We start from the raw sequence: 288,358 nt of genomic DNA, 5'->3' as shown, positions 1-288,358 counted from the left end.
TAAAGGTATCTTTCCACATGTTGTAAATAGTGGAGAATACTCAACTTTTTGGTCCCATTTCACCATCGTAATCCTTTACAAGCAAGGTCCCTTGAACGATTTGTCATCATATAGACCAATCAGTCTCACTGATAAAGACTGTAAAATGTCTACTCCCACACAATCCTCCAAGAGCTGAATAGGTGAAAATGAAAAAATACATTGGGCACAATGGGGTTTCATATCAGGGTTCTCCACGGTAGACTAGGGGGGTCATACTGAGTTGGGCTGTAAGGGGTTAACGGCACAGGTAAAGGTGTCGGCGCCATTAACCCCTTACCGCCCTATTACGTATCTGCTCGCAGGACCCGCAAAGGGCGCCTGGTAAAACCAGGCGCCCTTAGCAGGTCCCGCTAGCAGACCAGGGAGCTAACAACGGGCCCGTTATTAACGTGCCTGTTGTTAGCTCCCTCCCCATTCACATTGAGCCCTATGGGGACTCGAATGGGAATGGGGATGGGGTCATTGAATGAGGAATTACCAGGTCCTCCAAGGTTGGAATGGCCAGGTAATTCCGCATTTAAGGAACCCGGACCCGAGTTTGGAGGCAGCCATGCCCTTATTAAGGGCATGGCTCCCTTCAAACTCGTAATGACCCCCCAGGTCGTTGTTCTATGGCATTTGCCAAGGACATGTCCCTATATGCAGCTTTCAGAGATTTTCCCTCAGCCGCTGACCTTGTAGTAAGGGAGAGGATCTGGATGAAGCTGGCATGTATGGGAATAGATAACCGTCTGCTCGACATCATTAGGGGTCAATATACAGTATCTGGTTAGGACCTCAGTACAGCTCAGTTTTTGCTCTTAAGGTTAACTCACTTGGAAAATTCAGACAGGGAAAGTGGTCAAGCAGGGCTGCCTGCTTGCCACGGTTCTCTTCTGCCTGTACATTAATGACATGCCCAAGTTTGTTGAAGATGCTGCAAAAGATATTCCTAGCATTAAAGGGTAGGCTGTGTCAATGTTGCTTTATGCAGATGACTTGGTAAACTTTTGACAGGTCACCAAACCTCTGAGAGTCAAGCTACAGGCAGTATCAGCTTATTGTAACCTGCACCATCTACCACTGAATAAACCCAGGTACAAAATTATGGTTCTCAATACCCCTACATTTCCCCTGAAAAGCCCAGGCAGAGTCAGCAACCAGGAAAGCATCAATAGCAGGCAGAGCCATCATTAACGTTGTGCTCAAACACCGGGAAAACTTTGCCGCACAAATAGAGATGGTCTATCGAGGCCAGGTGAAAGGTATTGTAGCTTATGGTGCAGAATTATGGAGCTAAGATAAGTCAGTCACCCAGGTTGGTATATGTGAATGTTACTCTAGAAACAACTTTAATATTTGCCAAAAAGTTTTCCATGTGCTGTTGTCCATGGAGACGTTGGTTTCTATAAGCAACAGAGATGGGGGGGCAATTCCTGTGCAGATATGCAGTCAAAAGGACGTTGTGTTACTCCTGGAAACAACTTTAATATTTGCCAAAAAGCTTTCCATGTGCTGTTGTCCATGCAGATTTTGGTTTCCAGAAACAACAGAGAAGGGTGGTGGATTCCCAGTCAGATATGCAGTCAAAAGGACACTGTCACAGTCAAGGTAGCTGGTAGATCTGGCAAGGCAAGAACATTGTCCCAATCTTTTAAATCTTTTATCCCCCCCCCCACCCTCCTATAGAAAACAGCTGACAGAGGAGCTTAAATAAATTGGCCTAGGCTTTATCTTGGACCCTCTGCATCAACCTTCAGATTCTTATAGGCCCATGCTGTCTAAACTCATATCAGCCAAAAATGCAAAACCAAGGAGGGCTAGTGAGCTGGAGCTGGCTTGTTTGGCCCATTTAGATTTGGCAGATATATTTGTGGCGGGGGAAGTCCGCAAACCATATCTGTTAAGTCACACAAACTTGATGATTAGACGTTCCACCTTTTGCTCTTACTGTCAAATAATAGACTGGCATATCGAGCCCAAAATGTGTGAGGCAGAGGAAGAAGACATGCCACACTTAATCCTAATATGACCAGCCTATGAACCTCTAAGGCCGCATTACATCACCCCTCTGTTAAGGGGAAAATGTCTGATGGAAAACCCAAATGCTGCTCTGTCATTTCTCCTGGGGGTCTTTGATCAAGACATGACAAAATCAACTGCCGGTTTTATGTATGGCGCCTGGCGACAGAGAACAAACAGGATCAGTAGCCTGTGAGTGTAGCTAGAGCGCCTGGGTTTTCTGGCCTCTGAGGCTGCAAGCAAGGGGGTACATTATTGATGTCCCTTTTTTCTCGCTCCTCTCTGCGATCATCAATCAGTCACTTTTACAGAGGGATAGGTCTGCAACCATTTTCTATAGTTTTAAGAGTTTTGACATTCTCTGATGTATTATGTATTTTTTTCATTGTCTATTTTGGCTGTGGTTTCAAAATTACGTACGTTTTTATCTTGAATATTCTGCTGTCACGGCAGGCCTAAAAAGCCGACAGTGTAAATAAAATAAAAACATGAAAATCATACTTGCATGGTGGGGGGCAGGGAATGCCCCCTGATTTTTAAGAAGGGTGACCAAAGGCAGCCGTCAAGTTACAGCCAGATCTCTCTCATTGACAGCCTTCAGAAAGCATTCAGCAAAATATCTCTACATCGTTTGGACTCATGATTAACCAAAAGCAAAACAATGCGACATCCCATTTTGAGACTCGATTCCAGAAGGGAACAAGCAGCGTAGATCAGTTTTTTTTTGTCTGCACCATCTAGTGGTTGAAAAAGATCTGTTAAAGAAGGTGGCACCATACATACTCATTTGCGTGCAAAGAGTTAGTCAATGGAGGGCACTGGTATGCATGCAAGTCCCATCTCCACCACTAGATGTCACTGAGGAGAATTATGCTGGAGAAATCGTATTGCCCCATTGCTGCCTTTTTTTTAATTAAAGGATTTAGCCACAGAAATGGCTTCAAGTGTTGACGACTCAAGTCTTAAAGGGGAACCCACAAGTGTTTTACTATTTGCTCATGATGAAGCTCTTGTATCTTAGACCCCAGTGGTCCTAAAAAAACAGCAACACAAATCTGCTCTAAAAAGGGCTAATGATTATTGTAAAAGAACGACAATATGTGGCTTGCCACTGGTTTAAATCTCTGAGGATAAGCTGAGGGGAAAGCATTAACAATAGCATTTATTTTGCTTATCTTGATATGCACCTTTAAATAGTGGTTGGAAAACAAAGATTTAAAAACACGGAATGTATTTCTAAACAGGAGAGGTGGCATCACCATAAGCTTTTCATAGAAATTCAGTGGTTGAGCTCTGCGATCGACCATGGAGGGTCTCAAGGCACGAGCTCAATCACCCTCCTTATATAGTGTAGAACTCAAGAAGATTTGCAACATGGACCATTTAGCGAAAATACCTTCCACAAGAATGTGTTGGTCCTCCCCCTTTCTAGTCCACCTCGTGTATGAAGTTTGGGGCCCTAGGCATCAGCAACGAGGCTTCGATTATTCCGATCCTCTAATGGGTAGGGATCTGGTGTTCCTCCTTTCTCACTAAATATTGAGATGCACTGGGGCGCTGTTGAGCAGGCTGGAAGATGGCTGCTTAGCTGATTAACTCTGTGCACTGCCAACGTAAAATCAGACTACAGTGGTGGATCCTCCACACGGTTGTACCTATAATTGTTACTGGCTGTTGGTGAGAGTGGAGAGCACATTTCCCCCGAAAACTGTGCTGATCCGACGGGCGGACGCCAAGATCTGGCCCTATGATTCCCTGCTCAGAGCGGGCCTACGCTGACGTATGGGATGCACAGTTGCGATGGGGAGCACTGGTGAAGCCGCACTGGTGTTGGCGGCCGTGCTGACAGAGTGTTTTGGCCAGATTGCTGGCCCCTGAGGTGCCAGAGATCGCCCCTCGCACTGGGGACTGGATTCTGCCCTGTGGGCTGCTCATCATTGACGGCTGCAGAGCTGTGGCCAAGGCGACCGCCCCTCAGCCCCGCACCACTGACCTGGACTGCTGGCAGAATACTCGGTGAGTGGGGCCCGGGGGCTGGCGCAGCATTAGGGACGCCTGCTGTGGCGCCCGGGAGCATCACCTGGTCATCGGTGCTGCTCCGGCCGGGGTGCCCTTCGCCCCTACAGTTCCAGCCTGAGTCACGGGCTGCGCCAGCCCTGCTTCACTGCGGCTGCGGGCTGTTAGACCCAGGCAGACGTGTTGGCGGGTGAATCAACCTGAGGGGGTGTTGGCCCATTGCTGCCTGCCGGTCCTGCCGCATTCCGCGGCCCTGCTCCCGGCTGTGACACTCTCCACCTGGCCGCTGGGCTGTGATGCTCCGTCTGTCTCCTGCTTTCCCCCCACCTTCTTTGCTAACATTGCTACTCCCGCTGTGCTGATCAATGATGGGCAGGAGCCCATTACGGACCCCCTAATAGTCCACCAGGGCTCCTTGCATATCACCCTGCATATCACTGCTCCATTTCCCATCACCGCTCCAAGCCTCCAATTTACTACCCCTTACCTTGCCCCCCCCACACTGGACTGCCGAACTGCTGCTGGATGTGGGTGGGCTGCACCGCCCCGGAGTCCCTTGTCTTTGCTGGTATACAATCTGGACCAGATCCTCATGTGAGGTGCCTCCTACGGCAGGAAACTTGACCATGTAACACATTCTGCATTGTGGGGGATACTCCGTGATAGATACCCGGCCGCACTCAACGTTTGGGACCTCCCTGCTCAGCGGTGACGTCCCTGAGTGGCCTGTGGAGCGCAGTGCTGAGCACGCTGTGGGGCGCTGAAGGTACTCACGTCTCCTGAATATCCTTGAGGTGGGGCTCCCCCGTAGACCTAATTCTGCTGGTACCAGCCTCACTGACCGCATTGCTCAAACCCTACTACGCCGTGGTCTGACGGCTGAGTTCATCTGTTTTCCTGTTCCTCTCCTGTTGCTGGACAGACGGTGCTGGCTTGGGGGGGAGACCATTGTTTGCTGCAGTACTGGCCCGGCCTCAGCAGTGCTGAATGGGATCCTTGCCACCATGGGGTTACACCAGTGGCAGTGAATGTAGACACCCCAACCGGCGGTGGCCCGGAGGAACAACTCCCTATCGTTGTCTATGACTGAGAGACCCCTGTTAACCTGTGGGTTGGTGTGAGAGAACTGGCCTGGTGGCTGCGTCTGATCCTGCTTATTGCTGGACCCACTTGGCTACTCATCACCTTGGCTGCAGAATCTGCTGCTCCTGGACACGGCACACCTGATCCTGAGAAAACTACCACATGCACAGGCCATGTTGAACAGATCCCAGGTTGCTAACAAGGTCGGTGCCATAGACAAATTCGCCAAGGTGGCACCTAGGACAGAGCTGGGCCAATCTTCGAGCAGCCATGATGGTGCAACCACACCAATGGATGTGCCCGTCCCTGACCTCACTACCATGGTGGAATCTATGGCCAAAGATGTTGCATCCTTCCACGAAGAGCTAGACGACATTAATGCGAATGTGGCATCACTCAAATCGCAACTGGAGCATGCCGGTGCTAGGACCACCGAAGCTGAATCCAGGATTGGGACGAATGAAAACGGCATACATTCCCTTCAGGATATGGTGGCCTCCCTGTCTCGCGACATGAAGATCGTGAAAGCAAAGTGCGACGACTTGGAATCCAGGTCCCGCAGAAATAACATTTGAATCATAGGGGTTCCTGAGAATGCTCTCAAGGGGTGAATGGAGCTAGCAGTTTAACATCTGCTCAAGTTATTGTTGGAAAATCCTGACCTATCTCCTTTCTTCACCATCGAGAGAGCACACTATGCCTTGGCTCCATGTCCCAGACCTGGGTGGGGACTTCCCAAGGCCAATCATTGCTAAAATCTTAAGCTACAGGGATCAGGTTCTCTGTCTCGCGAGGAGAAGGGAGAACTTTGACTCAGCTCACAAATCGTCAGAATCTTCCCAGACTTCTCCGTAGGCGTCCAGCAGGAAAGACGGCAATTCACTGGAGTAAAGAAAATGCTAAGGGAACAAAACACCTCATATGCAATACTGTTTCCTGCACGGCTCAAGTTCACCTTCCAGGAAAAGCTCTACTTCTTCATGGTCCCGGATGAGGCGGTAAAATTCATCGATGGCCAAATTCCGCAGAACAACCCTGCAGAGGACCTCATGGAAAACGATTGACAGAAAAGCGGGCGCCACCTGTGCTCTCCATCTCCTGGGCAGTATCATCCTGTGGCTCATTTGTAGATAGTGGTACAAAGACTCTCCACCTTCTCATTGACTGAGACAGCAGAGGTGTGAATCGGAATTTATGATCCTGCTGCATTGCCAGGTTCAGTGGTTCCTCAGTCCACCGAGGCAGGTAAACAGAGACACATGTTTCAAACTGGCTTTCTAATATGTAACACATATTTTTGAGTTAACTGGTATATGATCATATGCTATTGAGTGACCCTGCCATTGTTCATTGGTGTCCTTACTATTGCACACTGATCGTATAATGAGGTAAACCATGCTGACTGAAAAGAGCATGGCTGATTGAGTGATGCCATGTATTTTGCATAGTTGGTTGCACGGCAGCAGCACACCCCACTGCAGTGGCAACGGTTGTTTTAGTGATTTGGCTATTCACGTGCCCCTGTTGGCCCAGCATTACAGGGGGCCAAGTTCGAGGCGGCCCTCCGGTGATTGGATTACCAGGGAGGGATGCTGCACTGCCGGTTTGGGGAGGGCAGTGAGGGAGGGGAGGGGCAACGTTGGGGAATTTATATTAAAAACTACAGAGGTGGTTGGGCATTGCACGCATTGGATGAGCGTCAGTGGTACAGCAGGGACATGGGTGTACTCGCACAGAGTTGCAATTGTTGGGATGTCCCTTGAAGCCAAGAGATGGCTATACGTCTAATGACATGGAATGTCCGTGGGTTGGGGAATTACACAAAGGCTCGCAGAATCATGGCCTACGCCCACAGGCATGCAGCCAAAATACTCATGCTACAAGAAACACAAAATTGTGGCCGCAGGGGCCTGCTTCTATCCTGGGGCCTGAACAGATTTTATACATCATATTCCACACAAGCCAGGGGTGTTCTGATTTTGACCCATTAGTCCACAAAATGTGTACTAAAAAAAGGGACATTGACCCAGAGGGCAGATATATTATTTTGTATTGTACAATGCAAATGTTGAATGTCTCATGGTAAATACATATGGACCCAATGTTGACACCCCAGGCTTCTTTGACACAGTTGCGTCTATTATCATGGGCTATATAGGGGTACGTATCATCTGGGGGGGGAAATATGAATTTAATACTAGACAACGATCTGGACAGGACCGGAATCACTCCTAGGGCCCTATCCGGAGCTCCGGAGCAGCTCGCAAGCTGAACATGCACATTGCTTCACTTGGAATCCGGGACGTCTGGAGGGCCCTTTACCCCCAGAAGCGAGAATACACATATTACTCATTGGTTCACGACAGTTCTTGCAATATTGACCGCTTCCTGGTGTCTGGCGAACTGATAGGCAGGGTTGAAGATGCCCAGATACTTACCTGTACATTGTCTGACCACGCCCCTGCAACTTTGTCCATTGAATTGGGACTGTTCCCCCCCCCGCTCGTAATACCTAACGTTTTAAGCCTGTTGCCCTACTAGATATAGGGCCTCATCACGAGCTTGGCTGTAACCCTTAAATCCGGCAGTAGCGCTGTTACCGCCGGATTTAAGGGTCTGCCAAATCAGGGCTTCGGCGGATTTCTCCCCAGCTCTGAGCTGGGGGGAAATCCGCCGGAAATTCACGCTCATACCGCCGGCGGGAACTCTGCCGGCGGTATGAGCGTGAAATTTCCCCATTGAGCCCAATGGGGAATGTGGCATTCCCGAATGGGCTCAATGGGGAATGGGGAATTCCAAATCTGCCAAACCCGTGATCCGGCGTTAATAGCGCCGGTGGGTTTGGCGGTAGGGCAGATAGCAACAGCGCTATTAGCGCCGGCGTTACCGCCCAACTCGCGATGAGGCCCATAGCCTTCAAAGCTGAAATCCTCTATGATATTGAGACTTTCTTCGAGTGTAACACATGGCCCGCCACAACAGCTGGGGTACGCTGGGAGGCGTTTAAGCTATACATAAGGGGCATGGCTATCTCGAGGGCGGCAGGTGTGTTGAAGACAATAAGAAATTACCTGCGCTGCTCTGAGGCCCGGCTCCACGCCCTGGAACGAGAATGCACAACAGCGTCCACCCCTGCCAAACTCGCGCAAATAAGGGAGGAACTTGAGGTTTTCGAATCACATGCATTGCGTGAGGTATGCTACTTTACTCGCCCAAAGGCAGCTAGGAAATATGGGGAGGGAGAGAGACCAGGGAGGACACTAGCCAGGCTGGTTAGGGGGGAATGGAGACAGACTCAGATTGAGTGTGTCAAGGACACGCAAGGTGTACAGCAATGGACGGATCAGCAGATACTGGGTGTCTTCTCCCAGTTCTACACTGACCTCTACACTTCACCTCGAGAACATGACCAGATCTCTATGACATACATTTCTCAAACTACCAAAGATCAACTTGACTCCCCGATCATATTGGACGAGATGGTCAAGGCCATCACTGATCTCCCAAAAGGCAAGGGCCCTGGGCCGGACGGACTCACGTCAGAATTCTATCAAGCACATACAGCGATCCTTGCCCCTAAATTGCTGGAAGTATAGGACAAATCACTTCAAAAATCCATCCTCCCCCCATCTATGCGGGAGGCAATCATAACTGTCTTGCTTAAGCCCGGTAAGGCTAGCGATAAATGCAGCTCATACAGGCATCTTTCTCTCATGAACATTGATACCAAGATTTTTGCTAAAATTATAGCAAATAGGTTCCTTCCGATTATGACACATTTGGTACATGAAGACCAGGGAGGCTTTGTCCCTGGGAGATCGACTTCTCTCAATATTAGATGGCATGTCAGTGTCATGTCGAGGATTGACCAGGACTCGGATGCTGTGGCTGTCACATATGGTGTTGTGGCAGTATATGTGGGCAGTCCAAGAAACGATGGGGTGAGCCCTAAAATGATAGACTATATTAAATTACTATATACAGACCCCATGGCTAGAGTTCGGGTTAACTCCCTAACATCCACTGCATATGCACTGCTCAGGGGCACACGTCAGGGATGCTCGTTCTCCCCTATTCTCTTTGCGCTGGGTATTGCACCTTTGGCGGATTTTAGCAGATTGAGGCACGTGCACAGAGGGATACGCCTAAAGGACACTCCTGAGATAATATCTTTATATGCTGATGATGTGCTACTGTATGTTAGAAACCCTGCTACCAATCTTGACCCCATTCTACGAGATGTGACACGTATAGGCACCCTTTCTGGCTTTATGATTAACTATTCCAAGTCGGAGATATTCCCCCTCACAAATGCAACCCCCGAACCGTTGTGCGAATTGTCATGATGCCCGCTCCCGGGGAGCCGGTTCAAGCCCGGCGTCCCCGAAAGCGGACATCCAGTCCCCAAGGAAGGACCCAGCAACCCCATATAGGGGCCCTTTGGACAGTGTCCTGGCGCCTATGGCGCCAGGCTCATAAAAGACATCAGTCCTGGTGCCATAGGCGCCAGGCTCATTATGGGAATGCTTGGGTGCACTTACCTGATGCAGACCATGCTGCAGGATCCCGGCCTCCTTGAGGCCTGAAAGGAACTACTTTACCTGTGGGACTAATTTACCATCTGGGCGTGGTCGGGGAAGGATACATACCTGATTGGAGGAAGGATACATACCTGGAACTTCTTCCAAGGCTATTTAAACCCCACCCGAACAGCCACACGTGCTTCGCGTTGTTCTGCATCTAGCAGCTGGACGCTCACCGTGTCTGCTCCTGCATCCTGACTTCTGCCATGCCTGCCAGCATCCTGGATCACCTGCAAAGGAAGAGAAGAAGAGAACAGAAGAAGGAAAAGTCCTTACCTGGTAAAATCCGCATCCCGGAGACATCTCGCCGACAATCCTGAAAAGGTAGACTTTAATTTAAAAGCTCATCGCGTCGATCGCTGCAGCGCCGCATTCCACTCACCTTTACAGGGCGCCTCCATGTTCAGCAGCGATCATCCGGATTCGCAGTCACGCCCCAGCGCCTAGGGAGAAAAAGACCAGAACAAAAGGTGAGAGAGAGAAGGGAATAAGGAAAGCTAAATCTCCATGTTAAGACTTACCTGTTGATTCATTCCCTCTTCATTTCGGGTCCGCGCCGCATCCTGGCATTTCCGGACCCCGGCCCCTAAGGGGAAAAAGAGACATCAGCGTTGATGAGCGAATTAAAAGACATTACCAAAAAATGCTCATTAAAGACTTACCTGATTTCTACAAGGATTTCACCTCTCATCTCGGGTCGGTGCCTGTTCCCCGGCATTCCGTACCCCGGCCCCTATGGGGAAAAAGACACTAGCATTAGTACATTAATGCATGGACACAAGGGGAACCTCTTATCAAAAAACTTACCTGGAAGCCAAGCAAGTTTGGTTCTCACCAATCCGAAAATCCAGTGAAGTAACTGGATACCAACGCGCCCCTGCATCAGAAGCAGGATGGAGAGCTCGTCCTTCCAGACCCTAAGGTGAGACGCTACGAGAAATCACAGAAGGGTTTCAAGGAGGGTGAGAGGGGAAAGTGGGAGGCCGATTGCATTACCCCGGAGACAGTTAATCCCCTATTTTCGCCTACAGAAGGATACTTCTGCGAGCCAGACAAGCCAGATTTGGGGGCCCGGTCCAGTCCGTCTTCCGAACCCTGCGCATCACCTTAGAAGAGGTCACAGCAGCGCGAACCAGGCCAGCGCCTCCGTGGGAGTCAGGTGAGCGTAACAGAACGCGAAGCCTTCCTACAAATTCCCACCCAGGCGCTATGGAAAGTTCTGAGACTGATCAGTTGGCCCAATTACTGGGGGAATTACGGGCCGAAGTACATGCCGCTCGTCAAGAGACTAATGCCCTCAGGAGGGAATTAATAATATCAAAGGAAAGAACTGATGGCCTGGCCAGACAGCTTTTGCAAGGTCAAGCTGGGCAAACTCCTCTACCCGGTTCCGGAGGGAACCCCGCTCCTGTGGTTTCCAGTAACCCTGTGCAGATTAATCTACCTGGAAACATGCCGCTGGCCCCACCCGAACGCTTTGCTGGGGACCCCAAACGATTCGCCGTATTCATGAATCAGTGTCGTTTGCACTTCCTATGCAGACCTGGGGCCTTCCCTAATGATCAGACCAAGGTAGCCTTTGTATTGTCATATCTCAGCGGCTGCGCTGCTGATTGGTCAGTTCCACTGGTTACTCAAGATGACCCGATTCTCCGTGATTTTCAAAGGTTTCAAGCAAGCATGGAAAGGTTATTTGCTCGACACTCTCAGGGGCAGGCTCTGGATGACGAACTTCTATCCCTGCGACAGGGCAATCAGGACCTCCTATCCTATATTGCAACCTTTAATAGACTAATTGTGGAAACAGGATGGCCAGAGGATAAAAGAGTCACGTTGTTTTATCGAGGCCTTCGCAGAGAACTTAAAGATGTCTTGGCCCAAGTTGTAAATCCGCCCCAAGAATGCACAGAGTATATAGACTTAGTGGTCCAATTGGATCACAGACTTCAAAACAGAAAAGCAGATTGGTCCAGGTTTGAGACCCGGGTGTTGGTCAAGACCCATGCTAATCCCAAGGGAGTTGATGTCTCTGAGACTATGCAAATTGGAGGGGTTAAAGGACCCTTAACTCAAAAGGAACGTGAAAGGAGGCGGCAGTTAAAATTATGTCTTTATTGTGGGAATTCTGGACACTTTCTACGAGATTGCCCGGCAAAACCGCCCGAAAGGCGGTAGGAGCCGCTGATAAAAACCATGAAGGCTCTGTTTCGGGAAAACACTCTGCCCGACAAGTGTAGGGGTCCGCTTGGCGAGCTTGAAAACTAACTCTCAGACCTCGCATTTCATTGTGCCAATGGTTCTCGTAGATCCAGAACAGCCTAAGCGGTTGCATGCAATAAAGGCATACATCGATAGTGGGGCTATTGGAAACTATGTGGATCGTGAATTGGTCTCTAGGATTAACCTCCCTCTCCGTCCTAAAACCAGCAAAGATGTCATCACCACAGTCGATGGAACTGAAATTGCCTCTGGACCGGTAACACATTCCACTACTGAGGTGACTCTTATTGGTCCCGACGGCCATCGGGAGGGTGTTGTGTTTGATGTAATCAAGGCTCCACAGTTTCAGGTTATTCTTGGAATCCCTTGGTTAGAGACACATAATCCTCGAATTGATTGGCGAGCTAAGAGAATAACCTTCCCGGATTGTACACAAACCTACTACCCAGAAAACCTAAAGATTAATCTAGCATCTGTAACCTCTGCCTCCATGCAACTACCTCCGGAATACCAAGACTTTCAGGACGTCTTCCAAAAGGAACAGGCCAACACGTTACCTCCTCACAGATCGTACGATTGCCAAATCGATCTGGTGCCCGGTACACAACCCCCTTGTAGCAGGATTTATGCCCTTACCGAACCTGAGAATCTGCATTTGAGACAATATTTGGATCAATACCTAGCTAATGGTTTTATTCGCCCGTCAAAGTCCCCGGCATCCTCGGCTTTGTTCTTCGTGCCCAAAAAAGAAGGCGACCTCAGAACTTGTATCGATTACCGCGCATTGAACCAGATAACGGTTAAAAACCGTTATCCTCTGCCTCTGATCCCTGAACTCCTTGACCAGGTGAAGGACGCTTGCATATACACCAAGTTAGATCTCCGGGGGGCTTATCATCTGGTACGAGTTAAAGAAGGCGACGAATGGAAAACTGCCTTCCGTACTAAATACGGATTATTCGAGTACCAGGTGATGCCTTTTGGATTATGTAACGTGCCGGCTGCCTTCCAATACTTCATGAATGATGTCCTTCGGGAACTCATCAATGTTTGTGTTGTCGTATATATCGATGACATTCTGGTGTACTCCTCTTCGGAATCTGATCACAGAAAACACGTCAGGGCAGTACTTGAAAAACTGCGCCAACACAAACTATTTGCTAAATTGGAGAAATGTGTTTTCCATACCACAGAAGTCGAGTTTCTAGGTTTCATCCTGACACCCAAAGGAGTCTGAATGGACTCAAGAAAAGTGGATGCCATCCTCAAATGGCCATCACCTAGCTCTGTAAAAGGGGTTCAAAGCATGCTCGGCTTTGCCAATTTCTATCGCAGGTTTATCCCGGAATTTTCACGCGTGGTATAACCCATTACTTCACTCTTGAGGAAAAATAATCGTTTTGAATGGTCTGAAGAAGCCGAGCAGGCCTTTCAGGATTTAAAAGCTAAGTTTACCTCCGCACCTATATTGAAACACCCGCGTCCAGATCTCCCTTATGTTGTCGAGACTGACGCATCCAGCCTAGCCATGGGAGCTGTCCTGTCCCAAAGAGATCCCGAAACCAACCAACTGCATCCCGTAGCTATTTGGTCCAGAAAATTCTCGGCACCCGAGGTTAATTATGCAATCACGGACAAAGAACTGTTAGCCATTAAGTCCGCTTTTAAAGCCTGGCGGCATTATCTGCTTGGCGCTCGACATACCATCACAGTGATCACTGATCACCGGAATTTACAGTATTTGAAAACCGCCAAGGCTCAGTCATCACGGCAGCTCAGATCGGCTTTGTTTTTCGCTGAATTTGATTTCGTGATTACCTATCGACCTGGCTGCAAGAATGGCAAAGCAGACGCCTTATCCCGAATTGGAATGGGAGAATCTGATACAAACTCAGAACCAGTACTAATAATTCCCGAACAGAGGATTCTAGGCATGACTTCGTTACAGACGCTTGAAGACATTCAAGCCAGAGTGAAACAACTCCTGGACCCTACAACCTTACAGGAATGGATACAAAAGGAATCAGACTTTACCATAGATAATGGTTTACCTTATTTCCAAGGACGCTTATTCCTACCACATAAGGAATTACACGAACTAGTTATTTCCGGTTATCATGATACATTAATAGAGGGACACCCCGGTATTGCCAAGACAGAGGAAAAGGTGAAACGACAATTTTGGTGGCCCTCTTGGCGAAAAGATGTTAAATCTTTTGTGATGTCCTGTGGTGTTTGCGCCCAAAATAAAAGTCAAAAGAAAAGACCAGCCGGTCTCCTTCAACCTCTAGACATACCACCAGCACCCTGGCACACCCTATCAATGGATTTTATTACGGACCTGCCTCCTTGTTCGGGGTATAATACTATTCTGGTAATTGTGGATTTGTTTTCCAAAATGGCCCACTTTATTCCTTTGAAAGGTTTACCTTCAGCTTCTGTCCTAGCCAAAGAATTCCTCGAAAATATTGTTCGGCTACATGGATTCCCATCTATACTAATCTCTGAACGGGGAAGCCAATTCATTTCCCATATCTGGCGCAAATGTTGTCAAATGGCGCAGATCGACGTAAGATTATCGACCAGTCACCACCCTCAGACCGATGGTCAGACCGAGAGGACAAATCAGACCCTTGAACAGTACTTACGGTGTATGTTACAGCAATCTGAAAGCAACTGGAAAGACATTCTTTGTTTAGCCGAATAGGCATATAATAATTCGGTACACTCTGGAACTGGCCACAGTCCTTTTTATACTTTGTTTGGGCATCACCCTCGAACCTCAAACCTTGACTCACCTCAGAACCTCGGAATGCCTGCAGTAGAACATCTGCATTCTACAATTACCCAAGCCTTTAAAGAGGCAACTACGCATTTACAACAAGCCAAGAGAAAATACAAGGAGAATGCTGATCTACATCGGAGTGAAGCACCTCCGTATCAGATTGGGGATCAAGTGTGGTTAGCTACCAGACATTTACCACTCAAAGGGCCTCGAACTTTTAACCCAAAATATCTGGGACCTTATTCTATTACAGCAATAATTAACCCAGTGGCTGTTAAACTTGATTTACCAGCTAGTATGCAAATTCACCCTGTTTTTTATGTGTCACTTCTGAAACCAGTGGTACCCGGAACCCGACTACTCAAACCTCCAGAATCTATTCTAATAGATGGGGAGCCCGAATTCGAAGTGAAGAACATTTTAGACTCAAAAATGTTTAGGTCAAAACTGTTCTACTTAATTGATTGGAAGGGGTACGGACCTCAGGAGAGGTCGTGGGAACCCAGCGACCATGTGCATGCACCTCGATTAGTCAGGAAATTCCACCGACTCTTCCCAGACAAACCAAAACCCCCGGAGGGAACAACCTTGGGAGGGGCCTTGGGGGGGAGTGCTGTCATGATGCCCGCTCCCGGGGAGCCGGTTCAAGCCCGGCGTCCCCGAAAGCGGACATCCAGTCCCCAAGGAAGGACCCAGCAACCCCATATAGGGGCCCTTTGGACAGTGTCCTGGCGCCTATGGCGCCAGGCTCATAAAAGACATCAGTCCTGGCGCCATAGGCCCCAGGCTCATTATGGGAATGCTTGGGTGCACTTACCTGATGCAGACCATGCTGCAGGATCCCGGCCTCCTTGAGGCCTGAAAGGAACTACTTTACCTGTGGGACTAATTTACCATCCGGGCGTGGTCGGGGAAGGATACATGCCTGATTGGAGGAAGGATACATACCTGGAACTTCTTCCAAGGCTATTTAAACCCCACCCGAACAGCCACACGTGCTTCGCGTTGTTCTGCATCTAGCAGCTGGACGCTCACCGTGTCTGCTCCTGCATCCTGACTTCTGCCATGCCTGCCAGCATCCTGGATCACCTGCAAAGGAAGAGAAGAAGAGAACAGAAGTAGGAAAAGTCCTTACCTGCTAAAACCCTCATCCCGGAGACATCTCGCCGACAATCCTGAAAAGGAAGACTTTAATTTAAAAGCTCATCGCGTCGATCGCTGCAGCGCCGCATTCCACTCACCTTTACAGGGCGCCTCCATGTTCAGCAGCGATAATCCGGATTCGCAGTCACGCCCCAGCGCCTAGGGAGAAAAAGACCAGAACAAAAGGTGAGAGAGAGAAGGGAATAAGGAAAGCTAAATCTCCATGTTAAGACTTACCTGTTGATTCATTCCCTCTTCATTTCGGGTCCGCGCCGCATCCTGGCATTTCCGGACCCCGGCCCCTAAGGGGAAAAAGAGACATCAGCGTTGATGAGCGAATGAAAAGATATTACCAAAAAACGCTCATTAAAGACTTACCTGATTTCTGCAAGGATTTCACCTCTCATCTCGGGTCGGTGCCTGTTCCCCGGCATTCCGTACCCCGGCCCCTATGGGGAAAAAGACACTAGCATTAGTACATTAATGCATGGACACAAGGGGAACCTCTTATCAAAAAACTTACCTGGAAGCCAAGCAAGTTTGGTTCTCACCAATCCGAAAATCCAGTGAAGTAACTGGATACCAACGCGCCCCTGCATCAGAAGCAGGATGGAGAGCTCGTCCTTCCAGACCCTAAGGTGAGACGCTACGAGAAATCACAAAAGGGTTTCAAGGAGAGTGAGAGGGGAAAGTGGGAGGCCGATTGCATTACCCCGGAGACAGTTAATCCCCTATTTTCGCCTACAGAAGGATACTTCTGCGAGCCAGACAAGCCAGATTTGGGGGCCCGGTCCAGTCCGTCTTCCGAACCCTGCGCATCACCTTAGAAGAGGTCACAGCAGCGCGAACCAGGCCAGCGCCTCCGTGGGAGTCAGGTGAGCGTAACACGAATACCCTTTCCGGTGGTCTCCAGGGGGAATTCCGTATTTTGGGCGTCTAGATATCCTTAACCAAACTGACCTTGCCAGCCGAAAACTATACTGCCGTGGCACAACAGGCCGAATCAAAAATGGCGAGATGACGCTCCCTCCCACTCTCACTTGCTGGGAAACTCTCACTAATTAAAATGATTCTGGTTACCAAGTTCCTTTATATCTTTGGGAACGTTCCGATATGGCATGGGAAACAATACTTTCATAATTTGCATAAATTGTGTGCGCAATTCCGATGGCATGCGGTACGTAAAAAATGGTCACATGTGACTCTGCCTTATGAGAGAGGGGCATTCACTGGCCCTAACTTGTTACAGAATTGGACGGCTGCACAGGCCCAGTATGCCACACACTGGTACCCGACTCAGACGGCACCGCCGCATGTTAAACTATAAAAGCTGGCAACTGCAGAGTTAAAAATTATGGCCCTAATTGTAACGCTCACCTGATTCCCGTAGAGGCGCCGGTCTTGACTGGGCGTATACCGTATTTTCAAAGGTGATGTGTAACACACGGCTGGCTCTTTGGGCTGGACCTCTGTGCACTGTATGTCTGACTTGAAGGGTAAGATGTCTGCAGATAGAAAATATGGGATTAATGAACTGGGTTATTGAATGTCTCTCTCTTCTTCCCTTTCTCTTCTCCTGTAGGTTAACGCTCTCACCTTAGGTAAGTGAACGCCGTGCTCTCCATCTGCCTCGGGGCAGGGTGCTGTAACCAGTTTCTTCACTGGGTCAGGGGAGCAGGCCTCTTGACTTGAGAGGACTGCTGTCCGTCGTTTACTGCACGAACGGTAAGTTTCGAGTAATTCTAATGTCTTTAAAAGTCTTTAGTAATGATGTCTCTTGTTTTGCAGGGTTCCGGCGATGGCGGATGACGGGCTGAAGTGAGTTGAAGATGGAGCCCGTGTGATGAATAGAAGCGCCTGGAAGCACGTAAGTAAGTGCTTGTTGCCTGCTTCACGATGCGCTCTAACTGTCTTTTTATTTTGCAGGTACAAGTTCGGAGCGGCTGCAGGGTGCCGGAATACCCACTGGGTTAGATGTGGAAAGGAGTAATAGCACGTGAGTATTAAAGTTCCCCAATGTCTTTAAACGCACCTTGTTTTGTCTTTCAGATGCGGGATGCAGCGCCGAAGGCCTCCGGAGCGTGCGAAGAGTTGGTAAGCTTTTGTCTTTCAGATGCCGGAATGCAGTGCGAAGACCTCCGGAGCGCACGAAGAGTAGGTAAGCCTTTGTCTTTTCAGATGCCGGAATGCAGTGCGAAGCGTTGGTGACAGCCGATGGACCAGGTAAGTGAAGCGCTGTCACTGAAGACCGTAATGCTAACCTGTTCTTTCTTGTCTTTATAGGTGCTGCTGAAGACTGGATTCAGGATGGTAAGCCTTTTTCCTTAGGCCCAGGATCAGATGCAGAAGACACGATGAGCGTTCTGCTGCAGAGGATGCAGAATAACGCAAAGCAAGATTCATCCATCGGGTGTGGTTTAAATAGCCTCCTGTAGTGCTTATGTGTCTCCTTCCACAGCCACGCCTAGGTAAGAAAAGAGTTCCTGCTTTCCAGAAGAGTTCCAGTGTTCTGAACCTAGGGAGTGGCTCCTGCCCCACCCAACAGGAAAAGTAGTTCCAAACAGAAGAGGATCAGAGGCTCAACTGGCAGGCAAGTAAGCAGCATGGTCTGCTGCAGGTAAGTCCACCCAAGCATTATGAGCTTCCAGCGCTGGGACTGGGCATATTTATGAACCTGGTGCCACTGGCGCCAGGACTGGGTCCAAAAGGTCCCAATTGGGACTGGTTGGCACTCGGAACCTGGGTTATGGATCTGCTTCCAAGGGGGTTGGGAAAACCCTGACCTTTTGGAAGCAGAGATCATGACAGCACCCCCCCTCAAGGCCCCTCCCAAACCGGGCTTCTCCGGGGGTTTTGGCTTGTCAGGAAATGTTCGGTGAAATCTTTTGATTAGGCGAGGAGCGTGGACATATTCAGCAGGTTCCCAGGATCTCTCTTGGGGGCCGTAGCCTTTCCAGTCAATTAGGTAAAATAGTTTAGATTTGGAGATCTTGGAGTCCAGAATGCTTTCGACTTCAAACTCGAGTTCTCCATCAACTAGGATGGGTTTTGGAGATTTAGTTAGTCGGGTTTGAGGTTGCACGGGTTTTAATAGAGAGACGTGGAAGACCGGATGTATCTTCATGTGCGGGGGCAAGTCCAACTTGACCGCTACTGGGTTTACTATGGTAGTGATGGAATAGGGAACAAGGTATCTTGGGTTGAATGTGGGTGGCCCTTTTAGAGGTAGATATTTGGTGGATAACCAGACTTGATCCCCTACTTGATATTGAGGGGCTTCCTTCCGATGTTGATCTGCTCCTTTCTTGTATTGTTCTTTAGCCCTTTGAAGGTGAGAAACAGCTTCCTTAAAGGCTTGGGTGATTGTAGAATGCAGGTAGTCTACTGCTGGTGTTTCAAGATCTTGGAGGGGATCCAACTCCGAGGTTCGAGGGTGACTGCCGTATAAAAGAAAAAACGGGGTTTTCCCAGTTCCCGAATGGACAGAGTTATTGTAGGCATATTCGGCTATCCAAAGGATGTCTTTCCAAGTTTTTTCAGTTTGTTGCAACATGCAGCGTAAATACTGTTCCAGAGTTTGATTGGTCCTCTCGGTTTGTCCGTCGGTCTGAGGGTGGTGACTGGTCGATAGTCTCACATCAATTTGAGCCGACCGACAGCAACTTCGCCAAAAATGAGAAATAAATTGACTACCTCGATCCGAAATTAGAACCGAAGGAAAACCGTGCAGTCGGACGATGTTTTCGAGAAATTCTCGGGCCAGAGTTGCTGCTGTTGGCAAGCCTTTGAGCGGAATGAAATGCGCCATCTTGGAGAATAAGTCCACGATTACTAGAATCGTATTGTATCCGGAGCATGGAGGTAGATCGGTGAGGAAGTCCATAGAAAGCGTATGCCAAGGGCGAGGTGGGATGTCAATAGGGCGTAAGAGGCCTGCTGGTCTTTCCTTTTGACTCTTGTTTTGGGCGCATACTCCACAGGACATTATAAAGTCTCTGATATCTTTTTTCCAAGACGGCCACCAGAAGTAGCGCTTGATCTTTTCTGAGGTCTTGGCCATACCGGGATGTCCTTCCATTAAAGAATCGTGATAACAAGAGATTACTTTTTTCTGTAAATCTGTGCTGGGCAGGTATAATCGTTCTTGGAAATACAATAAGTTGTCCTTTACTGCAAAGTCCTTTCCCTGCAGATGCCAATTCTGTATGTCTGCTGGAGTTACAAGTTGCCTGGCTTTATCCTTAACTTCCTCTATGGATTGTGTGGCGATTACACCCAGAATTCTTTGTTCGGGAATGATTGGTACAGGTTTAGGGTTGATCAAGTGTTCTTCCACTCCCATCCGAGAAAGGGCATCAGCTTTACCGTTTTTTGTACCAGGTCGATACGTAATTATGGAGTCAAAATCGGCAAAGAATAATGCCCAACGGAGTTGTCTAGAGGATTGGGCTTTTGCGGTTTTCAAATATTGCAGGTTTCGGTGATCCGTAATCACAGTAACGGTGTGTCGGGCCCCCAGCAGATAATGCCGCCAAGCCTTAAAGGCAGACTTGATAGCCAGAAGTTCCTTGTCAGTAATCGTGTAATTGATTTCAGGAGGCGAGAATTTGCGGGACCAAAATGCCACGGGATGCAACTGATTGGTTACCGGGTCCTTTTGTGATAGAACTGCCCCCATGGCAAGGCTTGAAGCATCAGTTTCCACGATGTAGGGGAGTTCGGGGCGAGGGTGTTTTAAGATTGGTGCAGAGATAAATTTAGTCTTCAAATCCTGGAAAGCTTGTTCCGCCTCGGTAGACCATTCAAAACGTTTGTTTTTCTTTAACAAGGCAGTGATGGGCTGGACTATTCGAGAAAATTCGGGGATAAACCTGCGGTAAAAGTTAGCGAAGCCTAACATGCTTTGCACACCTTTTACGGAGGATGGTGATGGCCATTTGAGAACTGCATCGACCTTCTTTGAATCCATACGCACTCCGCTAGGTGATAATATGAATCCGAAGAATTCAACTTCAGTCATGTTGAAAACACATTTTTCCAACTTAGTGAAAAGTTTGTGTTGACGCAATCTTTCGAGGACCATTTTCACGTGTTTCCGATGTTCAGATTCCGATGAAGAATAAACGAGGATGTCGTCAATGTAAACAACAACACACACATCTATGAGCTCTCTGAGGACATGGTTCATAAAATATTGAAAGGCGGCCGGAGCATTGCAAAGTCCGAAGGGCATGACCTGATATTCAAATAGCCCATATTTTGTGCGGAAGGCCGTCTTCCATTCATCGCCCTCTTTTACTCGTACCAAGTGGTAGGCTCCTCTAAGATCCAGCTTTGTATATATGCATGCTTTTCTGACTTGGTCCAGGAGTTCAGGGATCAAAGGTAACAGATATCTATTCTTGACGGTGATCTGGTTCAGGGAGCGATAATCTATACAAGTTCTAAGGTCTCCTTCCTTTTTTGGAACGAAGAACAAAGCTGAAGAAGCAGGGGACTTGGAAGGACGAATAAACCCATTTGCCAGGTATTGATCCAGGTATTGTCGAAGGTGAAGGTTCTCAGGCTCGGTGAGGGCATAAATTCTACTACAAGGAGGAGTAGATCCAGGTATCAGGTCTATCTGGCAGTCATAAGACCTATGAGGAGGTAGAGAGTTAGCCTGATCCTTCCGGAAAACATCTTGGTATTCTAGGTATTTGGGAGGTAACTGGGGAGTCTCTGAAGAAATTGCTGCCAGTGCAACACCAGGTGGAGGGTGACAAGTAGAGACACATTCTGGAAACTGGACCGTTCTTGCTCGCCAATCGATCAGAGGATTGTGTTTCTCTAACCAAGGTATTCCTAGAATAATCTGAAACTGAGGAGCCTTGATCACATCGAACACGATCTTCTCATGGTGTCCATCTTGACTTACTAGCGTCACTTCTTGAGTGGTATGCGTTACTGGTCCGGAGGCTATCTCCGTTCCATCCACCGTAGTAATGACGTCCTTTACAGCCTTGGGACAAAGAGTTAGATTCATCCTCAAAACCATTTCATGATCCACATAATTGCAGATGGCACCGCTGTCGACGTAAGCTTCAATTGCATGTAATCGATCCGGATTATCAGGGCTAATGAGGACCATAGGTATCACGAAATGCGAGGTCACGGAACCGGTTTTCACGCTCGGCAAGAGGACCTCTATTCTTGTCGGGCGAGGTCGTTTCCCTGCTCAGAGTTTGTAACTTTGGTAACTGCAGCTCCTACTGCCTTCTTGGCAGGTTTCAATGGACAGTCTCGAAGAAAGTGCCCTGAGTTTCCGCAATAGAGGCATAATTGCAACTGTTTTCTCCTTTCCCGCTCCTTTTGTGTTAGAGGACCTTTCAGGCCCCCTATTTGCATGGGTTCCCCGGAGTCTACTCCTTTGGAAGGAGTTGGCGGTTTGGAAAATACTCGAGCATCAAACTTGGAACGATCGGCCTTCCTGTTCTGCAGTCTGTGATCTATTTGAACGACTAAGTCTATATAGTCCGAACAATCTTGTGGGGGATTCACTACTTGGGCTAACACGTCTTTGAGCTCTCCACGTAGACCTCTATAAAACAGCGTAATCATTTTGTCCTCAGGCCATTGAGTTTCCACTATCAGTCTGTTGAAAGACGCAATATAAGCCAAAAGGTCTTGATTACCTTGTCGCAACGAAAGAAGCTCATTGTCCAAGGCCTGCCCCTGTGAATGTCTTGCGAACAGTTTTTCCATACTGAGCTGAAAAGCTTGAAAATCATGGAGGACCGGATCATCTTGATTTACTAGAGGGATCGACCAGTCTGCCGCATTGCCACTAAGGTACGAAAGCACGAAAGCTACTTTAGCTTGATCAGTTGGAAAGGCTGCTGGCCGGCATAAGAAATGCAACCGGCACTGATTGATAAATACTGCAAACCTCTTTGGGTCACCAGAAAATCATTCGGGCGGAGCCAGAGGTACATTCCCTGGTAGGTTGATCTGAACTGGATTCATAGAGGATGTAGAAGGAAGATTTCCCCCAGATGCGGGTAACGGGGTCTGTCCGGCTTGTGACTGTAGCAATTGTCTAGCGAGATCATCTGTTCGCTCCTTGGAAATAATCAGTTCCCTTCTTAGAGCGTTCGTTTCCTGACGGGCTGCATGCACTTCTGCCCTTAGTTCCCCAAGTAACTGGGCTAGCTGGTCGGTATCCGAGGTTTCCATAGCGCCTGGACGGGAGTTTTGCGGTAGGCTTTGCGTTCTGTAACGCTCACCTGATTCCCGTAGAGGCGCCGGTCTTGACTGGGCGTATACCGTATCTTCAAAGGTGATGTGTAACACACGGCTGGCTCTTTGGGCTGGACCTCTGTGCACTGTATGTCTGACTCGAAGGGTAAGATGTCTGCAGATAGAAAATATGGGATTAATGAACTGGGTTATTGAATGTCTCTCTCTTCTTCCCTTTCTCTTCTCCTGTAGAACCCCAAGGGTTAACGCTCTCACCTTAGGTAAGTGAACGCTGTGCTCTCCATCTGCCTCGGGGCAGGGTGCTGTAACCAGTTTCTTCACTGGATAAGGGGAGCAGGCCTCTTGACTTCAGAGGACTGCTGTCCGTCGTTTACTGCACGAACGGTAAGTTTCGAGTAATTCTAATGTCTTTAAAAGTCTTTAGTAATGATGTCTCTTGTTTTGCAGGGTTCCGGCGATGGCGGATGACGGGCTGAAGTGAGTTGAAGATGGAGCCCGTGTGATGAATAGAAGCGCCTGGAAGCACGTAAGTAAGCGCTTGTTGCCTGCTTCACGATGCGCTCTAACTGTCTTTTTATTTTGCAGGTACAAGTTCGGAGCGGCTGCAGGGTGCCGGAATACCCACTGGGTTAGATGTGGAAAGGAGTAATAGCACGTGAGTATTAAAGTTCCCCAATGTCTTTAAACGCACCTTGTTTTGTCTTTCAGATGCCGGAATGCAGTGCGAAGACCTCCGGAGCGCACGAAGAGTAGGTAAGCCTTTGTCTTTCAGATGCCGGAATGCAGTGCGAAGCGTTGGTGACAGCCGATGGACCAGGTAAGTGAAGCGCTGTCACTGAAGACCGTAATGCTAACCTGTTCTTTCTTGTCTTTATAGGTGTTGCTGAAGACTGGATTCAGGATGGTAAGCCTTTTTCCTTAGGCCCAGGATCAGATGCAGAAGACACGATGAGCGTTCTGCTGCAGAGGATGCAGAATAACGCAAAGCAAGATTCATCCATCGGGTGTGGTTTAAATAGCCTCCTGTAGTGCTTAGGTGTCTCCTTCCACAGCCACGCCTAGGTAAGAAAAGAGTTCCTGCTTTCCAGAAGAGTTCCAGTGTTCTGAACCTAGGGAGTGGCTCCTGCCCCACCCAACAGGAAAAGTAGTTCCAAACAGAAGAGGATCAGAGGCTCAACTGGCAGGCAAGTAAGCAGCATGGTCTGCTGCAGGTAAATCCACCCAAGCATTATGAGCCCGGCGCTTCCAGCGCTGGGACTGGGCATATTTATGAGCCTGGTGCCACTGGCGCCAGGACTGGGTCCAAAAGGTCCCAATTGGGACTGGTTGGCACTCGGAACCTGGGTTATGGATCTGCTTCCAAGGGAGTTGGGAAAACCCTGACCTTTTGGAAGCAGAGATCATGACACTAATACTTTGCTGTGACTATATGGCTGATTCTCTGGTCGACCCCATTGCGACCACGCTGCTGGCATGGAATCGACTACTACGCCCGACATTACAACGCCGGCCCTACTTTAAATGGCTCGTGATATGGGGATTCCCCGGGCTCGAACCTACACATGACAAACTGCTAGCCCTGCACTGGTCGGCAATAGGGTACCAGGCATTGACCGACTTATTCCCAGAAGGGAAGTTCATCACCCCCAAACGTGGCACCCTGGCCACACCGGGTCAGCACTCGAGATGCTGCAATATTACAGGCTCTGTGTGGCTTTCCGTGCCATGTGGCCCTCCTGCCCGGATGAACGCCCCAATACTCTGGAAGTCGCCCATATTGCTATTTCGAGCAATGCCCGTGGAGTAGTCTCCTCATTGTATAAAATACATTGACAAGTCGGTATGATAACACAGATTGGCAAAGCCTCACCTCATGCTATGGAGGGCTACATCTGACTGCATATGGGACAAATAGGTATGTTAACACAGATTGGCAAAACCATCACCTCATGCTACGGGGGCTACATCAGGTTGCATATGGGACAAATAGGTATGATAACACAGATTGGCAAAGCCTCACCTCATGCTGCGGGGTCTACATCAGGCTGCATATGGGACAAATAGGTGATAACACAGATTGTCAAAGCCTCACCTCATGCTACGGGGGCTAGCTACATCAGGCTGCATATGTGACAAATAGATATGATAACACAGATTGGCAAAGCCTCACCTCATGTACGGGGGGGCTACATCAGGCTGCATATGAGACAAATAGGTATGATAACACAGATTGGCAAAGCCTCACCTCATTCTATGGGGCTACATCAGGCTGCTTATGGGGCAAATAGGTATGATAACACAGATTGGCAAAGCCTCACCTCATGCTACGGGGGGCTAAATCAGGCTGCATATTGGACAAATAGGTATGATGATACAGATTGGCAAAGCCTCACCTCATGGAGTGAGGGGCAACTTCAATCAAGCTGCCCCACAGTAAGGACTAGGCAGGTGAGGGAATAATAAACAGTGAACAAAGAGGGAAGTTCTCGCCCACAAGAAGGGGCATACGGCATGACAGTTAGGGGAGCATACTAGACAGCTACAAGACCTGGTATAGATTTGAGAGCAATGTGGTAGGCAGTCGAGGGTGGGAAGAAATATCGAGAATAATATCAAGGCATATGCTGTGCCCATCCGCGACATAATATCTGGCGAACCGAACTGCGCTTTAGCAGTGAGCATAACTGGCATGAGGAGCAGACAAAGGGTGGAAAACTTTCACCAAATAGATTAAGTATATTAAACTGAATGTGAGGAGAATGATTTTGGAGCACATTTGGGAGAACCTCATGCAGATTGATAAACACTCATCCATTGAAGTGAAAAAAGCTTCATAGTTTGGACTGAGGATAGGATGGATGGAAAAACGCTGGGAAATACATTTAATACAGGATATGTAAATGTCAAATCATCTATGGCAGTAGCAAGATTCTTAGAGGGAATCAAGTCACTGATTTCAAGACGTTATATATTAAATATTATACATATTATGTGATGCCCAGGAATTTTTGCAGCTAGCAGCATTTACTGAAAATGAAAAGAAAGCTCAGAAAGATGTGTTTTCTGGCCCTTGAAGAACAATGACCAAATACATTCCCTTTCCTTCTGTCCCTTATACACTGATATTATGCAAATATAGCTCATGCCTTGTCTGAGGAACATTGGCATTATTATTACTATTATTATCATAATGATTATTATTATTGTTATTATGACAAATTGTAGGGCGCACAAACACCCAAAGGCCACGCAGCACTAGTTGACAGGAGCATCCGAGGGAAAAGGGACAAGTGGGTCTTGGAGCGCACGTCTGAAGTGGAGAGAGCTATCCATGGCACGAAGGAAAAAGGGAAGAGAGTTCCAAAGTTGGCTTGCTACCATGGAGAAGCATCACCCACCTCTACGTGTATATCTATATTGTGGTACTAACACAAGCCTGGATTCAGCCGAATGAAGGAGGTTGAGAGGGAACGCACCAGTTACATTTATTTTGCAGGTATTTAGTAGCTGTACGATGAAGAGCATGGTGGACAAGGCATAAGGCCTTAAAGTGGGCACATTTAGCAACCAGAAGCCAATGCAGCTGGCACAGAACCAGGGAAATCTGTGTCATTCTGGGGGTGGCAGTAGAGTCTGGCCACAGCATTCTGATGGACCTGCACAATGGATCTGAAAGAGGGGCTGACCACGGTACAGAGAATTACAATAGTCAAGGGAAGAAAGTGCGAGGGAGGCGACCACAGGGCATGAAATTGAGAAGACACGAAGGGTAGAACTTTACAAAGGATGTTCAGCTGGAGATGACCTTTCTGACAAATAGCTTTGATTTGGGGCTGCATGAAAGAGAAGATGAGATCTTCACTCCCAGATCTCAAACCATAAGGAGTGCATGGGGGAAAAGGGCCAAGGGGCAGGGGCCAAAATAAGGAAGCCCAAAGGGAGGCCTCCCCAGAGGAACCAGTGACGAGAACCTACATTTTGTTGCCATTGAGTCTCAGCCAGTTAAGGCTCATCCATTCCCCCACCGCTCGAAGACAAAATCTAAGCCTAGGTGCGGTCTCAGAAGAAGAAATGTTGAGACAAAATAGAATTTGGGTATCGTCTGCATTGGAATAGGAATAGCAGACAAACCAAAAAGAAGACATAAGTTTAGTGAGGGATTGATTGTATACATTGAAAAGCACTGGAAAAATGGCAGAACCCTGAGGGACGCCACAGGAGGGGATGTCAGGGAGAGAGCAGAAAGGAGGAAGAGGCAAAGATTGAGAATGGTCTGAGAGAAAGGACTGCGACCAAGACAGAACGACTCCCGAGATACCAGCCATGTTGAGATGGTCAAAGAGAATCCTGTTATCCTCTGTGTCCCAGGGCGGCAGAGAGGTCCAACAAAATTAGATCTACCACATCGCCAAGATCAGATATAGACATATGGTCATGGAGCACGGAGACCAACATGCTCCCGGTGCCTCGCCCCTAGCAGAAGCTGGACTGGGAGGGGTCAAGCAATGAGGATTGATCAAGAAAAGAGGTGAGAAGGGGACCCACAAGGTATTCTAAGAGTTTAATCAGCAAAGGCAAGGAAATAGGCAAGAATATAGGCCAGAAATTAGCTGGTACAGCGGGGTCCAACGAAGACTTTTTCAAAAGGGGCACCACAAGTGCATCTTTCAAGGAGAACGGGATAGAACCAGTAGTGTAAGAAATATTGACTGCCTGAGTGAGCACAGACAGGATGGATGGAGACATTTCTTGGATCAGAGTAAGAGGAAGTGGGTCAGAAGGAGAAGCATATTTGAATATTGCAGAGGTGACTTCATCCTGGGGCACAGGGGAGAAAGAGGACCACATGGGAGGAGGCCATAGGCTCCTTTTTCACTATAGCAATGTGATCATGGATCTTATGGATTTTCTCAAAAAAGAATGTAGAGAAAGAATCACACAAGGACTAAGAAGGAGTGACAGATTTGGTCAAAATGGAGTACAGGGAATCAACAACTCCAAAAAGTTCCCTGGGTTTATTCAGTGATACTTCCAACAAGTTAGAAAAGTAGGCGCATGGACTATCCCCAAATGGTAAATTAGGGACGCATGCTGAATATCGATTTTGGCCTCAGGTTAGTAGTGCAGGTGCCACTTGTGCACTGCTTGGTTGCCCAACAACAAAAGAGGCCGAAGAGAGTCATTGAACTGGTGTGAGCCCTAGTTGTACGAACTTTGAGAGGAGCCAACAGGTCAGCCAGAGTGACAACAACTTGAGAAACAGTCTCAAGGTCTACTGAGAAGGTAAAAGGACAGAGGTCGGGAAACTGAGATGAGATTTCAGCGAGCAGGACAGACTGCGACTGCATAATGGGGGGTGGCTTATCCCTCCTCGGGGAGACTGTGTGTTCCCATGTGAAGGGCACAATAAAGTTGTCGGACCAAGTGATGGGCAGGGCTGGGTAAACTAGGGTACCACTGGGGGCAACGGTGTTGCCACAACGGTGGGTAGGGCCAGTAACCAACTGAGATAAGGAGAGATTGTCCATTGCAGATTTGGATTTCCAGGCTTGGGGATCAATAGGATGACTAAGCCTGAGATTAAAATCACCAATGTTGTAAAGGTTAGGTAGATGGAGCTGCAGATCAGCAGCAAGCTCACAAAAAAATGGAAGAAACTGGAGTCTGATCCAGGGGGCTGGTGGATAATTTGGTAAGATGAAGGGTCAGAGAACCAGAGAGAGAGAAGAGCACACGCATTGCTTCCATTGTCAGACTATGAATCAATGGTAGCACCTTGTCTGGATAGATGGATTTATGAATAATGGCAACGCCACCCCCAGGGTGCTCAGCCATCCAGTCACAATTAAGGATTTTGTAGCCGGGTGGGAGGATCTGCACCATTGAGGGGCCCGTGGACTCACTGAACCAAGATTCAGTGATAGAAGGGAGATCGAGCTCATGATCAGAAAAAAGGCAGTCTAGGGCATGTGCCGGAATTGGACATGCATTAATCTGGAGGCATTTCAAGGAGTACATGGGTGGCGGACTAAATTCTGGGGGGCATAGAATGGTAGAAAGTGGGGGGGAAATAGTGGAGACAAGGGCACAGCTAGCAAGCATATCACGCAAAGGAGGAAAGCACGTGTGACTTGTCACATGATACTAAAAATAATACCCGGCGGGCCCATCTGTGGCCGTGATAGGCAGAGACCGGCTTGCCTTTTGAGTGCCTTCAGCATGCATAGGCGTGCCCATCAATTGTGCGAACATGTCTCCCGGGACATAAATGCTGCGGGAGAACGTCCCGTGACACGGAAGCAAGCTGTGCTAAAAAGAGAAGAGATACTAGGGATAAAATAGGAGCCAGATATCAAATACACTTTCAGCACCAATTATACAAAGGGTTATGTGCCTGGAGAGAGTCCTACTTGCTTACAAATTATCATGGACTGTTTATGTTGTTTTCATTGAGGTACATTTCTTAAGGAGAGCCTGGGTTTGAATGTGTTGTTTTCTAAAACATAGGCAGTATTTATATCTGTGAGATATATTTAAAAAATGTCATCTTTTTTACTGATTGAAATGTTTCTATCTTTTGCGTAATGCCATGTTGCTGTTGCAGTTTCCATTGGATCATAAAAGTGTTATTTAATATTGCTAATATATATTTTTCTATTGTTCTGAAATTCTGTATCCGGCTGGAATTTCCACCACTGCTAATGCACTTTTTCGAAATTGCTGGAAAATGTATTATGTAATTAATGTGATTTAAATTGATTGTTGAATGAATTGTAATGTCTTTTTTTAGATTTGTTTTTCATTTGTTTTTTCATGCAAAATGTTCAGAAAAATCAAACAATAGGAGTATTTCATCCTTATCATCATCAAATAAAAATTACTAAGCAAACTATTTCTCTCATAGATTGAACATACCCACTCTGCACCCCATTGTATCCTGAGCTTACTCTGTGCCTTCATGTCATTTTCCGATAATGTTTCAGAGGATAATTTGTTCCTGGGGTCTTTTACGTTTTATACATTCAGATCCTAAACACACCCCTGTTCATAGGTTTCCAATGGTTGTACAACTGGACAAATCACTTATCCTACATCCCGCCACTACAGATGGTGATACCCCCACCTCCCATGATGTACTTAGTTGAAAATGGGAACCATTCCTTCTCTGGGCCTCCCACATCCAATCCCAAGATGGAAAGTGTTAGTTCACAATGGGATTTCAGCTCTGGTAAGAAACCAACCAAGCGTGACCTAGTATGGCAATGACAGACCTCACAGGCTTCTGAATATAAGGTACCATGGTCAGATATCAACATTTTATGGTACAAAAGTAACATCTGCCATTGAACACGAGCCTTGAGCGAAAAAAGTCCTAGTTCGAATTGTAGAGGAACAGCTGAATGCCTCTACAGGAAGTACCGCCCCCATTTTGCCGATATGATGGAAACCGGAAATTGCGACATGCGCAACGCCACTGATGGTGCCTATTCCACGAAGAACCTTTGACACAAGGTATCCATTGAGAAGGCCCTATATGTTGTATCCCTGTAGAGATGACAGTCTCTTGGAGGAAATCCCCAAAGGAATATGAAGGTAAGAGAAGGAGAGGCTGGTGACGTCACAGGAAATGAGCGTGACACACTAAGAAGAGTGGCCGAATAAGAGAATGCATAGACCGTATAGAAACTGATGGTGAAGTAGGGAATCGAGAAGACTTTCATATGCGGAATGAAGATTGCACGTGTGAAGAAGCCCTGCCGAAAATGCAAGCCGTTTTATAATTGTACAGATGCAGCAACACAAGTAGACTAAGTAATCATAAGGCTGGCTATACGTAGTGAATAGACTGCAGGCAGTGCTTCCATAATATAGAATTCTGGACATCGGTGTCACATATTTAGTAAGCTCAGACCCACAGAGAAAGAAGGATTGGGAAGGCTTGTGTCGCAGAAAGAAAACCAGCTGAAGATCAAAGATGGCTTGATACCAAGGATGGAGCAGCCAAGAACTGGTTATCTATCCTTGAAGAACACTGGACATGCGAAGCTGAGGCCGCCCTTCTTAAGGTGTGAGGAAAGAACACCATGAGTGCCAAGTTATTACTTCAAGACAATTAATTGCTCCAAAAGAGGCCAACATTACGGTCTCCTGTCATGTGAGCTGAGGATGAAAATAGGAGTGGATGTGCAGACCTGCGCCACGATAGGATGTCCCTATACTCCCTTTTATTCTCAGGAGCAATGACACATTGCAAAGCCAAGTTCAAAGACAATCTGAATGGCAGACGGCATGAGTGATGAGAGATGGTGGGCTAATTGAGTGGGGAGACACAGTCATGTCCAACCACCAGCACCTGTGGTACCAGCTTACATGCTGCTAGCGAGCCAAATGTTCCAGAAGGGCATAAGCATGCCAATCAATTGCAGAAGGCCATACAACAAAAGGTCTTATAGGTTGAGAGCCAATGATGTACTGTGTACTTTATAAATGATGAAGATGACTTGCACTAGGGGTGGGCATAAGTTGTGCACCTGACTGTAGAGGCCCAATCACAGTCCAATCCCTTATAGACAGTATACCTGGATGTTGCCCTTGAGCCAATCACAATCCCACGTAGGTTTTCATAGTTTGCCACGTAGTATGACATCAGATATGATGAGTATTTGTTATAAAAGAAGTGCTTATTATGAAGTGCGTTAAAACTATGCTGTGCAACATCTGTTGATGTCCGTTGTAACTCCCGGTTTTAGACAATTGAAATTAAATAGTCGAGAGAGACATTTTGTCAACTTCCTGAGTCGGTCATATTATTTAGTGTCAGAGTAATTCTGCATCCCCATCCTTGTATGTCATGTTACTGATTTAAAAGGGTCACTCATGGGTTCAGAATCTTATGGGCACTACCAGGACCCAAATGTGAACTCACAGAACCTGTCTCCACATTTTCCTTTCTATGGTGGTTCTAACTAGGCTTGAGATTTATTAGGCCATAGCTCCAGCCCATAAAAAGTCAGCTTTGGAATTATCATCCCCTTGTGGAATTATAAGGTTGCTTTGATAGAATACGTTCCATATTTTCTATTGATTCGATTTTTCACCTTCAAAATTACTGAGGCCGTGTGCTGAGGCTTGTGCAGTCTGCGGCAGTCTTTCTACGCTGTTGTTTTGTGGGAGGACCCACTTATACCTGTATTCACCGCGGAGCGGTGAGCGGAGCCGTGTGCTGAGGCTTGTGCAGTCTGCGGCAGTCTTTCTACGCTGTTGTTTTGTGGGAGGACCCACTTATACCTGTATTCACCGCGGAGCGGTGAGCGGAGCCGTGTGCTGAGGCTTGTGCAGTCTGCGGCAGTCTTTCTACGCTGTTGTTTTGTGGGAGGACCCACTTATACCTGTATTCACCGCGGAGCGGTGAGCGGAGCCGTGTGCTGAGGCTTGTGCAGTCTGCGGCAGTCTTTCTACGCTGTTGTTTTGTGGGAGGACCCACTTATACCTGTATTCACCGCGGAGTGGTGAGCGGAGCCGTGTGCTGAGGCTTGTGCAGTCTGCGGCAGTCTTTCTACGCTGTTGTTTTGTGGGAGGACCCACTTATACCTGTATTCACCGCAGAGCGGTAAGCGGAGCCGTGTGCTGAGGCTTGTGCAGTCTGCGGCAGTCCGCGGCTGACTCTCGGCTGCCTGCATGCCCGTCCTTATGGAGCCCACTGAAACTATAAACCTAATCCCCGAACTCTCCTATCTGACGACTCCTGCTGAGTCAGCTTTGGAAGTGCGAAGACTCAGGAGCAGCCGTAAAGGCCCGGAATCCCATGCACTCCCTGCACAGAAGCCCTTAGCCAGAAAGGTGAAGGAGCGCTCCCCGTTTCTGTCTCCCACTAATCCCTCTATCGCTAATCCATCGGAGACCACGGAGACTGTGGAGATTATGACTCATACAAGCCACTTTAACTTCCCTGTCGCCGTTGCTAACAAAACGGCATTAATACCTTGCAACACCTCATCTGCTGTTTCACCTCAAGCAGAAGATCCACCAACGCCCCCAATTTTTCCCATTTCACCTGTGCTGCGGGCCGCGGCGTTGGAGGCGCGCCCCTCCCCTGAGGGAACACGCGAGCGGCGCTCACCGCGACTCAATCCCGCGGCGACGATCTTTTCTTCCTCCCCCTGTGCGACTTCTCCCGCCCAGCCTTACCGCCAGCCCTCTAGGGTGGCGAGTGGAGCGGAGGCCGTGACTGTCGGAGGACGGCCGGCCGCCGCCCCTGAGCTGGTTGCCCCGCCGGGGGAGCGACGCGGTATTGCGTCTACAGAAGTCGACCTGCCTGCTGGAGGACAAATTCCGGGCTGGGAACCAACGAAGGCCAGCGTTTGGAGGGCTCCACCAAGGGAAGTGGATTTTTCCTCCCTCGTAGCAACTAAGCCCAACCGCCTCCACCAGCTACAAACCGTGGAGGACTTGACTGAAGGTTTGCAGGGCCATCGCCAAAATGTCTCTCCTATTAGCAGTACCAACGTGGGACTAGTAAGCACGACGGTACTAGCACAAATCCACGTACCAAGGAGTACCAGCATGGACTGGCAGAAGCAGAACAACGAAGGCCTGCAGATCGAAATCGCAAACATGGGTAACAATACATCACCGGGGAAGGCTTTGATTTCACCCTCGGAACCACATAGAAACAAAGAAATAAACGTTCAAAACGTGCCAATACTCAAAGAGGCTCCTACTGTCACCTTAAAAAAACCTTCTGCCCGACAACTATCGACAGAAAAGGACCTAAGCGATAATATAGAAGTAGATTGCTCTGTGATACAAAACATCAAAACTCCGAAAAAACAAAAGTCAAAGAAACAACTTCCTCTTGACAAAGCTGACAAAGCAGTAAAAACATCGCGTCAAAAATCGTCAAAAGAACCCAGTTTGTGTTCACAGAATATTCAAACCTCAAAACTCAAAAAAAAATCATTAACAAAAAAAACCCTTCCACACCCGCTTCTATCAGTTGCACTCAAAGATTTTTTTAAAAAGCAATGTAAAAGAAAACTGGACCAAGCACATGAACTCTCGGACGCCGAGATCCTCGAAGCCATACAAGATTTTCCCCCAGTGTCCAAAGTAAGGAAAGTGATAGAAACAATAAAAGAAAAGTCATTTGGTTCACTCATAAACGACAAACCTACATTGGAAAAAAAGCTGGATACCAAAGGAGTTTCAAGACCCATGGACGCCCAAAATTCGTCCATAGTGAACCTTTCTGGAGAGATGATGGAAATTGGCACACCAACAAAAACGACTCCAGGAGGATTGCTCAAAACAAACCTAATACAACCAGAATCGCAAATACAAACACTCAGTAGTACTAAAGCCACGACAGACCAAGTTCTGAACGATCCTATACAACCCCGAGTCGTGGAGAGCTCATCTAAAGAAACATCCCCAAGAGTAATTTCGGTACTGTCGCCACCCGCTATTCACCATCGACCTCCTGGTAGTCTATTAGCCGACCATTTGGAACCTGGCAAACTCCTGCCACAACCATCACACTTGAAAAAAGCAGTTCAGACAGATGATTGTTTTGCACTATTCACGCCATCATCACCGCTTAGACCAAGAGATCGGTCACCACCTAAAAACCGGAGGCTTAGCGAAATAACTACGCCTTGTACTAAGGAAGCAACTCCGAAAAAACCCGACCTTACAACCATCATGTCTGCTATAACAATAGCATTAGCACCTTTCGGGAAACTGTACGAGAACATCAGTGATTCCCTAAAAGATCATATTACAGTTACAGCAATGATGCACACTAAATTGAGCTTTGTCGAAGGTTTCATAACTGCCCTGGACCAAAGGAACAAGATACATAGCGACACCTGGGACTTAAAACTGGCCTCGCTAGACGAACAGATCAATTTTTTAAAATCTACTACCAGAGCTAAAAAAAGCTCGATCAACAAAGAAACCCAGACAACGCCGCTCCCTACACCCATAGAACTCGCACCAGTGTTTGCAAAACAAATTGACAAGCTCCCCCGCATACCAAATAAAGCACCTAAACTTACTCCTCCCAGTGAAGGGCCCCAAAAAGTGACATCTGTAGGGGCAAATTATCCTGTGCTGAAACTGGGTGTCCAACAAGATTATTCTCATTTGAAAACAGTGTCTGCTCTCGACTTAGTGTTAGCACCAAAAAAACCGCCAAAGAACAAACAAAAAACGCCTGATAGAAACCTGGCAACACTACATCGGTATGAAAATAACGTTAGTACAGAGCTAGATCCACTCCCGTCCCCTAGGACCTGTGAGGAATTTGAGTCTCGAAGTTCCCTGATCGACCTCACGCAACACTGGGATACAATAGAAAATATAGAATTACAAGCAGAAAGCGTACCAAATTCCAAGAACGAAACTTCAAACGTACTCCCTGGCTCCAAGAATGACAAACTTACGATGACATCAACCAACCTTAATCCGGAGAGTAGGGCTAAAATTACACCAACATTGCCTTTACTTTCTCCGAATGTACACCAAAAGGAGACTTCAAAATACGTGGCAACTTTCTCTGAGCAAAGACATGCTAAAAAACGAAAACTGTCTTCTACAAGACCTGAGATGCCCCAAAGTTCTCAGGCTTCCATAACAAGAGGCACCCGCTTATTCAAAATCGAACAAAAAACCTCGGACGATCGCTATATGATTTTGAATCGAAGAACAGTACTTAAGATCCTAAAACAAGTTGCTACTCTTCGGTCCTTAAAATCAGACGACTTCACCTTAATCGAGCCGTATCACAGGTCCAAACAAGCAAAAGCATACCTTCACATTAAGCCATGGGCAATTTGTGAAATTTCAGATGGTGTTTATACAGAGCTAGAACAGTCGGGCTTTATACTTACCGAGATCCTGGCCCAGAATATAAGTAATAAGAGTGAAGAAAACTCCAAGATTTCACCCAGCAAAAAAATCAGATTCAAATCTCGTACAGAGGACTTATACGGCTCAGCGGGACGGAGAAAAACCTCACCCCATCGGAGAGAATCCAACTATAACCCTACTAGACCAAACAGGGACCGCCCTAGTACTTGGGACAAGCCTCGATACGACCAATCGGAAAACGAAAGAATACAAACAAGAAGAGAGTCTAGAAACCATAATGATTACGGGAGATCCCACACTCGTCGATACTCCCCTAGAGTACGACACCAAGATCATCGACTTTCCCCACTCCAAGAAAACGAAAGCAGGAAAAACCTATCGCACTCTTTGACAACCGACCTGGACAGTGTGCCAAAAAAGGGTCGCTGGTCTTGGATACGAGATGTCTTAACACCAGGACTCAAAAAATAGCAGCGAATAGGGGGCCCAACTTCATCTCTCCAGCCCCCCCATCCGAGCCAAAACGACCTTCAAAACTCACTCCTGTCCATAGCATCATGGAACACCAGAGGCCACATGCACTTAACTGAACATGACAGCTACAACTTGGGAAGCCACGATATCGTTTGTCTTCAGGAAACGTGGCTACTGGACAAACCGGTCCTGGATGGTTACAATATAGAGATTTCTCCGGCCCATAAAGGCCCGCTTGGACGTCCATCATCCGGCCTACTCATAGCCGTCCGTTCAGGCTCAGGGATACACATCTCTAAGAAAATAGAAGCATCTTACGGACTGCTGGCAATTTTGGCTACATGGCCGGAGAAATCCTCGTCAAGAGGCAAAATCTCCTTTGAACCGTTTGCCATCATCAACACATATTGGAACCCCCAAAAAACATCACCAGAAATCTTTTGCGACGCCGCCTCTAACATCATCGATGAAATCAGAATTAAGCATCGCATCTCGAATATTGTTATCTGTGGGGACCTAAACGCAAACTGCGTGGCTTCAAATGCGTCAAAAACAAACGCACTATCCAGCACTCTGGCAGAGAAAAGAGGTAAAATATGGCTAACACTAATGAGCTCTAGAAACTTCTATAACGCCGCCAATGCAATAAAGAGCCAAAAATTGATCCCTACATGGGAACGTGACAACTCATCGGCTACACTTGATTATATTTTTGTTTCTGAACTAATTTATCACCGCATAACCACCTTTGAAATAATTAGAACCAAGGCGAGTGACCATAACCTTTTGAACCTTATCTGCAAAACCGCCGCTCATGATCAGCAATTCTACAAACAATCGATTGAGATAAACTCCCAGGCAACCCGCCTTTGTATGTCTACTAACGATATCAAATCATTGACTGCTAACTACAAAATGTTAACCTCCGTCATGGATACTGAAGATGCAACCTTCAGAGACAGCTATATACCACTACTCCTTCCGTTCAAAAAACCACGGAAATTTCCTAACTATTCTGCATCACAATACAATCACGTTTACAACACCAATTTGGTAACTAAACGTAGGACGCTGAGGAAAGCAAAGAAAAAAGCTGCTGCTTTAAACACAACCACCTCATGGGAAATTTACTTCACAGAAAAGAGGAATTACAAACAATGGCTGAGACATGTACGGAGTACCCTCTACCAGTCCGACGCAGAAAACATGCTCAAGGTGTTAGCCTCGAAAAAATCGCGGGATTTTTGGACTTTGATAAATCAAACAAACCATCATCCAAAAGCTGCTATGACCAACTCTGTCGCTGAAAAAAATTGGGTCAAACATTTCACCGATCTTTTTGAGGCACCCTCAACAACCACCACCCCCATAAAGCAACTGCCAGTGAGAAACTGGGTGGATCTTTCTGACGAAGACGCGATAAAAAAAAACATCACAAGACTAAAATCATCCCGAGCCCCAGGTCCGGACGGGCTAGCAAACTCGGACCTTAAGCAAAACCTTGACGACTGGGCCGCAGTAATGAGCCTAATCTTCAAAGATTGCAGAGATCAAAAGATAATACCAGACTCCTGGACCCAGGCGATCATTGTTCCGATTTTCAAAAAGGGTGTTAGGGAGGACCCTACGAATTATCGTCCTATAGCCTTGTTGGACGTTATAGGCAAGGTCTTCGTCACTATGCTTTTGAATCACTTCCAGAACTGGGCAAGGCTATCCCCCTCGGCAGACCCACTGCAAACTGGTTTTCAAAAAAACGCAAGCACGGCAGCTAACATAATGATCTTGAGCATCATCAAAGATAAAGTATTGTCGGGAGCACCTAGAGTTTTTCTAGCATTCGTTGACCTTTCCCAGGCGTTCGACCGAGTGGACAGGTCGAAATTGTGGAAGAAATTGAAAGCGTGGAGGTGTCCTGAAGACATCCTGGACCCTATAATCGCCCTTCATTCAAACACTAGGGTGGCCGTTCGCCTGAACAATCAAGGACTCCTATCAGATCAAATTCCCTCTCATCGTGGAGTGAAGCAGGGTTGTCCGTTGGCCCCCGCACTCTTTATATCCTTCTTAGGCGACTTTAAAGATTCCCAGGATTCGATCAGGTCATTTCCACCCAAAGTGGGCAACGTAGGGGTCAGCCGACTTCTATATGCCGACGACCTGATAATTTTGGACCATACGCAGGTTGGACTTCAGCGACAACTTGACAATCTTGCCCAATACACTAAGGATAACAACTTGGAGATAAACAAAGAAAAAACCAAAGTCCTGATCTTCCAAAAACAGGGGAATAAAAAGAAAGAAAATCTACAGTGGTTCCTTCATCAAGCAAAAATTGAAGTCGTTACAACATTCAAATATTTGGGAGTGGAAATTGACAGTTCTAAGAACGCCAACACGATGCAACAAACTCTATGGACAAAGGCGAAAACATCTAGCATCCCAGCTTCGAGCAGTCCATAGAAAATACGGTAAATTCAGTCTCCTACCCGCAATCCATTTCTATAAAGCTAAAGTAATCCCATCTCTAACGTACGGCATGGATGCAACACCAACAATTCCATCGACGCTCTGGACCAAACTAGAAGGCCATATTTGGCGAACAGTTCTTGGACTTCCTAAATCTACATCCTCTGCAGCAATAAGACGCGAACTAGGTCTGCTCTCTATAGCTGCAGTGGTGGCACAAAGTGGGATTCAGCTATTTAGAAAAATAAGAGATCCAGAGAGTCTTCAAATATACCGTATGATTAATGAAGAAATCAGCAAGGGAAACAATAAGCTACTCAAAAACTGGGTTGATACCCAGCTACAATTCCTACAGGCGATAGCCTGTTCAGAAGACGAACTAATCAAGAACCCGTTAAGAATAAAATCTAAAATGGAGTGGTTAGACTGGATAAACACGAATGAAAAAGCAACATCAAATAAGCTGTTAACCCATCTACCACCCGTCTTTAACAAACTTAAAGAGCCTATGGAATACTGTAAAAAATACCCCAGCAAGTTGTCTATGATAACTCTATTGAAAGCCCGTCTTAATCTGCTTCCGACAAAAGAAATTCTAGCCATCCGAGCTAATACCAAGGAGAAATCATGTCGTCTCTGTAAAAATTCTGAAAATACAGAATCCATAAGACATCTCCTGATGACTTGCCCAGCGCTCGCACAGGAAAGAGACGCCTTTTTTGGTCCCTTGTTCACAAACTCCTTCACTAATGACGAAGACATGTGGTGGAATCGCCTAATTACAGGAGCCCAAACTAGATGGCTAACCCCGACGGCAAAACTACTAAACATCACCATGGAAAAGTTTACCCATCTCTCTGATATCTCTGACATCTAACGAGTAAAGCCACCGAACTCTCACACATTTTGGATGGTGTAAACACTAACAATATTGTTCTAAACACTTATCGGTGTGCAACTTTCAACATTTCAATATTTCTTCTTCTTCGGTCAGGTACACGAAACCATGAGAACTCCTTTTGTAAAAATCTAATATAGATTATATACAAAAATAAAAAAAAAAGAAAAAAAAAAAAAAAAAAAATTACTGAGGCCTCTATAGCTTCAAAGCTAGGTCTTGAGGAGGAGAAATGGAAGCCCAAATATAACAGACTTGAAAAAACTTCTAATTCTTTTGACTGAAGCAGCCATTTACCAGGATTGGATTTTCTAGCGCTGGAGAGGATCGTCATCTTTGTTTTTTGTGGCTTAATCACTAGAGCGTTCTCCTTTGCCTAGTTGGTAAATGCTAACAGTAGTCTACACTTCCCGATCTTTGCTTGAACGAATAGCAAAAATATCATCTGCATAGGCCATCCATGAAGTTTTAGGAGGGATTAGGGCATCTTGATTAAGGGTCTCGCCAATGTCAGAAACATACAGATTAAACAGACAGGCAGCTAACACACAAACTTGTCTTAAACCTTGGTAAATTGTCATTCTACGTGAGAGATTACCATCTTGATTTAATCGAATACAAATAAGCAAATAATTAAACGCAGGCAGCCTTCGGGAACCCCCCCACCCCATTTAGATAATTTGTACCACAACCTTGTGGGATCTACCTTATCAAAGGCTGCAGACAAATCTATTGTCTTGATGGCAATACTTTTATTCTGAGAGCTCCAGGCTGATTCTTGTAATTCGGGCAGAACAACTCCACTTATGTCTTATGTTAGTGGAGTGACTGCTCCGAAAACCAGTTTGGAAGCGGTCTAATCTACACGTCTTCTTTGCTGATGTTTCCAGGTGACATAATAGAACACTTGCAAAGATCTTGCTTTCTACATCTAGAAGAGAAATCGGTCTGTAGTACAACAGGTCTGACCTCTCACCTCTCTTGTTTATGGGAACAATATGCGACAAACTTCAAGAATGGGGAACCACTGGCATGTCAATAATGCTTGCAAAAAGGATGGATGAAATGATTTACCAAACAAGAGGGTCATTTTTCAAAATATTTATAGAGAGGCTGTTTGGGCTGGAGGCCCCTCAGGATTTGGCTTTCTTAATTAATGTCAACATCTCCTCCGAATCTGGTTTTCTGATAGACAGACCGGGTACTAGAGCGCCTTGTAACCCATAAAAGTCTGTCATTGCAAATTTGTACTAGAATACAACGTCTTGAAATGAGAAACCTAAGAAGATTCAGATACAGCATTAGCCTGGTATGGAGATTGAGTGTTGGAAGTGTTTGAGCACTTCAGCGGCCTGCTCAAAGAAGAAATTGTTCAAATAAAAGGCACTTTTAAAAAGCGATGGCTTCACTGTTTTCCCTTAGCATTGCTTGCGTTCTGCAATCATCCCGGGTCCGACCACCACTTAACGCCCCATGAGGCAGTAACGGGACGGCGTATGTGACTTCCCTTGGCTCCGCCCACATTGACAGATGCAAATCCAACCTCTGATGTATTGGAAATTAAATGTACGAATATGTGGCTTCTTTGATGGGTAGTGTGTCTTTTATTTCTTGTCAACTGCAGCGCAGGGTAAGAGGTAGAAGAACAGTGAGGAAGATATTATCCCAGCTGCAAGTGAAACAACCACTACTTTATCTGGGGGATACAGTCCTACTCTGAAATTTTGTACGCCCATGGATTAAACCGAGGTTCGAGGGCCCCTATACAGTAGAGCAAGCCACAGACCATGGCAAGAAAGCAGGAAATACATTGGGAGATGTGAAGCCCTGCTGGGGTAAAATCTCTTCCCGTCCAGAAGAAGATGATTTGATGCAAGAAGAAGACAAGTGGGGTCATTCCGAGGTTGGAGGTAAGGGAAAAACGATGCCGGTAAAGGAATACCGGGCATCGCTTACCGCTATGGGCTATTCTGACCAGCCAGACCGCTATTTACAGTACCGTAAAGTACAATGCAGTAAATAGCGGTCTTGGGTCGCACACGCGACACACCATGCCGATATTAGCGGCATGCCGTAAACCGGAGCTGATCACAAGTAGCGCACACACAAATAACGGCCTCCTTAAGGCCGTAAAGTTCCTTACCAGCATGGAGTACATACAGGCATCTCAGAGAAGGTGTAAATAACCCTGAGCAGTGGTTCCCAGAGCCACAGGTGCACACAATCAGCACAGGTGTAGGCAATGGAGTCTGCCACAGCAGAAAAGTATTACACCCACACACCACACCCCCTCCCACACCAAGATGATACCAATAGTGGTAGCAGTACATGAAGCAGGAGGCCCTGCTTGCAAGACCACAACTACAATAACAACACCAACAACACCAGGCCCCACCACAGAGGAGACACAGGAGGACAAGGAGGGTGAGACAGGCCCAGCATGCAGCACCAGTGCAGCCACAGTCACCACCCCGGCAGCCCCCAATCCCACGCATCAGGTCCGGTCCCTCAAGCTAACCCCTGAGCAGATCCACACCCTGTACCAGCTTGACTGTGACACCATCACCACCATGGTTGACCTGAGAAATGACGAGATAGTGAGCATCATAGAAATATGCACCGCTATCCCCCCTCAACTGAAGGTGGTGTCTGTGCCCCACTTCCATGCCACAGGCACCTACCAGCAGACAGTGGGGCCCATGCATGGCATATCACAACCGTACATTTCACTGACACAGAACCAAGTGATGGATCACCTCCTCAAGCACAAAAGGGACTACAAATCCCTACCATGAACTACCCATGAGATATACGACACAAAAGTTGCCTCCCATGCATTGGCAGGCATGCCAAATTGCATAGGTGCCCTTGACTGCACCCACGTGGCATGGAGGTGGCGTATCAAAACCGCAAACAATACCACTCCACCAACGTGCAGACGGTATGGAACGCAAGCAAGATCATCACACATGGGTGGGTCCGACATCTAGGATCAACTCATGACCCAATGGCCCAGCTGAACTCCACGCTACCCCGCCACATGGGGCGACATGCAGGACGACGTGCCTGGCTGCTTGGTGAGTTGTCTGACTGTGCCATGCCAGTGCATCGGTGTCATGAGGTGGGTGTCTGCATACTCAAACTGGGTTGAAATTTTGACGCCAGTGCACGATGTGCGCCCCACCAAACACTGTGCCACAGACCCAGTGTAACGGCACATGAGTACAGAATCCCACATTGATGAAGTAAGGCACACACCTAACACTACATGACCAACATGTGACAAGGCCACATCCCACAACACATGCACCGCTCATCGGCAGCCCTCACACACCGTAAGGGCAAATAGGAAGACACACTGCATATGCACTATGTGGCTGCCTCCAGCATATCACCACACCAGAGAGTCATCCCTGGGAGCGGATCGAACTGAGGCCAGCAGGGATACCACACCGCATCACCGGCTCGGCACACCCATAGGAGTGCTGGAAGTCACCATAGTACGGATCTGTGTAGTATGATGAATATGCCACTGACTACAGCCAACACACCCAACTACGGATTCTCACAGTACACAGCACTTCATGGATCTAACCCGAAAACTGCTGCATGCATAAACGATGCCTGTACTACAAGTTGTGCGTGCCATAGTTCATAGACCATCTCGAAGACACTACCCCCTACATCATTCCATTGCACAGGACACATAGCGGGGCCAGGAATGGGGTACATGCATTCATGGACATGTGCGTATGGGTATAAATGACCTGCTGCCATGTAAGACTAGTTCAGTTCTCCACCATGACAGTCCAAACACGTACCTTCATTGCCTACACATGCAGGTGACGGTGGCTGTCCCTTGACACCGTGGCTCAGGACCCCAGTCAGAAACCCACAGAACAGGCCTGAGGAGGCATACAATACTGCCCATACCCGTGCACGTGTGGTTATGAAGCAGGCACTTGGCTTGTAGAAGGCACAAATGAGTTGCGTAAACTGGTCGGGTGGGGCACCCATATACTGCAATGTGAAGGTGTCCAAGGCCCCAATGTCATGTGTAATGCTGCACAAAATGTGCATCCCTTGGAACGTGGCCCTGTCCCCTGACATGGGACTGCTAACACCAGATAATGATGAAGTGTAGGAGGAGGAGGAAGGGGCAGGATAGCATCATGGTGCCGGTGCACAGGAGGGACATGTTGTGTGGCAAACAATGATTGGACATTAAACCGAAACTCAAGTCAGCAGAGGGTGGCATGACATGGGGACATAGGGCACTGTGTGTGGGGATACTTGTACACCATGCACTGTCAGATATCATAATACACATGCTCAATGATGAATGTCCACACAGGTTTAACTTTGCAACACAAACAGTGTATTGAAATTTAAAGTGCATAAGTGTAAAACTTACCCTCCAACACCCTACCCCCCCAAAACACCCTCACCCCCACCCACCTCCCCCCCAACTCCCCAACACACCCTCACCTCCCTCACTCTCACCCCCAACTCCCCAACACACCCTCCACCATCCCACCCCCCTCCAACTCCCCAACAGTAGTCCCACGGTGTCCATCAAGGCCACATGTGGCAGCTATGCTAACTACTGTGTGCTCCCGGGGCCCGAAGCCCAGGGGTGGCATGTCCCGGCGGCGCTGTGAACGTAGTGAATGTCGAAGTGGGCTTGCCGGGGTTGAGCGACTGGTTGAGGGGGTGTCCTCTTGCTGAGCCGGCTGAGTAGGGCACGCAGCCTCAAGGGCATCAGCAATATGTCCGAGGACTTCGCAAAGGTGGTTTGTACTGTCCATAACCACCTGATGTATTGCCCTTAGTTCCTCAAGCCACTCCACCCTGCCCTGGCGATTGCCTTGCATCACCTCAGTGATGAGGGCAGTGAGCTGTGCTGCACGCTGTGCATCAGTTGGCGGGGTGTCATCCCTGCAGGGGATTGGGCTTACATGCCCTGACAGGGCTTCGACTGGGGGACTGGGCACGGGATTGGCGTCTTCCTGTGCTTCGCCACGTGCACATCGGCCAGGTGTGTCAGGCTCCCCTGAGTCGCTGCACGACACCTGTGGGTAATTGCTGGGCTCTGGGGTGTGGACGGTGGGGTAGGAGTCCTCCTCTGATGCTCCACAGATGGACAAGGGGCTGTCCACGTTTTCCAGGGGGGCCGTGGCTGCCACCTCCCCAGCGATGCTGGACTCCTCGGACTTTGGGGTGGACAATGTACCTGGCGCCGATGCGTGGAGGGGTGAGGGTGATGCACCCTCCATGGGCCTTGAAGGAGCCGGTGTGGGTGTGTCCTTCCTGGCTGGTATGAGGCGGACCCTGCCTTTGCCCCTGGAGGTGGTGGGACAGCTGGTCTCGGGCTCCTCGCTGTCATGCTCAGTGCCTGTGGGGGTAGACGAGAGGGACGGCATGAGTGATTATTTGAGACACAAATTCCAATAATAGCTACATTCACATATTCAGTCATTTGGGGTTTATGGCCTTTTGGGAATGCAACAGCACTACTTTCTATTCATGTGTGTGATATGTACGCAGGTGTCGAAGTCACTCATCCTGGCCTGGTACTGTGCAGTCTGACTCGCATACTGGCCACCCAGCTGCACAGTGTGTATCATGGTATGTGCCAGTTTGTGCACTATATGTGTTGTGCGTTATGACCTTGCATTTGGGCCTTGCTTGGGTGGCAGTTGGTTCGGCATCATTTGGATGAGGGGGGAGGGCACCGTGACAAGGTGCATTGGCCGGCCCTTGGAAGTGTATATCATATAAATGGCATTGGCAGTGTTGACTTTGGACACTCACCTCCATCAGCAGACGACGGTGCCCCACACTCCATGTTGCCGACACCCTCTATGGATTCCGTTCCGATCAGTCCAGCACATGTCTCCTCCCATGGCATCAGTTTCATTGGGGAACTTGGGCCCCCTCCTGTCTGCTGTGCCTGACTGCGGTTGGCAGAGAGGATGCTCCGCACCCTCACCGCAGGTTATCCCACTGCTTGCAGCAGTCCCTGGGGGTGCGGGGGGTGGTGCCGACTGCGCTCACCCTCTGGGCCACTAGTGCCCAGATGTTCTTTTTCCGGAGCACCGGCTCTCTACGCATGTCCCAGCTGAACACGATGTCAGCGTGCTCTTCAAGGGTGTCTACCAAGGCCTGCAATTCATCCAGGCTGAATCGCTGCTTGCGGAGCCGGTCTGCTGTCTTCTTTGGGGCTTTTGGCATTCCAGCAGGGTGTGATGGCCTTTTCCAGGGTTCAAAATGCTCCCAAGGGTGCTGCCTGATCAGGATGGCAATGGATTGTCATTTAAAGATGGCCGGCGCGCTCCTTCCCGTTCCTGTGCGATGACGATATTTCCGGTTCCATTATTTAACGGTGGCCGTAATTTACAGCAGCCGTAATTTATGGCCACCGTTATTTGCGGACACCGCTGTTGCCACTTTGTTCTATAGCGGTATTGTTAGGTATGGCGCGCATCATGCCGGTAAGGGGTTTTTCTGGCCCTTTTTGCGGCATGCCGCTACGTGCTATACCGGCATGACGCAAAGCTTGTGCCCGCGACGTCGTAATGGGCCGCAATTAGCGGTCAGTGGCCAGATCGGACACGTTCTTTGCTCCATGCCGGTAAAGCCCAGTACTTACCTCCAATCTCGGAATGACCCCCAAAGACAAGGAAGAAGAACACCACTTGTGGAAAACACGGTCTACAGCAAGAAAGTTAGTGAAGGACAATACGCAGACCTAGACTAGTCACACTACCTTTTCCATACAATAGGTATTCATCGAGAAAGTAAGAGCTGTCCAAACCATATGGTCTTCAATAGACGTAACTAATTTCAGGAAGGCTTCATCCGCATTGTAATATGGACAGAAACTGAACAAATGCTTCCTCCACTACTGTTTTTCTATGCCTTTTTTGCTTCATGTAGCCCAAACATACCCACAATAGACCCTTGGAAATCTATCTACAATTACTCTGCTTGGTGATTCGAGAATCCGTATAGTGTGGGACTGATTGTTGTTCGTAGCACTTGCCCAATACCATAGGCGTAGAGCTTAACCTAACACACACTAACACGATAACAACTCATTTCACAGACTTTTCAGATGAGTTGCACAAACTCTTTGATCAATACAAAGAAGCACTCAAGAAAAACAACATGGCCAATGTAATTCATACTATCGCGATCATGTTTTGTGCCTTCTGCTGTCCCTACCTCTTTACACTCCTTGTCCTACGAAGGTTGATGTTAACCCAAGCACACGCTCTGACCCTTTCGTACGTAACCCTTATCCATGCTGTTAAAGAATCCATACCTGGACAGGCAATAAGCACTGCTAAAGAAGTAAAAAGAGCTAAGTGTGAAACAAACGACAAAAGAGAGCTGTTGTGCCTTCTCTCTCATCCCCTATGTCATGAGTGCATCCAGAATGTTTTTTTAAAAAATAATTGTATTAGTTTCTTCAAACAAACAATACAAACCAAACAAGCAGTGCATATATCAACAGTTCAGTTGTACATTACTTAATTCTGATCACTGCTTCCCTTATCCCACCCCCCATTCCGAGCCTATTTCTTTCCACATTCCATTCCTGCATCTTGTGGTAGGGTCTCCCTTTCCATGGGTTCTGTCGGGTCTTGTATTGACCCAAACAACTCTGCTACTAATAATTTCCAGGCCATCAGGGTCTCTGTCTCCTCCTCTCCCCCTGCACTGCTCGCTTCTTGCCATACTATGGTTTCTGCATCCGCCCATTTCTGCAAATCTTTCCACCACACCTCTACTCGCGGTCTGTGGCATGTCTTCCACCCCATAGCAATTCTCCTCTTTGCAAGCACGTATGCCAGATCTTTCAATTTACTCACATGCTTGAATTTCTGTGATCTAGGGAACCCTCCCCCCAACAAACAGACCCACACTGTATTCACCACAATCTTGACCCCCTTCTCTGCTAGGTTTTGTGCCACTTCATTCCAGAAGCGCTCAATAACCGGGCATGACCAAAACATAGGGACCATGCCTGCCTTCTCTTCATCACATTTAGGGCATACTTGCCGTCCTGCATTTTCAACCTAGATATCCTCTGGGGTGTCATATACGCCCTATGTGTAATATACAGTTGTATCTGCTTTAATCTCGCATTCCTCGACACCTTCTTATGGTACCCCTGGGCTCGTTCCCACATCCCGTCCTCCATCGGGGCTCCTACTTCCGCTTCCCAGTCTTGTCTCAATTGTGCTACCTCCTTCCCAACTTTAGACATCATCATCTCCTATATTCTAGAGATCTCATGTCCCCCCTCCGTTACATCGCATATTATATCTATGGTAGCATCTGGTTCTTCCTCCAGTACCACTTCGGGCCATGTTCTCTTAATTCTCTGCATCATTCTCTGATATGCAATATACTGGCCCGTGTGTAACCCAGTTTCCTCACCCAGCACCTCAAAATCTATGATAGTCCCCTCTCGCCAGATATCACCCACTGTTGCTAACCCAGCCGGTTCCCAGTGGTTTCTGATTATCATCCTTAGCTGCTTTTCTCCCCCTGCCAGTGCAACTAGTGGTACCTGCGGGAAACATGGGGATGGGTTCTCCATCATCTGGCATGCTCTGCGCCACATCTTCCACCCAAGTAGCATCATCTTGGGACGCCCTTCCATTTCCGTCTTGGGCAACCACATCATTTCTTTCAAGTAAAATGGGGCACAATCTTGTCCAAACAACCTGGATTCGGAGAGCCATTTGGCAACATACTGCAGTTGGCTCGCTACATAATAGACCTCATAATTAGGCAGTTTTATCCCCCCTTTCCCATAAAAGTTCTGCAGCTTCCCTAGTGCCACTCTGTTTCGCGTGCCATGCCACAAGAAATCCCTGCACATACTGTTCAGTTTAATGAAGAACTTCTTGGGTATCAGGTGTGGTATATTCCCAAAATAGTGCAGGAGCCTAGGTAGGACAACCATCTTTAGCATTGCCCCACGTCCCACCATTGCTAACGGCAGCTTCACCCAAAATCTCATGCAATTTTCTATTTTCTTAATGGCTACCTCCGTGTTGTGCCTATGTTCCTCTTCCACTGTGTGGTATACATTTATCCCTATATAACGAAAAGTCTAACCGCCGATGGTATATGTAACACTGGTAACTGTTCCACTAGAATCCCCTTATATCGACTTAATGGGAAAATGCTAGATTTCTGAGGGTTCACCGCTATACCAGACAACCCTGCATATCTCTCCATTACTTCTAAAATGTATTGGAGATTTTCTTCCGGGTGTCGCAAGTACAGCAGCATGTCATCCGCATATAGGGAGATCAGATGTCGTTCCCCTCCCACAGCAATGCCTATGATGTCATATTTTTGTCTCAAGTATATTGCTAGGGGTTCCAGGGCCAATATATAGAGCATTGGAGACCACGGACATCCTTGTCTGGTACCTCTGCGAAGTTGCCATCTTTCCGATATCACTGATCCTGTTTTAACTCTGGCCAGCGGTTCACTATATAGCATTTTCACCCACTGTATATATCCAGGCCCCATTCAATAGCCTGCCAGGGCAGCCAGCAGCCATGGCCACTTGACCGAGTCAAAGGCCTTTATTGCGTCCAAAGACACAATTGCCATTTCACCCTCGTTCTCGCTCCCAAACTTAATAACTCCTTGGAGTCGTCTATGATTATTAGATATATTCCTATTCGGGACATAGCCCGTCTGATCAGGGTGTATTAGTTTACCGATAACCCTCCTCAGTCTGTTTGCCAAAACAGCCGTCAGTATCTTGCTGTCTTGATTCAACATCGACAAAGGTCTGTAGGAACCGCAGCTATGCCCAGGCTTGTTAGGTTTGGGAGCAGTATTATAATCGCTTCTCTAAGTGACTCTGGCAATCTTCCAAACTCAAACGCTTCATTCAACATTTCTAACAGTGGGGTGAGCACCTCTTCTTTATATACTTTATAAAATTCACTTGGGAGTCCATCAGCCCCCGGAGTCTTACTAGAGGGCAACTGTCTCACCACCTCTTCTAGCTCCTCCAAAGTAATCGGTGCTTCCAGCTCCTCTCTTTCCTCAGCACTTATCTTTGGCAGTCATATTTCCTCAGTGTTTCTGTTATCGTCGCTAGACTACTCTCCCCATCATCTCCATATAGTAGCCTATAATAGTCTGCAAACTCCTGATTAACTCCCTCTTGGGTGTCGGCTACACTACCATCTTCCCTCGTTATTGTTCTAATCGTGGGTCTGGGGGTTTTATATAACCATGCCAAGAGCCTTCCTGCTTTATCCCCTCCCGCATGCTGTCTCTCTATATATTTTTTATAGTTGAGGATACACAGTCTTTCCCAGTGACCCGCGCATTTCTGCTGCAGCCTGAGTATCAGTTCCATGTCTTCCTTAGTATTACTTCCTCCCCTCAATGCTTTTTCCAGTTCCCCTTCTGTTTCCCATAGGTCAGCCAGGATCCCACCTTGCAGACCTTTAGATTTTGCTATGGCTACCCCTCTCATCACAACCTTAAAGGCTTCCCACAATATGCCCGCCGAGTCCACACTGCCAGTATTCATCTCAAAATAATTTATAATCTCCTCCCTCATATCGTCCCTAAAAGAGGGGTCTCTTAGTGCCTTCGCTCGGAGGCGCCATGCCGGAATCCCTGCTCTCGGGGGGTGGTATTGCCATCCGAGGATCAGGGGCGAGTGGTCCGAAAGGACCCTTGCTTTATATTCTGCTTGTGTAATCTCTGTTATTATCTCTGATTTGGCAAAGACATAGTCCAGCCTCGTATGTAACCTCTGCGGGGCGGAATAATGCGAGTATTGCCTTTCTTGGGGGTGTCTCATCCTCCACACATCTCCTAGACCAAAGTCATCCACTAGCGTCTGCAACGCTTTAGCAGCTGGGGCGGGTCTATACATCTTCCCATCTGATCTATCAACCCTAGGGTTTAATACACAGTTAAAGTCCCCTCCCCAGATCACCGCGCTCACCATACACATGCTAAGGTTAGTACACAGTGTTCTGAAGTATGCCGCTGTATTTTGATTCAGGGCGTACATATTTACGATGCTTATCTCCCTATTTTCCACCAATCCCCTCATTATAACCATCCTCCCATCCATCTCAGCTATCTCCTGCAACAGCTGAAATAGGACATGCGGAACCATCCAGATAAGCACTCCCCTAGCATAAGCAGAATATGATGAGCCTGCCACAACTCCCTTCCATTTCTTAGTAATCATCTTCATCTTCTCCCGTGTCAGGTGAGTCTCCTGCAGCAGTGCGATGTCTATCTTTTGCCTGCACGGATACAACATGACCTTGTTCCTCTTTAAATAGTTATTAAGCCCCCTAACATTCCAAGTAATTATTTTAAGGTCCTCCATGGCCTATTAGCGTTCCACCCCGCCCCCCACCAGTGCAGTCCAGATCTAAATTCCATCTCAGTCTATATAGGCTTGTTTCCCAATTTGAACTCCCCTTAACTACAAACACCAAACACCCCAATCAAAACCTTCCGCCCACCTCCCTTCCCATCCCCAACATTACCCCCCCCCCAACTGTTGCCCAGCTCCATCCTTGGATCTCAGGTACCCCCGCATCTAGCGCTTTCTGGCAATAGCCTGTACTTGCAGCTCAGCAGGGTGAGGTCGCCCTAATGGCTATCCTGCTACTACTACTACTACTCGGGGGGCAGGGTGCCTTTGTCCTGCCGCTCCTGTCCGCTTATATTCAACCACGCATTGCTATTCAATTTACTTATGTACTCAAAACTCTATATTCAAGTCCATCAAGTTCAACAAAATCAAGGATATCATAGCATGGTTTCAGCATTACCCATCCGTACCCCTCTATCAGTAGCTCTATCATAGTTTCTACTGGGATATCCCGCTATGTGTCATCTCAGTATGCATGAAATATCCCAATCACTTATCGTGCTCCTCATGGGCCAGCTCCGCATCTCGTTCCGGGCAGCCCTGTAGGTCCAGCCATGTCGCTGCCTCCTCTGGGGTGTCAAAAAAGAACATTCTACTTTTGTGCAATGCTTTCAATTTTGCCGGGTACAGAAGCATATATTTGATTCTGGCCGTACGTAGCCTCCTCTTGACTGCCACATAGTTGTACCGCTGCCTCTGGACTAACATTGTGTAGTCAGGATAGGCTGTGATGGTGGTTGAAGCTCTTTCGATCATTCCCCCTTTACGAAAATACTCCAAAATCTTCTTGCGATCTTTATAGTTCAGTATCTTTGCAATTATTGCGCGGGGAGGGGCCCCAGGCTTCGGTTTCCTCATGAGGGCTCTATGTGCTCGCTCCACTGTAAATCCTTGCGAGAGTTTGTCGGCCCCTATTTCTTGCAGGATCATGTTCTCCACATAATCCGTAGGGTCCTGGCCTTCTTCCCCCTCCGGCAGGCAGACCACGCGTATGTTATTCCGTCTCGCCCTTCCTTCAGCTTCCTCCGCACGGTTCTCCACGTTAGCCACCTGCTGCTTTAGTATGTGAACCTCTTTTGCGTTATTAGTGCTGGTATCTGTGTTGGTTTTCACCGCACTCTCCAGACTGCTCGTTCTGTCTGCCAGCACCCTGACATCTTGTCGTAGCAGGGTGACCTCTATTCCCACTGCGTCTATTTTAGCCTCCAAGGAAGTTTGCAGTTCTGCCATTGCTATCCCCCATGAGACTCTTAACTCCGTTATAGCCATTAGTATTAGGTGGTTTTCAGTCGCCAGGGTACTCTCCGTGGGTGCAGTTGCGCCACTGTGCGTCGATGCCGCAGGAGACTGCTGTGTCCTGACAAATGCTTCCATCGTGGGTTGCTTGCTTTTGCTCTTGGCTCCTCTCCCCGCCATCTTGCGATCTTAGTTATGTATCTGAGGTTACTTTGTCTGTGGTGTGGCAATTCTGCTTCTCTGTCTTGCTGTGACACCAGTGAGCCACTCCAGGCCTGGGCCGTTATCCTTGAAGAGCCCCTGTATATATTTGCATGCGTTAAGCTATGTCTTCGGGTGGGTTATGTCCTCCCACGTTTCCAATTGTCCTTACTGCTTCTTGTAGATTGCTTCTGATTTCCCACAGGACCATCTGTCTCTTGGGCTCATTATGCTCTGCGCACTACTGTTTGTATTCGCTGAGTTCGCTCCCATGACATCAGTAACTAGGCTCAGCCCTGTATACTGTGCTCTATAGTAGTAACACTCAATGTCCAGCTAATTCACTCTTCGGGGCCATTTGCTCATTCCTAGCACCTCAGAGTGCATGTGGCAGAGCAGCCACTTAGGCATATGTCTCCAGCAGAGCGGGAGGGCCCTTTCCTCTTCCCTGGCATCTAGCACCTTTATTCTTTAGGCACAATGGTAGGGTTCAGTTTGTGCAGGGCACTTATTTGACAAACCCAGTGGCTGGAAGCCGCCCCATTCAGTGTCTCGCCACAGGTTCCATGCGTAATTATGGGCGAAAATGTATCCAGTGAGCCGCGCTGCTGTTTGTGTGCAATATCACTGTATTCCTCTCGTCCGCTCTGCAACCGTTTTGGGCATGCCACCCGTGTCTGCGGGCTTTCTATTTAATGTGGCTACAATTTCACTTGGCACAACCTCTGTGTCCGTGCACGGGTCAATCCGCGGGTTGCTTTCATGCACACTGGCCGGGAGCAGTTTCCTTCCGTATCTTGCCTCCGACTCTGTGCGTGTTTGCAGGCAAGCTTGTGTGCAGCAAGTCACGCTGGCTTCACACACAGCGCGGCTTCTCCATTGCCGTTTGAATGAATCGGCACTGTGTCTTTTTATTCGGTTATGCAGCCGCCCCGTGCTTCCCGTGTCTGGAGGCTCACCTTCTGCTGTGACACAAAGTTCCCAAACGCGGCTACTGTGTCCGCTGAGTTCGGTCCGCCGCACCAGGTCTTGTATTTTTCAACAATGTAACTTGGCGGTGGGTTCCTCGAGCACATGTTGCTCAAGATAATGAAACTGATCAGGCACCAAGGAGCGGCACCGCGTGAGTATCAGAGACAGTCTCCCTCTCAATCTCCACAGTGCGGCTCGGTCGCTTCTACTGTCTCGGCTTCGGTCCTTTGTTGTCTGCCATTTTGCGTACCTTTGCTCCCGCGGTGCCAAAGCCCTGAAAGTTGTAATTCTCTGGTCTGCCTGAATCCATTACCATGCCTTCTTCAGCTATTATAGAGCACCTCTTCCGACGTCTGTACAATCATTTACAGAGTATGTGGGTCACTTTTTGGCGTGCATCTACGGATCAACGGCGGATCATCAGGAGCAGCTTCTTTAAGGCACGTCCTACACCATGGCTAGTTAGCCACGCCCCCCACATCCAGAATGTTTGTTGCAACTGAAATTCCAGCGGCAAGAGCACAATACCTTATGCATTCATCGCTATGCACCACAAGAGGACGATTTCAAGGAAAGCGTACCACACTAAGGTGGATGTCCAACAAGACCTTCCTGTACGAAGATAACTGCATGAAGACTCAGAAAATGTTGGACGATTATTGGAATACAGATACAAGTATAGAATATATCACAGAGGATCTGCATAGGGGGAAAGTACAGACAGTGTCTCAGAAGGAGTTACAGTGTCCCAAGACAGGATCCAGGGAAATAGGAGGAATGCCAGGATGCTGGGAAAGACCGCAGATGCTGGTGTATGGACAAGTACACACAACAGACAGATGGAAATGAGTGGTTGGGAGCAAAGCACATGCTCTCCTAACAGTTGCATTGGAAGTAGTACAGCAAGAAACTGACAAGTGCCTCAAGGAATGGGAAGTGAGTGCCAAACTACTCATATCAGTAGAAAACAAAGCAAGTCCTATGCCCATCATACCACTCATGGAAGCAGCTTTATGTTTTCAGAACAATGGCGAGGTAGAGGTTGGGGAAAATTAAGGATGCAAACAGATTTCGAAGATACCAGTCATGAAGCTCGGAACAGCAGCGCTCCTAGACCACTATTGGGCCTGTGGGTCGAAGCAATACTTGCCGATGCCAACCAACTGGGGAGGAATATGTTTACTTCTACATCTGAACACTCCAGCATTAGTAGTGCCTCACAAGGACATACAAGTAGAAGGCTTCGCTAAAATGAATGCCAGCAAAAGAAAGAGGAGATCTGTAGGGTTGACCAGAGTGAAAAGAGGGAACTATGCATCATCAGATAGCTTGTTTTTCTTGTGTGATCCCTGTCATTTTGTTTGCTAATAAAAGACAGTGGCCCTCATTACGACCCTGGCGGAAATCGAAAAACGATGGCGGAAATGGAATACCGCCATCGAATAGCGCTCGGTGCGATTATGACACGCCACCGCAAAGTACGAAGCCATTAGCGACACCGTAGTGAACGCCAACGCTAACTGCACCAAGGACGCGCGCGCGCGCCATGCCAAACCGTAAATACCACCATGGCGCAAGGGTACGCCAATTCCGACCCCAGCGGACATGTACCTAACGCCATCAAGCATGGCGGAAAGCACCATTCCGCCATGGTGAGAAGTACGGCATCGCGAATCAACCGTAAACGGCCCCACTGAGTGCCTGTACACCGCTCCCTGCCCACAAAGTACAACTCCTCGTAGGTTCAATGAAGTCACCAGTGAAATGTACAAGTCACCCATGCATGCCAACGAACAAAAGATCCACAAGAGGGGCCAATGGGAGCTGCTGGGCACAGATGGCACGAATACAGAAGCCATTCCAATGGACATGACCACATACCCCCCCCCCCCGAAACGCACGCAAACCCAGCCACCTGTGACCAGCAATACTCCGAAATGCACAACATTCCACCAGTCCACCTGGCTGACCGGCGTCTGTTACACAAAACCCAATCCCCCGCCCCTGAGCATGACAACATTCAAACAGTCATATTGCCAGCCCCCATCCCTGACCTCACTGGGCCCCGTTGGCAAACGCGTCCAGCACAGTACCACGCGACTATACACCGAAACCGGAACCCAATGCAGATCTCCTCACAACACATGGCTCCCCAAATAGGAATATGCCACATCACTCGCAAAGAAGAACGCTACACGTCCCATCTCAGAATAGAAATTTAATGCACAACCAAATCACCAAGCTCATACAGCCATTAGTCCATGAACTACAATACACATATCACCATCGTGGGCTGCATCCGCAAGGAATGACCAGCTACTACTCGTGTGACGCCCTCTCCCATCATGGTACACAGAGCCACATTCACGTACGAAAATGCAACATGGAAGCGCACAGAACCGCAGGCCCGTCCCAATGGGGAGGCACTAGTCCAACTGAAAGGCCGAAATGTTGCTCCGAGCCACTAGTACTGCGTAAGGGCATGTGGGCCATTGGCGATCGTCCCATAAGATCGTAATGCTGCTCCACTGATTAACACGAAGCAGCAGGTGTCGGGAGTACACGCCATCTGCAGGAGTGGCATACAGATGGCAGTTGCAAAAGGGCAGGAGATACCTGTCAACCAACAGAAAAGACAAAGAACAGATTGCCCATCAGAACTACATTCGAACAACTCACTCCAATGACCACACTCAATCCACAGCCATATGCATGCTAGCCCACTCCAAAGGATCACCACCACCCCAATACCACTTGCGACTCTCAACTATCGACACCGAGGTGTAAACACCATCCCAAACGAGTGCACCTGTGCATGCGTCTGTCAAAACAGATTCAATCAGATGGGAATGTTAACGTGCATGGACACTAGTGTCTGAAGGCGCGTCGAGACAGGGAGGGCTCAACAAGGGCAGATAGACGATGGACCCACTATGGCAGCCCTGCATCACATAGCGCAGTGGAGGCGGATAGATCCCAAGAAGCCCTGTACATGGCAAACCCTGTATCAAATCACCTGCCCATGCATCCATTCATCATTCCCGCATCCTGTCATGAAAACGCCTGAATATTTACTCACAAAACATTCGGAATTTCCATTGAGTCTGTGCGTCATGCAGCCTGCAAAATCCACAGTGTCCCAGCCCGTGATTTCAGTGATGTGAAGTTACATGAATTTGGGAACGTCCGGCCTCATCGCCCACGTCACAAATGCGCATCCCAAACTATTCATATCAATCATTGCTTCCTCGCCATGGCCTCTGTCTCAAGGACATCGAACAATAGAACGTTACATTTGCAGTCAGACCTGTGGGCATCTCCCCGGCGCTAGCTGAAAACCGAAAGCGCCGGCCTTCGAATTCCTCATTTGCAACATCACGTCGAGAAGCCATCTGTGGCCGTTTGAAAGCACAAATTAATCCATCTAGTGCAGCTGTGTGTGTAAAAGTCAACTGCCATCACCCACTAATGGGATGGTCCGGCCGTCGTTGCAACCCTGTACAGTGATGCATGAGGGCCCACCGTCACTCGAGTACTACGTTCCACGGACCCATCACAAGTCTGTACGCGACTGCAAAGATTGTATGTGAAACAATGGGACCCTAGCCGATTGTACATATCAACAAATATCACACGGTCATCGTGTACAAATACATGATTGCAATAGCAAGGTGCCGTTCCTCGATTAGCAGCGTTGTGTGCGGGACGTGCTCGCCCAAAGTGGAGAGCAGCTCGCACAGGTGGAATGACTCACCACAGGTGGAGGCCATACGGCCTGAAAACACATAAAATGCACACCCAGTCTCCTCCCACAACCACACCCACTCCGAAATGCTACCGGCAGGACTCGCGATGTTGGCCCTGGGGGACCTAATCGCACTGCAAGTAATGCAACTCCAAGAAGACGACGAACACCAACTACAAGCGGCCGCACGGAGGAGACGCAGGGGGAGGAGGAGGCCAAGGCAGGGCCCGCAAGGGCCGCCAGCACAGCCACTACCACCACGCAGGCAGCCCGCAATCCCACGCCTCCGAGCACGACCGTTCAACCTCACTGATGAGCAGATCCACACCCTCTACCGTTTGGACCGGGACACCATAGCCGCAATAGTGGACATGACACAGGCTGACCTTGTCAGCATGATAGACAGCCCAACCGCCATTCCACCCCTACTGAAGGTGGTGTCTGTACTACACTTCCTGGCCACAGGCACCTACCAGCACACAGTCGGACAGTTGCATGGCATTTCTCAGCCACTGTTCTCACGGACACTGTTGCAAGTGCTCGATGCCCTCCTGAAGCACGCTGACGACTACATCTCTCTACCACGCTCGGAGCAGGACATTACCAACACCAAAGTGGGATTCCATGCACTTGCGGGCATACCGGGTTGCATTGGTGCCATCGACTGCACCCATGTGGAATTGGTCGTCCCACATGCCATGGAGGCCCAGTACCGCAACCGAAAACAATATCATTCCCTGAATGTACAGATGGTGTGTGACTCCAACAGGATCATTACACATTGTTGTGCCAGATTCCCTGGATCCACCCATGATTCTATGGTCTTGAGGAACTCTACCATACCACGCTACATGGAGCGACACGCAGGGAACAGATCCTGGCTACTCGGTGAGTCTCTTTTCATGCATGATGATGCGGGGCATGTGCTGTGGCAATGACCTGGCAGGGAGGGGGTGGGGGTGTGCGTACGTAGCTATGGCATTCCACATCATACATTTATCGTCCACATACAGGTGATGCTGGGTATCCACTGAAGAGATGGCTCCTCACACCAGTTCGGAACCCACGGAACCAGCAAGAGCAGGACTACAACCATGCCCACTCACGTACCCGTGTAGTCATCGAACAGGCATTCGGCCTACTGAAGACTCGTTTCCGCTGCCTCAGCAGGTCTGGCGGGGCACTCCTGTACCGCCATGAGAAGGTTGCAAAGATGGTGATGGCATGTGTCATGCTCCACAACATGTGCGTACGTAGAAATGTGCCCATGCCCCCTGACGCTGAACTGCAAGCACCTGATGATGGTCATGATGAGGGTGGGGATGTGGCAGCACCTCAAGGAGTCTGCGAGGCACCGGAGGGCCGTGACATTCGTCAGCATCTCATTGATGCATGCTTCTAGCACTCACGCCTGTTGGCTGATACATGGACACGGGACTCGTGGCACTGCGTGTGTCTGGTACATGCACAAAATGGACAGTACGCCTAGGATGGCCTAGTACACAAAGATCATTGTCCACACATCTCATTGGTAGATCGTGCACTTGTTTATGGCATATGTGATATCATGTTGAACACCCTATCGACCCGCCACCCAAGTGAGCCCAACACACCCCCTCCACCCTCCTACCTCCCCCCCGAACACCAGTGTCCAAAGATGCTCATTGTCAGTGGGCTGTCGCTATTGCAAGCCCCCTCTGCGGGTGTCAGGGGCACCCCTGCCTGTGGAGTGCAGGTTCCTCCCTGATCTACGTTGGGGGCTGCCCTGGACGGAACTAGCAACGGAAGATGTCTCTGCCTGCTCACGTCCTTGCATGTCCCTAAGGGTTTGTGAGAGCTCCGTGAGCACACGGCGCACTGCAGCAAGTTCGGCACATACGTCTTTGGACGTCGCATGCAGTTCCCCCCTCAGGCTCTCGGTGCTTCTCTCCATTTGGTCTCTCAGGCTCTCGGTGCTTTTCTCCATTTGGACTCTCAGGGTCTCGGTGCTTTTCTCCAATTGGACTCTCAGGCTCTCGTTGCTACTCTCCATTTGTGCCCTTAGTGTCTCTGTACCTCTCTCCATTTCTGCCCTGAGTGTCTCAGTTGATGTTTCTATGTCTGCCTTAGTGCGCCCACATTCATCGGCATGGTCCTTGAGGAGCGTGGCCAGTTGCTGCTGTTGGCCCATTAACTGGTCGAGGGACTGTTGCCTCTGCTGGGCCATGCCCATTTGCGGGGGTGTCACAGAGGGGCTGTTGACCTCATGTTGCCTTGCCACAGGGCTTGGGGGGGATGGCCAGTCCTCGTCTTGTGGGTTCCCCTGCGTGGTATCCTCATGTTGTACGGGATGGGACAGACAGGGGGATTGTGACAGGTCATGGATGGATCTGACTTCCACATCCCCGTCTTCTGTGTCGGAGCATGCTGCCATCAATGGGGTGTCAGCTATGGTGCTGCTGGCACCAGAGGCAGTGCCTTCTGTGGCATCCGTTGGGGGGACCTGTGGTGGTGGTGTTGTGGGCATGCTGGCTGCTGGGGTGCCTGTTGATGTTCCCTCCTCTGTGCTGCCACCTGATTTGTGCTGCTGCCGTGTCTTGATGCGTGCAGCTGAGGTGGAGGGTCTTTGGCCGTTGGTCTTGGCCCTCTTTGCAGGTGTGCTGGTAGGGGTGTCCTGATGCTCGTCGTTTGGATCGGACCCTGTGGTGGAGTAAAGGAGGGCGAGGGTTAATAATGGGTCTGTGGGTATTGGAATGGCATTGTATCACATGCATTGGGGTGGTACATGAGGGTGATTTGGGTCGTGGCCTTGGAGGTGCTTTCATTTGTGTGTGGGGTGAGGGTGCAGTTGTTTGGCAGCCTGCAGTTAGGGTGTGCCTGCTGGACGTGTGGTGGGTGTTTTAGGGGTTTTTAATTATTTATGTATTTATTGTGGTTTTAAAGTGCGCTATAAGGGCGATGTGTGTGTTCGTTCTCCTGGACATGTGCTTCTGTTGCACTATGTGGACACATGGTTATTCACATGATGGAACATAGTGGATTTGGCATTGTTTTATCTGGGCCACCTACCTGATTCTTCTGATGTCTGCACTCCTTTCTCCATCCCTCCGACTCCCTCTATACTCTCCATTCCAATGGTGGAGGCACAGATTTCTTCCCAGGGAGTCAACTTGATGGGTGACTCTGCACCTCCCCCGGTGGCTGTGGCAATGTTGCGGTTGGCAGAGAGTATGCTGCGGACGCGTATCCGCAGGTCGTCCCACCGCTTTCTGCATTGCTGTGGGGTGCGGGGTGCGGTCCCCACCGCGCTTACCCGCTGTGCTACCAGAGCCCATATGGCCTTCTTGTTCGCAAGTGCCGTCCTGGTCATTTGCGTGGAGAAGACGACGGCAGCATTGTCCTGGAGGGTCTCTGTTAGCACGGTGAGTTCCTCACGGGAGAAGTGGACCTGCCGCTTGCGGTCGCACGCTTTCTTCGCTACTTTTCCCATTATTCTTGCTTTCGCTAGGGTGGATGACGGGTTGGGGTGTGTCTCAGGGTAGTGGTTTTGGTGGTTGTGTGGTTTTAGTGGTTTTATAGGTGTACGGCGGGATGTTTCCCGTTCCGGGGCCATGTATTTGCTTCCGTTTCCGTATTTTTCCGGTCACCGTACTTTCCGGTAGGCGCACTCTGCGGTTTCCGCTGTGATGGGTGGCGGTATTGCACCTAGGGCGCCGTACGGCGGCGGTGTGGGCCGTTTTGGGGTCATTTCCGCCTTCGCGGACTTTGCACTTCCGCCATGGCGTGGTGCTCGTGCCCGATGGGTCGGAATGGACCGCTCTTTGCTCCTTCGTGCAATGGCGGAAACGCTATTTGCGCTGTTGCGGTCCGGTCAGTCAATTTCCGCCAGGGTCGTAATTAGGGCCAGTAACTTTTCCACATGGCTGAGTCGTCCATTCTTGTGGCACTGAGTCTTTGATGGGCCCAACTGTTCTCTGCTGATAATTAGGGTGACTACTAGATAACACCTATACAGGCCCAAAGGGAGCCCAATATTCCTTGGACAAGGTGTGAAAACCATTTTGAGCACTATGTTCTGGTGATGCATTGTCTGAATGTTGCCAGTGAAAGAAAATAAGTCCTGCTCTTGCATTGTTTAGGCCATTATGTGCAGGAACAGTTTGAGAATTTGCCATCCATGTCTGAGGATGAGTCCAATGGGTTGTCTGAGAGTGGCAGGAGAGGTGGGAAAGTGGGGTGAAGGGCAGGTGGATGTTTGGTGTTCGTGAGAAAGTGTCTGTGAAGGTGGATGCAGGGAAACTGGAATGGAGGAGGAGGAAGGAGGTGATGCTGAACCGGTTGAGGATAGGGCATGTGGGGCTGCATGACAATCTGTTTCGAGTGGAGAAGCGTGAGTCGAGGGACTGTGCGGTGTGTGGGGTGCCTGAGACTGTGGGACATTTTTTGCTTGCGTGTGAGAGGCATGCTGAGGAGAGAGAGTTGATGAGGGTTCGGTTGTCTGCGCTGGGAGTGGCTGAACTGAGTGGGAAGGCTTTGCTGGTAGGAGTCGGGTGAGAGGCAGGGAGAGGAGCAGTGTGATGCTAGATTTTGTGGAGCAGACGGGGCGGTGGGAGGAGTTATGAGAAGGTGAGGGCTGTGTGTAAGATTGGTGGGGTAAGTGCACATCATCCTTTTGGATGGGGAAGCGCCTGCGTGGTCCGCCCACGCATTTGATAATTGGAAAGAAAGTATGTTAAGTGCATGAAGATGCTGGACAAACATTACGAGAAATCGCTCACTATAGTGATAGAGAGGTATCACGTTGGGAAGAGAAAGCAGCAACAGAATGAATCTGTGGAGCAAAACATCACAGCATTAAGGGGTTTGGCAGCCACATGTGAGTTTGGGATGACACTTAATGAGAGGCGTTGTGACCAATTTATGTGAGAGTGTACTGATGGTATAATCCGAGAGGCCTTGTGGTCAAAAAGTAACCCTTCCCTTGAGGAAGTGCTCAGAGTTGCAAAAAAAGTTGGAAACACCCATAAGTGTGTTAAAGAATAGGAAAGAAGGACAGACTTTGACACAAAAAAAGGGGAAGACGTACAAGTGTTGGACGTGTTGGCAGTAGAAGGTAAAAGGTTGGATGAAAATAAACCAATCATTAAAAATAAATGTGCCAGATTTAAGCAAAAGAAGGATGAGGAGGTGAAGAAACAATGTTTTCGATGTGAAGGCGTAAATCATTTTGCAATAAGTGTTCTGGAGTCAATGCTCTATGTAAAAAATGCAATAATTATTAGGTGTGTTGATGCGTTATGTGCTGATCTAGAGGAATGTACTTATGTCATAGATGAAGATGTGATATACAGTATTGAAATTAATGGAGATGAAGATGCAGATGTTGAGAAACCAATGGTTACTATTAAGATAGAAGGCTAGGACTCAGAGATGGGCATATACTCAGGGGCCAAGTACACCTTAGTGCAGAGGAATGTTTTTAGACCAATTGACATGAGTATGTAAACTGACTCAGGTAGATATCAGACCAGTGCCATATGGTGGAAGGCACATTGATTTACTCAGCTGGTTCTGGACCGTAATGCTTTTTAAGGATAGATTGGCCAAAGGAAAATTGTATGTTTCCAATAGAGACAGTTTTCCTCAGAAGAGATTGAATATAAAACTGGACCCCAGTGCTGATGACACAGTGTATGCTGTTTATGGTTCAAATGGTGGTGTTTTGAGTAATGTTCGAAGTCATGAAACTTTTAGAGAAGATTTGGGGTGTTTTAAAGGTTACATGCACAAATAGGGATGAGGTCTGATTCAGTCACAGTGGTGCAAAAGGCAAGATCTGTTCCCATAAATCTAGAATTGTTGTAAAAAAAGAACTTGAGGGACAGTAAGGAACACATTGAATGTGGGTTGAAGAGATACCAAATCAAGAAAGGCTCTATTCCTGATGCAGTGAGGTTTGTGTTTGATTAATTACATTGTATGGGCTGCATGCTGATGAGGGGGAACGAGTTGCTCCCTCATTAAGGTTTAAGAGGAAAGAATTTGGCTAGGGCTCATGAGGGTCATTAGGGCGTGTAAAAACTAAGCAATTGTTAGGGCAAGATTTCTGGTGGCCAGGAATGGACATACACATGGAGAGATTGGTCAGAGATTGCCATATATGTGGGGAATCTGACAAGGGCTATGTTGCTAGGGTGGGACCAATGACTCTCATATCTATCCCTGCGATTTTGTTGGAACGTGTAGGGTTGGACATTGTAGGGTAGGTACAGAGTCAAGAATGTTTTAAATACTGCATTGTTCTAGTTGACATGCTGTCCCATTATGTTGAAAGTGGTTGGTTACAAAATATTTGTACAAGAGACATAATAACATTCTTGGATGATATATTCAAGAGGGAAGGATATCCGTCAATCATTAATACAGATAACGGAATACAACTGCTTCCAGAGGAGATGGAAAGGTTGTTAAAATGATATGGCATAGAACATAGAACCAGTTTGGTTTATCGTCCAGAGACTAATGGAATAGTAGAGTGACTCAACAGGGTTATCAAGGACAGTATCACTGAAGGCAAGGATTCTAGGAAGGCTGCTGACAATGTTGTGGTAGTATATAGATTTATCTCTCATTCTACATCTGGGGTTTCTCCATTTGAGATGCCTAGGGGAAAGAAGCTTAATACCAGAGAGTATCTTCCATGGTTTGGTAGGTCGGGTATGAGCAAAATGTATTTTCAAATGGTTAGAGATAACATCAGTGAGAAACAAATAATTAAAAAGTATGTTTTGATGATAGGAAAGCCACAAAAGGAAGGATGCTTCAGGAGTGACATATGGTCCATATTGAACCTCACCAAGGTAGGAAGGAGAGAGCATTGAATTGGCTCAAACTGGTTAAAGTGGTGAGAAGATTACATGGGGCTCTTAAATCCTCGGATGGTAGGCTTTGGAACAGTAATATGGTTTGTCAGAATACGACCAAGCATTCTGCTGATGAGAAGTCTGTTGATGAGAAGTCTAGACCAAGCAGTATTTGGCCTCAAATAGTTTGCCACAAGCACATGCGAACTGGGTGTGATCGTACAAGAAGGGGGTGTTGCAGGCCTTTCTACCTTAGGGAGTATGTCGGCAAATGCGTTGGCCATATCAGTTGGCCATATTTCATTGAGATGTTCACAATTATTCATATGTTCTGGTGTGTAATGTGATATGTGTAAGAGATGTTGCACATGTTGATATGTTCTGATGTGTAATATAATACATTAAATGTGCATCTTTGAAAGGTGAGCAAACAGAAGGAAGGCTGTGAAGGAGCCCGTGGGGCATACGTCTTCTCCCAATAAAACAAGAAGACACTTGCCTACTTTATTGCTGCAGCTTTTCAGGTTGATTGTATCCAAGGGCTACTTTGTGATGAAGGCAATAGAAACTCTGTCAATGAAAGATTCCACTATCTACTGGTGAATTTTGACCCTTAACAGAAAACTGTGTACTGCCAGTGGTATTTTTTCCACTGATGGTATTTATCACCAGCAGTGTTTACCATTGACAGTAGTTATGTACCTATATACACTAAATGCATGATGTCTAACCAGCATCAGAGTGTTAATGGATGCAGGAGTTATTTGTTATCATTGCTGCAACATTTGCGGAATGAGGCCCAATCGAGCCTCATCTGAAGGGTAAGATTAACAAACAATAATTTATGAAAGTGCTCATTAGAGGCTTTTCAGGCTTCCATGTGATTTTTTTTGCTACATTTCAAGATAGTCGTGTCTATGTTTCAAAGTAGCAAAGTTATTTTCTTGGATCTGTAGGCTTAGCTCAAGTTATTTTTCGTGTATTATCTTTGAAATGTGTGCTTTTCACCATTTGAATGAGGTTCTTACGAAACAGGGGGGCTGCATTCCAGAAATTGTGGTAATGTTGCTACCACAGTTAAGTGCTAAATACCATTGGTGGAAACATACAGCCATTCCAGAAACAGGAAATCCCAACAGATCATGTAAGAAAATAAGATGGTAGTAATACAACTCTACTGCATTAACACCAAAACAAAACAGCAGTAATGAAATAGCACTGGCAGTGAAATTACGGATGGTGGTAGAATTAACACCAGTGCTAAAATACTGCCAGGCTAAAATAAGACTATTCTTGCCCACTATGTAAATTTGGCAGAAGGTAAGACAAAATAGAGCCCACCTCAGATTTGATCTTAAAAATGGTTGCAAATGAATTCACAAGGCTTCCTTAGGAGGTTAACGTGTCACTACAATCTCTCAGGACACTGATTATGATGACGCACATCAGCCAGAATTGATAATGCAGCAATGTGATCATCCACTGCAAAATCTCATCCAGACATAGGGTGGACTGATCACAGGATTCTTCACCTGCATTCCACATGGTCTCAACAGCGTCGGCCTGTCTGCCTTTCATACATATTTGCAACTGGCTGTGAATATGACTAAACTCTCCCAAACCCAAGTTAATTTGATTACATTTTTTATAACACGCTTAAAACCGGAGACCAATTTCTGAACGGGGAACCAGGATTCAAACCTGTGTTGCTCTGCTGCTTCCAAGACAAACGTGTTTGCCCTGAATGATCCTCCCGGCCTTGAAAAGGAAGATGGCGTCCCCCAGATGATATAGTTACAACTGTGGGTGAGGCATGATGACAACAGTTTCCAGTAACTTCTACATGGCACTATGGTGACCTGCTGGTATGCCCTCCTGTGTACAGAGAGGGTGCTAGCAGTGCTTTCTAATTGTCATTGTCATCTTCCGTGATACAGCTGTAATCTCCGGGATTGCAAACAGTTGTGACACCATGAGAAAGATACTTTGTGTCTCACTCTCTGCCGCCTGTTTTCTCCTGGTCTGGCACAGGCACACTTAGACAAGATGTTGCCGAGCACAAGTTATGTGTCTGTTGGTATTATCATCGGAGGCAGAGACTGTGTTGGATGGCAACCTGCGTAAAACTCAAAGTTGTCTCTTTCATCCATCTACCATGACAGTGTCAATGCTCTCATCCCTGTGACACCAAGTAAAGCATCTACACGGGGCAGGTGAGGTTGAGGACTTTGTTCTACTACCGTGGCTGAGCCATGGGTACACTGCCTGGTTGCTTTGGTCGCACTGGACTGGCTTGGAGCAGTAGTGCTTGCAGAAGGAGTGGTGTCAGCCAAAGGAGTCATGGTGCTCGAAGAGTCCCTATCTTAATCTAGAAGCAGAAAGAAAGGGATTTAAGAGGCGACGTATAGATTTCCACTGTTGGTGCCCAAGTGCCAAGAGGCCTTGCACATAGTAAAAGCCTTGCTATAACAAGATCCAGTAACATCAGGAGATCAATCAGGAGAGGCCTTCAAATAGCAAAGGTCTTGCTATACCAAAAACCATTAAGATAGCATTGCATTTGATTCAGGAGTGACCCTGCATTAGCAAATGTCTTGCTACAAGACCTGGTAACATAACATTATATTTCAATCAGCAATACTTGCCACAGTACCAGATATGTTGCCTTTATCTTTGTATCTGCCATGTCTGTCACACTCATCTAAGTCCCGGTGAAGGGGTAAGAGGTGTGTCTCTATTGCTTACCTGCACACAGGCTGATCACAGCCCTTCCACTGAAAGATAAACATTTGGCGCGGACACTGGATGTCATCTAAGGTCCTGCTTTCATGCAAATACATGGCAGATGACTGGGCATATGGCACACTAGTTAAGTTGTTTCCCACAATCCTGCCCCAAACAGGTATTCAACAAGAACCAATATATCATATGCTGATCGATTCCTTGTGACAAATAAACCCCACACACAGTGATTTGGAACAAACAAACAGTGCTTTGATCTGGCATCCAGGTATGTGGATGAACGTGTAATGTTATCAATGGTGCAGGCGTCACTTCTCTTTGGTAGATCATGGGCCTCATTACAAGTTTGGAGGTAGCCATGCCGTTTTTACCGGCATGGCTACCCACAAACTCGGGTCCCGCAAAATGAGAATAACCGGGCCATTCCCACCTTTGCGGGCCCGGTAATTCCCATTCGCTAGACCCGGACCCAGTACATCCCCATTCCCATTTCAGCCCCCGTTGCTACCATCCTGTTCTGCTAGCAGGTGCCGCTCTGCACGTCTGGTCTGACCAGGTGTGAAGAGCGGCCCCGTGAGCAGATCTCGTAATGTGGCAGTAGAGTGATAAGGGCACCGGCAGCACTACCGGTGCCATTATCACTCTACTGCCAGGGTCGTAATGAGGCCCTTTGTGTGTCAATTGGTAGAATGGTATTTATGCAAGTATCAACAAGGCAGGCCCCTCTGAAGTAGCACATCCAGACTTGTGTGCTATTTTGATGCCTAGAAGTGGCTAATTTTGTATGTTGTTCATGTATGAATCTAATGCCCCTATCTGTGAATCCATTTTCACGTGTTTCCGGTCCAACTGTCTACTCCACTGTTAGCAAAAGTGTAGCTAGGGTTTCTGAACAGGGCGGACATGCATCATATACTCTGTTGAGTTAAAGGCACTCACAATCCTTTTATATGAGGGGGCAATCAACAGAGACCTCGGATGGTCTTGCTGCAACCCGATGAGCCTCGCAGAGGGTGAATGAAGCTGCGGGCTTATCACCACCTGCGAGTCGCAGTATCCATACTTCCTCCTAGAAGGCCCATAACACACAACCATTGTAAAGAAACTCCAAGTCCCTCGGCTTAATGGAAAATAGAACAAAAACTGGAGTGTGACTCAGAGGGCATATATATATTTTACCAAAATGTGATGGCATTTTATTGCATTTATTGCAAAAATGTAGTGGCATTTTTGTTTCCAGCAGTAGTATAGAATTTTTTTTATATATAGCGTTTTACCAAATGTGATGGCATTTTGTATTGCAAAATGTAGTGGCATTTTGTTGCCAGTAGTAGTATAGAATTATTTCTTAGCGAGTAATATATAGCCTTATTGGTAGTATGCAAAGTACAGAATCTACAAAACAGCCAAGCCCAACTGGAAACTGCAGAGAATAAAGTGCACCATTTTTTTTAATGCCTCATGCATGCAAACTACATTAGAATAACCTTATTTAATATTACTAAAATACTAATTCTAACTTTTCTAACACTAAAATGCAGTATTCCATATGTTTTAGTGCCACTGCTATAATTCAGTTTTAAATGCACGCTGGCATTTTTTTCAATTTGTGGAGAGCAGAAAGTATACTGTAGAAGGAAACCAAAAAGGAAACAGTTATTCTGTTCTGAAGCTCTCATTGTTCTGGACATGAGGCTTGTTACAGAATACACTCTTGTAAACTTGATTGGGGGAGAAATATAGGCAAATATGCCACATCAAAGTGGGAAGGATCCGAGCTTTGCTAATGGCAAAAATTGCGGAGAGGAGTTAGTTCAGACTGAGCGGTGAAGACAGACAGAGTTCAAAAAGGGTCAGAGTGCTGGCTGGGAGAATTATCTCGCTGTGCTCCCCACACAAGATTTACCACCAAATTACCGCCAACATTTTTACGGTAAGAAAATACCACAAAATCCCAAATTTACCCCAATAAGACTAAATATCTTACAGCGTACAGAGAAACAAAACATTTGTTGCAAACAGTGAATGTTCAGTAGAACAAATATTCTTTACAAACATTTAAGGTTCAGCAGAATTAATATATTTTCTGTACGATGAACATTCAGTGGAACAAGCATATATTTCAGACTGTGAACATTCGGGGAAATCAACAAATCTCCTGAACGACGAGTGGCCAGTAAAACAAGCATGTTCCCTGAACTGTGACTGCTCGCTGAATCAAGAGTAGCAGTGAGATCCGAGTGAGATGAATGCGCTCTCCACTTTTCACAATCTGATCGGAGCCCTACACCAGCTCTCCCTGTAGAAGCTGACTACAGCAGAATGCAGAGCAAAATCAGTAAGACTTCCAAGATTGTATTGAGCTCCAGGCAACTGTTTAAAGCATAGGACCTGTGATGGTGCAGATAAAACCAGTAACGCATAAGGTCACACCCCTGCCTGTTCCCAAGTAACACCAAACATACAGAATAAGGAAACTGGAATAAAAGTGTTATTTTGTGTATGCCTTCATGTAGAATGTAACACAAGTAGGATAGAGTTAGTTAGTTACACTGTATTCCAGTGGCTTATTTACTTATTCACTACATACAAGGTCAACAAACGTGTCTCTTCTCCACTCGCAAATCTGGTATGACTAGCCTGGGGAAAATCCTTTTGTCAAACTCACATGTGTGTCCTTAGCACTCATTCTGCACATAGGTACATTCTAGCACCCCCATCACTGGGTTCTGCTTTTCCCCATCCCCTCTGGCTATCAGCAGGAGGGAATTCAATATAATTATCTGGTTAGCAGCTCCCAAAACCATTAGGAATGCTTGAGTACACCTCAAGGCAATCACACATCTACAACATGACTTTACATAATACCACCACCACACTGGTAATTGTTTCTGTTTCTGTGCAAGTTCTGCCAGCCAATAAGGACATCTCTCTCTTCCCTTCATTTCACTACATGTTCTGCTCGTTAAAACAATGAAATCAATAAAATGCATCCCTACAATCATTAAGTTAAGCTCATTTGTGGAGTCTCTTGCGCGTGGTAAATCCATCAGAGAATGGTTAATTGAATAAGCACTTTTTTATAGTGCTTAGAAGAAAGAAGCCCCTAGTAAGAAGCCCCCCACCACCCAATAAAACATGGTTTTATTGCATCATTTTGCATACGTCATAGTATATGCACATTGGGCCATTGCCAGTTATCTTCACTTTGAATGTCAAATAGATTTGGCCATTCTCAAATACGGTCCGACAATTGGACATGCATTGAATGTATCTTTGACACATATAAGAAATGTGTATGTAAACTGTTTGTGATTTCATGTTATTCATTGTGAATTTGTTCAGCATGTAAAGTATAGAAGAATTCTTAACTGTGGATAGTTGCCCGTGTGGATGGTTGCCCTTGAGGTTGATAAACTAATTAATCCTAGCCTCCCATCCACCTTTGTCACAGCTCCCATTAGAATACAGGTGCCTCCAATAAATAGTTGGACCCAGCTGTCAAATAGTCAATGACAGAGCAATCCATGCTGCGCCTGATCACACTTTATACTACGGCTATAAGAATCTCACTGCCTTAGTCATTTCTTCTAATATATGAAAAGCCGCTTGAAATTATAAACACTATTTATTTCCTGTCTGTTCAGACTACGGTCTGCCAAAGAACTATTCATTCCAGAGCACTGTACCAATGGCAGAAAGGCACAATACAAATATAAAGTAACATACATAAGATTTAAATGCTGAATTTCCATTTGAGATGTTATGTTATGTCATGTAATCTAGAGCTTTCGTACAGTGTCAGTCACTTTCGTATTGCTCTTGTGCAGGTACCTTGCCCGAGAGATTGGCGTATTGAGCCCCTGCACAGGTAAAAACAGGCCATGGTCTGCGGGTGCGAAAGAGGACAAGACAGGACAAGAGGGCATGGAGGAAGATAATGGATTATGGTGAAATAGGTACAGTAGAAAGACACGCAAGGTTAATGTAGATGGGACAAAAAAATTCGTTGGAGGAAAGTATGGGATTGTACACGTTTAGATGCCTGTGTACTAATATGGTGAATAAGACCTTTTGTTCTAACAAGAATATCCCAGTGATATGGTTTCTAATCTCTTGCCAAGCATCTGCTAGATCTAGCGATGACGTGATTATGTGATGGCCACAATAAATGCTGGGCAACACTTGTATTTCAAGCATATGTATTGTGCCTATTGTTTATGCATTCGAAAGGACGATTGACCAATTGCAAATTTCCATGTGCATTTACCGCCTGCGGGGAAAGAAATATGTCAATACAAATGGCCACCTCCATAAAAATACAAAAGGGACTAGCCCCCCTTTTTGGATAACGGCGGCCATTTTGGAACCTGTTTTCCATGGCCGCTGTCATCTGAAAAGTGATCTAGTCACTTTTCTATTTTAATGGCAGCAGCCAATTTTTAAAAGGTTTTTTTCCATTCTGATGGGAGATGTGCTGACGCTGAATGAGAAAAAATGAAAACTATCCGCACCCTGGGAAATCCTGGGATGCGAATAGCGTTCATGCCAATGCTGGGTGATGGACATGGCGTTTAACAATCGGCAGCCCAACCCCAGTCTGGTGGCACGTTAACCGCCATTTCCACCCCCCAATCGGGGTGTGAAAGCTACATTCCTTGTTGCTCGAGGGAATTAATGTGGGGAAGCCAGGCCAGCTGTCCATAGGTACACAGTTGAGGGTTAGTGCAGGTGAAGGTGGGGAGTTACAAAGGGTGAGCAGGGAAAGGGAATAAAGGTGTTGGAATCCATTCTTAGAAAGCCATACGTTGATAGGGTAATGCGTCCTTTCATCACCCAGAGTTTTTCTGAGTAATTTTTCCTGAAAAAATGACTTTGTAAAAACTCTTTTAGAAATGTATAGGGGCAGGGGTTAAGTGGTTGAAAGGGGTGGGAGTGGCTTGGGGTAGAGGTATTAATATAGGGAAGGTGGACAAATAGAAAAAAAAAACTATTCAATGTGTTTTTTTCAAAGTAATTCCTTCCAAATAATTACTTTGAAAAACTTCTGTCGCTGAAACGACATAGAACGCTTTGATAACTTATTTAAAAGGATCAATTGGATGTTGTGAGCTATGTGGGCGTTGCATAGTCCGTAATATGTGTTCATGTGAAATGTCTGTGCCTCCTGGGCCTGGATTGTCATTTCTGTGTTTATACCTGCTTGTGAGCTCGGGAGTGTTAGGGAAAATAAGCCCGCTCTACAGGCATCAAGACTTATAGTTTCTGTTTTGCTTCTCGTGTCTTCTGTGGTGTGGTCAACTTGCATTCCTTTAGTAATGCAAGTCCTTGTTGCAGATGCACACTCGGTGCTCCGGCTGAGGTGCCGGAAGGTGTGCTGTCAATCACTCCGGTAACAACAACTACAGGGTTCTGAGCACTCCCGCTCTTTGCTTACTGCTAAATGATGTACGGTTTTGTACAAATCCCTCCTCCCTTCTCTCCTTCTACGCTCCCTCCCATTCCCTTCGGTCCGCTGACCATTTCCTTCTCACTGTACCTCCCTCCCCTTGTGCCTCCTCCCGTTTCCGCTCCTTCTAACTCCTAACACCTCTACACTGGAACTCCCTTCCTCTTGCTATCTGCTCTACCCCCACCTTCACCTCATTCCGCACTTCCCTTAAATCTCTCCTCCTCCATTCTCCTCTCTGAAACACCTACCCCCTCCTGCTTCCCCCTCCTTATTCTTTCCCCTAACTACCTCCCCTCCTCTCCTGCCTCCCCCCTCTCACCCTCCCCCTTCCCTCCTCCTACCATTCTTCACCATTCCCCTCCTATCCACTCCCTCTACCCTTCCCTACCTATCCCCTTCAGTTAATTGCTCTTTTCACTGTTTTGTTGATTGATTCATAATGTATTTGGTTCAACTGTTATATTGTTTGTTTATGTATTATGTTGTTCAATTGTACAGCGCTTTGACGTAAGGCGCTTAATAAATCAATAAATACAAATACAAATACAAATGAGAAGAGCAGCCTAAAACTCCAAAGCAAAACGAATCAGATCCCAAGGAAACAGCACATCAAGATACAGAGAAATGGGTCGGCTGGAATGAGAAAATAGCATTTAGGTATTATTTTACGTGATATAATGCATGATGCTAACATAAAACAGCAACCCGATTTGGAAGCAAAATGTCTTACACAGTTCTGTGATAGAAAGGGGTTGATTGTGAGACCTATGATGGTAGACACTGCACCGCCCGAGATATGGATGACAGGAGTGTACCAGAACTTGGCTCCCTATAACGTATAGCACACAATTCAGTTGGGCAGTGAATATGCTGTGATTATAAGCACATGTGTAATGAGGTTGGATGTTATAACCCCTAAGGCAGTATGGAAAGGGCCATGTTTTAATTGCTGCATTAAAACCTTTGTATTCCAGTATGGTGCGAGGTTTGCTCAGAGGGTGTTCCAGAGCTGAGGGGCAAGGCAAAAGAAGCAAGACCCCCCCTTTGTTTCATTAGTTAGGGCTAGTAGGTGGCACAAAAAGCGTTACTTTTAAGCTGAAACTACTGTAAATAAAATAAGAGCTTTAACATAAGAGCTTCAAATATGGGCTGTGAATGAGGGTCTGTAAGGCTTTTCCAATGTTGTTAGGTTATTGAATCCCTCCCACTCCCTACCCTAGCTATGCTAATACCTATGGCTAATCCCACCCATTCTTGCCCATCTCAGAATTCTTTGAGCTCTTCCATGGAGGCAGCCATCTTGACTATCTTTGAATTGGAAAGATACCATGCATCTTCCAAATAAAATCATACATTGAATCTTGTGAGAACAATCTTTTTTAAAATAGCTGAAGTAATTTGCAATACTTTCGACAGCCGCAAATATTTCTGTCATTTCTGCATTTCGTTTCCTTGTTTTTTTAATAGGGCTGCTGCCCATCCTTTTAAAATCAGTTTCAATGTCAATGTCTTATAACAAAAATCAGCAATGTTGTTATACATGTCGTATGTATGGGTGCATGTTTGAGTGTGTGTGCTGAGTGGGGGGTGGTGGGTCCGGGTCTGTATGGGTCTGTATGGGTGCATGTTTGAGAGTGTGCTGATTTGGGGGGTGGGGGGTTCGGGTCTGTATGGGTGCATGCTTGAGAGTGTGTTCTGAGTTGGGGGGTGGGGGGTTTGGGTCTGTATGGGTGCATGCTTGAGAGTTTGTGTGCTGAGTTGGGGGTGGGGTATTCGTGTCTGTATGGGTGCACGCTTGATAGTTTGTGTGGTGAGTTGGGGGGTGGGGAGTTTGGGTCTGTATGGGTGCATGCTTGAGAGATTGTGTGCTGAGTTGGGGGTGGGGGGTTCGGGTCTGTATGGGTGCATGTTTGAGTGTGTGTGCTGAGTTGGGGGGTGAGGGGTTCTGAGTTGGGGTTGGGGGGTTTGGGTCTGTATGGGTGCATGCTTGAGAGTTTGTGTGCTGAGTTGGTGGTTGGGGGGTTCGGGTCTGTATGGGTGCATGTTTGAGTGTGTGTGCTGAGTTGGGGGGTGGGGGTTCGGGTCTGTATGGGTGTATGTTTGAGTGTGTTTGCTGAGTTGGGGGTGGGGGTTGGGGTCTGTATGTTTGAGAGTGTGCTGATTTGGGGGGTGGGGGGTTCGGGTCTGTATGGGTGCATGCTTGAGAGGTTGTGTGTTGAGTTGGGGGTGAGGGGTTCAGGTCTGTTTGGATGCATGCTTGAGAGTTTGTGTGCTGAGTTGGGGGTTGGGGGGTTCGGGTCTGTATGGGTGCATGTTTGAGTGTGTGTGCTGAGTTGGGGGTGGGGGGTTCGGAGTTGGGGGTGGGGGGTTCGGGTCTGTATGGGTGCATGTTTGAGTGTGTGTGCTGATTTGGGGGGTGGGGGGTTTGGGTCTGTATGGGTGCATGTTTGAGAGTGTGCTGATTTGGGGGTGGGGGTTTGGGGCTGTATGGGTGCATGTTTGAGAGTGTGCTGATTTGCGGGGTGAGGGTTCGGGTCTGTATGGGTGCATGTTTGAGTGTGTGTGCTGAGTTGGGGGTGGGGGGTCCGGGTCTGTATGGGCGCATGTTTGAGAGTTTGTGTGCTGAGTTGGGGGGCGGGGGTTCGGGTCTGTATGGGGCATGTTTGAGAGTGTGCTGATTTGGAGGGGTGGGGGGTTTGGGTCTGTATGGGTGCTTGTTTGAGAGTGTGCTGATTTGGGGGCATAGTGTCTGGTTGGGGTGGGAGCCATGGGGCATAGTGTTTGGTTGGGGGTGAGGGGGCCATGGGGCATGGTGTTTGGTTGGGGGTTGAGGGAGCCATGGGGCATAGTGTTTGGTTGGGGGTGAGGGGACTATGGGGCCTAGTGTTTGGTTGGGGGTGGGAGCCATGGGGCATAGTGTTTGTTTGGGGTGAGGGACATGGGGCATAGTGTTTGATTGAGGGGTAGGGGCCATGGGGCATAGTGTTTGGTTGGGGGTTGAGGGAATCATGGGGCATAGTGTTTGGTTGGGGGTGGGAGCCATGGGGCATAGTGTTTGGTTGGGGGTGAGGGGACCATGGTGCATAGTGTTTGGTTGGGGGTGAGGCGGCTATGGGGCATAGTGTTTGCTTGAGGGGTGGGGGCCATGGGGCATAGTGTTTGGTTGGGTGAGGAGGCCATGGGGCATAGTGTTTGTTTAGGGGTTGAGGGAGCCATGGGGCATAGTGCTTGGTTGGGGGTTGAGGGAGCCAAGGGGCATAGTGTTTGGTTGAGGGTCAGGGGGCCATGAGGCATAGTGTTTGGTTGGGGGTTGAGGGAGCCATTGGGCATAGTGTTTGGTTGGGGGTGAGGGGGCCATGGGGCATAGTGTTTGGTTGGGGGTTGAGGGAGCCATGGGTCATAGTGTTTGGTTGGAGTGAGGGGGCCATGGGGCATAGTGTTTGGTTGGGGGTGGGAGCCATGGGGCATAGTGTTTGGTTGGGGTGAGGGCCATGGGGCATAGTGTTTGCTTGAGGGGTAGGGGCCATGGGGCATAGTGTTTGGTTGGGGTGAGGGGGCCATGACGCATAGTGTTTGGTTGGGGTTTGAGGGAGCCATGGGGCATAGTGTTTGGTTGGGGGTGATGGGCCATGGGACTTAGTGGTTGGTTGGGGGTGGGAGTCATGGGGCATAGTGTTTGGTTGGGGGTGATGGGACCATGGGGCATAGTGTTTGGTTGGGGGTTGAGGGAGCCATGGGGCATAGTGTTTGGTTGGGGGTGGGAGCCATGGGGCATAGTGTTGCACTCCAAGAGTGAACCCAATAATAAAGCTAAAACAGGCACAGTTAGGAGATGTACATCCTTTGATTTTTGAGGAAACCTGACTGAATGAAGGCCATACTTCTCTTGGGAAACCCAAACAGCAAACTATAGCAGTCCAAAATAACGGAATATCCAATCAAAGGTCAATAAAATATATATAATTTAATTAAACAGACGATATACAATAACTAAATAGAAATAAATTACAACAATGGAAAATGTGCAGTACAAAATGTAAGTTTGAAATGCAAATAAAAATCGTTACCCCTCAAAAACATTCTTTTTCCAACTGTTTAATACAAATTGGAGGTTGAAAATGCCTCCTGCCATGCCCCACCTACCGCCCCGCCCACATTTACTTTTCGGCCCACTATAGCCCTCATGTAAGGTACTTTCGGCCCTCTGTCAAAATCAGTTGTGCACCCCTGGCCTAAATAAATCTTCTATGTTTTATGCAGTTTTTCAATCACGTCATAAAGACACACAAACAAATCTGTGTGGTGATGCTATCTGATAGTAAACATTACGGCCCTGATTTGAAAAATAGTTTTTCAATAGGAAATCAATGTCAATACTTCCAGAATACATTAACTATTTGTGAAGTGCCTTCTTACCACTTGGGACCTGTCATTTAAATGTTCCACAAGCTTGAGAAATGGTAAGCAAGCATTTCTTTTGGTTTAGGTCCATTTTGACCTTGCTGGGTGGCTTCCCTTTTCTCATTAAACGAATCTGTCGGCTAGTGTGGCGTTTCACCTGTTCTGAAGTGCAAAGACCACATAACAGAAATGCAAGGTGTGGCTGTTGCGTATTGCAGGTATATCAGGTCAGCCCCCGGTACATGTTTGCAAGTTGTGCTTGATTTTGTGTACCAATGATTGCCACCTCCTTGATTGAAACATAACAGAGCTTAAATGTTCATCTTCTCCTCGTCACCTGGTAAGCAAGGCATGTCCCCCACGCTCCTAGGTGACTCCGAGAACCTGATGGAGACATGAGAGTGAACACTTGTTTTGTCTTCACCTGAAGACTCAGGAAACTTGAACTCTCCTCCCATACCCTCCTCCGGTCAGTAGAACAAACTGCCAGTAATTGTGCGGGCTCAGCTCCGGGAAAGTATTTCCAGGTCAACCAAAGGCGGTTACTTGGCCGTTCTGTGCTAAAGGTAGGCTTTATGCCAGTTACATGCACCAGCAAACTGTGGTGAGACTTGCAGGTCTCCCAATGACCACCCCCCCCAATTGTATTGCCTTGCTTGTGCAGCAGTGGTCCCTGGTGTAGAGCTTACCTGGAAGCGACACTCTTAAAGCAGGTGCAAGCATGCATCTTGTTTTCTCCTTGGCAGGAGAACACTCAGGAGCTCTGGGTTACTTTCGTTCCAGTCAGCAGGCATTGATAGCCAATCATGAGGCTTGCCAGCGTTTTAGGCTCATGTCCAACCCACTTAACATCAGGACAGGAATGCCCCACTATATCTCTGCACCTTCGCTGCTGCTCCAAGGCTGCACCCCGATAAGTGGACATACATCGATTAAGAACAACTAAAATTGGACATTTTTAAGTGGAGGTAGGCAGTACGGCCAGTTGTGCTTACGATGTGACCATGATGGGTGAAGTGCTAGAGTTAGGTCAGAGAAAGTGAGGGACAGAGGCAGGTTAGAGCTAAAAGCTATGTTTTTCTTGCAGTCACAGCGGCAAACGCTCTTTTGGTTGCTAGCTTACCTTGCAGCCAAGCAGAGCCCGGAACTGATTACTTGAGGTTGCGGCCCGTTACGTTTTGGTGCATTTTGTTGCATCTCTTCGGATTGTCTGAGTACCGTATGTTGGAGACGACACAAACCTTGCAGGGGTTTGGTTATTTGCCCACCCATCGATTGACCAGGTGTATAAAGTATTAGGTATTTCTCAGGCACTGCTATGAGATGCCCACACCAGCCCAAAATGTTGGCATTGTCAATGCTTGTTTGGAATAGGTATGGACAATGAGAAAGGTTGTCAAGCAATCTTAAGTTAAGAGAAGGTGTACACGTCATAATTTTTGTCTTGTATGAAAACAGGGTCTTTGATTTGGACAGCTTTATAAATGATAGCTTGGGAGTTGAAGGCATTTCTGCCACCTGAAATAGTGAGGTAAAGTCTGGGGAGATATGGTCCCTTCAACCAGTTTTGAGCAAAATGTGGAGTCTATGGAGTCTATATATAGGGTATGCTGGCGTACAAAGGTATAAGCTATAGGCATAATTCAGTGTTTGCATGACAATAGCGATGGTGGCGCTGTATTTCTTGGGAAAAGCGATCAAATTTGATATTTTCCCAGATATTTTACTGTGTTTGAGTTGTTTATGGAGAGTGTGGGGTTATTGGTGCCTGCCAATAGAGATTGGCTGAGCGCTTTATTACCAGTCATCAGAACTTCTGTCTTTTTCAGGTTTAATAAGCGGTGGTTCTGTGCCATCCATCCATACATTTTGTAATACAATTGCCTAAAGTGAACAAGGGGGTTGCGGAATTTTAGATTTTATAAATTAGCAGTACGTCATCCATATAGTTATGACAGGTAACATCCAGAGGTCTGAAAGAGGCTGTTATCAGAGAAAGGTATGGATTAAAAAGGAGGGGTGAGAGGGAATGCATTCAGAGTGATGCATTGTGTGCTGTCTCCTAGGAAGGATAAACTCCAGGGCCCAATCCATAATGCCTAGTTTGAAAAGTTGTGTATTTTTTAACCGTATTGCCAGAAATCTGAAGTTGGAAATGGCAAGGATATTATTTAGATTTGACTTATCAAAGCCTAGCTTCTTAAGGAGTGGTTTGCAAAAAGCTGCATTTAAATCTGAGATTATAATTGCTGCATAGAACAATGTGTTAGGGCCCGATTCATGGAATCATATGTGTGGAAAGTATGGACTTTGCGCACAAAACCACGCGCAAAATCCCGTTTGTCGATTCATGGAATCGACTGCGCAGTACTTTTTTGTTCTTTACAGGGACTTTGCACAGGCTTGGCACGACTCTGCAAGTGCCCGAGTGCCCTATGAGAGACACCGCGCCAAGCATGGACGTGGCTTGGCGGAGGGCAGAGTAGGGGGTGGAACTTAGAAAATGAAGAAGAACAAGGGAAAATGTGGCATTACGAGGGGCAGTCCATCGCATTCCCACAAATGCGCAGAACGAGACGTATCAATGGTTCCGACCGTGCAACCTCTCGTCAGGGCAATGGGCACGCAAAGCCCTTATTCTATCCACCGTCCAAAGGCAGGCGTACAGAAACTTGCGCATAGGATTCAACATGCAAAGGTCAGTTTGCATGTTGGATTTAGGGGTGCGTGTACGCAGCCAGGGTTCCAATCTAACTGTGGGGTGTGTGTATGCATTGTAGTGGGGTGCAGCAAGAGTTTATGGGGGTTCTCATGCAGATTTTTCTGAGTTTTACATGAGTTATTGAAATTTGAATGCATGTTATCAGGTTGCTGGTAACAATTACGGGGGACCCCACGCAGTGTCCCCGAGTTCCGGGGACTCCACTCACTGTTTCAAGAGTGCATGTGTTCCCACACAATATGCACGCAAAGGTAGCTGTTATTGCTATGGTGGGGGCATGTCGGGGGCATTGCGGCTGCAACTTGTGTACCTGGTTACTTTGTGCAAACAATCCATGAATACGCGGAGTGCGCAGAAAAACCTCGGCGCACAGGCTGGCGCACTGTCGTTATGGATGCGCAGCCTTTGCAGGATCTCTGTCCACTTTTCCATGAATCGGTCCCTTAATGATTAATTTAGCATCTTCTGTTATAGGAGTGGCCTCCAGTAGAGTTTTAAAACGTCCGCCTGCTTGAGAGTTGCTGGCGAGAAGAGAAAAACATTCCTCAGAGGAAAGTGGAGAGAAGGCCTGAAAAACATTATACGGTATGGTGAAGGAAACGGCCTCTATACTCGAAGGCCTTTCTAGGTGGGTATTAATGGCAGTTTTGCATTTGTGCGTGAGTCCAAAGAAATTTGCTTCAGGTAAAAATGGGATGCAAAAGACGTGCCGGGGTCTTGTGAGGGAATTATAAAGTCCGAGAGCGAAGTGCGATTCCTGATTTTGAAAGTTTCCCTTTGTGAGATGGAAATGCTGAGGAGTCTATGTGAATAGAAACTTGTTTTTACTTGTCTGTTTTCAGTGTGGTATTGCCTGTCTGTGTCGCGGGGAAGCACATTTGTCCTGGTGTCTCTGGTTCCTTCACCATTTGTGGACCAGGTTTTTAGTGATGGCATGAAGGTTCTTACGTCTGTCCAAGAATCAGCGTGGTTTATGGCCGTGTTTTGCAGCTTGTTGGGTTGGTTTTAGTCAGGAGATTGTGTTGAGGGCCCTGGTGATCTAATGTTTGTAATCCCATGGAAGGGTCTGATAGTGAGCTGGCTTTAGGGTATGAGTTGCGCAGAAGAGGAGTTTAAGTCACTGTCAATGCCGATGGATTGCCAGTTCCTATTTTGGGACTTGTTCCTAACAGTAAGTAGGTCGATATGAGAATTCAGGGAGAAGACTAACAGGACACGGAGTCGGTCCATATGCGTTGCCTCCTTTTGGAGTCGTTGTAGGTCTAGGTTTTCTAGGCTACGTTTTAGTATTTTTGTGAGTTCGTTTTAAGGGAGTTCCAGACCGATATTCAAATGAGAGATTGGGTTGTCCTGACAGCAAGTTTGCTGTGAAGTCAGTTTACTCGTCCCTGTATTTAGCTCAGTACCCTGGGGTACCTATAGATAAGGAGTAAAAAAATAGCATAAGAGGTCGAGGTATTCGCACTTCCAAGCATAGATTCACACAATGATGCAGAAAGGGCGGGGAAAGAGAAACTAGAGGCTTCTTTGAAAATGATGGTAATTCCCCCACTATTTCTGAACTGTTTCCAGGAATATTTTTTTGCCTGAGGGATTAACCTCATGGACGATGGGCAGATTGTCATGTTTAAGCCAGGCCTCTGTAAGAAATAGAACACCGGACTGGTGCACAGAGAATAAAATCAAGAATCTCATAAATGAGTTGTGCCATAGAAAGTACATTATGCAAAATAACTATGCAACTGCGCCGAGAGCTGTATGGAAAGGGGTCGATGAGCTGAAAAACTGAGAGTCTGAGAGGTACTAGCTTCTAGCGAAGGGGTGGCACACACATAGATGTTCCAGGAATTACCTGTTCTGGAGGTGATGTGCTGGTGTGTGTGTGTGTGTGTGTGTGTGTGTGTGTCGGTAGGTGCGCGCGCGCACGCGCATGGGTGTACGCGAGCACCCTAAGTGTGGAGTCGTAGCTGGTGCGGGATTGTCTGGTTGCTGTGGCTACTGGATCCAGTTGGACTCACAGTAGTTGAAGTAAAAGCTGCTGGAGACAGCATGGCCTGCAAAGAGAAGATAGGGGAGATGCTAGACCCAGGGTGATGGACAGGTGTGGATCTGCAATTCCGTGTGGTGTCCTAGGCATGGCGGAGAATGCCTGGTTGTTGGGGCTATTGGGTCCTAAGACTTTCTGAAACCCCTGTCCTCTTTTGTTGCTGTGCCTTCTGGGCTGCCGGTTTGAAACTCCTGCAGCTGTATGGTGCCCTGAGAGAAGTGATGAAACCGCCGAGTCGGGTACGTTCCATTGGTTGCAATGATAGTCACACCGTGTTTATAATGTATATGTATGCACCATGGGTTTATCACCCGCATAGCGCGACGATATCATATCTGCAAGAAGAGGATTTAGAAATAGACAAAGGATTGAAACGAGATGGGGTAGAAACTCCCAAGAACATTGGAGCATAGGAAATGTTGAGGTTAATGGTCTATGTGTGCAGCACACATATATGTTGAGATAGAGAAATGTACAGTAGAAGGGCAATAAGTGTTAGAATGGACTGAAAGGAGCACAGTAACGTTGTATTGCTTTTATATGAAAACATGAGTATGTTGCTTAGAATAACTGCATGGGGAAGTGGAACGCCAAAAGTGGTTTGTTTACCGGACAATATTGGCCGATTTTTCCCCCGACATAACAGCACCATAACACAGCAGTAGTCCTTTTGCGCGGACTTTTTGACGTTATACACATTTCTCAGGGGTGGATCAGAATGGTGTGGGTACACTTGATTACGTGAAAGTAGAACAGTAGGGTACAGTGGGGTAAGTTTGCGTCTTCTGAGACCTTAAATGTCCAGTTCAATGATATGTCAACAAAGTGACCTCGCAAGCCACACGCTGTGGCAGCTTGCCCCATTGCTATGCTCGCAGTCACTTGCTAAAACCCACGAGCCTGTTACTCTGTGCACACCATTCTCCTTTCTACAAAACAGGCCGAATGAAAACTAGTCATGGGGAATGATTCCACGTTTCTTCACTCGAATTCATCACACGGTTAATCTGAAAACCGCGTACCTGCTTAAATTCAGTCATGCTAAATAAATGATAGTCGCGTGAACATTTGCAAAATGTTCCTTCTTTGAAATTGGAGGGGACTGCATCGTGAGGTTTAATTGCTTGCGTTGCTTGCGCCGTGTGCAGCGATTTGATGAATGCTAAAACGGGTTATAGAATCGGGTGATAAATATGCATGACGAAGGGAGAGTTATAAATGGGAAGTTATCAGTCATTCACTGCGTGCCCGCAGCACTATGCAAAACCACGACAGGAGCCGGTACTCTCCAGGCGGGAGGTTTGCGCTCTAGTAAGTAACCTCCAGCCTGTGCTCCCCCACCAAGGGAAGCGCTCATCAGACCCGGCGCCATTTTAGCAATTTTCGCAATATGTAACTTTGGTAAACAGCACCGGTTGATTGCTGCGTGGGACTGATTCATTTGTGATATGCAAATGCCCAAAGGCCTCGAGGGCCGACAATCGTTTTGATGTAGGAATGAGGTGATGACGATTGAACCGACCCGCCCTCGGCATTATCAGGTTTGCTTGATACGCACTGAGGACTTCTTAATGGCATTGCGCGTTTGCATATTCATTTATTGACGAAAGGAGGCGCATGATTTCAATTAGAAACACCTTACAGTCGGTTACAGTGGAATTCTGAGCAGCTTCATGATAAGGTGCTTTTAATAGTGAATTATGTTTCAGCCAGCGATGCGGTCAGAGTGGGTCATGAAATTGGGCCAAACCAGACAAATAAAAGATTATCTCTATCATATTATTGTCATTATATAGTTATAATTGGTTATTTATAATACGCTTAACATTGAAAGTTGGAACAGCAATTCGAACCTGCGTTGTTTTGCGTCACCCTCTTTCCCCCCCCCTTCTTTTTCTGCACTTATCAGACTTACCCAGTCTGCGCTGCCATAAACATAGAACTTGCCACTTGCTGGCTGCACAACCACTGTTTATTGCCTCCATTTTCTATTTATTTTGATTTATTATTTATTTATCTGCTCTTCTCTGCTCCGCACTTTCCACTTTCCCCTTTCTATGCACTTTTTCCCTTGCACTTGCGCGTTATCAATGTCACTGGTCCTAGTAAGATCGTTGTTGTTTTGTGTTTCTCCCCTGTTCCCCTCCCTTTGCCTAGTCGAGCTCTGAAACACTTGTGTACGAGCGCGATACAAATAAAATATCATATCATATCATGTTCGTTGCCAAGGAGCTATACTCCCTGCCACTAGCAAAAAAGAAATCCACTTTTTGGATTGTTTTTGGATTACTTTTGTCGGGTTTTCAAGTTTGGGAATTTTTTTGGCTTTATTTAGGATTTTTTACAAGCAAGGATTGTTTTGACTTGAGTTGGAAGATTTATTGTGGATTGTTCTTGGCTTGTTTGCCTGGTAAAAAATAATCCGGCAACACCAATTACCAGCCATTTATTTGGGATTTTTTACAAGCAAGGATTGGTTTGTAAATCGGAAGTTTTTTGTGTATTACTAACAGCTTGTTTCCAGCTAAAATCAATCCAGTAACACCAATTACCTGCCATGCATTCTTAGTGGATTTATTTTGGCTTTTTTACACGCAAGGATGGTTTGTCTTAGTTGGAAAATTTATTGTGAATTTTTAACAGATTGTTTGTTGGTAAAAACCCTTCCGTAATGCTAAGTGCCAGCATTGTAATTTTCCCTTCCACCAATTGCTTGGTACGTAACTGACCCTGTAGCAACAGGAAACCATGGTTAATCCCAGGGACGTAATTTCACCAAAATGCCAGGGGTAGCGGAAGTGACATCTCACGACCTTGACCTCTGATGACATCACAGGAAGTGATGTCATTTGTCCCCACCCCGAAGTGACATCACAGGAATCAATGAAACACAACCTTTTACTTCTTGACAAAACAGGAAGTGGCAACACATAGCATTGTTCCTAAGTACATGCAGAAAAGTATGAGTACGATATCACTAATGTGATATACATTTCATACAAGAATGGACCACCATATATATCGTTAATATCAGTGTGTATAGCCCAAAATAACAAATTACTGTGAATGCAAGCAGACATTTAAGGCCAAATGATAATGATGTGTTATTATATAGTGTGATGCTGGAAATGCATCTGAGGGACAGGGCCTCTGAATCCTTGTCCTTTTTCTGTTTTTACCGTGTGTTCTGTCATGTTTTCTGCCCAGGAGTCCATGAGGGACTCCTGGCAGTGCAGCTCTCTTTTGGTTTGGTGAACAGACCCATGGGATACCCTTATGGCACCCATGGGTAGGGGTACAACCCTCTGCCCCTAGTGTATGTTTTTGGGCACCTGTGGGTGGCCCACAGAGCAGGGTATGGGCTGGTGGCAGCTCCATGCTGAACTTGACAGGTGCTCTGAGTGTCCTCCATTTTGGGATACCCAGGCCCTGCCATTGGGATCAGTTGATTCCTGATAGAAACAAGATGGCCCCTGTGGCCTCTTGCTTTCTATTGCCTGTTGTCTTGTTTTTCCCAAAGTCCTGGGAAGCCCTGACTCTGTCCCTTCCCCCTGACTGGCTGTTGGGTGGAAGTTCCATGTATGGTATTGTGGTGAAGGCCCAGCTAGACTGACTGGAGCCTTCCCAGTGACTGTATGTTGTGGGTACCTCCTGTGGGTGGGACCTGGGTGAATGGAGTGTGTGACCAATATACACTCCTTGTTGTGGTTGTCTGGTTTCTGGCATGAGAGACAAAGACTGAGACAGCCCTGCCCGAAACTGGCCTGAATGCAGTGTGTAGTGTTGAATGGCTGGGTACTTGTCCCAATCCACATTCCTTGTTGTGAGTGTCTGAAAGGGAGGAGTGTGGCCTGAATGCACTGTGTGCCTAATTGGCTGACTGACTGCATGAATGCCCTTCTGTGTGATTGGCTGCTGTGTGTGTGCCAGCAGTGTGGATGAGAGACAGAATAGTATATCTGGGGACCTCTCACCACTGGAAATTGTTCAGAAGCGTTCAGAAGCTGAGTCTCCACTCAAGAGTAACTGGAACTGCTGATCCTCGACGTCCAGCTGGAAGAAGAAGACTTGCTGCTGCATTTGCTTCGACAGATCTGAAGGTTGCCGAATTCGTCGAGGACTGACCCGAGAGAGGACCTGGCTAGGCGCCCTCTTCCCGTGCTCCGAGGGACCATCGAGCACCGCTGAATCTTCGCTGAAGCGCCCTGGAAGTCAGACCCTCGAAAGGCTGCCGACCCGAGACGGGACCGCCGAGGAGATCGAAGTGAAGCACCCGGACCTCGACGCTGTCGAAGTCCATTGCCGTCGACCAGGGTTCGCAGGTCTGTGTAACCGCTGGAGGCCCGTCGAAGTTGTGTTGCCCAGCCGTGGGAACCACTTGACGCCGTGCCGCCGACGACCGGAGCCGTCTGCTCCTTTGCCTAAGAACATTCAATCGAAGGACTCTCTCGACCGCTTCGTCGACCGCTTATCCTGCCGGAGAAAGTCGAGGACGACCAACGCGCCGAGGAGAATCCGCCGGTGGGTTTCCCGCCACCTCACGACCCCAAAGACTCGAGCGACTCGACGCCCTTGTTGGGCTACCGTCATACACAATCTTTGCGGTCCAGAACTAGTGTCGCCGAGGTGCCCCGCACGCCTCTTCCTCGCAGGACGCCGACGTCTCGACGCCGACCAGCACCGCTCGGATCGAAGCCTGCCGCCTCATCGACGCCGTTCTACCCTGTTTGTTGTCGGACGTTCGACGCCCCATGTCTCCCGCTTGAAAGGGAAGGCATTCAAGAAGGGCCGTCGATTCCCCGACACCGAACACCGAGTTCCTCGACGCTTCTCGACGCCTCTCGACGATCCGTGACTCCTGCTTTAAAGGGGGTCATTCAAGAAGGATCTGTCGACGCCTCTTCGAAGAATTCGACTCCACCAGGTACATTGGGGGGGTAAAAACATTGTAGGAGAGAATAAGACTATTGAACAATATATGGACTGGGCCTGTGTTATATCTCTTTATTTTACAGGTTGCCCAGGTGGGGGGATCTCCACACAGAACTGTGTCCAGTGGTAGGGGCCAGTATTCTGCCTATTGTTTCAACCCTCTGTTATCTCTCCTCTCTCTATTGCTGGTTTCCTTCCTATTGACCTGTGTGGCATTTTGACAGTATTGTGAATGCACTTTAATGAGGTCTAATATTAGTGGTACCACTTTAGAATTGTAGATATTTACCATTATTGATTTTCCTGAGCACAAAGTGCGTTATTGTGATAAGTGTACATAACCTTTGAATATTAATTATATAAAGACTGTGTTTTCAGTAATACAGTGTGTGGACATTCCTTTGTGGGGGGCTTGGGGGATACACTGTACTTAAGAACCAGCCTGCATCACCTCCTGAGAAGCTAGGCCTTGATTGCTCGTCCATTGCTACCGTAATAGAGAATCTTGGCTGGGGTCTTCTGTGCCTCTCTTCTACCATATAGGGAGCAGAGGTACAGACCCCCCTACCGGTCTTGACAAGCTGGTGGCAGCAGTGGGATGCTTATGGTTTTAAGACTCAGTGTATAACCGTGCCACTTACAAAATATCCGCACTTTATTAGATTAAGGTTTGGGTGTGTACCAAATAACTGCATTACAGGCAATGGAGCCCATTGCAAATGGTAAATTGACTCGGATGAGCTTAGAGGCTCTCCAGAGTGCTTCTGAAGCCAGGGAGTTAGACTTTGTGGATAAGTCTAGGGCTGAGCTGATAGCTGCCCTGGTGGACTACCAGACTGATGGTGAAACCCTTGATGAAGGGGGGGATGCAACCAGTGAGGACTCTGCCCCTGGGGTTGTCGCTGAATCTGTTTCTGGGAATGCCACCATTCCTACTGCCTCTGTTCCAAACCCCAGCAATTCCATGGAACTTGAGTTATTAAGGATGAAATTGGCCTTTGAATATCGCAAGTTGGAAATAGAAGCTGAGCTTAAGAAAGAGGAGCTGGCACAGCAAGTGGAACTCAAGAATAGGGATCTTGCGCTCAAAGACAAGGACACTGAATGTCAGAGAATCCAGCTAGAGAGAGCTAGAGTGGAGACTTCAGCTAGACCAATTGAGAGTGGCAGGTCCCCAGCCACCAAGTTTATGAAAGATTTGGTTGGTGTGTTTGTGGAGGGTTCAGATATCCTCCAATGGATTGAAGCGTTTGAAATGGCTTGTGCAATTCATGATGTAGATAAAAGAGATTGGGCTAAGTGTTTGTTAAGCAGAGTGCCTCAAACTGGATATGACTGTATTCTGAAGCTGAGTGTGGAAGAAAGGGGTCGGTATGAGTGTATGAAGTCTGCTTTGATTGCCAAGTTTGGCAAGACACCTACCCAATACCTTAAAAGGTTCAGGGATTTTAAGAAAAGAGGGAATGTGTCTTGGGTTGACTGGGTGAGTACTGCGCACATGAACATGATGGGGTGGATTGATGGTTACAAGGTGAAAACTTTTGTTGAGTTGTCCCACCTCTTGTTTTTTGAGCATTTTTCTGAAGCCTGTTCACCAGAGCTGCGTCAGTATGTGGCTGACCAGAACATTTTGGACCCCTTTAAGCTGGCTAGGTTGGCTGACAAGTGGGTCTCCCACCGGGTGTCCCCTAAGGACTCCAGTGGGAAGGACAAGGACAAAGAAAAGGGGACCTCTCAGAAAGCTGAGGAGTCCCAAAAGCAATCACAGTCGGGTAAACCAAAACCTTCCTCTCCTAAGACCCAAAAATCTAGTGGGGATAAGTCCTCTGTGGGTGGGAATAAGAGTAGAGGTCCACCTGCTGCAAAGCAGGTTCCCAGTGGTTCCAGTACCGTACCCCGCACTCCTGGCACTTGTTGGGATTGTGGGGCTCTGGATCACAAAAGGGGTGACCCCAAGTGTAAAGGTAAGGCACTTGGAGTACAGGCTGTCAGCCTGACCTACCCTTACCCCGTGTCTGAGGTGGAGGCCACTGTCCTCCCCTCCTCTACAGGAATCACATTTGGTGCTCCGGTAGAGATTTCCTTAGTGTCCCTTGGGGCCTGGGACCAGTACGCAGAAGTACTGGCAACTATCCCGCAGAACACCCGTAGGTTTTTGAGAAGTGTCCTCTTGAATGGCCAGCCTTCTACTGGTTTGAGAGACACTGGGGCAAGCATGACAGTGGTGGACAGGACCCTGCTCAAGCCAGAGGACTATGTAGGTGCTCCTCTGAGAACCACCAGGTTAGCTGGTGGGCCTCCCAAATTATCGCCTGTAGCCCTAGTCACACTCATGATTGGAGACAAGACAGCAAAGCTTCCTGTCCTGGTTCAGGACAATGTCCCTGCTAACATTCTGTTAGGAAATGATCTAGTAGAGTTGGGGTTGATCTCGGATGGTCTTCCCATGACTGCTGCTGCAGTCACTAGGTCACAGGTGACACCGGGTCTGGCTGTGAGTCCGGTATCCGAGCCAAAGGCGAGGCCTAAGGCAAGAAGAAGGAAGACCAAGAAGGCCACCTCTGTGGAGGGAACACCTTCTCTTCCTGCTGTTCCGACAGCACCCATTGGGATCCATGCTCCGGACGGGCTGGGTCCAGTGGAAAACCCAAACTCAACTCCTGTGGGAGAAGAGACAGAAGACTCTCCTGTGGGAGAGGTTCTCAACCCGGAGGATCATCCCGACCTTCAATGCTTGTTAGCTGAAGGGGGACCCTCCCGGGCAGACTTCTGTAAGGGACAGAGAGAGTGCCACTCTCTCGAGGGACTGAGGAAACAGGCCCTGTCCCAGGCACAAGGAGAAGTGCCTAAGACATTCCGGATTTATTGGGAGGGTGAGCTCCTTGTTAGTGAGCCCACTAAGCCTGAACCTGGTGCCCGCAAGAGGTTGGTGGTACCCCAGGTTTACAGGCCCTTCCTACTGCAGTTGGCGCATGAGGTGCCCTTGGCTGGTCATCTTGGGACTAAGAAGACTAAGCAGAGGCTCTCTGCCCATTTCTACTGGCCACGGATGGGAGTAGAGGTGGAGTCCCACTGCAAGACCTGCCCCACTTGTCAGTTGTCTGGCAAGACTGGAGGCAGGGTCATTGCCCCACTGCAGCCATTACCAGTGGTTGGCACACCATTTGAGAGGGTGGGCATCGACATCGTCGGTCCCCTTGACCCTCCCACTTCAGGTGGACATCGGTTCATCCTGGTCTTGGTAGATCATGCCACCAGGTACCCTGAGGCAATACCCCTTCGGACTGTTACTGCCAAGGTGGTTGTCAGGGCTCTCCTGGGCATTTTCACCCGTGTTGGATTCCCCAAAGAGGTTGTCTCTGACCGAGGATCCAACTTCATGTCTAGTTACATGAAAACCATGTGGAAAGAGTGCGGGGTAACCTACAAGTTCTCCACCTCTTACCACCCCCAGACCAATGGTCTGGTTGAGAGATTTAACAAAACTCTCAAGGGCATGCTAGGTGCTTTGGAAGAGCCCCTAAGGAGGAAATGGGATCTCCTCCTGCCATGCCTGCTGTTTGCTTACAGAGAGGTACCTCAAAAGGGTGTTGGTTTCAGCCCCTTTGAGTTACTCTTTGGACATCCCGTGAGGGGGCCCCTCGCCTTGATCCGAGAAGGCTTGGAAGCCACCCCTCCAGGTCCCGCCAAGCAAGTGGGGGACTATGTGTTAGGCCTCAGGCGGAGGATGACACAAATGATGGGTTAGGCAACAGCAAATCTCAAGGCCAGCCAGGAATTGAATAAGTACTGGCATGACCTGAAAGCTTCGCAAGTGGATTGGACTCCGGGACAGGAAATCCTTGTGATGGAGCCTACCAAGCCTAGAGCTTTGGCAGACAAGTGGACTGGACCCTTCAGGATCATCTCCAAGATGGGCGAAGTCAATTATCTGGTTGACATGGGAGCCTCTGGGGTAGCCCCCCAGGTATTCCATGTCAACAGGCTCAAGCCTTTCCACAGGCGAGCAGAGGTCTCATGTCTCTTGCTAGCTTCAGGGCAAGAGGAGGATGAGAGTGAGCCCCTTCCTGATTTGCTGCATAGCAACCCTCAGGATGGCTCAGTGGAGGGAGTACAACTCTCTCCAGATTTGACAACAGAGCAGCAGAGGGCCTGCGGGGCTTTGCTCCAGCAGTATGCCTCTCTGTTTTCACTGACACCGGGCCTTACACCGTGGTGTAAGCACGAAATTGACACTGGTGACAGTGTGCCTGTCAAAAGCAGGAGCTATCGTATGTCAGATACCGTCAAAAACCACATCCAGGCTGAGGTCGCCAAGATGTTGGATCTGGGTGTTCTTGAAACCTCAACCAGTCCCTGGTCCAGTCCAGTGGTCCTTGTCCCCAAGGCAAGTTCCCAGGCGGGTACCAAGGATTGGAGGTTCTGTGTGGACTACCGAGGAGTCAATGCCGTCACCAAAACTGACGCGCACCCATTGCCCAGGGCTGATGAGCTCGTGGACACTATAGGTGCTGCCAAATTTGTGAGCACCTTTGACCTTACCTCAGGCTATTGGCAAATAGCTCTGACGGACCATGCCAAGGAAAAGACGGCATTCTCCACACCTGAGGGACTCTACCAGTTTAGGGTCATGCCCTTTGGGTTGAAGAATGCCCCTGCCACCTTCCAGAGATTGGTCAACCATGCGCTCAGTGGGCTGGAAGCCTTTTGTGTGGCTTACTTAGACGACATTGCCGTCTACAGTTCCACCTGGGAAGAGCATTTGACACATCTGGATAAGGTGTTGCAGGCCTTGAAAAGGGCTAACCTCACTATCAAGGCCACCAAGTGCCAGATAGCTCAGGGGAAAGTTACCTATCTTAGTCATGAGGTAGGAGGGGGTCAAATCCAACCTCTCTCCAGTAAAGTACAGGACGTACAGAACTGGGAGACTCCCACTACTCAAACCCAGGTGAGAGCCTTTTTGGGCCTCACTGGGTACTATCGCAATTTCATGGCAGACTATGGAACCATAGCTGCACCCCTGACAGCTCTAACTTCACCCAAACAGCCTAGGAAGGTTAATTGGACTGAAGACTGTCAGAGGGCCTTTGATGGCTTGAAAGAAAGTCTGTGTAGGGCACCTGTGTTGAGTGCGCCTGACTACAGCCGACCCTTTATCGTCCAGACGGATGCCTGCGACACCGGAATTGGAGCTGTCTTGTCCCAGTTAGATGACAAAGGGAGAGAACATCCTATCATATTCATCAGTAGACAACTCAAGGGTAGAGAACTTAGGTGGGCTACTGTTGAAAAGGAATGTTTTAGTATAGTTTGGAGCCTTAGGCGTTTTAGGCCCTACCTTACGGTGTCCACCTTCAAGGTCCAAACAGATCATAAGCCCCTGAAGTGGCTTATGCAGATGAAGGGTGAGAATCCGAAATTGCTCAGGTGGTCGATTAGCCTACAAGGGCTAGACTTCACCATAGAGCACAGACCAGGGAAGAGTCACGATAATGCAGATGGCCTTTCCAGAAGGTATGTTGACCGTCTGGATGAGGGTGTCTATCCCGTGGGAGATTAGGCACCCTCCACCTCAGTCTGGGGGGGGCGACTGTGATGCGATGCTGGAAATGCATCTGAGGGACAGGGCCTCTGAATCCTTGTCCTTTTTCTGTTTTTACCGTGTGTTCTGTCATGTTTTCTGCCCAGGAGTCCATGAGGGACTCCTGGCAGTGCAGCTCTCTTTTGGTTTGGTGAACAGACCCATGGGATACCCTTATGGCACCCATGGGTAGGGGTACAACCCTGTGCCCCTAGTGTATGTTTTTGGGCACCTGTGGGTGGCCCACAGAGCAGGGTATGGGCTGGTGGCAGCTGCATGCTGAACTTGACAGGTGCTCTGAGTGTCCTCCATTTTGGGATACCCAGGCCCTGCCATTGGGATCAGTTGATTCCTGATAGAAACAAGATGGCCCCTATGGCCTCTTGCTTTCTATTGCCTGTTGTCTTGCTTTTCCCAAAGTCCTGGGAAGCCCTGACTCTGTCCCTTCCCCCTGACTGGCTGTTGGGTGGAAGTTCCATGTATGGTATTGTGGTGAAGGCCCAGCTAGACTGACTGGAGCCTTCCCAGTGACTGTATGTTGTGGGTACCTCCTGTGGGTGGGACCTGGGTGAATGGAGTGTGTGACCAATATACACTCCTTGTTGTGGTTGTCTGGTTTCTGGCATGAGAGACAAAGACTGAGACAGCCCTGCCCGAAAACTGGCCTGAATGCAGTGTGTAGTGTTGAATGGCTGGGTACTTGTCCCAATCCACATTCCTTGTTGTGAGTGTCTGAAAGGGAGGAGTGTGGCCTGAATGCACTGTGTGCCTGATTGGCTGACTGACTGCATGAATGCCCTTCTGTGTGATTGGCTGCTGTGTGTGTGCCAGCAGTGTGGATGAGAGACAGAATAGTATATCTGGGGACCTCTCACCACTGGAAATTGTTCAGAAGCGTTCAGAAGCTGAGTCTCCACTCAAGAGTAACTGGAACTGCTGATCCTCGACGTCCAGCTGGAAGAAGAAGACTTGCTGCTGCATTTGCTTCGACAGATCTGAAGGTTGCCGAATTCGTCGAGGACTGACCCGAGAGAGGACCTGGCTAGGCGCCCTCTTCCCATGCTCCGAGGGACCATCGAGCACCGCTGAATCTTCGCTGAAGCGCCCTGGAAGTCAGACCCTCGAAAGGCTGCCGACCCGAGACGGGACCGCCGAGGAGATCGAAGTGAAGCACCCGGACCTCGACGCTGTCGAAGTCCATTGCCGTCGACCAGGGTTCGCAGGTCTGTGTAACCGCTGGAGGCCCGTCGAAGTTGTGTTGCCCAGCCGTGGGAACCACTTGACGCCGTGCCGCCGACGACCGGAGCCGTCTGCTCCTTTGCCTAAGAACATTCAATCGAAGGACTCTCTCGACCGCTTCGTCGACCGCTTATCCTGCCGGAGAAAGTCGAGGACGACCAACGCGCCGAGGAGAATCCGCCACCTCACGACCCCAAAGACTCGAGCGACTCGACGCCCTTGTTGGGCTACCGTCATTCACAATCTTTGCGGTCCAGAACTAGTGTCGCCGAGGTGCCCCGCACGCCTCTTCCTCGCAGGACGCCGACGTCTCGACGCCGACGAGCACCGCTCGGATCGAAGCCTGCCGCCTCATTGACGCCGTTCTACCCTGTTTGTTGTCGGACGTTCGACGCCCCGTGTCTCCTGCTTGAAAGGGAAGGCATTCAAGAAGGGCCGTCGATTCCCCGACACCGAACACCGAGTTCCTCGACGCTTCTCGACGCCTCTCGACGATCCGTGACTCCTGCTTTAAAGGGGGTCATTCAAGAAGGATCTGTCGACGCCTCTTCGAAGAACTCGACTCCACCAGGTACATTGGGGGGGTAAAAACATTGTAGGAGAGAATAAGACTATTGAACAATATATGGACTGGGCCTGTGTTATATCTCTTTATTTTACAGGTTGCCCAGGTGGGGGGATCTCCACACAGAACTGTGTCCAGTGGTAGGGGCCAGTATTCTGCCTATTGTTTCAACCCTCTGTTATCTCTCCTCTCTCTATTGCTGGTTTCCTTCCTATTGACCTGTGTGGCATTTTGACAGTATTGTGAATGCACTTTAATGAGGTCTAATATTAGTGGTACCACTTTAGAATTGTAGATATTTACCATTATTGATTTTCCTGAGCACAAAGTGCGTTATTGTGATAAGTGTACATAACCTTTGAATATTAATTATATAAAGACTGTGTTTTCAGTAATACAGTGTGTGGACATTCCTTTGTGGGGGGCTTGGGGGATACACTGTACTTAAGAACCAGCCTGCATCACCTCCTGAGAAGCTAGGCCTTGATTGCTCGTCCATTGCTACCGTAATAGAGAATCTTGGCTGGGGTCTTCTGTGCCTCTCTTCTACCATATAGGGAGCAGAGGTACAGACCCCCCTACCGGTCTTGACATATAGCACTTAAGCGCTTCATATAGAACAGATATACATACAATATCACCCAGCCTGCATTGATACTCATGTATCACCTCAGATGGATGAAAGGCTGATTTGGCCTTGCCAGGATTCAAACCTGCAACCTGCAGCTCACACACACACATTGCAGCAGCAAGTGCTCAAGCCACTGAGCTATCTTATCGACTATAGTAAAATGAGCAATTACATGTCTCAATGTTCTCAAAGTCAGAAGCAAATTACACTCTGTAGTGGGTAACATTAAACTGGTAACTGAGATTTAACAGCAGACCAGTTCATCTGCAGGTCTGGTGCAAAGTTGGCCACATGTCAAGCCTGCGTGGATCTACTTTTCAGGCTTCAGTGGTTGGCAAAATAGGGAAAACAGCACACTTACATGACATCCCATACTCTGGGCACTCATTACCTCATACATGCAAACAAACTTTCTGAACAGCATTTCAACATGATGGTTGGAGGACTCCTCGCTTAGAATGGGAAACTGTTTGAGGCACCTGTTTGGAGAGCATACATTATAATGGAGACAAAGAAATAGAGTTGGGTTAATAGCCACCGATTATCACGAGATGGCCAGGTAGAGGGAGATGAAACACCAAATGCCCACTGAAAAGCTATATGTCCTTTTTTGTCAGCAAGTGGCTGAAGTGGAGGAATCTGGGAAATGAGGTAATAAGAACATTTCTGTATACCCCTAAGGAAGTGTCAGCCAGAAGGGCTTCAGCAAACACAGCTTGTAAGGCAAGCCCTCAAAAGCACTCATTTAAAGCTTAAGAATGGAAGGAATATAGAAAGGAATATGTTTCCGTCTGATAAGACTGATGATTAGCAACATGAGTGTAGTTGCTGTACCCCTGACCACCGTCAGAGCATACAGACGAATAAAAAAAAAGACCAATTGGATGAAGGAACAGAATGGACCAAAACCCAATGATGTACTTTTATAAGTTACTCACATACAAGAAATGAAAAATAAAATGCTTTTTTAGTGAAGGCTTTTTGTTCTAAAATATTATGTCTGGGTTATATGTATGTTTGTGTTATTGTGTTTTTTGGGGGGAGTCAGCTTGTTTTGGGTTTGTTTTGAAGGGGGATTCAGCTTGTTTTTTCCTCCTGACCTGGCAACACACCAACAGCAATGGCGGATCGAGCGCACGTGGGCACCGGAATTGCATAAAAAAAACAAGACAATGCAAGCAGTGTTCCCAACTTGGCGACTTTCTCACTATATTTAGCGAGAAAGTACGCTCCCCTAGCGACTTTCTAATAAAAAGGCAGGTAGCAAGAAATCTAGCTACTTTTTTCTATTGATTTGGAGACTTGCATCATTTATGCAAGTTTCCAAATCAATAGTAAAAAGTGTGGGCATTCGCCAGTTTTCTAATGCAAAAACACACTGTGTACCTAAAAGGAAGGTGTTAACTGTTAATTGTAACAATTTTATTTTTCTTAACCTAGTTGGTGCACCCCAGAAACACTCCAGGGGAACAGTAAGTCAAGGGGATGGACCGAAACGAAATGGTTAAAAGGGGAGGGGCCACAGTAAAAGCGATACATTGTAGGAGGCAAGAGTAGGTAATTATGCAAATTAGGCAATTATGTCATTTAGCTACTTCTTATGACGTTTAGGGGAGCCAATAGCTATCTTTACTGAGGAGTTGGCAACACTGAATGCAAGGTAAGAAGGCGTTGCACACTGTAAGGGTTATTTTTTTTTTTGAGTGAGGCTTTCGCTGTGCCAGAGATTTATTTCATTTACGAGGTACGAGCCTCCCTCCCTGGATGCCTCTATCGGATCATGAGAATTCAGTATTTAAACTCCATTCGTATTGTAAACTTTGGTTATTTCCTCTCTTTGTCAGTTTGTTTTTATCGGGTCAGGCTAGTCATTTGTCAAACAGTTGGGTTTTCAGGAGGTAAGCACATTTTGCGATATGTGAACCTCACCAATTGCCATGCATATAAATGGCTCAGAGGCATGTATTTCGGACACTGTAGAAACCTCCCCGGTCCTCCTGTGTGTCCGCGAGCCCCTCTCACGTTTCTGCAACATAAAATAGATGTATTTCTTTTTGAGGCACCTTCTGCTCTGCTTTCACCCAGCAGTCACGGGGGACAGGAAGACTAACAAAGCAGCAAAGACGCGCCAGGCATGCTACGGCAATCCATTTTAATCCCGCACGCAATGTCATATTGCACCTCTTGCAGTTTTGCGAGGCTATGCTTCACTAGAAAATCCGCAACCCCATATGGGGATTAATTAAGCCTTTGTGGAATCTAACTATCTGCAAATAAGCCAAGGGTTGATTTAATTTTTTGCTGTTAGCTTTATACAAAATCGTTTTCAGCCTACTAGCACAGGTAATGTGCCCAAATCAGCCCTTTCCCAATTAACGCTGAGCACGGAGAGCAATTTCTTTCATGTCCATTTGCTTAGATGAGGGATTCGCTTTAGCTCATCAGAAATGTTCCTATCAGCATGGTTTTACCTGAAAGGTCTGCGCCTGACATTTGAATAAATTGCATCATGGTCGGTGCTTGGAGGGAAGTGAATATTTTACTTGTTAACTCTGTGGCTGGCATATTCATTTATTACTGTTTCTGCCATCACCTGGCTACATGTTACTGCTGATAAAGTTATGCCATAAAGGGGCTAGGAGGTGGTAGAGGTAGGAGGCATGCTGCAGAGCACGTAACAAGATCGGCCGCTGGGGGGTGCGCGCTTGTGATCGCCTCTTACCAAGGCATTACTTTTAACGATGGGAACTCCGTGGGACACAAGTGGCTGCCTGGAAGGCTTGACCAGAGTGCCAGCATAATGATAAGAGCTAGGAACACATTTAGGCGCCAAACAATTTCAGTACATTTCTGTGTGATTTTGGAGTTGTTTTCCAAATTCTCCAGTTTGGGGTAACCTTTGTGTGGGCAGGTTTTAATAAACAGCCGAATATATTTGCAATTCCCCCTTCATCCACCAAGACCACAACTACCCTCCCGACCATATCAGGCCACACCAAATGCGTTCAAAAATTGGCCTTAAATCTTAAACAGCACAGCCTGATGCACAGAGTGTTTTACAATGGGTATACACCCATTGAAAACACGTGTTGTGACTCAAGCCCACAGAGTCAATAAAAGATTCCCATTCTTGCTGCATCCTGGGGTCACAGCTGAGAGATATCCCCACCGCAGTCTTGTTTAAGAAAAACACACATTCGGGGGAAATGTCCCTCAACCACTGCTCTCGCTCTCCCTACGTCCCTAAAAGGGACTGGGCCCTCCATTCACACCCAGGGGCCAACCAGCCCTTCTGCGCTGGGGCCACTCTGACGCCTGGAACCAAAATTCCATTACCTGCCTAGGGACTGTTCAGACCCGGTGGGACACCCTGCGCCACCTACTGGCTGCAAACCGCTTTACAACGCATGTAAAGGCGTGCATAAAATGGCTCCGTACACAAGTGCAGGAAACCCTAGATGACTTCTTCAAGCGGCATCACGTTCCTGTGTTCTGTTATTTCTGTATTTGTAAAGTGCCTCCTCCACAGCCATGCAGCTCTGCTCAAGCCGGCTTTCTATTAGCCCATAGCGTGTTTGGCCTCTTTTTAATGCCACACGCTAAGATATAAAATCCAGGGTAGAGGGGAATGAGGATAGTGAGGGAATGGGGCGATCCTAGGTGAGGAGACAAGAAAGGTCAGGCAGGGATTCAGAACGCGCACACAGTAAGATAAGGTAGAGGGGAAGGGGGTAGTGAGTGAATGGGGTGAGCGTAGGTGAGGAGACAAAAAACAAAGGCCAGGCGGTGAAACAGAACAAGCACATGCTATGGGCATATGGCTTGAGGGCCTAAATGTAGAATTCTCTGTCAACAATTTCTCTGGAACAAGTAAACATATCTTTTAATGTGCATGAATGACTAGGTGCAAAGAAATTAATATTACAAAAACATTTCAGTTTTCAAATTGAAATTTCTTTTTTTTTCTCGCTAATGAAATACTCTTTTTGGGAATTGAACTTAAAATACTCCCACTTCCAAATCTTATCTGGAGCACTGCACACTCCATCATAATGTCCAGAGTATGCTGGGCAGTGGGGGGTTAATTTAATGTGCACCTTTCCAAATGCACAGTGCCACTTTGATCCTCTATACACATACTCTCATACACGTATCACAACCCTGATTTCCCTCATAGCGCCACTAGCTGATTCACAGCCTCCTCACATGTAATGTCATATAATTCAGGAATCTGCATGTGGGCTAACCACCATTGCTGGAAGAAATGGGGCTTAAACGCAGATGCTACTGGTTTGTGAAAGTAAAGTCAGAACAGGTTAACTTGTGAATACACGCCTTGGGCTCATCTGAGTCCCAGAAACTGGGGAAGTAGAGGTTGGCCCTATGTCAGAGGTAAATACTAGCTTTTTGTAAATAGTGTTTAATATTTTGATTATCCAGATAAAATGAAACCATTTGTGTCAAACTAGAAGCCATCATAGGTATGAGCTGGCTTTAAAGTTAAGTTTTATTTTTTTGCTGACTTTCATTGTCCAGTAAATTGCCATTTGTTTTTACCCCTTAAGTGCCAGGCTATTATGCAAGTCTATGCAAAAAGGCCAAGCATATTCATCCTTGTCACTTAAGCGGTTAATGTTTGTGCTACTATTTCAGTGTACTGGGATAGAACGGATTTGCATCAGAAGGTGGCCATGGAACACTGCCTTGAACTGGCTCTTAAGTGGAAATAGAGGAGGGGCCAGAACCATCTGATCCCGGTCCTGGTCTGACGACAACATCAGAAGTAAGCACCACCTGAGTTAAAAAGAAAGTTGGTTGATGCCCCTATTAAAATAAATGCTTCATTTTCTCTGTCAATATGCAAGTGAAAACAGTCTTCCTCTTGCCTCATCTCTCCCCTCTTCCCCCGGCATTCCTGTGAAGACATTTTGGGGTTGATACCCTTGTAAAATGTTCAATAGGCTATATGTCACCAAACAATCGAACCAACTCAGGAAGATGGCAAAAATTTCTGTTTTAATATCAATTGTCTAAAACAGAGAGTTACAACGGACATCACATCTTTATACTAAAGCTTTGAAGTAGCAAGTTTTGAACGGCTTGCATTTTCTGCAGTGCATCACACACGTACAATCTTTTCTTCACATATGAACGTTTACTTGATTCTTAAATATGTCATCAGTTTCTATAAGGTCCATATATTTTCTTCACCCAGTATTATCAGGACGTTACACTTCGTCTTTCATGACGTCATCAGCTTCTCTTTCACTCTTTTTCCTTTTCCTTTGGGGAGTTCCTCCATCAGTGTTGTCTTTTCGGGAATACCGTTGGTAGGGCTTTCTTGGAGGGTACCTTTGTTTGAATATTCTCCGGGATATAGTCACAACTGCTGGTGTCAAGCATGGCACAATCTCGGGCTTCCAACATACAAGAGGCAGGGGGCGGGGCTTCTCGTTTCAAGTTTTACCTGTTGGTTAGATGTTGTGCTAGCTCTTTTAAAACTATTTATACTGAATTCTTCCTTTTTGCATTTCAGAATGTATATGTCAAAGCAACAGAAATGGACTTTGCAGAACTCTTTGCAGAAATTGGTATCTATCGACTGAAGTGGAAGGCACCCTACTAGTATTTCTACGCAAGTCTACTTGCAACTTAAGGAATTCAAAATGTACCTTATTTTTCAAAACATGTAGTTATTGTATAATAAACTGCTATCCGGGCTGGTTCAGGGAAAATCCCTTGCAGTCTGGCCCATCCTCCTGAACCCCCTCTACCCCTGTGGGCCGTCTTGCTCCCTTGCTCCCTGCATTGGGGCTGGGTACCCTCTTCCCCCTTACTCTCATGCATGATTGTGTGTTCTCTCCTCTCTGTCTCTCTTGCTCCATGGGCCAGTATTCCTCCCCTTTGCTCCCTGTACTGGGTATGTGTCTTCCCTCTCCTCCCTGGGCTAATCCCGGGTCACTCCCTCACTCTCTTGCTCCCTGGGATGGGCCTGCGCCCCCCCCCTTGCTCCATGGGCTAGTTATGCACCTCACTCCCCTGATCCCTGGGCTGGGTCTGGGTACCCATCTGGCTACCTGGCTGGTTCCGGGTCCATCCTTCACCATTGCTCCCTGGGCTGGGTCCCCACCTGACTCCCTTGCTCTCTGGGCTTGCCCTGGGTCTCCATTTGTCTTATTGGCTGGTTCTGGGTCCCCACTGGACTTCCTTGCTAGCTGGGCTGTGTCTGGGTACCTCCTTCACAATTGCTCACTGAGTTGGGTCCCCAGCCTCCTCCCTTGCTCAGTGGGCTGGGTCCCCACCTGACTCCCTTGCTCCCTGGGTTTAGCCTGGGTCCACATTCGACCCCCTGGCTGGTATTAATCCATGCATGTCCACTAATTATAAAGCACCCAGTTCTGGGATTGCTACAGTCATGCTTGTGTGCTTGTACACATTCAGGATTAACTCATTGTGCCTCTTTTAATAAATACAATTGAACAATTGAATAAAAAACAGGTCTTTTAATTATTTTTTTTTCTTGATTTTGTAATGCATAATCCCATTAGCCTTGCTCGACTTTCCTGTCATTGTACCCAAATTACTACTAAGACTGAATGAGTGTAATCACTTTTGGAGGTTTTCTTTTTGGGGTTCTAGTTAACATTGTTTTGGGATTTGTATAGGATTGTTTTCCGATTGCATTGCTTCTATCAGGGAGGATTTCTAATTAACGTATTTCGGGTGCATTAAACCAAAAGGAAGCCAAATGCAATCCATTGCTTTTGGGATTGGATTGCTTTTGGATTTTTAGTGGATTGTTTGGGGATTTGATGACTTTGGGTTTTTTCCTAGATTGTTTGGGGATTGGATTGCTTGGATTGTTTAGGGATTGCATTCCAGTGAGGATATCAAATTAACATATGTTGGGTGCATCAAGCCAAAAGGAAGCCAAATGCAATCCATTGCTTTTGGGATTGGATTGCTTTTGGATTTTTAGTGGATTGTTTGGGGATTTGATGACTTTGGGTTTTTTCCTAGATTGTTTGGGGATTGGATTGCTTGGATTGTTTAGGGATTGCATTCCAGTGAGGATATCAAATTAACATATGTTGGGTGCATCAAGCCAAAAGGAAGCCAAATGCAATTCACTGAATACAATTGGATTGTATGCATTTAAAGAAGATTTAAAGAAGATTTCAATGTTTGGGAAAATCCAGTAGCAATGCACTTTCAATCCAGATTTTTTTGGTAGGGACGCTAAAAGACCCGGACAATATGAGCGTGGAATGACATCAGCAAGTATTTATTTATTCGTATTTTTAAAGCGTGCAGCAGCCCAAGGGCATTGTGGCGCTGTTACATGTATACATCACTGGTTACAAAGGAAGGCATAGTAGTTACATTGATAATTGCATTACGGTTCAACTTGTAGTTACATTGTACATAGCAGTTAGTATAAATTTGCATTACGGTTCATCTTGTGATTACAGATACATGTAGGATAGCATGTTTAATGCAGCTTGTAGGTTCGCTGAGTGAGGGGGGATTGAGTGTGGGGGGGGTAGTTATCTTTATGTACATGTTGCTGATGCCAAAGGCAATCATTACCGACAATTCCAGATCTCCACCTCCGAGAAGGGTGTTATCGCTGATATTCAGGAAACATATGCAGATTTTCTGAAATGCTGCCAGCTATTTTTCAGAAAATGTGCATGTGATGTTTTAGTAATTACAAAAAAAGCATTATACCATCCCGCCTTTGGAGGATGGCTACGGATTTGGCATGTTAGTGGAGCCTACCACTACTGTATCATGACCAAAAATGTGAATGGAGAATAGTACAGAGGCAACGCACATGCATAACAACAGAGGTTCGAATTCCGAATATAAAAAAAAAAAATAATAATAATTAAATCAATGCGCAGGAGGGTCAGCAATGAGCATGATATGGCAAAGGCAGGTGAACATGCAGACATCAAAGATCCTTATCTTTTCACCGCATTTGAGGGTCTCAGCAAAGAAATCTGTCAATTATGTTATCCTTCATAACAGCATCCCCGTGAAGTGGGCATCAAATATACTGTTGATGTTTTGGGGTCAAAAAGATACTGGGTCTGATTTACAAAAGCATTTGTCAGTTGAAAAACGCTTTGTAATTCAGTCCCAATGTCTTAAAAAAAAGAGCCTCAAATGTGAATGTGAACTTGATGGTAAATCACAGCTCAAGTACTTTGTGCCTGTGTAATCCAAGTTGATGTCCAAAATAATCAGATGCACTTACTGCACAGGACCAAAAGAGCAGTGGTACACGTGTATTTTCTGAAATGTATGCTCCTTCTATATGTAAAAAGCATATTGGGAGTTAAGTGACCTTAAATATATTGATGCACACACACAAAAAATCAATTGTAGTTTGCAGAAACAAATGAAGTACAGAACATTCACTAATTTCAATTTCTGTGTTCAATAAAACGTTTACACCAACTATAGGGAGAGGACTCTGTCCACCATCTGAAGGTCATGGCTTCCAAATGAAGCTCCCTTGGGGTTTCAATAACCAGGACTCTGATTGCAAGCGTAGAAGACATCTGGAATACTAAGATTGGCTCCCAGAGGGACATGGACTGGAAGTTTGTTTTATTTTTTTTGTTTACTTTCTTGGCCACATCCTTCTTTGACAGAGGACCATGGGCACCATCTAAGGGTCCTGCCAGAAGACCAAAGCTCCCTGGGCCTGCAACACCCAGATCACTGCCTGCAAGTGTGGACGTCATCTGGAGTGCTGTGATTGGCTGACATAGGAACATGTGACACACTGCCCTCGTTATTCAGTCTCCCTTGAGTGTCCAACATGGGCATCTGCAGCCAAAGGCCAAAACAGCAAAAGGCAGCCCCCTGTTTGGTTATGGAAAGGGCTTTGGGACAGAACCCCTGCCCGAGCTAATACTTTGCCGAGCTCACCGTTTACATGACTTCTGTTCCACACATAGGGATACCTCTACCCATTGACAATCCATTCACCATGGCACTTGTGTTACCTCACAGGACCATGCAAGATTGGTGTTTGTCCTTTTAACAGTCATTTGTTTACCAATAGCCTCATTCTAGCACAACTCAGAATGTGCACCTGTTTTCTCACAATCAAACACACACCCCTTCCTTTTTTGATCACCCATATTCCAACTCTCTCTCTTGGAGTACACCCTTTGTTCATTGTCTGGACATGCCTATTTCTTCTACCCATCATCACGCATCTTGACCTCACTCCATTCCTCCTTATACTCACTCCTCTCCTTACTTTCTCTCATAGCTTTCAGCCTCAACTCGGTGTAATGTGTGCATTCCTATCTGGTCCCCCCTCTTCCTCCTTCATCCCTAAAAGAAGCTCCCATTCTCCACCAATCTCCAATCTCATGTATCCCCATTGCCCAGCTGACAGCACCTGCTTCTCCCCCACAGCTCCTGTCACTTGTTCACTTGGCCTCTGAAATGCACTATACCTCTGCAACAAGTCTTCTTACATCACTGACCTCTTCAACTCCAATCACCCTCAACTTTCACTTCTTGCTATCACAAAAAGCTGGATCTTCCCTTATGATTCTGTTACAGTAGTAGCTCTCCACACTGACTCTGCGACCTTCTTCCACTCTCACAGACACATTAGGAATGCTGGATTAGTGGTGTTCCTTATCAATAAGCCCATCAAGACAGCCCCTCTACATCCATCGGACATCAACTCTTCCTCATTTGAATATGTCACTACTCAAATCCTCCCTCCTACTACTCTCTTCAGATTCTCTGTCGCCCCCCTGGTCCTCTCAACTCCTCCTTCTCTGATCTCACCCGTCTCTTTGAGTCACTTCCTACTGACATCTAAATTGTCATGGTGGGGGATTTTAACCTCCCCAAGCCTTAGACAGCTACTTACCTTGAACGTAACTCCCTCCTATCTCACAACTGTTTTTACTTGCTTCACAACCAGCGCACCCACTCTTGCGGGAACTCTCTTGACGTCTTTCTCTCTAATTCACTCTCCTCCTCTGACCTTTTCATTGACTCCTCTCCCACTGATCACTCCATTGTTCACTTTAACATTTCGGTCTCTCCACCTTCTCCTCTTCATCTCCCCTCTTCAATTAATAAGAGGAAATTCAAATCTACAGACGGCGGGTATGCCCCATAACTCATTGACACCAGGGGAAAATGACAAATGGAAAAACTAAGGACAAATGGTGTCACAGGAGATACATTCAAGATAATTATTACTCAAGAATAAACATGTTGCATGGTTCACTTGATTAGCCTAATCACACAGCAAGTTAGAAAAATATATGTAGTTTATTTTGTAATGCAAAATACCTAGCCCATAGCTATATAAGCAAGAAACAATACATAGAAAACAATAATGGAAATATCACATCACAATCCATTAGCAGCATGGTCAATGAACAATGAGAGACTCGAATATATAAATATATAACATTCATGGCATAGTTCATCATGTATACTGAGACATTGGTTATATCATAAATAAACATTATCAAATTGATTTAAACATGTTACATTCAGGGGCATTAGTCTTTTTGTAAACCGAAGCATAGGTTACACACAAACAAGATAACAATGTTGAACTAGCTGAGGTAAAATATAAGGGGGACGGACCATCATTAACAGTCGTCAATACCTTCAGTGTCGTTAGTTTCAACTAGATGGAAATGCATCCCCTAATTCCTAAGTCTTCTTCAGGACCGAAACAACATTTGAACTGTAATAAAAAACTTCCATAAGAAATCGAACTCAGCAAATTGTGCAAATGGCTAATCATAGTTGAAGAGGAAATACAGCCAGGACTCTCTTGCCCCTTACCTTGTTTATGTAAAGGACCTCTCTCCTGTCTCCTTCCCCATTCATGCCTCTTCCATTGATCATGCTTTCTCCGGCTTTCACTCTGCCCTTATAGGTCCATTTTACCAACATTGTCCTGCTCGCACATTCACACCTTCCCGTCCCCCTCCTCAGCCTCGGTTAACCTATGAAACTCGGACCCAAATAAATGACAAAAAGGGAGAGTAACCCCGCCCTGTTAATACCTCAAAAAGGACACCCTAGGTTAGTATGATGACCCAAAATCAGAACTCAATACTCTAAGCGTGCATGAATTACACATTACTTTTTATGAGGTGAGTTCCACAAAATCTCTCAATCACTACATGTAGAGCACATCATAATGTATTCAAAACATTTTATTTTCATAAATAGCAATTTAAGACATTTAAAAATATATACATACACAGATACTACAAAATATGAATCATTGCAGTGCAAAAATTCAGGTAAAATATATTTCTTAGTGCAAAAATGCAAGAAAAGTGCTGCAAAATACCATAAAGTGCACAATGGATGAAAGTGCAAGAAGATATAGAGTGCAACAATATTCAAATACACTGTAGGGAATAATGTATCTGTGTCTCTTTTTCTAGCTGTACATTCCACACAACTTATTCTCACAGTCACTCAATGATTGCATGAAAGATGAACATGTTTTTGTCACACCTGGACACTCAGATCTAACATATGCAAATAGTACATGATAGAACACTATATGACCCAATGGGGGAGAAAATCCCCTATGGGATAGATAACGTCACACTGTTGATGCCGAGTTCAAGGTGTCGACACAATGGGCCTCATTACAAGTTTGGAGGTAGCCATGCCTGTAATACAGGCAGGTTACCTCCGAACTTGCGAGAAAAATCGAGGCACCCGCGAATGGGCAATTACCGGGTCATGCTGAGTTTGGCGGACCCGGCAATTGGCCATTCGCGATTGCCGGTAATAAGGGACTCCCCATCCTGATTCGGCCCCATAGGGCTGAATAGGAATGGGGAGGGTGGTAGCACCTGTACCGTTAATAATGGTACGGGTGCTACCATCATGTTCTGCTCGTGGGTGCCGGTATGGCCACCAGGTCAGACCTGGGGCTGCAAGGGCACCCGCAAGCAGAACTCGTAGTATGGCAGTAAAGTAGCAACGGTGCCGGTAGCGATACCGGCGCCGTTGTTGCCTTACCGCCATACTTGTAATGAGACCCTATGTGTTTCAACCTATTGTGGTCAGAATACATTCACCCATAAAGTTTGTTCAAAGAATATAGAGAGTCTTCATCAGGACGTAACATTATTCAAAACTGAAGCCAATTTATGCACATCTTGGAAGTGCCACTTGTTATTCCCAAACGATCCCATGTTCTTCATCAGGACGTAACATTATTCAAAACTGATGCCAATTCATGCACATCTTGGAAGTGCCACTTGTTATTCCTAAAAGATCCCATGTTAATAAAAAACATACAGAGAGACTTGTGAAACCCATCTTAAAACCAATAGGTGCTATGTTAAAAAGTCACCACACCGCAATACACAAACTGGCCTCAATGGTGTTGCATATAGAGTACAGGACTTTAGATGTGTTCTGGCTTTATTGCCAGGTTCAATCACTCCCAAACACTAGTGCTATGTCAACTGGGATTTATACTCCTCAACAGTTCTGTGTGAAGATAAAAACGCACAAAATGCTACTTAATAACGTGGAGCTGCAAATTATAGGTCAAATATCAAGTAAATATCCCCAAAGGGCATTTATTCAACCACATAATCCCCAACAAAATATGTGCCTACCGAGTTGCTAACCCGACACATTGGAAAAGAACGGGTTCTCCAAAATGGCTGCAAGCATCTCATCACCAACAGGGCAGCGGACTTGCCTGTATTCTATGGCATCCAAATAATGAGAAACCCAAAGCAAAGATAGAAAAACTAGGGAAACTACATTTGTGACCAAGTCTCTGCACACCATTACAAACATAACACGCTGAGCTCATAGTTCACAACAACACTGTCAACTCCTGATAACACGAACACTTTAAATTTTACACTTTTTGAGGATGCCAAGTACCCTCGCGCTTACCAAAAACACGCGTGTGGGCAGGCAGGGAATTACTGTATACCTGCTGCAGGATCAGCTCCTCTCATTTGGATAACTCTGCGTTCCCAAATCGTAGCGCATCTATGAATCGCAAGCCTATGTTCTCCTAGCATTGCTGGTTTCCATGGCCGTAATTGTAGGGGGGGGCAAGGGTGTTTATCTCCCCCCCCAACTTTCGTGGCACACCCGTTGTCCCCACTCATTTGGCAGGGGCACCTTTCCTTTAGATGTCATGTCCCCCCAACATTTTTAGCACATTTACTCCACTGCTGGTTTCTCGTGATGACTATATTGGGAAAGCATGCACTCTGCTCCAAATGCCCACCAGAATGCCGACAAAGACCCTATTTTTCAATGAGCTTGGCAACATTGTTCACAGCGTAACTATGATTACTCACGGCACTAAGTCCCATATCTCAATGTAATTACAATCAGGTGCCTAACTCAAAATATTGCACCAGGCCAATGCTCATGTATGCAGTTCAGCGACCTGAGTCTGGAGTAGAAAGGAGGTTGGAACTCCAACTCTGTGGACGTATTCTCCAAATATTGCCTGTATGCCTCAAACAACTATCCTTCTGTTATACTCGGACCACAGTATATATCACGAAGTGCCCAGAATTAGAAACTGAAGTTTTTTTAATTTGTGCTGCATATTACATTACAAAGAAATATCGATGTTAACCATGCACACATCAATTTTTTTATTATACAATTTACTTTATACGGTATCATGAAGGCTGCTGCCACACATTGGCAAACCACATCAATCATATAGAAACAACCAGCCCATATCACCACTGACACTGCCCCTAGTATGAATAAGTTACTGATGTAGATACTCTTTTATTGACCTATAGGTGATTGATGCAGACATGCAGTAACAGTCATCACTTTTAGCCATTTCAATTGCAACTGAGTATTGTGAAAGATAAGGAGTGTGATGCTAATCCAAAATATTTGGATTTGACTAAACTAGTATATTACTAAGGAGGTATTATCAAGGAATATATCATCAAGGAGGTTATTTTCCTTGCAGACATTTATCCTAGTGACAGTAGTCAATATCAAGAGCGAGATTAAGCAACAACTGGAGTTGCATTGTTGTCTGATGATACAACGACGCAGACTTGTTCAGGTATTCTATAAACAGCATACTTAATTATCCTTGTGGTGTGAAGTATTGAGGCTAGAACGATTAAGCCCATAGATTTACATATTTTCTTAATTGTGTAACCATCTATACAGGGATTCTGTGGAATAACACAAGGAGTAAACCAGAAGGAATTTTCCTTTGCCACCTACAAGTAACACATTTTCTACACATTTTGCCCCTGAGGAATGTCCGGCTAATAGCAGCCATTTATGACAGGAACTTATATAGGTCGGGCTAATATGGACACAGTGGAAAAATAGGTTTAGTTAACCATCACTGTGTTAGGTCCAATCATTTGTACTTGATTTTGTATTTGGACTGTTTATGTAGATTGATGTATCGAATTATAATGATTTGAGTATATACTTGCGCTCTGATATACTAATAAAAAGGACAGGTGTTTATATAAGAAAGAATTCTGTTGATCCAGTGTTATCACCTTGTATTTGTTTAGGGGTTGATATCAAGACATCCTGTCTGTGAGTAGGGGTACAACAATCTTGGGGCCCTTTTTGATAGTGACATCTGGCTCAACAATTGATCCATAATAATCCTTCTACTGCTTGTAATAACCTTCTCAACATTTGAAAAATGTGTCAATTTCCTACACACGACTCTACCAAAATGCTAATCTCCACTCTTGTGTGCAGAAAGCGCAACTACTGCTCATACCTACTCCTTGGCGTTTCTAATCCTTTCTAACCCAAGACAAAATCCTCAACTTTGCTACCTACCCTCTCAGTAACCTGCCCAGATCTTCTCCCTCTTCATCCTACTAACACAATGCTGGTTGGTTCTCTGCGCACAACAGCTCCCTTTTGAAGTACCTTCTACTAGACCACAAAGCTATCAATGGTCTTGCTCCTCAGTACCTTGTTGACTGTACCTCTATCTTCTCACCATCTCATTCCCCCTGCTCCTCCTCTGCACTTAACCTCATTGTTCTATGCCACCCTCTGTGCATCCTCTCGCTTTTGGGTCTTTCTTGCCACTCACCCCGCTCCATTGCAAAATGCTGCCCATTGCAATCATAGCTAGGCTTGACTTAAACTTCACCTGCTGGCCAAAGAGGGGGTGCCCTCCACCCCCCCATCCTCCCTATCTCTCTCCACAATTTGCTCCAGTGTTGCATAATAATTTAATGTTGTATGTATGTACACAAAACACCTGTTTAGTTTGCAGCACATGCCCACCTAAGGCAGATTTTGTTCTTTAAATGACTATTAGAATTTGAATAAATGTTGTTTCTCATCATGTATCATGTTTTGTTCTCTCAATGATCAATCAATTTAGAAAGTGGTATCCCAATGATTGTTCGACTTTAAATGCAATCTGTTCTTCAGCAGACATTCAACTTCAATTATTCAATGATTCTTTGGGCCTCATTGCAAGCATTGCGGTCCATGAACTACGGTACTGGTAAGCATGCCAGTACCATAGTTCCCAGGCCACCGTGCTGCGGGCTGTGCTCGTGGGTTCCTGACAGCCCGCCAGGTTTTCCCTGGTGGGCTGACCGGCACCCGCGAGCACAGCATGTCGGATGCACCGGCACAATTCTGCATGTGGAGGCCCTTGATTCCGGCACCCGAAAATGGGAATGTACCGGGTCCGCCTAACTCTGCATGACCCGGGTCTTGCCCATTCACGGGTGCCGGAAATAATGCAACCCCGGCGGCAGCCATGCCATTTTTAACGGCACGGCTACTACCAGACTTATAATGAGGCCCTTTGACTTTACACAATATGTGCCTAACTCATTCTGAGACTTTAAATAATCGGCTTCATTTGCTAACATTACTTACATTTCACTTTTTCAATGATTCTTAGACTTTGGATAAAATGCCACACATTGATTTTTAGGCGTTGAATGAAGAGTTTATCAATGATTCTTAGACTGTGAAAAAACATATTGGGACTCTTTACCAGCATGCACTGACCTCCACTGTTTTATGATTCTCTGATGTTAAATCGGGTGTCGCTCAAAGAGCTTTAGACTTTGGGCCTCATCGCGAGTTGGGTGCTAACCCTGGCAGTATTACCAGTGGGGCTATTAGCCCTACTGTCAAACCCCCGGTGCTATTAGCACCGGATCACAGGTTTGGTGGAACGTTAAGTCCCCATTGGGCCCATTCAGGAATTTCCCATTCCCCATTGGGCCCAATGGGACTGTTATCACCAAACACGTGATGAGGCAGACTGAATAGAGTGTCCCAATGATTCCTAAACTTTCGGTACATTTCCTAACATACATTAAATGTTCAAGTCTCTTCTTTGTAATCTCTGTTAGCTTCATATTCGGAATTGAACTGAATATCTCTGCATGCAACAAATCTCACTCTTGAAAGCCCTGCAGAATTGCTCTGGGTAATTAGACTTGGCTTTTCAAAATGGCTCATTTGCTCAAGCCTCCAATATATCTTCATGCTGCAAGGCATACATTAGTTTTCAAAAATTGATTAGCAGAGTTTGCTAATTAAAATGTTCTTGATAAAATGAGTATCAACACAGCCTTTTTTGTACCACTGAGGTAAGACGTTAGTGTGACCGGTCAGCCCTTGCAAATTCGTTACATTCCAATATACCTGCCAGTAGAGTAACTTAGTTTACTCGACCATAGAGAAATGCACTCACCCCTTTGCAACGGATGTCAAAAAATGTAAATGTGCCTTCTGTAAAATGGTGCATGCCACCACAAACCCACTTTTTTGGCACTCTGCTGCCACCCAGAGGTCAGCCATGCACAGTGACATTTTTATTTGACATTTACTGCAAACAAAGCAAATGCTAAATAAAAGTTTCAACCATCCCCTACAAATGGTGCTCGCACTTCATAAAATCTATTCGACTAAGCCAGCAGGCAATAGACTTCAAAAGCCCCGGATGAGTGGCTGCAGAATGTAAATGGTTAGGTGCATGAATGGACACATACATAGATATGATAAAAGGCTTGGAAAGCTCTCTCCCGCAGGTGCTAATGTATAATGCAATCATAATCATAGAGCAAAGCGAGCTCTGGAGGCTAAGAACATGTATGGTAGCTAAAAAAGATTTAGCAATACTCCATGCTCTCCTTGACTCCTAACATTTCTATGTTGTGCTGGTCTACAAACCCAGTTGGGCTTTAATTGCCCTAGGACCAGCATCATCTCAATAATTCACTGTCCATTTCTGGGAACGGATGCTGCGTTATAGAAAGGAAAGCAGCATGATTGAGAACAGTGAAACGAATGGGAATACGAACAAGGAGAGATTCTTTTGTGGATATAGAACAGTGGTGAGAGAGCATGCATAACAATCTGATGTTGGAATATATTAAGATGGACTCACTGCAAGATGATCTTTAACTATGAATTATGGGTCAAGACTTTTTTGGAATGGAATATCCGAGAAATATAATCTTGTAATATACTAAAGGGGTGATTAATGCAGACTTTATACAATACCAAGCACGAGGCTACATTTCATTTACTTTAAGCTCTGAAGAAGACATTTCAAAAGGTCAAAACACATGTCGACTATGTGTATAGAACTTATATTAAATTTGCAAACTATGGAATGATGATCTGTGATGGATGGACAGTGGTTTTAGATGTTGCTAGTCCTAGGTCAATATAAGCCCAACTCGGAGTTAAGGAGTGCATGGAATATTGCTAAACCTTTTTTAGTTTCTTTTTTTTTGGATTTGGGCTTAGGCCACTTGTATAGAACCATGCATGCACCCACCATATAGGAGATTATTAATCATCTACCGAGATCAAACAGCATAAAAACAGCACCTTCTACTGACATGTATGCTAGTGCAGTAGATGTGCCGATTGGAAGGAACTATTGATCACTACTTTGCGTAAACATCTAGTTAGCTTTGTGTATTCATTATTTTAGAGGAAAGAAAGTAAGACTAATCAAAATGGATAAAATAGCAGGCAGAGATCTTGCAAACTGGGTAGAATATTGTAGTTTGCGGCTATCTCACTTCCAGGGTAGCTGGCAGAAAGCAACATGGTGATATGATAGAATATCAAGGGGTTTCGGATTAGTTTGTCGGTTGATCACCAGTTGCACAGATGCATGCAACCAGTAGTTTACAGAACTAGAACTAAGTTTTCCATCAAAAGCATTTGGCCGTGTGATCATGAACATTTTCAAAAGTGTTCACTCGTCAATATGACACATCTTCCCCACCAAAATGAAATCTAGCTGACACAGAGATTTAGATACACTAACCTAAACTTTACTGTAAAGCAGGGAGATGATGCAGTGTTTTACAGTAGTTTTACAGTAGAAATACTGTAATTATGCATTATTTAACAACTTCAATTTTAAGGAATGGAATTACAGGGCTGTTTCAAAAATAAAGTTAGCACAGTCGGGTCTTCGCCATACATGATATAATTGGCTTGATAATAGTATCATCTGGTGACTTCTGGTTTTCAATTAGTTGAAAAAGAGAAAGAAATGGGTGCCTAGCACGCCTACACATGCCTTTAGAGTGGTGGCGATGATTAATGCTGCACTCTCTCTCCATTAGCCCCTCTGAACTGGAGTGAAAAGTGTCAATTTTTTAATTAGCAAATGTATGCAATTGCATAGCAAATTGCTATGCAACACTGCTTATTTTATGCCTTGATGCTGGGCATTGGACTGGGGTACTCAGAATGCATCTGCACTCTCTCCCCCTCTCAATGCTCATCAGACTTGGTCTGGGTCATAGGAATTTATTTCCCAGCATCCATTAAATGTTTAAGTCTCTTAATGCAGTATACTGGACCGTGGGTGGCTACATGTAGACTCTCCATCTGGCATTCCAGTCCATTTTTTCTCTTTTCCTTGTACCTCCTCTCCTGCCTTTCTTGTCTTAGTTTTTGCTTAATAATTTCAGCATTCTATGGTGCATCCACCTTACTCCTTACTCAGTTCTTTGCATTTCTCTTTTCTATATTAGACAGATGGTCAATGTCCAACTTGCTTCTGGGACCAAGGCTTGAATGCTGCTTTTCAACACTTCTCCACCTCTTAGTTAGCGTGTCACTCTTGTCTTTGCTGGCTTCACATAGTTATATATTTTTTATTTTATTGTTCATTTATAACATGCCTAATACCAGCGAGTGGCTTCTAAGCGTGGGATCGGGATTCAAACCTTTGTTGCACTGTGTAATCTTGCTTCCAAGACAAACGTGTTGCCCCTGAGCTATCCTTCCTGAACAAACCCAGTTGGCACCACGCTCAGCATGTTGCTTTTTTCTAAAGAGTAGCATTCCATTTGAATGTACCCTTATTCAGCTTTGCCTAGCAATAATGTAGGTTTTGTAGACTCAGAGCTGATGGAACTCTAGTTTATGCCCCCGATTCCCCCATAGTCAGTGTGCTTTCTTCGCCTGGATATCATGACTATGCCATCACCTGCAAACTCTCTCCTTCTCTCCACTTGTATTTTTTTGCAGTTCTGCAGGCTTGGTCTGATTGTGACAAACATAGACCAGCAGTGCAGCATTACTCCTGCATGGATTCCCTGCAAGGGTCAACTTACCATGGCTATTATGAATTAACCCCTCTGAGACCTGGAACAAAAAGTAGTATGCAGCAGTTGATAGCACCCCGAAACACATCACAGGGGCATAGCCTTGATGGGAGTTCAACATACTTCGTTCATCAAAACATTTCAGAACGTTTGGTGTTCCTAGAAGCACTCTATATTTCGAATGAATTGTGTTCTCCAACGTATCCCTCATATTTGACATGTAATGACCAGCTTCGGCTGCTTCGGCAATATTTTCGGCAAAGGGCAACATGCGTCAATGACTTTGATTGGATGTCCATGAAAGTCCTTCGTCGAGGGTGACGTCCTCCGATGTTATATGTAGCACGCACAGCGCCCGTTGACCTCAGTTCAGTTTTTCCGCAAACATGTTTGCTTTGTAAAACTCGGCACGCCTCGTACTTCTGAAGTACTACTGTTATATCTATTCGACAATGTCTTAGTCTTCTGCCCCGAAAACCCCTCATTCTGGGTTTAAGAAATGTAAAGAGTGCAGCTCCAAGATGTCGATTACGGATCTGCATCGGGCCTGTCTGTGGTGCCTGTGCGAAGGCCACGAGACGGATACCTACTCAAAATGTCAGTCCATGACAGGGAAGGCCTTGCAGGAACGACAGGGGAAGTCAAAGGTAGGCAAGGTGTTGAAGCCCGCAAATCCAAACCGGTTGGGCTTTTGACCGACGAGTCCAGGGGTGACTCTCCTAGTTGGAAGAAAGCCAAGTGCTTACATTCCCATAGTGGTTCCCGCCACTCTTCCTCCTCATCGAAGCATTCGGTGCCGCTGGTCACCTTCCTCCTCGTCTCTGTCAGGAAGTACCCCAGAGAGGGTGACATGCCCATCGAAAAAGTCTACACCGGCAGAGTGGGAAACTTTCTGGTTGGGGATGTTTAAGATTTTTGAGAAACAGGGCAAGGCTCCATCCGCGCCTTCTGTGGAGGCCGGCAAGGAGTGGTCTTGGCCTCATACTCGCATGCCCTCAAGCCCGGGTTCATGCAGTGATCCACATCGAGAGCCCTCAAGGCCTTGAGACAAGGTGCCGAAGGATCACTCGAGATGAGAGACAGATCAAGGTCTCTGTCGTTGAGATCTTCAAATCCCTCGAAGCCCTGAAGCCATCGATGCCATCAACGCTGACATTGGTGCCCATTGGGTCGTCAACGCCAGTCAAGCCTTCTGTACCTTCTGTGCCATTGCCAAATTCAACGCCGAACAGATATGATTTGGACCTTCTCACAGCAAAGGAAGGAGGAATTTGTGCCAAAATCAGGAGTTCCTGTTGCACGTTCGTGCCCTCAAATGACTGAGAAAATGGCACAATGACAGAAGCGGTAACAAGATTGTCGAAGATGCAAAAATGGAGTAGGACGCCAAGGAAACAGGAAAAGATCAGAGCTGGCTGTCATGTATATGGTCATGGGTGCCAAAATGGATGGCAGACTGACTAAAAGTATTACTAGCAGCACTAATATTACTACTAGTAAAACTTTGTGTGATAAAGATCTGCATTACACAATGTCACAAAAAGACTGAGAAAACGATAGGGATGAATGTGTTAGTGGATATACACATTGAAGAAGAAAAGGACAAGATAGTGAAAGAAAGAAATAACCAGAGGGCAAGGATAAAGGAGTGCCCACTGTTCCCAACGGAGATGATACCATTCGACTATCCCTTTGACAAGTAGTACTGGGCAGAATGGGTATGGTGCAACCCGGAAGAAGACTGCAGTTACATGACGTGGAGTTTCAAAGACCATGAAAATTACTGCAGACATCTTGGAGGTGTAACAAAGATATGGTTGCCAAAAGCAACGCTGACTAAGTATGGTGGGTTGGTCGACAAGTTGACATGGGGGGGGCGGGCTGAAGTGAAGGTCCCTGGAATGCCCTGCCTCACCCCCATGAACATGACAGCCCGAAGAGTGAAGAACGCACAAAGCAACTCACTGTTTGCACAGCTACTAGAAGGGCCAGTGACATCCACATATGCGAACAGATATTCTCTTAGACATCCATTCAAACTTTATCCAGTGAACGTCTTTATGGATACAGGTGCCACTACCCTGATCATGGATCCAAATGCCTTTATGGATCCAATTGACTAACAACGGCATAGCAATGTTAGTCATGAAGCAAACTCTTAGCCATGCACAAAGTTAATCGGACACACACGTGTGCACACAAAGAGCATGCTTACTAAGTTCTGTAGATAGAGGACAGATAGATCTACATACTGTCGAAAGCTTTTATTATGTTTCTCATTAGCCAAGTTTAGAAATGCTGAACACAAGGCAAAAGAAGAGATACAGAGCGAGCTTGCAGACGCTTATTGCAACTAACCCCATGGAACCACAGGATCGTATAAGAAGCCTGGAAGAACCGAATACTGCTAACCTATAAGAAACATAGCATGGCATAGATGTATAGAAATCATAGTATAATTATAATGAGGTTACATGAGGCCACAAGCCCCCGGACAAGAGGCAAAGAAAAGCAGAACTAGGCTGCACAGAACAGCAGGCCAGGGCTCACAGCCAAGGTCTAAGACAAGCAGCACATTCCGTAGCTAAGAGACAAGGAGCCATCTGCAGAAAAGCAGAATACATTCTCATAAATTTCTGACAAGAGAGCTCAATTTCGCCATCCTCAATCACGTGCTATAGCCAAGCCAGACATTGGTCATTCACCCGTGGTGGGAAGAAGAACGGTTCTCAGCAACACAGACATATAGTGAAACATGGATTATTCAACAACGTTGCAACAGTGAGGGCACTCTCATAGGCAAAAGTGGCAGCACTGAGGGTTACATTGGGAACACATTGGCCCTCATTAGGACCCTGGCGGATTTTTACCGCCATCCACGGACTTTCCGGCCATGGCGCAAAGTCCCTTTACGCCATGGCCGATGGCGGACTTACCGCCCCATTCCGAGGTCGGCGGGGCGGTAAGTCCCCATTGTCCCATTTACCCTTCCCCATTCCCATTTCGGCCCCATAGGGCTCAATGGGAGTGGGGAAGGAGTTAATTACGCCACCGTAAAATACGGTGGCGTAATTAACACCAAGGTCCCAGAGCGCCATGGTTTTTTTCGCCCGCAAAAAGCGGGCGGAAAAGTGTCCATGGCGCTCTGAAATCTCGTAGTTGGCGGTAAGGGGTCGGCGCAGCTAACGCTGGCGCAAACCCCTTACCGCCAGGGTCCTAATGAGGCCCATAGTCTTTTTCATCACCCTGAGAAGGTGCACTTCTCGGGCCTGGGAAGATCAGCACCAGCCAACCAGGGAACAGAAATACAGGTGTGGATGGCAGTGGGCAAGGGACAATGGTAATCCTGCAACCCTGCAACAATGTAATCGTTTCTGGGGAAGGGGCAGGCAAGCCACCTGACATGTGAGGACCAACAGAGTAACATCTATAGGGGCCATGCATAGGCACTACCAACCCAACTACCCAATCATGTCTACTTGTAGGTTTTTGGGAAGAGCCCCATGTTGTGATGGAGAAATCGAACAAAATGGCCTGACATAGGCTTAGGAGCTGTGAGTCTGGGAGATGTTCAATGTCCTGTATGGTCCCTGTCTGTTTGTTTAATAAACAAGAGTTCTAACTTGCCTTTGGCTGAGTGCTCTGTCTGTGCACTGGGGAAGGTTTGTTGGGCCCTGGGAGCTGGAGTAGTGCGCTCGTAGTGTGACCCCCAGGCCCTCTGGTATACCTAAGCCAACATGATTATGTTATGTATTTTGCATAGCATCTTTTGTCATTGTTATGATTCCCAAGTGCTGTGGTTGAATGACCTTCGGGACCGCAGGTCAGTGGAGAGGGTAGTGCAGGGTAGTGAAGTACAGCATGCATGGCTGAACTCAGTATGTGTGTAGCCTGTGTGCAATAGGTGATGTGTAGCTGCACACTGGTGCTAGCAGTGGTGTGGTGACTTTGTAAGGGCAGTCAAATGTGTGAAGTAAGACCAATGAACTATAGAATCTGCATTCTGGCGGCGCTGGTGCTTGAGGGTAACTTTATGTGTGCAGCTATGCTGACATTCGAGGGGTATAACAGCATTCTAAAGACTGTTGAGGTGGAGGTGTGTACGTATGTGTGCAGCTAGGCTGTATTGTTTGAAGGGTGTAACTGCGTTCTAATTGTTTGTTGGTGCAGAGGCAAGAGTTAGCATAATGGTGTGTTTGAGTGTCTGTGTGTTTTCCAGGGGGGCCTTGTTTCTGTTCAGCTTCTGGTGCCTGTCAAGGGTGTGGAATCTTCCTGGATCTGGATGGGTCACATTTTTTGTTGAAGACTGATGAGTGGTGACTGGGAGATCAGTCCTAAAACTCATGTTATAACTGCACAGCTGCAAGTGCTATCCTCGGTCGACAGTTTGTTAACTCAGATCCCTGATAGGTATTTCTACTTGCACATACACAGATATTCAGGATTAGAAAAATATAACTGCCAGAACGTTGCTGCTGTAGTTCTTCATAGGGATTTCCAGATGGGTAGGATAAGCAAGTGCCGATAGACCCTGGTTTGATAGCATAGTGCATATTTTCAGATACGTGATCAAGTTCATAAGTGCTGAATTGTGTGTGAGCATCTGGTTCTGCTAGATGGTTCTGTTATATACATTCAATGGTAGGAGTGGTTGGCCCTCCGATGTCTAGTTCTGAACTGGGATTCCCGTTAGCAGGGAGGTGCCTTCTAGGGTTGATTGCGTGATGCACAATTAAGTGGCCTTGATCAAGCTCAAGAGTGTTGGTGCTTGGGTTACGAGTCTAGCACACTCGCCCCTGGTTAATGGAAATAGCTAGCATCAGGCCTTAGCGCATGCCGAGTTCCTGCAGATGAGGTGCAGATGAGGTGAATACATTCTGTAGGTGCAGACTTCTGTCAGGGTTCCACTCTGATTTGGGATTCACGTCTGTGCAGGGGCCCTAAGTAGTGGAGTTGGAGATCGTCAGGCCTGATGGTGTATGATAGGGTTCCTTAGAGTCAGTGGGGTGCCATGTCAGGTGTCAGTCTAGGTGGTAGGGTGGTTAGACGAAGAGCTGGGATTTGAGTGCCTTCCGGAACGCCAGGTAGTCTTTGCTGTTCCTAATGCAGGGAGGCATTGAATTCCACAAAGGTGGCACCAGGTTTGAGAAGGCTGACCCTGGTTGAATTGAAAGTGGGGACCACTAGGAGGAGAGCAGTGCTTTATCTAAGGGTGCATGTCGGGATGTAGGGTGTGATCTTGTCTTGTAGGAATTTGGGGCCTGCTTTGGGCACCAGTTGTGGGGTGTGATACAAAGGAATTCGAAGGTGGCTTTGCGTCCAATTGGTGTGGGTGTAGAGATGATTATAGGATTTTTAGGTGACTGGGTGAGGGAAGAAAGAGGGGTGAGGGGAATGTATGCATAAGAGATAATATGTATAGATAAAAGGTATAGCAAAAGATAGATGTTGGAGGGAGCAATAGGACATAAAAGTGACCATGGTGAAGAAAAGGATATCGGGCAGATCGAGAAAGGGGAGGAGAGCGTAGTAGAGGGATAAGGTAAGGACGAAAGGGCACGCAAGTTGTCATATAAATGAGTGGCAACAGAGGGCGGAAATATAGGATAGAGGAATGAAGTAGGTAGATATTAGGTGAATAGTATAACAGTAAGGTAGCAGATCTATAGTGGTATTTTCAAAAAGGTGGTACAAGATGGGGTGTGAGGTGAAAGGAGAAGGAAGGTGAATGCAATAGGGTCAGCGACATAAGCAAGGCTGGAAAATCAGGCTAACGGGCAGTAAAGAAATGGCTAGAAAGAGCCCCACTACATTTAGACAAGACTCCCAGGAGTGAGTAGACCTGGAAACATAGATGTGTTTTTTGCCGTAGTACAAGTCATTCCACTCCCCTAAAGAGAACATTTGAATAACAAGTACAGCACAGAACACCCAGAGAGTTTTTAGGTTTCAATAAAAGCGGCATACAGGCAATCGTATATGCAAATCCTAAATATCCAATTTGAGCTACAGGAGTTGTACAGAGTGCCTGGGCACCACTTTAGGTATAAGCGAAATGCGCGAATGCTACCGTTTATGCAAGATCTAAAGACCACCTCTTTATAGCATGATTTCCATACCTGCACTTGTGAGTGTCTAGAAGCCCTTATAACCATAGAAAGTCAATTATTCACTGCTGTAAGAAGGGCAGGAATTGTACCAATGCCTGCACAGATGTAGAAAGAAAAGGGGGTGGCCATGGAGCCCCATTGTTTCACTGCAGGCAGGTACAGAACTTGCACTTGGAACAGCAGGGACTGTATAAGGCAGCTGCACACATTCACAGTTTAAGAATAATGGTTAAAAGCAGATTACATAAGGAATGGATAAGATACAGATATGTATTGGATTTATAATTGTATAAGGGGGACAGGCCTATTTTTCAGAGGACTTTTAGAAGGTCCGCTAAGAAATATATTCATGCCCTCAGCTCAGGACATAATAAGTCAAAATCATCTGAGCAAACCACCCAGTTCGAGATTAAAACCTAAGTCCATGATTGCTCTGGGGAATTTTTCATTACGTAGCTTATTAGATAAAAAACATACCCCTCCATAGCGCAACACATTACAATCACTGTATGCTGCAATAGGTAATATCCACTTTTTTAAACAAGCATGGTGCAACTTGCTTTAATGTTTTAAAAACATGCTGGAAACATAGCTGATTGCCCGGATTGGAAATCATGAACAAGTGATTAACCGGTAAATCAATAGTTAAATAAGATTAAAGTAATGTTTATAAAAGATCTGAGGCTTTTATAGACTCCACATTTATTGTATTTATTTATTTTATTTGTACTTGCAACGAAATTGTATTTCAAAGCGCCCATAGGGCAACATGGAGGAGACTTGGGAATGAAACAAATATAACAATAAAAGATAGAGGCAAACCTACTAGCCATTGTAAACATTCAGAACATGCAAGTGCAGAGAGAAGGGGGAAGAGGGAGTGGGGGGGGGCGTAAGTGCTAGGTGTATCAAGAGGAAAGTGCTAGGGAGTGAGCATCCTTTAGTGCATAGGTAGAGTGGTAAGCCATTAATAAATAAGTGCAGACCTGTGGTGACATAGGCCAGTGTTTGTTTGTTTGTTTAATTTGTTAGGCTCACCAGACTTGTGAGTAAAAGGGCGCAACAATATGGAAATGCAAAGCTTACAAGGGTTACGAATATACGCAGAATACAGTATTTACATGGTAGCGAGAAATACAATATTTACATGATTACAGGATACAATGTACAGAATAGAGGCGAAGACAGGGAATAGCCAATGTAGTTACAGAAATAAACAATAGACACTGTACAAAAGATATCTATGCCAAAAATGGGGCCCTTCGTGTAACACTTAGGCTCCCGGGTAGATTACATTACACAAGGTCTTCAGAGTTAATGCAGTAGTACACTATTAATGCAGGATGAACAGGTCTCTTTGGATGTGGGCAGGTCCCCAGTGGGTAATGGGAGACTAGGGGTCAGTAGTGATGATGTGTTTTATTACATTTTTCCTGAAATGTAGGTAAGGTTGGTCTGCTCTAAGATCCTGAGGCAGTGAATTCCAGAGTTTAGCTGCCTTTACAGTAAAGCTATTACCCCCAATAGTGGTGAGCTTATATTTAGGTATGGTCAGACAGTTAACCATTTATGTTGGCGTCTCAAGGAGGAGATGTGAGTTTTCTTATTTATGCCTAGGGCCGCTCTTAGGGCATTATTCTGAAGTGTTTGGAGCTTTTGGATGGTAGATTTATTGGCACCGCTGTATAGGGCATTACAGTAGTCAATTCTGGAGAGTATTAGAGCTCTAGCCAGGATCAGGCAACTATTGTCAGAGAGGAACAGCTTACCAGCTCTGAGTAGCTTACAGGTGTAAGCCGTGGCAGTGGTGAGGGATTTGACCTGTTTATCAAAGGACAGTGTAGAGTCCAAGTAGAATCCAAGGGTTTTTACTTCCTTGGAAACTTTGATGGTCTTCCTGTCAATATTAAATTAGGAGAATTCTTGGCCTAGTTTTTTAATATTAGCCTGTGAGCCCAGAATTATCAGTTCAGTCTTATCATCGTTCAAGCACAGGCCATGAGTGGCCATCCTTGCTTGGATGATAAGGTAAACTTTGTTCACTAAACCCTTGTCCGTGCTGTAATCCCCAGAAAGTGGGAGGAGAATCTGGGTATCATCTGCATAATTAGTGTAGGTGATACCCAGCTGGTCCAGATCGTCGAACAGTGGCTTAGTGAAGATATTGTAGAGGGTAGGCGTGCCAAGACAAAGTGCTTGGAGGGGTGGAAGCTGTGGGTGATTGGGTGTGGGAGGCCAGGACCCAGGAGGACACACAAGGGTCCTGGTCACCAATCTCAGCAACTGTGGGATTTAGCAGGAAGAGGGAGGAAGGGAAGGAGGAGGTAAAAAGTAGAGTCTTGAGGAGCTTTCAGAATTTGAGGAGATACGGCTCAAGACGAAGATGAAGAGGGAGGCTGTGCCATAGGAGGGAGCCTGCAGAGTAAAGACATCGACCACCAGCTTGCTGTTTAGCAAAGCGCGTAACGCACAAAGAGTTGGTGCCGGAGGAACGTAAAGATCTAGATGGAGAGTATTTAGTGAGAGCAAGTTGTAGATAGCGTGGTCTCCGGCCCCAGACAGCCTTGTGGATGATGCAGATTGATGATTTGAATTTGATCCTTGCAGCAACCGGGAGCCAGTGGAGAGTTTTTAGGGCTGGAGAGATGCGGTCCCTGGGCTTGAGGGTAAGAATAAGTCTTGCAGCCCTATTCTGGATTAGCTGGAAGGGTCACAGCGAAGAAGAGGGTAGATTAGGGAAGAGGCTATTGCAGTAGTCTAGCGTAGAGAGAACCAGAGCTCTAGAGACATTGATCTTCTGCGGGAAAGTGAGGAAAGGGATAATTCCTTTGAGGAGGTGGAGTTGAAAGTGGGACTTCTTGGTAAGGTCCTGAATGTGAGGGTTGACGGAAAGAGAGGAGTCAAAGATGACTCCAAGGTTTCTGGCTTCAGATGAAGTAGAAGGGGAAGAGCGCATAGAAGGTGGCCAGAGTGAGGAACAGAAAGAGGGAGCAGGAATACCAATTGGAAGGATCTCAGTTTTCTTGGCATTTGGGCAGAGATCGTTGGAAATACACCAGGACTGGATGGCAGATAGGCAGTCAGGAATGAAGGAGGCAGTAAGAATAGAATCAGAGGGAAGTTTGAGGAAGAGTTGTGTGTCATCTGCATAACACTGGAAGTTTAGGGAAAAGGTGGAAATGAGGTGTGCAAGTGGATCAAGGTAGTTGTTAAAGAGCCAGGGAGAAAGGTTGGAGCCCTAAGGGATACCGCAGGTGGAGATAGAGGTATGGGACGAAATAGAGCCCAGAGTAACCTGGGACAGACAGTCACTGAGGAAAGATGTCAGCCAGTCCAGTGCCCGCTCTGTGATACCGAGGGTATCGTGGAGTAATTTTATGAGGATGGAATGCATTGACCGTATCAAATGCAGAGGAGAGGGTGTAGAATGGGAACAGCTGGAGAGGTGGAGTCAAGAGATGTAATCAATTCCTCATGCATGGGTGTTCAGAAGAGCAGTTTCCATGCCTCTAGATCCTCGGAATCCAGACTGAAGGTCATGGAGGAAACCAGCAAGTTGAATGTGCTGGGACAGTTGGGGGAAGACCAGCTTCTCCAAGAGTTTCCCAAGGAAGGGGGTGATAGATATGGGTCACTAGTTGGCTGGACAAGGCGGATCTGCAGAAGAGTTTTTCAGGAGGGAGCACACAAAGGAGTGCTTGAGGGAGGAGGGGAAGGATCCAGTAGCAAAGAGTGGTTGCAGAAATCAGCAAATGCAGGGGCAATGGAGTCGATGGTGTCCTTGATGGTTCTGGAGGAGCAGGGAGAAACCTGTTTGGAGGATATCTTCATGGAGCAGGCGACTCTGGTGACCTCATCAGGTGTGATAGGAGAGAAGGAGGCATATAATAATAGTACCTCTGATTTAGATTTGTTGTACTGGTTTAGGAATTAATAAAAGATTGAACCCTAAAATATGGGTATCTGATACTGTCTTGATCACTTCATAAAAAAACCCGAACGGGAGTGCAGAAGTTTGGGGATTCATGTGAAACATATGTCCACATTAGTCTGTTTTTTTCTTAAACAGCGAAGACTGTAAAATAGAGGGAATGAAAATGATGAAATATGAGAGGGAGACCAGAAGAGAAAATGTACAGTATAGGAGTAGGTAGGGCTCTATTTGTGTATTTTAGTAATGCATTTTTATAGCGCCAGAAACCGCAGGCATCAGGGCGAAGTCAAGAAAGCGGCCAAAGAAGCCAGAAAAGAGCAAGATGGGCATCCTATTCAAACAGGGCAGTTTTTTGTTGCTTTCCTAAAAATCTATGGGGTTTACATGGATAGACAAGGTACCCTGCTTAATTACAGATACTGGCAGTGTGTCGGTTTCAGGACAGCTCCAACATGGCGGTCTTATTAGAGGAGGATCCCAAGAGACCCCTGCACTGTGGCTTGTTTGCCTATCAGGGTTTGTCACAAAGCAACTAGCCCTCTAATAATTCTCCCATGTCATTGTCATATGACCCTGTCCATCCAGGAGTCCACAAAGGTCCCCTTAATTTCACAGAGAAGGAACACAGAGACAAATAGCCACCCAACACAACCTTACATGGCTCCTAAGGTCTTATCACCTCCTATGGATATTGCAACCCTTCGGGTACATCCTCAAATGCTTCATTGAAGATATTTAGGAGGATGAGATGCTGTGAGTTCTGGAAACACAATGCAGGTTCATATATCACAGAACTCCCAACCCTGCGGCCAAACCTAACCAAGGCCTACCCTAGCTTCACAATGCCCTGGGAAGAAGTCTGAAAATCCCCAAACAATTTGTACAAACACCTACTCACTGAAATCTCTCAGTGACAGGAACTACAACATACATGATACCGGAAGATGTCCGGTCTCCTGAGGCTAGCTAATCATGACTCTGTCCTTACTTTAGCACATTTGAATCATGTGTTCACCATATGCCAACAGGACTTTTATTTAATTTGTGCTTTACTGAATAATTCAAATAGGAAATGTTAATCACCATAGTGATGGTTGTACTCCTAGTCCACATTCCCCTTTCCCCCATACATATTGGACATTTGAACCTTAATTTTGCATGGACTATGGTACATGCACAGCAAAAAGCGCCACTTCTGCAAGCCCCATCTCTGGGCCTCACCCCTCAGTCCTTTGCTTTCAATAAAGTTGAGATTTGCTGTTCAGAGATAATGGTTAGGATCATCTGTCCCCGGATTACCACCGCTCTGGTGTTGTCGGGTGAATTTACTAATGTTTTCCTCTCTAACACATGCACAACCCTTCCTTACTGCCAAACTAGGCTAGCACTATACAAAACACAAATACAAATATAGTGAGCAGACAGCTATTCTTTCCTCATATGAAACCTGTCTATGAAATTCAAAGGTTCCAAAAACATTTAAAAGGTGGACACACAATATGACTTCTAAATGTACCTTAGCTCAATAACAGATTTGCCATAAATTGTGTGAACAGAGGACAGTGTAAGCATGACATCATTCAAATCACGAAAACCACCAGAGCCCATGATATTTTGGTCATGGGAATCAAATATATCCTGCTACCCTGGCATGTCACAGCATATGCTGAAAGCAATTTTGTTGATGACTGAGGTATGTTTAACTTAGATTTCGAACACATTGTAGAAGTTATCACCACTGGTGGTAGGGTAAATAATTGTCAGCGGTGATGAGGGAATAGCTAAACTCTCCAACCTTTAAATGCTTTGCCTCACAGTGCCATTCCTTTGTGCTTGCCATTAGTACAATTTGGGCTTAATGAAGTGGTATAAAATTTTCTGTATTTGTATGGGTAGTTCCTCAGAGTGAACCAACAAAGAGACGTTATGACATTTTGATGGTGAAGAGACAACCCAGCATCTCAAGCCTGGATAGATATGAGAATTGTGCATCTTTCAGTATGAAGATTATTTGATATGTTACACACTGAAGGATAAATATATACATATGCTGATAAGAATCCCATCTGGCTATATGAGAACCACAAAATATTTTTATTTTCCTGTACCAATTTAAACCATCTCTTTGCGGTCTGGCTAGTTTTTTTTGTCATAACCCTAAATGTGTCTATGTAAAATGAAAGCTCAGTCTACCCGTCTACCCCTTGTGCAACTGCCCTGGTAAAAGAAAAGGTGCACTCACCATAGCCCTGGATGTCGGCAGGATACATAGATATTATTTTTAATCAAAGTGCACTGAGGGAAATCCTAACCCCTTCACAACTATTTTTGAAACAATTGTGGCAGGTCTGTATCAGGAGACGGACAAGATGGCACTCATTTCAAAATGTGTAGTTGCTCTTTGGATTCAAAAGACCTATTATTTTCCTAACTCTGTGATACTAAGCCCTATTCTATACAAATTAAGGTAACAAAGGGTGATTGTCAGTCTGTCAAGATGAAATCCTCTGTCCAGCTATCATAACGTACTTTCTCTCCCTACTGCTCAAAGCACAATTAACAACTAAGACATATTTTTCGGTCTTGCCCAAGGAAAAGAAATGGCTGCTGGCTTCTTACCCCCACCCTTGTGTCTCTTTACCATAGGCCCTTGCCTATGTTCACAGCCCAAAACATATAGTTTGTGTATGGCTGGAGTGCCATCCTGGGCTTCCGGATGGGTCTCTCCTGTACTCCTTGAACTTTTGTGTTTCACAGTCTTTCTCCCTTCTGGAAGACGCCTGAATCCCCCCTTTCCTGCAGCCATTGCTCAAACAAATCAATATGCAATCTTATAGAAAGCATCAATAATCAGACATACAACAATGACCAATGCATTTAAGACCGTGCAGAACCCTTCATCCGGGTGATGTTCATAGGAAATGAAAGAGAGACAAAAGTGACTCTTCACAGTGAAACAAGCAAGAAAAAGTTAAAAGAGTTAAAAAAAAAAAGAAAAAGAAAAATGTGGCCATACCTGGACTGTAATGAGAGTGTGAAAACCACCCTTACAATCATGTACATCGTTACTTCTGAAAACAAATTGCATCGCAATAGCAAAAATTAAATAAAAGTGGGCAATACAAACATTTGTATAAAGAGTGTGGAGTATATGTCTGGGGACTCAAAAACAAAATCAGCACATACCTTGAAAATCTTTGTAAAGACGATGAGAAAAATGGCCATTCAAGAAACTTGGCTGCAGTAATCACCATGATTTATAAAGAGCCCACTCTACAAAATATAGAATGATGGGTTAATTTAAAATCAAATACTTCCATCTACAAAAAACATTTCCAAAACCCCAACACATAGAGGCATAAGCCATACCAAAGCTCTCCTTCACCTCATAAACAAAACAACTGCTGCAGAGGGTGGTGTTCTCATACCCTTGTCAGAGACAACACGACAGTATAAAAAAAGTAATAGCATGCACAACAACAAGGCATGCAATGGCATCAACAAGTCAAAGCGTATGATGGCTACGTGATTACATCAGGTCATTACTTTGAATGCGTGACAGTGCTGAGCCCCTGGGAGAGTGTTTGTGTGTACCATTGCGGTGCCAATCAAGGCAAATAGTAAGACAAGGTGATGGGACAAAATGAGCAAATATATAAAAAACATATACAAAGAAAAAAAGGAAAACATAGCAATTATAGAAAGATAGAAAACAAGTAAAAATAAAGAAATATGAAAAAATAAAAGCAGAAGGAGATTACCAAATATTAAAAATGAATCAAGAAAACTGAAAATATAAACTAAAAAATAAAACATGTTCAAAACAAAAGAAGTCAATAAAATGTAAATTAAAAATGAAAAACAAAATATAAAATGAAGGTTAAACATAATAGATGACAAGGAGAAATGAAAAGTAGTGTGAAACAGCAACTTGAAAAGAAACAGGATCTCACAGAAAGAGAGCTCACAGAACATGACACTGCACAAAGTTAAAGTATGTACAAAATGGTAAACACTTATGATTGTTTGAAATGAGAAACATCATTATACAATCATATACAATGATATATACATGGAAAGAGTGTTAACTGATCGTGAAGAAAGAACAGATAGCATCACAGAAAAATGTGCAAGCTCAAATCCTCATCCATGCCACCTAGGATGAGTGCATCCAATTTATGTATACAAAATGCTTTCCTCTGTTCAAGTTTTCTGTGAGTGTCGCCAGAGAACAGCTTCTGTCTATCACTTCCAGGATCGGGAATCGAATTTGTGCACTAGAGTGACCATGTTCTACCAAATGATGTGCCATTGAAGAAATGGCGTTATGTTTTCTGACACATGACATATGCTCCTTCCGACCGTTTCTGGCTTTCCTAGATGTCTGTCCAACATAACAGAAACCACATGAACAACAAATGCTGTAAATAACATTCCCAGAAACAAGTGTTTAAACCTGCCTCACAGTTATCCTCTCACCTGTTCTGAGATGAAATATAATAGTTCTATTAATCACATTACTGCAATTGCTGCAGTGCGAACATGGATACGTTCCAGAACACACAGAGGTAGTTTTGCTGTGTAATGGTATATTATGCAGCACCATTACGTCAGGGGCCTCTTCCCTTTCAAATGAAGGTGGCGCACAATAAAACCCTTTTTATTATTACACAGAATTCTTTTCGAGGAGGCCTCCAACTCATCTCGCACCCAACCTCCACCAGCACACCTTTTCCCAATAGACCAGGAACCAGGCCGGTGTGTTGTAAATGAATAATTTATTAATGTATTATTTTAATATCCAATTAGAACGAAGAGATGACAGCAGCCACTGATATTGTGGCAACACAAACGCACAGACTTCTAGAAAGTAACCAAATTAAGAGATACTGTAATGCCACACCGAGTTTGGGTTATGGAAAGCAATGCCAAACAATTTCACTGAAATGATGGCAGGAAGGTTAAGCACTCTCCCCTGTGACAATGGAAAATGGTTTTCAAGGATTGAATACTACTGCTATGGGACAGCACACAAGGGTACGTCTGTGTGCTTACACTAGGAGACAAATAAGGCTTCCAAACAGACTAGCTAGCACATTTCACACAGGCAACACATGAGAAAGAAACATCCCAAAATAAAAGGGAAGGCAATTCAAAATCAGTGATCATGGTACATTAGGGGAAGAGATATAAACTAGGAACAACAAGTTTTCAAAGGTGAAAAGAATGTGTTAGAAAAACAAAAAGGCAAAGCACCCTAGTTTCTTCTGGGGCTGTGAAGGTCTGGCAAGCTCTGAACAATGAAAAATGAAGGCAATGCAAAATCCGCGCTCAAAATATGATAGGGGAAGAAGGATAGAGTAGGAAAAACAAGTTTTCAAAGATTAAAAGAAATTTTTAGAACAACGAAAATGGAAATTACACTAATTTTGCTGGGGCTAAAAATGACACACACGCTTTCAACAATGAGAAAGCCATGTAGACTGTTTTCAGTGAAAATGACAGGGGTAACTCACAGGTATGCTTTGGGCAAAGGGATGATTCTCACAACGGGAACATGGCTTGGGTTTAATATGACCGCTGCAAATGGAATTTGTTTTAAAACACACAATTTAACACATGGAAGAATTGGTTTTTCAGCTCTTACTTAAAAGACATTTGGACACAATTTATATTTATAATGACTCGCGAGACACAGGAAAGGGAGAGGTAGTTTAGAATGCCACCTTTCCCTACTTTGTGAAGTAATGTGGGAATTAATAAAAATACTAGGGATCTACACAGACACTGGAAATTCTTAAATCGGAAATGGTGAAAATGCACGGAAATACAATGGATTCTCCAAAAGGAAAATGATTTAAATATATAGGCAAACAAAGGGCTTTTTAAGTGGAAAAGGGGCTACAATCAACAGGCACACAAAGGAAGATTTTGTTCGATAGAAAAAATGACTTAAATGCACAGGTGAGCAAAGGAATTGTCGATGGGAGAGTTACCACAATGCACAAACAAGTAAAATACTCTTCAAGAGAAAAATGAATGAATTTCACAAACATATAGGATAGGGGATTTTTCCCATGTGGAATCTCTAGGGTAGTGCTTAAGAATAGTGGACTTGCTTAATCTATGGCTGGGGAGGTCTATACTTACAAGAGAAAAAGGGCTTTGTGGTCATCAAGGGGTGCCAGAGCTTCACTGCAGGGACCATCAAGGGGTCAGTCAAGGCCTCTCCATGTACTCCAAATCAGCTACCCATGCTCCCTGGTTCACTCACTAGGCCCAATTTCTGCAAGGATAGCTCCAGGTTTTAGTCAGCTGCACACCTGGGATTTTGTAGAGAGAATCTCCAGTTGAGGAGGAGTAACCTATTTATAAGCCAAATGACATCACAGATGTGGCATCCTCCTCGCATACCTGATAGGGCGGTGGTCAAGGGGTCCCTCCCCCTCTTCAAGCTGGTAGGTCCAGAGAATGATGAAGTGATTTGAGAAGCCAGCGGAGGATACCCCGTCAATCATATGACAAAGACAATGGGTTGGATTTGGCTTCTGTACCAAGAAATCTCACATTTTAATAAATACACTTTCTTTCTCAGATTGCGTCACATATGACAGCATATTCAGCCACTATATTTTTTGTGAATCAAATGATCCAATCTAGAAGTTTGTAGGTTATTTTATGACAGCAACATAGTTTTTCCTCGTTTATGCCCAAACTATATTACTGAAAAATCTGGCATTTGAAGGGGACGGAATACCTATCACCCGTTACATATTTTCTCACATTTTTATGATTGTCATGTTTATGCAGAGTACACAATCAATTTTTTTCTTATAACTTTTTATAGGTTGGTGTCACCAAAAAAGAATTTTTTGTCCAAAAGCAGCAGCTCATGGGCAGCTTTTCATAAATCCAAACATGAATAGTGTACAATTAATCCTTCCCAAGTTATCCCTAAAATAGCATAACTCCTATTGTGTCCAATGGGTGTGAAGCTCCGCCTGCACTCTTCTCCCTCTCCTAGCAAAGATCTGGTTTTCAGCTCTGACGTCAAGAGGGACTCTTTGGTTTAGATTAGCCTACAGCTTCAAAGGCTAATGGCCATCCATGTTTACAATGGCCTGACTGCTTTAGGGTCATAAAACCTGGAGATCCAGATAATTCCTCAGCTCATTCCCTTGGCAGCACAGCTTTGAAATACAGTTTCCCTTGTGGGGGGATTCACAGCCAGGAATTGAAACTTACTGGAAATGAATTCCCCTTCCTTTCTTCAGCTAACATGGGCTCTTTAGCTTGCATTTTGATTTGACATACACTCTGGAAATGCACTCCATTAATTATTACAATAACACTGCAACACTGTCCCCTGCATATAAAGGTTACATGTGGGCAACATAATTACACTTTTCAAGACTTTGATGCACATCTGGTTTTATTAAGTGTTACATAAGGCAAAATCGAAATGTCTATTGTAGTCCCAGCAGTGGAAAAGGGCCTTCATTTGACTGCAGCTTTTTAACCCAGTTCAGGCTCCCAACATGATAGGAACCAAGCTCTTATGTTGACAGTTTTGCGTACACTTGGAGGAGCATGTCTTTAATTGAAAAGGACAACTACTTTGGAAGGCAATGATTTTGATCAAAGTACAAAACTCCATTCTGCCGTGCAAATTTGCACACAATCTGGTCATTTTATTTACACTCTGGATGTCGCCGTTTTTGCCAACATAGTCTTAGCCTTTCCAGACCTTTTTCAAAAGTATCATGAGGTCTTCCCCTCATGTGTGGCAAGGTACATTTTCAGGCATCCCCAGGTTTAGATGCCTAAATTTGCTCCTTCGTGTTTGGACAAGGGCCTCATTTTGGACATACTCCAACGCGGGCCTTTTACTGAAGGGGAGGTCCCCCCACTCACTCCAGCCTGTAGTTATGGCTTTTAGGACTATTTCACCCCACAGCTGCATTGTTTGTTATCAGTCCTGACCAGTAATTCATGTACATTTCTATTGCACTTTAATTAAAAAACAGGAGTAGTGAATTGTTCTGCAATATACTCCAATTGTTCAGTATACTCTTCCTGATAGTACTGCTCTGTGTATGGAACTCAGAAATGTACACTGAAGTCGGTTATGATTCCCTTGTCTGACCATGTGTAAGGTATTCCGTTGATTTATTTACTACTCAATGTTCTGCCTGTCTAAGCTCTTCTTCAGAATACCCCTGTCAGTGAATTTATCATCTAGTCTACTGAACTCATCACGGCATAGTTCTGTGTCACTGACAATTTATTTTATCCTGAGCATTTGTCCATATGGCAAACTCTTGATCATGCTAGGAGGCTGGAAACTCTAGTGACACAGAAAGTTGTTTCTGTCTGTCTCCTTCTGAAAAAAAGTAGTGGATAATTCACCATTATCTACAATCATATTTACAACACGTAAGTGAACATATGGGTTGTCTATTGCCACAGTAATTTGGATGCAACCATCAATTGCACTAATGTTTGCATGAAATACAACAGAGTGGTTAGCGGGCCATGCAAATAGAAAAAATATCATCAATGTAGTGACACCCAAAACTTGAGGTACTTAAGCCACATCAGATGACTAAGGATAAAGACTGTTTGAAATGTATGCACGACTCTATTGGCATAGGCGGGAGCTATGATGGAGGTACTTGGTGTTTGTAAGAAGTATTTATCTTTGAAGAAAAAATGAAAGTTCTGTGATATAAACTCAAGAAGAATTAAGATATATTATTGCACTGTTGCTATATGGCCTTCTTGAAGTAGTAGCCACTCAGTGAATTCCTGTTCAAAGTTATGAGGAATAGAGGTGTACATGTTTTTGATGTCTGCAGAGAATAATATGTCATCCTTCTCAAAATTAACTTTTTCCAAAATCTTTTGAAGTGTGAAGTATCTTTGATCTAGGTGCTGGTCTTTCAAATAACAGGCTGCAAAAAGAAATCAATACATGCACCTAGAGGTTGTAAAATGCCATTGGTAGCAGCAACTAAGGGTCTGTCTGAAGGATGAGTCAGATATTTATGAACCTTGATTCAAAAGTGTCTGTAGATGGGCTGAATATCATTGGTAGATTCACGATCGAGTCTAGTATAAGTAACTCTAGCATCAAGCTAACTCCAACATTCTGCATCATAGTCAGAGTTGTTAAGAATGGCCACTGCAACTCCTTTATCTGTGGGTCGAATACTGATGGTCTCATCACTGTATAAGGTGTTCATGAGGGATGTTTCTAATGTATTCAAATTCTGGTATTGATGTCTTTTGAAAGACAAATTACTGAGATTCCGTAATACAGTGGGCCTCATTACAAGTCTGGCGGTAACGGTGCTGGTAAAACTGTCAGGTTGCTGCCGGACTTGCAAATTGTTCTGGTGCCTGACTTCACGGAAACACCGGGGCATTACAGCCCTGGCAGTCCGTGAAGTCAGGCACCGGAAATGTAATTCCCCATTCCCATTTGAGTCCCATAGGATTCAATGGGAATGGAGAGCACGGAAGAACCAGCACTCTGTTCAAGAGTGCTGGTGCTTCCGTGAAAGTCGGCGGATGGGTACCGTTCCGCCCGCCAAGTCTGACCTTGACAGGGGGGAAGGCACCCACCCACAGACTTGTAGTGTGCCAGTCTGGTAACAATGGTGCTGGTAGGTTTACCTGCACCGTTGTTACCGGGCTGGCACACTCGAATTGATGCTCAGTTTCTTGAAAAATGTCAATTGAAGGGTACCTTAATAGGTGGTATAAAAGTAATGTGAGATTTAAACGCAATGAGTTTCTGGACATTATTAGATACATATTTCCCATCTGTGAAAGGTACAGTGAGCAAAAAGCGATGGCTGCGAACTCTCAAAGTGGAAAAAAACCACAGAACAGGTTATCATGCCATGTTCTTTCTGGAGAGGGGCGCCTGCTACCTTTTTTGAACAATCATTAGAGAAAGGTTCTTCACCCCTCGGTTCTAACTCAGCAAAAATACTTTGAGCATGAGATTGCATGTAAATTTAAACTTAAACAGGCCAAATTTGATGTCAAACATAGATGCGCTGAAGGTGGGTATGAAATTCAGACCTTTCTGTAAAGTCTGCAATTCTTTTTTACTGAGTGATCTGTTGGAAAATGTTATAACTATGTTTTCTTGTTCTGGAACCGGGTCTGTACCCAGAGATTACTGGCCCCTCCATCTGCCCCTCATTGTTCTCTGTCTCTTGTACCTTTCTCTATAAAGGATTTAATGATGTGTGTGTAGTGCACGTTTATGCAGTTGTCTGTCTGATGATCACACCTTCTTGCTAGTCGTATGTGCTGTGTATGTAGATACTACTGTCGCCAAGTCAGAATCTGAGCTGCTACCCTTTGAAATGTTGGTGTGAGATTTATATTTTTCCATCCACATGTACACTTCCTCATTTAGGTAATCCAGTGTGTCTCGTGTTCACTTCCTGAACTTTTTAGAGTGTAATTCACACTGGTATCCCTTAAGCTAAGAATGAATCTCCTCCAAAGGAGATTCATTATAGTTCTGCTCTTTCCACACCTCTGGGTTTTTCTCTCTTTCTCGCCTCACTCTGGGAATTCTCTGATCACCACCCCTCAACCCCCCACACACAGGTCTTCTTTCTGTTTCTCTCCCCACTATACGGCTCCTCTGTTTCCTACACTGACCTGGGTTTCCTTCGGTTTCTTTCCCCACTCTGCGGCATCTCTATTTATTCCCCATAGCAGGGCTTCTGTCTCTGGCTTTGCTGTCCACCTCTTATTCATCAAAAGACACTTAGTACCTGTATGTGATGAGCAGTGCTACCATAGGAGGGATGTGTAATCCCGCTCCCTCTAGTCTCAATGCAAAGCCACTTACGCAACTCTTCAACTGGACCTTGAGGCTGTGGGCATCTCCTCCTTGTTCCCACTGGCTCGGTACAGGTGCTTCTGGGTGGTTCGTCCTCCCGGCTCTACTTTGGCCCGCTGAGGTACTCTGTTCTTGCTAGGGTTGCCACACAGGGTGGCTCTGGTATCTTGACTGCCGGACCGCGCTGCACTCTCCTAGTGAGGACCTCCATGTGCAATGCCATTTTGGCATTCTGTCTCTCTGAGCGTCACTATCCTCATATGCGCTTCAACATAATTAAAGTCTGTGTTTTGTACGGTTACTTCTTCCTGATTGGTTCCTTGCTTGATGTGACTTCAGGAGGCTGTTTTTTCCATCGTTTTTCTGTTTTCCCTAAATAGGATCAAATAGATTGTGGGTCAGAATCCGCACCAGCCACTGATAAACAGTTCTTAAACATCTTAGTTCCTATGTGCCTCCTAAAGATGTAAGTCTCTGGGGAAAATGGATTGTGTCTTATGTCTCTCTCTGAGGTTTCCCTGTCCCCTAAGGGGTGTTCACCTCCAGAGGCATACAGCTTATATAGACCCCTATGGTGTGTTAAGCGTAGCAGGCTCACCTCCCTGGTCCCAAAGGGTGTGGATCCCCATTGGGTAGAGGTGATGAACTTCCTGGATTTTTCACACCATACACAGAAAGACTTGCTCATATCTTTCTGTTCATGTGGATGGTTTTACCAGTTAATGAGCACCAACTGTCCAGAGGACTTGTGCCTGATGAAGCATTTATTAAACATTAAACATAATGTTTTCTGGTCTGCCTTGTTGCTGGTCCCACATATACGAACATAGGACAATACATTTGTGTTTTAGGGAACACTCAACCCTTTATTCAGACATTAATTTATTAGCTGATGAGATCTTTTTTCAAAATGATACTTAATTTTCCATTTTAATTTGTACATTTAGCACATCCAGCCAACGTACAAAATATTGTCTTTGAAAGACCTGAAGTGAGCCAATGATATGTTCATGAACCTACTTTGGAGGAGTCTGCCCATAATATGAGGTTTTTGTAATTGGGTTGTTTAACATTGTTTCCAGGTGCTAAATCGTATCTCAAAGTGAGGTGGTTGGGTTTGGTTAAAGCCAAAGTACATGATAGATCTGCTGTTCTGTTGAAATGTGCAGACAAGAAAGACCCTGAGCCCTGTGTGTGGGTGAGTGTTTAGGTGTTTTGTGTCAGGATCTGCTCAAGTTTCAGAGATGCAGGGAGGCTGTTCCAGAGGGAGAAGCCATCCGAAGAGAGAGATCTGCCCCAACTCATTGCTTGGCGAAGCAACTGACCCTCAAGGAGTTGGAGGTGGAGGAGCGAAGAGCTAGAGTAGGAAGATATTTCCGAAGAGAGAGTTGGAGGGATTGTGGTCTCAGGCCCCAGAAGGCCTTGTGGACAATGCAAACGGTCTTGAACTTGATCCTTGCAACCACTGGGTTCCAATTGAGAGATTTCAAGGCTGGAGAGATATGATGCCTGGTCTTGAGGCCAAGGACGCGTTTCGCAGTCCTGTTCCGGATGAGTTGTAGAGGACGGAGAGTAGAGGCAAGCAGATTTAAAAAGAGGCTGTTGCAGTATTCCAGCCTAGTGAGAACCAGAGCTCTGGAGATAGAGAGCTTCTGGGGGAAGGTCAGGAAAGGAAGAATACCTCTGAGGAGGTGCAGTTGGTAATTTGACTTCTTAGAGATGTCAGAGATGTGAGGAGAGAAGGAGAGTGTGGAGTCAAAGATGACCCGAGGTCCTTAATCTCACAGGTGGGAGCAGGAAGAGGGCCAAGGGAGGCCGGCCAGAGAGTGGCATTAATCATTGGCAGCACACCACTCTTGGATTGCAGACAGACAATCCGGGATGAGAGAGGTACAAGAGGTAACATAGGGGAGCCTGAAAGCGAGAGGTGCCAGGTATAGGTTGAACAGTCAGGGAGAAAAGTTAGATCCCTGGGGAACACCCCAGGTAGAGTGAGATAGAGGAGAGGAAGAACCAAAGTTGGACCTGGGAGGGTCGGTCCGAGAGGAAAGAGGTCAGTCAGGCCAGAGCCTGTTTAGTGATACCCAGGTTGCCACGGAGCCGGTTGAGCAGAATGGCATGGTTGACCATTTCAAAGGCAGAAGAGAGATCAAGTAAGATGAGGTCAGAGGGGTGATTAGCATGAAGTTTAGAGAACAGGTCTTCTTGGATGTTCAGTAGAGCAGTTTCTGTTCTTCCGGCTGCTCTGAAGACTGATGGTCATGGAGACAACCAACAGATTCAGTGTGAAGATTAAGCTGAGAGATGGTCAGTATATCCAAGAGTTTGCCCAGGAAAGGAGTCATGGAGATAGGGAAATAGTTAGCCAGACAAGAGGGGTCAGCAGAGGGTTTCTTGAGAAGAGGGTGCATATGAGAGTGCTTCACGGGGACGGGAAGGTTCCAGTGGCAAGACAATGAGTGCAGCAGTCAGCCAAGGCTGGAGCGAGGGTGTCAATGTTGTACTTGATGGTTTTGGAAGAACAGGGAAGAACCTGTTTTGACGAGACTTTAATAGATCAGACTTCTCTAGAAACCTCATCACTGGTGAACAGATGAAAGGCAGAGAACGGAGGAGGAGAGGTGGCTGTAGGGAGGCTGGAGTTAGAGGAGAGAGTAGAGGGAGAAGCAGGAGAGGACTAGAGGGTGGACAGGATGTCCTGGGTTTTTGAGATGAAGTGGGAAGCCAGGCCTGGATGTGAGCCCTCTTTTTAGTGAGGACAGAGTCTGTATTGTCTTTGGAGCAGAGGGCAGGCCAGTTTGTCAGAGGATGCACAAAATGCCAGCCATTTCCACTCAGCCACCCTTCACTTGTGTTTAAGGGTGATGAGGTCTGAGTCATACCAAGTGTTGCACTTGGCTTTGGGCTTCATGCGGATCCTCATGACAGGGCCAAGCACATCAAGAGTATCAGAGACAGCAGAGTGGGGCATGGAAAGAGCTGTGTCAGGATGTGAGTCATCCAGAGGTGCAGGAGGGGAGAGAAAGTGGTGACAAAGGCCTCAACTGACACACGCTTCATGGTCGGATGACAGAGAAGGTGGGTGGCAGTATGGGGGTAGGCTCGGCCTGAGGGGTAGAGAGAGAGAGAGAGATGAGAGGAGAGGAGAAAATGGTCACCCCAGGAGGGAGGAGTGGTGAGAGGGTTAGAGAGGAGGAGGTCTGAGGAGATCAGAACATCCAGAGTGTGCCCTGCAGAGTGTGGCAGGCCAGAGGGAAGACTAGAGAGAGAGAGAGAGAGAGAGAGAGAGAGAGAGAGAGAGAGAGTTGCAGAGGTCGCAAAAGAGTCAAGTGGAGGGACAGGAAGCATCAAGTTGGATGTTGAAGTCTCCAAGGAGGAAGAGTTGAGTGGTCGAGGCCAGGAGGGAGGAGGAGATGTCCACCCACTCGGAGAGGAAAGAGGTAATATGACCAGGTGGCGAGTAGATAGTAGCCATGGTGAGAGAGTGGCCAGGAGAGACAGAAAGCCTGCAGACAAGGTATTGGAAGGAGGAGAACGCCTGAATAGGAATGATAGAGGCAGATGTCAGAGGAGTGTTTGACAACTGAGCGAGAGTTGAGAGTAGCAATGTGGAGAAGGATTCTGCCCTTGAAAGGATGCCACCCCGAGTGGGGGCAGAAGAGGAGGGACGAGAGGGCAAGATAGCCAAGGAGGAGGATGAAGATGCCAGAGAGGTGGCAGAAGGGGAAGGCAAGGAAGCAGAAAGAAGGGAGAGAAGGCGCAGCGGGCGAGGAAAGGAAATCGGGAAGCGTCTATCAAAGAAGAGGAGGTTGGCCTGAGGGCTTTGAACCAGGAAGGTGCCATTCAGGTAAACACTAACGATGACCGTAGAGGAGCGGAAGGGGGCCAGGAGGGCCTCCCACCGGGTGTCACCATTAATGGGAGAGGAAGAAAAGGGAGGGAGCACAGAGACCATATGAGGAGTCCATAGGTCTGGCGAAGGAACGACAAGGAGGATGTTGGTAAAGGTCTGTCTGGAGGAAGCGCTGATGTAGGTAACAGCGATAGGGAGGCCTGGGTTGGAGAGCAGGATATCCTTTTTGAACTTCTTCCTACCAGACCTAGTGAGAAGGGCAGGATAGTCAATAGAAAAGCAGTTAGAGAAGATAGGAGAAACAGAGAGCACCACAGAGGATGCAGAGGTGGGGGAAAGAGGAGAGATGGAGAGGGGTGTGGGTGAGGAATGGAGAAGAACAGTAAGTGGGAGGGACACAGGGGAGGATACGAGGGGGTGGGGGTGCAAGCAGATGAGACGGAACGAGACAAGAACAAGTAGGAAATAATAAACTGAACTGAGTTAGACATAGGGCTCAGAAGAAGGGCACAACAGAACACCGGGCAGTGTGATGAACAACACCAGGTTAGCAGGGCATCAAGAACATAGCAGTCAATGATAGAATAAAAACCTAGAAAACCTAGAAGAAGGAAGAGCACAGCAGAATACAAAGCAATACACAGCAAAAACAGAACAGTCAACGAAAGAAAAACCGAGAGGAGGGAAGAACACAGCAGTAACAGAGCAATACAAAGAAAAACAAGGCAGTCGACACAGTGATAACCGAAAGATAACCTAGAAAAAGGAAGAACACTGCAAAACACAGAGTAATACACAGCAAAAACAGAGAGGTTGATAAACAAAACCTAGAAGAAGGGACAGCACAGGAGAGCACAGAACAATACACCAAAGGACAGGGAAGAGGCTGGGAGGAGGGACAGGGCAAGAGAAGGCGAGGGTAATGGACCGCAGAGGAGTAAGGATGCTCAGGGGGTGTGTGAATACTGGCGAGTTGGAGATGGAAGGACATGAGGCAAATGCAATCAAGGGATTGCGAGGGTACACGTGTGCAAAGGTGCGAAGGTGCGAGCGTAGCCAAGAATGGAGGGTACGAGGAAACAACACAATTAAGGACTGCGCGGGACCACTCGGGCTAAGGATGGAAGGGGTGTTGAAGCACACCCGGTCAAAGATTATGAGAGAACATGCAAGTTGGGAACGCGCAGTGCGAGCGAAGCCAAAGACGCAAGTGGCATGGAAGCACACGCAATCACAGGATTGCGAGGGACCACATGGGCAAAGGATACGCAGCAAGAATGGGCAATGATGGAAGGGGCATGGAGGTACACGCGATCGAAGATTGTGAGAGACCATGCAAGTCGGAACGTGCAGCATGAGCGAAACCAAGAATGGAAGTTGCACAGAAGAACACGCGATCACGAGACAGACTAAGGATGCGCAGTGTGAACAGGCAATGATGGAAGGGGCGTGGTGGTACACACGGTTGAAGGTTGCGAGGGACCACGCAAGTCTGGAATGCACAGCACTAGTGAAGCCAAGGGAGGAAGAGGCACGAAAGTGCACGCGATTACTGGATTGCGAGTGACTGCACGGACCGACGACATGCAGCGTGAACAGGCAAGGATGGAAGGGGCGTGGAGGTACACACGATCAAGATTGTGAGGGACCACGCATGGATAGGACGAAGGGGTGGAGACACGGATGGAAGGGGTCAGAGGTGAACTCAAGGAGGTGTCGGAAGGGGGGCAGTGCAGGTGGGAATAAACAGGGAAGGGGGCACTCCAGGTCAAGGGGAAAGGGCAGATGGGAAAGTTGCAGGGGTTGGGGGATGCAGTCAGGGGATAGGCACAGTCGGAAGTGCTAAGAAGCGCAAAGAAAGCTAACTCCCCTCAACTTCTTACCTGGCAGCCACAGACAGGCGGGTGAGTCATCCGCACTCTCTGTCTGTGTTGCAGACCCCTTCGTCGCCAAACACCTGCTTCATTTAACACTGCAGCCTTGGCCTGCTAGGGCTTTGCTGCAGAGGGTCCGAATCTCGAATTTTATCGGTACGGTAGCGTGGACATAACAAACGTGTTACCTGCAATCGGCCAGTGTCTCCCATCGTTCAACACTCCGGCCTTGTCCTGCAAGGGCTTTGCCACAGCAGGATCAAACCTCAGATTTTATAGGTACGGTAGCGTGGACGTAACAAACATGTTACGTGTAATCAGGCAGTGTCTCCTGTGAACCTGCATTGTTCAACACTGCAGCCTTGTTGCTTAAACAGTTGAAGTTTAAGTTTAAAAGCACACTTGTCCCCTTTGATTTTAGAAGGCAGAGCCCTGTGGGTTTTGTTTTTACGAATCATTTCTCTCTGCACCATCTGATGAAGACGTCTGAAGGACGTTGAAAGGTAATGCATTGTTCCATTTTTGCATAATATTTGAGTCTAATAAAAGCCTTTCATCTTGGGTGACGCACTGTGGAGAAAGAACAGTCATGACTCTACTAAAAGGCAAGAGGAGATCTTCTCGCTTAACGTGTGTCCTTCATGGAATAATGGCTTGTTGTTTTCAGGGGTGGACTGAGAACCAAAAGTGGCCTTGGAAATGTTTGTCATTAACATTAACATGCAGTGTGAGCAAGTCGAACCCTTCTAAACATGGTTTAGAGGTTCTCGGCTCAAGAAGAATTGGATAAATGGGTAAAAATAGAGCATTTTAAGCCACATTTGTTGTAGCTTCACTGATATGTGTGATGTCTGAGTGAATGCTGGGCCTCATGGAATCATGAGGTGGAGCCTGGAGTGTTGGCGGTTTGGGTGTTCCACAGAGTGACGGTTGGGACTGGAGAATGGAAGGGAACCAGAACAGATGCTTGTGACCTTCTCTCCTACCTTCATGACTGTATCTATGTAACCAAGCATTAACGCATCTTCTGTTTCTACTTACCTGGGCCAGCCTGGCTCCTGCTCCCTGTCATCACTGATCCAGGCACATCTTGCAGCGGGCAAGATACTACATTTGTCATTAACATGCCATGTGAGCAAGTCGAACCCTTCTAAACACGGTTTAGAGGTTCTCGGCTCAAGAAAAATTGGATAAATGGGTCAAAAGAGTGCATTTTAAACTACATTTGTCTCTACTTAGGGTTTAAAAGTAGTTACAAATAAAAAAAGGACATAAAACATTTGTTAAGAGAGAAATAATATACAGGAAGCCTTATAACAAATTATTTGCTTCAAAGGCATGTGGAAATAGGAAGAGATGAACTGAAGGGGGCCGGGGGCATGGGAGGAATGGTAAAATGAGCAGAAAAACAGAACAGGGGTCCCCACACAAAAGAGGCCCATGGTGTAGGGGCCTACAGGGAAATCTCCAGAGTTCCATTAGACCGGTCCACCACTGGCTATTAGAGCTGATACAGCCTTCTTACTGACCAAGTCCTGGTGTTCTCTGCTGTTTTGCCCTACCAGCCTGCTTGAATGCCCGGGTTCCTGTTTGGTAGCTGTGAGGTTCTGAAGAAGGAAATTGCCCTCACTAGCTCTGTGAATTCACACCTGTGTGCTCTCTTCCCTGATGCTAAACTGGGGTAAAAGGAGGTAAAGGTGAGGAGTCCATGCTGACCAGGGACCATACAATAGAATATTATGCAATATTTCTAATCTGCTACATGACATTTGTATTTATTCCTATAACTCGCAGCCTCTTTCATCATCCTATGTATCATACTGGCAAGACACATTCGCAAATGGATAAAAATAATCCAGTCTTGAGATAAAACCTAATTAGCCCAACACATGTCAACTGATAAGTAACAAGCCTTACAGGAATATATTCAACATAAATGTAACTCAGATCAAACCTCTTACAACAATTTCTACACAGCAGGCTCTGAGAAGTAATGCCTCCCTTCCCTCCCCACCACCCCCCACCCACACCTTTCAATGTTTATATCAGGCGGGCACAGCAGCAGTACCAGACCAATGCACTGGCACTAATGATATGTAATTATCAAATATCAAAAATAAAAGAAAGCTAAGAAAATGATGCTGCAATCCATCATCCTGCTTTTCTGAATATAGGACCTGCATGGATGACCTGCACCACTACGCACGAGTGCCAAAGTCGGCAGTGCTTGCCAGTGCTAGTCGAGAAAAAAAAGGAACTTCAAAGGGGAATACTGCATTTCATGTACTGTCAAGCCCAGTCTTACCAGCAAGGAAAACCTTGCAAAGGTTTTGTAATCTGTGGCATCGGGGACAAACCTTGAGTAGCGTCAGGGGGTATTGCAATCTTCCCAGCCTGATGAGTCCCATCTCCGTCAGAGAAAATCTATGACTGTAAAGACCTTTCAGCAAGCGTGTACCACTACAGTCCTGACCAATTGAGCCCAGGTCAGCTCCATGCCATCAGCTCTACCCACTGTCTTGTTTGATCTACCCGAAATCTCAGGCGGAAGAATTGACATCAAGAATGCTCCATCTGCACTAGATGCCCTCAAGCCGAGAAGTGATCCATGAGGTGTACTTTCAGCTTTTGTGTTTACTTGTGCTTCCTCTCCATGATCTCCCATCAATGACACCCGAAGCCATGGAAGCCAAATAAAATATGACCAACAGTCTCATCCTACTGGTCTAATTTCTGGACCATTTCACTCACTTGTGGTTTGTACTCTTTTAGAACATTAAGTTCCACTGAAATCTACATATTAGGACTATGCCATTTGTCTAAGATTTTAACTTTTATAAACAAAACATATTACCAAGGCTGTAGACAGAATGTGGGGAGTATTTTACAGTCTATTTTGTTAAAGTTAGGGGTAAAGTGATTTTATTGGGAATAAAAGAGTAATTCCCATTCTGAATGGCAGAATTTGTTGATAATCGAAAATATATTTTAACTTTAAAAAAATATATATTCATGCAATCCATACTTCTTTGCATCTAATAATTCGTGCACATTTTGCCTGAAACTTGCTTTTCAGATCAGGCAGTAATACTGTTAGAGCTCCTTCCTGTGCATTGCCAGGCTGGTTGCACTGATCTGAACGAATATGTGGAGATGTGTCAGGATCTGATGTGCTAGTTTAGTTAGTTAGTTTGCTGTTTTGTGTTAGGAACACTCACCACCCTATTGTTTTAGCTTAGAGTATTTGCCTGTTTTCAGGGAATAAAAATGGCTAGTACACACCTCTTATCTGTCTATAGGGTTGGTTTCTTTTAAAACAGTTAAAGGCATTGTTTTCTTTTTCCCTACAATTTTTGTTTTGTATATTATTTTCATATGTAGCTAATACTTTTTTTTATTTTTATGAACTTTGGTTGTAACATTCATTTCACTAATATTCTATTTGCTCTGCTCTGTAAGTGAATTTTCCCTGCTGTCTTGTCCCGTGATCTCTCTGTCCGTAAGCTTTGAGCTTGACCACCGAACCCAAGGTCAAGCAAAGGATGCTGTGACAAGGGTTTTATGGATGCGGTGCCATAGCATGTATCATTGTCTTTGCCATCTCTTTCACACACGTCTGCCAGGTTGATATATCACAATAGCATAAACTGGAAATACAGAAAGAAATCTGGAGCTTGATACCCATGCTTTCACTAAAGAACTTCTGAGCATCTACTCCTTTCCTGGCTTCAAATGAAAATACATTTTTACTGGAAACATACAATTCATACAGACAATGCTCTGATCCTCCCATTGGACTCTCAACTAATTTCTTGGAGTATCGTTTTAGTGAAAACTGGCTGATGTGGTCTAGGACATAGGTTGATGAGTGACCTGCAGATTCTGTTCTGAGGGAGTCATGGACGTACTTAGAACGTACTTACCTTTAGTCAGTCCTGCCTTGATGTGTGTGTTAGAGGGAGTCCCATTTCAATGTTGATTCCGAATCAATTCAGAAAACGCATTCCCTCTGCCACACACTGCATCCCAGGACTGACTGAAGGTAAGCACATTTCCAGGTAAGTACGTTTTAAAAATAATGTTCTTTTACCTTCAGCACCCGCGTGTGCATACTTGTGGGTGCAAATGGTGATATACACCTCAGCATTGGGCTGGCCCTGCTGGTAAAATGTTAAGGGTGCCTCACTTCATGCACGTGATTATTGTCAGGGTCAACCTGCCACCTCGGTGTACATCATCACATCAATAACAGCATACCCCATGTAGGGGAAACAAACAACCATGGAGGAATGAATGCTCTCAACGTATGGTTTGACTACTGGTTTCCTCACCAGTATTTAGGAAAACGATCATCCATTTCAGTGTGTTAACCAATTGGTACCCTTTATAGTGTTATTGCTGTTTCCATGGCATCAAAACAAGAGATTGGATGAATTCATACCCTGTACACCTATTCCAAGTGATTGGCAGCAGTTACAACATCTGCAGCTCAATCAAGCAAAAAGAAAGAAAGCAGGACTTTTGAACAATTTAGAGCTAGTGCAGCCAGCCCAGTTTTGCCTGCTTTTAATGAGGAGTGACTGTACAATATAGGTCCTTGTACATATGAAAACCTGTTCCACAGGAACAATAGGAATGCTCGCCACAGTTCTTTGAATAATATACAAGAACCAGAAATTCATAAATCATTAATTTCATCACCACATTTTATCATGCTCCTTGTCATCTGGATTACCACCTGGCCTTTTAGGGATATTTGAATGGATCTGATATAAAGGTTAAGATTAGCAGCTTCCCTGATACTATCCTTAGGTGGCCAAGGTTTGGAGTCAACTTCTTCAGATTCAATAATGCCATTGCAATGCCCAGTCGCGGAGGCTTTTGGTTGCGTTCTAGCCCAGCTGCACCACTGTGCATCATTGAAGTAAAAAGAAACAATTGTGAGCCAGCTTAGCTTTGCATAAAATTGAAGACAACATTTTCTGAAATGTAATGGTCAAGAGCCCAAGAACTAGCCTAATTACACTAATCAATGTAGACTATGGGAAGCCCATTGAGAACCACCACCGCCACCTATCATTACACTGTTTCAATGATTTAAGTGGTCAACATGAGTTTTTCGCTAACAGTAAAAATTGCAGTATTTATTTACTGCCCACCTAATTCTGAGTTCAATGGGGAAACACCTCTGGCAGTATCTGCAGGGAATACTGCTGGCAGTGCTACAAGGTGGATTTCATAGCGGAAATCTGTCAATTGTTATGTTTTTCACTATACAAAATTGAAGCAATCTGAGTTATTTTTTCCTGATTAGATCATTAAGAATTTCTACCTCTACCTCAAAGTGGAGGTAAATGTTCAACCTTTTTCACTGTACTGCAGTGAAACACAGGTGCTTCCATTCAACACAGTAAACCTTTTTCTCCAGGTTGAAGCACTGGAAAACAATGAAAAGGTGGGCATCTCGGATAGCTCCCTCTCACCACCTTGCCCTTGTAAGGCATTAAAGGGTCTGAATTGACGCTTTTGATCATTTTAAAAAACGTACAGCAGTGGTATGAACTAATTCTGTGCATTATCCATTTTCACCATTAATATAACAATGGAAACTGATTAAAAAACAAATGAAGAATGTGGTATATATGTGGAATGCTGCTGGTGGTAATCCAGGAATACCACTGTGCTAAACTTTGCCTGGTGGCTAGCTCCGAATTGGGAAGATTTTGGAACATACTATTGGCGGATTTGGCATGTACCTCGTGTGGTATTCCTGTGCACAAATCTGCCTAACTCACAATGATATCCTAGTATCTGAACTCTTCAGCTGTTGTCCCCGTACAAATGCATGGTGCTATGTTTCCCATTGTAAGCACTTTTCAGCATTTACGTTCATCAATGTTTAATTTCCAGAGCCCTTTCATGTTCAGCCTGCTTTAGCTTTGCAAATGAGCTTCTAACTATGCTAAATTCAGATGAGCGACGATAGAAACATCTAAACCCAGGCAAACCCACTCTGTCATGTAAACAGTTTCCCTAAATTCCTGCAGACAGGGATTTTCATTGTGTCTTCATTTATACGGGAATATTCGGGTTCCGCTAATGAAGGCTGTGTCCATCAGCATACATGAACATACACTCATGGCTTCCCTCAATGTTTGGCAAGAGGGATCTATACTCCATTACATATTACAGTACGGTATTGATGGATTTCATTTACTATAATTAAAAGTCTCAATTGTACCCTAGACCCAGTAATGTGAGTGCAATGTCTTAAATATTAAGGGGGTTTTAGTTAACTACTGAGATACTCGTTTCTTGGGCATCCACAAAGGTGCAGTATATACTTGTGTCTTTTTTACATGGGGATTTGGGCTGTTCTGAAATAGGGACAAAACAGTGATCTACTGTTACGATATCCTTTGAGAAACCTGTTTAGATCTCAGCTCTTCATATATTTTGAACAGTGCATCAATTTAGAAAATACTCAATAGCAAATCATTGTGTGTAGGAGTGCTGAGATTTAGTTATTTTTTGCAACAGGTCCGAGCAAGTAACAGTACTCAGCTCTGGCTCATGTAAACGCAAGTCAAGCACATGCTCTTTGGAGTCTGAATTATGTCTTGTGAGAGAATTTTAAGTTGCTTGTCTATTTATATCACCCTTGTCAGATAAGGGTAAACACTGCTGGTGTCCTCCAGAGCCTCCTATACAAGTATTACTAAATATGGTTCCTGTGTGGCTGTGTGCTGTTCTCCGCTAAAGGAGTGTGACTACAATGCCTTTGTATCCACTCTACTGTGAGAGTAAAAGTACAAATTCATAATATGGGTGACTCACTTGAGCAAATGGCAGCTCTATGGGGAGTTGCTCAAGGACCTATTTAATATTAAACACCCAGAACATTGACAGACAATGGCATCTTTTGGTTTTCATAACTGAGTCACCATCAAAATGAGTTTACTACCAAAGTTACCTTTAGTCATTCATGACAGAACCTTTAGTATTTGTGGAAACACCAGTGGTGCCCCTGTTTTCCATCCACCGGTGAAAAGGTCACCCTCTTACTTAAAGATACCTTGTACCTGTTGAAATGTTTGTGCAATCACCAATGTTTTTATATAGTCTATCGGGTGCTCATTCATAATAATGGGTGTCAATTGCTCAAAATGAGGAATGGCAAGTTCGTAAACAATGATACATTCTCTAATTTAACACCAGCTGGGCAGAAGTTTGGGGTGGCCACATGTAGAAGTGGGACTTGTCATGCAGATGCCTGGGCCTAAAGAAGATCCTGGGGGTGTTGCATGTATTACCTACCTCTCCTCTGCAAGCAACCACTCTTGCAAAATGTAACTATGTCTTTCTGTCTAACCTCATTCTTACATTTAGCCACTTTCACTTTAAAGTTGTGGTCGTGAAATGATCCCCAAAATATTTAATGTTTTCTTTCATGTATTTTTGTGTGGCTAATCATTAAAGATTGACAGCAGCTTTTGCATCAGCTTTTGCATCAGTTGCCCAATGACCAAATATCTAAAGATGTTGCATTTTTCCTTCATTCTAAGAAGGGTCACAGGTAGCAAAAAAAGTCAATAATAGTACCGCATCATGTTGATATTGATATTGATAGTTTATTTGTGTAGCGCCTATACACAATATGTTTCAAAGTGCTTCAAGGCAAGGGAGGGAGCAAGGGAAAATACAATAACATTCTTACAAGGCCTTGAGACATTAAGAATGAGTAACATACTATAGTACTAGGCCTGACAACATGTCTGATAGTGCAAGAGTATTAACAATGATTGGGGAAAGGAGGGAGAGGGGATCGAAGGAGGGGGAACATACAATGACTATCATACTCGTCCTGATGACATTTCTGATCGTGCATGGACACAGACAGTAGGTGAGGGAAAGGACAGTAGGGGGAAACAGTCACTATCGTACTAGGGTCCACAATTAAACTGGATCCATTTAAGGATATTGAGACACCTTCCTGGAAATATACAGGAAGATAATTTGTCCTATCTGAAAATAATAAGAAACTGATACATTGCCCAATTTGTGTTATATGCATAACCTTGTTTGAACTTACCATCAATTGTAACTGATGAAGTCCAATGTTTTATGTGAATGTTATAAAGTGAGTGATTTGGATTTTTTTAACTAACATTTTGATAAAAAGTGTATATATTGACCTTAAATTGATTCAGTTTAATTGTGGACCCTATGTGTTGTGCAACCTGTGCTTCGAGCTCTGTCTCATTTATATATTGATTGTTCTTTCCCTTACCCGGGTATAGACAGAGCAGACATTGCTTCCACCTCTGAGTGGTCCATTGTCTACCGGGATTCCTCTTCATTAGAATATACTATCGTACTAGGCCTGATGACATTTCTGATAGTGCAGGGACATTGACAATAGGTGGGCAAAGGAGGGAGGGGGGTAAAGAGTGACAATCGTACTAGGCCTGATGACATTTCTGATGGTGCATGGACATAGACAGTAGATGAGGGATAGGAGGGGGCAGGGGGGTAACAGTGACTATCGTACTAGGCCTGACAACATTTCTGATAGTGCAGGGACATTGACAATGGCGGGGAAAGTAGGGAGAGGGTGGGAAGCAAGGAGAGGAACAATCAGTAACTATCGTACTAGGCCTGGCAACATTTCTGATAGAGAAAGTGCATAGATTATGGTGAGGGATGGGTGGGGGAGTAGATAAGGTAAAGGCAAGGTGAATGGAAGAAGACTGAGAGACAGTGAGTAAGGTGAGCAGAAGCAAAGCAGGCGAAATTCAGAGTTAAAGAGCCATCAACAGATGGAATGAACACCGCCATGATACAAGAGTCAAAACTGATGCACATATGATGCAAGAGTCTGGCAGGACCTTGCCATGATGCAAAGTCATTGATGGGCACAACATGATTCAAGGTCATTGTGATTAAGTGATGATCCAAAAGGTCCAACAAGAGAACGACAAGGTTCAGGATGGGTGAGCCAACGTGCGTCAAAATTCAATTCAAAGCATTAGCAACAAAGAAGTGATGGTACTCAATAAGTGTCATCATAATCAGACTTTGGGCAGCTAGGTTTAGTTGAGGCTGAAGGCATAGCATCTGGGTAAGCAGTTGAAGGGGAATTGAAGGAGTGATGGCAGTGTTGCAGAGGTGCCAGGACGGACAGAGCCAAAGGGTGGACGGGAGGGTTTATAAGGCAATTATATAAATCTATAATTTTCAAGCAAACTGGCACAAACAGACAGGAGACGGGGGACCGCTAGGTACGACTTTCAAGCAAACAGGCACATACAGACAGGAGAGGATGGACAGCTAGGTATGACTTTCAAGCAAACATGCACATACAGACAGGAGAGGGGGCATCTAGGTACGTTTTTCAAGCAAACAGGCACATACAGACAGGAGATGGAGGACAGCTAGGTACAATATAGTGGGAGTCAAGGTTGAAGGGAGGAGGAGAGAAGGAGTAGGTCAGGGAACTGACCTTGGGAAGCAGCCTCAGGGGGAACAAAGGGGTGGGAGCTGACACGGCCTGGTAGCATACAGGGAGCAGACAGGGGCCTTAATTGTGGGCCTTCAATGTAATGGGCCAGCTCCTGCCTCCCGGTTGCTGTAAAGGGATTAAAAATACCAAGGCAACCAACGGGGGCAGGAGCAGGCATAGGCAACAGGCAAGCACACTCAGAGCAGCGTGGTGCGGCCATCTTGAAGGGCCAAAGCAGTATAGGGCAGAGTACATAATTGCAAAGTGAGGAAGAAAAAACCACAGCACAGGGGTATTGCAAGATTTCAAATTGCTGGCCAGATGGGATCTTCAGGGTGAGATTTATTTTCTGTGTGTTTTAAGCACATTTCTTTTTTTTCAAAATGTACACTGATTCATCAGCAAAGTCATCAAGCTTACCCCATCAGTCCTGAATCCACAGGATGTTAAATGGCAGGATCAGGGCTGTAGAGCACAGGCAGCAGCACCTCATCCACGAAGCAGAGATGAAGAAAGAATGGATGAGCCAATAATCGTACCGCATCATGTTATATAAAACAATGATTTACAATGTTCGTTGTCATGTTAAATAGTAATAGCGCATACCAGGCATTGTGCTCGCACTGCTAATAAGTCAAGAAAGCTCCATCTAAAGCATGGCTTTCTCTATAATTACTTACAGAAATATATTGTAAGCAGAGACAGCTCAATGTGTGAAATGGTGAATACATCCTACTCCAGAAAGGAATAAAAAATAGTTAAACTGAAACACAGTGATAGGTAACTCAGGGTGAAAACACAGACGATTTGGCCACAGAGCACTGACTAGCATGGCAGCATGTGACTATTTTTACAGCAAGTGCAAGATTAAACTAGTTGTGCACATTAAAATATATGTTTTCAAAGATAAAGACTGGCTTGTCAGAAGCTGATGAAAATGCTGGGAATTGTATTTATCAGGAACTCAATGCATCACAGTACCACTTAATGCTGATGACATTTCAGAAATGGAGCAACATTTAAACAGGAATCTTTGTTACATAAACATATCAAAAAGAGGCCTAAAATAAAGAATAATATGAGAAAGTCCTTCCTGGCAGAGCAAGAGAACAGTCAGTTATAGATTATCTCATTTATTGGAGATCTCTACCTCTTACTCACTATGAAAACTAAAAGGATACCTGATAGATTATACCCTTTGGTCACTGATATGCTTAAATAGGGTGGTATTGAAAAATACAACAAAATCTGTTTCCCAAGGAATACAGCAAGCCATGGAATTAAAGTCTCCAAGGACTGGATTATTTCACATGTCCAATAATATGGATAACACGTGTAAAGATAATGTCCTCCCATCAAAGTTGTATTCCCCTTTTCAATATGATGGAATCAATATGTAATGTGCTCCTTCATCCTGCCATGTTAGTAATTCATTCAAAAATATTTTGTGTTAAGATGTAAGAGTAGGACTGAAAATGCATATGAGTTTAGTTTTGATATGCCATGAATATTGAAAACCATGCAGGTCAGCATTGCAAATATGGATAAATGAAACCCTCTAGGGCTGTCTTCTTGAGTGTACACAAAGGTGTTTTGAAACCAGTTCAGGTTGGCTCCAGAGATCACAAATAAGTCTATTGCCAGAGGTTTTTGGCCATCTGCAAACTGTTCATCCATTGTATTGAAGGCTGATTTCCAAAGAAGATTATCCTTGTAAACGTACTTTAGGCATTCACTAATGGATACAAGGCTCCCAGCTTCAAAGAAAATCTTTCACACGAGTCACTTCATATAAACTCATAAAAAATTGCATTAGCCATGAAAGGTCAAGGAAAAATGTGACTGAAAGCCAGATGCATGGCAAACAGACCCCCGTTCTGAATATTCAAAGGTGAAAGGTTATGGAAAATATGCACAGCCAGACCTTTGCATAGTGAAAACATGAAGAGGGAATATTCAGACAATGTATCACCACTGTCTTCTGCTGGAGAACAGCTGAAGCTACACACCAGAAAACAATTCATTTAACGTAATGAAGAAAATCTCACATTAAATATGCAATCACGAAATCAATCGCTGCATTGTCATGCAAACTTCAATTGACTCCAAATTGGGAAATGTTGTAAATATAAGTCATATATTTCAGAATATGTAATAACAACTATAGATAGTGCTGCGTTATGCATTGCTCCAAAATGGTAAAAACATGTACAATTGCCAAATCTAATCTCACAAAGTCCATCAATGTCTTCAAATGTTCTCTTAGACTTTCAGAATTTGACTATATATATGTGTTATATCCAGGTAGCGAATATTGCTTAAAAGATGAATAAAAAATGAAATTGCTATGTTTCTAGACAGGAGTGGTTTTACCTTCCAACCCTGGGACTAGGAAACTGCACCTCTGTCACAAGGCAGAGATGGTGAAAGTTTAGTATATATTGTGATGTTTTCAGGTGATAGAGATGAAGAATAAATATGGAAGAAGAGTGAGATGAAGATTGAGAAAATCAACTGAATCTGGGGATCTGACACTCGAAGGGAGAATTGGTCCAGACAGAGAAGAGAACAGCCCATAGAAAGATGGCCAATCCATCAGTGATTCATTTTGAAATAAGCCACCAGAACTGAGGGTTTGCTTATGGAATGATGTCTGCCGGACTGGGTTCCTTGATGGTTCATCCAAGTTCAGAATTTACATCTTAAAAGGTAAATTAATAAGACACCTTACCAATCCGCAAACTGTCAAAATTGATCAAGATAAATTCTTGGAAGATATAAGGGCTGAGAATGTTGGTGGATGTCATTTGAAAACAGGGACACTGGTGCTAAAATCCAAATGTTCTGTGGTCCTCAACTATATAGAGTATAAATTGAGATATTTTTCTGTATTGCTCGATTCACGTGGCATTGAAAAAATAAATCTAAATCTGAAGGCATGTTGCCTGTCATTTTAAAGTGGGATTGCCTTTGTAAAGTTAAGTATTATTTTCAAATATATTTAGTAGTTGAAGGCAGTGTTGAGACATTTAGAACATTATGAAATTATCGAACACTATCATCTAAGAGATATCGTGCCATTATTTCCACCATTGTAGAGCATAGTTTGTTTGCTCAATCAACTATATGGAGAAATGATTCATTCTATTCATTAAGAACTGTGGGAAGTGCAAATCTGCTGCATTTGCTTGCTTTTTGATGCAAGCACATAGTCAGCTGTAATGTGTTAGATAAGGGGATCTTCAACTGAGTATCTTTTAGTTGCAAATAGTACATATCCAGACCATAATTGCGAAGAGACTGAAAACATCACATGCAGGCACCTTTAAAACTGTGCAAGCAACTAAATTGAAAGGAATACATTCATATTCCAGGAAAGCCACACTCCCCCACAGATAAACAAAAGGCACAAATCCATTTTTAGTGAAAGCTGTCTACACATGCCTATAGAGAGCTGCACCCACACAATCAGAGAATGTAGTGTACATGTGGATTCAGAACCGAACATATATATTCAGAGAACATTACCTGTGAATTCAAACTTACATAAACCCATGGAAATAACTCATCTCTTGCATGTACATGTCTTAACACAAAGCACCATGCTAGCTGGTCATTGTCTGTATGTCAAATGTGCTCTACATAGCAAATACATTCACCATCTAAAACCTGTACTGGGGAGTTGGTGCATACAGATATTTTGAAAGTTAATTGATGTGATTGTTCTTGGGTACCATTCTTGTTACTGGAGAAAAACACGTATTCTGGAAAGTGGTTTGAAATCTTTCAAATAAGTAAATGCATGTATTATATTATGTTATAAAGCACTTAATGCCAGAGATTGGTTTCTAAGCGCCGGATTGGGATTCAAACCTGTGTTGCACTGTCTTGTCTTGCTTCAATGACAAATGCGTTGTCCATGAGTGATCCCCCCTCACCATGTTGAAAGATCATAGTTTAAGTCCCTTGATCGAAGGAAGCGAATGTAAAGTCGAAATAAAAGAATGCATAGTGTCATTTAGATAACCATAGTATTTAGAGGAAGACTGCATGATTGAAAGTGGCTGCCTTTCTGAACTTATAATAGTGAGATTCATATAGGCAGGTACATTTTTGTTTTGTTTAAGTATTTATTTTGGATACATTACTGTTGTGATCTCCAGGGTAAAGATGGAGACTGTGTTTGTTAAAACTGCCTTCATTTAAATACATTTTGATTTTTGACTACCTCACTGCCTCTTCTTTGACTTGAGTTGTGTGGGTGGATTGTATAAATGGGCACATTAGAATTGCGTGCTAATTCTGCATGAGACAATATTAAAACATACAAATATTCCACAAACAACCAACTCAAGCTTCACCACTGATCACTGTAATGTCCCACTGCTGTCCTGGAGTGCAGTTGAAGATACTCCATCTTAACTTTTGAAATGTTTCATACAAGACAATTGATACCAGAGTGTAGCATTTTATACATCCATAAGATCTGTTCCTGGCAAGACACTGCCATTACAGCTAAGCCTGGCTATTTTCTCTTATGCTTAACAAAACTTAATCACAGTTAAGAAATATACATTCCAGATACCACAACCATAATCCGTCTCCTCTTCTTCTGTGCTTTTCCACCACTAAATTGTTTGTCTTTTGGCTAATTACCCTTTCTTATCATCCCCACCCCCAATCCCTTCTTCGTTCATGCCCACAGACTAAGTTCTGGTGACACTCGGTCAAGGCCACAATGTGCCGCCTCTAGGTCAAAGCCAGGAAAAGTAAGACCACCGCGCTGATGATGGGCACATATTGAATAATACAACACAACATAAGAACAAGAGTACCAATGAGAGGCATGGGGTGAAAGGACTACAATGGAATTGTGCATTAATTTGCATTTATTTTGACGCCTGATTCCAAGGTCCCTTTGCGGGATGGTGATTTTAACGCCTGCTTTTTGCAGGCGTTAAAACCCATGCCGCAAAGGGACCTTGGTGCTAATTACGCCACCGTAATTTACGGTGGCGTAATTAGCGCCTTTCCCCATTCCCATTATGCCCTATGGGGCAAAAATGGGAATGGGGAAGGGTAAAATGGGAATTGGGGATTTACCGCCCCACTCACCTTGGAATGGGGCGGTAAATCCGCCATCCACCATGGTGTAAACGTAGTTTACACCATGGTGGTAAGGGTACGACCCAGGCGGTAACTTACCGCCTGGGTCGTAATGAGGCCCATAGTATGAAGCTGGAGATTACAGAGGCCTAGCAGGATAGCAGGGGTGCTCAGAGGGGAGAAGAAATGAGGTAAGAGAATCAAGGTCACTAGAGAAAGAAGCAGGCAGACACTTCAAAATAACTTCCTGGCCAAGGGATTGCTGAGACAAGCACCCCTTAAGAATCACAGTAATGTTAAAAGGAGGATTGATCTACTGAGACTTTTCTAACCACATTTAAGGAACACATGTATACCTATTCAAAGTAGTCTTATCAACATGGCACTTGGTCACCCAGTTTTTCTGCCATTTAAGTAATCTAGGGTAACAAATGCAGAGGCTGTGTTTTTTTGCCCATAGCCTACCCTAATAAACAATATCCCATTTGAACTGTTGGCTTCACTGGAGAACATTGATTCACATCTTGAAGGGTATATTTTGAGGCCCAATTGGGACAGGAAAGCATTGATACTTCATGTTCTTCTACAGGAACAATTGTTCTCACCGACTTTGGAAGTGTTAAAAATCCTTCTTTGGAAAATGCTGACTTGGCTCATATAAAAAATAGTGATGTTATGCTGTCTGTTATGAATTTTAATTTCATTGTGCTCCAAGACATATAAACAGCAGATGATGGACGGATGGATCTTAAGATGGATCTTAAATTAACCTTCAAGTGAGTTAGTGGACACATCTATGTGAGACATTATAGAATTGAACTGATGTTGTACAAACATATTGGTGTTAGAGCTACTTTTGATTTCAGAAATGGATAACTACTCTCTAGGCTTAGTGCCCAGCCAGGTCAGAGCCTCCAAAATATGTCCCCTCATCCAGTATTTGCAACGAAATTATTAAAGAAACACAAATGAACAATGTGTTCTGAAGATGCTCTGAAAGTACTTAGACTACTGGGGTTTGTAGGATGTGGGCAAGAATTACTCCATCTGCTGCTTTCTGAACCACAAGTATATGGGCCTCATTACGACCCTGGCGCTAATGGGTTAACGGTGCCGTAAAAGGCTGCGGCGCCATTAACCCATTAGCGCCTGATTATGAGGTCCCTTTGCGGGACCCGACCTTAAAAGTAGGGACCCGCAAAGGGACCTTGGTGCTAAGTACGGTATCGCAATTTGCGGCACCGTATTTAGCGCCTTCCCCATTCCCATTGAGCCCTATGGGGCAAAAATGGGAATGGGGAAGGGCAATGGAGGAAGGGGGAATTACCGCCCCGCCAACCTTGTAATGGGGTGGTAATTCCCCCTTTATCCATGGCGGAGCGGTAAGTTACCGGCATGGACCATGGTGCTATTAGCACCATGGTTTTCCGCCTGGGTCGTAATGAGGCCCTATGTAATGATGGAGATATTTCTAGTCAAAACCATTAATTTCAGAAAAACATGATATAAGTTGATGTTATTGAACTTTACATGCTGGTTGTAAGGAATTAGTCTTTTATAATGATAGAACAGGGGCTGGTTCCAAAACATCCAATCATTCCATATAACATATTGGACTTGATGAACAAGTATTTTGAGTAAAGGGAAACTCTACTGCCAAACGGATGCTCGTGGCTCTAAAAATGACTCTACAGCATTATACATGCATTCAAATGTATGTCAGAGAACAAACTAGCTTCCCGGATTGATTGCATAATAAATCTGCAAATAAGTTGAAAAAAAACCTGGTAGATTTTGTTAAACATTATCTTCTTTGAATACCAATACGGCCCTCATTATATGTATTGCTGGCTTTTTCCTGAGTAATTAAATCCCCAGGATCTTCCCGATTTGAACAATATCTTTGGTAAGGTGCTACCAGATGCATATTTTCTGAAATTGTGCATGCAGTATTTCACAAGCACTGCATACTGTAAGTGTTTATATCCATTTCAATCCCTATTCTGAGGATCACAATGGGATGTGTACAGTAGTGCAGAAGTGCACAATACTGACACTGTACATTGCCAAATATTGCCAGTGAAAGGCCATTAGCAAGCATTACCTGTATTACAATGTAAAAGTGGGGAAAAGAAGGGGGGCTCCATAAGCAGGTTCCCTTACAGATTTTGTCACTGCAGCATCAATAGAGTCCCTCCCACTATATTCTCAGACAGGCAGTGTTACATCAAACAACAAAATTCCTGCTTGTGCCTATTGCAAACAACTGCAGCCATCCACCAAATAATTCACCTCTCCATGAATGTAGTGTGGAAAAGACGTGCTAGCAAAATGTGGAAGGCAACGCATAATGTCATGTATAAGAAATAACGCACCTGCTGCAAATCATGAGTCAGTGGCGTAATTTCATCACACTCCTTGAGAAACTGGCAATCACTCACTTGAACCTTCACACTGAATCTTCTAGTTAATCTCCATGTCCATCAGTCTGGCTTCAGATTAGCCAGAGGCATGGAAACTGCTCTCCTGAACTCCTGTGAAGATCTGCCCTCCAACCTTGACTCCAGCTCTCACTCTGTCCTCTTCCTCCTTGACCTCCCCTCTACCTTTTACATGGTCAATCATGCCACCCTAATCAACCGTCTCAGTGTGAACCTTGGCATCACTGGTCAGGCTCTGGCGTGGCTGACCTCCTTCCACTTGGACGACCCTCCCAGTTCCAACTTTGGTCCTTTCTCTCCACCAACTCTCTTTCCACATGTGGTGTTCCCCAGGGCTCATTCCCACCACCCTTCTCTTTAATGTCTATCTGTCCCCCCTGGCCCACCTGATCTCGACGTTCTCCTCTAACTTTCAGTATTATACAGATGACAGCTCAATTTCAGGCTACCCTCAGCCTCCTCTCCCTCCTTGCTCATTCCTGACTGTCTATCCACTATTCAGGGATGGTGCACCTCTAACAACCTCTGTCTTAATGCCAGTAAGACAGAGGTTCTTCTCTTTGTGACCCCTGTGCCCGCTTTTTCACCATCTAACTGCCCTCTTTGGCCCCCGTACCCTCACCCTCCTGTGAGGCGAACATCCTTGGTGTCATCTCTGACTCCACTCTCTCCTTCTCTCCACGCATCACGGACCTTGCCACGAAGCTCAACTTCGAGCTGCACCTCCTCAGAGGTGTCTTCCTTTTCTCACCTTTCCCCAGAAGATCACTGTTTCCAGAGCTCTGGTTCTCTCCAGGCTGGACTCCTGCAACAAGCTATTTCTCAATCTTCCTACCTTTACTCTTTGCCCTCTTCAACTAATCCAGAACAGGACTGCAAGACTTATCTTGGCCTCAAGCCCATCGACCACATCCCTCCAGCTCTGACATCTCACAAATGGCTTCCTGTGGCCATGAGGATCAAGTTCAAGACCCTCTGCATCATCTACAAGGCTTTCAACTGCCATTGTCCTCTCTATATCCAACACTCTCTTCCTAAATACCTTCCTACTAAAGAGCGTCGTTCAGCTACCTCAAACTCTCTGAGGGTCAGGCGCTTTTCCAAACAGAGAGTGCGGGGTAGATCTCTCTCACCTGCAGGTGCCTCCCTCTGGAACGGCCTCCCTGCCCCTCTCAGACTTGGGCCGGACCACCAGAAGTCCTGGAGGCTGCTCAAGACCTTCCTCTTCTCTTCTGCCTTCTCTCTCCCTTTCCCCTGCAAATCTTTCTGTCTGCTGGTCCTGATTGCACTGCCTTCTGGCCTACCCAGCACTCCGGTCTGGGACTGTACCTGTGTAGTCAACTGTTGTCCTCACACTTACTCAGAGCCCTGCTGCTCTGACTGCACTTCCTCTCCTACCTCTTCCCTGTACTTCTTGCTGCACTTGCACAATGTCATGATGCCTACCTCCAAGGAGCCAGGCCGGGCCCAGCAACCCCAGAGGCAGACATCATTTTCCCCAGGGAAGTCTCAGCGGGCCCAAGTCGGGGCCCTTTGGACTCAGTCCTGGCGCCTTAGGCGCCAGTCTCATAGCGGACCCCAGTCCTGGCGCCTTAGGCGCCAGGCTCATAGAAGAGGATATGTGTTTAAGTGCTTGGGTGCACACGTACCTGATGCAGACCTTGCTGCTTCATCCAGGCCCTCTTGAGGCCTGAATGGGACTACTTTACCTGTAGGACTACTTCACCACCCGGGTGTGGTCGGGGAAGGATACATACCTGATTGGTGGAAGGATACATACCAGGAACTTCTTCCAAGGCTATTTAAACCCCACCCGAACAGCCACACGTGCTTCGCGTTGTTCTGCACCTAGCAGCTGGATGCTCACCGTGTCAGCTCCTGCATCCTGACTTCAGCCACGCCTGCCAGCACCCTGGAACACCTACAAGGGGAGAAAGGAAGAGAATAGGGGAAGAAAAGCCCTTACCTGCTAAATCTGCATCCCGGAGTCATTTCTCCAACGGCCCTGAAAAGGAAGACATCATTTTAAAGGCATTTTGTTTCGATCGCTGCAGCGCTGCATTTTACTCACCTTTGCAAGGCGCTTCCATCTTCAGCAGTGATCTTCCGGATTCAGCTACGCCCCGGCGCCTAGAGGAAAAAAGACAAGAACAAAGGTGAGAGGGAGAAAAGGAATAAGGAAAGCTCAGTTTCCTTTTAAGTCTTACCTGTTGGATTATTCCCACTGCATTTCGGGTCCTGCCACTTCCTGGCATCTCCGGACCCCGGCCCCTATGGGGAAAAAAGACAAAGACATTGAATGAGCGAATGCAAAGACATTACCTGAGCGCTCATCCAGAACTGTTTCACTTCGGGTCGGCGCCATATCTCCGGCACTCCGAACCCCGGCCCCTAAGGGGAAAAAGACATAAGCATTAGCGCTTGCTGCAATTAGACAACAAACATTATTTTTAAGCTTGAACTTTTGAACAGAACTTTTACAGCGCCTTATCTGAACAGTCAAGCTTACCTGAACTCCCATCAATCCTCAATCCAGTGAAGTAACTGGGTTTCAACGCGCCCCTGCATCAGAAGCAGGATGGACAGCTCATCCTTCCAAACCCTAAGGTGAGGCTTCACGGGGAATCGTGAAGGAGGTATCGTGGAGGGTTGGAAGGGAGTGAGAGGCTTGAGCATTGTTCCACAGTTGGTAATACTCCCTTTTCACGCACAGGAGGGTATCCAACGAGCCAGGGAAGCCAGAATAGAGGGGCCCTTCCTGTCCATCTTCAGAGTTCTGCGCCTTCGACGCCGCGCCTCCGTGGGAACCAGGTGAGCGTTACAGAACGCAAAGCCTTACCACAATTTCCCACCTGGGCGCTATGGAGACTTCCGAGACAGATCAGCTGGCCCATCTTTTAGGGGAATTACGGGCAGAAGTGCACTCAGCCCGCCAGGAGACTAATGCTCTCAGAAGGGAACTAATCCTATCCAAGGAAAGAACTGATGATCTGGCCAAAAGGTTATTGCAGGGCCAGGCAGAGCACACTCCTTTACCTGTTTCCGGAGATATTTCTACAACAATGGGTTCGAATAACCCGGTACAAATCAATCTACCTGGACACATGCCTTTGGCCCCGCCGGAACGTTTTGCGGGGATCCCAAGAAATATGCCGTTTTTATGAACCAATGCCGTTTACACTTTTTATGCAGGCCCGGGGCCTTCCCCAACGACCAGACCAAAGTAGCCTTTGTACTATCTTACCTCAGTGGCTGTGCTGCTGATTGGTCTATTCCATTGGTAAATCAGGATGATCCCATTCTACGGGATTTCCAGGGCTTCCAGGCCAGCATGGAAAGATTGTTCGCTCGACACTCGCAGGGACAGGCCCTTGACAACGAACTGCTATCCTTACGACAAGGTAATCAGGATCTTTTGTCCTATATCGCCACCTTTAATAGACTAGTTGTGGAAACCAGATGGCCTGAAAATAAAAGGATCACATTGTTTCATCGAGGCCTGCGCGGAGAGCTTAAAGATGTTATAGCTCAGATAGTAGATCCACCCCAGGCCTGCGCAGACTACATAGACTTAGTGGTTCAACTTGATCACAGACTTCAAAATAGAAAAGCAGATCGGCTCAAGTATGAAACCAGAGTACCTATCAAGACCCACGTTAACTCCAAGAGTACTGACGTTTCCGAACCTATGCAAATTGGCAGTGTTAAAGGACCATTAACGCAGAAGGAACGAGAGAGAAGGCGACAAATGCAACTTTGTCTGTATTGCGGAACTTCCGGTCACTTTCTTCAAAGTTGTCCAGTTAAACCACCCAAGAAGGTGGTTGGAGCCACTGATAACGAGTTATTGACACCTGGTTCGGGAAACGACCTAGCCCGACAAGCGTAGGGGTCCGCTTGCCGAGCTTGAAAACAAACTCTTTGACCTCGCATTTTGTCATGCCAATGGTGCTTGTGAACCCAAAACAGCCTCAGCAGTTGCATGCTATAAAAGCATACATAGACAGTGGAGCTATTGGAAATTACATAGACCGTGAATTGGCTTCCAGGATTAAGCTTCCTCTCCGCCCGAAAGTAACCAAAGATGTAATTACTACAGTTGATGGAACCGAAATAGCCTCAGGGCCTGTAACGCATTCCACAGTTGAAATCACTCTGGTGGGTCAGGACGGACATCGGGAAGCAATCGTGTTTGATGTGATCAAGGCCCCACAATTTCAAGTACTTCTTGGTATCCCTTGGTTAGAAACACATAATCCGAGAATAGACTGGCGAGCAAAGAAGATAACTGTTCCTGATTGTGAACCAACCTGTTACCCAAGGAATCCAGCTATGGGTCTAGCCTCTGTAACTTCCACCCCTGTACAGCTACCATCTGAATACCAAGAATTCCAAGACGTTTTTCAGCAAGAGCAGGCTAACACCTTACCTCCCCATCGATCTTACGATTGCCAAATCGACTTGGTACCCAATGCACAACTACCTTGTAGTAGGATTTATGCTCTTACTGAACCTGAGAACCTGCATTTGCGCCAGTATTTGGATCAATACCTGGCCAATGGCTTCATTCGCCCATCAAAGTCACCAGTCTCTTCCGCTTTGTTCTTCGTACCTAAAAAGGAAGGAGACCTTAGGGCCTGTATTGACTACCGCGCCCTAAATCAGATAACGATTAAGAATCGTTACCCTTTGCCCCTATACCTGAGCTTATCGACCAAGTAAAAGATGCTTGTGTGTACACCAAGCTAGATCTCCGAGGAGCTTACCACCTGGTACGTATAAAAGAGGGCGACAAGTGGAAGACTGCATTCCGCACCAAATTTGGGCTCTTCGAATATCAAGTAATGCCCTTCGGTTTGTGCAACGCACCTGCCGCCTTTCAGTACTTCATGAATGATGTTCTTCGGGAACTTATCGATGTTTGTGTCATCGTTTATATTGACGACATCCTGGTGTATTCCTCCTCAGAATCTGATCACAGAAACCATGTCAGGGCAGTTCTTGAGAAATTGCGCCAGCACAAATTATTTGCCAAGCTCGAAAAATGCGTTTTTCATACCACAGAAGTGGAGTTTCTCGGATTCATCCTGACACCTCAAGGAATCCGAATGGACTCGCGGAAAGTGGACGCCATTCTCAAATGGCCATCTCCTAGCTCTGTGAAGGGAGTGCAAAGCATGCTTGGCTTTGCCAATTTCTATCGAAGGTTCATCCCGGAATTTTCTCGAACTGTTCAACCCATCACAGCTCTCCTAAAGAAAAATAAACGCTTTGAATGGACTCTTGAGGCTGAACAAGCCTTTCAGGACCTGAAAACCAAATTCACCTCTGCACCTGTATTGAAGCACCCGCGCCCAGATCTCCCTTACATCGTGGAAACCGATGCATCCAGTTCGGCCATGGGAGCTGTCCTGTCGCAAAGAGACCCAGAAACTAACCAACTACACCCTGTAGCCTTTTGGTCCAGAAAATTCTCTCCACCTGAACTCAATTACGCAATTACCGACAAAGAACTACTGGCTATTAAATCAGCTTTCAAGGCTTGGCGTCACTATCTTCTCGGTGCAAGACACACCATCACCGTAATTACGGACCACAGAAATTTGCAGTATTTAAAGACGGCCAAAGCTCAATCTTCACGACAACTCCGATGGGCTTTATTCTTGGCGGAATTTGATTTTGTAATTACCTATCACCCTGGCTGCAAGAATGGTAAGGCAGATGCCTTATCCCGGATAGGCATGGAAGAACCCAATTCGAGTTTAGAACCTGTGCCAATCATACCGGAACAAAGAACTCTGGGCTTGACTTCATTGCAAACCATTGAGGACATCCAAGCTCAAGTAAAACAGCTTTTTGACTCTTCTGCCTCACTGGAATGGAGTCAAAAGGGTCCTCACTACACCGGTAAGGATGATTTATCCTACTTCCAAGAGCGGTTATTTCTGCCAAGTAAAGAATTGCAGGAACTTGTCATTACCTGTCATCATGAATCATTAATGGAAGGACACCCCGGTATCGCGAAAACAGAAGAAAAGATCAAACGCCACTTCTGGTGGCCTTCTTGGAGAAAAGACATAAAGTCATTTGTGTTGTCTTGCGGAATCTGTGCCCAAAATAAGAGTCAAAAGAAAAGGCCAGCCGGCCTACTTCAACCTTTGGACATTCCACCAGCACCTTGGCACACCTTGTCAATGGACTTTATAACTGACCTGCCTCCTTGTGGTGGTTACAACACGATTCTCGTAATAGTGGATCTATTCTCCAAAATGGCCCATTTTATCCCTTTAAAAGGATTGCCGTCAGCTTCCACCTTGGCCAAGGAATTTATGGAAAATATAGTGCGGTTACATGGTTTCCCTTCCATATTAGTCTCAGACTGTGGAAGTCAATTTATCTCCCACTTTTGGAAGAAATGTTGCCAACTAGCACAAATAGACGTGCGGTTATCCACCAGCCACCACCCCCAGACAGACGGACAAACCGAGAGAACCAATCAGACTCTCGAGCAATATCTGCGGTGCATGTTACACCAATCCGAGTTAAATTGGAAAGACATCCTTTGGATTGCAGAATATGCATACAACAATTCAGTGCATTCTGGAACCGGACAGACTCCTTTTTATACCCTGTATGGTCACCATCCTCGGACCTCTGACCTAGATCCACCTCTGACCCTGGAGATGCCTGCAGTAAATCACCTACATTCCACAATAACCCAAGCCTTCAAAGAAGCTACAACCCACTTACAGCAAGCCAAGAAAAAGTATAAAGAAAACGCTGATTTGCACCGAAGTAAAACTCCTCCTTACCAAGTAGGAGATCAGGTATGGCTAGCAACTCAACATCTACCCCTCAAGGGTCAGCGAACTTTTAATCCCAGATTCATTGGGCCTTACCCCATCAAAGCTATTATCAACCCAGTGGCCTTTAAACTCGATTTACCATCCAACATGCGGATTCATCCCGTTTTTCACGCATCTCTTCTAAAACCAGTACAACCTGGAACCAGACTGTCTGAGCCCCCAGGCCCTGTCCAAATTGATGGAGAATTAGAATTCGAAGTGAAAGACATTTTAGATTCCAAGATAGTTAAGTCGAAACTCTTCTATCTTGTTGATTGGAAAGGATATGGACCTCAGGAAAGATCTTGGGAACCCAGTAACTATGTTCACGCACCACGATTAATTCAACGATTCCATCGAAGATTCCCGCACAAACCAAAACCCCCGGAGGAAAAGACCTTGGGAGGGGCCTTGAGGGGGGGTACTGTCATGATGCCTACCTCCAAGGAGCCAGGCCGGGCCCAGCAACCCCAGAGGCAGACATCATTTTCCCCAGGGAAGTCTCAGCGGGCCCAAGTCGGGGCCCTTTGGACTCAGTCCTGGCGCCTTAGGCGCCAGGCTCATAGCGGACCCCAGTCCTGGCGCCTTAGGTGCCAGGCTCATAGAAGAGGATATGTGTTTAAGTGCTTGGGTGCACACTTACCTGATGCAGACCTTGCTGCTTCATCCAGGCCCTCTTGAGGCCTGAATGGGACTACTTTACCTGTAGGACTACTTCACCACCCGGGTGTGGTCGGGGAAGGATACATACCTGATTGGTGGAAGGATACATACCAGGAACTTCTTCCAAGGCTATTTAAACCCCACCCGAACAGCCACACGTGCTTCGCGTTGTTCTGCACCTAGCAGCTGGACGCTCACCGTGTCAGCTCCTGCATCCTGACTTCAGCCACGCCTGCCAGCACCCTGGAACACCTGCAAGGGGGGAAAGGAAGAGAATAGGAGAAGAAAAGCCCTTACCTGCTAAATCTGCATCCCGGAGTCATTTCTCCAACGGCCCTGAAAAGGAAGACATCATTTTAAAGGCATTTTGTTTCGATCGCTGCAGCGCTGCATTTTACTCACCTTTGCAAGGCGCTTCCATCTTCAGCAGCGATCTTCCGGATTCAGCTACGCCCCGGCGCCTAGAGGAAAAAAGACAAGAACAAAGGTGAGAGGGAGAAGAGGAATAAGGAAAGCTCAGTTTCCTTTTAAGTCTTATCTGTTGGATTATTCCCACTGCATTTCGGGTCCTGCCACTTCCTGGCATCTCCGGACCCCGGCCCCTATGGGGAAAAAAGACAAAGACATTGAATGAGCGAATGCAAAGACATTACCTGAGCGCTCATCCAGAACTGTTTCACTTCGGGTCGGCGCCATATCTCCGGCACTCCGAACCCCGGCCCCTAAGGGGAAAAAGACATAAGCATTAGCGCTTGCTGCAATTAGACAACGAACATTATTTTTAAGCTTGAACTTTTGAACAGAACTTTTACAGCGCCTTACCTGAACAGTCAAGCTTACCTGAACTCCCATCAATCCTCAATCCAGTGAAGTAACTGGGTTTCAACGCGCCCCTGCATCAGAAGCAGGATGGAGAGCTCATCCTTCCAAACCCTAAGGTGAGGCTTCACGGGGAATCGTGAAGGAGGTATCGTGGAGGGTTGGAAGGGAGTGGGAGGCTTGAGCATTGTTCCACAGTTGGTAATATTCCCTTTTCACGCACAGGAGGGTATCCAACGAGCCAGGGAAGCCAGAATAGAGGGGCCCTTCCTGTCCATCTTCAGAGTTCTGCGCCTTCGACGCCGCGCCTCCGTGGGAACCAGGTGAGCGTTACACACAATCTGAATGTCACAAGTCTTTGTAAGATCGTGTGTCTGTCATCCTGTCTCCCCTCCTTCTTATGTGGAGCCTAGAAACACTTGTGTAAAGGCGCGTTCTAAATACCAAATCGTATCATATCACAAAATAACCTACGAGCGTCCAGTGCATACAACCATCTCCCTCAGAACTATGTAAAGATATGAAACGTTAGTGGCAAAATCAAGTGCAGGCAAAATGCAGAGTGCACTGTGTATGTATGCAAGAGCTTCCTACACCACAAACAGCTGTTATAAAATAGGGAGAGGATACAGTAGCGAGGAGAGTGAGAGGGTGATGTACCCGGATCCGGCTATCAACAGCTGACTAGGTATTTTGGGATGAGTGGAATCTTGATTTCCTTCCTGATTTGCATGCAGAAGGATGCCATTTTTTTTTAAATACATTTTTATTAGCGAATAACACAGTCAAATCAAGTGTGATCATTACATCAACACCCCCTGTGCTTTTCAATTTCAACCCAACATTTCCCCCCCACATCCCATTACCACCCCAACCTAATTCCGCCCCACCTCTTTCCCGCACTTCCCAAGTATTGCTAATCCGTGTGTCTCATGGGAGCCTTCTGTTCAAGGTCCTCCTCTCGCTAGTTCCAACTTGCGACGAGCGTCTTTCTTCCATAACCGCTGTTTAATTCCTTGTACATCCTCCCGGGGTCTGATCTAGGGTTCACTTGCACCTTTGACACTTTTCACTGACTTTGACTTCTGTCCCCAATCTTAATCATTATTCCTACCTTCTATAGCCTCATACATACTCAGTACAATCCTCATTGGGTTATCTACTGTCTTTGATCCCCGGCCCCACTTCCGACTGTGGCCTCTCTGGTCCATGGTGTCAAGTTAAAATGTTGAATGAATCATTTCGAATGCATTAATTTTGAAAGAAAAAAAGGGCGGAAAACATTTTTTTAATATTTTTTTTAAGTTTATATATTTTTTGGGGGGGTTGGCTAGTAAAAAAAGGGTTATTAAAAAAGGGGGGTTAGGGGGGAAACCCCCATTTAAAAAAAAGAAATAAATTTTAAAAAAATTAAATAATCAACATTTTTTTTTCTACATTTTTGATTCGAAATGAATGCATTCGAAATTATTAAATTCGAAAATGTCACTATAAACCATGGACCATAGCTCTCAAGGAAGGCCGCCCACTCCATTTCCCTCGATGGGACCAGGCCATGTATCTGCCCAATCAACTGTGAAGGATGCCATTCTTAATGCAAGCCACTATGCGGTGGCACAGAGCTGGTGCATAATGAAGTACTAGAAGGCTTGCTTTCTCATTTTCTTCTTTGTGCCTTTTTTATTTCCCAAACTGTTGATGATGTGCGAGTTGTTGTGTTGTAATATATCCAGAGATTGAATGCTCCTCTGCAGATAAGCAATAAAGCCTGGTGGTAAATCCTCTGCAACGCTGCATTGCAGCACACACACCAAAGAACTTGCCAGTGCCCACCGCCCTTCATCACCACTGCCACCTTCCAAACAGCAAAGGTAGTGACGAAAACAATCGTGGGCAAAATCGTTCCTGCTTTCCATTTTATGTCTGTGTGTAATCAGTTTATTGCGCATTTGTAAGGCGCTTATACATCAAGTAAATTGTCTTTCAATGTCATGCTGGACACAAAGTTCAAAAGCAGGCGATATTGCATGGCACCCCACAACGTTTCAGTGCCGTACACAGCCCACAAACATCAAGCTTCAAAATATGTAACATTTCTAAAAGTTAGTGGCCACATTTGGTCCCATCAAAATGTAACGCTCTATGGAATAGGTATGAAAAAGTGTCCGCGGAAATTCCTCAAAAATGCTGGTGGAGGATCCAGGCAGAGAAAATATCATCTGGCCCAGATTGTATTGAAAGACAAGGCCAATACCACCCAATGGAATTACCGTTATGGGCACTTGGTCCAGTGGAATTACCGCCGGATTACAAGTGACGGTGGCAGAGTAAAACCCTCATTTGTTCAAAGTCTTTTGGTTCTTATGGGGCTTTTTGGTGGAATTACCACTGGCAGAATTATTGCTGTGATAATCCTGCTGATTTTACTGATTTTTGGGCAGACCTCGGGAGGATTTACATCAGCATAATTAAAATGGTAAATACCCCACTCCAGGGTCCTACGCGTAGTATGACGGTGTGTGAAAAGTGGCACTAATTATGTTACCAACCAATTTTTGCCCACACCGCCATACTTGTAATGAGCCCGCTCGCTTTTATCTGGAAAGCGGCTAAGTAGGATTGTGCTGTGTGCCCTCACTGAAATGCACCTTATCGAACATCTTCCTACCTATTTGCCTCAAAATAAACTCTAAAACGACAAGATTCACCACCCTTGCATCTCCGCACGCTTCCTATAGACTGCTAGGGAGCCAGCGCTTCGATCGCAAGATGAATCAACCTGCGCGAATTCCACTGGCAAAACATTTAAATAGTTTGCTAAACTTGCATCATTATAAAATTAATTTGATTGCCATCATTCCAGGTGTACTAGTTCGCAGGAGCCTGCTCCTGGCTGCCATGTTCCTTCAGATGTTCACGTAGGTGCACACAGGGGTGGACTGGGAACCAAAAGAGGCCCTGGAAATAATTGCAAAAGTGGCCCCATATTACACATTTTCAGCAATCCTAACTTTTTGCTATGAGAAAATGTGGAAATAAAATAGGTTACCACACAAAAGAGGCCCAGTGTGCAGAGGCCTACCGGGGAAATCTCCAGAGATCCCTATAGGCCAGTCCACACCTGGTTGCTCAAGGATATTTGAAATGTAAACCGGTTGTCCTTGAAAGTAGTTGCAAGGTGACACTTCTAGTAAAAACAATCAGTGCATATATACTTATTCTGTGATTTACAGTATTACATAGGCATGTACTGTGGTAAAGTTAAGCAAATATGGCTAAACGAAGGTCATACCGGCTTTGCCTATTAAATACAAGTCAGTGATGGACTAAGGGACCCATCATTTAATAAAGCTGATAACTGCATAGAAGGGACTTCCTGTTTTTGTTTCTCCTTTGTTCTATGAAGTGATAAAAGAATGTCTTAAGCCTGGCAAAAACAGGTCAACCTTTTTTTGCACGTTGTAGTGTAAAGTAGTGTAAAGGCTACCCGCAATGACTGCTTATTGGAGATATTTGCAATCGATTCGTTGTAAAAGTAGTTGGATTCCATGGAACTTCACTTCATTTACACCAGCAAGAAAATGACATGTGCTACACCTTTGTAGCGCTACCAATAGAACATATTCCTCGTAAGAAACTACATTTTATTTATGGTTTTTACCAACCACAGGATAATAAAAGACTGAGTTAGCTACAAAGAAATTCAAAACGGCCATGTGCAGGTTGAATATAGATGTCTGTAGCAAGTGTATTAACCCACTATAATATTGCATTAACTTTGTGTGAGGGTCACTCTAGAAAGATAATGGCACAGACCCATGACTTTACACAGGCACATTTTTTCTTTGGCATAATCTCTGGCAGACATATCAGATTACTGAGTAAGAATGTTTCTGAAGAAAATGATCACAAAGCTCCGCTACAGTGCCATCTTTCACCCTCCAGTGCCAATTGCTCGCCCCCTCATGAAAAGAACGGCCCACGCACGATATATTCTTTGCGCAAGATCTTAAAGCGGTAGTTGCTGCAGTTAATAAACTTAAACACTCCTACTGAGTCAAACCAGCATCAAGCTGAATGGAAAATACAATGACCAACTATATATTTTGCTGTGATTTTGTTGTAAAAAAATGTGTGATCCGAGGGCTATTGGACTGCTTACTAGATAAAAATATCAGAGTTGTTGAGTATTTATCTACAGTTACTTAGAATTTATTTTTCAAGTTTTCTTTTAATTAAGTGAGGATTGTTACAAACCGCATTACATTTTTACCTAACCTCTGCCATATTGCTTGTGGAATTTGTGTCAAACAGCAACATAATCAAAAAAACAAAAATGAAATATGTTTTAAGGTGTTGTGATCATTGGTACATTAACTTCAGAAATGGGCAGTTTATATTGAGCAAGTTCCAAACCACTTGCCACTAACCTTTTGGCCGAACAAACCAAAGTTCAAAGGAAAATCTTCCTGGAATCATTCTGAAGTAAGCAGATGACTCCTGGAGTTGTAGATAGCTAATTCTGGGAGATTTTCAGAAGCACCTCTGAAGTATGTGTATCGTCTAAATTATTTAAATAAGATGACTCTAGAGTAATCACAATAACTTCCCCAGGATGAGTTTCATATTACTTCACTGGAAATATTTGATGATTTTGTACTACTCCAAGCTGACTCCACGACAACTACACGATGGGTTGTGATTACTCCAGGATGACTCTATGACAACTACAGGATGGGTTGTGATTACTCCAGGATGACCCCATGACAACTTTATGATGGGATGCAATCACTCCTGGGTGTTTCTAGGACTTCTAAAATGGTTTAATCAAAAATATACCCTATAGGTACTCTGCAAAACACTGTAATAATTGACACTGAAATGTACAATAAGATATTGGTTATAAAGAGAGCTTTATTTTACATACAGTAAAAGAGCATTCACCTTTTAAATATTCACTGATTTCAAACACATAGGGGGTCATTCCGAGTCCGGCGTTAAGGGAAAAACGAGGCCGTTAAAGGAATAACGACTTCCTTTACCGTTGTGGTCTATTCTGACCCGCCACACCGTTATTTACGCCACCGTAAACTACGATTGCGTAAATAGCGGACCAGTGTCGCGCGCCCGACACACCATCGCGTAAATAACGGGAAGGCGTAAACCATCTCCGATTCCAAGCAAAGCGAACACGGAAATAACGACCTCCACATGGGCGCAAAGTACCTTACCGCCATGGCGTTAATACCGGCATCGCGGGGAAGGTGTTAACAACCCTGATCAGTGTTTGGAAGAGGAACAGGTGCACCCAATCAGCACAGGTGGAGGCAATAGAGTCTGGCACAGCACAAAAGGAGCACACCCACACACCACACCCTCACCCACACCAAGATGATACCAATTGTAGCAGCATTCCTGGAGCTGGAGGCCCTGCTTGCAAGGCAGCAACTACGACAACAGCAACAACAGCAACCACAGCAACCACCACAGAGGATACACAGGAGGAGAAGGAGGGTGAGACAGGGCCAGCATGCCCTACCAGTGCAGCCACCATTACCACGCCGGCAGCCCCCAATACCCCGCATCAGAGCCACCCCCCTCAACCTCACACCAGAGCAGATCCACACCCTGTACCGGCTTGACTGGGACACCATAACCACCATAGTGGCCCTGATACATACCGACATAGTGAGCCTCATAGAAATCAGCACTGCCATCCCCCCTCTACTAAAGGTAGTGTCCGTGCTCCACTTCCTTGCCACAGGCACCTACCAGCATACAGTGGGGCACATGCATGGCATTTCACAGCCAATATTTTCCCGGATACTCAACCAAGTGCTGGATGCCCTCCTCAAGCACAGAAGGGACTACATATGCCTCCCCCGGACTCCACAGGAGATATATGATACCAAAGCTGCCTTACATGCACTTGCAGGCATGCCAAATTGCATAGGTGCCCTCGACTGCACCCACGTAGAATTGGTGGTTCCCCATGCCATGGAGGTGCCGTATCGCAACCGCAAGCAATACCACTCCATCAACGTCCAGATGGTGTGCAATGCCAGTAAAGCCATCACACAATGCAATGCTCGGTACCCCGGATCAACTCATGACTCCTTGGTCCTGCGGAACTCAACACTACCACGCTACATGGGCCGACATGCCGGACAACGTACCTGGCTGCTTGGTGAGTAACCATAATGGGCCATGGCAGTGCATTGGGTCTCTGAGTAGGTTGCCAGCATACCCCATTGCGAAAGGGGGTGGGGGAGATGCATACTCCACCCGGGAGGGAAAGGGGGGGGATGCATACTCCACCCGGGAGGGAAAGGGGGGGGATGCATACTCCACCCAGGAGGGAAAGGGGGGGATGCATACTCCACCCGGGAGGGAAAGGGGGGGGATGCATACTCCACCCGGGAGGGAAAGGGGGGATGCATACTCCACCTGGGAGGGAAAGGGGGGGGGGTGCATACTCCACCCGGGAGGGAAAGGGGGGGGATGCATACTCCACCCGGGAGGGAAAGGGGGGGGATGCATACTCCACCTGGGAGGGAATGACAACGCTATTGTATGTTGTGCACCTCACAGAACACTGTGCCCCATGTCAAGTGGCATGCCACATTACCACCTAACCACACAGTAGTGAATACGAGCCAACACCTAATGGTACCTGACAAACAGTTACCCTGGCCTAAGACCACGACACATGCACCACACATTGGTGGACCTTACACACCGTAAGGCCATCGTGCACCATGCAGTGCAATAGCACCATGTCGCTGACTCCTGCATCTCAACACAAAGGACAGTCATCCATGGGAGTGCATAGAGGTTGGTCTGACAGGGATCCTACTGCGTGTGACTGGTTTGGCACCTCCATAGGATAGCTGCCAATCACCATGATAGGGATCAGTGCTGAATGAAGGCTATGCTACCAACTACTACCAACACACCCTTACAGCAGGTCTCATGCAAGTCATCAATTAATGCAGTCCAACACTGCTGCATGCATAAACGATGCACATGCAACAAGACATGAGTGCGCACCATGACCCATCAGGGAGTAGCTACCCCCTCCATCATTCCATTGGCCAGCACACATGGCCGGACCAGTAATGGGTTGATTGCATCCAGGGACATGTGTGCATGGCCAGTCATCACCCGCTGCAATGTAAGACTAGCACAGTTCTCCACCATGAATGTACCAACACTTACCTTCATTCCACTCTCATGCAGGTGATGCTGGCTACCCTTTGAAACCGTGGCTCATGACCCCGGTCCGCAACCCCCAAAACAGGCACGAGGAGGACTATAATAGATCTCATACCCGTACACGGGTGGTCATAGAGCAGGCCTTCGGCCTTCTGAAGGCACGATTCCGTTGCCTCAGCCGGTCAGGTGGGGCCCTCATCTACAGCCACGAGAAGGTGTCCAAGATCACCATGGCATGTGTAATGCTGCACAACATGTGCATCCGTCGGAACGTGCCACTGCCCCCTGACGTGGGACTGCTACCACCAGATGAGGAGGAGGAGGAGGAGGTGGAGGAAGGAATGGCAGAACAGCAACATGGTGCCGATGCACGGGAGGGATGTACCGTGCGACACGCATTGATCGAGCAATATTTCTGAATCACAAGTCAGCTAAGGGGGTGAGGATGACAGGGCATTGGGCACTGGGTGTGGAGATACATGTACTACATGCACTGTGAGACATTAAAAGACACATGCACAATAATGAATGTCCACTCTGTATTGTAGGATAGACCAAACTGTGTATTGCATGATGATGTCCAAACGTGTACAACAGATCCTTCACCCTCAACCCCCGCACCCTCCCCCCCAACTCCCACACACACCCTCAACCCCCTCACCCTCCCCCCCAACTCCCACACACACCCTCAACCCCCTCCCCCTCCCCCCAACTCCCACACACACCCTCAACCCCCCACCCTCCCCCCACAACAAACCCACAATGTTCCCATCAGTGCAGCATTGGCCACATGTGTGTGGCTGCACGGTCAATGGGCACTGCCAGAGCCTGGGGCATTCCTTCCATTCCGGCGCATCGTGCGCAGTGACCTACGGACCGGGCTGGTCTGCGTGGAGGAGCTCTGGGAGGGTGGCTCCTCCTGCTGGGGCTGTGGTCTGGGGGGTGCTGCCTCCAGGGCATCAGCAATCCTGCCAAGCATCTCACAGATGCGGTTTGTGCTGGTACTGATGACCTCGCCCAGGGCCTGAAGGTCATTATGTAGCACCAACCCTGATTCCTGGTTGTCCCGGAGGAACTCCTCTATCTTGCCTGTGAGGTGCTGGCAGCGCACTGTTTCTGCAGCCGATGTGGGCGATGTGGTTGGCAGGCTCCGTGTTGTCGTGCCTGCAGGACTTACAGGACTTCCTGCAGGGGAAGTGGGCACATGACAGACAGGTGTATCTGCTTCGCCTGTGAGCCCTGGGCCGTCACTCGACCCAGGGTCGCTATGGGCAACCTGGCTGTACGAGGGAGTGTCTGGGCTCTGTACATAGACATTGGGCTCCTCCACGTTGTCAATGGTGTTTGGTGATGTGCTGCCTGGCACATCGAGGATGCACATGGCAGCATTCTCCCCTGACGCACTCGATTCCTCATGGTGCAACGTGGGGCATGTGTCCCGCAGAACTGCAGGCATGTCCAGGGCCGCGGATGTGGGTTGTGTACCCTCCATGGGGGTTGCTGGGGCAGGTGGTGTGGCATGTGCCTTCTTCCTGCTTGCAGGTGTGTGCTGTCCCCTGCCTGTGCCCCGGGAGGTACTTGTCCGGGGGCCTTCCTGGTCCTCACTTTCATGACCGGTGCCTGTGGGGGGCAAGAGAGAGACAGCATGAGCAATGATCTGGGGGTCAGAATTACTTCCAGACAATGGTATTACGATGGGATAGCAGCATTTTGGTGACATTTGGGTGCTGAGTGGGACTGTAAGCTTTGCTTGGATGGGAAAAGCATACTGTCGGCAGGGTCACTCATGTTGGCGGAGTACTTTGGTGACTGACATTGACCAGCTTTTTGTGTGGCATGCCGAATATGGGTGTCAGCCTTGCACCTGACATCATCCTGGGTCCCAGTTGTTAGGGCATCATTGGGGAGGGAGGGGGTTTACCCATACATGATGTGACTGCTTGACCTGCCCTTGGCGATGACTTGCATTAGGGATGCATGTACTGTTTACACTCATGGCACTCACCTGCGTCAGCTGATGAAGGATCACCGCAATCCATATCGCCAACGCCTTCGATGGCTTCTGTGCCCATCATCTCTGCACATGTTTCCTCCCAGGGCATCATTTTTATGGGTGAGCCTGGGCCTCCTCCTGTCTCTAGGGCCAGATTGCGGTTTGCTGAGAGGATGGCCCGCACCCTCAGACGGAGGTCATCCCAGCGTTTGCGGCAATGCGTCGTGCTGCGGGGGGTGTTTCCGACAGCGCTCACCCTCTGCAAGACCAGCTCCCATATCTCCTTCTTCCTGAGGATGGTGGGCCTGCGCATGTCGCTGCTGAAAACAATCTCTGCATGTTCATGCAGAGTATCGACAAGTACCTGGAGCTCATCCTGGGAGAATTTCTCCTTCCTGATGCGCGCAGCACCCTTTTTTAATGCTTTTGGCATGATGCTGGTCTCTGGAGTCTATTTTGCCTATCACAATATGCCCACGAGTCCTGTATGGGGAGGATTGCAATGGATTGTGATTTTAAAGATGGCCGCCATGATGCTTCCCGTTCCTGTTCGATGACGTAATTTCCGTTTGCGGTTTTTACCGATGCCCGTAATTTACGGTCATCGTTAATTACGGGCACCGCTATTTACGCACTAGGTGGAGGGCGATGGTGTTAGTTACGTCTCGGTTGTTGTCGGTAAGGGGTTTGACGCGCCCTTTACCGGTATGGCGCTAGGGGGTTTACCGGCATGGCGGAAAGCTCGTACCCGCGAGGTCGGAATATGGTGCTATTTACGCCCTGCTACCAACGCGGATACGGTATTTCCGCCATGCCGGTAAAGTCAGTGATTTAACGCGAACCTCGGAATGAGGCCCATAGTAAAAGCCTATTTGAAATCCCCCTCCAACAAACCACTTTCCTCCTATGCCAAACCTCCCTCCATTTAGACACTAAGGTATGAACTCCCTAAAAACACAGCAACAATACCTCATAGAAGGACTGTTGATTCAGCATCCTGGCCCCCCTGAACAGGCACAAACAACACCCAGAACCACCCTTCACATATGCACTCACCCACGAACACACACGCTGAGCCCTACACCCAAACACACACACACCCACTCACCACCAGTCCCCCCAAACATACTTCATCAGCTGCCTCCACACACACCAAGCACTAGTCAGCCACCACACACAGCACCCAGTACCACCATTCACACTCAGCACCCAGGTACCCTTGACACTCAGCACCCAAATTGCCCCGCTCACCCACGCACTGCACCCAAGCCCCCTACACACACTCCCAGCACCACACGCAACTGCCCCCTTCTTCCCACCGGTTCCATGTCATTTCATTGCCTGCCTTTTCATCCCCAGGCTTTTTAACGTGCACATTCCATCAAATGTGCTCATTGTTTTTTTCTTTTTTTGGGGGGTACCCCCCGAATCCCCTCCCACACTTATTTTTTGCCATTACCCACCCGCCCAAACCCTTATCTGCCCTTTCCCACCCCCCCTAAAAAATTTGATGAGCACATTCGATGGAATGTGCACTTTGAAAAGCCTGGGGATGAAAAGGCAGGCGATGAAAGGATGTCGTACCTTCCCCACCAACCCTCCTCTGCACCAAAGGCCCCGCTTCTGCCCCCACCTTTCCCCATTTCTCTGCTTTCCCAACTGCCTTCCACCCTCCTCTCCCCAACTGCCCACCTTCTGGCACACCCCTCTTCTCCCCCAACTGCCCCACTGCTCTCCACGGTCCCATCCCTCCTCTCCCCAACTGCCACCCACCTTCCTCTCTCCCAACTGCCTCCTTCCCCTCCGCAACTGCACCCTAAAACCCTATACCCAACCACCCCAGCCCTCTTTTCCGAACTGCACCCACCTCTCTCTCACAACTACCTCCCACTATTCTTCTACAACTGCCCCCCTTATTCCTAAAACGGCCCCCAAACCCTTACTCTGCCATCTGCATCCCACCTATAACCTACAAAACCCCTAACCTTAACTGCCCCCCTCAAGCACTGCCCTGCCCTTAACTCCCCCTTCCTGGTCAAGGACTCCCCAACTATTATCCCCCAGAACTCCCTCCCCTCACCATTAACCCCCATCCAAAGGACTCCCCTGGGCGTATCCCTCTTTGGCCACCCACTAAAGGACTCCGCTCTCCCCTGCACGTACCCCCTTTCAAGGACTCTTCAGCCCTTAACCCTCCTCCGCCCTCAAGGAGCTCCTGTCCCATATCCCCCTTCAATGACTCCCCTGTCCTTAACTCTCTCCCCTTATTGACCCCATGTCCCTTACATCTCCACCCTTGCAAACACCCAAAGACTCCCCTGCCCTTAATCTATCCGCCTGATCAAGGACTCCCCCTGCCCTTATCCTTTGTCCCCCTTTCAAGGACTCTCCTCACCCTTATCCCTCCAACTCTCTCAAGTATTCCCCTGCCCTTAACGCCCCTCATCCTGGCCAAGGGCACCCCACCTATTATCCCCCCAGGACTCCAGCTCCCCTTAACCATCTCTCCACCAGGACTCCCCCTGCCCTTAATGACACTCCAAGGGTTCCCCAAATAGTACCCTCCTCCGCCCAAAAGGATACCTCTGCCTTTAAAGACCCAAACTCCCCCATCTCCCAAAGACTCCCCACCGTTAACCCTCCAGCCCCCACAGACTACCCCACCCTTTACCCTCCTGTCCCCAAAGACTCTACCTGGACTCTTCCCTCAAAAGACAATGGGCCTCATTACAACATAGGCGGCCGCAGAATGAACGGTGCCGGTGTTAATTCTGGGCTACCACATTACGAGGTCTGCAGCGGGTCCTGCTCTGGACGCCTGGTCAGATCAGGCGTGCAGAGCGGGACCCGCTAGCAGACCAGGATGCTAACAATGGGCCCATCATTAGCAGGCCCCTTGTTAGCATCCTCCCCATTTCCATTGAGCCCTATGGGGGCTCAAATGGAAATAGGGATGTAGCGAGTCTGGGTCCCGTGAAAGGGAATTACCAGGCCCTCCAAGGTCGGAATGGCCCAGTAAATCCCCTTTTGCAGGACCCGGTACCCGGTTTGGGGGTAGCCATGCCGCTTAAAATGGCATGGCTACCTCCAAACTCGTAATGAGACCCAATGACTACAATTAACCCACCTACCTTCCAAAGACACCCTGAACCTTAACCCCCCTGGAGGACTCCCTGCCCTTAACCACCCCTCCCCCCAAAGACTCCCCGGGAATCTCCTGCCCTTAAACATCCCCTAAAGAACTACTGTACCCTTAACCACTCCTGTTCCCTTAACCACCAAGACTCCCCCACCACCTTTGTTTTGTTGTACCCTTAAATCCCCAAGAACCCCACTTTTAATCATCTGTCTAAAGACTTCAAACTCTTAAGCCTCATCCCCAAATACTCCAAACCCACTTTTAACCCTTTCCCCTCCAAAGACTTCCACCAAGCTCAACCCCTAGCCCCGATGCCAAGCATGTGTACCAGCTGTTAACCGTCACCTCAAGGTCTCCCCTTAACCCTCAGTCAAAGGCTTCACTCCCCCTTAAAAGATCCCCCCTCGGACTTACCACCTTAACAATTACCCAAGGTATCCCTCCTCACGCTCATCCCCACGGGTCCCTCTCCCCACACTCAGCACCAAGTGAACCTGCAAACACAACACCAAGCACTAAGGACACTCCCCATCACCACCCAGCTCCAAGGACACCCCCATCACTACTCTGAGCCCCAAGGATGCACCCATTACTACACTCAGCCACATGGATAACCCCATCACCACACTCATCCTCAGACCATATCATCACCCCACTCTTCTTGAGGGACACCATCACATCTCCACACTCCATTTCAAGGACACTTCCTATCACCACTCTGCTAGCTCCCAGGGATGCCATCCCCATGACCACACTTAGCCCTGGGGACACCACCATCTACCACCACTTTCACCCCAAGTGACACCAGACTCAGCTACATAGATGCCCCCTTCACCCGCAAGCAGTACCCAACAATACATCCACCCCAGAACACCAAGGGCATCAACATAGGACCACCCCACAGATTCCATACCTGCCTAACCTCTGGGTTAAGCCCGGAGACTCCTGTTTTTTATGCTCTTCTCCGGGTCTCCAAGGAAGGACGTGGAGTCTCTGGGCTTAACGGGCATCCAAGCATCCCCGCCCACGCAGCCATGTGATTGGCTACAAGAGGACTATTAGTGACCAATTACATGGAGGTGTCGGCGGAGGAGACCACTGCCCTAAAGACAGAACTTTGTAACCCAGAGCAACTCATCCTCATGTTTTTTCTACGTTTAAATCTACTAGCCCGGTGCCGTGCTGACTGACTGACTGATTGACCCCAACCCTTTCGTTCCGAATGGGGAGCCATCCACATTAATGCCCTTTCACAAACAATTCCCTCAAGAAACAATCTCGCAGCCAGTGTTTCCTCACATCCCATGAAATGAGTGTGTTTCTAGAAATGACAGCACTCTTTCAGAGGCAAAAATTAGGCTGCTGGACTAGGGTAATTGCGGTAACAAAAAAAGAGTACTTTTTAAAAAAAACGCACTGGGCACTTTATAATAGATGCCCAGAATAAAATTAAATGCTACAGTGAGAAATATCTAGACTGGCTGCACTAAAATGGAAGTGTAGGCAGGTAATATCACATCATGCTTGCTTTATTGTAAATGCCCCATATAAAATGCTGTTGTTGCCACCCCCCCACCCCATCATCTCTCCCCCTGCTGGCCAAAATCAATCCCAGCAAAAACACACACACACATTCAAACAACATTCACTCACTCATTCACATGCAGCATTCACAAGATCATTCACACGCGCACCCATACATCATAAACGTACTAATTCACACATAGATTTCATAAAATGCAACTTTCCTACGCCGCCGTGCTGGACTCTGCTCTGCTGGTGCCACACGAAAGCCCTGTGGCTCCTCACATCACAAACGGGAACCAAGAAGCAAAGGAAGCTTTCTGGTTCCTGCACATGTGTGTAGAAGCTCGAGCACTTAATTGCCAGTGCCACAATCTGTCAGAATGTGCAGCGAGGCTCAGGAGTGCCCCATATGCACATTCAGAGGTGCAAAATGGTACGACCTTGAATGGTGCATTCGACATGCGCACTGGGGAACAAACTGTCAAAGAGAAACTACATTTCCCTTTGACAGTGTAAGCCAGCCCAGGAATGCTCCCTGAGCTGAGCGCTTACTGTTTCCACTAGGTTGGCGCTGCTCCTCTGTGATGGGTGAGGTTGTTGGCGAGTTGGCTCTCCCTCACAACTGGAGTCCCACAGTCTGCACATGAGACCGCGCAGCATGAGCGAAATAAACCCTGTACACTCTGGGCTCCTGCTTTTAGGTTCGCATTCATTATACCCGTGGCTCGCACACCTGATTGCCCGACACAGAGATCATTGTGGCTGCGTGACATGCAGGGAAACTGTTTCCATTCGTGGCTGAGCGACTGATTCAGCATTTCATTCTTCTGAGGTTGCTCTCTGTACAGTTAGCATGTGGCTGCTATTTAAGCGTGGTTTGCGCATTTTGGTCGTGTTGGTCCTATCCATATTGTTCATGTTATTCTGTTTGCACCGCGGGTGTCCCGTCCCAGTTTTTAAAATGACCTCATTTGATGGATGTCATTAGTTGCTCACGATTCTCCGGATAGCGGACCTATTGGTTTCTTTTTACAGAGAATTGTGACCTCTGCAGACATCATGTGACCCCATAATGCAGGGCACTGCTGTCTGTTCAGTACCTGCTCCCTGCAGTTGCACATTCAACTCTTCCTGTTCAGGGGCTTGAACAAGGGCTCATGCATTTTACATCTGATTTTTGTTTTTTAGGATGTATTCCCTGGTTTATTTTGGCTCCTAATCAGGCCCGGCTCCAGGAATTTTCATCTGGGTGGGCCCAGTTCGTGATCAGGGGGGCTCAATTTCCATTGGGAGTGGGTGTAGGTAGGTGTACCCTAAACAAAATGCTGGCATGGAGTCATATTTGGCATGGAGCATGGAGCCAGCGCCTTGGTGTAAAGCGCTCTATAAATAAATCAATCAATCAATCAATATTTCTCAAATCCGGGGTCCAGCAAAAAATGCCTTCCCGGATCTCTAAAAATCCATTCACGCCCTTCAATGGTTTAGTCTGTTGGAATGCTTTTAAAAGGTGCAGAATCCTGGATTCAAATCCAGGTTGTTAGGCCCAGGGACGACCCACTTACCATTACAACTACTTGACTGTTGGATCAAGATGCTTGTTAGACTTTCACTGAGTGGCAGATTTAAGGCAGAGGGCTCCGGGGGAAAAACTGACAAAGGGCCCTGGGCATGTGAGGACTGTGGGTGGAGCTTAGGTTGGGAGAAGATGATGGCTGTCACGAGTGCTATAAATGTTCCATGTTTTTTAAGTTGTCATTTTCTACTATTGAGTTGTGTGTTTTGGGGTGATACACAGCTTGGTCACCGCACCAGGTTTTGCTGACAAATTGATTTTTCGAGGATCATTTGTTGAAGTGGGAAACCTGATCTCCCCTTCCGCTCCTCATCCCTTAAAAAAATCACATGCTCTCCAGTACCCCTTACAAGATCTTCTGCTCTCAAAAGTTATACTTTTTTCTCAACATAATACTATAATTTATCTTTAAAGAAACAGCACAGAGTAAAAACAAAAAGCAAGGCAAATAATGTGGCATTATCAATCTACCTATCTTCCCTTCCCATCTGCTCTCCTCATTCTATTCTATCCACTCCTCCTTCACCTTCCATCTTAAAACAATAGTGAGCCTTTTTTGGAATAGTGTATTGTGTGAACTGTATCACTTCTTGAGTCACCTAATTTTGGCAGGTAAGGCATAGATCGATCAAATGATTTGCCCAAGATCACACACTTGGTTAAGTGGTAAAACCAGATTTTGAGTCCTTCCCTCAAATATATATACTTGGCCACACATCTTCCCAGCCCAGGTTGGTACAAACATGTGTTGCAGTTTGGGTTTGAATACCTAAAACAATACTCAATTTTTGTGACTTTAAACATGCACAAAACACTTGATAAACCAACCTGACAATGGTTTATCAAGTGTTTTGTGCATGTTTAAAGTCACAAAAATTGAGTTTATATATAATATATAATATATATATATATATATCACCATTTTCTGTACCGTGAGACGGCACAGTCTTGAGCCGCACTCCAGGAGTGTCGTGCAGTAAAGTCTCAGAGTTAATTCCAACGTTCTCAGAGAGCCAGCTGTACCAAAGTTCGATTAAAAATGTCTTCTTTATTGAATACAAAATTTTAAAAAATTCCATATGGAAACCTCCTGCCCTCGCCCAGCAACACAAAGGTAAACCCCGACGATGACGCGTATCGCTACGACTTGTAGCTTGTTCACATGAATTCGATTTTACAAGACACAGAATTTAAATCTTTCCCCTTTGGATAACAGTCACAATAGAGGTAGGACTATACCTTTTCTTTCAATACCAAATGCCTGTTCACACCGTCTGCCATTTTGGAGTGGATCACTCACTGCACATAACATTCAGATAAAGCAGTTCCACAAATCATTAGTCGGTGATTTAAAAATGTACACACATTATTTTTGTATAAATACAAGTTTCGATATATATCCTCGGAGTACTAGATTCTTGCACCTATTGGATCGAATTCCGACCATAATCATGTAACCACAGTTGTAGCTCGTGTGTGTGTTCACATTATGTTATGCGAACCTTAACGCATAACATCGGGTCTGTCACATGGGAAGCATAGTGCCTCATTCCAAAGTATATTCTTGCAAAAGTGTTATTAGACAATGCAAGGTATGTTCAATATCAGTTTTGACCACAGCATTGTATTACCATAGGTGACCACAAACCTAAACCGTCAACACATTTTTCCAAAGTGACTAGTGCTGGAAGGATAAATGGCGGCCCTTAATCCACCCTGGACTAAATGTAAACATTAGAAAAACAACTTGTTATGGACAGGCATGAAAAATGACATATAACTGTATATAGGGGTTAGATGATCTGTGCCTATACATGATTAAAAACCCATCTAACCAGTGATTTCAATCCGGTTAGAAATAAAATTCTCTGGAATAAGGGAATACTGAGGGAAAGGTTGACAAATCTTCAGTGAATAATCATTATCCTGATTTAACAATGACAATTGGTAGGCGATACAACAACCATGTGTATTATTCACCCAAAAAAGTATAAAGTTCCTCATCAATGTTGTGTCCCAATGGAAACTTGCTCTCGAAGTCGATAATGACTCTAGTCTCTCGTTGTCTCAGTAATTTCTCTCTATCTCCTCCCCTGGGTCCGATCTTTACCTGCTGTAACCCAATGAACGAGAAGTCACATAGTTTCCCATCATGTTTCTCCCAAAAATGTTTTGCAAAGGGGTATGTGTAATCTTGATTTTTGATGGCTCTGATATGTTGCTGTATCCGTATCTTTAATTTGCACTTGGTACTGCCTATGTACCATTTGCTACAGGTACATTTGAGTGCATACACTATTTACTCTGAGTCGCAAGTTATCCTGTCCGTGATGGAAATTGATCTCTTGAGTATAGGATGTAGGTATGTGCTGCACTCTTCCACAAAATCACATGTCTTGCATTTTCTGCATTTGTAGAAGCCATCCTTCCTACAACTTAACCAAGTAGGCTGATGGGAAACAATGTCCGGTTGCATGAAGCTGCTCACTAATTTGTCTTTAATTGATGGACATTTGTACGAAAGGCAAAGTTCGGATAGTCACCCAATGATTGTCTCAGGTCTGGGTCCACTACCAATGTGTTCCAGTGTTTGCTTATGATGCCTTTGATGTGTTTGGCAGATTGTCCATACGTCAAAATCAGACGAGTAGTATATGTCATTGCAAAAATGTGTTGATGAAAAAGAGAAATGGGTCATTTTGTTTTGAATCCTACATTTAATGGAGTAGACCACTCCTGTTTGCACATTTTTGCAAAAGAGCCCATCCATGCTATTTCAATTTATTCCACCAATTACTGGAAATGTTAATAGTAAAACATAGGCAAAATTGCCTTTTTTCTCCACGTTTCCACCACATGTCTATGTAACTCCCTCCCACAAGTAACAATAGTGGGAGCCATCTACAATAGATTCCTTTGGAATCTGCCTGCTTTCACCAGGTGTAAAAGTCAGGCAGATTCCATAGGAATGTGTTGGTTTTCTGACCAGCATAAAAATACCTATTGATGGAAACCGTTTGGACTCGACTGGGTGACCTGTAAGAACAAGTGAACATGTTCTGCTCTCCTACTTCGCCTGCCAAATCATACACAATCCTGCAGTGCATAAAATGTGGTGAAAAATGCTTTTAGTTCCACTTTTCCTACTCTTTTGGACTTGGCAGAGGACCCCCTATGAGTGTTGCTTTTTTCCTCATCCTGCATGGAAGCCTACAAGCCCCAGCATGCAAAGTAGTGAGAACTTTAAAAAATCGAATACAGATAAAAAGTGAAATAAAATGCATGACAAGCTTATTGTTTCACACAGTTTGTTCTGTTCCCCCATTATTTCTAATCACACAACACTCAAAATTAAATAGCTTTGTGAAACCTTTTGATAATTGTAAGAAAAAAATGCCACAGCAATGATCCCTATCAGTTCCATTTTCCGATCTCTAATCCCTTCCTGTTGTAAATAACTTGTGGGTGAGGCAGGTTAAAAGACCTCACTGGGAGATCCTGTGCAGCCTCTTTGAGGATAGAGGAGTATAGCAGGGGGACCTATGCACCTTTGTCCCTTGTCGGACTGTTAAATCCACCTCTGATCGCTCTCTGCAGGAAATATTTAAATATTGATTATTTTAGGTTTAAAAGATGTACACCATTTATACTTCACCAGCAACATGAGAGGACATTCTCCTCTCTTGTATTATTTTCCAAGTGTTCATGATTAATCTTCTGAGGAGCAATGGTTTATTGGCGGGTGGAAATAATCCTCCTATTCAGACACCCCTGACAGTGGTGGGATCCCAAAGTCAATAATTTCCATTTCCAGCACTGCCTACACACCCAGCACCCAGGAGTTACATGAAACTTTCCAAACAGGATCCACAATGCACAGGATATATTCTGTTTGCATGCAAACTCTAATAATGGTTACTCAAATAGTATGAGATTATCAAGACAGTACTAAATTCGAATTATAAAATGTTCAGGCAGGGTAGGCAAAGCTTCTGCACAAAGATACATTCTATTTAGCTCAGAGCACCATTGGTAAGTATGCATGAGAGGATCAAAAATTGTCCATAGTTGCCCTCCTATCCTTGACATGTTCATATAGGGTCTTGTTGGATACAGTGAGGAGTAGGTTGATTCCCTAGGTGTACCTAGCATGGCCCCCACATGAGGGCATACACACCTTAACTTAGGCAGATAAACTAAAACCAACATGCATTGGCAAAGCCAACAACATAGCCTTTTGAGTAGGCATGGGATGGGAATTTGCCAGGTACTGCCATGAGGGTACCACCTGGCTATAAGATGAGAACAGCTGGAAAATGGTGCAATTACCTGGGCAAATGATGTGCTTTTTGGCAAATGTCTGTTTAATACCGAGTGCACGGAGCGGATGAGTGCATGGAGCGGATGAGTGTATGAAGTGGATGAGTGTATGGAGTGGATGAGTGTATGGTGCGGATGAGTGCATGGAGTGGATGAGTGTATGGAGCGGATGAGCGTATGGAGCGGATGGGCATATGGAGCGGATGGGCGTATCACATCTCATCATATCTCATCATATCACACCACCACGCTTACTCTCTCCTTTACATCACCACTCAACTAGAACACAGAGATACTATGACACCATTCGGTATAACTGTTCTCATAGCAACATCCGCCACTCACTCCACATCATTCTAAGTTGACACTGCTGGCCTCACATCCCCAAGCCAGGCGTTCTTCTCGGGCCTAACGCAGCCGCAGCCGTTCTGGATAGAACCAGCCTGAACAAACACATTCTCCTGATCTCTCAATCACCACACCTACCGCTAAGAAGCAGCTACTACACGGATATGCACGAGCTGCACGCATACCCGGTGCCCACACGCACCTTTTGACTCTCTATACTCTCTCTACTGATCTGAACTTTGGTTCCCAAGGGCGTTCAACCTACCAGCGCCTTCAGACCATACCAATTGTATATAAGGCGCTATATAAATGCAAAATAACATAACATAACATGATACTGCACAGCTAGCACTCAGGTGACACACATTTTGCAGATGGGGGCCTACAAGCTGTGGTAGCTCTTAAGACAATGGAGCTTACGCTGCTTACAAAGACCATGCAGACTTAGCAATAAAACCGCTGGCTTTGTGCTTTAAAATATGTGGGCTATGCATGTGGGTGTGGCCTTGCAAAAGTGTGGTTGGGGCATTCCGGTGACGTAGATCTCCAGGGTTTTCATTTTGGAATGTAGGCAGGTATGGCAGATTCCTCTCTTCCAAACCCAGGTCAGGACACACTCCACACACTTCCTCTCCACACTCAGTCAAGCCCCTCTCTCCTACCAGTACGATTTTGCACTGCCCCATAAAATGGACACCCATACCTCACACCTCGCTCACACACTGCAAATTTTTATACCAATCCCCTCCCCCACACCCATGTTCATCGGGCCCTCTCATCTTGTCGAGCACATCCCATCTCTGCAAATCTCATAACTGCTGCTGCGCTTGCTCTGGAGTATAAACGAAAATGTTTCCTTTAAGCCCATATGTAATCCGGAACTATTTCAGCAAGAGAGCAGGCTGCTGCTAAGGGGATGGCAGCATTGTCAATAGCCACGGCAAAACAAAGAAAACACACTTCACGTTCGAAATGCTTTTAGAGCTCAATTTTCTGATAGCACAGTACAAAATGTTTATCATGGGAATGGTTACGGACCTGTGCTGTCTCAGAAGAAAATGTATTTATCCAGGGAAAGTGAAAACATCAAGTTGACATTTACTTTCAACATGCATGTCAGAGGTTGAAAGCTAGAAAGGTAGTTCAGCAGGTTGTGTTACGGTTGCTAAAATCTCAGGTTCATCTCCTATGGCTTTTTCAATGTTTTCTTCTGCAAACTGCTACAAAATGTCTTGTTAATCCCAATTAATGTTATTACTATTATTTGTTTACAAAATACATATATTTTTTCATGTAAAAATAGGCCCGGGAAATGGGAATGCTTACTTTCCAGTTCCTCTGTTACTAACTATATTTAGAATCCCTGCTACTCAGCAAACAGAACCACAACGTTCAACTTAATCCCAGCAAGTCAAAACTGCTGGACCGATATGCAGGCACCCACAGTTTGTTGTGTTGGGGTGAGGGCGTCTTGTCTTAGAGTCCCACTCCCTACCCATGAAATACTATACCACAACATTTGGTCAAGTGTTGGCAATAAAAGGCAGTAGGTTTTTATTGTTACAGATATGGTCATGAAACATAAACAATAATCACATAGTAACATATCTTAATTTTGAGCATCGGGTCCTGAGGTTATCCCCTCTGGCCTGTGCCGCCTTCTTTGTCCCATGACTTGTTGTGGCCACCATACAGTGTCCTGTCTTTCTTTCTATTGTTCTTCTCCCTTTTTCTAGGGTGGAGGGATTGTGGAAAATAAAAAAGCGTGAGGAAGACGCTGAATACAGAGCAAACTCCCTAGTCCCCGTACAGGGTCCACAGTTTGTGTTCTTATGGGCAGAGGGCAGCTCATTATATAGGAGCCAAGGATGCGCCTGGGTCCTTGTTTTTGCATCTGTGGGGGTTTTGAGCCAGCCCCCAGGTCGGCATGGAGCTGACTGTCTAGGCCGCTGGTGGGGGCATCCCTTTGTAGTTCCATTGCCTGGCTGCTCCTGCTTCCAATGCGTGCTTAGCGCCCATTTGCTTGTTGGGGAAGGGTGAAGTGTTCCTTTACACCTTGCCCTTACCGGGCTTTGTAGCCCGTGACTGCGTGTCTCCCTGAGTGCTGGGGGGGAGAAGGGAGCTGTGCCTTGGGGGAGGACTGCTTCCCCTCTCCTAAGCCTGCTGCCATGGGCAGGAGTGACCTGGCCTCGCTTGGGGTTGCCCGGCAGCATTGCCCATCACTAAAACCAACCACACAACCTCATGCCACCACCACCAACCTCACCACAGCAGCTCACTCGGTCAACCCACACTACCTCACCCCAGCATATGACCTCAGTGCCCCTCAGTCCAGCATCTCACGCCGTTGCCCCAAGTAGCCAAAAGTACCCCAGTAAAATAAGATCTGCCCAACCTGTGGGTTTTTCCCAGAGCCTCTGGGTTTTCATGCTCATCTGGAGGCCTCTGGGGAAGAGCATGAAACCTCCGGGGGCTGCTATAAAATGTGGCACAGTAACCACCTTCACTGTGCAGTGATCACAGGATGCCTGTGAGATGCATTGTTTACAACGAGGCTCAGGCTGCAACGTCCACAGGGTTCCCACTGGGATACTTAAACACTTAACACCTCTTTGGAAAAGGTCAGTGATAAGAACTGAGCGGATATTAGCCATTTACATCAGAAAAGCCAAATTAATATCCACACACATATCCATGGCTTGGCCTTATTTCAAGACAAAGGGCCTCATTACGACCCTGGCGGAGTGGGTTTACGCCAGCGTTATTCGCGGCGGACCCGTCCGCCCTACTACGAGTTCCCGTAGCGCCATGGAACGTTTTCCGCCTGGTTTTTCCAGGCGGAGAAATCCATGGCGCTACGGGACCTTGTTGTTAATTACGCCACCGTACGGTGGCGCAATTAACGCCTTCCCCACTCCCATTATACCCTATGGGGCAAAAATGGGAATGGGGAAGGGTAAAATGGGGAATGGGGATTTACCGCCCCACCAAGGTCGGCATGGGGCGGAAAATCCGCCAACCTCCATGGCGCTATCGGCAGCTTTCCGCCGTGCTCCGCGGTGCATTTAGCACCGCGATTTCCGCCAGGGTCGTAATGAGGCCCAAAGACAATTACACTGTCTCTCGTTTCCATTATGCTTTCTCATTTTGACACACAAAATGCAGAATTCAACATTTTCTTCACAATACGTATAAATGATCTGGATGCCTGTGATAACAAAGCAGGCACACTTATCACAGTATACTTTTTTATGGGGTATTAAGTGTTGAGAGCACATTTGCAAAACATAAGTCATTTTTTAAACTTGCATTACTTTGCATTATGAAACGTGTGTTCCTCGTCATGGGGTGGGGGGGCAGCAATTATTTACTGTTTTAGCTTTTACACGTCTATACAGATTTATATTAAAAAATGCTCCTACCAATTACGCCTGAGAAGATATGCAGTCAAGTGCTTAAAATGCAGACTGGTCTCAAATACTGGCTTCATCCCTTAGCTAAAGTGTTCGATCCTGGCCAAACCGTTTTTTCTCACTATGTCTTATCTACAGATTTTTGATGACAAGTTTGTAAACCCTGGTTAGCTGATCAAATGATTAAACAGAACACATATGTGCAATATTTTTTTTATTAACAGGGATATTTACAATTTGCCGGGTGGAAATAAATTAGAGATGTTGATAGTAAATTGCAATTCCTGCTTTATTTTTTCAGATTCCCAGTACTAAATAGTAATTTGACATATATATATATATATATATATATATATATATATATATATATATATATATATCACGGCCCCGGTAGTGGCTGTGTAGTTATGGTTAAGTTGCTGTTTCCATAGGAAGAGCACTTTTTGAGCGGCTTATAACTCCTCTGCGCCTGGACGAATCCTCACCAAACTTTGCTTAAAAAGTATATGGCCCACTCTGATTTTTTTTCACAAAGTTTGGTGAGGTTTGGTCCAGGGGGGGAAAGTCACAGAGGGGGTCCCAAAATGTCTTTTTTTCCCATAGACTGAATGGGGGGAAAAACTTTACGCACGGCTACAGGTCAAACCGCTGGAGGGATTTTCACCAAATTTGCAGCAGGGGCTTGGTCTAGAAAGCGTGCTTTTGTACATTCAGTGACCTTCCATGCAGTACTTTTCATTAAAATGACCAAAAAGTAGGTCTGAAAAAATTAGTGATATCTATGTCCGCTTCACGGTCACACTTCCCTGTTCAGTCCACGGACAAGACACCGATTGGCTAAGGGGCTGGCGTCATGACCGTGGACACACAACGTCTCTGCCGATTGGCTGCAGCGAGATGTGTTCTGCGTCAGATTGTTTGGATGCGACGGACATCTTGGATCCGCCGATAGCGGAGCGGCAACCAGCGGAAACATGCTATATTTATAAAACTCTTTCGCTGTGTCATAGAGCGTTGGGAAAGGTTCAGACAGTAAGACTTGGGTGATGAAGTACACGGCCACAGTAGTGGCTGTGTAGTTATGGTTAAGTTGCTGTTTCCATACGAAGAGCACTTTTTGAGCGGCTTATAACTCCGCTGCGCCTGGACGAATCCTCACCAAACTTTGCAACAAAAGTATATGGCACACTCTGAATTTCTTTGCAAAGTTTGTTGAGGTTTGGTCCAGGGGGGGATAAATTATAGGGGGGGTCCCAAAACGTCTTTTTTTCCCATAGACTGAATGGGGGAAAAACTTTACGCACATCTATAGGTCAAACCGCTGGACGGATTGTCACCAAATTTGCGGCAGGTGCAGGGGCTTGGTCTAGAAAGTGTGCTTTTGTAAATTTGGTGATCTTCCGGGCAGTAATGTTCATTTAAATTACCAAAAAGTAGGTCTGGAAGAATGTGTGATATCTATGTCTGCTTCATGGTCACACTTCCCTGTTCGGTCCACGGACAAGACACCGATTGGCTAAGGGGCTGGCGTCATGACCGCGGACACGCTATGTCTCTGCCGATTGGCTGCAGCGAGACGTGTTCTGCGTCAGATTGTTTGGATGCGCCCGACATCTTGGATCCGCTGATAGCGGAGCGGCAACCAGCGGAAACATGCTATATTTATAAAACTCTTTTGCTGTGTCATAGAGCGTTGGGAAAGGTTCAGACAGTAAGACTTGTGTGACGAAGAACACGGCCACAGTAGTGGCCGTGTAGTTATGGTTAAGTTGCTGTTTCCATAGGAAGAACACTTTTTGAGCGGTTATAACTCTGCTGCGCCTGGACAAATCCTCACCAAGCTTTACATTTTCTTCATATTATCACACAATATTGACCATTTTCTGTTCTTATTACCTTTTCCAGTGTCTTCTTATGTAGGGGGGGCTGTCTTCCTCTTCCGTTCATGGAGGCAAACCCTCTTTTGGCAAACCGTAAAAAAATATTCTCTGACCCAGTCCCAACCATAATGCTCTGCTGCCTCCTCTGCAGCTCTCAGTGGTGGTGATTTGGGTTTTTGTGGCAGGATTTTTGGCTCATGCGGCTTTCTTTTGGGAGCCATGCTTCCTCCTGTTTAGAAAGTAAACAAAAAACGTTGTTACCTATAGTTGGTAAAGACCTGTGGTGTACCTCGTGAGGGCTACTGTTCAAATTGGGTTGTCTAGTATGATTTGTCTCCTGTGGGCAGGTGACTGTGAGCACTCCTGATGAATTAAAGGTTGTTGTTACTCGTATAATGTAACTGCTTGTGATGTGTCTACACTGATAAATAATAATTTTGCATTTATTTGGCGCTATGAAAAACCGCAGGGGTCAGCGTGCTTTATATTATTCCCCTTGGTATGTGGTGTTCCTTCCATCCCTTGGAGAACGAATGGCTGAGTTTCGCCCTGCTGGGATTCAAAATTGCGACGGCAGGCTCTGCAAGGGTGTCAAAACCAGTGGCTACTTTCTGTGCTATCCGATCAGTTAATAAAAATAATAGCTGTTGTTAACCGTTATAGGTGACTGCTGAGGTGAAAGATAATGCTTTAAATTAGTTGACTGATTCTTCTCTGATCTGATGCGTGTGTGCCCTGTCCTTGTGTTTACGAGAAAACATTCTGCTCCTTTTTCCGCCATGGCCCTGACTGGGGAAATAACACAGCGTGTATTGCATGCGCTCTTTGCTTTAGTAGTGTAAAAAACTCCTTTTCATGAATAGAAAGGTGTGGCTTCGGTGTGTATTCACTTCTTCCTTGCTGCTATGACAGCTGTGTTTGCATGCCTTTGTAAGATCGAATTGACTGCTAAATGTTATTACTTTCTATATTCGTTTCTCCATGACTTGGTTTGTTTACTGGGATACCTTATGTGGCGAAATAAACATATTTGTTGCCTTGATAGATTTTTGAGACAGATGTTTGTGAAAAAAAACCTGTTTTCTCCCCTTGAGTTCCCAGGATTCATATTCTTACTGTTTTAAAGTTATTTTTCCCCCTAAAATGCTCACTTTCTGTTCCAGCGGCACGGTTCCTTGCTGCTGCTTTGTGCCGGCTTGCTTCCAATGCAAGCAACCAAACCCGCTGCCTTGCTACTTTGTATCCCGTGTAAGACGAGGCTCGTACGGATGACCTCATTGCCAGGGAAACCTCGGCGTAGGGGCTAACTTACTTGTGAAACAAATCGTGACAAGCCGTCTGGTCGGGGTTCCTTTTTTGGATTTCTTTCTTCTTCCAGGCTGCTTCATCCGCTCGTCTCTCTCGGAAGCGCCCCGCTCTCAACGCTTGTAGGCTTCGGGTGATACCATAACAACGGGTATTATTAAAGAAACTTTCTGAACAGGGCAATGTTCGTGAAAGCCGAAAGAGGAGAAACAAGACGCTGAGTACACAGCAAACTTGCAGGTAGGAGAAAAAGACACTGAGTACACAGCAAACCTTTCAATACAAGAAGGAAAAAAGAGAGAGGAAGACACTGAGTACGCAGCGAACTCCCTAGTGTTTGGCTCCCTGTGCAGGGTCCACAAACTGTTTGTGTTCTTATGGGCTGAGGGCAGCTCATTATATAGGACCCAGGGATGCCCCTGGGTCCTTGTTTGTGCATCTGTAGGGACTGTGAGCAAGCCCCCAGGCCGGCATGAAGCCAAATGTCTGGGCCCCTGGTGGGGGCATCCCTTTGTAGTTCACCTGCCTGGCTGCTCCTGCTTCCAATGGGTGCTTAGCGCCCATCTGCTTGTTGGGGAAGGGTGAGGTGTTCCTTCATACCTCACCCTTACTGGGCTTTGTAGCCCACGACTGCGTGTCTCCCTGAGTGCTGGGGGAGAGAGGGGAGCTGTGCCTTGGGGGAGGGCTGCTGCCCCTCTCCTAAGCCTGCTGCCATGGGGCAGGAGTTACCTGGCCTTGCTTGGGGCTGCCCGGCAGCGTTGCCCATCACTAAAACCAACCACACAACCTCATGCCACCATCACCAACCTCACCACAGCAGCTCGCTCGGTCAACCCAAACACTCTACCTCACCCCAGCACATGACCTCAGTGCCCCTCACTCCAGCATCTCACGTCGTTGCCCCAAGTATCCAACAGTACCCCAGTAAAATAAGATCTGCCCAACCTGTGGGTTTTTCCCAGAGCCTCTGGGTTTCATTCTCGTCTCGAGGCCTCTGGGGAAGAGCATGAAGGGCTGCTATAAAATGTGGCACAGTCGCCATCTTCACTGTGCAGTGATCACAGGATGCCTGTGAGAGGCATTGTTTACAACGAGGCTCAGGCTGCAACGTCCACAGGGTTCCCAATGGGATACTTAAACACTTAACACCTCTTTGGAAAAGGTCAGTAATAAGAACTGAGCGGATATTAGCCATTTACATCAGAAAAGCCAAATTAATATCCACACAAATATCCATGGCTTGGCCTTATTTCAAGACAAAGACAATGACACTGTCTCTCGTTTCCATTATGCTTTCTCATTTTGACACACAAAATGCAGAATTCAACATTTTCTTCACAATACGTATACATAATCTGGATGCCTGTGATAACAAAGCAGGCACACTTATCACAGTATCCTTTGTTATGGGGTTTTAAGTGTTGAGAGCACATTTGAAAAACGTAAATCATTTTTTAAACTTGCATTACTTTGCATTATGAAACGTGTGTTCCTCGTCATGGGGTGGGGGGGGCAGCAATTATATACTGATTCAGGTTTACACATGTCTATACAGATTTATATTAAAAAATGTTCCTACCAATTACGCCTGAGAAGATATGCAGTCAAGTGCTTAAAATGAAGACTGGTCTCAAATACTGGCTTCATCACTTAGCTAAAGTGTCCGATCCTGGCCAAACCATTTTTTCTCACTATGAGGGTAATTCATAGAAATTCGCACAAAAATGGCGCACGCGGCTGGCACACAGTGTCCCCGTGCGATACACTGCGCCAGCCACATGCGAAAAAATCCTTTTCATCGCACAGCGTATTCATGGATTTTAGCCTCCGAAACCATCCGTGGCTCAGAGTGGCGCAGCGACCCTGCAGCAGCGCCAGTTACGCCCCCAAGAACGCCCTCGCGCAAGGAAAAGCCTTCAAAATCCACAAATCATTGCAAAGGGCTGCGCTAACCCTGGACCAGTTCACAGGGCTGGCAAACAGCAAACGCCAAGCGGGGAACGTGTATTTCAGTGGTTTGCGGGAAGTCCCACACGCGATTGTCCTGGGTACGTGTACATCAGGGGTGCGTGGGAAGTAACACACGCGATTCCATCAGGGCACGTGTATTCCAGGGGTGCGCGGGAAGAATCACACGCAAAAACAGCAGGGTACGTGTAGTCCAGGGGTGCGCGGGAAGTATCGCACGCAAAAGCAGCAGGGTACGTGTATTTCAGGGGTGCGCGGGAAGTATCACATGCAAAAGCAGCAGGGTACGTGTATTTCAGGGGTGCGCGGGAAGTATCACACGCGATTACATCAGGGTACGTGTATTCCAGGGGTGCGTGGGAAGTAATACACGCAAAAGCAGCAGGGTACGTGTATTTCAGGGGTGCGCAGGAAGTATCACACGCAATTCCATCAGGGTACATGTATTCCAGGGGTGCACGGGGAGCACATCACGTGAATTGCACGTGTGGGTCCTCCCAGGTGTTCCCTCTACACCCTCCATGGCCCATGCAGGTGGCCCACACCACAGGGGCCTACCCTGCACATGTCCCGCAGGCACCCCATCCACCATGGCCATGCCCCCCAGCCAACCCACATGTCACCTTGCACTACTGCCCACCAAAGGATGTCCCCCTGCACACCCAGCCACCAGGGGCAGCCTCCACCAGGCCCCCACTCATGTCTCCCACAACCCCCACCCCCCAGCAGTGCAGGGACAGCCTCCACCAGGCCCCCACTCATGTCTACTACCACCCGCACCCCCCACCATCCAGGGGCACCCTCCACCAGGCCCCCACTCATGTCCCCTATCACCCCCACCCCCCAGCAGTGCAGGGGCAGCCTCCACCAGGCCCCCACTCATGTCTACCATCACCCCCACCCCCCAGCCACCAGAGGCACCCCCCACTAGGCCCCCACTCATGTCTCCCACCACCCCCACCCCCCAGCCACCAGGGGCACCCTCCACCAGACCCCCACTCATGTCTCCCACCACCCCCAGCCACCAGGGGCAGCCTCCACCAGGCCCCCACTCATGTCTCCCTGCACCCCCACCCCACAGCAGTGCAGGGGCAGCCTCCACCAGGCCCCCACTCATGTCTCCCATCACCCCCACCCCCCAGCAGTGCAGGGGCAGCCTCCACCAGGCCCCCACTCAAGTCTCCCACCACCCCCACCCCCCAGCCACCAGGGGCAGCCTCCACCAGGCCCCCACTCATGTCCCCTATCACCCCCACCCCCCAGCAGTGCAGGGGCACCCTCCACCAGGCCCCCACTCATGTCCCCTATCACCCCCACCCCCCAGCAGTGCAGGGGCAGCCTCCACCAGGCACCCACTCATGTCTACCATCACCCCCACCCCCCAGCATCCAGGGGCAGCCTCCACCAGGCCCCCACTCATGTCTCCCACCACCCCCAACCCCCAGCCACCAGGGGCACCCTCCACCAGGCCCCCACTCATTTCTACCATCACCCCCACCCCTCAGCCACCAGGGGCACCCTCCACCAGGCCCCCACTCATGTCTCCCACCACCCCCCAGCCACCAGGGGCACCCTCCACCAGGCCCCCACTCATGTCTCCCACCACCCCCACCCCCCAGCCACCAGGGGCAGCCTCCACCAGGCCCCCACTCATGTCTACCATCACCCCCAGCCCCCAGCAGTGCAGGGGCAGCCTCCACCAGGCCCCCACTCATGTCTCCCACCACCCCCAACCCCCAGCCACCAGGGGCAGCCTCCACCAGGCCCCCACTCATGTCTCCCTGCACCCCCACCCCCCAGCAGTGCAGGGGCAGCCTCCACCAGGCCCCCACTCATGTCTCCCATGACCCCCACCCCCGAGCAGTGCAGGGGCAGCCTCCACCAGGCCCCCACTCATGTCCCCTTTCACCCCCACCCCACAGCAGTGCAGGGGCAGCCTCCACCAGGCCCCCACTCATGTCTACCATCACCCCCACCCCCCAGCATCCAGGGGCAGCCTCCACCAGGCCCCCACTCATGTCTCCCACCACCCCCACCCACCAGCCACCAGGGGCACCCTCCACCAGGCCCCCACTCATGTCTACCATCACCCCCACAACCCAGCCACCGGGGGCACCCTCCACCAGGCCCCCACTCATGTCTCCCACCGCCCCCACCCCCCAGCCACCAGGGGCACCCTCCACCAGGCCCCCACTCATGTCTCCCACCACCCCCACCCCCCAGCCACCAGGGGCAGCCTCCACCAGGCCCCCACTCATGTCTCCCATCACCCCCACCCCCCAGCAGTGCAGGGGCAGTTTCCACCAGGCCCCCACTCATGTCTCCCACCACCCCCCGCCCCCAGCCACCAGGGGCAGCCTCCACCAGGCCCCCACTCATGTCTCCCTGCACCCCCACCCTCCAGCAGTGCAGGGGCAGCCTCCACCAGGCCCCCACTCATGTCTCCCATCACCCCCACCCCCCAGCAGTGCAGGGGGAGCCTCCACCAGGCCCCCACTCATGTCCCCTATCACCCCGACCCCCCAGCAGTGCAGGGGCACCCTCCACCAGGCCCCCACTCATGTCTACCATCACCCCCACCCCCCAGCATCCAGGGGCAGCCTCCACCAGGCCCCCACTCATGTCTCCCATCACCCGCATCCCCCAGCAGTGCAGGGGCAGCCTCCACCAGGCCCCCACTCTTGTCTACCATCACCCCCACCCCCCAGCAGTGCAGGGGCAGCCTCCACCAGGCCCCCACTCATGTCCCCTATAACCCCACCCCCAGCAGTGCAGGGCCAGCCTCCACCAAGCCCCCACTCATGTCCCCTATCACCCTCACCCCCCAGCAGTGCAGGGGCAGCCTCCACCAGGCCCCCACTCATGTCCCCTATAACCCCACCCCCAGCAGTGCAGGGCCAGCCTCCACCAAGCCCCCACTCATGTCCCCTATCACCCTCACCCCCCAGCAGTGATGGGGCAGCCTCCACCAGGCCCCCACTCATGTCTACCATCACCCCCACCCCCCAGCATCCAGGGGCAGCCTCCACCAGGCCCCCACTCATGTCTCCCACCACCCCCACCCCCCAGCCACCAGGGGCACCCTCCACCAGGCCCCCACTCATGTCTACCATCACCCCACCCCCAGGCCACCAAGGGCACCCTCCACCAGGCCCCCACTCATGTCTCCCACCACCCCCACCCCCCAGCCACCAGGGGCAACCTCCACCAGGCCCCCACTCATGTCTCCCACCACCCCCACCCCCCAGCCACCAGGGGCAGCCTCCACCAGGCCGCCACTCATGTCTCCCACCACCCCCACCCCCCAGCAGTACAGGGGCACCCTCCACCAGGCCCCCACTCATGTCCCCTATCACCCCCACCCCCCAGCAGTGCAGGGGCAGCCTCCACCAGGCCCCCACTCATGTCTCCCACCACCCCCACCCCCCAGCCACCAGGGGCACCCTCCACCAGGCCCCCACTCATGTCTACCATCACCCAAACCCCCCAGCCACCAGGGGCACCCTCCACCAGGCCCCCACTCATGTCTCCCACCACCCCCACCCCCCAGCCACCAGGGGCACCCTCCACCAGGCCCCCACTCATGTCTACCATCACCCAAACCCCCCAGCCACCAGGGGCACCCTCCACCAGGCCCCCACTCATGTCTCCCACCACCCCCACCCCCCAGCCACCAGGGGCACCCTCCACCAGGCCCCCACTCATGTCTGCCATCACCCCCACCCCCCAGCCACCAGGGGCAGCCTCCACCAGGCCCCCACTGATGTCTACCATCACCCCACCCCCCAGCAGTGCAGGGGCAGCCTCCACCAGGCCCCCACTCATGTCTCCCACCACCCCCACCCCCCAGCCACCAGGGGCAGCCTCCACCAGGCCCCCACTCATGTCTCCCTGCACCCCCACCCCCCAGCCACCAGGGGCACCCTCCACCAGGCCCCCACTCATGGCTACCATCACCCCCACCCCCCAGCAGTGCAGGGGCAGCCTCCACCAGGCCCCCACTCATGTCTCCCACCACCCCCACCCCCCAGCCACCAGGGGCAGCCTCCACCAGGCCCCCACTCATGTCTCCCTGCACCCCCACCCCCCAGCCACCAGGGGCACCCTCCACCAGGCCCCCACTCATGTCTCCCACCACCCCCACCCCCCAGCCACCAGGGGCACCCTCCACCAGGCCCTGACTCATGTCTACCATCACCCCACCCCCCAGCCACCAGGGGCACCCTCCAACAGGCCCCCACTCATGTCTACCACCACCCCCACCCCCCAGCCACCAGGGGCATCCTCCACCAGGCCCCCACTCATGTCTACCATCACCCCACCCCCAGGCCACCAGGGGCACCCTCCACCAGGCCCCCACTCATGTCTACCATCACCCCACCCCCAGGCCACCAGGGGCACCCTCCACCAGGCCCCCACTCATGTCTCCCACCACCCCCACCCCCCAGCCACCAGGGGCACCCTCCACCAGGCCCCCACTCATGTCTCCCACCACCCCCACCCCCCAGCCACCAGGGGCAGCCTCCACCAGGCCGCCACTCATGTCTCCCATCACCCCCACCCCCCAGCAGTACAGGGGCACCCTCCACCAGGCCCCCACTCATGTCCCCTATCACCCCCACCCCCCAGCAGTGCAGGGGCAGCCTCCACCAGGCCCCCACTCATGTCTACCAACACCCCCACCCCCCAGCATCCAGGAGCAGCCTCCACCAGGCCCCCACTCATGTCTCCCACCACCCCCACCCCCCAGTCACCAGGGGCATCCTCCACCAGGCCCCCACTCATGTCTCCCATCACTCCCACCCCTCCACCCCCCAGCAGTGCAGGGGCAGTCTCCACCAGGCCCCCACTCATGTCTCCCACCACCCCCACCCCCCAGCCACCAGGGGCACCCTCCACCAGGCCCCCACTCATGTCTACCATCACCCAAACCCCCCAGCCACCAGGGGCACCCTCCACCAGGCCCCCACTCATGTCTCCCACCACCCCCACCCCCCAGCCACCAGGGGCACCCTCCACCAGGCCCCCACTCATGTCTGCCATCACCCCCACCCCCCAGCCACCAGGGGCAGCCTCCACCAGGCCCCCACTGATGTCTACCATCACCCCCACCCCCCAGCAGTGCAGGGGCAGCCTCCACCAGGCCCCCACTCATGTCTCCCACCACCCCCACCCCCCAGCCACCAGGGGCAGCCTCCACCAGGCCCCCACTCATGTCTCCCTGCACCCCCACCCTCCAGCCACCAGGGGCACCCTCCACCAGGCCCCCACTCATGTCTCCCAACACCCCCACCCCCCAGCCACCAGGGGCACCCTCCACCAGGCCCCCACTCATGGCTACCATCACCCCCACCCCCCAGCAGTGCAGGGGCAGCCTCCACCAGGTCCCCACTCATGTCTCCCACCACCCCCACCCCCCAGCCACCAGGGGCAGCCTCCACCAGGCCCCCACTCATGTCTCCCTGCACCCCCACCCCCAGCCACCAGGGGCACCCTCCACCAGGCCCCCACTCATGTCTCCCACCACCCCCACCCCCCAGCCACCAGGGGCACCCTCCACCAGGCCCCCACTCATGTCTACCATCACCGCCCCCCCAGCCACCAGGGGCACCCTCCAACAGGCCCCCACTCATGTCTACCACCACCCCCACCCCCCAGCCACCAGGGGCATCCTCCACCAGGCCCCCACTCATGTCTCCCATCACCCCCACACCCAGCAGTGCAGAGGCAGCCTCCACCAGGCCCCCACTCTTGTCTCCCATCACCCCCACCCCCCAGGCACCAGGGGCACCCTCCACCAGGCCCCCACACATGTCTACCATCACCCCCACCCCCCAGTCACCAGGGGCACCCTCCATCAGGCCCCCACTCATATCTCCCACCACCCCCACCCCCCAGCATCCAGGGGCACCCTCCATCAGGCCACCACTCATGTTCCCCTGCACCCCCACCCCACAGCACTGTGGGGCACCTGCCAGCATTCCCCCACTCATGTCCCCCAGCCAACATGTCATCACAATCTAGATCCCTGGCCCCTATGGTCAGCCTCCAAATGCCAAACACCCACCCGAGTATTGCATCCACCCACTTAGAAATGGCAATAACATGATAGAACCCCAATTGTAAGTTTGGAAATGAACACATGTCCCTCACATACACCCAATGGGTGTCAGTGAATCTCAAAACCCATATCATGATATGCATGAAACCAATGAGATGATACTACACATTGAAGTTTGAACAAAAAATATGTATTAAAAGAAACATAAATTGAATCAAAAATAAACAAACAGAAATGGGAATTTAAAAAAATAAAAAGCAGCATGTCCGTGAAATTATGCAAAACCACAAATCATAATCCAAAGGAAAGGTGTCCAAAGTGACAGTCCACAAAAGTAAATCCAATGGAAAATTATAATTGAAAGCCATTGCTCCATGGGTAAATAGTAAAAAAAAATGAAAATCCAACAGTCAACTATATACAGATAAACAAGCCAGGGTCCATGATCCCAACAGAAGAAATGAAACCTATCTAATAACACTACCTAATAAAAAAAAACTATATACAAAAATGGGGCCATTGTCCAAAAGGTCCAAAAAAATAAGCAAAACCAAAGGAAACCTAACACTAACTACAGAACTATTTACAAGGGCAGCGGGCTAGTCCGACGGCTCACTTTTGGATGTCCCGGGCCAGGGCATCATCGAACTCCTGCTCAATGTCCCGGAGGCGGTCCTCCTCCATGGCCCGAGGGTCCGCAGGGCCGTCGGCGTGTCCACCTCCAACCCCCTGCAGATTGCCTCGAGGCACTCAGCCCGCCTCAGGGCCCTCCGCATGGAGTTCTCCGCCCTGACCATCGTGAGCCGTGCCTCTTCTGCCCGCTGCCGCTCCGCATCTATGGCGTGGCCCAACCGCTGCCACACGGAAGACACTTCCCATCCTGGGTCCTCCTGCCCTCCGGCCGATGCCTGCCCCTCCGATGTCGAAGGCCCCGAGCCATCATGGCTCCCACCACGTTGCTGCTGCTGCTGTGCCTCTGCCCGTGCACTGCCTCCTGCTGCCTACACTTCCTCCGCTGCTGGGGTGCAGTCGATGTGGCCACCCCTGCTGGACGTCCGACTCCCGACTGTGGCAGGGATGCCTCCTCCACCAGCCTGGCCGCACTGTCAGAGGCAGCTCCACAGGGCACCCAGGTGACTGATGTGTGGGAAGATGGCACGGAGGACGACTGGCGCATAGGGGGTTCAGTTGAGGAGGGGATCTGAGCAAGCCCCATCAAACGGAGGGATCCGGCCTGGGTGACCTGTCCCAGTAGGCCGACGCGGTCAATGAACCATTCGAGATGACGTGCAGTCTCCTCATGAAAAGACTGCAGGTCACCTCGCATGGCCCGTTGACGCAACGCCACACCAGTCAGGACAGGCTCAACCCGGACCCGGATAGCCACGTCCGCAGGCAGAGGAAGGCCAGTTGACGTGAGCTCATCCCCTGCCTGAAAACGGGTCTGGACGTAGGCATCCCTGCTGGTGCAAGATGTTGCAGGGACAGGATCAGGGACAGGATTGCACACAGGCACCTCCGCGGCAGCCTGTGCTGCCTCCTGTCCCTGGTCCTGCACTGCACCACTAGCACCAGTGGAATCCCCAACCTCCAGACCCCGTCTCTGTTGCTTGCACAGCCTCCTCCTCCACCAAACCCCCCACCAACCTGGATGGCTCCGTGCCATCTTCCCCCGTTGGGCCCTGTGGTGTCCCAGCTGCCCCTTCTGCTGCCGAGGAGTCCAACTCTGACCTCCGCCTCTTGGACCTCCCCCCGGCAGCTGCTGCCTGGGACACGGCACCGGACTCCTCACTCCCCGACGAGATCACAACCTGGGAGGGGAGCCGGGCCTTGCGTCTCCGGCTGGCGGTGGGATCCCCGCCGCTGTGCTCCACAGCACCTTCTCCACCCTCTTCATCAGTTGACGATGCAGACAGGGAGAAATAAAAGACAGGCATCGGGGCACTGTATAATGGACACATACACACATGACAGTTGTACATGAGTGGCATTGGGAAACCTCAGACATGCCATCACAATCCCCAACACACATGTCATTTCAACTTGCACACATGAGCCATACCACAGCCACATCGCAACTGCCAGCACCATCCATACACATACAACAGCATGAGCAGGCAGTGGTGAGCCAGACATCACATGCAACACAGGGAGTGCACTACACATGCAAACACACCACCACACTTGCATGCATGTGTACACCTCTGCCAAGTGTCGCAGTGTTCAGATGGGCATCCATGTCACATCTGCCAATCAGACTTCCACATCCCGCTGTCACAAGCATCCATGTTGCATCACTGTTGTACCCTTGTCAAATACACACACATGCACATGTACACAGTGCTGATACATGCAGCTGAAAACAACATACATGCGTGACATCACGAACATGCCTACTTACATACACATTCATCCAAACATGTGTGCCCACACAACTGCATTTGGCATGCAAGCCTACACACACAAGCACCATCCCTGTCTCACACATGACAGCCCTCGCATGTGTTAGCCTCACGGCCCTGTACACCCACACCCATACTCGACCCCATACAAACAGATGTGCAACCTGCACACTACTGAAACATCACCACACGCACAGCTTACAATCAGGATGCATGTACACTTACCGCTCGACTCCAGATGGGTCTGCCTCTCAAGGACCTGGACGTGGAGCGCTGGGGATATGCGTTCCAGGACCCTCATCTGATCTTCCGACAAGTGGCCCTGGCGCCCCTTAGAATCCGCTGCCTTCAAGAGGCGCCGGGCCTTGTTCAGGGTCCTGGACCTGAAGTCCTCCCAGCGCTTCTTGACATGTTGGAAGTCGCGGACTGCCACCCCCTCCACGTTGATGGCAGTCACAATGTCTGTCCAGATCCGAGTCCGTCCTTCCTTGTCGGCGCGGGAACTTCCGAAGAGGGCATCATACTGCCCCAGGACTTGCTCCACCAGGACACAACTTCCCTGGCACTGAAGCTGGTGCCCCTCTGCCTCTCTGGCCGGGGGTTGTCAGTGGTGCCAGATGTTGCAGTGCCCGACATGACAACCCCAGAGGCAGGAGTGGGTGGGAAACTGGGTCCTGGGGCTGGGCTGTGGAGCGATGGAATCCCAGTCGGGAGTCTTCGGTTCCAGCAGGGGTGGTGTCATGATCTCTGCTTCCAAAAGGTCAGGGTTTTCCCAACTCCCTTGGAAGCAGATCCATAACCCAGGTTCCGAGGGCCAACCAGTCCCAATTGGGACCTTTTGGACCCAGTCCTGGCGCCAGTGGCACCAGGCTCATAAATATGCCCAGTCCCAGCGCTGGAAGCGCCGGGCTCATAATGCTTGGGTGGACTTACCTGCAGCAGACCATGCTGCTTACTTGCCTGCCAGTTGAGCCTCTGATCCTCTTCTGTTTGGAACTACTTTTCCTGTTGGGTGGGGCAGGAGCCACTCCCTAGGTTCAGAACACTGGAACTCTTCTGGAAAGCAGGAACTCTTTTCTTACCTAGGCGTGGCTGTGGAAGGAGACACCTAAGCACTACAGGAGGCTATTTAAACCACACCCGATGGATGAATCTTGCTTTGCGTTATTCTGCATCCTCTGCAGCAGAACGCTCATCGTGTCTTCTGCATCTGATCCTGGGCCTAAGGAAAAAGGCTTACCATCCTGAATCCAGTCTTCAGCAACACCTATAAAGACAAGAAAGAACAGGTTAGCATTACGGTCTTCAGTGACAGCGCTTCACTTACCTGGTCCATCGGCTGTCATCAACGCCTCGCGCTGCATTCCGGCATCTGAAAGACAAAGGCTTACCTACTCTTTGTGCGCTCCGGAGGTCTTCGCACTGCATTCCGGCATCTGAAAGACAAAAGCTCACCAACTCTTCGCACGCTCCGGAGGCCTTCGGCGCTGCATCCCGCATCTGAAAGACAAAACAAGGTGCGTTTAGAGACATTGGGGAACTTTAATACTCACGTGCCATTACTCCTTTCCACATCTAACCCAGTGGGTATTCCGGCACCCTGCAGCCGCTCCGAACTTGTACCTGCAAAATAAAAAGACAGTTTGAGCGCATCGTGAAGCAGGCAACAAGCGCTTACTTACGTGCTTCCAGGCGCTTCTATTCATCACACGGGCTCCATCTTCAACTCACTTCAGCCCGTCATCCGCCATCGCCGGAACCCTGCAAAACAAGAGACATCATTACTAAAGACTTTTAAAGACATTAGAATTACTCGAAACTTACCGTTCGTGCAGTAAACGACGGACAGCAGTCCTCTGAAGTCAAGAGGCCTGCTCCCCTTATCCAGTGAAGAAACTGGTTACAGCACCCTGCCCCGAGGCAGATGGAGAGCACGGCGTTCACTTACCTAAGACATCTTACCCTTCGAGTCAGACATACAGTGCACAGAGGTCCAGCCCAAAGAGCCAGTCGTGTGTTACACATCACCTTTGAAGATACGGCATACGCCCAGTCAAGACGGGCGCCTCTACGGGAATCAGGTGAGCGTTACAGAACGCAAAGCCTACCGCAAAACTCCCGTCCAGGCACTATGGAAACCTCGGATACCGACCAGCTAGCCCAGTTACTTGGGGAACTAAGGGCAGAAGTGCATGCAGCCCGTCAGGAAACGAACGCTCTAAGAAGGGAACTGATTATTTCCAAGGAGCGAACAGATGATCTCGCTAGACAATTGCTACAGTCACAAGCCGGACAGACCCCGTTACCCGCATCTGGGGGAAATCTTCCTTCTACATCCTCTATGAATCCAGTGCAGATCAACCTACCTGGGAATGTACCTCTGGCTCCGCCCGAACGATTTTCTGGTGACTCAAAGAGGTTTGCAGTATTTATCAATCAGTGCCGGTTGCATTTCTTATGCCGGCCAGCAGCCTTTCCAACTGATCAAGCTAAAGTAGCTTTCGTGCTTTCGTACCTTAGTGGCAATGCGGCAGACTGGTCGATCCCTCTAGTAAATCAAGATGATCCGGTCCTCCATGATTTTCAAGCTTTTCAGCTCAGTATGGAAAAACTGTTCGCAAGACATTCACAGGGGCAGGCCTTGGACAATGAGCTTTTTTCGTTGCGACAAGGTAATCAAGACCTTTTGGCTTATATTGCGTCTTTCAACAGACTGATAGTGGAAACTCAATGGCCTGAGGACAAAAGGATTACGCTGTTTTATAGAGGTCTACGTGGAGAGCTCAAAGATGTGTTAGCCCAAGTAGTGAATCCCCCACAAGATTGTTCGGACTATTTAGACTTAGTCGTTCAAATAGATCACAGACTGCAGAACAGGAAGGCCGATCGTTCCAAGTTTGATGCTCGAGTATTTTCCAAACCGCCAACTCCTTCCAAAGGAGTAGACTCCAGGGAACCCATGCAAATAGGGGGCCTGAAAGGTCCTCTAACACAAAAGGAGCGGGAAAGGAGAAAACAGTTGCAATTATGCCTCTATTGCGGAAACTCAGGGCACTTTCTTCGAGACTGTCCGGTGAAACCTGCCAAGAAGGCCGTAGGAGCTGCAGTTACCAAAGTTACAAACTCTGAGCAGGGAAACAACCTCGCTCGACAAGAATAGAGGTCCTCTTGCCGAGCGTGAAAACCAGTTCCGTGACCTCGCATTTCGTGATACCTATGGTCCTCATTAGCCCTGATAATCCGGATCGATTACATGCAATTGAAGCTTACGTCGACAGCGGTGCCATCGGCAATTATGTGGATCATGAAATGGTTTTGAGGATGAATCTAACTCTTTGTCCCAAGGCTGTAAAGGACGTCATTACTACGGTGGATGGAACGGAGATAGCCTCCGGACCAGTAACGCATACCACTCAAGAAGTGACGCTAGTAAGTCAAGATGGACACCATGAGAAGATCGTGTTCGATGTGATCAAGGCTCCTCAGTTTCAGATTATTCTAGGAATACCTTGGTTAGAGAAACACAATCCTCTGATCGATTGGCGAGCAAGAACGGTCCAGTTTCCAGAATGTGTCTCTACTTGTCACCCTCCACCTGGTGTTGCACTGGCAGCAATTTCTTCAGAGACTCCCCAGTTACCTCCCGAATACCTAGAATACCAAGATGTCTTCCGGAAGGATCAGGCTAACTCTCTACCTCCTCATAGGTCTTATGACTGCCAGATAGACCTGATACCTGGATCTACTCCTCCTTGTAGTAGAATTTATGCCCTCACCGAGCCTGAGAACCTTCACCTTCGACAATACCTGGATCAATACCTGGCAAATGGGTTTATTCGTCCTTCCAAGTCCCCTGCTTCTTCAGCTTTGTTCTTCGTTCCAAAAAAGGAAGGAGACCTTAGAACTTGTATAGATTATCGCTCCCTGAACCAGATCACCGTTAAGAATAGATATCCGTTACCTTTGATCCCTGAACTCCTGGACCAAGTCAGAAAAGCATGCATATATACAAAGCTGGATCTTAGAGGAGCTTACCACTTGGTACAAGTAAAAGAGGGCGATGAATGGAAGACGGCCTTCCGCACCAAGTATGGGCTATTTGAATATCAGGTCATGCCCTTCGGACTTTGCAATGCCCCGGCCGCCTTTCAATATTTTATGAACGATGTCCTCAGAGAGCTCATAGATGTGTGTGTTGTTGTTTACATTGACGACATCCTCGTTTATTCTTCATCGGAATCTGAACATCGGAAACACGTGAAAATGGTCCTCGAAAGATTGCGTCAACACAAACTTTTCGCTAAGTTGGAAAAATGTGTTTTCAACGTGACTGAAGTTGAATTCTTGGGATTCATATTATCACCTGCAGGAGTGCGTATGGATTCAAAGAAGGTCGATGCAGTTCTCAAATGGCCATCACCATCCTCCGTAAAAGGTGTGCAAAGCATGTTAGGCTTCGCTAACTTTTACCGCAGGTTTATCCCCGAATTCTCTCGAATAGTCCAGCCCATCACTGCCTTGTTAAAGAAAAACAAACGTTTTGAATGGTCAACCGAGGCGGAACAAGCTTTCCAGGATTTGAAGACTAAATTTATCTCTGCACCAATCTTAAAACACCCTCGCCCCGAACTTCCCTACATCGTGGAAACTGATGCTTCAAGCCTTGCCATGGGGGCAGTTCTATCACAAAAGGACCCGGTAACCAATCAGTTGCATCCCGTGGCATTTTGGTCCCGCAAATTCTCGCCTCCTGAAATCAATTATACGATTACTGACAAGGAACTTCTGGCTATCAAGTCTGCCTTTAAGGCTTGGCGGCATTATCTGCTGGGGGCCCGACACACCGTTACTGTGATTACGGATCACCGAAACCTGCAATATTTGAAAACCGCAAAAACCCAATCCTCTAGACAACTCCATTGGGCATTATTCTTTGCCGAGTTTGACTTCATAATTACCTATCGACCTGGTACAAAGAACGGTAAAGCTGATGCCCTTTCTCGGATGGGAGTGGAAGAACACTTGATCAACCCTAAACCTGTACCAATCATTCCCGAACAAAGAATTCTGGGTGTAATCGCCACAGAATCCATAGAGGAAGTTAAGGATAAAGCCAGGCAACTTGTAACTCCAGCAGACATACAGAATTGGCATCTGCAGGGAAAGGACTTTGCAGTAAAGGACAACTTATTGTATTTCCAAGAATGATTATACCTACCCAGCACAGATTTACAGAAAAAAGTAATCTCTTGTTATCACGATTCTTTAATGGAAGGACATCCCGGTATGGCCAAGACCTCAGAAAAGATCAAGCGCTACTTCTGGTGGCCGTCTTGGAAAAAAGATATCAGAGACTTTATAATGTCCTGTGGAGTATGCGCCCAAAACAAGAGTCAAAAGGAAAGACCAGCAGGCCTCTTACGCCCTATTGACATCCCACCTCGCCCTTGGCATACGCTTTCTATGGACTTCATCACCGATCTACCTCCATGCTCCGGATACAATACGATTCTAGTAATCGTGGACTTATTCTCCAAGATGGCGCATTTCATTCCGCTCAAAGGCTTGCCAACAGCAGCAACTCTGGCCCGAGAATTTCTCGAAAACATCGTCCGACTGCACGGTTTTCCTTCGGTTCTAATTTCGGATCGAGGTAGTCAATTTATTTCTCATTTTTGGCGAAGTTGCTGTCGGTCGGCTCAAATTGATGTGAGACTATCGACCAGTCACCACCCTCAGACCGACGGACAAACCGAGAGGACCAATCAAACTCTGGAACAGTATTTACGCTGCATGCTGCAACAAACTGAAAAAACTTGGAAAGACATCCTTTGGATAGCCGAATATGCCTACAATAACTCTGTCCATTCGGGAACTGGGAAAACCCCGTTTTTTCTTTTGTACGGCAGTCACCCTCGAACCTCGGAGTTGGATCCCCTCCAAGATCTTGAAACACCAGCAGTAGACTACCTGCATTCTACAATCACCCAAGCCTTTAAGGAAGCTGTTTCTCACCTTCAAAGGGCTAAAGAACAATACAAGAAAGGAGCAGATCAACATCGGAAGGAAGCCCCTCAATATCAAGTAGGGGATCAAGTCTGGTTATCCACCAAATATCTACCTCTAAAAGGGCCACGCACATTCAACCCAAGATACCTTGGTCCCTATTCCATCACTACCATAGTAAACCCAGTAGCGGTCAAGTTGGACTTGCCCCCGCACATGAAGATACATCCGGTCTTCCACGTCTCTCTATTAAAACCCGTGCAACCTCAAACCCGACTAACTAAATCTCCAAAACCTATCCTAGTTGATGGAGAACTCGAGTTTGAAGTCAAAAGCATTCTGGACTCCAAGATCTCCAAATCTAAACTATTTTACCTAATTGACTGGAAAGGCTACGGCCCCCAAGAGAGATCCTGGGAACCTGCTGAATATGTCCACGCTCCTCGCCTAATCAAAAGATTTCACCGAACATTTCCTGACAAGCCAAAACCCCCGGAGAAGCCCGGTTTGGGAGGGGCCTTGAGGGGGGGTACTGTCATGATCTCTGCTTCCAAAAGGTCAGGGTTTTCCCAACTCCCTTGGAAGCAGATCCATAACCCAGGTTCCGAGTGCCAACCAGTCCCAATTGGGACCTTTTGGACCCAGTCCTGGCGCCAGTGGCACCAGGCTCATAAATATGCACAGTCCCAGCGCTGGAAGCGCCAGGCTCATAATGCTTGGGTGGACTTACCTGCAGCAGACCATGCTGCTTACTTGCCTGCCAGTTGAGCCTCTGATCCTCTTCTGTTTGGAACTACTTTTCCTGTTGGGTGGGGCAGGAGCCACTCCCTAGATTCAGAACACTGGAACTCTTCTGGAAAGCAGGAACTCTTTTCTTACCTAGGCGTGGCTGTGGAAGGAGACATCTAAGCACTACAGGAGGCTATTTAAACCACACCCGATGGATGAATCTTGCTTTGCGTTATACTGTATCCTCTGCAGCAGAACGCTCATCGTGTCTTCTGCATCTGATCCTGGGCCTAAGGAAAAAGGCTTACCATCCTGAATCCAGTCTTCAGCAACACCTATAAAGACAAGAAAGAACAGGTTAGCATTACAGTCTTCAGTGACAGCTCTTCACTTACCTGGTCCATCTGCTGTCACCAACGCCTCGCGCTGCATTCCGGCATCTGAAAGACAAAGGCTTACCTACTCTTCGTGCGCTCCGGAGGTCTTCACACTGCATTCCGGCATCTGAAAGACAAAAGCTTACCAACTCTTCGCACGCTCCGGAGGCCTTCGGCGCTGCATCCCGCATCTGAAAGACAAAACAAGGTGCGTTTAAAGACATTGGGGAACTTTAATACTCACGTGCCATTACTCCTTTCCACATCTAACCCAGTGGGTATTCCGGCACCCTGCAGCCGCTCCGAACTTGTACCTGCAAAATAAAAAGACAGTTAGAGCGCATCGTGAAGCAGGCAACAAGCGCTTACTTACGTGCTTCCAGGCGCTTCTATTCATCACACGGGCTCCATCTTCAACTCACTTTAGCCCGTCATCCGCCATCGCCGGAACCCTGCAAAACAAGAGACATCATTACTAAAGACTTTTAAAGACATTAGACTTACTCGAAACTTACCGTTCGTGCAGTAAACGACGGACAGCAGTCCTCTGAAGTCAAGAGGCCTGCTCCCCTTATCCAGTGAAGAAACTGGTTACAGCACCCTGCCCCGAGGCAGATGGAGAGCACGGCGTTCACTTACCTAAGACATCTTACCCTTCGAGTCAGACATACAGTGCACAGAGGTCCAGCCCAAAGAGCCAGCCGTGTGTTACAAATCACCTTTGAAGATACGGCATACGCCCAGTCAAGACCGGCGCCTCTACGGGAATCAGGTGAGCGTTACAGGTGGTCACAGCAACAGCACCCCTGGCTGATGTGCAGGCAGCAAATGTCATGGCACGTGGGCAGCAGGCAGTCAGGCAGCAGCAGATGGCAGGTGGGAGCGTGCTCGGGGCTCTGGGGGGCAGTAAATCGGCTTTCTGGGCAGGAGCGTGGTCTTCAGTGTGCTTACGCGTGGCCAGCTTGATACGGAGTGATTTGGCACGTGAAAATCCTGCACGTCTGCGTGTAATTCGAGGAAAGGCCCTTAGCGTGTAAGCGCATCTGCACGCATACGCGATTTCATTGGCCCAAAGGCCCCCATGTGTACAGCTGTGACGTCACGCGCATGGCCGTTGAGAATGGCGCGTGTAAAAAAAAGAGATACACGTCTGAGTGTCAAAGCATGTAATTGGTGGAAATGGCCTCATCGCGTATGCGCGTCTGTGACGTGTGTATAAAAGGTACGTGTAGAACGCCATTTCCTTGTACGTGCTTTTTGTGGAGAGCGAGTGGGTGAAATTTGTACTTCTTGTCGGTTTACACGCGATTTACTTCACGGCATTTCCAGTTCGTACTCCCTGTGACCTCTGACAGCTTTTTCTCTTTTCCTCTTTTTCCTGGGCCTGTTTCCTGAAACAGCGTTCCCTTCTACTGTTGTCCTGTCTCCTCAGACAGCGTACAATTCTTCTTTTGGCGGGGGTGTTGCCAACGCGCACACGCGCATATTTTTCACGCTTTTGTTCCTGGCAGACGGTGAGTCGCACACGTATTTAACATCTGTGCTTGCCCCGTGTGTCACGTACCCCTTCAGAGGTCATTCTAGGCTGCGTGTGACACGCATACGTTCATTCTTGTGTTTCTGGGTGCCACAGCGTAGTGCAGGTTTATTTTTCCACGCACGTGGTCTAGGAGGGGTTGCGTGCACCTTACTTCCCATTTTTGGGGTGCCTGTGCGTTGCGTGACCCGTCATCTTTCCCCAGGGGTGACATACAGCCTTGCTAGAGCACTAGGGTACGATTATCATCTGGTACCCAACCACTTTGACCCCCAATTGCCCAGGACAATAGTTCACATCGACTCCCATACGCACAATAACATCAGTGCCATGGCTGGGAGGCGAACAAGCCGTAAGGGTGGCAAAGGTGGCCGAGCCCCAAGTGGTAGCCGTGGTGGATCCGGTAGGGGACGTGGCCGTGACTTGCAGGGTGCCCCTAGCCCCCCATGTGTGGAGGAGCAGTCAGGGACACCCATGCCCCCCCTCGTTGAGTTTAACGTGGCTGACACCATCCATGCTCAGCCCTTGTTGGACCAGCCCACTGTAGAACCAGACCTGGCACAGGGTGACTCCATGGCTGACTTCCAGGTCAGCAGGTCTAGGCCACGTGCGCCAGTGAACGTTGGTGTCATCAGGCCACGTGGATCAGGGGCAGCTAGGTCATCTGCTGCCCTGCGTAGGCAGGCTGGAGAGGCTGCAGGGGCAGCTGCGGCTCCATCCACCCCACCTCTCACACACCCAGCCAGGACAGTGTCGGTCCAAGTCCATCATGCTGACATTCCCCCTGACACCATCACACTTGAACTAATGCCTGCACCAACTCCCATGCTGAGTGTGCAATCCCACACTCTAAGTACTGAGTCCACCGGGGCACCTGCCCCTAGTGTCCAGAGCGGCGTAGGACACTCAGGATCCCCACCACCTTCCAAGCGGAAGAGGAAGAGTGCTCGTCCAGTAGAGGCTGATGCCCCAGACACGGCTACACAGTCCGGCCCGTCAAGGAAGCCCAGCTTCAATGAGGCCGAACTGAATGCACTTGTAGAGTATGTGTCCGCACATGACCGCGAAATGGTGATTGTTGCAGGATCCAAGACCACACCTGCACAACGTCAGGCACACTGGCAGACCATTGCGGACATCATAAGTGCCCTTGGAATCGTGAGGCGCACAGCTACTGAATGCTACAAGCGCTGGAATGACCTGAAGCGCAGGGCAAAGAATAAGCTGGCCTCAAGTCATGCCGCAACTCTAGTGACAGGCGGTGGGTCTCCAGCAGACAACATAGAACTCACTCCACATGAGCAGATTGCTGGGACCTACGCCATGGAGGAACAGATCCAAGGCGTGGGAGAACTGGCAGATTACGAGGCATTGTCCGGTGAGTGCACATGCATGTGTGTGTCAACCATGTGCATGGCGTGTGTGGGAGGGCTTCTGTTTGGGTGCCAGGGGAGGGTGTGTGTGCCTGAGAGGTTTGGGTCACCCATGTGCCTCTTCCTATACATTCTGCGCACCAGCATTTGGGTATAGCAGCATCCCTTCTGCCAACATTAGACATCCAGCCCAACACCACGCCAGTTGCCCTTGGAGAGTCATCTTGCCACAACATTGTTGCTTATTTACCTCTGTTTATTCAGGCAGATTGTTTGCATACCACCACTTTTACTCGGGATTTCTCAGTCCTATTGTCACATGTCTGACATGGCTATGGTACAGTGGACTGGCTTTGTTTCCTGGACATGATTTGTTTAGACATGTCCCTGTGCTATAGGACCATTTTGGACTGGCAGCTCCAGGTTAAACATTTGAACCATTTCAATGAAAAAATCAATTTCATTAGCAAACTGGACTGAATGAACAATTGGTGACCTCCTCTCCCTCTTCACTTCATGGCTAGGGTACATGCCATCTGTGTGATGGCATGTGTATTTGACCTGCCAATCACTGGCCAATGTGTGATGCCACTGCTAGGCAGCATGCATCAAATGTGTTCATCTTCCATCTTGGTGTCATCAATGTGTGCCATCTGCCTACACTTCACACGCAGTGACGGTGCATGCATGGGAGGGTTTTAGTCATGTGGGACATGTGTCAATCAAGTACTGTTTCTGTAGCCTCTCAGCCCTAATTGTGTGCCATAGTGCTAATGCCTGTTTCCATTTGTTTTCTTTTATGTCTTTGCAGGGGATGACGCACTTGATACTGCTGGGGTTGTGGAGATGGTGCAGACCCAGGAGGGGTCTGAGGGCTGACCGACCACCAGTGAGGGACGTGGTGTGGTGGTGGGTGAGAACCCACAACTGCTGCAGGTCGTGCTCTCAAGGGGTGTCTCTGGCTGCACCTCCCCCGACGTGTATTCAGGTGTCGATTCGGATGATGAGACCTATGTGCCGTCGCAGGTGAGTGTTCCTGGGAGAGATTCTGTTCTGTCCGACCCACCTGCACCAGGGTTAGAACCCTCAATGGGGATGTCAGTGTTGGCAGGTACGCCTTTGGTGGTTACGGATGCAGGGTCACATTCCGCGACATTTGATCCTGTACCTGGGACAGCAGATCAGAGGGGGAATGCAGTCCTGCAGCCTCAGGCAGTGCCGGCACAGCAAGGCGCAGTTCGCCTTGCCCCAGACAGGTGTGGTGGCCGCCGACGTGGTGGCCGTCAGCCACCTGGCAATACCGCATGGGAGCAATCCATATACGGTATGGCAACCCAACAGGCAGCATCATCAGAGATGATGGCTCAGGCCATGAATAGGGTGGCCACTTCCATTGTCCCCCCCGAAAGGCTGATGGAGCGACTACAGCAGGCAACAGACTCCATCTGCCAGTCACACAGGGAGGACATGTTGGTGTCCGACAGGGACAGGCGGGCGGCACTGGCGACTCTGCAGGAAGCCATTTCCATAGAGTGCCAGGGCCACAGGGAAGCCCTGAGGGTGGCACTCCTTCACCTCATGATGAATCTTGTTGAGCTTGAGGCTTCAACAAACAGAAGGACAGAACAGCAGCTGGAGCATCTCACACGTACGCTCTCAGCTGAGATGCAGGCAACTAGGGCGGAGGTCCGGGCATCCCGTGAGTTGTTGCATGGGGACCTCCGCACAATTCCAGAATGAGACCTACCACACCCGCATGCTTGCAGCCATGGAGGAACAGACTAGGGCTTTGCGTGGGCTGCCTCCCATAGTGCCACCACCTCCTGATGCAGCTGCAGAGTGTGAGGAGAGCGACAGCAGTGATTCTCCCACAATAGGGTAGCCGTGTAGGCCATGAGCCCATGGAGGTGTTTTTTTTCCGCAAGATCCACACAGGTGGGTTTTGGTGTGCACCCTGTCCTCGGACCTCCTGGGTGGCCTCCTCCACCACCCCCCCCGGGCCCATTAATGGCCATTTTTGATTTTTTTTCTTTTCTTTTTTTTGGGACAGTGTGTTGCCTTGTGTGGCTCCCGTGGGCATGCGCTGCATTGTGGCTGGGCACATGCAGGCTTGTCATGCATTTGGTTCAGATGCTTAGGTGTTTGTGACACACACCGCTCCTGCTTCCCGTTTCCATGGGCTTGCAAAGGGTGTGCCCAAGTGACATTGACGTACATGGTGACATTGGACTCCCATTCGATGTGTGGGCAGTCTGTAGTCAATACTGTGTATACATTCATAGTGCATATTGTTGTATTGTACACTGCATGGTGTATTGATATGTGCCTCTGCATCCATCTCATCCTCCTAATTTGCAGGTCCATTTCTCATGTCTTCACAAGGCGGTCCACCTTGGAACTGGAGTCCCTGTTGTAAGCAGTGCACCTACACTCTTGCGTGGCGCTAACACTGTATACTTGGAAGTGTTTGAAGTGCTGGCATCATCAGGTAGTGAGGCTAGCACATTTTTAAGTCTGTAATGTTATGTTTAAGGTAGGTTGGAGGTTGTGTAGGTGATTGGTATTCTTGGTAAGTATTTGGTAATGTGTGTTGTAGGTCCTGCATTACTGTGAGCATTTCATGTGTGGCCATGTTTCCATTAGGCACAATGTAGCTGGTGACACTTAGGGCATGTTGTGGGGATTAATTTGTTTGCTCTCACATTGCATGACATGCCATGGTGTGTTGTGTGGCCGTGCCGGGGAGGGGTTGGGTGACATGGCACTGTTTTCATGTAGTATTTTGGAAGTGGGTATTCATTTCTGCAGCATGGAAGTGTGTCTTTTGATGACACTGCATTGGTGGTGTTTGTGTAGGTAGGGATGCACACATTGTGACACTTCCACATGAACAATCTCAGGCTGCTATGGTTCTGACAGTTGACTGTCCCTTTGTTGGACATAATTGTCAGGTCGAGTCATCATTGCTTATCAGATGGTATGTGCCAGGGCTGTGTGCACTCCACAGGGGTGTGATTTCTATGTGAAGTAATTAGCCACCAGCTGCGTACGGGCGGCCTCACCCTGTGCCCTCTCCCCTCCCATGCGCAGCGGGCGTGCATGTGGTTGGGGATGTGGGGGCACCACCATGTCCCTAGCCAGGCCCGGGCGTGTTGCAACATTGTGCAGGACACATGCTGCCACTATGATCCTGCACACTACTGGGGGCGCATATAACAGCTGCCCGCCAGAACGGTCAAGGGAGCGAAAGCGTGACTTGAGCACTCCGAATGTTCACTTCACTATGCCCCGGGTTGCAATATGGGCTGTGTTGTATCTTACCTCTGGAGACGTGATGGGGTTCCGAATTGGCGTCATCATGTGGGTGCTCAGAGGGTAGACACTGTCCCCTGGTGAGGAGGTGATGGGTATCATTAGTAGGGTAGTGACATAACTCTGCATCTGACATGCATGCATGTGCAGTGGCATTCATACTCACCAAGAAGCCATGTATCACCATGCCGCCCAGCTTCTAGGTCCCGGCTTAGGGTAGACATTCGGTAAATGAAGCTGTCGTGGGTGGACCCTGGATAGTTGGCATATACTGAGGTGATGATTCCCTTGGCATTACATACTACCTGCACGTTGATGGAATGCCAGTGCTTGCGGTTCCTATAGATGTGCTCAGATGCCCTGGGGGGACGTAGTGCCACATGGGTGCAGTCAATGGCACCTAGCACTTTGGTGAATTGTGCCACACCGTAGAAATCGAGGGCGGCAGCCTGCCTTTCTGCAGGTGTCCTGGGCAGGTATATGTGCCTACGGACTGATGGGCGTGCAGTGATGATGTTCAAGACCTGGTGTAGGCAGCGTGACTGAGTGGCCTGTGACACCGCACCCACTATGGCACTTGTCCGCTGAAATGATCCTGTGGCCAAGAAGTGCAGTACATTGAGGACCTTCTCCAGGGGGCTGAGTGCTTGGGAGCACAGGGTGGGTGATGTGAGGTCATCCTCCCACTCACTGACCAGGTCCAGTATTATGTGTGGTGGAAACCTGTACCTCCATACACATGGTCATCAGGCATCCCAAAAGGGCTGGTTCTGGGACTGAAAATTCGGGCCCTCACTATCCTCCTCCTCCTCCTTTGGTAACCCACGGCCACTGCTGCTAGGAACCATATATTCATCCTGGCGTCTGAGCTTGTTTGTTGTTTGCGCGCACTTTTATGCAGCGCGGGTCGACGTACGCCTGCTTCATGCTGGCGCACGTGTTTCAGGATTGGACCATTTATTTTTCGGCGCGTCGTAGGCGAACGTGTGAATCTTCCCACCCACCCCAGGAATACACGTAACACGCTCTCCCAGGCCCATTTGCGAGTAAATATTCCCGCCCACCCCTGTAATACACGTACCCCACTCTCACAGGCCCAGTCGCGTGTGGAAGTTCACGCGCACCCTGAAATACACGTACCCAGGGCAATCGCGTGTGGAAATTCCCGCGAACCCCAAGGTACACGTACCCAGGCCAATTGCGTGTGGAACTTCCCGCGCACCCCGAAGACACGTACCCAGGCCAATCACGTGTGGAACTTCCCGCACACCCCGAAGTACACGTACCCAGGCCAATCGCGTGTGGAAATTCACACGCACCCCGGAGTACACGTACCCAGGCCAATCGCGTGTGGAACTTCCCGCGCACCCCGAAACACACGTACCCAGGCAAATCGCACTGCTGGGGGGTGGTGGTAATGGTAGACATGAGTGGGTGCCTGGTGGAGGCTGCCCCTGCACTGCTGGGGGGTGGGGGTGGTGGGAGACATGAGTGTGGGCCTGGTGGAGGGTGCCCCTGGTGGCTGGGGGGTAGGGGTGCAGGGGGACATGAGTGGGGGCCTGGTGGAGGGTGCCCCTGGATGCTGGGGGGTGGGGGTGGTGGGAGACATGAGTGGGGGCCTGGTGGAGGCTGCCCCTGCACTGCTGGGGGGTGGGGGTGGTGGGAGACTTGAGTGGGGGCCTGGTGGAGGGTGCCCCTGGATGCTGGGGGGTGGGGGTGGTGGGAGACATGAGTGGGGCCTGGTGGAGGCTGCCCCTGCACTGCTGGGGGGTGGGGGTGGTACTAGACATGAGTGGGGGCCTGGTGGAGGCTGCCCCTGCACTGCTGGGGGGTGGGGGTGGTGGGAGACATGAGTGGGGGCCTGGTGGAGGGTGCCCCTGGATGCTGCGGGGTGGGGGTGGTAGTAGACATGAGTGGGGGCCTGGTGGAGGCTGCCCCTGCACTGCTGGTGGGTGGGGGTGGTGGGAGACATGAGTGTGGGCCTGGTGGAGGGTGCCCCTGGTTGCTGGGGGGTGGGGGTGGTAGTAGACATGAGTGGGGGCCTGGTGGAGGATGACCCTGGATGCTGGGGGGTGGGGGTGGTGGGAGACATGAGTGGGGGCCTGGTGGAGGGTGCCCCTGGATGCTGGGGGGTGGGGGTGGTGGGAGACATGAGTGGGGGCCTGGTGGAGGCTGCCCCTGCACTGCTGGGGGGTGGGGGTGGTGGGAGACATGAGTGTGGGCCTGGTGGAGAGTGCCCCTGGTGGCTGGGGGGTGGGGGTGCAGGGGGACATGAGTGGGGGCCTGGTGGAGGCTGCCCCTGGTTGCTGGGGGGTGGGGGTGGTGGGAGACATGAATGGGGGCCTGGTGGAGGCTGCCCCTGCATTGCTGGGGGGTGGGGGTGATGGGAGACATGGGTGGGGGCCTGGTGGGGGCTGCCCCTGGTGGCTGGGGGGTGGGGGTGGTGGGAGACATGAGTTGGACATGAGTGGGGGCCTGGTGGAGGCTGCCCCTGGTGGTTGGGGTGGTGGGAGACATGAGTTGGACATTTGGACATGAGTGGGGGCCTGGTGGAGGCTGCCCCTGCACTGCTGGGGGGTGGGGGTGATGGTAGACATGAGTGGGGGCCTGGTGGAGGGTGCCCCTGGTGGCTGGGGGGTGGGGGTGGTGGGAGACATGAGTGTGGGCCTGGTGGAGGGTGCCCCTGGATGCTGGGGGGTGGGGGTGGTAGTAGACATAAGTGGGGGCCTGGTGGAGGCTGCACCTGCACTGCTGGGGGTGGGGGTGGTGGGAGACATGAGTGGGGGCTTGGTGGAGGGTGCCCCTGGATGCTGGGTGGTGGGGGTGGTGGGAGACATGAGTGGGGGCCTGGTGGAGGCTGCCCCTGCACTGCTGGGGGGTGGGGGTGGTAGTAGACATGAGTGGGGGCCTGGTGGAGGCTGCCCCTGCACTGCTGGGGGTGGGGGTGGTGGGAGACATGAGTGTGGGCCTGGTGGAGGCTGCACCTGCACTGCTGGGGGTGGGGGTGGTGGGAGACATGAGTGGGGGCCTGGTGGAGGGTGCCCCTGGATGATGGGGGGTGGGGGTGGTGGGAGACATGAGTGGGGGCCTGGTGGAGGCTGCCCCTGCACTGCTGGGGGTGGGGGTGGTGGGAGACATGAGTGTGGGCCTGGTGGAGGGTGCCCCTGGTGGCTGGGGGTGGGGGTGCAGGGGGACATGAGCGGGGGCCTGGTGGAGGCTGCCCCTGGTGGCTGGGGGGTGGGGGTGGTGGGAGACTTGAGTGGGGGCCTCGTGGAGGCTGCCCCTGCACTGCTGGGGGGTGGGGGTGATGGGAGACATGGGTTGGGGCCTGGTGGTGGCTGCCCCTGGTGGCTGGGGGGTGGGGGTGGTGGGAGACATGAGTTGGACATGATTGGGGGCCTTGTGGAGGCTGCCCCTGGTGGCTGGGGGGTGGGGCCTGGTGGAGGCTGCCCCTGGTGGCTGGGGGATGGGGGTGGTGGCATACATGAGTTGGACATGAGTGGGGGCCTGGTGGAGGCTGCCCCTGCACTGCTGGGGGGTAGGGGTGGTAGTAGACATGAGTGGGGGCCTGGTGGAGGCTGCCCCTGCACTGCTGGGGGTGGGGGTGGTGGGAGACATGAGTGTGGGCCTGGTGGAGGCTGCACCTGCACCGCTGGGGGTGGGGGTGGTGGGAGACATGAGTGGGGGCCTGGTGGAGGGTGCCCCTGGATGATGGGGGGTGGGGGTGGTGGGAGACATGAGTGGGGGCCTGGTGGAGGCTGCCCCTGCACTGCTGGGGGGTGGGGGTGGTGGGAGACATGAGTGTGGGCCTGGTGGAGGGTGCCCCTGGTGGCTGGGGGGTGGGGGTGCAGGGGGACATGAGCGGGGGCCTGGTGGAGGCTGCCCCTGGTGGCTGGGGGGTGGGGGTGGTGGGAGACATGAGTGGGGGCCTCGTGGAGGCTGCCCCTGCACTGCTGGGGGGTGGGGGTGATGGGAGGCATGGGTGGGGGCCTGGTGGTGGCTGCCCCTGGTGGCTGGGGGGTGGGGGAGGTGGGAGACATGAGTTGGACATGATTGGGGGCCTGGTGGAGGCTGCCCCTGGTGGCTGGGGGGTGGGGCCTGGTAGAGGCTGCCCCTGGTGGCTGGGGGGTGGGGGTGGTGGCACACATGAGTTGGACATGAGTGGGGGCCTGGTGGAGGCTGCCCCTGCACTGCTGGGGGGTGGGGGTGATGGTAGACATGAGTGGGGGCCTGGTGGAGGGTGCCCCTGGTGGCTGGGGGGTGGGGGTGGTGGGAGACATGAGTGTGGGCCTGGTGGAGGGTGCCCCTGGATGCTATGGGGTGGGGGTGGTAGTAGACATGAGTGGGGGCCTGGTGGAGGGTGCCCCTGGATGCTGGGGGTGGGGGTGGTGGGAGACATGAGTGGGGGCCCGGTGAAGGCGGCCCCTCCACTGCTGGGGCGTGGGGGTGGTAGTAGACATGAGTGGGGGCCTGGTGGAGGCTGCCCCTGCACTGCTGGGTGGTGGGGGTGGTGGGAGACATGAGTGGGGGCCTGGTGGAGGCTGCCCCTGCACTGCTGGGGGTGGGGGTGGTGGGAGACATGAGTGGGGGCCTGATGGAGGGTTCCCCTGGATGCTGGGGGGTGAGGGTGCAGGGGGACATGAGTGGGGGCCTGGTGGAGGCTGCCCCTGCACTGCCGGGGGGTAGGGGTGATGGTAGACATGAGTGGGGGCCTGGTGGAGGGTGCCCCTGGTGGCTGGGGGGTGGGGGTGGTGGGAGACATGAGTGGGGGCTTGGTGGAGGCTGCCCCTGCACTGCTGTGGGGTAGGGGTGGTGGAAGACATGAGTGTGGGCCTGGTGGAGGGTGCCCCTGGATGCTGGGGGGTGGGGGTGGTAGTAGACATGAGTGGGGGCCTGGTGGAGGCTGCCCCTGCACTGCTGGAGGGTGGGGGTGGTGGGAGACATGAATGGGGGCCTGGTGGAGGGTGCCCCTGGATGCTGGGGCGTGGGGGTGGTGGGAGACATGAGTGGGGGCCTGGTGGAGGTTGCCCCTGCACTGCTGGGGGGTGGGGGTGGTAGTAGACATGAGTGGGGGCCTGGTGGAGGGTTCCCCTGGATGCTGGGGGGTGAGGGTGCAGGGGGACATGAGTCGGGGCCTGGTGGAGGCTGCCCCTGCACTGCTGGGGGGTAGGGGTGATGGTAGACATGAGTGGGGGCCTGGTGGACGGTGCCCGTGGTGGCTGGGGGGTGGGGGTGGTGGGAGACATGAGTGGGTGCCTGGTGGAGGGTTCCCCTGGATGCTGGGGGGTGGGGGTGCAGGGGGACATGAGTGGGGGCCTGGTGGAGGGTGCCCCTGGATGCTGGGGAGTGGGGGTGCTGGGAGACATGTGTTTGTGATCAGTAGTGCAAGGTGACATGTGGGTTGGCTGGGGGGCATGGCCATGGTTGATGGGTTGCCTGTGGGACATGAGCAGGGGTGCAGGGTAGTCCCCTGTGGTGTGGGCTGCCTGCAGGGGCCGTGGAGGGTGTAGAGGGAACACCTGGGAGGACCCACACGGACAAATCACGTGTAGCATTCCCCAGCACCACCGAAAAATACACGTACCCTGCTGAAATCGCGTGTGAATCTACCCGCGCACCTCGGAATACATGTACCCAGGCCAATCGCGTGTGGAACTTCCCGCGCAACCGAAGTACACGTACCCAGGCCAATCGCGTGTGGAACTTCCCGCGCACCCGAAGTACACGTACCCAGGCCAATCGCGTGTGGTACTTCCCGCGCATCCCGAAGTACACGTACCCAGGCCAATCGCGTGTGGAACTTCCCGCGCACCCCGAAACACACATACCCAGGCCAATCGCGTGTGTAACTTCCCGCGCACCCCGAAACACACGTACCCAGGCTAATCGCGTGTGGAACTTCCCACGCACCGCGTAGTACACGTACCCAGGCCAGTCGCTTGTGGAACTTCCCACGCACCCAGGAACACACGCACACGCTACACACAGTGGGTGTCCGTGTTTGTCGATACCCCTTTGCACCTCATTTGTCCTAGAGGGCCACTGTATGGACCATTCATCATGGCTGTATATGGGTGCTTTTTGTTATCGCACATTTTGACGCACATTTTTTTCAGGCGCAGGGACGCTACCGCCTGCTTTCTTGTGGCGTACTTGTTTGGCCCTGTGCGCGTCTTTGACCGTGCGCTGGTTTGCCCTATTCGATTCCATGAATACGTGTTGTAGGCGAGCGTGTGGGCGTTCCGCACACTTGCCTCCTGTACTTCCCCCGTGACGCCCATATTTTCACGCGTTGTTCCCCATTCCGAGTGTTACGCCCCATGTTCCGCCTACTTTTGTGATGTGCACAGCGCTATGTGCGATTTCACAGTGGCCTTGGCGCACGCTGTTGGATGACCTGTGCGCCGGCATGCGCAGCGCACATTTTCAGCGCACATCCAATGTTTTTCTTGCGCACGGACTTCCATAAATCGATGTGCGCTGTTTTCCCTGCGATTTTCGCACTGCACTGCGATTTTAGCACTTTTACTGCGAATCGCACGTTTTGGCACCTCTGCGTGGGAATTTTCAACGCACATTAATTCCATGAATCGACCCCTATGTCTTATCTACAGATTTTTGATAACAAATTTGTAAACCCTGGTTAGCTGATCTAATGATTAAATAGAACACATGTGTGCGATATTTTAATAATGTAATTTGGTATATATATATATATATATATATATATATATATTTATATATATATTTACACACACATATTACACAGCCACGCTAGTGGCTGTGTAGTTATGGTTAAGTTGCTAATCCCATAGGAAGAACACTTTTTGGGTGGCTTATAACTTCGCCCCCCCCAGACGAATCCTCACCAAACTTTGCAAAGAAAGTATATGGCCCACTCTGATTTTTTTTGCAAAGTTTGGTGAGGTTTGGTCCAGGGGGGCAAAGTTATAGGGGGGGGTCCCAAAACATCTAGGCATAATGGGAAAAACTTTGCTCACGCCTAGAGCCCTAGAGCCCAAACCGCTGGACGGATTTACACCAAATTTGTGGCAGGAGCAGCGACTTCCCGAAAGCGTGCTTTTGTTAATTTGGTGTAAATCCATCCAGTAGTAGTTTTTTTTTTTTAAATGACGAAAACGTAAGGCAAATATATTAGTGATATCTATGTCCGCTCCGCGGACTCAATTCCCTTTTCGATCCGCGGACTGGCCTCCAATTGGCCAGAAAAAATTGCGGTCTTTTGCATGGTCCACGGACACCGGGACGCAGCCGCTGATTGGATGGTGAGAAAACGTGAAATGCGTCGGTTTTCCTGAAACACCCGCCATCTTGGATTTTGGGGTCCATGAACAGCGCGGTGAAAACATTTAAAAAAAAAACAGCATTTCACTAGTCAAACTCGACAAACAATCTCTGGGGATGTGGGGGGGAGGGGGTGAGGATTGGATTGGATATGGCCATAAGAAGCCAAAAAATGGGTTGTTTCCCCTCCTGAAAGTCTGTGAAAAGTCTGGATGTCCTGGAGCAGTCCTGTGGTGTTTGCGGACACTTCAGATGTCCTAGGACATCTGTACCTATTTCTGCATTACAGGGTTTTTTGCAATTTTGTTCTAGAACTAATCCTGAATGGTTTTGCAAAACTTTTTGGGATTCTGTCAAGAGGGGGCAAAATTAGAGGGGGGGTCCCAAAATATTGTAAAGGCATATAAATGTGGTGTCATTTGACGAATCTGCACAACATTTGGCAAAAAGATTTTGGATCTAGATATAAATGGTTTTCTAAAGATTGGTGGGATTTTCTCCAGAGGGGCCAAATTAGAGGGGTGTCTCAACATTTTTTGATGGCTTATAGCTTTGTTGCTATTTGACGAATGTGGACAAAAGTTTTGAGAAAGATTATAGACCAAACCTTCAATGTTTGTGTAAAGTCTGAATGGATTTTGTCGAGTGGGGACTAAGTTATATGACTATTGTATGTACATACATTTTGTCACTTTTAAAAAAAATAAAACGTGGGCGGATTTCGAGCAAACTTGTGAGGAGCATTAGCAAGGACATTAAAGCATCTTTTTGCAAATGTGCCCGTGTTTTATTTTTTGACAAGTGTAATAATGTAGGTACAAAAAATAGTCATATACCTTTGGTGACTGAGGTATAGCCTGTGGCCGTGGGCAGTAGCCAGATTGTCTGGGTCATGACATAAGGTTATGACACGGACAATCTGGCTACTGGCCATGACCGCTCGGGACGAAAAATGGTATTAAAGTGGCTATGTCTACCTGGGACCGGCTATGTGGTAAAGTTATTCGAAGGTAGGATAGGTTTGATAGGGAAAGAAAGTGCTTCTGGTAATATGTTCATAGGGTTTTGTGGGCTGCCATGACAAGAGAAGAGGGGCTGTGTATGGAGCCCCGCCTTCTCTTTCCATGTTGGCTGTCTTGGAAAAGGATTCTCCCTCCTACAGCGGGACACCACAGGCGTCCCGCTATAGGAAGAAAAATCTATGTTTTAGCACCCTGGGTTCCCGCTTTGGGAACCAGAGGTGCTAATGGCCTTTATCCACCATTTCAGGGGCTGCAATGGACGATAATGGTCAGTAGCCCTCCTTATTTATTTATTTATAATGCACCAATGCCCGTAGACATCAGGCTGTGTGGTTACAGTATTTGTTGAGGAAGATGAGGTTGAGGAAGACAGCTTACTACTTGCTGAGAAAGGAATAACGTTTCTGAGAGCATTGCGGTCATTGGATTTGGTGTGGCGTCGCATGGAGGTGATCCCGTAGGAGTACTGTCCAGGTAGTCTGTGACTGAGTTCTCGGACACGTCATCGTGCCGCACCAGCGTATGGTCCTGTGGCACTGTCCGGAAGGTCTGCAATGAAGTCAGATGTTCGTAGATGTCTACGGATGCAAAGCTAGTTGAAATAGTTGCAAAAAGTGTATAGAAGTGTTAACAATGATTCTAGAAAGTGGGAAATGGCAGGCAGAGTTTTAAGATGACACTTTGTAAATTGGCCACAAATATGGTTATATTTGGTAAGTATGATATTAGTAAGTTGTAGGAAAATAGCATGTACTGGTAAAAACCCATGAAATTCGCTGAAACAACTTGGTTAAAGGGACGTTATGGTTAAGTTGCACTAATAAAAACCTATGAAATTCAATGAAAAAACTTTGTTAAAGGGACATTATGGTTAAGTTGGACTAATAAAAACCCATGAAATTTAGAACACTACATTGCGTGATTAAGTATGTAGTTTATTACACATTTCCCAATAATCCCTGATACATTTTTGCCAACATTACATTCACAACCCCTTGTATGAAAAGTAAATGCACATGTGATGTCATCAGTAATGTCATCAATGACATTCGTGATGTCATCTTTGATGTCCTGGGTGTTAGTCTTAGCAGTGCACGGTGGTAGCGCGAGTTATGGTTGCTTAGCTTACCATAACTGGCGAATTTCAGGGGTTTCTCAGTTTTACTTGGAACCATAACGTCCCCTTAACAAATTCTTTTCACTGAATTTCATAGGTATTTAGTAGCGCAATTTAACCATAATGTCCCTTTAACAATGTTTTTTTCACTGAATTTCATAGGTTTTTAGTAGCGCAACTTAACCATAACGTCTCTTTAACAAAGTTTTTTCACTGAATATATATATATATATATTACAGGGCCTGCAGTAGCGGCCCTGTAGTTATGGTTAAGTTGTTCAACCCATAGGAAGAGCACAATTAGGGCAGTTTATGACTTCACCACTTGGACAAATCCTCACAAATAAAGTATATGGCCCCACCAGATTGATTCTGCAAAGTTTGGTAAGGTTTAGTGCAGGGTGGGAAAAGTTATGGGGTGTTTAAACATTTGTGGGTTCTCCCATAGACGCAATGGAAAAATAATTTTGGTCACGCCCACAGCCCAAACCGCTGGATGGATTTTCACCAAATTTGCACCAGGAGTAGTAGCTTGGTCCTGAAAGCGTGCTTTGATAAATTTGGTGTAAATCAGTTCAGTAGTTTTATTTAAAACAGCCAAAAAATAGGTTAAAAAAGTGATATCTGGGTTCGGTCCGCTAGCTTACTTCCCTGTTCGGTCCACAGACAGGGTTTCGATTGTTCCGGGAGATGGTGTGATGTCCATGGACATCAGACATGCTTGCTGATTGGATGGTGAAAAGCGTGAGTTGCGTCATATTTTTGGAAACACCCACCATGTTGGATTTGCGGGCAGCGGCCGGTGTACGCAAACATTGCGGTAAAAGCATATTAAAAAACATAACATTCACTTGTCAAACTTATGAAACAATCTCTGGGGAGGTGAGGGATCATGAGGATGGGCTCGGATATGGCCATAAAAAGCCAAAAAAGGGTGTTTTTCCACCCTCGAAGTCCACAAACAGTTTGGGACAGTCCTGCAATGTTCACGAACATCTCAGATGTTCGGGGGCATCATACATATTTTTGCATTAAAGGGTTGGTGAAAAGCAGTTTTGGATGGCTTATAACCTTGGTGCCACTGAATGAAACTGCATGAAATTATGTGATATCATTCTAGATCTAACCTTGAATGGTTCTACAAAGTATGGTGCTGTTTAGCCAAGAGGCAACAGAGTTAGAGGGGGGGGGGAAGTATTTGAAAGGCTTATAAATTTGGTGCTGTTTCACGAATCTGCACCAAAGTTTACAAAAAGAGTTAGCACCCAGATGTGAATGTTTTTGTAAAGCAAAGCTTGGTGGCATGTTGTGAAGAGGAGGCAAAATTAGAGGGGGTGTCTCAACATTTTTAAATGGCTTATAACTTTGTTGACGTTTGCCGAATGTCCACAAAATAGTTTAGAAAGATTATAGACCCATCCTTGAATTTTTCTGCAAAGTCCGAATGGAGGCCAAATTTGCCTCAGGAGTAACGTGCTCGCCTTGGAATCAAGACAACGTGGAGCAACACAGGTTCGATCCCTAGGTCCGCGCTTAGAAACCTCTGGGTATTAAGTGCGTTATAAATAACCAATTATAATTATAATAACTGGGAGCTAAGTTATATGACTATTGTTTATGTATGTACATTTTGAAACTTTTCAAAAAATAAAGCATGGATGGATTTGCAGGAAATTGTGCAAGGACCATTGGCAAGGACCTGAAAGCATGGTTTTGCAAATGTGTCTGTGTTTTATTTTTTGAAGTGTCATAATGTAGGTACAAAAAATAGTGATATACCTTTGGTGACAGAGGTATAGCTGGTGGCCATGGGCAGTGGGAAGATTGTCAGAGACATGGCCAAAGGCCGTGACTTCGAATTATCTGGCTACTGGCAATTACCACGAAGGACTTCCAATGGGGTTAAAGTGGACATGACCACAGGGTCTGGCTATGTGGGGAAGGTTTTTCAACATCGTTTAACTGGGACAAAAACTTCTGCAGTGGCTAAAATTCTCTCTGTGGCTACAGCCCGAAGTGCTGCACAGGATTGCATCAACAGGTCACCTTTGTTATCGCTGCATACACTCCGAGACAACGCCAATCATCAGATAATTACCAAGCACGCCAGACCAGATGCCCCTTGAAATCATTACCCACCCTTCCTTATGACCATAATAGAACAAGATATTGGATTTGTTTGCCAGACTGATTTGCACAACCTCGCAGCAATGACTGGCCCACAATCCACATGCTTTGTGAAAGACTCTGGAGAAGCATATTGTGCATGTCAGCTGACTTCTAACAATAAATACAAAACCAAGAACGACTGCTTCATTACAACAACATTTACTTATTGAATAACCCAGTGCTGAGGTGAATAGGGCTCACTCTCCTATTTGAAACCTAACACTTGAAGAAGGAAGGGCACCTTCACAAAAGAACCCAATCACCAGCAGCAGGGTGATCTGTTTAAAGTACTAGATGAAGAGCAGTGATCTACTCATTCTACCACCCTCCAATTACTTGATAATCGTGTACTCTGATTTGATTATTGGGGCATGCAGCATGGCGGAACCCTAGGTTTGAATGGGATGAAATATTCTGCTTGCGGCTAGAGCCTTAAGTGCTGTGCTGAATGACAACAAGCCTGTACGAGGAGCATCAGCAAGGACCAGAAAGCATGATTTTGCAAATCTGTTTTGTATTTTATTTTTCAAAAGGTTCCAAATGTAAGCACAACAAATAGTGATATAAGTTTGGAGCAGGGACGATGGGACTGGCCCTCGGCAAAGCAGAATGCCTACTCTGAGTTACTTACTGGGGCATTGGGCATGGCATAAGCTCTTGGTTGAAATGGGAAAGAAAATTCTGCTTGTAGCTGCAGTCCAAAGTGCTGGACGGGATTGCAGCAAGCGTGCGTGACAACCATCAGCAAGGACCAGAAAGTATGTGCAAAGATGGGTTCCTGGCCAAAGATGATTCTGACATCCTTGGTTGTACTGGTAACTTCTTTAATCTGTTCCATGTACATCGAGTCCATCATGTCAAGTTCATAAAGTAATAACTTCATAGGGACAACATTCACCAGCATCCTCTCTCAGGGGTCTACATCTCCAACTGGCTCTCTCAGAACACACTCATACAATAACATTCTCTCAGCCTGCATTCTCTGTCACTCACTCCAACATTCCATGCATTCTACTCAGGGTCCAGGGAAGGCTTAGTCACTACATATCTTCCCCCTTAATATTAACAAAACAACACCTACAAGCAAAAGACACACACCCACAAACACACCATCCGATTGTGCATGCATCTCTTATCTCATAACTGGAACACTCTACACACACACAAATCTTGTAGGACAACTACTTCTCCAAACAATGCCTCTCCCTTTTTCAACATAGTATGGGATTGGCACCAATAACATGACAAAATACCACTCCAAACTCTTCATCAACATCAGGCATACCAGCCCCTCTACACATCAGCTCATCTCACAGCGCACAACATCAAAGCAATTCACTCGGCTCCTCACAACCACTCCATATGCACAACTCACTGGCTGCGCACTCCACATATTCCTTTCAACCAGGCTGGGTATTCCGAATACCCGCGTGGCCAACACCTAACAACAAAGTAACCGGAAGTGCAAGTGTTACCACCCCCACAAGTCGCCTGTCTCCCAAGGACCACCTTCCACCAACAGCATGACACAATACCACTCCAAACTCTTCAACAGCATCAGGCTTACCAGCCCCTCTACACATCAGCTCATCTCACAGCGCACAACATCAAAGCAATTCACTCAGCTCCTCACAACCACTCCATACGCACAACTCACTGGCTGCGCACTCCACATATTCCTTTCAACCAGGCTGGGTATTCTGAATACCCGCGTGGCCAACACCTAACAACAAAGTCACCGAAAGTGCTAGTGTCACCACCCCCACAATTCGCCTGTCTCCCAAGGACCAAGAAAGGGAAAGGTGCGATTGAAAAGTATATCATGCAGACCCCCAAAGCGAGCAATAAGAATACCACCAACTCAGCGCAAACGATGCAAGCCACAGCTACAGCCTTGCCAACCACCATGGATCCTCAGGCTATCTTTGCTTCGATGCAAAAAGGCTTTGCAGCCTTGAATGATAGACTAGATGGGATCAACGCCAATGTGACCACGGTCAGGAACCAGCTTGAGAAGGCTACCAATCGCATCACAGAGGCTGAAAACCGGATCAGCACCACGGAAGACACGCTTGAGGCATTAAAGAACATGGTCACTGAGTTGGCTAAAGATCTGGGAACGGTGAAACTCAAATGCGAGGATTTGGAGGCTAGGTCCCATCGCAACAATGTGTGCATAGTAGGGGTTCCCGCAGACGCACTGAAAGGTCAGATGGAGACAGCAGTGGAGGGACTACTCAGAAACTTGCTGGGAGACCCTGGCCGGTCCACAATGTTTGTCATTGAAAGAGCGCATTGATCCCTAGCACCCCGCCCCAAACCGGGCACCTATCCGAGACCCATCATAGCCAGACTGATGAACTACAGAGATAGAGATCTGGTGCTTCGGGCAGCAAGAGACAAACAGGAACTGAGGCTGGGCACTAGTGTAAACAGGATCTTCCCAGATTTTAAGTTGGTAGTTCAACAGGAGAGGTGCTCATTTACAGGTGTTAAAAAGATGCCATGTGATGCATCACCACAACGCAGAGACCAATAATTTCCCAATGTCACACTCAGAAGTGAGGGACAGTTGGCTACAGTGGCAGATACCCCGGATCTGCATATTCAGTATTGCTTGCATTTGATACCGCTACACACTGTGACACTACTATAAGCCACTGATCAAATTGTGTACTGTAAACATTAATGTTAGGAACCTACAGGCAAAGATGTAACATTACCGGACTCAGCAGGCACAGAAGCACGCCCAGATGCGGGTGCAAGGGTTGGGTGAGCTAAGAATGGCAAAGGGGGGAGGGGAACACATAGTTGAAGTTCGGGGGAACTATGAGGGAGGGGGTGGGGGAGATGAGACTAAAAGGAGAGTTACAGTTAAAAATGAGCAGACAGATATAAAATGAACACAAGGCTACAGTCAGGGACACTGGACCATCATGAATCCCATTAGACGCTGGGCAGAGTATGGCTGATAGAGACCCAAAAGGATTTACACTAATAAGCTGGAATGTGAGGGGACTGGGGATGCCGGTAAAGGCACAAAAGGTGATGGCATACATTAATAGAATGGGTTCCCAGATCGCATTCCTCCAGGAGACACATCTATTGGGACAGTATGTAGATAGAATAGCACCGGGGTGGGGCAGCCACCGCTACTACATGTCCTTCTCCAGCAGGGCACTGGGGGTTCTCACCTTAATACACCAATCGTTACCGAACACACATTTAGCAACATAATGCAACCCCGAAGGTCGGTTTGTGATCGTTCACGGGAGACTTGCTGAGTCGGAGGTCCTCCTTATCAATCTCTACGGCCCCAATATAGATGAACCAGACTTTTATAATAAGGTCTTCCAGAAGTGCGCTAGATATCCAACAGCGCACATCATTATGGGAGATTTCGACACAATACTGTGCTAGACCGTACATCCAAAAGCCCCATATCTCTTACTCAAGCGGCATGCATAATACACACACATATGGCTGACCTGGAACTCTGTGATGTTTGGCGGTCCCTACACGGAGAAAAACGAGCATACACCTTTTACTCGTCAGTGCACGATATGCACTCTAGGATCGACATTTGGCTGACATCTCAGGGGACTTTAGTCTGGGTATCAGATGTGATGATATTGCCCAGAACATTATCCGATCATTCCCCGTTGTTACTGTCTTTGCGTATCCCCAATATCTCCTCAACGAGACCTCCTTGGATATTTAAGGTGGCAGCATTAACAGATCAAGTGTATAAGACGTCTGTTACCCAGCACATTCATGAATATTTTGAGAAAAATGATGGCTCGGTGGAGAGTCAGGCGATATTATGGCAGGCCTTTAAAGTATATATAAGGGGGGGTAGCTATGTCGACAGAACTGGGAGTGCTTAAAGATATCCGTAGGGAACTCGGGAGGCGGGAGGAAAGCATAGCATAATTGCAGGAACATTATGCCATTAACCCAGTGGCCCAGATAAAATTGGACATAAAGACACAGCTAGAAGAGTATAGTGAGGCAGCAGGATGGGAGATCTGATATTTTGACCGACCGGCAGCCGCCATTCGGTACGGTGAGCAGGAATGCCCTGGTAAGCAACTAGCCAAGATGGTAAGAGGGGAGCGCGGGAACTCCGCTATCCCATGTATAACATGACCGGACGGAGTGGTGGTCACAGATCAGGAAGAAATAGGAACAGTTTTTTATGACTTCTATGCTGACTTATATTCTCCTCAAAGTGTAGCCACGGAGGAAGAAACAGATAGATACCTAGATGAGATATCCATGATCTTCCTATCACCCGAGACAACAGACACCCTTGAAAGCCCGTTGACACAGGAAGAGATAGTGGAAGCCATTAAGTCCCTGCCTACAGGTAAGGCACCCGGGTCTGATGGACTAGGCGCTGAGTTTTACAAAGAATTTGCCACAGCTCTGGTGCCCCGGCTCTTGGCAGTTTGGTCTGAGACTTTGCAATCCGGCAAACTACCCGGGACAATGCGGGAAGCAATCATCACCTTGCTACTGAAGCCCGGAAAACGTCCAGAAGAGTGCGGTCATACAGGCCTCTGTCACTCATAAATACAGACACGAAGATATTTGCTAAAATATTGGCCACGCGATTGAACTCACTAATGCCGCACATGGTCCATGAGGATCAAGCTGGCTTCATAATGGGCAGGTCCACAGCGACCAACTTCTGACGCTGCTATAACATCATAGCATCGATCCCCAAAGATACGCAAGGGGTGGCGTTGGCTCTGGACTTGCAAAAAGCCTTCGACACTGTCTACTGGCCTTTCCTGTTCAGAGTCCTCAATAATTATGGTTTTGGACCGAATTTCATTAGATGGGTGCGGATATTATATACAAAACCATATGCCAGAATCTGTAATAATGGCACACTGTCGGCAATCCTGGAGCTAGCCGGTGGCACCAGACAAGGCTGCCCGCCATCCCGACTATTTTCGCGCTGGTCATAGAGCCACTCGCGGATATGCTGAGAGTCAGACACAGCAGGATAGGAATCCCCCTGGCAGGCAGGATAGAGATCATCACATTATATGCAGACCACATTATGTTGTACTTAAAAGACCCTGAAACCACCTTTGGCAGAGCGCTGCGCTCGGTTAAGGAATTTGGGGAATATTCAGGGCTGAAGTTGAACCCGACAAAATCAGAGATTTTCCCCCTTACAGAAGCTACTCGCAAACCATCAGAGCTATATGGGCACTAATGGGCCCCCATACAGGTGAAATACCTCGGAGTGGAAATAGCGCGCACCACGCAAATTGCCCGTGCCCTAAACTATGCATTGATTACAGAGCTGCTATGTGCCAAACTGGTACGCTGGAGGTCCCTGCCTATCTCGCTCATCGGCAGGTTTGCCCTAGTTAAGCTGATTATACTGCCAAAACTATTCTACCTGTTCAGCACAGTTCCGGTATGGCCTGGCAGGTCCTTTTCCAACAATATCCAAGGTGCATCTGCTACATTTGTCTGGAGTGGACAGCCCAGAGTGAGTTGGAGCAGACTCACCCAAAAATAAACTCAGGGCAGCCTCTCTACTCCGGACTTTGAACTATATTATCTTGCAGCGCAGGCCTACTATACCGCATACTGAAAAGAAGGGAACCCCCAGGCACCACACACAGTGGTTGAAAGCGGCTCATTAGGCCCACTGAAACTGTTACACAGAGCAGCCGAAGCTAGAGTCAGGAACGACAACACCATAAACCTAGCACTGGCAACATGCTCGGCCTGGACCAGAATGGCGGGTGGCCCCGGTCACGAGACTCTGTACCACCCGAACAAGCCGCTGTGGGATGCTCACTGCCAGCCCCCAACACAAGACAAAACCCTCGCTACACACTGGAAAGACAAGGGGACACACCGGTTTGGGGATCTGTTTATAGAGAAATCGTTTGTCAGCTGGGAGGAGATCAATAAAACCATAGGGGGGAACCTACTGCAGAAACTACAATACCTTAGATTGCACTCAGCCATGGCAGAAGTGTGGCAAGCATTTCCTGCGGAACCTCGGATACACCCTGGTTTAGGGTACATGTTCGCTTGCCACACAACTAAGACGTCCATATCTACATTGTATAAAATAGTGCAATCCACCAAAGTGATAGCGCCCTTTGAAGACAAGAAAAAATGGGAAGTTGTTCTGGGCTATAATATTACTGACCAAAAATCGGTAAAACTGTGCGCACTACCGGGAAACATCTCACAAAACTCATGTTACCGGCTAATACATTATAAGGTACTACACAGGGCCTACTACACCCCGGCGAGGATCAAAATCTTATACCCCTAAGCTGACGGGAAATGTCCCAGGTTTGGGAGTGAGGGAGCGGGCATCCTTCACATGCTGTGGTCATGCAGGTGCCTTTCAGAGTACTGGGAGAGTGTTTGCGCAGCAGTTGATGTGATGTCTGAACACCCTGTAGTATGGGATCTGGGAATATGTATGATGGGCACAGTTAGCAAAATGAACCCCACCTGGTGGAAATTGTTTAATATCAGTCTGATACTTGCAAAACAAGCAATATTAATGTGGTGGAAGAGTGCAAACCCACCCACAATAAATGATTGGGAAAACAACATGACATGGGCCAGCGATTGTGAGGAGGTGTATGCTGACCTAATAACCACGCATAACCGCCCCAGAGATATCTGGGGTAGATACAGACACTATTTAACCAATAAATGTGATGGAAATGGGAATTCAGAATCGCAGTAATATTGCATTTAAGTATACCTGCAAATGCAAAATTGAATGATGTGGACATACAAAAACAAAGTCAAGTATCCTGTAATGTCTGTGCAAGTTAAAATAAAAGTTAAAAAAAAATCTCATCACAACACCTTAAAATGATGTTGCTGACTAACATCTAATAACCGCAACCAGGACAAATAAACCAATTTGTCTTCATGGCTGCTCCTCCTGTCAGCACCAGCTTAATGAAATAGTACCTCTGGGTACACAGCCCCCTTCCCAGTGGTTGCTTGACCAGCTCTTCTCCAATAACTCTGCCAGTACTCATCTGTGAATGCCCAGAGTACTGCCGCTGTTCACCGGCATATGCTTCATTTTCTTTATATTCTGCTTTGCACAACACCACCAAGCAGTGCCACCCACCTCCTTGCCGCTGGCTTCCTTTCTTGGTCATGAAGCTTTTCGTTCAACCATTTCACCATCTGTGCATTCGATCGCTGCGCAAATTGATTATGTTTTCAATTCTCACTCTCCTACTCGTGCCTGCATTGCTTGATGCCAGTCCACATTAAACCATTGCATTGAGTAAACAATTCCTGAGCACTTTTCCTCATTCAGCACCGTCCGTATTACTAACGCTGCTCTCTTTGAGAAAAGAGAACCTTCTGATTGTTGAACATCACTTTTCAACGTCCTCCGACATTGCAGGGTTCTTTTGTTCATTATGATTGAGCTCCGTTGAGCAACAATCCCTTGCCGTGACGTGCTCACTGTTCCACAGCGATCTCCAACTCCTCAGGCCTTCTGTCTGATGTCACCACTTGACCGAATCAAAAGCCTTAATGGCATCCAGCGACACTATTGCCATCTCACCTGTCTCCTCTTCGGCATATTCAATGACTCTGTGGAGTCGCCGAAGATTACTGGATATGTTCCTGTTGGGGACATAACCAGTTTGGTCGGGGTGTATTCGTTTGCTAACAACTTTCCTCATTCTATTTGCCAGGGCTTCCGTCAGAATTTTACTATCTTGGTTCAGCATCGACAGAGGTCTGTAGGAACCACACTGACAGCCTGGTTTATTAGGTTTGGGGAGCATAATGATGATCGCCTCTCTCAGGGACTCTGGTAACCTTCCAATTTCATATACTTCATTGAGCATCTCCAAGAGTGGGGGGAGTACCTCATTCTTGTACATCTTATAAAATTCACTGGGGAGTCTGTCAGATCCCGGGGTCTTACTAGTGGGTAGCTGTCTCACCACTTCTTCTAGTTCCTCTAGAGTGATTGCAACGTCTAGCTATTCTCGCTCCTCAGAGCCAATCTGCGGCAATCCTATATCCTCTAAAGATTTGCTTATTTCCTTGTTATCACTTTCCTCCGCGTCCTCATACTGGATGCGATAGTAATCTACACATTCTTGGTTCACTCCTTCTTGGGTGTCTATTATGCTTCCATCTTCTCTCGCTATCGTCGTGATTATTGATATAGGGGTCTCGCTTTTGTATAGCCATGCCAAAACTCTTCCTGGTTTGTTCACCCCCGCGTGCTGTCTCCCTAGGTATTTTTTGTTATTTAGGTTGCACAGCCTTTCCCAGAGTCCCGCACATTTCTGCTGCAGCCTAAGTGTTTCCTCGTTGTTGTCTTTAGTGCTGCCACCTCTTTTCAATGCCCTTTCTAGATCCATTTCTGCCTCTTGTAGTTCCACCAGGATCCCACCCTGTAGCCCCTTGGACTTAGATATGGCTGTCCCCTCACCACTACTTTAAAAGCTTCACAGAGTACACCAGCCGAGTCTACACTGCCCGTATTCCTCAAAATAACTTATTATTTCCTCTTGCATGTCCTCTCTAAAGATGTTATCTTTCAGTGCTTCTGCCCAGAGGCGCCATGTCGGTATTTTCGCTCTTCGGGGTCGGTACTGCCATGTCAATATCAGCGGCGAGTGTTCCGAAAGGACCCTCACTTTATACTCTATTTGCACTATCTCTGCCATCAGTTCATGTGTGACAAATATGTAACCAGTCTGGTATATAAGTTCTGGGGCGCTGCAAAGTGCGAGTATTGCCGATCCTGTGGATAATGTGACCTCCATGCATCCTCCAGCCCAAAATCTGCTAACAGGGACTGAAGTATCCTGGCCACCGGGGTCGGTCTATCTATTTTGGTGTCTGACCTATCCAGCCTCGGGTCCAGTACGCAGTTGAAATCACCTCCCCAGATCATCGCCCCTCCCAGGCTCATGCTAAGTTTTCTATATAGGGTTCAAAAGTATGCCGCTGTATCCTGATTTGGGGCATATGTATTTATGACACATAATTCCTTGTTCTCTACTAGTCCTTTTATTACCACCATCCTCCCATCCGGTTCAGCTGTAGAGCCCAGTAGCTGAAACGGTACATGCAGTGCTATCCAGGTATGCTGCCCCCACGACGGTCCCTCTCCACTTTTTCCGGATCACCTGCAGCTTTACACGCGTCAGGTGCGTCTCCTGCAACAAGGCGATATCTATTTTCTAAATAAGGCGATACATCATGATCTTGTTTCTTTTTATATAACTATTGAGCCCTCGAACATTCCACGTAACAATTTTTAGGTCTCCCATAGCGAGTCCGGTTCCAACTCCACCCTCCTCCTATACCAGCTAGGTCTCAGTTCTTCCCTTTCTTCATGTGGGCTTGTTCCCCTATAAAAACTTCCCCTAACTGTTAATACTCCCTCAATTCCCCCACCCTCCATTACCCTCAACCCCACCACACTCCCCAACTCTCCCACACCCCTCCTCTCCCCCTCCTCCCCTCCTTGCCCCAACTTGCCCCACTCCCCAACTGTTGCCCAGCTCCATCCCTGGATCTCAGGCACCCCCGCATCTAGCCCCTTTCTGGCAGTTGGCTTACTTATGGCTCAGCAGGGAGATATCGCTCTAGTGGCGGTCCTTCTATTCTGATTCTCGGGGGTAGGTTGCATCCGTACCGTTGCTCCTTATTAAAAAATCTAGCTAGTTGCACCCTTTGTTATTCTCAATATGTTACACATTATATATTCCAGTCCAAAATGTTCAAATGTCTCATAATACGATTACTCATTACCCTAGGCCCTTCTCATAATGTGCAAACTGTTAAATCACTTATCATACCTTTCTTGACCCTGCTTCTCATCACTCTCCGGGCAGCCATGCGCATCCAGCCATGTCGTCGCTTCTTACGGGGAGTCAAAAAAGTTTGTTTTATCTTTATGGTAAATCTTGAATTTTGCAGGATACAGCAACATGTATTTATATCCGGATGTGCGCAGTCTCCTCTTGATCGCCACGTAGCTGTAGCGCTGTCTTTGAACCAGCATTGTGTAGTCTGGATATGCCGTGATGATTGCAGACGCTCTTTCTATCGTCCCTCCTTTCCTGAAGAACTCCAATAGCTTTTCCCTGTCCCTGTAGTTTAAGATCTTCGCTATGATTGCTCTCGGAGGGGCTCCAGGTCGCGGCTTCCTCATCAAAGCTCTGTGCGCACGTTCGACCGCAAACCCTTGGGGAGCACATTTGCACCTATCTCTTGCATAATCATGGTTTCAACATAGTTCGTAGGGTCTTGGCCTTCTTCCCCCTCCGGCAGACCGAACACGCGTATGTTGTTGTGCCTGGCTCTTCCTTCTGCCTCATCTGCTCGATTTTCCACATTAGCTATCTGCTGCTTCAATATGTGAACTGCCTGGGCATTGGCCGTTCTAGTGTCTGTATTAATTTTCACAGCACTCCCCAGACCGCTGGTCCTTTCCGCTAGCGCTCTCACATCTTGCCTTGGTAGGTTGACCTCCACTCCAACCGCGTCTATTTTCGTTTCAAGTGCAGTCCCCAATTCTGCCATTGTCATCCCCGACGAGGCCTTTAATTCCGTCATAGCCATCAGGATCATGTGGTTCTCGCATGGTGCTGTTGTGCCTGTGGTTGTGGCCGCTCCACTTTGCGTTGGAGTGATGGGGGACTGTTGTGATTTAGCAAAAATGTCCATTGTGGTCTGCTTGCCCTTGGCCTTGCCTCCTCTCACAGACATATCCGTCTTGTTATTAGCTCTCCAGACTGGTGCCTCAGCAATGGTCAGGTCTACACCACTTTGCGGTTCCTCTCTTGGTTGAGGGTTACATGTGCTGTGGCTCGTCCCAATTTCAGCGTTGTTTCACTACGCGCATGGAAAATGTTCTTGGTGCGCTCTCCTTGTCTAGGAGGCGTCCTTGGTCTTCCTATCATCAGGGTAGCTCTCCGGGCCCCAGCTAATGCTCTGCTTCACTGGGTCCTGGGTTGCTCTGGGCCAGTTACGCCATAGCATCTCCTTGTCTCTCGCCAAGGGATATCTTCTCCTTTCTCCACCCGCTTGCGGCTTCAGTGTCATCCGTTAGTGAAGAGGAATCACCCTCGATGTGCCGGCTTGTGCTCCCAGGTGCCTTGGGAGACACCACCCTCTCTTGTTTTATGCTGGCATATGCGTGCCCAGGATGACTTTTACATTTGGCGGTTTCATGCCAGTGTGCGTTTGGGGCAGTGCCCCTACCTATCCCCTTCGGATGTTTCTTTGCCACGGGAGCGAGGCCATCTCTGCCCAGGTGTCCTACCACATCATGTTTGTGTCTGCACCTTCCAGCACTTTGGTTGAGTCAGGCAGCTGGCGACAGGGATTTCGTTCTCTCGCCTGTTGTGTTCCACCGTCTATCTTGCCAGCAATCAGTACCTTTGTAGTGCTTTGCACTCAGGCCTCCCTTGCCTGCCTTTGTCAGGGCTTATATCGCTAGATTGACCAATTTTATGAACATGCGTGGCCCAGAGAGCACCTCTCTTGTCCGATCCTTCCCTTCCAACATATGCCTCAGATTCCGGCCATCCGTCCACGTCGTGGTGCTGTGCACGGCAGCTTTAGTTATACTTAGTGGGCCTTTGTGCTTTGCGTGATGCGGTCTCCGCTGTCTTCGCTGGCAAAGGCGTCCCGGGCTTCTCCACCTCTCGCTACTGTTGCCAGCCCATACCGCCGGCATTGATCCGCGGCTGCAATTGTTGCAACAAACTCGCAATGGCCTTTCAATAGTTACAATGTTCCTGACAGGCCCGGCGCACTCGTTGAATCCTCTTACTCGCCAGTTCGTACAGCCCCGCACTACGCGTTACCTAGCATTGCGGCCATCAAGTGCGCCAGAGGTTTCCTTTGTCCTTTGTCCTGTCCCCTCCGCCATCTTGTCCACGCCCAAAACGAATCGGGTCTCCACACTTCAGAAGTTCTATCTCTGGGCATACACGTCTGTTGCAATCAGCTGTTCGCTCATTCCACGGGCCTCAGGTTCATACAGCTGCATGTCCTTTTTCAATTGTTTATGGGTTCATTTTCAGTCTTACGGTGCCGGATCTTTGTCGGATATTCAGGAGCTCTCGGTAAGAGCTACCTACACCATGGCTGCCAAGCCACACCCCCCCACATGCAGGACCTTTGTGGTACTCCGCACATCACCAGTGCTAGCTCAGCCGATGCGGTAGGTGAAAATACTCTGATCGTTCTTTTGTCAGGAAAGGGTTGTATCCAGGCTGTAGCTTTCCCAGAGAAATGAGCTTATGAAGGTAGGTGATTGCACAAGACTTCATGACAGACAAGGTCGAAGGTGGCTGATAGATCTAGCAGCAGAAGAAGGGTTGTGTTAGCTTTGTCTTTTTGGTCATCTATTTGCATTTTCCAGTCTATTAACGCAGTTTCAGTGCTATGTCCAGGTCTGAACCCAGATTTCCGCAAGCCTAGAAGATTGTTTCAAAGTGTGCCTGTATTTGAAGATAGGCCGCCCTGTCAAGAATTTTCAGCAATAATGGCACTGTGGTGATGGTCCTGTAATTCGTGGGAATGTATGTCCTGGTCAAGGTTGGGTTTTTTTAACACTGGAAGGACCCAAGCATCTTTCAGATTCGTGGGGACTGTGATGGTTTCAAATGAAGAATATATAAAAAGTGATGGGGGGGGTACCAGTTCTCTCGCTGGCTCCTTGATGATGTTCGCTGGGCAACCTCACCTCTAACCCCATACTCACCTACCCTAGCCAGAGTACACAAACTCAAGATAAACGCCATACTAGCGCTACTGAAAACACAACTACCACCATAAAGACAGCCAGCCTTAAAATCAAGGGAGCCCTAATCAACGCTAGATCCTTAGTAGCACATGCTACAGAAATAGCAGATCTGATCCTCAAAGACGACCTAGACTTCCTCGCCATCACTGAGACCTGGTTACACCCAGCAGCAGGCCCCATGATCATGCTAGCAGTCCCAAACAAGTACACCATCCTGAGGCAAGATCGCCCCAAGTCCAGAGGAGGGGGTGTCGCCATCATACATAAACTTAGCCTACACATGAGACTCGCTACACCTTCCAATGTCCAATCCTGCGAAAACTTGTCAGTCAAAGTCCCACTCACTAACACCCAAACCCTCACCATCCACTTGATTTACCGCCCACCAGGACCCATCGGTACCTTTGATGAAGACCTTAACGCTATCCTAACTAGCAACCTCAAAACCTCAGCTCAAGTCCTTACCTTGGGGGACTTTAACCTAGGCTACAACGACCCAGCAGACCCTATATCCAACGCTATAGGCACCACCCTTGCTGAACTAGGGTTTGCACAAAGAACCATGGCCCCTACTCATTCAAAAGGTAGAATACTCGACTGGGTGGCCGATCACAACTGCGTAGCAAACATTACCAATATCTCACCTCTAATCTGGACCGACCACCACCTAGTCTCGTTCTGGTTAACCACAGACAGACCTACACCTCCGCCTATCACAACAGCCCCACCTATTCTCACCAGAAACAAGAAAAACATTACAGCAGAAAGACTCATCCCGAATCTACTCCCAAAACTTGACACACTCTCAGACAAGGCGGACCCAGAGATCCTAGTTGAGGAATATAATAAAGCCATGGCCTCAGCACTGGACCTCATCGCCCCTCTCAAACTCAAACCGAGCAAACAGAAATCACACCTTAACAAATGGTACACACCATTCCTTAAAAACCTGAGGCAACAAAAGAGAAACTGTGAAGTTACTTGGAAAAAATGTCCCTCAGCTGCTAACAAATTTAATCTATCTAAAATATCGGCACTCTACAAAAAAGAAATATATGTGGCCAAACGAACGTCCTATGACTCTCGTATATCATCAGCCAAATCTAACATGAAAGAACTCTTCTCCATTCTCAAAGAAGTTGAAACTCCCATACTACCCCCTGATACCTGCACCAAAGATAAAAACTGGTGCTCAAAAATTCAGAATGCCCTGACCAATAAGATCAAGACCCTTCAAACCAAAATCTCCAGCAAAAAAGAGACCGTAAAAGACATGCCCCCCTCTAAAAAACCGGACAAGTGTACAACCACAGACCCCACGCGCTTCAAGTTCACTAAAGTCAACACACTCGATGTGGAAAAAATCATCTTGTCCCTGAAACCGTCTAACTGCCAGGGAGACCTTTGCCCGGCACAGCTCATCAAAGACGCTGCTCGCGATCTTTCACCCTTCATCACGAAACTGATCAATGCCTCTTTCTCCACCGGCTCCATCCCTAGCAATCTAAAACAATCTTGGGTACTTCCCTTACTAAAAAAACCTACCCTCGACCCAGCCATACCCACCAATTACCGACCCATAACGACTGTTCCCTTCCTACTAAAAATCCTAGATAAGGTAGCTTACGTTCAAATACAGAAGCACCTGGAAGAACACCACCTCTTAGGATCTAGAAAATCTGGGTTCCGCCCTCAACACGGGACTGAGACTGCTCTCATCGACCTGAAAGCTCAGATTGATACACTTAGGGACAAAGGACAAGTTGCCTTGCTCCTCCTTCTTGACCTCTCTGCAGCTTTCGACCTGGTCGACCACTCTGTCTTATGCTCACACCTCCACACAGCAGCACACTTCTCTCCCGAGGCCATCTCATGGATCACTTCATTCCTTAACGGAAGATCCATGAGGGTATTTTCGCCTACAGCTGCAGCAGACCCTATACCTATCACCTGTGGTGTTCCACAGGGCTCCTGCGTCTCCCCTACATTGTACAATATATTCACTAAGCCCCTTTTCGATGATTTGGATCATCTCGGTATCACCTACACTAATTATGCAGATGATACTCAGATCCTCCTTCCGCTTTCTGGAGATTATGGAAAGGATTTGGCCTTGCTGAATAGGGTGTACATCATCATCCAGGCATGGATGGCCACTCATGGACTATGCCTGAATGATGAAAAAACAGATCTTATCATCTTGGGAACAACGCATAGTCTAGGGAAACTCAGCCCGGCCTACAACTCTTTCATGATAGATGGGAACAACATCAAAGTTGGACAGGAGGTCAAAACACTGGGCTTTTACCTGGATTCTAACCTCTCCTTCAAAAGACAACTGAGCTCACTGGCATCTTCATCTGCATATACATGCAAATTAATTCGCTCAGCTAAACCATTTCTGTCAGACACTAGCTGCTTTACACTCGCTAGAGCCCTCATTCTATCCCGCCTTGACTACTGTAACGCCCTCTACTTGGGAACCTCCAGGGCTACTACCAACAAGTTACAAACCCTCCAGAATAACGCCCTGAGAGCAGCCTTGGGCATGCCCAGAAGAGAGCATATATCAGGTTTCAGCCAACAGAATAACTGGCTCTCCACCAGAGACAAAATTATCCTAAAAACGGCCTCACTTACCTACAAATCTCTTAACAACGCTGCCCCAATTTACTTGACTAACAGATTCCACAGACAAGCCTCCGCAAGACCACTCAGAACTGCTTACAAAGATTGCCTCTCTGTCCAAAATTACAAACTTGCCACCATAGGAGGTAACAGTTTCCCGGTAAAGGCAGCCAAACTATGGAACTCTCTGCCCCCCAACCTCAGAGTAGACATGCCCTACCTGAATTTCCGTTCCAAGGTAATTTCATGGCTTAAACTGAAGGACAGCTAAATAGATAAGTGCTAAAGCCACCCTCTCGCGATCCGCATTCGTTTAACCTGTGTGCCACCTTTTCAATTTGTATATACTGTATATATTGTGTGCTCTCATCTACTGCTCTGTACATTCTCTATGCTATTTGAACCTTGTACACTTTGTAACTAAGCTTTGCATATTCTTGTAAATGCTGCGCCCTGATACCCTCGGGTATAATAGCGCATTATAAATAATAAAACAAACAAACAAACAAACAAACATGTATCACCATGACATCTAAATGGTTCGAGGCTAGATATTATATTTTCAACTTCCATAATGGAAAGAGAGTGAATTTGAATAGGCTGCCTGGTTTCCCAATTGAAGGCTGGGACTTCTGTGAGCCAGGATCAGAAATGATGCTGAGTTTTTTCTGCTTGTATCTTAGTACAGCAAGTCTTGTCTTCGGAGCAGGTTTCAGTAGGAGGTGTGAGCGATTCAAGCTCCCTAAGGATAGCATATAGCTCTCTGGAGCCGTATATATCGCATTAGAGATTCTGTTATTGTAAGTTTCACTTTTTGTTTGTAGGTTGGCCCACATATAGCAGCTGGCGGCTTTTGAGAAAATGTCTTTGTTGGAGGCTAACTGGTGGTTTTTCCAGACAGTTTTGGCACTTCTTTTGTTGTTAGATAAAGTTTTAAGGCTGGAGGTGAACCGGGAGTTAAGGTGAGCTTGAGGCTTAGCTTTACATGGTTTCAGTGGAGCTATAGAATCGATGGCTTGGCAGAGTGTTAGGTAGTAGAGGTCTACAAATATTGAAGAGTCAGTATTCGTAGTAGGGTAGTTAAGGATCGGTTGTAGGAGAGGCAGTAGGTTTTCAGTTGTAATATTCTTGTCATTTCTGGTTAGAGCCGGTGGTACCAAGGCACTGGGAATGTTAGGCTGACTGTATGGTGAACGAGATGATGTGGTGGTCTGTCTATGCCCATGGTACATTAGAGAGAATGTTTGTTTCACAATTGAGGTCAGCAATCCAGTCAAGGATTCTTCCTTTTTTGTATGTGGGCTTGGTGATGTGATGGGAGAATCCTAGTTCTGTGATTGGGTTGGCTAAAGTAGTAGCTGAGTCATAGTTTGTGTCTAGGAAGCCTAAGTTAATATCACCAAGTAGCAGGATTTATGAGACTGGTTTAGTAATAGTGGAGAGGAGTTGTATCATATCTTCCTTGAAGGTAGATATTGGTCCAGGTAGTCTGTCTACAAGATGAATTTTTAGAGTTCATGGGGCTGAGAGCAGGAGCTTCATAGATAAGAGTTCAGCTGAAGGGAATGGATGGTGAGGCAGGGCAATTAGGTCAAGGTGGGTCTTGGAACTGACAGCGACTCCACCACCTTTGGAGGATTCTCTATCAAGTCTTGTGATAATATAATAATTGTCTGGAATGGCTAGAGAAAGTGTTGGGCCTGCTGCAGTATGTAACCAGGTCACTGTTATGGCTAGGAAGTTGAGCTGATTGGAAGTAATAAGGTCAGCAACGTCTAGGGCATGTGCTGTCATTGATCAAGCATTGATAAGCGCTCCTTTGATGGGTGAACTGGCATTGCTAGATTTGCTAGAAGAGGCTGCGGCCTTAGTTGAGTGATGGTGTCATTTTGGGGCGGTAATACTGTAGGACTTTAAAGTCTTTTTCTTAAAGGACATGGTTGTTGTGTTGATTAAGGATTGACAGTTAGAAGCTGGTAGGTAGGTCTGTTTGAGTCTTGAACCTAGTCTAAGGTTCTGGGTTAATGTGGCGCATGGTTGATTAGGGACAGGTCAGGAGGCATAATGGTGGATCCATTGGATAGGCGTGAGAGGTTTGGTATTGTTTGCTGATGTCGTGGTAGTGGAGAGGCGATTGGGAGGCTGTGGTGGCCAGGATGGCAAGAAATTGGTAGGTGTTATAGAGACATAGTGGGGTAGTGAGGTAGACATAGAGATGGAGATACTACTCTTACTAGGTAAGGTGGCATGATCATGAGTAGTTTTCGGGCTTGCAGTTTTCACATTACTAGCAGTGGTGGCTGAGGCTAGCAGGAACATTTTGGTCAATATGGCAGAAGTGACAATTGATAATGACAGCCAATTAAGCATAGGTCTAAGGTTGTACATAGGCATGACTAGCAAGTACTAGGTCATTTAGGCTTAGGCTGTAGACAAATATTTGGTATGCTACTAGAGAAAGTAGCTGCATAAGTATATGTCGAAAGTAAGGCAGTCATATGGTCATCTTAACAAGGATCATCGACTAACATATTACATAAAGATAGTACAAAGTCTAGAATACAGCAGTCATATAGAGGACGGTAGCTGATATACTAGAGCAAGCACAGATATCTGGCTATGATGAGGCAGTCTAGAAGAGAATGATGCCTAGCATGTTAAGCACTAGACAGATATTGTGTATACTAATAGAGAAGGTAGCTACATTAGTAAATGTCTAAAGTAAAGCAGTCCTATGGTCATCTGACAGATCATTAATTGGCATATTACAAAAGCAAGGTTCAAAGTCTAGAATACAACTGTCAGGTAAAGGACAGTAGATGATATGATGCAGAGGGCGCAGATATATTGCTATGGTGAAGCCGTCTAGGAGGCAGCGACGCCGAACATGTTATACAATATGTGGAGCGTCTGGTGATGTAAAGCATTTTAGCGCCGCCATAGAGTGATTATGTTTGTAACTGGGGTAAAATACAATATAAAATAGAGGTCGCAGGTGGCTTGACAATGTGTCTTGTGTTTTATTTATTTTTAAAGTGTGGAAACACAAGTACAAACAATAGTAATATGACGTTTCTGGTGGCACAAAAAATAGTGATATAACTTTGGGGCATGGACAATGTGCCTGGCTCTTGGCAGGGACGAATGCCTACTCTGATTTACATATTGGGGCATGCAGCATGGCCGAAGCTGTAGGTTTAAATGGGAAAAATAAATCTGCTTGCGGCTGTAGCCGGAGTGCTGGACGGGATTGTACCACAAATGTGCGAGGAGCATCAGCAATGACCTGAAAGAATGCTTTTGGAAATCTGTCCTGTGCTTTACTTTTTTGAAATTGGCAAAATGTAAGTACCAAAAATAGTGATATACTATTCTGCCATGGGCAAAGGGCCTGGCATTTGGCAAGGACAAATGTCTACTCTGATTTGCCTATTGGGGTATGCACTGCTGATAACGACTCACATAAGTATTTGTTTATAGTTGTTTCATATATGTTAAAAAAGGAATATTAATAACTTAGATACAGTGATGTAACATTATGAAACATTTTCAATTATGAAAACGTATTCAATTGACAGAAAAAACTTTGTTGAAGGGATGTTAGAGTTAAGATTGTACACCACCCTTGGAACTCCTCTGCCCCAGTAGTTAGCTAGTGGCCTCCCACCTTGCCATTCCTTGGCACATCCCTCCTCGGCTCCCACGAACACTTGTCCATCCATACTGCACCATTGGTTGAGGAAGATGAGGTGGAGGAAGACAGCCTACGTATACAAATAAAGGGGTGCCTGATTATAAGCAATGTTCCTTCAGGCTAGATACTCTAAACAACCACAACAATGGACCAATAGGATAGAGGATGACAGATCATATGCATTTATTTTTTTACATATACCAATAAATGCCTCAGTCTAAATTCAACTTTTCTTTTTATTATTACAATCATAAAAAGGATTAATCACAAATGATATGATATACGTTCACAATAAAATTCCATTTTTGAAATTTGAATCACATGCCTTCATTCCTACCACACATTCATTCTCACTCTCTCTTGCAATACTTGACTTCATGCCTATATCTGTGACCCACTTGATCACCATAAGCAGTATTCAATGTTAATACTGTCAGGTGATTTAATCTGTATACAGTTATTTTTACAGATGTAATCATCGACACGTGTTTGAGTTGTCTATAAGGACTTCAACAACAGTGTCCACTTGGTAACGCAACCTTCATCAGGACCAAAACAGGAAATTCAATGGTTCCCATTTAACAATGTAGGGTGAGCCACACCACTTATGTAATGCCACAGGGCGCTTTGCGTCGCCTTCTGGTCAAAAAGTGCATCCTTAATGAGGAAAAGGGTTCCTTATTCTTGAGATGTTATTTGCAAGTTCAAATCAAGCACCGCCTGCTGGATAGCTTGTCTGTACCGTCTCCACCACTCCTACATCACTATCGGTAGGATCAACTTTGAATGTCTATCTGGTACAAGTCATCTATTCATTTCTTCAGGGTCGCTCTTTATAATTTCCCTTCTTTAGTTTCACAGTCGGGCTCAGATCAACTTTTGACTTGTTACTTCAATGCAGCCATGCCAAGATAAAGTCCCACAGAGCGAGAAGAACTCCATCTATAACCTCTTCCGGGAACATTCTCACTGCGTCCTCGGTCGCGGACAGTAGCATGTGCATTTACAGTACCATTGCCTATGATTATGTATTAGGTTCCTGGATTACCAACAACACTGCAATGCAGTGTTGTTTAGATGAGTACATTATTTAATAGATTAAGTAGTTGATGATAGGTCTCCGGATTACCCATCTTGTTACCAACTTTATAAACACAACCTGTTGTAGGGACTTTTCATCAAAATTAATTGTACATGTGATGTCATGATGTCATCAATTGCATTTGTGATGTCATCTTTGATGTCCTGGGTGTTAGACTTAGCAGTGCACAGTGGTGACATGAATTATGGTTGCATAATTCACCATAACTGGCAAATTTTTGGGGGTTTTCGGTCTTACGTGTAACTATAATGTTGATAGATTGTTATTAGTGCAAAGTAACTAAAATGTCCCTTTCAAATAGTTGTGGCACTGAAGTTGATAGGTTTGTCTTAGGGCATCTGAACCATAAAGTCCCTTTAACAAAGTTTTTTGTTCGTGTATTTCATAGGTTTTTAGTAGGGCACTGTAACCAGAACGCTCCTCTAGCATAGTTTTTTTCAGTAAAGGTCATACATTTTTAGTAGCGCAATTAACCATAACGTCACTTTAACAATGTTTTTTGGAAGTGAATTTCATAGTTCTTTAGTAGGGCACTTTAACCATAACGTTCCTTTATCATAGTTTTTTTCAGTGAAGGGGATAGGGTTTTAGTAGAGCAACTTAACCATATCGTCCCTTTAACAACATTTTTTTCACTGAATTTCATAGGTTTTTACCAGGATACTCTTAGTTTGTATAGATGTACTGTACAGCATACTGCAACTGGTGGCTCCATACTAATAGCCATAGTGGTTGCGAACATTGCGTCTGTCTGTTTCTGCCGAGAAATGGAGGGTGGTCGTACATAGTGGTACTATGCAGTAAAGTCAAGAAACATATACAAACAGCAGAAAATACGTGAATTGGAAGGGAAAATGCAGTAGGTGTGCAAACTGTACTTTTGAAACAAACAGCGCAAATGCAGAGGGTATGCAGCATAATGGAATACACCAAAAAGATAAGTGACGTCTACCTTCAAAAATTGTACCGCACAGCTGCTTTACATAGGAACAAAGAACGAAGAGACAGAGTTAGGGCCACAAACCACTTAGAGCAGAACGTCACTGCAACGCAGTAACTGCACCAAAGTTTACCTTATAATTGCACAAGTCCTGGATTGTACGTGTGTGCGCATGAAATGGCAACCACCCTGGAATGGCTGGTGAGAATTTCCTGCATGACGAAATGAGTGTGGACGATAACCCCATTAGTAGGCACGGCAGTGTGAAAAATAAAATAATTACTGCAATTGCAAGCACCCTAGAATGGCTGGAAGAGAATTTCCTGGATGACGAAATGGAGGACCATAGTAACCACATAGGTAGGGAACACAGTGTGAAAAGTAACACAATTACAATAGATTACTTCATGTATACCAAACACATTTCCTTTTCTTTAACAGAACATATGGGAATAGAAAGGAGTACACCACAAGCGGCACCTCTTCCACAGCAACATAAGGAACTGAAGCAAATGTTGTAAATAGCAAACTGGACTGGCTGGATGCCAAATGGGATGAATTACTGAACAATTTTGCCGTATTGAAAGATTTTGTACAATGACAAATGATGGGGAAAATAAAATACCACTGTCCCACCTGCACATGCCCCCTTTGCCATTTTCCAGTCCGCCATCCTCGCTAATTCCGTACATGAGAGACGCATCAATGAAAACCTCATTCCCTTCCTCCCCGCACGACCAACTTGCAGAAATGCCGAAATCCCTGGTATTTGTATCCGTTTCTGGTCTCCCTTCCCTTTCCTAATAGTGGCTATGAATGTGTGGAAATAAAGGTTGATATGCAAATTATTGCTGAATTTATATGTGCCTTCTCCTTTGTTTTAAAAAGACCATTATAACTCTGAGGGGCACAGTACTGGTGGGGATGATCGCAAGTGAGGAAAATGGAGGAGTCCTATGACCGCCGCCCATGGGAAGCCTATGCGCAGTCACAATGGAAGCATCCATAGGATGCCACTACAGGCCACATGTCCGCATCCACAGAACCACCTATAAGTAGTTTTAGGACCGTATGTTTGTCAGTCGCATAACTTCGCACATGCGTATCTCTTCCTCTGATGCCTGGTAACACCGCCCCTGGCCAAGATATGCTATGAAACATGAGATGCACTTTTAGTAGGTGAAATCACTCACCCATTTCCTGCTGGTACCTTTGCATGTGAACATCCCACCTACTGTACCGTTCACACACCCAGCTTGTTTAGAATTGTTCAGGGCACGTGTGCCATACTTTTAAGTAGTCCGGGATCCGAAGGGTATCCGTAGGACACCTATGCACATGGGCACAAAATATTCCAGCTAACATGCGTCCCATGGATAGCCGTCCCATTGGAGAACAATGGTGACATCACAATGGGAACAGAACCACTATGCGCTTGGGCCCTTATTTGGCAGACACGATCCGGGCCTGTGCACATCGAAAAATTACTATTTTCTGCAATGTATGCAGTGTTACTGTGAAAGTCCACCCTTACAGAGGTCTAACACTCTCCCTTCTGCATCTACTTATTTTTGGGAAAGATTTAGCACCACTTTCCAACTGCACATGCTCCATAACAGTCCTTTAAAAGGCTGCACCCCACAGATGCGCTGCAATCCGTGTTTGGCTTTCCAGAACAGAGCAACGGTGCACAATGCTTCGTGCAGAAATTGCTTTCTGACCAATTCTGTGCCTCCAAACTACCTTTCCAAATAATGGCCACTACCTCTGACTCAGCAGCACCCATACCCTCCACACCACCACACCCACCTCCTTCTGAAGGGCCTGAACAAGGGAACATGCGTGATAATGTATATGGAGGGCAAGAAGGAAACGAGGATGAAGTAGAGTGATTCCCCATTGCCTGCAGCCAGCATGAGTCTTGGGTGTGGAAACTATTTACCACTGTAGGAGATGTGCCCAAATCTTGTGCTAACCAGGTGAAATGCACTGAGTGCAACATAGTACTCAGACATGGAAAACCTGGCTTGTACAGCTACGGCACCACCTCCATGCAGCAGAACCTGAAATCGAACCACAAAGCAGCTGTTTGGAGGGTTGTCCCCTTCAAACAAGGCAGTAGGTTAATTTCCTCTGCAAGCATCCTCCACATCTGCTCCTGCCACTACTAGGGACACGCCAGTGGGCCAGAGCATCCTGAAACCAGACTTGCAGACCATATGCACCGCAGCAGACCCATACCTTTCAAAGGTTACTGTATTGTGCATGTACTGAGACGCTGTACTGTGCAGGGGGGAACAACTTCAAAGTGTTTTTGAGGCTTCTGCCCTGGAGCATAACAGAGAGTGCCCCCTACCCTAGTAAGGTCCACCCAATAACTTCTGCTCTCCACTTGCAGTTTCTTATCCCTGCGGTTGGTACCCTTTGCCAAACCTCCCTTCCATTCCTTTCCTTCTGTGGCATGTCTTAGAACAACAGGAAAAACGTAACACAACCAGAAAGTGGGGGGAGAGACAAAAAGGCTCTTTTCAGAGCCACATTGCACTGATTAAAAATAGAATTTCAATAAAAGCATGCAGGCAGTCCCGCAGCCTATAAGCGCTGCATCCAGGGTGGTGAACAATGGGTGGCACGACTCTATCAAAAACAGTGTACGTATTCCCAAAACTGAGTGGTGGCTCTGATAAGAGCCTTTTTGTGCTGTTTGTGTTTGTGAGGTTACAAGTGGTGAACACCCACAGGGGAAATGCTTGCTAAACTTCCAGGAAGCGCTGCACTGCATTTTGCATATTACACAGAAACTGTAACGATTACTTCTGTGCCAATTGCTTTCCTTTTACTCACGGTTAAAGTCTTGTTTCATCGATTTCTTTGAGTTAGTCCACGAACAGGCAACAGAAGAATTGGGTGTGTCTCCCACAGGGCACTGAGAGGCCATAAAATGGGCTCTGAGCACCCCATGGGCGGCACCCTCAGGAAACCCTCTGGGGAATAAAACCTGGCTGTTGGTATCTTTGGTTCTTGAAGATAGCTGTCCTTTCTGTGATGTCCCAATAGGCGAAGTTGTCAGAAATATTCTCCACTGGAGTCCGTGAATGCTCACAACAAGGAAGATGAAGGAATTTGGGGCCGTAGCGGAACCTGCTAGGAGGCAACTGGGAGCACAAGCAGGAAAGTAAGCAACAGTTAAGCGGAAAGATTCCAAGTGGCAGCGAAGTGCAGAAAGAAAGAGGAAAAGAAGGCTGATATAACGGAGAAGGAGGTACAGAATGGACGAAGTTCAGAAGGAAGCAAAGAAAGAAGGAATGTTTTCAATTGCAATGCAAGGAAGGAAGCAAGTAGTAAGCGGAGCAAAGTAGCGACGCACCTACCCGACAGGCTGCAGATCCCATATAGTATTGGGTAGGTGTTGATCGCGGCCATCTTGGAAAACACTAGACTGGTGTTTCAACTTGGTGTTCAGGAACCCAAATAGGCGCCATCTTGGGGTGTGTTTTAAATAGCCTGGATGGGGCCTTTTCCATTGGAGCCACAGGGATCTTCGGGATCCTCTGACAGAAACAGCTAATTGCCAGCATCAGTCAGATGAACTCCATCTGAACGAAAAAAAATTCTACTACGAAACGTAATGCTATCATTGTCGAAGGAGAACATGCCAATGTCTTGCGAAAAGGCACAAACAGCCTTGTGCACATTGCACCGCGCTTTCTTCATTTGTGGCTCACTTGAGGAAGAATGCAGCCACGTATGTCTCTGGGCAATGCAAGAAAAAATGATGTGTGACTTTGGAAACATTGCCATGAGATGGCGAAATGTCTTCTTCATCGCAAACTGCAGTGAGATGCCGCTAACATGTCCTAAACTGTTCCCTCCACAATGAACAATGATAATGTCTGGACGATCGAGCATCATCAAACTTGCACAAAGAGGACCCACATGCAGCCACATCTTCTCACATATTCCGTACCAGTGGACATCGACATTATGAAACCCAAGGTGTGCAGCCAGTGCACAGTGTTTGGCGTAAACTTTTAAGCAATCTATCCAAGAGTTGCCTAAAAGCCGTACAGTCAGCCTACTCCATGGCACACCCATGCCCATAGCCATGTGCAGTCCTATTTGGAAACACACCTTCTGGCACAATCTGTTGTTACACACCGCCCCAGGAAATCTTATTGACCAATCTCAACTCCTGCACAGTCCCATTTCCATGCTAGCCACCCTGAAAAGACCCGGATGTAGCACATGCGCACCTCAAAATGCTGCAGCTTTCGCAAACATATTGCCCCGTGTGATTGGGTGCATAAACACATTTGAAGCAGGATAGAGAGTCCCCTCTTTAATGGTAGTTGTGAAAAGTGTTTTATTTTTTGTAAAGCAACCTGTAATGAAACACCTTTTTGTTTGGGGATTTCTCTCTGCTTTTCCTCCTTACATTATTGCACAAGCTTCTGCAAACTACATTTTACATTGTGGAACACAAGACTAATGTCAATGGGGGGGGAATATCAGCTCCATTGACAAACATCACATTAGAAACACTAAGGTTCTCATGGGCACAGAAGAACAGCCCAGCATGGAAAAGAAGAGCAGACATACACCTGATTCGACAATCCGTATCCCATTTCCATGGTAACCATATTAAGAAGGACTGCATTTAGCATGTGCGCTTTCCCAACTACCGCGAGGGCCGTGCCCCAATAAAACAGGGCCGTCCTTCTTCCCTTTCCAGTAGTCTTTTTCCAGCACTCCCTCATAGGCTTCTGTTAAATGGTCACACACACATCCACCAATTACATCCAAGATTTCTGCATCTAACGCTATCATCTCTGTTTAACAGTCCATACTAACCGTTAAACACACAGAGTTCAAGTGTCCTGTGAATCAAAAGCACCTGCACTGGAAAGTACTGTAAAACAATCTACGAGTTCTGCATCCACATTCGGCAGCATTGCCACCCATAACCACGCCCTACAGGTATCACTACTTTTTGTACAGTACATTTGCAACTGTGTTATAAGTCCTTCACAACAGGATACCTGGCACTGAATCTCCATAACATACTGAAAATGCATACTATTACTTCTCCCATCACCTACCACGAAATGGCTCCTACAGTGGTAGGTGCTGGCAAAGTTGGCATTTGCCCATAGCAGCCACTGTTGCATGCCAACGGTTACTCTGTTCTTTCATTCAGTCAATTCTACAATACTTTGCCCTATTAGCGCACCTCCTATGAAATTTGTAAAAATCGCACAGAAAAGGATCAGGAAGCATATCCCACCAAATTAAGCCAAGTGCATGCATTGCATGCATAACAACTGTTTCCTCCCACTTACCTTTCACACTTTATAGATTGCAACGTTACTTAAAAAAGAAATATATATATGTGTGCATTGACAACAGTACCATTAATAAATGCACATAAGGAAATTAAAGAACGTAAACAATGGCTCCACTCATGTAGCAAGCATATATATGTAGAAAAGTATATGCAAATGCACACACAAAAACATTCTGCTTTGCAGTCTGTACATCTTTCTGTACCTTTTTGTCATCCTTCCACAAAGAGAAGTACTCCATTTTCAAAATAAATACTCCTACACTAATACACACACTTGCTAAATAGGATGTCATACAATACACTTGCAATAACCCACCTACCCCCTTACCAAACATGTTTATGCACCCAAGTTCACATTCATATAGTAAGCCATCCATTTATACACGTTCTCTTCCTGCCAAGACATTCCCCTACACTTTAAAAAAAATGTATTGTACAAATGCAATCACTATGCCATTTGCTAACATATTTTCTTACCATCTTCTTATACAGGTGCAGTACCCACCTCTCTCCTGAAAGCCACTGATTTGTGCACTTTAAAATACAACCTGCGATTCACCTACTCTCTCAAGCAACAAGTACAATACCATCGTAGTGTTTTACGTCTTACTGGGATAGTGCACTATTCTTGTATTGTAAAATATAGATTTGCGGGAATCCACCAATATGTACTTCATTCTTACTCATGACACCTCTACAGGTGTTCATTATGTCGCCACCATTAGACTAATCCCGACATTGTATGATACTGCCCCAACCGAATGTCAGAGCCCATTACACAGTGACACACTTCCATCTATATGCCTACCCTCTTATTCAACCACTCATACACATTGCACACATATACATTTGAAAATCTGCACACACACACTTCCCTTTCTCCAACAGCTGCTACACAATGCCTACCAAACTGAAACTCCATAGAAAGCAACGCAGAAATAGAGCCACACAACCTAAAAGCATAGAAAGTAGTCATCAACTGCAAGCAGAACTTCTGCAGAAAGTTGAAAGAGAAGATCTAAGTCATTAAGCAAAACGGATGCACCTACCAGTAAAAAAAGTATAATTCATGTGTCAAAATGTGACAATGAAAAGAAAAGCACTAAAAAGAGTGCAACTCACACTGCTGCTAACACAGTACATACAAATGGTAATGTAACCATAAGCAAGCATTCCAAAAAATTATTTTACAAAACGAGGTTCCACCACAGAGTCCTTCAGAACCTTATAAATAGAGGAGAGAAATCACACTCAACCCTCAAAGCTTACTGCAGAAAAGTAATCCTGGAATCTCTAGTCAACAGTGCAATGATCGTTAAACGGAAATTGTTTATAGTAATTTTAAACAGAATGAAACCACTAACAACATTAATTGGTAAACTACAAGCAGTACTTCGAAACAAACGCAATATACGCCTAGATACCTTTGGCCACATCTGTACAGGTTAGTTCAGGTGAGTGGAGTCACACCACCAACACAGACTCATACTTCAATAAAGAATCATACAAAGAAGAGCAAACAAACCAAATTCCCTTACATCAGAGTGGACGAGGGTATGAAAAGATACACAATTCCATAATGGAAGACGAAACACTGCTTTCAGAAATATCCCCATCAAATTTAGGTGTCAATCCCCATTCCACCACACCAACACACCTGACCTACAAATGGCCTTGCACATCAATGTGTAACGTTTGCCAATGCTTAATCAAATCATTGCAGCAGTTCCTCAATCACTATGTGAAAGGCAATGAGAAAAGAAAACATTAAATACTACAAACTATGGACTCCTGTACAGTGTGCACCTACACAGGAATATGAGGACATTCCTTAGCCTGTATTTCTGGACCTTCTTGCAAAAGCACCTTTGGCCATATCAGAATGTTAGCAACCCATCATTCAACTGTCAGAAATCTAGTTTACAAACTCTACTATTCAAAAAGTCCAGCTTTAGCACTGCAACATTTAAATGATATTCTCCTACATGATACAGACTAACAAGTGCTCGAAGAAATAGAACACATCCAAAGGAAATATTGTGGAACTGAAGAGCATTTACAAACTCCAGCATTTTTAGACAACAGTACTGACAACATTGCAGATGTCAACTTTTTATGTCACACATACAAAAAAGAAATACAAAGTTCAAAAGCACATCTGCTGAAATGCCAAACCAAGTATGTGTGTGTTGCTGTAGAACTTTCAATAGAAAGAGCACCAAAACTATAGATATAATGCAGAAAATAGAAGACAATGACGGATCCCAATGGTTTCAATTAGCTCTGTACCTTATAGCTGAAAACAAATACGAAATTACTAACACCTCCATACTGTTCACATACTGCACTTCAAAACTGGACAATAACCGAATGCCTTCACGGCAATCAGTAATAATTTGGAAGTATTTCCACTGCCAAACGCACTGCAGCAGCTTAATTTGTATGAGAGCATTATAATCCAAATAGTGCACCCATCTTAAGCAATAATACGCTTTCAAACAAAAACTGCAAAATTGCCTCCCACCAAATTACTGAGAGGCATTTGTGGGAAAGTAGTTTATTTACCATTAAATCTGAAAGAAAATGTAGACACTCTAGGAGTGCAAAGGCCAATACAGAAATCTTTGATTACCCTGGTAAATAGTGTTGGCAAGCATCTAGTGGACTTAAACAAAGTTAGGGAAGCCTTGCAATACCTTAAAAAAAAACAATGAATACTACAAGGAAATAAACGTTGAAGAAAACCTGCGAGAAACCACCGAAATAATTAAGGACTCCTCAACAACTGGCAATTTCAACATCTAGATCCTACTGCAGCCTCCAATATTTTAGATCACTATACAATTCACCCACTGCACTCCAAAGACACCATATACGATGCACTAGAAACATATCAAATGCGGCAAACCAAAGGTGTGCGCCAATCAGTATATGGGAAAAAAGTGTAGAAGCAAGAGCCTTTCCTCTACTCTTCCTGACTGGAAAAGGTTTAAGATAGGTTGAAAGAGGCACACAAATTACAGCATCAGAATACCGCTGTTTGTGAATGTAGTCTGAAGACCCTTGATTTAGACAGAACGTGGAGTACCTATTCCACCTCCTCTTTGAAAGTGAACTGGCAACGCTATGTTATGGAGTTGCACACACATTGAAAACAGGTTCCCATTTTCAAACATGTCCACTACACAGCTACTTCAAAAGGTGCAAGACAAGGACGAAGTTTTACAGTCAAGTATTACAAATCTCTTGGCAAGCAGGCATGGTAAGGAGGAGTACTGGTTCCGACAGCATGCAGATGTACGGTGTATTCTACACAACCTTGGGCCACCCACATGGTTTGTCACTTTAAGTTGTGCAGAGTAGGCATGGGAAGACTTGCACACTTTCCTATGCATAGCAAACAAAAACAAAACAGGTGTAGACATGAAAACACCAGGAGAACTTTGCTCTCTTGATCCTGTAAATGTTTCACGGTACTTCCATCATCTCTTCCTTGCCATGCTGCACTTCATTTGCAATAAAGCACTTCCTCCCCTCAGAGAAGTGGAACACTTCTTTTGGAGAAAAGAATACCTAGCCAGAGGAGCACCACACATCCACATGCTTTTGTGGATTAGAAATGCTCCTAAATTTGGTGAGGAGAGTGATGAAACTGCTTTACAGTTCATTCACAAATATGTCACTTGCGAAATCCCTTCGGCAAGTACACATAGTGACCTACAAGAACACATTTCCCAATTCTAAAGACACACGTGTGGCAAGTATTGTCGGCACAAATATAAGAACAGAGGCAAATATTACACCAAATGCCACTTTGTTTTCCCTAGATCAGTTTCGGCAACAGGGCAAGTAAACTGCTCCATGTCCTCAGTTTGACACAGTGTAAAATGGAAATCCCCTAAGAACACATACTGCATAAAAAGCAGCGAAGCATCAAAGCACATCAATGATTAAAATGCAATAATTGCCCTCCTATGGAATGCTCATGTTTATGTACAGTACATTGCAAACAATTCCACTGCAGTTGCACGATATGTCACAGCCTACTTAACCAACACAGAGAAAACAGAGCTCAAATACTTCTGGGATGACATATCATCTGGCAAAACACTGGCACAAAAATTGTGTAGCTTTGGCATACAAATGCTTTCCATAGAGAATGTCGCTGCTACAAATCCACAGACCTTTTAACCGGCACCGCCTTATATAGGAAATCTGAAAACATAGTGTGGCTAAACCTTGCTCTGCTGCATCCAGAAAAAGAGTAATGAAATCGAACGAAGACATACAAACAATAGCCAAAGAAACGATCCCAACAGCCAGGACATTTTGAAGAACAACTTATTGGACACATGCTACCCAAACAGGAGTATTACTTTAGAAGCCACGTGCCTATACCAGATAGATCAAAACTTCTCATACAGAAATAACATTAAACCAGATGAGAAAAAGGGTAGATACAGAGTGGAAAGTTGTGAAGGCAGCCTGGTGCAACTTACCAAACGCAGCCTAATTAATCACATGAAATTGTCATTGAAAACTCCTCAACACAAAGAACTGTACTACATGGCTCTACTGCAACTTTTCAAACCATGGAGAAAAGAAGATGTAGTAGCCACAACGCCTCCTATGAAGATGCTTTCAATGCAAGTGAAAGTATAATTACAGATGAAAACTTCACACGGTACAAAACCATATTGGACAATGAACATCAACAAGAATAACTTCAAGCACAACTAAATGTAGACACTTCTGAGAGAGGTGAACCTTCTCTAACAAGCAGCCAAGAACCACTTGGACAGCCACTCATAGCAAATGAGGCCAAATTAGCCATGACGGAAGAAACCACCACCATGTTTCAGTATGAGAAATCCGCAGAAGAGTTGGATGTACTGAAATCCCAACTAAACAATGAGCAGCGCACCATTTTTCTAGAAGTAAGTGAAAAAAATGAACATGGTGTTATGAAAAGGGTATTTACACCCCCTGGTACCAGCCCTTTTTGCAATAAAACACCCTATCAACCTTCCCCATACAGGTCTGACTGTGCAACGGCCATGAACTCACCACTAGAGAGATAACACCTTCAGCATAAATTTAGCATTTATTAGACAGAAAGCACAATATAAAAGAACAGTAAATGTAGCAGCAATTTAGAAATAATGGATTTGCAAGATAGAGAAATCACAAATAATTAGAACACAGTCTCACATTCCTTGATCTAATTAGCGCTGGAGGACCCTTGTCATCTTAAACGAACTGCTGCCCATCAACCAGGTGGCTTCCCTCATATCCTTCAATCAGCTCTTAGATGACAGCGCTTCAAGGAGCCGCAGGGGCGACATCCCACTCTGGGCACACAGCAGTCCACAGAAGAACCCCCCCTGGGTCATGTGTGCATGCATACTTGTACCTTTGTGCTGTCAGTCAGCGTGTCCCTCTATTCTAGAACGTGCTCAGTGCAAAACAAGTTTACTGATGAAAAACCCAACTTGCTCTCTATCCAAGACACTCCTTCCCCAGTGCCCATCTGCAAATTCAGGAATGTTTCTTATCAGTGAGTGCAAGGCCATACCATTCCTTCTCATGCGAAAGAGGATTTCTTTACCAAGAAAGAATATTCCCAGAGAAGCTTGCCATTAACCCCTAGTGGGCAAGCTTTACCGGCCCTGCGCTTTACTAGCTAGTGTCATAAGGCTACAAGGCAGGCGCTATATAGGTGCTATAATGCTTCAAGCACTCACATACATGCCTCTATTGGCTACTAAACTTAGGATTCTGCCCTGCCTTACTATGCACAATGTGACCTTCCACCCCTTTGAGGCCTGCACATTCAATGTAGCTCCTTATGCTACTAATGTAAGCGCTACCCACACATTACTAATGCATCTTTAATGATCTGTTTCAGCATTTAGAAGATACTTTGAATAAACTATCAGTGTTAGCTTTTAATGCAGCCATCTAAGGACCTAATATGTAATATGGTTAGCTCAGCAGGCTAATGAACCCACCAAAATGCACCTTCCTTTCCACTACACATGGTATACAGTACAAAAGTAAAACTTGTACCTGTAACAACTGCAAACCTGTACTGCTGTATGTCAGTGGTGAAGCTTGGTCAGGGAAAACATTCTTAATAAAAATGATCAGTAAATACCTCTAACAAGTAACAAACAACAACCTTTCAGGGTTCCATGTAATAATGTCGCCACAAAAATATCGCCATGCAAAAATATCGCCGAAAAATGGTCGTTTTTTGTGGCGACATTATTGCATGGAACATGCGGGGGACAACCCTGCAACCCCCAAATGTTTTTTTTGAAAAAAAAAATTGCCCCTGTCACCATATATATGGTCACCCAAATAATATCGCCATGACATTTTCCCGGCGATATTATTTACGGCGACCATATAAGTGGCGATATTATTACCTGATACCCCTTTCAGCTGTTGTAACTGCCCCCACAGGTTTAGCTGCCTACAAGATAGGTGGAGTCACTCTACACCGATTGCTACTCCTTCCAGTAGAACACCAAAAGAAATGAGAGTACTATAAACTTTCAGCAGAAGCTGTTATGGAACTACGCAGAGTTTTGAAACAAATGAAAATGCTCTTAATAGCTGAGGTGAGCATGGTTTCTAACTTAATGTTAGCTTTGAGTCACCTCAGATTGCAAGAGGTCCCCAAAACAGACTAGGAAGAACTCCTTCAATTAACACCAGTGAAAGGGGAACCTATCCTCAAAACCTTAGGACACAAAGTGTGCCATAAAAGTCTTGTAAGCATCGGGAATGTAAATATCTGGCTACATTTCCAATACAGAGAACTAACTCAAAACATTTGTCAGTATGCAGACCTCAACTACGCCAACATTTTAAAAACATATGGATTGGTGTACTTTCAAAGGAGGCACAGTCTACCCTCAATATTAGACGCATCCATGATCTGTATGGGCGTAACACATGTGAGACTGATGTCGTGGAACAATTAGCTCACAAAAATGTCACCTGTATGTCCTTAATGCCAACTCTAGCAAGCGGTGCACACTTCAATGCAACCATGCTCAAAAAAGAAAAACAACCAGTAGTGGAAATTCATGCTTCAGACAAACTGAACGTACACAGTATCTATCTCCAACACGGTTGGCTTAGAGAAAATGTTAACATTATGTGTGAACTGCAGAGTAATGCTGAAGCGTAACCTTGACGTAGAGCAAGGTTTAGTTAATGGAGCACTTGGTACAGTTGTTGGCTTCCATACATACCCACTATACAACACTATTCAGTTTGTCAACATCCAGTTTGACAAACTTTCAGAAGTTAAAAAGATAGGATGAACAAAGGCTTGATTCCTTCTTTTCAAAGACATGTATGTACGCAGAGAACAGTTTTCTCTGTCGCTAGTTTATGCAGTAACTATTCATAAATCGCAAGGTCTAAAATTAGATCAAGCATTGATTGATATTGGCAGCACAGTCTTTAACCCTTTAAGTGCCAAGGACGAGGTATCTCGTCCTTGGAAGTGCATACGAAGTGCCAAGGACGAGATAGCTCGTCCTTTTCGGCACCTTGTTTTGAGCGATCCCTGCAAAGCAGGGATCGCTCAAAACTGTAATCCAACCCCCGGGCTATGTGAGGGGGAGGTCCCCCCTCACTGCCAGGGGGCTGGATTACCTGCAGTTTCACATCGGCGTGCGTAACGCACGTCGGCGTGAAACTGAAAGTAAATTCCCTGCAGCAGCCATTTTCGGCTGCTGCGGGGAAGAGAGAAGGTTAGAGACCTTCTTTGTCCGCCTCGATCTCCGGCTGTATTTCAAGCCAGAGATCGAGGCAGGTATCGTTGGAAAGGGGAGATTCTCCCCTTTCCAACGATACCCATTGTGTGGCATTGCTGCCCGCGGATCGAGCGCAGGGCGCGCAATCCGTGGGCAGCAATGCCACCGGATCAATACAGATCCGACCCACCTTTTGGGGTGGCCCTCTCCCCCTTCACCCCAAATGGAGGTGGGGTGTACCTCACGCAGCCGTTTGGAGGAGGCCCAGGGAGGCCTGCATGAGGTGTGTCCCCCAGCCATTGGGGGTTGGGGGGGGGGCACCCCAAAAGGTGGGGCAGGACCCCCAATAGATGGGGCAGTAGGGTTTGGGCACCCTGGGGGAAGATAGCCACACTAATGGGCCCATCTGCACCAAGCGAAGTTGGGTAAACAAAAAAAATATACAAAATCACAGGCTGCTTTTTAGGGGGGGCTGAGGGCCACTCTAAATTGGCAGCGAATGATGTACTGCAACGGGGGGTGGCCCTCAGCCCTCCCCGACCCCAAATGGAGGGCCCCACCTCATGCAACCCTCCCTGGCAGAAGATAGGGGGGGCCCCACCTCTTGCATCCCTCCCAGGGGTCAGAAGCCCCTTCCTAGGAGCAGATATCAGCCCCCAGAGAAGGTTGCATGAGGTGGGGCCCTCTATTTGGGGTGGGGGGGTTGAGGGCCACCCCCCATTGCGGTACATCATGCGCTGCCAATTTAGGGTGGCCCTCAGCCCCCCCTAAAAAGCAGCCTGTGATTTTGTATATTTTTTTTTGTTTACCCAACTTCGCTTGGTGCAGATGGGCCCATTAGTGTGGCTATCTGCCCCCAGGGTGCCCAAACCCTACTGCCCCATCTATTGGGGGTCCTGTCCCACCTTTTGGGGTGCCCCCCACCCCACCCCCAATGGCTGGGGGACACACCTCATGCAGGCCTCCCTGGGCCTCCTCCAAACGGCTGCGTGAGGTACACCCCACCTCCATTTGGGGTGAGGAGGGAGAGGGCCACCCCAAAAGGTGGGGCAGGACCCCCAATAGATGGGGCAGTAGGGTTTGGGCACCCTGAGGGCAGATAGCCACACTAATGTGGCCATCTGCACCAAGCAAAGTTGGGTAAACAAAAAACAAAATGCAAATTCACAGGCTGCTTTTTAGGGGGGGCTGAGGGCCACCCTAAATTGGCAGCGCATGATGTACCACAAAAGGGGGTGGTACTCAACCCCCCCACCCCAAATGGAGGGCCCCACCTCATGCAACCCTCCCTGGGGGCAGATATCTGCTCCTAGGAAAGGGCATCTGACCCCAGGGAGGGATGCATGAGGTGAGGCCCCCCTATCTGCCCCCAGGGAGGGTTGCATGAGGTGGGGCCCTCCATTTGGGGTGGGGGGGTTGAGGGCCACCCCCCGTTGTGGTACATCATGCGCTGCCAATTTAGGGTGGCCCTCAGCCCCCCCTAAAAAGCAGCCTGTGATTTTGTATATTTTTTTTTGTTTACCCAACTTCGCTTGGTGCAGATGGGCCCATTAGTGTGGCTATATGCCCCCAGGGTGCCCAAACCCTACTGCCCCATCTATTGGGGGTCCTGCCCCACCTTTTGGGGTGGCCCTCTCCCCCCTCACACCAAATGGAGGTGGGGTGTACCTCACGCAGCCGTTTGGAGGAGGCCCAGGGAGGCCTGCATGAGGTGTGTCCCCCAGCCATTTGGGGTGAGGGGGGAGAGGGCCCCCAAAAATGGTGGGACAGGCCCCCCCAGTGGATGGGGCAGTAAGGTTTGATCACCCCGGCGCCAGATTGGCACACCAATGTGACCCTCTGCACCAAGGGGAGTTGGGTTACCAAAGGAAAAAAATGAAAATGGTGGAACGCTTTTTAGGGGGGGGCGGTGGGGCACCCCAAAGGGTCAGGGAATTTTCTAATGGGATGGGGCGTTGACCCCCTCCCCCCACCCGCAATGGAGTGGGTGCCAAGTCATGCAGCCCTTCCTGGGACCAGATATCTGCTCCTAGGAACGGACGCCTGAGCCCAGGGAGGAGTGCAGGACAACCCACTCCCTATCTGTCCCCGGGGAGGGCTACATTTTGCTGGTGTGACCGTAGGTAACACATGTTCTTTGTTTTGTTTACAGCTTTTTCTACCCGAGCAGCTGCAACGTTATGTGAGTACTGTTTTTTATTATTCTATGGTTAGGGCCCACTGTCAGTGGGGTGGGTGAGACTGGGGCTGGATTGTTGGTGGTGTGGGTGGGAATGGCCCGTCTGGGCAGATCACCTCCAACTGTCCTGGAGTTGTGGCTGGGCTGCATTACAGCTTTTCCCTTCGGGGAGGTATTGGCACACTGCCGAGACTCCTTGGTGGGGAGAAGCTGTAACGCAGGGCAGCCAGGGCTCCAGCAAAGTCGGCGGTAATATCCCTGGCCTTGGGCACCCTTCTCCCATGTGGGTCTTTGCTGGTGGTTCTGGGTATTACATTCTGGGCCGATTTGCGTAAGTCAGACCTCTGTGGATTCCCACGGGTGTCCTCTTTTGGGAAATGCATGGGGTTCCCTGTTTCCCTTGCTGGCTGCGACACCCTAGGCCCAAATCTGTAGGTTACCCACATGAACAAAATGGGCAGTGGCGAATGGCTTGGCGTTCCCAGTCGGTTACCCTTTTCCTTTTGCGCCCCCGGTAGGTGCACCCACACATGTGAGGTACCGTTTTCATCGGGACACGTGTGGGGACACGGGAAGGTAGGCCACGTGTTGTTGGCGGTGTGTTTCGGTGGGTGGCCAGAGCGAAATGTCTGAGAATTGTCTTCTTTTCCGGCCAATTTCAGAGACATTTCCCTCTGTCCACTCACCGAAACACGTCGCCAACAGCAGATGTCATACCTTCTCGTGTTCCCACAGGTGTCCCGATGAAAAAGGTACCTCGCATGTGTGGGTGCACCTACCGGGGGCGCGAAAGGAAAAGGGTAACCCGCTGGTAACCCCAAGCCTTTTGCCACAGCACAATTTGTTCATGTGGGCAACCTACAGATTTGAGCCTAGGGTGTCCAAGCCAGCAAGGAAAACAGGGAACCCCATGCATTTCCCAAAAGAGGACACCCGTGGGAAAGCACAGAGGTCTGGTTTGCGCGAAGCGGGCCAGAATTTATTACCCAGAACCCCAGACAAAGTGAACATTGTGTTTTTTCCCCACCAAATATAACACTTTGTCGGGGATTGTGGCTAATAAAAACTGCGTCAATTTGCGCAAGGCAGACCTCTGTGGATTCCCACGGGTGTCCTCTTTTGGGAAATGCATGGGGTTCCCTGTTTCCCTTGCTGGCTGCGACACCCTAGGCCCAAATCTATAGGTTGCCCACATGAACAAAATGGGCAGTGGCGAATGGCTTGGGGTTCCCAGTCGGTTACCCTTTTCCTTTTGCGCCCCCGGTAGGTGCACCCACACATGTGAGGTACCATTTTCATCGGGACAGCTGTGGGGACGCGGGAAGGTAGGCCACGTGTTGTTGGCGGTGTGTTTCGGTGGGTGGCCAGAGCGAAATGTCTGAGAATTGCCTTAATTTCCGGCCAATTTCAGAGACATTTCCCTGTGTCCACTCACCGAAGCACATCGCCAACAGCAGATGTCATACCTTCTCGTGTTCCCACAGGTGTCCCGATGAAAACAGTACCTCACATGCGTGGGTGCACCTACCTGGCCGCCAAGGGGAAAGCCTAAAACACACGTAACCCCAAGTCTGTTTTCAGAGGGAAATCTCAGACATTCTGCCGACCGGCACAACGTACAGATATGGGTCTCGGGTGTCCAAGCCACCGAGGAAAACAGGGAACCCCATGCATTTCCAAAAAGAGGACACCCGTGGGAATCCGCAGAGGTATGATATGCCCAAATTGCCCCAGAATTTATTACCCAGACACCCCTGCAAAGTCCGAAATGTGGGGAAAAATACGCAATTTCCGCATATTTCGCTCGGCTCACCCATCGAAACACACCCCCAACAACACATGGCCTACCGTCACGCATTCCCACAGGTGTCCCGATGAAAACGGTACCTCACATGTGTGGGTGCACCTACCTGGCCGCCAAGGGGAAAGCCTAAAACACAAGTAACCCCAAGTCTGTTTTCAGAGGGAAATCTCAGACATTCTGCCGACCGGCACAATGTACAGATATGGGCCTCGGGTGTCCAAGCCACCGAGGAAAACAGGGAACCCCATGCATTTCCGAAAAGAGGACACCCGTGGGAATGCGCAGAGGTGTGATTTGCGCACATCGCCCCAGATTTTTTGACCCAGACACCCCTGCAAAGTGCGAAATGTGGGGAAAAAAACGCTTTTTCCGCACATTTTGCTCAACGCACCCATCGAAACACTCCCCCAACAACACATGGCCTACCGTCCCGCGTTCCCAAAGGTGTCCCGATGAAAACGGTACCTCACATGCGTGGGTGCACCTACCTGGCCGCCAAGGGGAAAGCCGAAAACACAAGTAACCCCAAGTCTGTTTTCAGAGGGAAATCTCAGACATTCTGCCGACCGGCACAACGTACAGATATGGGCACTCGGGTGTCCAAGCCACGAAGGAAAACAGGGAACCCCATGCATTTCCAAAAAGAGGACACCCGTGGGAATCCGCAGAGGTGTGATTTGCGCACATCGCCCCAGATTTTTTTACCCAGACACCCCTGCAAAGTCCGAAATGTGGGGAAAAAAACGCTTTTTCCGCACATTTCGCTCGACGCACCCATCGAAACACGCCCCCAACAACACATGGCCTACCGTCCCGCGTTCCCACAGGTGTCCCGATGAAAATGGTACCTCACATGCATGGGTGCACCTACCTGGCCGCCAAGGGGAAAGCCGAAAACACAAGTAACCCCAAGTCTGTTTTCAGAGGGAAATCTCAGACATTCTGCCGACCGGCACAACGTACAGATATGGGCCTCGGGTGTCCAAGCCACGAAGGAAAACAGGGAACCCCATGCATTTCCAAAAAGAGGACACCCGTGGGAATCCGCAGAGGTGTGATTTGCGCAAATCGCCCCAGATTTTTTTACCCAGACACCCCTGCAAAGTCCGAAATGTGGGGAAAAAAACGCTTTTTCCGCACATTTCGCTCAACGCACCCATCGAAACACGCCCCCAACAACACATGGCCTACCGTCCCACTTTCCCACAGGTGTCCCGATGAAAACGGTACCTCACATGCGTGGGTGCACCTACCTGGCCGCCAAGGGGCAAGCCGAAAACGCAAGCAACCCCCTGTCTGTTTGCAGAGGGGAATCTCAGCCATTCTGCCGACCGGCACAATGTACAGATATGGGCCTCGGGTGTCCAAGCCACGAAGGAAAACAGGGAACCCCATGCATTTCCAAAAAGAGGACACCCGTGGGAATCCGCAGAGGTGTGATTTGCGCACATCGCCCCAGATTTTTTTACCCAGACACCCCTGCAAAGTCCAAAATGTGGGGAAAAAAACGCTTTTTCCGCACATTTCGCTCGACGCACCCATCGAAACACGCCCCCAACAACACATGGCCTACCGTCCCGCGTTCCCACAGGTGTCCCGATGAAAACGGTACCTCACATGCGTGGGTGCACCTACCTGGCCGCCAAGGGGAAAGCCGAAAACACAAGTAACCCCAAGTCTGTTTTCAGAGGGAAATCTCAGACATTCTGCCGCCCGGCACAACATACAGATATGGGCCTCGGGTGTCCAAGCCACGAAGGAAAACAGGGAACCCCATGCATTTCCAAAAAGATGACACCCGTGGGAATCCGCAGAGGTGTGATTTGCGCACATCGCCCCAGATTCTTTTACCCAGACACCCCTGCAAAGTCCGAAATGTGGGGAAAAAAACACTTTTTCCTCACATTCCGCTCGACGCACCCATCGAAACACGCCCCCAACAACACATGGCCTACCGTCCCACTTTCCCACAGGTGTCCCGATGAAAACGGTACCTCACATGCGTGGGTGCACCTACCTGGCCGCCAAGGGGCAAGCCGAAAACGCAAGCAACCCCCAGTCTGTTTGCAGAGGGGAATCTCAGCCATTCTGCCGACCGGCACAATGTACAGATATGGGCCTCGGGTGTCCAAGCCACCGAGGAAAACAGGGAACCCCATGCATTTCCAAAAAGAGGACAACCGTGGGAATCCGCAGAGGTATGATATGCCCAAATTGCCCCAGAATTTATTACCCAGACACCCCTGCAAAGTCCGAAATGTGGGAAAAAATACACAATTTCCGCACATTTCGCTCGACTCACCCATCGAAACACGCCCCCAACAACACATGGCCTACCGTCCCGCGTTCCCACAGGTGTCCCGATGAAAACGGTACCTCACATGCGTGGGTGCACCTACCTGGCCGCCAAGGGGCAAGCCGAAAACGCAAGCAACCCTCAGTCTGTTTGCAGAGGGGAATCTCAGCCATTCTGCCGACAGGCACAACATACAGATATGGGCCTCGGGTGTCCAAGCCCCTGAGGAAAACAGGGAGCCCCATACATTTCCGAAAAGAGGACACCCGTGGGAATCCGCAGAGGTGTGCTTTGCGCACATCGCCCCAGATTTTTTTACCCAGACACCCCTGCAAAGTCCGAAATGTGGGAAAAAAATGCTTTTTCCGCACATTTCGCTCAACGCACCCATCGAAACACGCCCCCAACAACACATGGCCTACCGTCCCGCGTTTCCACAGGTGTCCCGATGAAAACGGTACCTCACATGCGTGGGTGCACCTACCTGGCCGCCAAGGGGAAAGCCTAAAACACAAGTAACCCCAAGTCTGTTTTCAGAGGGAAATCTCAGACATTCTGCCGACCGGCACAACGTACAGATATGGGCCTCGGGTGTCCAAGCCACCGAGGAAAACAGGGAACCCCATGCATTTCCAAAAAGAGGACACCCGTGGGAATCCGCAGAGGTGTGATTTGCGCACATCGCCCCAGATTTTTTTACCCAGACACCCCTGCAAAGTCTGAAATGTGGGGAAAAAAATGCTTTTTCGGCACATTTCGCTCGACGCACCCATCGAAACACGCCCCCAACAACACATGGCCTACCGTCGCGCGTTCCCACATGTGTCCCGATGAAAACGGTACCTCACATGCATGGGTGCACCTACCTGGCCGGCAAGGGGCAAGCCGAAAACGCAAGCAACCCCCAGTCTGTTTGCAGAGGGGAATCTCAGCCATTCTGCCGACCGGCACAACATACAGATATGGGCCTCGGGTGTCCAAGCCACCGAGGAAAACAGGGAGCCCCATGCATTTCCGAAAAGAGGACACCGGTGGGAATCCGCAGAGGTGTGATTTGCGCACATCGCCCCAGATTTTTTTACCCAGACACCCCTGCAAAGTCCGAAATGTGGGGAAAAAATGCTTTTTCCGCACATTTCGCTCGACGCTACCATCCAAACACGCCCCCAACAACACATGGCCTACCGTCGCGCGTTCCCAGAGGTGTCCCGATGAAAACGGTACCTCACATGCGTGGGTGCACCTACCTGGCCGGCAAGGAGCAAGCCGAAAACGCAAGCAACCCCCAGTCTGTTTGCAGAGGGGAATCTCAGCCATTCTGCCGACCGGCACAACATACAGATATGGGCCTCGGGTGTCCAAGCCACCGAGGAAAACAGGGAGCCTCATGCATTTCCGAAAAGAGGACACCCGTGGGATTCCGCAGAGGTGTGATTTGCACACATCGCCCCAGATTTTTTTACCCAGACACCCCTGCAAAGTCTGAAATGTGGGGAAAAAAATGCTTTTTCCGCACATTTCGCTCGACGCACCCATCGAAACACGCCCCCAACAACACATGGCCTACCGTCCCGCATTCCCACAGGTGTCCCGATGAAAACGGTACCTCACATGCGTGGGTGCACCTACCTGACCGGCAAGGGGCAAGCCGAAAACGCAAGCAACCCCCAGTCTGTTTGCAGAGGGGAATCTCAGCCATTCTGCCGACCGGCACAACATACAGATATGGGCCTCGGGTGTCCAAGCCACCAAGGAAAACAGGGAGCCCCATGCATTTCCGAAAAGAGGACACCCGTGGGAATCTGCAGAGGTGTGATTTGTGCACATCGCCCCAGATTTTTTTACCCAGACACCCCTGCAAAGTCCGAAATGTGGGGAAAAAAACGCTTTTATCGCACATTTCGCTCGACGCACCCATCGAAACACGCCCCCAACAACACATGGCCTACCGTCCCGCGTTCCCACAGGTGTCCCGATGAAAACGGTACCTCACATGCGTGGGTGCACCTACCTGGCCGGCAAGGGGCAAGTTGAAAACGCAAGCAACCCCCAGTCTGTTTTCAGAGGGGAATCTCAGCCATTCTGCCAACCGGCACAACATACAGATATGGGCCTCGGGTGTCCAAGCCACCAAGGAAAACAGGGAGCCCCATGCATTTCCGAAAAGAGGACACCCGTGGGAATCGCAGAGGTATGATTTGCGCACATCGCCCCAGAATTTATTACCCAGACCCCCCGCAAAGTCCGAAATGTGCTCTGAAAACAGACCTGGGGTTACTTGTGTTTTAGGCTTGGCGGCCAGGTAGGTGCACCCATTCATGTGAGGTACCGTTTTCATCGGGACACCTGTGGGAACGCGGGACGGTAGGCCGTGTGTTGTTGGGGGCGTGTTTCGATGGGTGCGTCGAGCGAAATGTGCGGAAAAAGCATTTTTTTCCCCACATTTCGGACTTTGCAGGGGTGTCTGGGTAAAAAAATCTGGGGCGATGTGCGCAAATCACACCTCTGCGGATTCCCACGGGTGTCCTCTTTTCGGAAATGCATGGGGCTCCCTGTTTTCCTCGGTGGCTTGGACAACCGAGGCCCATATCTGTACGTTGTGGCGGTCGGCAGAATGTCTGAGATTTCCCTCTGAAAATAGACTTGGGGTTACTTGCGTTTTAGGCTTTCCCCTTGGCGGCCAGGTAGGTGCACCCACGCATGTGAGGTACCGTTTTCATCGGGACACCTGTGGGAACGCGTGACGGTAGGCCATGTGTTGTTGGGGGCGTGTTTTGATGGGTGCGTCGAGCGAAATGTGCGGAAAAAATGTTTTTTTCCCCACATTTTGGACTTTGCAGGGGTGTCTGGGTAAAAAAATCTGGGGCGATGTGCGCAAATCACACCTCTGCGGATTCCCACAGGTGCCCTCTTTTTGGAAATGCATGGGTTCCCTGTTTTCCTCCGTGGCTTGGACATCCGAGGCCCATATCTGTACATTGTGCCGGTCGGCAGAATGTCTGAGATTTCCCTCTGAAAACAGACTTGGGGTTACTTGTGTTTTAGGCTTACCCCTTGCCGGCCAGGTAGGTGCACCCACGCATGTGAGGTACCATTTTCATCCGGACACCTATGGGAACGCGTGAGGGTAGGCCATGTGTTGTTGGGGGCGTGTTTCGATGGGTGAGCCGAGCAAAATGTGCGGAAATTGCATATTTTTTCCCACATTTCGGACTTTGCAGGGGTGTCTGGGGGAATCCGCAGAGGTGTGATTTGCGCACATCGCCCCAGATTTTTTTACCCAGACACCCCTGCAAAGTCCGAAATGTGGGGAAAAAAACGCTTTTTCCGCACATTTCGCTCGACGCACCCATCGAAACACGCCCCCAACAACACATGGCCTACCGTCCCGCGTTCCCACAGGTGTCCCGATGAAAATGGTACCTCACATGCATGGGTGCACCTACCTGGCCGCCAAGGGGAAAGCCGAAAACACAAGTAACCCCAAGTCTGTTTTCAGAGGGAAATCTCAGACATTCTGCCGACCGGCACAACGTACAGATATGGGCCTCGGGTGTCCAAGCCACGAAGGAAAACAGGGAACCCCATGCATTTCCAAAAAGAGGACACCCGTGGGAATCCGCAGAGGTGTGATTTGCGCACATCGCCCCAGATTTTTTTACCCAGACACCCCTGCAAAGTCCGAAATGTGGGGAAAAAAACGCTTTTTCCGCACATTTCGCTCAACGCACCCATCGAAACACGCCCCCAACAACACATGGCCTACCGTCCCACTTTCCCACAGGTGTCCCGATGAAAACGGTACCTCACATGCGTGGGTGCACCTACCTGGCCGCCAAGGGGCAAGCCGAAAACGCAAGCAACCCCCTGTCTGTTTGCAGAGGGGAATCTCAGCCATTCTGCCGACCGGCACAATGTACAGATATGGGCCTCGGGTGTCCAAGCTACGAAGGAAAACAGGGAACCCCATGCATTTCCAAAAAGAGGACACCCGTGGGAATCCGCAGAGGTGTGATTTGCGCACATCGCCCCAGATTTTTTTACCCAGACACCCCTGCAAAGTCCAAAATGTGGGGAAAAAAACGCTTTTTCCGCACATTTCGCTCGACGCACCCATCGAAACACGCCCCCAACAACACATGGCCTACTGTCCCGCGTTCCCACAGGTGTCCCGATGAAAACGGTACCTCACATGCGTGGGTGCACCTACCTGGCCGCCAAGGGGAAAGCCAAAAACACAAGTAACCCCAAGTCTGTTTTCAGAGGGAAATCTCAGACATTCTGCCGACCGGCACAACATACAGATATGGGCCTCGGGTGTCCAAGCCACGAAGGAAAACAGGGAACCCCATGCATTTCCAAAAAGATGACACCCGTGGGAATCCGCAGAGGTGTGATTTGCGCACATCGCCCCAGATTCTTTTACCCAGACACCCCTGCAAAGTCCGAAATGTGGGGAAAAAAACACTTTTTCCTCACATTTCGCTCGACGCACCCATCGAAACACGCCCCCAACAACACATGGCCTACCGTCCCACTTTCCCACAGGTGTCCCGATGAAAACGGTACCTCACATGCGTGGGTGCACCTACCTGGCCGCCAAGGGGCAAGCCGAAAACGCAAGCAACCCCCAGTCTGTTTGCAGAGGGGAATCTCAGCCATTCTGCCGACCGGCACAATGTACAGATATGGGCCTCGGGTGTCCAAGCCACCGAGGAAAACAGGGAACCCCATGCATTTCCAAAAAGAGGCTTCCCGTGGGAATCCGCAGAGGTATGATATGCCCAAATTGCCCCAGAATTTATTACCCAGACACCCCTGCAAAGTCCGAAATGTGGGAAAAAATACACAATTTCCGCACATTTCGCTCGACTCACCCATCGAAACACGCCCCCAACAACACATGGCCTACCGTCCCGCGTTCCCACAGGTGTCCCGATGAAAACGGTACCTCACATGCGTGGGTGCACCTACCTGGCCGCCAAGGGGCAAGCCGAAAACGCAAGCAACCCTCAGTCTGTTTGCAGAGGGGAATCTCAGCCATTCTGCTGACAGGCACAACATACAGATATGGGCCTCGGGTGTCCAAGCCCCTGAGGAAAACAGGGAGCCCCATACATTTCCGAAAAGAGGACACCCGTGGGAATCCGCAGAGGTGTGCTTTGCGCACATCGCCCCAGATTGTTTTACCCAGACACCCCTGCAAAGTCCGAAATGTGGGAAAAAAATGCTTTTTCCGCACATTTCGCTCAACGCACCCATCGAAACACGCCCCCAACAACACATGGCCTACCGTCCCGCGTTTCCACAGGTGTCCCGATGAAAACGGTACCTCACATGCGTGGGTGCACCTACCTGGCCGCCAAGGGGAAAGCCTAAAACACAAGTAACCCCAAGTCTGTTTTCAGAGGGAAATCTCAGACATTCTGCCGACCGGCACAACGTACAGATATGGGCCTCGGGTGTCCAAGCCACCGAGGAAAACAGGGAACCCCATGCATTTCCAAAAAGAGGACACCCGTGGGAATCCGCAGAGGTGTGATTTGCGCACATCGCCCCAGATTTTTTTACCCAGACACCCCTGCAAAGTCTGAAATGTGGGGAAAAAAATGCTTTTTCGGCACATTTCGCTCGACGCACCCATCGAAACACGCCCCCAACAACACATGGCCTACCGTCGCGCGTTCCCACATGTGTCCCGATGAAAACGGTACCTCACATGCATGGGTGCACCTACCTGGCCGGCAAGGGGCAAGCCGAAAACGCAAGCAACCCCCAGTCTGTTTGCAGAGGGGAATCTCAGCCATTCTGCCGACCGGCACAACATACAGATATGGGCCTCGGGTGTCCAAGCCACCGAGGAAAACAGGGAGCCCCATGCATTTCCGAAAAGAGGACACTGGTGGGAATCCGCAGAGGTGTGATTTGCGCACATCGCCCCAGATTTTTTTACCCAGACACCCCTGCAAAGTCTGAAATGTGGGGAAAAAATGCTTTTTCCGCACATTTCGCTCGACGCTACCATCCAAACACGCCCCCAACAACACATGGCCTACCGTCGCGCGTTCCCACAGGTGTCCCGATGAAAACGGTACCTCACATGCGTGGGTGCACCTACCTGGCCGGCAAGGAGCAAGCCGAAAACGCAAGCAACCCCCAGTCTGTTTGCAGAGGGGAATCTCAGCCATTCTGCCGACCGGCACAACATACAGATATGGGCCTCGGGTGTCCAAGCCACCGAGGAAAACAGGGAGCCTCATGCATTTCCGAAAAGAGGACACCCGTGGGATTCCGCAGAGGTGTGATTTGCACACATCGCCCCAGATTTTTTTACCCAGACACCCCTGCAAAGTCTGAAATGTGGGGAAAAAAATGCTTTTTCCGCACATTTCGCTCGACGCACCCATCGAAACACGCCCCCAACAACACATGGCCTACCGTCCCGCATTCCCACATGTGTCCCGATGAAAACGGTACCTCACATGCGTGGGTGCACCTACCTGACCGGCAAGGGGCAAGCCGAAAACGCAAGCAACCCCCAGTCTGTTTGCAGAGGGGAATCTCAGCCATTCTGCCGACCGGCACAACATACAGATATGGGCCTCGGGTGTCCAAGCCACCAAGGAAAACAGGGAGCCCCATGCATTTCCGAAAAGAGGACACCCGTGGGAATCTGCAGAGGTGTGATTTGTGCACATCGCCCCAGATTTTTTTACCCAGACACCCCTGCAAAGTCCGAAATGTGGGGAAAAAAACGCTTTTATCGCACATTTCGCTCGACGCACCCATCGAAACACGCCCCCAACAACACATGGCCTACCGTCCCGCGTTCCCACAGGTGTCCCGATGAAAACGGTACCTCACATGCGTGGGTGCACCTACCTGGCCGGCAAGGGGCAAGTTGAAAACGCAAGCAACCCCCAGTCTGTTTTCAGAGGGGAATCTCAGCCATTCTGCCAACCGGCACAACATAAAGATATGGGCCTCGGGTGTCCAAGCCACCAAGGAAAACAGGGAGCCCCATGCATTTCCGAAAAGAGGACACCCGTGGGAATCCGCAGAGGTATGATTTGCGCACATCGCCCCAGAATTTATTACCCAGACCCCCCGCAAAGTCCGAAATGTGCTCTGAAAACAGACCTGGGGTTACTTGTGTTTTAGGCTTGGCGGCCAGGTAGGTGCTCCCATTCATGTGAGGTACCGTTTTCATCGGGACACCTGTGGGAACGCGGGACGGTAGGCCGTGTGTTGTTGGGGGCGTGTTTCGATGGGTGCGTCGAGCGAAATGTGCGGAAAAAGCATTTTTTTCCCCACATTTCGGACTTTGCAGGGGTGTCTGGGTAAAAAAATCTGGGGCGATGTGCGCAAATCACACCTCTGCGGATTCCCACGGGTGTCCTCTTTTCGGAAATGCATGGGGCTCCCTGTTTTCCTCGGTGGCTTGGACAACCGAGGCCCATATCTGTACGTCGTGGCGGTCGGCAGAATGTCTGAGATTTCCCTCTGAAAACAGACTTGGGGTTACTTGCGTTTTAGGCTTTCCCCTTGGCGGCCAGGTAGGTGCACCCACGCATGTGAGGTACCGTTTTCATCGGGACACCTGTGGGAACGCGTGACGGTAGGCCATGTGTTGTTGGGGGCGTGTTTTGATGGGTGCGTCGAGCGAAATGTGCGGAAAAAATGTTTTTTTCCCCACATTTCGGACTTTGCAGGGGTGTCTGGGTAAAAAAATCTGGGGCGATGTGCGCAAATCACACCTCTGCGGATTCCCACAGGTGCCCTCTTTTTGGAAATGCATGGGTTCCCTGTTTTCCTCCGTGGCTTGGACATCCGAGGCCCATATCTGTACATTGTGCCGGTCGGCAGAATGTCTGAGATTTCCCTCTGAAAACAGACTTGGGGTTACTTGTGTTTTAGGCTTACCCCTTGCCGGCCAGGTAGGTGCACCCACGCATGTGAGGTACCATTTTCATCCGGACACCTATGGGAACGCGTGAGGGTAGGCCATGTGTTGTTGGGGGCGTGTTTCGATGGGTGAGCCGAGCAAAATGTGCGGAAATTGCGTATTTTTTCCCACATTTCGGACTTTGCAGGGGTGTCTGGGTAATACATTCTGGGGCAATTTGGGCATATCATACCTCTGCGGATTCCCACGGGTGTCCTCTTTTTGGAAATGCATGGGGTTCCCTGTTTTCCTCGGTGGCTTGGACACCCGAGGCCCATATCTGTAGGTTGTGCCGGTCGGCAGAATGTCTGAGATGTCCCTCTGAAAACAAACTTGGGGTTACTTGTGTTTTAGGCTTTCCCCTTGGCGGCCAGGTAGGTGCACCCACGCATGTGAGGTACCGTTTTCATCGGGACACCTGTGGGAACGCGGGACGGTAGGCCATGTGTTGTTGGGCGTGTGTTTCGATGGGTGCGTCGAGCGAAATGTGCGGAAAAAGCGTTTTTTTCCCCACATTTCGGACTTTGCAGGGGTGTCTGGGTAAAAAAATCTGGGGCGATGTGCGCAAATCACACCTCTGCGGATTCCCACAGGTGTCCTCTTTTCGGAAATGCATGGGGTTCCCTGTTTTCCTCGGTGGCTTGGACACCCGAGGCCCATATCTGTACGTTGTGCCGGTCGGCAGAATGTCTGAGATTTCCCTCTGAAAACAGACTTGGGGTTACTTGTGTTTTCGGCTTTCCCCTTGGTGGCCAGGTAGGTGCACCCACGCATGTGAGGTACAGTTTTCATCAGGACACCTGTGGGAACGCGGGACGGTAGGCCATGTGTTGTTGGGCGCGTGTTTCGATGGGTGCGTCGAGCGAAATGTGCGGAAAAAGCGTTTTTTTCCCCACATTTCGGACTTTGCAGGGGTGTCTGGGTAAAAAAATCTGGGGCGATGTGCGCAAATCACACCTCTACGGATTCCCACGGGTGTCCTCTTTTCGGAAATGCATGGGGCTCCCTGTTTTCCTTGGTGGCTTGGACACCCGAGGCCCATATCTGTACATTGTGCCGGTCGGCAGAATGTCTGAGATTTCCCTCTGAAAACAGACTTGAGGTTACTTGTGTTTTAGGCTTTCCCCTTGGCGGCCAGGTAGGTGCATCCACACATGTGAGGTACCGTTTTCATCGGGACACCTGTGGGAACACTTGACAGTAGGCCATGTGTTGTTGGGGGCGTGTTTCGATGGGTGAGCCGAGCAAAATGTGCGGAAATTGCGTATTTTTTCCCACATTTCGGACTTTGCAGGGGTGTCTGGGTAATAAATTCTGGGGCAATTTGGGCATATCATACCTCTGCGGATTCCCACGGGTGTCCTCTTTTTGGAAATGCATGGGGTTCCCTGTTTTCCTTGGTGGCTTGGTCACCCGAGGCCCATATCTGTACGTTGTGCCGGTTGGCAGAATGTCTGAGATTTCCCTCTGAAAACAGACTTGGGGTTACTTGTGTTTTAGGCTTTCCCCTTGGTGGCCAGGTAGGTGCACCCACACATGTGAGGTACCGTTTTCATCGGGACACCTGTGGGAACGCGTGACGGTAGGCCATGTGTTGTTGGGGTCGTGTTTCGATGGGTGAGCCGAGCGAAATGTGCGGAAATTGTGTATTTTTTCCCACATTTCGGACTTTGCGGGGGTGTCTGGGTAATAAAATCTGGGGCAATTTGGGCATATCATACCTCTGCGGATTCCCACGGGTGTCCTCTTTTTGGAAATGCATGGGGTTCACTGTTTTCCTCGGTGGCTTGGACACCCGAGGCCCATATTTGTATGTTGTGCCGGTCGGCAGAATGTCTGAGATTTCTCTCTGAAAACAGACTTGGGGTTACTTGTGTTTTCGGCTTTCCCCTTGGCGGCCAGGTAGGTGCACCCACGCATGTGAGGTACCATTTTCATCGGGACACCTGTGGGAACGCGGGACGGTAGGCCATGTGTTGTTGGGGGCGTGTTTCGATGGGTGCGTCGAGCGAAATGTGCGGAAAAAGCGTTTTTTTCCCCACATTTCGGACTTTGCAGGGGTGTCTGGGTAATAAAATCTGGGGCAATTTGGGCATATCATACCTCTGCGGATTCCCACGGGTGTCCTCTTTTCGGAAATGCATGGGGTTCCCTGTTTTCCTTGGTGGCTTGGACACCCGAGGCCCATATCTGTACGTTGTGCCGGTCGGCAGATTGTCTGAGATTTCCCTCTGAAAACAGACTTGGGGTTACTTGTGTTTTAGGCTTACCCCTCTCCGGCCAGGTAGGTGCACCCACGCATGTGAGGTACCATTTTCATCCGGACACCTGTGGGAACGCGGGACGGTAGGCCATGTGTTGTTGGGGGCGTGTTTCGATGGGTACGTCGAGTGAAATGTGCGGAAAAAGCGTTTTTTTCCCCACATTTCGGACTTTGCAGGGGTGTCTGGGTAAAAAAATCTGGGGCGATGTGCGCAAATCACACCTCTGTGGATTCCCACGGGTGTCCTCTTTTCGGAAATGCATGGGGTTCCCTGTTTTCCTCGGTGGCTTGGACACCCGAGGCCCATATCTGTACATTGTGCCGGTCGGCAGAATGTCTGAGATTTCCCTCTGAAAACAGACTTGGGGTTACTTGTGTTTTAGGCTTTCCCCTTGGTGGCCAGGTAGGTGCACCCACACATGTGAGGTACCGTTTTCATCGGAACACCTGTGGGAATGCGTGACGGTAGGCCATGTGTTGTTGGGGGCGTGTTTCGATGGGTGAGCCGAGCAAAATGTGCGGAAATTGCGTATTTTTTCCCACATTTCGGACTTTGCAGGGGTGTCTGGGTAATACATTCTGGGGCAATTTGGGCATATCATACCTCTGCGGATTCCCACGGGTGTCCTCTTTTTGGAAATGCATGGGGTTCCCTGTTTTCCTCGGTGGCTTGGACACCCGAGGCCCATATCTGTAGGTTGTGCCGGTCGGCAGAATGTCTGAGATGTCCCTCTGAAAACAAACTTGGGGTTACTTGTGTTTTAGGCTTTCCCCTTGGCGGCCAGGTAGGTGCACCCACGCATGTGAGGTACCGTTTTCATCGGGACACCTGTGGGAACGCGGGACGGTAGGCAATGTGTTGTTGGGGGCGTGTTTTGATGGGTGCGTCGAGCAAAATGTGCGGAAAAACCATTTTTTTCCCCACATTTCGGACTTTGCAGGGGTGTCTGGGTAAAAAAATCTGGGGCGATGTGCGCAAATCACACCTCTGCGGATTCCCACGGGTGTCCTCTTTTCGGAAATGCATGGGGTTCCCTGTTTTCCTCGGTGACTTGGACACCCGAGGCTCATATCTGTACGTTGTGCCGGTCGGCAGAATGTCTGAGATTTCCCTCTGAAAACAGACTTGGGGTTACTTGTGTTTTCGGCTTTCCCCTTGGCGGCCAGGTAGGTGCACCCACGCATGTGAGGTACCGTTTTCATCAGGACACCTGTGGGAACGCGGGACGGTAGGCCATGTGTTGTTGGGGGCGTGTTTCGATGGGTGCGTCGAGCGAAATGTGCGGAAAAAGCGTTTTTTTACCCACATTTTGGACTTTGCAGGGGTGTCTGGGTAAAAAAATCTGGGGCGATGTGCGCAAATCACACCTCTACGGATTCCCACGGGTGTCCTCTTTTCGGAAATGCATGGGGCTCCCTGTTTTCCTCGGTGGCTTGGACACCCGAGGCCCATATCTGTACATTGTGCCGGTCGGCAGAATGTCTGAGATTTCCCTCTGAAAACAGACTTGAGGTTACTTGTGTTTTAGGCTTTCCCCTTGGCGGCCAGGTAGGTGCACCCACACATGTGAGGTACCGTTTTAATCGGGACACCTGTGGGAACGCGTGACAGTAGGCCATGTGTTGTTGGGGGCGTGTTTCGATGGGTGAGCCGAGCAAAATGTGCGGAAATTGCGTATTTTTTCCCACATTTCGGACTTTGCAGGGGTGTCTGGGTAATACATTCTGGGGCAATTTGGGCATATCATACCTCTGCGGATTCCCACGGGTGTCCTCTTTTTGGAAATGCATGGGGTTCCCTGTTTTCCTCGGTGGCTTGGACACCCGAGGCCCATATCTGTACGTTGTGCCGGTCGGCAGAATGTCTGAGATGTCCCTCTGAAAACAAACTTGGGGTTACTTGTGTTTTCGGCTTTCCCCTTGGCGGCCAGGTAGGTGCACCCACGCATGTGAGGTACCGTTTTCATCGGGACACCTGTTGGAACGCGGGACGGTAGGCCATGTGTTGTTGGGCGCGTGTTTCGATGGGTGCGTCGAGCGAAATGTGCGGAAAAAGCGTTTTTTTCCCCACATTTCGGACTTTGCAGGGGTGTCTGGGTAAAAAAATCTGGGGCGATGTGCGCAAGTCACACCTCTGCGGATTCCCACGGGTGTCCTCTTTTCGGAAATGCATGGGGTTCCCTGTTTTCCTCGGTGGCTTGGACACCCGAGGCCCATATCTGTACGTTGTGCCGGTCGGCAGAATGTCTGAGATTTCCCTCTGAAAACAGACTTGGGGTTACTTGTGTTTTCGGCTTTCCCCTTGGTGGCCAGGTAGGTGCACCCAGCATGTGAGGTACAGTTTTCATCAGGACACCTGTGGGAACGCGGGACGGTAGGCCATGTGTTGTTGGGCGCGTGTTACGATGGGTGCGTCGAGCGAAATGTGCTGAAAAAGCATTTTTTTCCCCACATTTCGGACTTTGCAGGGGTGTCTGGGTAAAAAAATCTGGGGCGATGTGCGCAAATCACACCTCTACGGATTCCCACGGGTGTCCTCTTTTCGGAAATGCATGGGGCTCCCTGTTTTCCTTGGTGGCTTGGACACCCGAGGCCCATATCTGTACATTGTGCCGGTCGGCAGAATGTCTGAGATTTCCCTCTGAAAACAGACTTGAGGTTACTTGTGTTTTAGGCTTTCCCCTTGGCGGCCAGGTAGGTGCATCCACACATGTGAGGTACCGTTTTCATCGGGACACCTGTGGGAACGCGTGACAGTAGGCCATGTGTTGTTGGGGGCGTGTTTCGATGGGTGAGCCGAGCAAAATGTGCGGAAATTGCGTATTTTTTCCCACATTTCGGACTTTGCAGGGGTGTCTGGGTAATAAATTCTGGGGCAATTTGGGCATATCATACCTCTGCGGATTCCCACGGGTGTCCTCTTTTTGGAAATGCATGGGGTTCCCTGTTTTCCTTGGTGGCTTGGTCACCCAAGGCCCATATCTGTACGTTGTGCCGGTTGGCAGAATGTCTGAGATTTCCCTCTGAAAACAGACTTGGGGTTACTTGTGTTTTAGGCTTTCCCCTTGGTGGCCAGGTAGGTGCACCCACACATGTGAGGTACCGTTTTCATCGGGACACCTGTGGGAACGCGTGACGGTAGGCCATGTGTTGTTGGGCGCGTGTTTCGATGGGCGCGTCGAGCGAAATGTGCGGAAAAAGCGTTTTTTTCCCCACATTTCGGACTTTGCAGGGGTGTCTGGGTAAAAAAATCTGGGGCGATGTGCGCAAATCACACCTCTGCGGATTCCCACGGGTGTCCTCTTTTCGGAAATGCATGGGGTTCCCTGTTTTCCTCGGTGGCTTGGACACCCGAGGCCCATATCTGTACGTTGTGCCGGTCGGCAGAATGTCTGAGATTTCCCTCTGAAAACAGACTTGGGGTTACTTGTGTTTTCGGCTTTCCCCTTGGTGGCCAGGTAGGTGCACCCACGCATGTGAGGTACAGTTTTCATCAGGACACCTGTGGGAACGCGGGACGGTAGGCCATGTGTTGTTGGGCGCGTGTTTTGATGGGTGCGTCGAGCGAAATGTGCGGAAAAAGCGTTTTTTTCCCTCATTTCGGACTTTGCAGGGGTGTCTGGGTAAAAAAATCTGGGGCGATGTGCGCAAATCACACCTCTACGGATTCCCACGGGTGTCCTCTTTTCGGAAATGCATGGGGCTCCCTGTTTTCCTTGGTGGCTTGGTCACCCGAGGCCCATATCTGTACGTTGTGCCGGTTGGCAGAATGTCTGAGATTTCCCTCTGAAAACAGACTTGAGGTTACTTGTGTTTTAGGCTTTCCCCTTGGCGGCCAGGTAGGTGCATCCACACATGTGAGGTACCGTTTTCATCGGGACACCTGTGGGAACGCTTGACAGTAGGCCATGTGTTGTTGGGGGCGTGTTTCGATGGGTGAGCCGAGCAAAATGTGCGGAAATTGCGTATTTTTTCCCACATTTCGGACTTTGCAGGGGTGTCTGGGTAATAAATTCTGGGGCAATTTGGGCATATCATACCTCTGCGGATTCCCACGGGTGTCCTCTTTTTGGAAATGCATGGGGTTCCCTGTTTTCCTTGGTGGCTTGGTCACCCGAGGCCCATATCTGTACGTTGTGCCGGTTGGCAGAATGTCTGAGATTTCCCTCTGAAAACAGACTTGGGGTTACTTGTGTTTTAGGCTTTCCCCTTGGTGGCCAGGTAGGTGCACCCACACATGTGAGGTACCGTTTTCATCGGGACACCTGTGGGAACGCGTGACGGTAGGCCATGTGTTGTTGGGGTCGTGTTTCGATGGGTGAGCCGAGCGAAATGTGCGGAAATTGTGTATTTTTTCCCACATTTCGGACTTTGCGGGGGTGTCTGGGTAATAAAATCTGGGGCAATTTGGGCATATCATACCTCTGCGGATTCCCACGGGTGTCCTCTTTTTGGAAATGCATGGGGTTCACTGTTTTCCTCGGTGGCTTGGACACCCGAGGCCCATATTTGTATGTTGTGCCGGTCGGCAGAATGTCTGAGATTTCTCTCTGAAAACAGACTTGGGGTTACTTGTGTTTTCGGCTTTCCCCTTGGCGGCCAGGTAGGTGCACCCACGCATGTGAGGTACCATTTTCATCGGGACACCTGTGGGAACGCGGGACGGTAGGCCATGTGTTGTTGGGGGCGTGTTTCGATGGGTGCGTCGAGCGAAATGTGCGGAAAAAGCGTTTTTTTCCCCACATTTCGGACTTTGCAGGGGTGTCTGGGTAATAAAATCTGGGGCAATTTGGGCATATCATACCTCTGCGGATTCCCACGGGTGTCCTCTTTTCGGAAATGCATGGGGTTCCCTGTTTTCCTTGGTGGCTTGGACACCCGAGGCCCATATCTGTACGTTGTGCCGGTCGGCAGATTGTCTGAGATTTCCCTCTGAAAACAGACTTGGGGTTACTTGTGTTTTAGGCTTACCCCTCTCCGGCCAGGTAGGTGCACCCACGCATGTGAGGTACCATTTTCATCCGGACACCTATGGGAACGCGTGAGGGTAGGCCATGTGTTATTGGGGGCGTGTTTCGATGGGTACGTCGAGTGAAATGTGCGGAAAAAGCGTTTTTTTCCCCACATTTCAGACTTTGCAGGGGTGTCTGGGTAAAAAAATCTGGGGCGATGTGCGCAAATCACACCTCTGTGGATTCCCACGGGTGTCCTCTTTTCGGAAATGCATGGGGTTCCCTGTTTTCCTCGGTGGCTTGGACACCCGAGGCCCATATCTGTACATTGTGCCGGTCGGCAGAATGTCTGAGATTTCCCTCTGAAAACAGACTTGGGGTTACTTGTGTTTTAGGCTTTCCCCTTGGTGGCCAGGTAGGTGCACCCACACATGTGAGGTACCGTTTTCATCGGAACACCTGTGGGAATGCGTGACGGTAGGCCATGTGTTGTTGGGGGCGTGTTTCGATGGGTGAGCCGAGCAAAATGTGCGGAAATTGCGTATTTTTTCCCACATTTCGGACTTTGCAGGGGTGTCTGGGTAATACATTCTGGGGCAATTTGGGCATATCATACCTCTGCGGATTCCCACGGGTGTCCTCTTTTTGGAAATGCATGGGGTTCCCTGTTTTCCTCGGTGGCTTGGACACCCGAGGCCCATATCTGTAGGTTGTGCCGGTCGGCAGAATGTCTGAGATGTCCCTCTGAAAACAAACTTGGGGTTACTTGTGTTTTAGGCTTTCCCCTTGGCGGCCAGGTAGGTGCACCCACGCATGTGAGGTACCGTTTTCATCGGGACACCTGTGGGAACGCGGGACGGTAGGCAATGTGTTGTTGGGGGCGTGTTTTGATGGGTGCGTCGAGCAAAATGTGCGGAAAAACCATTTTTTTCCCCACATTTGGGACTTTGCAGGGGTGTCTGGGTAAAAAAATCTGGGGCGATGTGCGCAAATCACACCTCTGCGGATTCCCACGGGTGTCCTCTTTTCGGAAATGCATGGGGTTCCCTGTTTTCCTCGGTGACTTGGACACCCGAGGCTCATATCTGTACGTTGTGCCGGTCGGCAGAATGTCTGAGATTTCCCTCTGAAAACAGACTTGGGGTTACTTGTGTTTTCGGCTTTCCCCTTGGCGGCCAGGTAGGTGCACCCACGCATGTGAGGTACCTTTTTCATCAGGACACCTGTGGGAACGCGGGACGGTAGGCCATGTGTTGTTGGGGGCGTGTTTCGATGGGTGCGTCGAGCGAAATGTGCGGAAAAAGCGTTTTTTTACCCACATTTTGGACTTTGCAGGGGTGTCTGGGTAAAAAAATCTGGGGCGATGTGCGCAAATCACACCTCTACGGATTCCCACGGGTGTCCTCTTTTCGGAAATGCATGGGGCTCCCTGTTTTCCTCGGTGGCTTGGACACCCGAGGCCCATATCTGTACATTGTGCCGGTCGGCAGAATGTCTGAGATTTCCCTCTGAAAACAGACTTGAGGTTACTTGTGTTTTAGGCTTTCCCCTTGGCGGCCAGGTAGGTGCACCCACACATGTGAGGTACCGTTTTAATCGGGACACCTGTGGGAACGCGTGACAGTAGGCCATGTGTTGTTGGGGGCGTGTTTCGATGGGTGAGCCGAGCAAAATGTGCGGAAATTGCGTATTTTTTCCCACATTTCGGACTTTGCAGGGGTGTCTGGGTAATACATTCTGGGGCAATTTGGGCATATCATACCTCTGCGGATTCCCACGGGTGTCCTCTTTTTGGAAATGCATGGGGTTCCCTGTTTTCCTCGGTGGCTTGGACACCCGAGGCCCATATCTGTACGTTGTGCCGGTCGGCAGAATGTCTGAGATGTCCCTCTGAAAACAAACTTGGGGTTACTTGTGTTTTCGGCTTTCCCCTTGGCGGCCAGGTAGGTGCACCCACGCATGTGAGGTACCGTTTTCATCGGGACACCTGTTGGAACGCGGGACGGTAGGCCATGTGTTGTTGGGCGCGTGTTTCGATGGGTGCGTCGAGCGAAATGTGCGGAAAAAGCGTTTTTTTCCCCACATTTCGGACTTTGCAGGGGTGTCTGGGTAAAAAAATCTGGGGCGATGTGCGCAAGTCACACCTCTGCGGATTCCCACGGGTGTCCTCTTTTCGGAAATGCATGGGGTTCCCTGTTTTCCTCGGTGGCTTGGACACCCGAGGCCCATATCTGTACGTTGTGCCGGTCGGCAGAATGTCTGAGATTTCCCTCTGAAAACAGACTTGGGGTTACTTGTGTTTTCGGCTTTCCCCTTGGTGGCCAGGTAGGTGCACCCAGCATGTGAGGTACAGTTTTCATCAGGACACCTGTGGGAACGCGGGACGGTAGGCCATGTGTTGTTGGGCGCGTGTTACGATGGGTGCGTCGAGCGAAATGTGCTGAAAAAGCATTTTTTTCCCCACATTTCGGACTTTGCAGGGGTGTCTGGGTAAAAAAATCTGGGGCGATGTGCGCAAATCACACCTCTACGGATTCCCACGGGTGTCCTCTTTTCGGAAATGCATGGGGCTCCCTGTTTTCCTTGGTGGCTTGGACACCCGAGGCCCATATCTGTACATTGTGCCGGTCGGCAGAATGTCTGAGATTTCCCTCTGAAAACAGACTTGAGGTTACTTGTGTTTTAGGCTTTCCCCTTGGCGGCCAGGTAGGTGCATCCACACATGTGAGGTACCGTTTTCATCGGGACACCTGTGGGAACGCGTGACAGTAGGCCATGTGTTGTTGGGGGCGTGTTTCGATGGGTGAGCCGAGCAAAATGTGCGGAAATTGCGTATTTTTTCCCACATTTCGGACTTTGCAGGGGTGTCTGGGTAATAAATTCTGGGGCAATTTGGGCATATCATACCTCTGCGGATTCCCACGGGTGTCCTCTTTTTGGAAATGCATGGGGTTCCCTGTTTTCCTTGGTGGCTTGGTCACCCAAGGCCCATATCTGTACGTTGTGCCGGTTGGCAGAATGTCTGAGATTTCCCTCTGAAAACAGACTTGGGGTTACTTGTGTTTTAGGCTTTCCCCTTGGTGGCCAGGTAGGTGCACCCACACATGTGAGGTACCGTTTTCATCGGGACACCTGTGGGAACGCGTGACGGTAGGCCATGTGTTGTTGGGCGCGTGTTTCGATGGGCGCGTCGAGCGAAATGTGCGGAAAAAGCGTTTTTTTCCCCACATTTCGGACTTTGCAGGGGTGTCTGGGTAAAAAAATCTGGGGCGATGTGCGCAAATCACACCTCTGCGGATTCCCACGGGTGTCCTCTTTTCGGAAATGCATGGGGTTCCCTGTTTTCCTCGGTGGCTTGGACACCCGAGGCCCATATCTGTACGTTGTGCCGGTCGGCAGAATGTCTGAGATTTCCCTCTGAAAACAGACTTGGGGTTACTTGTGTTTTCGGCTTTCCCCTTGGTGGCCAGGTAGGTGCACCCACGCATGTGAGGTACAGTTTTCATCAGGACACCTGTGGGAACGCGGGACGGTAGGCCATGTGTTGTTGGGCGCGTGTTTTGATGGGTGCGTCGAGCGAAATGTGCGGAAAAAGCGTTTTTTTCCCTCATTTCGGACTTTGCAGGGGTGTCTGGGTAAAAAAATCTGGGGCGATGTGCGCAAATCACACCTCTACGGATTCCCACGGGTGTCCTCTTTTCGGAAATGCATGGGGCTCCCTGTTTTCCTTGGTGGCTTGGTCACCCGAGGCCCATATCTGTACGTTGTGCCGGTTGGCAGAATGTCTGAGATTTCCCTCTGAAAACAGACTTGAGGTTACTTGTGTTTTAGGCTTTCCCCTTGGCGGCCAGGTAGGTGCATCCACACATGTGAGGTACCGTTTTCATCGGGACACCTGTGGGAACGCTTGACAGTAGGCCATGTGTTGTTGGGGGCGTGTTTCGATGGGTGAGCCGAGCAAAATGTGCGGAAATTGCGTATTTTTTCCCACATTTCGGACTTTGCAGGGGTGTCTGGGTAATAAATTCTGGGGCAATTTGGGCATATCATACCTCTGCGGATTCCCACGGGTGTCCTCTTTTTGGAAATGCATGGGGTTCCCTGTTTTCCTTGGTGGCTTGGTCACCCGAGGCCCATATCTGTACGTTGTGCCGGTTGGCAGAATGTCTGAGATTTCCCTCTGAAAACAGACTTGGGGTTACTTGTGTTTTAGGCTTTCCCCTTGGTGGCCAGGTAGGTGCACCCACACATGTGAGGTACCGTTTTCATCGGGACACCTGTGGGA

This window comes from Ambystoma mexicanum, chromosome 8 (genome assembly GCF_040938575.1).
Source record: "Ambystoma mexicanum isolate Mex_15411 chromosome 8, UKY_AmexF1_1, whole genome shotgun sequence".
NCBI lineage: Eukaryota > Metazoa > Chordata > Amphibia > Caudata > Ambystomatidae > Ambystoma > Ambystoma mexicanum.
The sequence above is the reverse complement of the archived record's forward strand: the minus strand, read 5'-3'. Positions refer to the sequence as shown.